Source organism: Protomyctophum parallelum, assembly GCF_964188405.1.
Source record: "Protomyctophum parallelum genome assembly, chromosome: 16".
Lineage (NCBI taxonomy): Eukaryota > Metazoa > Chordata > Actinopteri > Myctophiformes > Myctophidae > Protomyctophum > Protomyctophum parallelum.
Genome location: NC_139711.1, coordinates 7,485,926 through 7,764,926, shown reverse-complemented (window position 1 = coordinate 7,764,926; position 279,001 = coordinate 7,485,926). Strand labels below are relative to the sequence as shown.

General features: G+C 42.9%; 11 protein-coding genes across 19 annotated transcripts; 7 read left to right on the top strand and 4 right to left on the bottom strand.

Moving 5' to 3' along the window:
* Positions 1 to 7,182: 7,182 nt before the first annotated feature.
* On the bottom strand, positions 7,183 to 27,678 carry synpo (synaptopodin). 3 transcript variants are annotated; one of them, XM_083785925.1, is made up of 4 exons: positions 27,551 to 27,678; positions 21,754 to 23,259; positions 14,073 to 16,366; positions 7,183 to 10,478 (listed from the first exon to the last, which is right to left on the bottom strand). In XM_083785925.1, the coding sequence occupies exons 2-4, from the start codon at positions 21,947 to 21,949 to the stop codon at positions 9,645 to 9,647; spliced, it is 3,324 nt and encodes a 1,107-aa protein (XP_083642051.1). In that variant the 5' UTR covers positions 21,950 to 23,259; positions 27,551 to 27,678; the 3' UTR covers positions 7,183 to 9,644. The 3 variants fall into 3 exon arrangements, 2 of the variants coding, with proteins under 2 accessions (XP_083642051.1, XP_083642052.1); XM_083785926.1 differs by having other exon boundaries at positions 7,183 to 10,475; XR_014570497.1 differs by lacking the exons at positions 7,183 to 10,478; positions 21,754 to 23,259; positions 27,551 to 27,678 and adding an exon at positions 19,255 to 19,800 and having other exon boundaries at positions 16,230 to 16,366.
* Positions 27,679 to 72,051: 44,373 nt separating this feature from the next.
* On the bottom strand, positions 72,052 to 89,599 carry dctn4 (dynactin 4). Its single transcript, XM_083785287.1, has 13 exons — positions 89,409 to 89,599; positions 87,453 to 87,523; positions 84,401 to 84,579; positions 82,618 to 82,661; positions 82,259 to 82,366; positions 80,338 to 80,411; positions 79,589 to 79,701; positions 78,624 to 78,733; positions 78,445 to 78,518; positions 77,975 to 78,029; positions 77,033 to 77,140; positions 75,325 to 75,422; positions 72,052 to 74,897 (listed from the first exon to the last, which is right to left on the bottom strand). Exons 1-13 carry the CDS (start codon positions 89,541 to 89,543, stop codon positions 74,672 to 74,674), a joined length of 1,395 nt encoding a protein of 464 aa, XP_083641413.1. The 5' UTR covers positions 89,544 to 89,599; the 3' UTR covers positions 72,052 to 74,671.
* Positions 89,600 to 95,190: 5,591 nt separating this feature from the next.
* gpx3 (glutathione peroxidase 3) lies at positions 95,191 to 101,128 on the top strand. The gene is made up of 5 exons (XM_083785482.1): positions 95,191 to 95,304; positions 97,232 to 97,382; positions 97,500 to 97,617; positions 98,064 to 98,163; positions 100,592 to 101,128. The coding sequence occupies exons 1-5, from the start codon at positions 95,212 to 95,214 to the stop codon at positions 100,811 to 100,813; spliced, it is 684 nt and encodes a 227-aa protein (XP_083641608.1). The 5' UTR covers positions 95,191 to 95,211; the 3' UTR covers positions 100,814 to 101,128.
* A 452-nt stretch (positions 101,129 to 101,580) lies between these two features.
* tnip1 (TNFAIP3 interacting protein 1) lies at positions 101,581 to 136,016 on the bottom strand. Of its 5 annotated transcripts, none has more exons than XM_083785443.1 (18): positions 135,998 to 136,016; positions 124,662 to 124,842; positions 123,596 to 123,754; positions 123,374 to 123,465; positions 123,046 to 123,105; positions 121,346 to 121,573; positions 120,870 to 120,964; positions 119,838 to 119,979; positions 119,354 to 119,446; positions 119,155 to 119,220; positions 110,153 to 110,284; positions 109,848 to 109,976; positions 109,486 to 109,614; positions 108,221 to 108,346; positions 107,541 to 107,624; positions 106,875 to 107,105; positions 104,860 to 104,944; positions 101,581 to 104,218 (listed from the first exon to the last, which is right to left on the bottom strand). In XM_083785443.1, the coding sequence occupies exons 2-18, from the start codon at positions 124,804 to 124,806 to the stop codon at positions 104,154 to 104,156; spliced, it is 2,061 nt and encodes a 686-aa protein (XP_083641569.1). In that variant the 5' UTR covers positions 124,807 to 124,842; positions 135,998 to 136,016; the 3' UTR covers positions 101,581 to 104,153. The 5 variants fall into 5 exon arrangements, with proteins under 5 accessions (XP_083641569.1, XP_083641568.1, XP_083641567.1 ...); XM_083785442.1 differs by lacking the exon at positions 135,998 to 136,016 and adding an exon at positions 126,434 to 126,478; XM_083785441.1 differs by lacking the exon at positions 135,998 to 136,016 and adding an exon at positions 126,394 to 126,476.
* Positions 136,017 to 137,530: 1,514 nt separating this feature from the next.
* Positions 137,531 to 156,006, bottom strand: anxa6 (annexin A6). 2 transcript variants are annotated; one of them, XM_083785523.1, is made up of 25 exons: positions 155,857 to 156,006; positions 154,709 to 154,773; positions 152,589 to 152,673; positions 152,362 to 152,456; positions 150,893 to 151,006; positions 150,693 to 150,783; positions 149,487 to 149,566; positions 149,311 to 149,367; positions 148,909 to 149,002; positions 148,493 to 148,588; positions 148,304 to 148,362; positions 146,690 to 146,812; positions 146,383 to 146,441; positions 145,880 to 145,958; positions 144,838 to 144,919; positions 142,772 to 142,866; positions 142,295 to 142,408; positions 141,959 to 142,049; positions 141,555 to 141,634; positions 140,519 to 140,572; positions 140,331 to 140,424; positions 140,040 to 140,135; positions 139,865 to 139,923; positions 139,270 to 139,407; positions 137,531 to 138,379 (listed from the first exon to the last, which is right to left on the bottom strand). In XM_083785523.1, the coding sequence occupies exons 2-25, from the start codon at positions 154,709 to 154,711 to the stop codon at positions 138,317 to 138,319; spliced, it is 2,001 nt and encodes a 666-aa protein (XP_083641649.1). In that variant the 5' UTR covers positions 154,712 to 154,773; positions 155,857 to 156,006; the 3' UTR covers positions 137,531 to 138,316. The 2 variants fall into 2 exon arrangements, with proteins under 2 accessions (XP_083641649.1, XP_083641650.1); XM_083785524.1 differs by having other exon boundaries at positions 139,285 to 139,407.
* Positions 156,007 to 164,662: 8,656 nt separating this feature from the next.
* LOC310873398 (cationic amino acid transporter 2) lies at positions 164,663 to 176,205 on the top strand (the record flags this gene model as incomplete). The annotated part of the gene is made up of 11 exons (XM_083785768.1): positions 164,663 to 165,032; positions 165,732 to 165,887; positions 166,785 to 166,941; positions 167,152 to 167,288; positions 169,512 to 169,734; positions 171,148 to 171,284; positions 171,649 to 171,751; positions 172,900 to 173,027; positions 173,320 to 173,486; positions 175,844 to 175,952; positions 176,075 to 176,205. 11 exons carry the CDS (start codon positions 164,663 to 164,665, stop codon positions 176,203 to 176,205), a joined length of 1,818 nt encoding a protein of 605 aa, XP_083641894.1.
* A 2,112-nt stretch (positions 176,206 to 178,317) lies between these two features.
* Positions 178,318 to 184,858, top strand: LOC310873373 (platelet-derived growth factor receptor-like protein). The gene is made up of 7 exons (XM_083785743.1): positions 178,318 to 178,506; positions 178,822 to 178,988; positions 179,151 to 179,293; positions 180,903 to 181,054; positions 181,665 to 181,958; positions 182,477 to 182,616; positions 184,326 to 184,858. The coding sequence occupies exons 1-7, from the start codon at positions 178,413 to 178,415 to the stop codon at positions 184,536 to 184,538; spliced, it is 1,203 nt and encodes a 400-aa protein (XP_083641869.1). The 5' UTR covers positions 178,318 to 178,412; the 3' UTR covers positions 184,539 to 184,858.
* Positions 184,859 to 204,657: 19,799 nt separating this feature from the next.
* On the top strand, positions 204,658 to 216,169 carry slu7 (SLU7 homolog, splicing factor). The gene is made up of 15 exons (XM_083785526.1): positions 204,658 to 204,765; positions 205,371 to 205,540; positions 206,132 to 206,285; positions 207,019 to 207,099; positions 207,226 to 207,390; positions 209,654 to 209,719; positions 210,356 to 210,484; positions 211,099 to 211,196; positions 211,290 to 211,357; positions 211,698 to 211,837; positions 212,725 to 212,886; positions 213,943 to 214,047; positions 214,140 to 214,217; positions 214,706 to 214,828; positions 215,693 to 216,169. The coding sequence occupies exons 2-15, from the start codon at positions 205,383 to 205,385 to the stop codon at positions 215,870 to 215,872; spliced, it is 1,707 nt and encodes a 568-aa protein (XP_083641652.1). The 5' UTR covers positions 204,658 to 204,765; positions 205,371 to 205,382; the 3' UTR covers positions 215,873 to 216,169.
* An 8,825-nt stretch (positions 216,170 to 224,994) lies between these two features.
* c1qtnf2 (C1q and TNF related 2) lies at positions 224,995 to 227,096 on the top strand. 2 transcript variants are annotated; one of them, XM_083786194.1, is made up of 3 exons: positions 224,995 to 225,203; positions 225,598 to 225,858; positions 226,017 to 227,096. In XM_083786194.1, exons 1-3 carry the CDS (start codon positions 225,176 to 225,178, stop codon positions 226,658 to 226,660), a joined length of 933 nt encoding a protein of 310 aa, XP_083642320.1. In that variant the 5' UTR covers positions 224,995 to 225,175; the 3' UTR covers positions 226,661 to 227,096. The 2 variants fall into 2 exon arrangements, with proteins under 2 accessions (XP_083642320.1, XP_083642319.1); XM_083786193.1 differs by having other exon boundaries at positions 224,995 to 225,206.
* A 321-nt stretch (positions 227,097 to 227,417) lies between these two features.
* On the top strand, positions 227,418 to 246,509 carry ccnjl (cyclin J-like). Its single transcript, XM_083785123.1, has 6 exons — positions 227,418 to 227,691; positions 228,372 to 228,480; positions 231,845 to 232,055; positions 242,828 to 243,127; positions 244,085 to 244,244; positions 245,141 to 246,509. Exons 2-6 carry the CDS (start codon positions 228,403 to 228,405, stop codon positions 245,652 to 245,654), a joined length of 1,263 nt encoding a protein of 420 aa, XP_083641249.1. The 5' UTR covers positions 227,418 to 227,691; positions 228,372 to 228,402; the 3' UTR covers positions 245,655 to 246,509.
* Positions 246,510 to 255,205: 8,696 nt separating this feature from the next.
* LOC310873649 (uncharacterized protein) lies at positions 255,206 to 278,644 on the top strand. The gene is made up of 16 exons (XM_083786198.1): positions 255,206 to 255,491; positions 257,492 to 257,612; positions 259,247 to 259,460; positions 261,975 to 262,117; positions 263,299 to 263,473; positions 263,620 to 263,672; positions 264,377 to 264,558; positions 272,580 to 272,690; positions 273,517 to 273,642; positions 275,117 to 275,224; positions 275,791 to 275,949; positions 276,265 to 276,844; positions 276,947 to 277,010; positions 277,102 to 277,280; positions 278,154 to 278,242; positions 278,414 to 278,644. Exons 1-16 carry the CDS (start codon positions 255,294 to 255,296, stop codon positions 278,513 to 278,515), a joined length of 2,604 nt encoding a protein of 867 aa, XP_083642324.1. The 5' UTR covers positions 255,206 to 255,293; the 3' UTR covers positions 278,516 to 278,644.
* Positions 278,645 to 279,001: the final 357 nt, after the last annotated feature.

Below are 279,001 nucleotides of genomic sequence, written 5' to 3'. Positions count from 1 at the left end.
GACTTAGATAGTATTTGATACAGACTTATAGCATGTTATGTAGACAGCACTATAATTGCATTGTATATAGTCATAGCACGCCATAGTACATATGTATAGCATAGTAGTATAGATATATAGTTTATATGTATAGTGTCATAATAGATATTCCACTGTTACTTTCTTACCTTACGCATGTTTCATGATAAATGCTTTTTTGTGATGTATCCCCATGTTTTTTGTTCTTGCTTAATGTAAGTCGCTCTGGATTCTGCTAAATGCCTAAATTGTAAATTGTAAATTGTAAAATTGTACCTGGAACACAGCCTCCCTAGTAGGCATACTCAGGGGTGTAGTTGGGGATATGGGGGGACTCGGAATCCTTCCCACTTCTCTCACATCTATTTTTTATTATAATTTTTTTTGCAAAAATGTTTTTTGACATACATGTTGATCGTTCCCCATCCATCCTTCCTCTTCGATGTCTCCCTTCTGACTGATACCTGTCCATTTAAACTCTAGCCGGGCCTGCCCCAAAGTTATAAATTCAGCCAAACCCGGCAGTCGGCGAAAAATCGAGTTTTCAACAGGTCAACATGGAATTAATTCTGTACTGGTCATATAAGGTGCATGTCTTGAGTGTACACGGCTTGATGAGGTCAGACACATAGGCTCCATACAGTATATGGAGATCTAAGGGTGGCAGCGGGTACATTCTCTTGTGTGTACCCATCATCACAGGGTTTGATGATGGGTTTGACCCCACTGGGCCAATGGTTAATTTGGTCCCGCAGATAGGCCTAACGAACGGTACGGTATGTAGGCTACAGTTTTCTACGGTTTTGATCTAGTTCTAGCTGTTACCATAGAAGAACTTAATTTAATATGAATAGTATTAAAGGTATTCTCTCTCTGTGCATGCGTGCAATGCATGCGTGCGTGCGTTCAGAGTATATATTATCACTGAAAATGGATTGGTTCAGAACCCTAAAAGTTGGTTCGTATTCAGACTCGTATTTCTTCACCAATGTGTTTATAAAGATGTCTAGTAACAGTACATTCAGTTTCCCTGGGCCAGGGGTAACAGGTCATGTCGCCCCAATTCCATCTCGCCCCAGCTTTTTTCCGCCGACCTCATGCCGACAGCTCGGTGCGGCGGTTCTTGTATTCTTTATTTTGTTTTACTGAGAATAAGGTTAGAAATAAGTTTAGGGTTAGGCATAGTTTTACTGGGGTTAAGTTTAGGAATAGGGTTAGGTTTAGGCATCGTTTTACATTAGCATAATTGACTTAGATTACTTTAGGGAAACTTTGACAGAAAAAGACTCGCTCACCGTATTAAAAAAATAGAAGTAAAACTTATTTTATCATGCTCATAAAGTGCTCTGTGCTCAAAGTGAAATTAAAAAGCAAACGTTTCGGTCCCAAGACCTTCGTCAGTGCTATATGACGAGTGCACTGAGAACCAATTCTCAGTGCTTAGATTACTTTAGGAATACCAGGCCGCGCTGTTCCGCCGGCTGTACGCCCGGGGCGAGTTGGTAAAGGGGCGAGCAGTCTTGTATTCGGCCTATAGAGGCCCTATGGGAATCTGTGGCATGCAGCTACTGAACGTTGGGGTAGCCTATCATTAATAACCTACAGTTGTATGCAGGCAAAATATACAAAATGTAATTTAAGTAGCATGTGAGGGTTGATTCTGAATGCATTGCAAGCATTTGTTTTGCATGAAAAACACTCCTTGTGGGCACATTTGTGATAAATAATGGCTATGGCCGTTTTTATAAAAAGCTAGTGTAGATTCTGTCTGAACACAAACATTAAACATTAAATGCCATTGACAATGAATGGAGAATTTCATGTGTGTCTGAGCAAATCGTCTGGGTATGTTACTCTGTGGCCACCCTTGGCCAATAAGGGACCACCATTCTTGCATTCTTGTGATGATGTACGATGATTAGAGCGCCCCTCACTTCACACAGGTGTGATTTTATTACCAATCTGTATATTTTGGGCATACGCAAGAAGTTGAAGGGTACATTTAAGTCTGATGTGCAATGCATGTTCAAATCATGTATAATTTACTATTTTCTTTTTTTACTTTGAGTCATCACATGTACAATTCCTTGTAGCAAATACATTTTCTTTTCACATTTGTTTCTACATGTTTAATGTCACTGTTGTTAGCTGACTTTGACCCCTTTTTTTTTTGTGCATACATACAGAAAACTACATACATAACATCCCTTCACCTATTTCAACACAAGAAAACACAAAGCAATTTAAAAAAGAAAAAGAGAAAAAAGGTACATTTAATACAGAATATACAGAAAAATTGTAATAATACAATAAAAATAAAGAAAGAAAATAATAGAATAAGGAAATGAATGGTGTGTGTGTGTGTGTGTGTGTGTGTGTGTGTGTGTGTGTGTGTGTGTGTGTGTGTGTGTGTGTGTGTGTGTGTGTGGGGGGTGTGATTTGATAGGTCACCTTCTCCATCACATACGTGTCTTTCCACTTTGTCCAGCCATCTATCCACCCTGGGTAGTTCCACACTTTGTCCAGCCATCTATCCACCCTGGGTAGTTCCACACTTTGTCCAGCCATCTATCCACCCTGGGGTAGTTCCACACTTTGTCCAGCCATCTATCCACCCTGGGGTATTTCCACACTTTTCCAACTTCTGGTTATTTGTTTTAGAGCTGTCATTCTGAGAATCCAAAACAGATACACATCCGCACTTTGTAAGCTTTTGGGTCGTGTTCCCAGCAGTATGTTATGTTTTTATTAAGTTCACAGCTCTCCCAAATATTTGTTCTATTTTTTTGTGAAACCTTGGTCCAGAAGGTTTGTATTTTTGGGACATGTGAGGAAAATATGCGTGTGATCCGCATTATTCTCCCCACATTCCCTCCAGCAGCTGGAGTTTAGTGTGTACTTGGATATAGACAGAGGTGTTTGGAAATACCTTATGTTCATCTTCCAAGCATATTCCTGCCATAAGGGAGATCTTAAATAGTTGAAAATATCTTTGAAACACTGATTCCACTCATTCCCTTGTATGATTATTCTCAATTCTTTATCCCATTTGTCCTTAATGTGATCTAGATCTTCAATCTTATCTTCCTGAATTACTTGGTAAATTTGTCCAATTGTATTTTTATAATCATGAATCTTAAGAGAGGGTGGAGGTCTCCAAGTGTTCTAATTTTGAGTGCCTTTTAAATAGCTCCTCACTTGCAGGTATCTAAAGAAATGATTCCTAGGTATGCCATATTGATCTACTAATATATTCAAAAGAGACCACCCCTTCTTTATTGTACATTTGGTAGAATCTTGTTAAGACCTTTCTCTCCAATATTGGCCAAGCGCTCCCACCAACATGTGATTGGTTAGCCGATTTGCTCGTTTACATGTGACGCTAGCGCCCCTTAAAAACAAAGCAATCAATAATCTGTATATTGAAACTATACAGTATAGGATGCCAGGTCTACAAATGAATTGGCTGTGTCTACATGACATGCTATCTAAATTACATTTCTAGCCTTCATAAACCTCCAAGGTCGTTAAAGGCTAGTCCTATACCTAAACCCGGGCCTACGGCAGGCTAAGGTGGCGTCTGAAGAGGTGAGTTCAGATTTCAGGTGAGTCTGCAGTTCTAACTGCAATGGAAGGTTATATATAGTTACACAATTTTGGAGCCAGAAGGGAGAAGAGTGTGGAGCGTTGTCCTGGATGTTTTAGGGAAGGTTTTGACAGCTTCCCTCCCTGTGCTAGCTGATCTGAGTGAGCAGGAGGGGTTTGATTTGGTGCTTTGATGATGATGGTGGTGGAGAACACAGTCTAACACGTTGGTCCCAAATCAGGTGTGTTCCACTGCTACTGGGACTGTGGAGGCCGTAGCATACATCATTTTCATGCTCATCAAACCATTCAGTGACCCCTTGTGCCCTGTGGAGGGCGGCATTATCTTCAACTCCCACCAGGATAGAATTGTTTCATCATAGGAATAGGATAGATTTGATTAGTGAGTCTAGAACAGGTTGTTGAAGCAACCTGTTCGACTTTAGAAATGTCAATGTCACACTTTAGTCACTGTTCAAATAGCAACTGAGCCGTCATTGTGACTTTAGCTCCTGCCATCCTTGCTCCAATAACCAAACGTGTTCAGCATTTTTATACATGCCACAGAGCAGGACATGGTCTCATGTTAATTGCTTGATGTATAAAGCATTACACCTCAAGCAGTACACCTGAAGCATGCATGCATTCATGATGTTGCACAAATGTATTCAGGGTTTTCCCTGAATTCTTCACGTATTATTCTCGAGGCAAGGGTGTTTTGGTGCAAGCGGTTTGAAAATCCTACTGTAGTTCCTACTATACTACCACTGGTGCTACTACTACTACTAGGTTCAGCTTGCCTGGCAGGTCAGCTCAGGTGAAGAGCTGCAGAGCCTTGTGTGGGGGGAACATCATTCGTATTATTATAGGCTACTAGACCTCCATCAGGCAACCACCAGTAATAACCTGATAATTGTCTTTACTTGCGCAAGCAGAGCGTGCAAGTAATGTTATCAGGCAGGTGCCTGATAGCAGCATATGATATGACGTCATATGCTAGCACGAAGCAGACCGTGCAGGTATGTTTTCCGTCATGCTACGAAGCGTATGTCCCATGACGTGATGAAGGTATGTACCAATGTCAGGGTATAATTGGTTTACGATGGTGACGTAATGATGATATGTTTCAGTGTCAGGTGGATTAAAAAAAGGGACATACGCATCAAACCACCCGAGTAACCACATTATACCACTAATCAACTCAGAAATTACATACATATAGACATATACACATATCATAGACATATGAGCATATGACGTGATGAATATATGTACCAATGCCAATGTATAATTGGTTATCGATGGTGACGTAACGATGACATGTTTCAGAGTCGGGTGGACTAAAGGTAATGCCCCTATGTATACATGTATGTAATCTGACACCACTGCCATAACAGGCATAAGTAATCATTACCATACTTCAAAATACTACTTTTTCTCCTAGCTAAACCTAATAATTCAATATAGCAAACGTTCTTTCACAGAGAGGCTGAGATTTTAAAGTTTGTAGCGGTCTACAATACTTGCACGCTCTGCTTGCGCACTAGTAGGCCATTTATGGCCTACTAGTGCGCTCGACAGAGTGCAGTTCTAGTTATTCCTGCATATAGACAGTGTGCAGGAGTTCTCACCTGAAGGCCATTGGGTCCTCTCACTACGCACGGTCGCACCTCTTTCTTTGTATAGGTGTGCGAAGAACATTGCATCATTATTCTGTATCTGTACGGTCCCAAGATACTCTCTGTGGTGCACCGGTAGAAGTTGCAGCAGAGTATCCTGGGCTGGAGTCCACCATGTTCAACATATTCAGCCTGAGGAGGAAGAAGAGCCGCTGTACGTTTTTGAATTGAGTTGAACTCTGTATGGGTTAAGTGAATTTTGCTCTGACGTCCTACAGATGGCAGTATGATCCTGAACTGAATTTAACATTGACACGCAGTTCTCTGTAAACATGGGGAAATTGTGCATTTGAATCTGTAGGGATTAGGGAATGCCATTTGCTATCCTGACTATCAACACATTTAACATGTTACAACAAGGAATATGAGATAACAGAAAATAATTAAACTGCAGTGCCAAAGAGCGTTGTTACTGGCACTGCTCCTGTACAGCTGGGTTTTGAGTGATGGTGATAATAACACACTTATTAAAATAACAAATGTTACGCCCCAGTCTGGGGGAAACCGAGGCGCAACATGAAAGTATGGAGCGCCTCAATCTTTACCTCCCAAAGAATTACCAGCAACCAGGAAGTCAGCCATACAATGTTTTTTATTAATTTCTTAAGTTGTTATGAAATTATAACTTATACAATATAACCTACCCAAAGTAATATAACCAAAACACAATTGTCAACCTAACTCCTAATCAATAAAACATGAAAGGAAACCCAAACGAAATGGTACAGTACCTATCCCTACCTGGCTGTGTATTGTTACATTTCTTTGACTAAACATTTGTGGTGTGTTTGTTGGCAGTCTGGCTGGGAGACCAGAGAGGAGAAAGCAGGAGCTGGTCGGTCACCTTGCCTCTTATACCCTTCCTGGTAGGCTGCAACCAATCATCTCTCGGCATCAACTATGCCCACTCAACTCACTCACTCACTCACTCACTCACTCACTCAACTAACTCACTCACTCACTCACTCACTCACTCACTCACTCACTCACTCACTCACTCACTCACTCACTCACTCACTCACTCAGCTCACACACACCTTCCATTCACACATCACACTCTACACAAGGAACAGAGTACATATCTATACACATTATGACATATGAAGACCCCAGGGTCGTAATACAAGCATCATCTAAGTTGATTTCATCATGAAGGACCAATTTGCAAAGCATAATTGGTCATGGGCTGGACTTCACAAGAAAAGGATATGAGTAAATATGAATTTGTAAAAAACACAACAACCATTATATGTATTAGTATTCTATAATTTAAGGTACAGAATTACCACATTACAAATTAGTATGACTAATCATATTTGTTTCACACTAAGCCAGTTAAATTTCCATATCAGAATAATGTATCTCATCACACTTTGCAAAGGAAGGATCGGACGAAGAGAACAAAACCATCATCACCATCTTGAGTTCGTTTTGCAATAGGTATGGCAGAGGTTATGATGGTGGCCCCTGACAAGGTAAATTATTAATTCAACAGGTTAATATATTGTTTTAGAATATAATTATATTGAATTGACATGCCGGATGATTTAAAATTTTAGTTGTTTGTTTTAAATTGTCCATTATACAGGCTTGCAGTGGCACAGAATAGAGGGTAGGCACGTGGCATCTTCATCATACCCAGAAGTTATGCGGAGCCGGGAACGTACTGAGTGGCAAATAAATACTTTCTGGCCTCACTTTATGCATGCGCATGTACTGTACCTCTATATAATCCAACTACAAGATATTGGAAGCTGCTCACTAGTTAACTCGCTTTTGCAAGCTGCTTATTGCAAAAAGTTACTTTTATTAGTGCTCTACAGAGCTTCCAATCTCTTGTAATTTGTCCTGTGTTTAAACAAGAGAAAATAAAGTAACAAACCACAGCCACTACAGGTCATTTTAATTAGTGTGTCATCACTTTCTTTTTTTTATTTTGTGTTCAGATTCTGGCATCACACAGTTATGATTTGGTACAGAGTTGGGTAGACAATTGGGGCATGCAGTATCCAATACTAACTAACATGATCTCTCCTTCAGATAGGTCAGCTGATCACCGACCACAACATAACCCAGTTTGAAACCAATCCATGACAGTGTGACAGGGTTATTCCTGCACAAGGTACAAACTGAACACAGTCCATGCAGCGGGTGTCCTTGTCACTCAAAACATGCATAGGCCTACACGTAAATACAAATCTGCTGATGCCTTTAGTCGTGTCAAAGAACAGGTGAATGGTCCCCCTTGGGTGGCTGCATTGTGGGGAAATGGAGCTGGTGCAAAATGACCTTCGGTGAACCTTTACTTAAAACAGAAAGTTATCTGTACATTTGGAGGCAGCTCAGTCACGTCCGTGGCTATCACCTTTATGTCAACAAGCATTGCATTCTGCTGAATGTGTGGTTTGATGCCTAGTAGGATTTCTATATTGGACCCAGCCTAGCTAAGTGAATGACACCTATTTTGGTTGTTCAGGTCAGAAACAATGCTTAGTTTGCCACAAAAAAATGAATGAAAAGTGCAAATCAAGTAAAAATAATAAAAAAAGTAATAAGTTTAGGAGCATGTGCATTTACAGATACTGTATGTAAGTATGTGATATACATACCGTCCTTACAAACTTTCCCCATTTTATACCATCCATAAAGCTTTAGCTGTGTATCTTCAACAACATCCTGCTGACCTCCTTGCTAAACGTTCTCTAACACTCTGCATCTAAAACTAATCCAACACAGTCAAATGAAATCCCAAATCCAAATGGACCCACCCGTTCCACATGTATACTCTTTAAAGTTAAATTAACACTATAAGGATTTTTACTGTGAAGCTAACATTTCAAAATGCTGTACTGGTGTAGCCTACACAATCCTTGTTATAATACGTCATTGGTGCAAGACATTAGCGATATTTTAAGATGAAAACATTTTCAGAGCCCTATTTCAGCAAACACTGTTCAACTTCAGCAAAGCTACGTCGAAGCATCGTTCAGTGCACAGTATGAATATTCGAATCAATTTGCAATTTAGATTTCATCTTTTGACCCACAAAACAATTAAAATTGTATAGCGCTTGCATTACAATACCGCCAGGCTTTCTCCTGAAACCTTGGTACAGTGTTTAATTGAATAGATGACTTTACTCATTTTCTCATTCATCTTCTCATCTTCTCAACCAACTTCTATCTTTCTCTAAAGCAATACATTCATTAGAACCAAATGCAGTACATAAACAACATATATACATTGTGATTATTGGATTATTGCACTGTGATATTAGGCATCAGAACCTCCCCCCACCCCCCCATTGATTAAAAATAATTAAACTGTGATGAATGTTTTAACTATTTATGATATCACCAATTATGGCCGTTCAACACCAGGAATTAAAAAGGTTAAGGAATGTGAAAGTAAAATCGTACTCTATTCTAAGTCCTTTTTCATTATGAATGCACCACATACTCTGTTCTCATCTACTAATACAGTACTATGTCAATTTACAAAAGAATAACTTTATGAAAGCACAGTCCAGTAAGCTATGTATTTACACAGCCCTAATTCCCTTACAGGCATCATAATTAACAATCTCTTACCCATTTTGACTTGTGTCAGTCCAGCAAACATCTTGTCAATTTATGACCTTTTCTAAAAATTAAAAAAGCAGTGACTGTGACAGTCAGCTCACTATGGGGTAAAAAAAAAGAAAATCTAACACTGTTGTCGAAGAAAGTAATTAAAATATCTTTGGTACTGGTACATTTCTTTTTGGTATGTTAAGAAGCCTAAAATCTACGGCAACTGCATTATATAGAAATGCTTGTCATAATAGGTCTATGAGAGACACAAAAAGACTGCCGAAGCAGAAAACCCGCAACACTCCAATATAGAAGGGTGAATTCTTGTAGGTGCAAGGCTCAAAGATACTCAATTAAAAGAAGGAATGCCAGCACTCATTGAATATCCTTTTTCACATGTTTATTTACCTCTGAATGAGCCAACGTACGTGTTTCGGCCAGATGGGCCTTCCTCAACGCTGAGGAAGGGCCGAAACGCGTACGTTGTGAAAATGGACATTCAATGAGTGCTGGCAATTGGCATTCCTTCCATACAATTAATATAACATCAAATTCTGTTATTCACAGGGTCATTATCAAAAGTTACAGACAGGCATTTTGATACCTTATAATCCCTTAATTTCCTTTCATGTGATCGAAAGTATAGTTTAAAATATAATTCTTATCAAATTCCGTCTGTGTTTTGCTGTTTGGTCCAATACACATTTCTTAGGGGTGTTATACAAACCCAAAGATCATCTTTTCATGTTTGCCTTTCGACTTTGGTCAGCGAGGGCTGTGAGCTTCTTTCCTACAAGTCCGTAGAGACGCTGCCCCTCTTCACCCTCAAGCTGCCGCCCCACGCGCGAGGACAAGTGTTGTATGTGCGCAGGCCGGGTGACCTCAGGCCCGAGTCCTCGGATTCCACGGAGGCGTCGGAATCGGTGAGGGAGCGGGTGTTGTAGAGCCTCACTGGGGAACAGATTCTCTGTGTCGGGGTGGGGGGCGGGCTGGTGAAAGTCGGCGACTGGGCCCCCAAGGCCCGTGACTGAAAGGGGCTGATGGATGGCTTGTTGTAGTCATAGCCGTGGTGCGAGCCGCCGAGAGGTGAGATGGGCAGACTGTGCCCGCTAAGAGCACCAGGGGAAGGGCTGTTTTTGCGCTTGGCCGCGTTGATGATGTTCTTGGCCAGGAGGCGATGGTTGGCCTTTGAGTTCAGGTTGCTAACGACGGGGGACATGCAGCGGCTCTCCCTGACCGGAGAGACAGGGGAGGCAGCGGTGGATGTATACGGGGGTCTGGTGGGGGAAAACGGCTGGTTTGTTTGGCAGACCATGGGGGACTGGCACCGTGAACCCCAGGGAGGAGAGACAGGGGAGGAGGCTGTTGTAAATGTTTTGGACGAGACGGTGGAAGGCTGGGTGGTCTGGCTAATCATCGGGGACTGACACCTTGAACCCCAGGGAGGGGACAAAGGGGATGTGACAGAGGGTTTGGAGGAGGGCTGGTTGGTCTGCAGGCTGGGGGACCAGGTACCAGGGGTGGAGCCCTCTGGGGTGCTGAAACGCCTGGTGACACTGGTCATCCTGGTTGGTGTGGGAGTCTGGTTGGCGGGTGCAGTGGGAGAGAGCTCCTTTTTCATCTGCTGGGAAATGACAAATATTGTGCATTTAGTCTTTTGTCCTATATACAAGACAGAGCTATGGTATTGTTTTGTAAAGCAGTGCTCCAAAAATAAGTTTAAAGCACAGAATATTAGTGTGTGTTGACTCTTGATAACCTGAGTGGAGCCTTTTCACAGCAGCCATATTTATGCCGAAATAGTTGAAGGTAATAACTTTAATTGAAGGCGTTTCATTTAGGTGTGCGCAGTATGTGAGCCTGAAGCATGAAGTTACAGCACACACAGTAGCACATAATGACAGCTGAGCTACACCAGGATGGTGTAGCTCGGCCTTTAAACACATCCAATATTAACGGTGGTATGTATCTGTCGAACGGTTATGTTAAAAAGGAAAAAAGAAAAGGTCCACCCCATGCCATAATGTAAATCTTAATTTCAATTTCACCCAACATAATATTCAAAATTGCATGCATATACTGACTAGCAGTGGACATCCCTATGTGAACCCCCCCCCCCCCCACACACACACACACCCTCCTATCTGTGCTTATTCAACGAGTCTGGACATCTCTAAGACAGGTCTGGTCTTCAGTGTCCATCTTAAGTTACGGTCATTTGGGTCTGACTGGGATGACTAACCTTTACAGGGATATGAGGTTACGCTGCGAAGGCCTTTCACCTCAGGCATGTATTACTTCAGGCATGTACTACTTGTGAAAAACAACATTACCTCTGATAGTGCTGAAGCCAAGGTTATACTATACTGTATACAGAGAAAGAGAACCGTTTTTTTTTTTTGTAGTTGACAAAATTGTACGTTCAGTATTCAGAGATACATATTTGACTCATTATTGATTTCTTATATCGTATACTAGTGGTTACATCACAAAGAAGCAGACATTCCCTTGATAAATCTCAGGGCCAGGTCAAGGGCCAACCCGTTTGTCTGAAAGTCTGAGCCCCTAGGGACTACTCCTCTAAAGGGGAATGTCTGAAAGCACACACACACACAACACACACAAGATATTTTTGTCAAACCTAAGCAGAAATCGGTACTTGTCACATAGGCTACATTATATAAAGAGTAAGACTAATTTCTTGTTTCATGCCTCCAATTTACTTGGCAGAGGCTTAAAACTAAGCTGTTACTGTTCCAGTGAAATGTGTGAGTGCAGACCGCAAGATTTCAGAAAGGCAAAGAGTGAAACATGAAAACACAGGACAGGCAAGGAGACGCAAGGAGACGCATTAGCAACAGGGCAGCCAAGAGTATAGATAGGAGGTCACAGCAGGGTGTAAGGATAAAGCTTTAATCAGATGAAAGACATATAATCAAACCCAACACCTCAACCAACAGAGGAGGCACAATCAGCAGTGAAAAGTGCATCAGCATACATGAAAAGAGAAAGAGACAGATACCCTGTGATCGTAAGCAGAGATTTGATGCTAGCTTTTGATGTCTTGCTGTGTAAGAGCTAGATGTTCAGTTACATACATTTAAAGAAAAGGGAAAGAAATTAAGCATCAAAGAATGCAAGCACGAGCTATATATTTTGGTAGATGTTGGAAAGCAAAGTAAATTACCCTGAAGAAAAGGAGTCATAAAAGGGAGTTATTTCACTGCAACTTTCATGTCTGGTGAGCTCATATTAAATTTCAAATCATAGATCATGAAACAGACGCCAGAACATCTGCTAAAGTGCTTTGAAAGCATTATTCTGATGCCCACAGGATTTGGAGAAAATACTGGAAAAAAGTGTGAACCTCTTCTTCATCTCTACTGACAGTAAATGTTTTATAACGGACATAAAATGTAGGTTGACACTATTGTAATGGCCCTGTTGAGTTGGACATAAACAGACTACATACAAAAAACATCCACCTTACTTCAAGTCACATTTATACACTGATACAGTGATGCTATTAGCCTGCATCCGGCATCCTTAGACTCACTAAATTGAGAACGGACGCAATCATGTCACCTTTCGGGGTCCAAGGATGCAATACTGTACTCAGTACTGTACTCTAACGTAGTTGAAGTAGGACTCATAAAATGTCCCTGGGACCTACAGTATCTAATGTAATGGGTCCCAGGACCCATTACATTGAAAACCTATTTATATCACTGCTGATATATTAAATGAATGTGGGATTTCAAAGCATTACTTTATAATACTTGAAAATAACCATTTGCATATTCAGTAAACATGTAGTGACCATACTTCCTTAACCACATTAACCTTGGCATCCGTATTTTGGGCAATTAATTAGTGTTAAATAGCAAGAATAGCAGATCTACAAGCTCACAACCAGTCGCAATATGAGCGTGTTAGATTGGCTATTTTCACTATTCTCGGGCTAGGGCTTAAGTGGTCAAATAATTTAATCTAATAATTATATATTTCATCAAACTGTTCCCACACATAAATCCTGAACTGCAAACCTCTCAAATCAAACTGGCCCGGGTGGGTCTTACACCCAGAACTCACCCTATAGACCGATTCACAGAGGGTTTCCTGGGTGTGGCCATTACTGAGGTGTACCATTAAGCGCAACAGCACTGATTAGCTACACCTGGCCTACGGAGCACCTGCTCCATGGATTACACCTCAGTAATGGCCGCGCCCAGGGCACTCCTCTGTGAATCGGTCTATAGCTCATTGTGCTATAGGGTGGGATGGCTCAGTGTAGAGAACATAGTAAAGTAACGTGCAATGGGCCTGGTCTTCAAGATACATGAGAAAACAGGGATACCCATGTACCTGTCAGACTAGACTACTTCAATAGCATAAAACACACACACAGGCACAACACCAGAAGGAGCCCCACTGATCTCACTGAACCCAGTTTCGGCACAGAAATTAGGTCAAATTCGTTCTAATGCTATTCCGCCAGAATCATAAAAAAGTGTGACTCCTTATAGCCTCCTTCAGATCCGCTCTAAAATAGCACCTACAGGTGGCTGCAAATTGTAACTGGCCCTGTAAAGGCCTATTCATAGTCTGGATTTTCGGTGGTGAGGTGACCACCGCTCCGGTGGTGAGCTGACCACCGGGGCTGAAATAACGTTGAGCGAGTGGTGAGTAAAAACAGAGAGAAGGGCTGGAGCGGTGGCGGTGGTTTGCTCTTCACCGCGGCTCGTGACGTCATGTTGTAGTTCGGTGGTCACCCCACCACCGTAAATCCAGACTATGTATGAGCCTTGACAAGTAACCCCCCCAAAAAGAGAACAGAAACGAGCTCTGAGAGCTTATCTGGGTTATCCTTTTAGCATTATTTTGTATGAATTTGTGCCACTGCACATCTTTTTGCATTTTTGCAGAGCGACACGATCATATAAAATATAAATTAGCCCTATGAACCATTTGATGTCAATCCAAGGACTCCTTAAAATTACATTTAAATAATATGTGACTGTCTAATTACAAATACACTACAGGCACAAACAACATAAACAGGATAAAGTGCAGTATATTTTAAATGCTAGGCCCACTAAAATAAGTTACTTTTTACGTGAGCATGTTTATACACATTTTCAGTAAGATATGTTGACTCTGACGAGCCCTGTTGATGTAAACAGATGATTTAATGGTAGTAGAAATAGGGCCTCCACACCTGGGGTTCAATCCCTGCCCGTTTAGCAGAAAACGTGGGTCTCGGTGCTTGAACTCCTGACCGTGGAGAGGCAACCCGTTCTGGAGAGAAGGCCGACACTGGAGAGGTAATCCTGTGCTGTCCCATGGCTGAGGCTGACCTGTAGCTTGTAGGAGAATCCATTCTTCCTATAGGGCTGAGTGGGGGCTGGGATGACATGCATTGGGCCGGCCTGTAGCTGGCAAAGGAACTGAATTGGCCCGGGCTATTACTAGGCAAAGAGGTCTGTCTGGAGTAAGACTGCGACGAGACCAGAGGCTTGGGAGGTGGTGCTCCTCTGGGTAAGGAGTTCACAGGATCCTTGATAGGGTTCAAGATGAAGAGGGAAGAGTTCAGTTGATATGGCTGGTGCCTGGAGAGGTCCATCTCTACTTTGGTGCAGCCGTTCTCCAGGGGAGGTGGTTCTGGTAGGGTAGGTGGTTCTGGCGGAGCCTTCCTAACAGGCTTTCTCTGGACAGACTGCTGGGCCTTCAGGTTCTGCGAGAGCTGAGCACACACGTCAGAGTTTTTAGCGATGGCTTTGACCCTGCCAGGCATATTTGATGGGAACACCCAAGATGGCGGCAGAGACATGGTGGGAGATGGGGACCGCATCTTTTCTGCTTTGTGAATCTCAAACTGCTCCATCCTGGACTGACGCTTAGCAAACAGCTCTGCCCCCTTCCCCGAGGCGTTGGTAAGTGACTGCTCTGGTTTATGATCGACCCTCACTCGGGTCCTGGAAGTCTTCAGGCAGGAGGCCCACTCTGGAGATGTCGCTTGCTCCGTCTTCTCCTCTTCAGCCAGGAAGTTGGAGGCTTCGGCCCCGAGAGCTAGAAGCTCCTCCTCAGACACCGGCTCGGGCACAGGTCTAAGTCCGTGTTTCTTCCTCTCATCTGCCCCCTGAACCAGGGACAGCAGCTCAGGGTTGGGGGATACAACCGTCTTCTCTTTGAACGTGAACATAGCCTTTCTGTTTGAACGTCTGGCAGTGGCAGCGCCCTCTTCAAGTATTCCCGTTTTGATTGGCATTTGAGGCTTGTCCTCTCCAACAGGCGGAGGAACAAACTTGGAGGGTCTAGGGGCTGTCGGTGGGCCATAATGGGGCACCGGGGGTGGGTCGGGGGGACTTTGATGGGACATGTGTGAAACTGTACTGGGGAACTGGGACAACGGAGGTGGATATGCAGGGGACATGACGGGAGACACAGGAGGTGGACCGGAGTAGCCCTGCGGGGGATGATTGGTGAAGGCTGGTAGAGGAGGGGTGGGGTACGACGGAGGAGGCGGTGGGGGTGAGAACGCCACGGGTCGAGGGGCCGTGAACGTCGGGAGAGGGGTGGGGTACGACGGGGGAGGCGGTGGGGGTGAGAACGCCACGGGTCGAGGGGCCGTGAACGTCGGGAGAGGGGTGGGGTACGACGGGGGAGGCGGTGGGGGTGAGAACGCCACGGGTCGAGGGGCCGTGAACGTCGGGAGAGGCGGGGTGGAGTAGTTAGTGACCGGAGGAACCTCCATGACCGGACTGACTGAATGCTCCGGAGACTGCGCCGCCGCAGGGGCCAAAAATGGCCGGGCGGTTCTGTTGGCGATGGCAGCGGCCGGCTTGGAAATAGACACAGAGACCTTCTCGGGGCCGACGCTGCTGTAGCAACCGTTGAGAAGCGTTCCGTTAGGAAGTGGCTCGGTGTGCACCTCCTCTGACCCGGCCGGAGCACCGTTTGCACTTTCAGGAGAAATCTCATCCCGAACCGTGTCCTCCAGATCTCTGAGGGATTCTTGTCTTTCCTCCTCCATTCTTGCCTTCATCATCTCCTCCTCATCCTCATCCTCCAGCTCTTCTTTCTCACTGACGGGTTGGAAATGTCTCTCCTGGATGACTTGGTCATCAAGGTCATCCACCGTGTGGAAGTGCTCAGCTGGTTCCTCCATGATGTCACCTGCTACTCCCTGTGTTCTCCCAGTGGGCGACCAGAGAGCCCTGGTTGCAGTGTTCTTACAGTTCTGTTCTCTGTCCTTGTCCTCACTGCTCTTCTCTGCCCATGTCAGTTTATTGGAGGAAGGGCTGGCTTTCACATTCTCTGCTGTATCCTTGCCTGACCCCTCTCTGCAGCTTTCTAGCGTGAAGGCGTTGACTCTCTGCCTGCGTCGGTTAAAGAGCTGGACGCCTCTGGAGTTGGAGTTGGAGGGAATGGTGAGTTGAGCTGCAATGATCTGACTCCTGACACGAGCCTCCTTTAGTTCCTTCTCAGACAAACTGGCGCTTCTGGTCAGACCTAAAGTGCAACACAGAGAAAGAGAGGAAATCCTTGTGAGTTAAATGTGCCTCGTCCACTGTGTTATGACAAGATAGCGAATAATGCATTATGGGAATTGTAGAAACCCCGATATGCTGGAACAGACTGAAAATGAAAATGTCCCGCTCATGTGGGTTGTGTCGATAACATTGTCACATTGCATGTCAACAGCATGATTGACTCCTTTAAAGGAGTGTACAAAATATCAGAGCTCTGTGGAGGAGATTTTACCAAATTATATGTATTCTCCTTTTAAACAAAGGGCCCTCAACATCTCCTAAAAGAGCTCAGCACACAATGCCTGTAAATGTACAAACAGTGTGAACCAACAAGGACAAATCCTTAACAAGTCTGGGAAGGAATATGCTGTTTAAAAACCCACATAATCGGTTCGGCACCATATGTTTTTGATTGTTCCTTCCTGTGCTGTACATATTCCACCCAATAGCGAGAAAGAATACATCTTGCTTACACATTTTATTCAGCAGACCAGAGAAGTAGACAAAGACATATTTCTAGACTAGACTGAGCGCCGTTTTCAAATAAACATTTTCGGAAGTGAAACATAAAAAAACGATCTAAAAGAAAATAGAGCAGCTCGACTATAATGCTGACTGAACCACTCTACTTCTATCATTTTTTGGTCAAACGCAAAATGTTGACTTTGCAATTTTGCTCATCATTTAAAAAGTATGTGATAAAACAAACACATTTCTGTTGAAAATGACTACAGCTTATTGTACGTGCTTCTGCAGGGTCCATTCTAGAAAGCAGAAGTATTTCCTTCCATCTGCACTGCGCTCCCTCCCAGAGCATTCCTCAACTGCCGAGAAAATTCCCTGCTTGAGTTTCCAACATGCCTTTGGTAATTTCTTCAAGGCTGCAGCTCAGCTCCTTAATAATGAAGGCTTTATCACAATCTACACAGTGTCCAAAAGGCACATCTGTTGACAGCCCATGCAACGCCACTGCAATACAGTGAAGAAAAACTTCCAACTGTAAACAATAAAACCGTTTCCAAGATGGTTTCAAATCTTGTAAACGGCATCTGATTAATAACTCATTCGTGTCATGCCCTGGCATATGCTGCTCATCAAGCGAGACATGGTCGGTGGGCTTTGTGAAAGGTATTTCAATGTGTCACTTCAACTGATTGAAGTGACGGTTACATCTGACAGCTGAGCTATCGTTACAGGAGTACTGTTCTGGGAGCGAAGGATACGAATAAAAAGAGTCCAGGGTGTCTTTGTATAGTAACTCAAATACATCTCTCTGATTGGCTCAGGCATTGTTCCCTTTACATTTATGATCATCCAGACTACTAAATTGTATGTAATTGTGTGGCAATGAAAACTAATTGCAGGTAAATCAATCACTTGTAAGGCTTTCCCATTGTGAACACGATGAGAGCAGATTTTCCTGGCTCTCTGTCGTTGCGCTAAGCATGATCACTGCTCCAGCCAACCTGGAATAATGTGCATCTGTCTTTCATTATACAGGCAAAATCTCCCCTTAATTGAATTAACTCACAGAAAGGTGGCCTCCTGTCTGTGGTTGAGAGTTACAATCTATTCAGAGCCACACAGTACAAGCAGCTTTTGTTTATTTTTTCATCTTTAACTTAGTAGATGACTAAAGAGGGATAAAGGCATGCTGATTTTATAAACATCCAGAATGTAACTCAAGCAAAGAATTAGACCACATTTTGGGTAATCAGGGTCGCATGTCCGAGGAAATGCATCAATGTCAACTAGCCTGCCCACCATGCCAAATGAATCAGTCCCTGAATAACTTTCTGAGTCTATCTGAGATCTGCCTGGCCTCTCACTCACTCATGCACTCAGTCATCACACACACACACACACACACACACACACACACACACACACACACACACACACACACACACACACACCCACACACAGAGACACAGAGACACAGAGACACACACACACACACACACACACACACACACACACACACACACACACACACACACACACACACACACACACACACACACACACACACACACAGACAGACAGACAGACAGACAGACAGACAGACACACACACACACACACACACACACACAGACACACACACACAGAGAGAGAGAATAGGAACGTTCACAAGCAACAAAAAAAACTAGTTGACAAGCAATCTGAAAACATTGACAGACATTTTATCATATTTATGGGGTATTACCTCTCAACACTTTTAGCAAACGTGTGTGTGTGTGTGTGTGTGTGTGTGTGTGTGTGTGTGTGTGTGTGTGTGTGTGTGTGTGTGTCTTTTGTTTGATATTTTTCTTCCCTGAGAGGAGAGCTACAACATTCCTGTATGTGCAGTCCTGGAATAACACTTAGCCTATATGACATGTCATCTGAACTATGTTTACTGTAACCGCTATACCTCTTCTGGATGCCAGATGACATCTTATCAGGTATCATGCCTGTGCTGCGCATAGCCTACATTCCTTCATGGATTAATATCACCATGACTGAAAAAGTGAGAACAGCAGTCGCAGTCAAAACCAGTTTTCAATTAACCAGTTATTTTTTCCCTTCTCTTTAGGCTACTATAGCATTATTAATTCGAAGCTAGTCATATTTTGACTTGAAGATAACACGGTTCGTCACAGAAGCAACCGAGTTGGCACTGCGCGTTTAAAAGTTGTGGCTAAAAGCTGATAGGCTATTCAAAAATGTGTAGGTAGAGAAATATTGAAAACTATGTCCTAAAGAATCGTCATTATTTTTTCCATATAATATCCCAGGCAAACTTACTTCAAATAGATTTTTTAAGATGATAAAAACGTTCACGTTTAAGTTATGCACGTTCCACGCCGTCCTATCCATTCCTTACCTTTCTTTTCTTTCTCTCTTTTTCTTTTTTTAATTCGGACATTTCGGAGCTCCTCTCTTTTGTAGCTGTTCCGCTAGCTTTTCCAATTTAACTGCGTGTGATACCGACCCTCCACACCCCCTTCTGTAGCCAGAGACAGGATCGGATTTCTTTTTCCTTGCAAAATACTGGTCCACAAGTTCACAACACGCGCATTGCGCTCAAACGCAACTCCAGTCGAAAGCTCGGCGGCGCAGGGATGGTGAGTGTCCAGTCAGTGTAGGCTACAACTTCATTTCACTTTTAAGAACTAATCCAACTCCAGTAGAGATCCCCGCCTCTTAATGTCTGCATTGATGTGTCAGCAGTTGCACACACACAGCGCAGGGATTCTAGCGCTATGTTTTCACAGTGCTGGAGCTGCTGGAGCCTACATGTAGTTATAGTAGGCTACAATATCAAAGGATAATATTATTGACCGACCCATAACGGGAAACCCAGACAAGTCTACTCAAACTTATGCAAAACTTTATGGATTAATGTCGTCTCAAGAGACCTAGCACCTGACCCCTTGTCTGGACGTCAATGTCAGAATGTGTGTCAGTGTGTGTGTGTGTGTGTGTGTGTGTGTGTGTGTGTGTGTGTGTGTGTGTGTGCTGTGCGTGCACACATGCTGTGAACGCATGTGGCCATGTGCATGGCTGGCTGGCTGTGTGTGTGTGTGTGTGTGTGTGTGTGTGTGTGTGTGTGTGTGTGTGTGTGTGTGTGTGTGTGTGTGTGTGTGTGTGTGTGTGTGTGTGCGCGCGTGCGTGTGTGGGTGGGTGGTTAGCTTGGGGCCAAGTGATGCTGCCTCTGCCCCCTGTGAACCCCAGGGGAAGGGGGCTCTAACCCCATGGGGGAAGGGGGCTCTAACCCCATGGGGGAAGGGGGCTCTAACCCCAGGGGGGAAGGGGGCTCTAACCCCATGGGGGAAGGGGGCTCTAACCCCAGGGGGGAAGGGGGCTCTAACCCCAGGGGGGAAGGGGGTTCTAACCCCATGGGGGAAGGGGGCTCTAACCCCATGGGGGAAGGGGGCTCTAACCCCAGGGGGGAAGGGGGCTCTAACCCCATGGGGGAAGGGGGTTCTAACCCCATGGGGGAAGGGGGCTCTAACCCCATGGGGGAAGGGGGCTCTAACCCCATGGGGGAAGGGGGCTCTAACCCGCCAGGGAAGCGCAGGCATTTCCTGTCCTCCAGCAGAGACATAACCTGGTGAAATTGATGCAAGAGGCTCTGAATCAATCACTCCCCCCCCCGACCCCCATTTGCTTGCCCCTCCCTGGATCAGACGCCGACTGAAGCCCCCGCCCCACCTCTGCCTTCCAACACAGGAGGGGTTGAGTCAGGGGCCAGCCTTCGCATTTGTATATCAAAGGTCAGATTACCACGTCGGATGTTATCTTTCTCTGTGACGGCAGCGAGATGACAGCGCGGCCCCCGTGGGTGATGTGTGAAGCGGTATGGAAAGAGGGGGGGATTAACAGAGGTCCTGGGGGTCTTGCTGGATTGAAAGTGACCTAACCTCCCCCTGAATCCCATGGGGGAAACCATAAACCAGCTCAGGGGCTTAGATGAAGCTTTTTCTCATGCTGTCAGCTCTATGTCTCACTTTACTTTTGGAAAACGGTGTAGTCATGGGACACAATGTTTTTAAAGAGTTTTTATTCGTGTTGTTCTCTACATTTCACCAAGATTTTGGCTCCCGTCCCATATCAATTACATTTGTTTTGCTATTTTATTATTATTATTTTTTTGTTTTGCAAACAGCGGATGTTGACCGCTGCGACAGACGACCATAACAATATTATTTTATGGGTCAGAGCTTTCTTTCTACGCGAGCACAATGTCTTGTTAGTCTCTTTGATTAGCACATATGTTCTGACAGTATTTTCTCAGCCCCGGGGTTAATTGTCTTGCCAGTTTATTGTTTTATGTTTTTCTTTTTTCCACATAAGAATTTAACAGTCTAACAACGTGCAGCCTGTTAACTCCACTTTTTCATATTTAAGGACTGACAGCTGTGAAAGTACAGAGAAGGATCTGAAGGACTTAGTTATTATGGATTCTTTCCTATAGCAGCTTTTCCCACAAGTTAGTCCATTATGGTCAGTGGCTATGTTGCATATGGAGATTGCCCTTTAAGTATGGTACATGATTGCATTTCCATCTATGTCGGGGAGAGCCGGCGTTTTTTACAGCACGGAAACAGATGTCTGAAGTTGCTCTGAAAAGCCAGGAATGTCTGTTTTCTCTATTTTGTTGTCCACTTGGTTTCTCCCCATTTCAATAATATTTTTTCAAGCATGATGATACACTATACCAATACAGTAGGCCAATGAAGCAGCAGCAGTGCTCCTAATAGCCATTTGTAAGTCTACCTATTATGACTATGTCATCGCGTTAAACAACAATACAGTAGCAGTCGGATTCTTCAAATAAAGAAAACTATCACGAAGACCAATAACCAAACAGCACACTTACTTGTTTTGCGACCAATGTGATTGGTGCTCGATAAAACAGTCGGTTGCCCCGTCAGTCCCTTATTCTCCCATGATGCATTGCAGTCCACGCTGGGGGCATCCATGTCCTGCGTTGCCTGGAGAGGCTTTCTCACCCCTCCTGGACTCCAGCTCACGCCCCTCCTGACAGACACATGTCCCTTTTCCACAACATCCATCTCTGTTACGAGTTTCTGGTACAGTTTCCTCTGAGTCCGGAGTCTGGAGGAATCAACAGCACTCCCAACAGTGGGGTTCTGGAGTCCGAGGTCTGGGAGGAATCAACAGCAACTACACCAGTGGGTTCTGGAGCTTTAGTTCCAATGAGCTCAATCCTCTTCTCTGCTGATCAAATGAAAACCTCCCCATGCACCCAGCTGAAGCAGGGGGTGGTCGTGTGCTGCGCTTACAGTCCTCGCAGGCAGGGATCGAATGACTTGGGACGTACAAGAAAATACACACGAAAAACAAAGTCTCTCAGCTTTCCCGCTTGCTGCTTCCGGTCATGGCTCTCGTTTCAGCAGTAATCCCTCCGAACGTTATCCCGGAGTGAGTCCCAGAGTTGAAGAGAGAAGTTCACTTTTGCTTTTGGTCTTCGCAGAGTATTATTCACAATTTAACGGGACCTCCCAGGAGAGGCAGCTCCAAAAAAAAGCACCCTGGATGAGTTCCCATGGACATTTGCCAAGGAAATTTCACAATTGCGTCGTGCTCCGCTGCAGATCCCAGAAAAGGAGGCTGAAGAATCCTCCAGTTCTTCCTATACTTCTCGCTCTTTCTTTCTTTCCAGCCCAGACGTTTCTCTTCCTTTTCTTCTATTTCCGTCCTCAAAACATGTCTGTTGTCTGCATCACAATCTCTCTCCCTCACACATAATAATCTTTCTATTGGAGGAGCTCTGCTCTTTATCTTGGGGAGGCCATAACTCTACAGCGCTGCAGAGGAGGGAGCTTGTATTTGGGGGCTTCCTGCCGCAAAGGCCGACGCAACAAATAACATTTCACTCTGAAAAGGTCATTTCTGAGACTTTTTTGTATTCAGAGCTCCAATTAGACTTGCTTTATTATTCTTTCGTCTACGCCTTCATGTCTTGGCCAGATGGTTTCCTGTGCATTTTAATGTAAATGAAGGCCAGAAACTCCCTCTGTCAACACTTTGATGAATGTCTTTCTTAGATTTGTTAGATGTTAGCCTTGATAAGATGTTGAGATATTGCCCTAATGTCAGCCTATTGGAACAGAGTCCCCCTAGTCGACTTCATTATTCCTCATTCAACCACTCCTCAAGTCAAGCCGTCAGTCTGTTTGTTTTGGTATTGCAGTGATGGATTTGATGCCTGTGTTATAGCAAGTACATTGTACAGTATAGCAATTCTGTCAGATGGTTCTTTCAGCTCATTGGGAGTGGGTAGGATGTAGATAACAGGACTACAGATGTAGAAGATAATATTATGACTACAGATCCCACAAGGTGTCCTGTCCACAGCCACCTGAAAAAACAACAAAGGAAAAACTAATTAGGACGAGAAAAGAATGTCAATGAAAAAAAGAATTTCGTACATTTTATGAACTTTATTTACCAAAATGTGGCCTTTACCAAAACAGGAGCATTTTCATATTTCTAAACCCACAACTTTGGCAAGCCACTGGAGCAAGAATCCTCCTCAATTTTCCCATGATTTTCCTGTTGTGTAACACCATAATAACTTTAAAGTTACATTGCTTTGTACAGGATTCAGTAGTATTACCAATGATATTCCCAAGGAAGCTGTCTAAAAGTAGCATGACGTTAATGCTAAAACAAAGCCAGCCTTTTTATTCATTTATTTTTTTCCACAGTTTAGGAGTGGACGCGTCTCTTTGGGGACAATGGGTTTAAAGGTCCTTGTTGATATATCGTGCTCTGCCGACCTAATGTTTTTTAATGAGAGAATGTGTTCGTTGCCAAATACCGTAAATCTCAGCCTACTTCCATATTTTGCAGACCCACAGCTCTGTCTTCAGAGCTGATGTACTGCGTTCCCACATTGAGCTGCCACCAGGCTACAGGGGCGTGGAAGGAAACCAACAAGACGCCTTTCATAAAATGTCTGAACATGATAAACTCTGTGTTCTTTTCAGAGGGGGAAGGAAGGTCACAATTCATTAAGCCGTACACGTCGGAAATCTCTCTTAAACCTGCCAAAAATCGGCTTCATCTCCGCCCCAGGGGCCTGTATGTGATACATTGCATCCAAGAGCGTGGCAAACTGATAGTTAGATTAAAGATTTCCGTGATGTATAGAGTTAAAAAAAGAAATAACAATATAGAGATTTCCAACTCTTAATTACAGTACCCGTGAACTGTATCCATCACACCCTCTGTGTCTCATCCACCCATAAAGCATCTACTGACATTATAGCCCACCGGCGCTGGTCTGTAATGATAAACCAACGTTAATGCATCCGCGTCCGTGATCAGACATGTCTTTCCTCGACACCGATCAGGGTCGTGTTTGCTGTGAGTGACTCACCTAAACAGTTCTCAGCAGAGGGAGGGATCTGCAGGGAACTCCCAAAGACACACTATTAAACGTTGGGCAATTGTAATCTGTTCACCTGTCATGTGATGAGTGTTACATAGCGTGTGGAAAAACGTTTATTTGTGTGCCGTGAGTGTTCTGTGTCGAAGCGCGAATGGTGGAAAGTCTGAGGACATCACCTGAGTGACTATCACTCGAAAACATCGGTTCTTTTCAAGCGCTTAACGGACGCAAAAGCTGAGTTATGGCAATATACAGGACTACTGTCACTGACCCTGCAAGCAGACAATCGGCCCAAACAAAACACTGCCCCCAACGTGCGTGCGCACGCACACACACACACACACACACACACACACACACACACACACATTCTGGCCTACTGGTACCATCCTGCCTATAGTGGAGAAGAAATGAAGGCCACCATTGTTTAGACACGCTGACAAGGGTGCTTTGATTTCCCCAGATGTGTGAAAAACAGCTACGCTGGGGTATAAGTCTGGATCAGATTTTGTAATTTACGGCGCGTTTCTTATAGATTGAGTTTGGGACTTCGCCGTGTAGCTCATTCTGACAGCCACAGCAGTTTCTGATTGGTAGTTCTCACACACACACACACACACACACACACACACACGCCATATTGATTCGATTTCCTCCAGTCCCCCAGTCCGTTTTTGTGTAAATACGGAATGTGAGCAGATCGGTGAACACATGCCGAGAGCATGTCGGGAGGGACTGCAACACCACGATCTGTTTTTGGTCTGATTAGCATCTTTGATCTAGTCTGTAAATGTGTTGTAATTTGCTCAGACAAAGAACATGTGTATAGCCTGTCCCAAAATTGACATGATCAGCATGAGCAACGGACCCGGATCTGAGTTCTGAGTTCAACACAGACCCAGGGAACCCTTGAATCTATCATCTGCCAACATCAATCTCCTTCTTATTCATCCCAGGTTGTTGCAACCCAGTCTCTGGACATCTTTCTTGCATCTCACTGATTCCATCCTATACCTGATGCTCTCTCTCTCTCTCTCTCTCTCTCTCTCTCTCTCTCTCTCTCTGCAGTTCTGTTTCCATCTCTCTCTCTCTCGTACCTGAGATCTGATGTCATCCACCCACCTTCTCTTCTGCTCTCCAATTACCTCCAACTCAGTATAAAAGAATCAAGGTATTCTACTGTACCCAGCTGTGTGACCCCCCCCCCCCCCCCCCCGCTCCTCCACACACACACACCACCATACACACTTTTAGTTTTCCTGTGACGCCCATTGACCTCCACGACCGGAGTCAAGCCTATCATTTACAGTCTGCCCCTTAGCACTATGTCAGCGTGTATAATCACACAGTTCCTGGTGCAGCGTCTTCAACCCGAAAACGGATTTATGGCTAAGCGGAACATCTGTCCATCAGGTCTGCACTGGATCTTGCGGTGGTGTACACTTACAAAAGAACAGGCATTCGGCATGCGTGTGTCTGTCAAAACTATGTGTCTGCAATCACTCCCGTGTCCCTGGTGGCTGTCCTGCTCCTGCTACACTTTACGAGACGCCCGTGTCAATAGAAGGCGTGTAGAAAGCATGTCAGCCCCCCCCTAATAATAACGCATAAATCTCACGCCGGCCTTTAGTCGGGAGGTGCATTTTTTTGCCCGACAGTCGCATTCAGGGAAGGCGTACGATGTGTCGAGGAATGCCAGATGTGCGACCGTCAGGTGAGCGCGCATTCCTCTTGGGATTTCAAGTGTATCAGTTACCTATAGCCTATAATGAGGCGTCTGGTGAGGAGGACACTGACGGACACGTCTTTTCTGACAGCACCACCTCGGGGCAGAACCACCACGGCTGTGTCTATAATCTCTAGCCCCAGCTCACCTGGATCCATTACAGTAGGACTTGCACAAATCATTCAGGCAACAAACGCAGACAGTCCTTTGGTTTGGGGGGCCTTGATCTCACTCACTCACTCACCCCAGACAAAAGGACCATTCAAAAGGCTCCTTTGAGCATTCCAAAATAATTTTGGGTAGTGCTCTGAAATTGACATTCCTGCTCCATAATTCTTTAGCGGGCTGATAGTCGGCATGCCTTGGCTTGAGCCGGGGCGACGACTGACGTCCTAAACATTGTCAGTCAATGACTCCTGCAAAAAGCCAGTAATGTCCCTAAGTTCCCTCCCTCCTTCCCTCTCCCTCTCTCCACTTCCTTCCTTCTTTTCTCCAGGTTTGCCCTGGTTGTTCAAAACCCTGCATCATAAATGATAAAATGCAGAAGAAAACCTTCCAATGGACTGTCAGCCACGTGTGAGCTCATACACACGTGATCAGATGTACAGGTTAAAGACAAATACCATTAATAGAGGGAGGAACTTCTTAAAACACTTAAGACACATCTGTCTATCAAATGATTTGCAAAAAAAGTCTCAATAACATAATTATTTCAACATTAAACCATTACATTAAACAGCGCCCGGCGTACAGTTTCAAAGCAATCTTCAGTTACACCAAAACGAAGGCAGTGTCATTGACTAATTTATGGGGTACCATATGGCTGAACAAAACCCACCGCCGTCCCCCTGTAAAAACAGTTAATGGACCTCACCTGTTGTGTTAACAGGAAGCAATTACTTATATACGTAAGTCAATACAGACTCCAGCCGGGCCTTTCACTGGATACACCTTCTAAAGTTACAGCTGTGCAGTTCAAGTCCTCACCCAGGTTACACATACAGACAGCGTGCTCTGCACAGCTCAGGACAATAGGCTGCTAGGCTACCGGTGACCACTAATGTAGTACTGTAGCAGTCAACCCTATTCAGCAAGTCTGTGCAACTTCCACTGAGGTACAAGAAAAAAAAACCAAAAACCCAAAATAAACAACAGCTATAGATAGTTTGTCATCTACTCAAACAAAAGAGTTTCTCTCTCAAAGTTGCCTTCCTCTTCCGTTTCAAATCCACCGCATCCCCGGCTCCCCCCCAAACAAAGATAAAGTACTTTACCCGCACAGATAGATAAGATAATTAACTGCAGGTGAGAGAGAGAGAGAGACTGGGACAGTAACAGCATCAAACAAACCTTCACTCGTCTGCTCATGTGTGTGTGTGTGTGTGTGTGTGTGTGTGTGTGTGTGTGTGTGTGTGTGTGTGTGTGTGTGTGTGTGTGTGTGCGTGCGTGCGTGCGTGCGTGCGTGCGTGCGTGCGTGCATGCGTGTACAGTATGTATGTATTTGTGTGTTAGTATGGTCATGCTGCTCACCTGGACTCTGGTGGGGAAGGCTGTGTGAGGCAGTTAGTTTGCACTGCCCCTTTTCACTTCCTCAGGCTCTGGACCCACCTCCCCCTTCTACCTCTCTCTCTCTCTCTCTCTCTCCCTTAGTCCCTTCCTCTCTCTCTCTCTCCTTTCCTCTCTCTCTCTCTCTCTCTCTCTCTCTCTCTGCCTGAATTGAAGCAGACAGGGTGGGTGGGGGGAGTGGCGGGGGTGGGGTGGGGGTAACTGCTGCAGTTGGAACACAAGGCTCTTTGTCTGGGACCTTTCATATGGTTTCCTTCAAGCTTGCATACTGAACACATTATTCCATAATATATTTTCATATTCAACACAGGGATGTCGGAGGACCTGTGGGCCAATAATCTCCCTGCAACAACCCCCCCCCACCCCAGCCATCCCCCAACCCTTTTTTCTTCTCTTCCCTCGACCCGTTTTCCCGCCGTGCACACGAGGGGCAGACAAAATCCAAACAAAGTGTGAGATATATGCAGGAAAATGACACTATAGTGGGCCAGAGCCGAGACTATTTGTTTATGTGCTGAGCCTGTGCCTGACTGGTATGAGTTATAAAAGGAACCAAGGAGAACAGAACAGCATTTCCTCTTGAGATTTAGGACAAGGAAACGTAAAACTGGGGACATAAAGACCCCGCGGAACATTTTAGCAGGCACAGGGTTGGAGGGGACAGTATAACTCATTTGTGTATGCAGTGCAATAGGGGAACTATACTGTACCACCTCCTCGATATCTCTGAGCCTCGATTTATTCATAACCTCCCATACATGGACGGTGTGTTTTGGATACCTGTTATAGTCAAATGGGGGGAATTCATCCAATTGCTGGCTGCTCAGATGGTTATTCATTTAAGTTTTATTTATTCTCAAAATTACACTGAGTAATTAAACTCATATTCGGTGTCGTCGAGTAATACGATATCATATAAAAACATCTCAAAACATCAGAAGATCAGGAAAAGACAAATTTCAAAACGATGTAAAAACAGTTATATTGTGGGGATCTGTATGCTCATTGCTCACCAAGGTTATAAAACGACTCAGGGGTACCAATGTGGTCAATTTTAATGTAGTTTGCAGGTCATTAACTTTAATTATAAGAGTTAACTTTTGGTACCTTGAATTTGGGGAAATTACCTGAACTGGTGTGGTTGGGTTCAGAGTCCCATTTCAGAAAAGATGAGATGTATTTATAGGACAATCTACAATGGCTTTATACAAGAACAGGTGACGACAACTGTCTCTCTGTCAGGGAGGACCATCCAACCTTGTTATATAAGATACAATGGTGAGCACCATAGCTATCACATGTAATAAATCGAAATCGATGAGTGATAAACAGAGTCTATAGGGATTTAAGAGTGGACGCTAGCCTGCTGCATGTCTATAGATTATGTCCCCATAAAAGTTATGATCTTGTGCATTCGGTATAAGAGCAATATTGTCCAAATATTCACCAGTTTCAAACCTTTAACAGAGAAGTGTTAGGGACACGGCACAATTCCACTGATTTAAGAATAAAACATTATTTTAAATCTTCCAGTTTTCTGAAATAAATATTTTCATGATTTTTCAAAAATAGTAGACCTACAAGCTCATAGCGCGCCACTCTGAGCTTGTAGATCTTCTATTTTTCAATAGCTAAATTATAACATAATGTTTAAAACACTAAAAGGGTTTCCCACTTCCCACCTAAAATGCGTTAACAGAGAAGTGTTAGGGGCACTGCACACTTCCACTGATTTAAGAATAAAACATTATTTTAAAATCCCTTCAACTGGATCCTCGAAGGCCCTCAGTGAGATGGAGGCTGACAGTTTGGCTTGGTCCGCCCGGGTACAGGCATAAGTTCCGACATACAGTACTAACAGTCCGACAGTCATTCGTTCGACAACCCTACCCCTAACCTAACCCTAACCGCAAACATGACGCATTGGGTCCTGGTTGACAATGCATGCGGACAAACTAATTTGCCTCCAGAAATAAGTTATTTCTTTGGCTTAAAATTTTAATAAAAGAGAAAATCGTATGTCTGCCATGCAAGAACAACATTTTATTCACCATGCCGCCATAGGATAAGTTCACTTCAGTCAACGCTGCATTTCTCCAGCTTGTGGTAGACTGACACAGTCACACAAAGTTGAACCAAAAGCCCAACAATGCCTCTCCGATTCCCTCCAGAAGGAGAACATTTGAACATTTCCCCTCAGGATATGACAAACTATATACCAAGAAATGAAGGTGGCGGTGATGTTTTGGTGTGGCGTCAAATGTTTGTCAAAACCACTCAGCGCCATATACTTGACCTGATGTAATGGTCCGGCCAAGCTGCCGCCAATGATCTATTACGAGCTGCTTCAAGTACCTCCACCCTCCCCCACGCCTATATATCTTATGCCTCTTCCTCCACCCTCCACATCTACTCCCTTCTCCCGCTATAACTCTCCCTCTCTCTTTTCTTTCATCACTCGCTCACCCCTCCCTCCTTCCACGTGCGTACTACTCTCTCACACCTTGCGTCCCCCACACACACAGTCACACCCCACACGCCCCAAGGTCTCTCCATCTATGCCTCCATGTTTATCCTCCTCATCATCCCCCTTTACTCCATCCCGCCCCCCCCCCCTTCAATCTCTCAAGGCCCCCCTCCCCCCTTCCCACGCCCCCACACCTCCACCCCATCGCTCTGTGTTCTGTCCTTTGAGACCCAACCTCTCCTGATATGTTTGGATGTGTAGGACCCCATGCAGCTGGGAGAACTCTCTCTCTCTCTCTCTGTCTCTGTCTTGTGTGTGTGTGTGTGTGTGTGTGTGTGTGTGTGTGTGTGTGTGTGTGTGTGTGTGTGTGTGTGCGAGCGTGTGTGTGTGTGTGTTCGTGCGCGCATGTGCGTGGGTGCGCGCATGTGCGTGGGTGCGTGCATGTGCGTGGGTGCGACCGTGCGTGCATATGTGTGCACGCGTGTGCATGCATCTGTGTGTATGTGGAGGGAGGCGGGGAAACGTTTGTGCACATTCCTTCAGTTTTTCTTTTTTGACGCTGCAGAGAGTGGCGTGGAATTTCCTAAGTGATCTGGTTTGCATTCCGTCTCCAGTCAGACCCATGGACTCTGTACTGGGAGACGTTATTAGAGAGTGCCTTGCTTTTTTGTTTTTTTGCAACGGCTGGAACCCTGAACCGATTAGAGACCGAAACACAGGCACACATATCCCCACTGTATGTAATAAGATACAGCCATGGGACTGTTCAAAGACAACGTCTTAGTGTAAACAGAAAGAGGGATGGATTGAAGGAATGAGGGAAAGAGAGAGTGACAGAAAGGGGGGGGGGGGGGGACGAGCGCCTATATAGGAGAGGGATGTTTTGATGTCCCTCGCCACTGATATGAAGGAGCACTCCAGGCCAATTAGCTTCACGTCTAACGGTGCTCCTCAAAACTGTATAGCTACCGGAGTAGCTTGAAAACCGGTGTCTGTGTGTATAGGGCACGACGTCGTTCTGCACAGACTCATTTGAACAAAACTCACCCAAGTTTGAAACTTTTTTTTTTTGCCTCTGTTTATTTTGGGTCGGCCTCGGTCTTTCTGTATTTCACTCGAGCCGTCTCAGAGAGGGCAGTTGCGGTCAGCAGCAGCGGAGATGTCTGGGCCACGGTGGAGTCAGGGTGTGTCCGCCCATGGTCAGATGATGTGCAGTAAGTAGTCGAAGGCCTCCCGCCCGCATCGCAGCAACTGGCGCTGGAAATAGACGGATGGATCTACGGGAGACGAACACTTCGAGGGATAATATGGTGAGGTGGACGAGCTCTGGCATTTCCATTTTGAGCGCTGTGCCAAACGCGGCCGCTGACGAGTCGACCTAACAGTATAAAGCCTGGTAATGTACTAAATCTGACCAAAAGGTTTTGCCAAATCCAATATACACTCAATGGCACAAATCCCAGTATGACAGGGCTTTGTGGTCTAAATTGCTTTCACAGACTATAGGCAGGGCATGGAGCCTTATGGAGGGGCCAGGGGATTTCTTAAAGTGTGTGTGTGTCTGAGTATGTGTGTGCGTGAGTGAGTGAGTGAGTGAGTGGGTGTGCGTGTGCTTGCACGCGAGCGTGCACGTGTCTGTGATGTGTTTGCGTGCGTGTGTGCGTGCGTGTGTGTGAAATACAGATAGAATGTGTGTGTGTGTGTGTATATCCACACATTTTTCATTTTTGTGGGTACATCATGTGCGTGACATGTATGTCCCTGTACGTTCTTGTACACAGTATGCGTGCGTGCGTGCGTGCGTGCGTGGGGACATTGACAGGAAAGCTGCAGGAAAGCTGTAGAACCGTAACGCTCATCACTAACCACGCTGGCTGAATCCATGGATCCAATGGAAGTCAACCAGAAATCTCCCTGTTTCACAACAACAGCAATAGCCATTGCTGTATACATTATCCACGATAAAAGACACATCATTATTTTACACAGTCATCTCTATGTGAATGCGACTGAATCAATATTACCCCCCCACACCCTGCTGGCTGCAACGGTAACTCACACATGAATCAGCGTGAACTGAAGAAATTGATCTCACGGGACACTGCATGCTGGACATAATCATAATCACCATTCCTTTCACTGTCAGCTGCTCTGTTTAGCCTTTATATATATATATATATATATATGTATATATAAATAATGAACGATCTCCTGCACTTTCCAGTTTATAATCACACAGAACAATGCTCATATACACAGACCAGGTGGCCAACGCAAACAAACTCCGGACGTCAGCAACACAAGATATACTAAAGACATCATTAGTCTTAGTTTATTAACATCAAAGGGGTCCTTTTTTCCAGTCTGTCCTAATATGGAAAATGTTCCTAAAAAGATGAACGCACGAACAGAGAGTTCTATACTGGGTGAAAACGACATGCACACATATGGTCAGCGGTGGGTTTTAAGGTATTTTTCTCACGTTTCTGGGCGCGGTGTGAAAGCTACCGTCCTGCGAGGTCCTCCACTCTGACTGTACAGGACATTACTTGCTCCAGAGGAATGTTAAGGCAGCACCGTATCGCTCCTTTATAACGTCTACTGCTGTGTCAAGCGTTAGAGAATGAGGGGAAATGGGTGGGAGCTTAAATACCCATGGCCTCGCTACTTAACTCCAGCTACACTTAGTTTAACCCAATGGAACTTTTATTTTTGTTTCAAATCACATCTGGTTTAAACATCGAAATAATGAATGTGGTAAGAGGTAAATGAAGTGGTACTGACATCACACGGTTTATCCAGGAAATGGGCACGTACTGTATAGCTATTGATAAATGACATTCCATTTTGTTGGCCCGGTTTGTGTTCGGGGCCCATTTCCACCCTCGTGTCTTTTCTCTGGGTTCGACAGGGCCTCCCTGCATGCTCATGAAGGAACAAGGAGGGAATTATATTCTCCCAACAAGAGCCTCTCTCTGTTTGTTTGGATCAACTCTATCCCCAGAACGTAATCAAACATTATACCACAAGAGACAAAAACAAAATACCAAACGTTGATCTGGTTCACTGCCACACAAGTTAGTGACTTTAATCTGTGTCACACACTGCAGGTTCTGAACAAAAAATATTTATTCCTGTCTCCCCTCCTACAAATGACATTAGTGCATGAATCAAAAATATCTTGTGAACGCCACTGCTGTGTGTGCATGAGGTGTGCATTCCTGGAAATCAGAGGCCCTGAGGTGTGAATGTGTGGTGTCGCATGAGCACCTTGGTACTTAACTCTCCATACTCCTGTCTCATCGGCGTGGTAGGAGTTTGGACGGACACGCACGCACGCACGCACGCACGCACGCACGCACGCACGCACGCACGCACACACATCATCATCATCACTCCCCATCAATGATGCAAACCAGACATGAAAAAAAAAAAAAAAAAGAAGAGCTTTGTATACAAAGTCACAATCCCCCGTCAGAGATCAATACAAGTCACCGATGTCATCCCAATGGTCTCTTGAGGACCCGGGGCCTTATACGAAGCATGCAGCGTGCATGAAACAAATACTATTTGGCTTAAGGCTTTTCTTTTGTCTCGTCTTGCGTATGATAACAAGTTTCTCTTTCCGATTGACCCGATTTCCATGGGCTGACCTGTGACCCCGGCCCGGTGTGCACTTTGATTCGTGCCAGCGATGATAAAACAATGCATAGCACATTAAAAACAATGGAATCAGACCTGCATGCGGGTGAGGTCAGTCGCTGCTATAATGAAGATTACAGGATGGATAATTTCACGATTCTTGCCTCGTCCAAAGGTAATTGGACCCGTTCAGACGTGCTGGAGTAATAACATTGGTCTCCATCAGACAGAAGTCTCTCAGGATGTATTTGTGTAGCTACACAGTACCCAGTAACCTGTGCTGCTTCCATCATGTCTGGGAACCATTAAAATCATACCTCCAGTCCTGACATCTGGAATCTGGGATTTTCACATTTTTTACTCTCTGAATTAACACACCAGGATCGGCCTATTTTCCATTCAGTGGATCAAGGTATTTTTATACTCTGGACATTGGATCTTTTTTCCATTATTCTTCTCCACCTTTTTCTTGGTAAAAAATATTAAAAGAAAGGAAAGTTGTCCCCGGGTGCGAATTTCAAACTCCCATCTGGGATTAAATTAACAAGATTGAATGAGAATCTATCATGGAAATGATTCCATGATAAAAAATAAAGGAAAATATTCCTGTGGAGTTGAATCACGGTTGAATTGTTAATTTAATCGTGAGACCTCACACACTAGTGATTTCATGCCTTTTGCAGAATCGAGTTTCCTGTGACCACTCACATCCTATTACCAGGGAAATATGATCAAAGGGCAGAAAATGAAACGGAAAAGTTCAAAAGCAAGAGTGGAAACCAAAGCATGCAGTGTCATTTCAACTGCAAGGTAATGTGCCTCAACGCTGGCCAGGTGACTCACATTTTAGTCCACTCTCTGGCTCTGGCTTATTGAGTCATATCGCTTGTCACAACACTCTACTGGAGGAGACCCAGGACCACTGTCCACTCCAATTTAACGGTCTGCATGCTGGATCCCAGTGCACCGAGCGGAGCGGAGAGAGAGAGAGAGAGAGAGACACTGGCAAGCCCATGAGTTTTCCATTAGGGTCATCGCGCCACAAACAGCCTGAGCAGTGTGTTGAGCACGCAGGTCTGTGTGGAGGGAGGCCACTCGCGGTGAGGGTGGACAGTGTTATTTATGCTCCGCGTCCAGGCTCCAGAGATGATGGGAGGTATAAGGCAACGCTGAAGAGGACCCCTGTGAGCTGTCCAGCAGCTGCCTGACAGATGCGGGGGACCAGCAGTCTCCTGTAATCTGCCTGGAAAAGACACGAAGAAGCACCAGAAAATGGACACCAACGTGTTGCTCCGCCCCTCTCCCCGGGTCCTACATAAACATTATATAAACACTGAGCGCTATAAACGCTGCGATGGGTTTCATTGATTCACCTCTAGGCCATAGCAAGGGTTAGGATGAATGAGGCCCAATCCCAATTGCCTCCCTCAAGCCCTGGGCCCTGTACCCTCATTGACTTTAATGACGTCAGCTGTAAGTGCTTGAGGGTGAGAGGCTGCAAGGGCTCCAAATTGTTGTGAAAGAAATGGGACAGCACTTTGAAGATGAGTCCGCCATTCATGACACTTTGCATCACTTTATACAAACTGTCCTCATTCACAGCCAGTGCCTACCTACATGCTTGGCCTATTTATACATGTCTATCATGTATATTTTAGTATTTAAGATGATTGTTTTATTATTAGTTTAATAAATACACTTTCCTGTGTGATATGAGTTGTAATATTCATATATAATAATGTGCATTATACATTTCATTTCCATATTCTTTTACTTTGCTCATTAGTCATTTCTCATCATGTTTCCCTTAATATTATTATTGTTATTAAATATATAGCCTATATCCTTCCATTCCGTCTCCTTTTGAGAACAGTGAGAAAGCACTATTGTTTGTTGACATTCTAATCGCGATACATAACTAATTTGCATACCTAAATGATTGACGATCGGAGGATCCCCTCATTCCACTGGTAACGCTATGAACTGTGGGTAATTTATTTGCCAAAGTCAGCCTAAAGTCAGCATCGACGCTGACTTTGGCAAAGGGCACATAAAGGGGCGAGGCTGAGCCCTCACTGACTTACCGATTTCAAATGGGACATCCCTCAAGCCCTCGCAGACTTCACATGAAGTCAGTGAGGGCTCATTGAGTCAGCAAGGGAGTGGATTGGGATTGGGCCTGAGTATTGGCAAAGGACAGACATAGGAAGCCATTAACATTAAACATGCTTTCTCGAACCATGACTCTTAACACCGGGGGCCCCCGGGGCTATGTTCTCTCAGCCCTCCTCTTTGCACTTTATACCAATGACTTTATTTCACATTCTCAATTTGTTTCGTTTTTTATTTTTTATTTTTTTATCATTTTTATCCCACGATTTTGTAACCCATTTTTCACCCCTGTGTCAATTATGTGATCGTAGGCTCTACACACCCTCCGCCAACCTAGTCCCCATATATGGGGGACATGGGGAGAGCAACGGACTTTAACTCATGCTTCCTTCATGCCCGAGTGTCCAAGTTGTTCCTTTACACCTGACAGGGGGGAGTTTCCCTGGTTGGACGTAGCGCGTGGAAGGAACACGTTATTCCAACCAGTTCCTTTCCCCTCCATCAGGTGCCCCGGCTGGCCAGGGGGAGGCAGTTTAGAGACCAGGATTACTGCATGTTTTTTGTGAGGGTACCACTATTATTTAAAAACTGCTTGGGAAAACGATTTAGGAATATCTATCACTGACGAGCAATGGTCTACATCTCAAAAATTAGTGCACTCTTCTTCAGTATGCGCCAGGCATGGTCTTCTACAATTTAAAATATTACACAGGTTACATTTGTCAAAGGAAAAACTCAACAGAATGTATCCAAATGTGAATCCAGCCTGCGACAGATGTGGCCAGTCGCCGGCCATATGTTCAACTTCTGGCACTGCACTAAACTAACATCATATTGGCAAAGTATATTTAAATCACTGTCAGACATTGTTGGAAAACCCGGGGTCAAACTGTCTACTTTCCAAGATAACATGGTAAAATTTGTGACTCTACTGGCTCGCAGACTGATACTGTTGAATTGGAAGCAAGCGCAGGTTCCAACTCACACTACACTTATGAAAGATGTTATGCACTATTGGCAATTGGAAAAGTTTGAATTGAGAGGGAGTGAAGATAGATTTTACCAGACTTGGCAACCCTTCATTGACTATTTCAAAAACGTTTTTCATTTAAAAAGAAAAATGTCTGTAATTCAGTTGATTTACAACAACTTATTGGGAAAGTTTGACAGCCCTCATAGATTGGTGCACTTCGAATAACCTTATTCTAAACCTGGCCAAGACTAAAGAAATTATCTTTAATTTTCGGAAAAGCGAGATTATACCCCCGTCCCTGGACGTTGGTGACATGTCTGTTGAAAAGGTCGACAGCTTTAAATTCCTTGGCACCACTATTTGCTGCTCCCTGAAATGGGAAGTTAACACTAGTAACACCCTGAGTAAAGCCCACCAGAGGCTTTACTTCCTACGTCTCTCAAAGGAGTTTCTTCACTTCTATAGAGAGTTACCTCCCATCTACTGCAGAAGCTCTCTTTTTGCACCCCTGCCCTCAGGTAAGAGACTTGTCTCTAAAGTGCAATACGTCCCGCTTTAAGAATATTTCTTTTTCTTTAAGCACTTATTTCGAGGCTGTTCGCCTCCTGAATGCCGACCCTCTTTTCACTCGCACTTTACAGCGTGAAGCTGCTTTGTAAGAACGATGAATTGCTATTTATATAACATGAACGTTTTGCATTCTTCTTATTTATTGGTCCCTCTCATGTGATGTTTGTACTTTTGTATCTTTTTCTACTGTCTGAATATCGTATGTGGTGTGAATATGTATCTATTTGTCTGTTTTAAGAGCACTGAAACAAATTCCAATCAACTCTGTTGACATGGCAATACAGTATTGACTCTTAAATCTTATCTATAACAACTATGCCATAATATTCAATGTTTTCGGTGGTTGAAAAAATTGCACATATAGGCCTACTGTCTGGCCTGAAATTTCACATGTGATTGAAAGTCCAATGCACATAAATATCAATGTAATGGATGAACATAACACCCTTTATGTGCATTTGAATCATCTCAAAGACCTATGGAAATGACCCAAGAGCTGTGGGGGCTTGGTAAATCTTGTCATTTTATGGCCTTCAGCTATTGGTCTGTGGAACCGCAGTGACTTGTACAATAGCGGTTTAGGCCAGTAAAAGAGACTCAAATTCCCCTAGTCTAACCCCCATAAAATCTTAGGAAAGAATGCACTGTGTGAAAATTACAAGCAACTTGATAACAGTTGTATGCAAAGGGAAAGTGCTGACATTCATGGGACGAGACTTGGGAGGCAACACAATGTTCATCTTCTATATGAAAAATATATATTATGTGATTTATACACAACTCAAACTTAACTGTACAATTTACAATTTAGGCATTTGGCAGACGCTCTTAATCCAGAGTGATTTACATTAAGCAGGAACCAAAAGAAAGCATGCATGCAATACATCAAAAGAACAAAAAAAAGCATGGCAATACATCATGTACATACAAAGTAGTGAATCATGAATCATATAAGAACGTAACAGTGGAATATCTACTGTATATAATGAAACTATGCTTATACTATAGTGCTATGTTTACATAAAATGCTATAAGTCTACATAAACTACTATCTACAGTATAAGTCTACATAACAATCTAGTGTAAGATACATAAGTTGAGCCTTTGCATATACGCCTGTGGGATGTCGAGGGTATGGCAAATACTACGGCAAGTGCTATGGGCTCAGATGGAGTCTGAAGAGGTGCGTTTTCAGACTGCGGCGGAAGATTGGGAGTGAATCTGTAGTAGCGAAGTGCATTCCATAGTTTTGGAGCCAGAAGGGAGAAGAGTTTGGGACGTGCATGTGGAGCGTTGTCGCAGCGTTTTTAGCGAGGGTACTTCCAGCTTCCCTGCGTCGGCTGATCTGAGCGCTCTGGAGGGTTTGTATATATAGGGTGCAATCAGACTTGCAAGATATGGCGGTGCCTACCTTTGAATGCCAGCATCAGAGTTTTGTACTCTCTGCGGGCAGCGACCGGGAGCCAATGGCAATGGAGGGAGCGGAGAAGGGGAGTGACATGTGAGAATTTTGGCTGGTTGAAGACCAGGCGAGCTGCGGCATTTTGAATCACAACTGTATGTGTGACGAAAAGAGAGTTGAGCCAGAAGGCAAAGCTCTCTGTCTACCGAGCAATCTTCGTTCCTACTCTCACCATATGGTCATGAAGTGTGGGTCATGACCGGAAGAATACAAGCGGCCGAAATTAGTTTTCTTCTGCGGGTGGCTGGCATCTCCCTTAGAGATAGGGTGAGAAGTTCAGTCAGAGACTTGGAGTAGAGTCGCTGCTTCTTCGCCTGGAAAGAAGCCAGCTTAGGTGGTTCGAGCATCTTGTTAGGATGCCTCTCGGGCGTCTCCCTATAGGGAGCAGGCGCGGAAAGTTCTTATAACGGCAGTGGGTGCTCTCCCGCCCCGCCCCCCAGTGCGGGAGCGCACTCACCTATTAGTTTGCATTATACACAATGCGCTCAGTGCGCTATTTCCGAAGACGCCCATTGTGTCAGTGGGTGCACTGCTGACACAATGCTTGAGAGTGAGAGAGGCAGTCTCTAAGGCCTTATTAAGTTCATGTAGTCACACAATAGAGGAATAGCGGATACCATTAAGGAAGAGGGTGGGTGTCTACAGTGGGTGGAGGCCCCGGTCAACAAGCGTTAGCCATCAGTCTGGGAGTTTTGAGTGTGTGTAGAACATATCCGTGAGTTTCCCTCCGTCTTCCTGTGACGCGCTCGGGCCGACCGTCCTGAAGAGGCATTTCCTTTCTCTCGGGAGGAAGGTGCAGTTCAAGTGGGCGGAGGAGGGGGGGGGGGTGTTTGCTGAGCTAGTGCTTTGACTTCTTGGAAGACGCATGCAGTGGTCAGCCAGTGGTCAGCCAGGCCAGGGGGCGCATCGTGAAAGGGACAACTCATCCAGAAAACACTCTTATGAGACCCTGTGGGGATGAGCGTGTATAGCCGTGTGTACAGTACACCAGTCCAATCAGAATGAACACTTTATGATCTTATGATCATATTATGATCATCAATAGAGAAGAGAGGCAGATATCTCCCCTTGTGTGTATTGTACGTATATCGTTTTGTTTTGTTTTGTTTTCAGTTGTATGTATTGTCAATTGTCAGTCGTTTCGTTTACATGTTTGATAAAAATTAAAAAAAGAAAAAAAAAAAGAGAATTTGAAAATCAGCTTTTGGCTATAACTCTGGCCCATTTAGGCTACATGGATTTGAAAAAATGACATGTTGGTTAATGTGCATTGTCCCTGTCAAATAAATAAATAAATAAATAAACAAACACTTTCGACCTGGTGTCCCTATTATGGGATCATTAGACACACATTTTCAAAAATGTATATGTTCAAAAATATTGAATAAGCGCTCACAACACACGGTACACCACTGCATGTTGTGGGCTTGTATAGATTGCGTATTCACTATATTCATCATCATCATGACTTATTTTCTATCAACATGCCATGAAGCCTTTTTATTCATGGAGATTTGGATGTTTTTTTTGGTCGCATTCTTAAGCCAATAATTGGAGGACCTGCTCAGTAGGAGACTCAACATTCCCCTATACCGGATTCTCATCAGCGGTCATCAAATTATTGGCTTAGGAATGTCAATTCAAGGCTTCATGAGGTGTGTGATGTATAGGAAATAAGTACTTTGCTGGGTGAAATACTCCTTTAAGTGTTTTAACCCATTCTGACCTGAGATCAGATTGTAAAAATGTCTTCTACATCCTGACAGTTTTCTGAAAAAGCTATGTTTCTATGTCAGTCGTTCTTCGACTTTTCAAAAATAGCAGACCTACAAGCTCGTAGAGCGCCATTCGGTGGCGCGCTATGAGCTTGTAGATCTGCTATTTTTCAATAGCTAAAGCATAACATAACACAACATATAATGTAGACATTATTCTTCTGCTAATTACGTTGTTTTCATATTAAATTTCATTTGTTTACAATTTTCTCAAAAGTCATTAAAATGTTATAGAGCTTATCTGAAAAAATGTAGTCAATAAAGTGGGTAAATATCACAAAAAGACATTTGAACTGCATATGTAAATCAATTGTTGCGTCCAAAGACTATTTTGAGCTCAATTGTTCAACTCGATAAATAAACTAATTTCAAGCCTCTGCAAATTGATTTTCACACTGAACTGAAATTACAAAACATTGGCTTCCTCGAAGACTAAAACAAACCACAATATGCTTTGGAAAATGGTTGACAGTAATGTTCAGTGTTACGGTGAGTCATAAAGCTCCTTTAACCTTGAAGAGACAGACTTTAATGTCCACAGCAGAGGGGAATAAATTATAATGGTGTAGGCCTACTATATAGGTCTATCTCAGTTTGTATCTGTTGGCTAACAGTCTATTATTTTTTTATCAGATTAGATGGTTAATATAATGTATTAAATTGGCTAACAAGGTTTACATGCTTAAATGTTTTGGGAGGTATTATTACATTTAGTCTGAGAGAGCAAATAGCAACTATAGATGTTTGGCAGATCCTCTCTAGACTAGTGAATGTCAGTCAGTGGTTCACTGCCAAATTAACACTGTTCTTATTAAAGAGACAATGCACACTAATTGTGAATATGACTTTCTAAATTCAAGATTTATTCAAGATATGTTTGTTTGATTGGGAATTGCACCGTATCTCACAATGGTGACTTACACAAAAAGAATACTAGTGTCAGACTGTCAGTCAATGAAGGCATTGAAATTGTCTCCAGACTTCATTACTAAAATGACTATGATGTCGTGATGAAGGTTTTGCAGTTCAAACATCATGTGGATCTCTTGATCCACATGAGAACAGCATGGCTCCACTGTGGAATCTGTGGATATCAGACTGTGATGTCAGTCATCTCAGACCCTCTTGAAAATGATTTGCTGCAACTCAAGGGGCTTAATTATGCCGCTATAGTGAAATTTCAAAAGAAATAAAATCTACTGTATGACATAACTACAGTATGATAATGCAGTGAGTGCACTATACTCATTCTGGTGGATTTCGCAATTTCAGCCCGATCAGACTTACAGTATAAAATTAAAGTTAAATATATAAATTAAAACATGTATTATACCATTCTGTTAGGTACTAAATTCGATGTCAACTGTGATTTGCTGTGTAAGAAAGGTCAACAATGCCTCTTTTGTTTGAGGCGGCTCGCCAAATTTCAGGTCGATAAATCTCTAATGAAACTGTTCTACAGTGCATTTATTGAGTCAATTATCTCCTTCTCCATTATTAGTGATTTTCAGTATCCTGGATCATGTCTTTCAAAAACAGGTGCTTAAGAAAGCCAAGTCCATTTGTTCAGACAACTCCCATCCCCTCAGCCTGAGCCACAGGCTGCTTCCTTGCGGCCTTACGCCTAAAGGTTCCAGGGGCCAAAAGTAACAGGTATAAATTCTCCTTTGTGCCTGTGTCTATCCAGGCCTTAAATGACGATAGTTGGAGGAGGTATAACTTTGTTCTTTTTACTGTGTTTTATGTGATTCATGTGTCTGCCTGTTATGCTTTGCTGTAAATCAAATCGCCCTTCGGGGACAAACAAATAAATGAACCTGAACCTGAACTTGAACTTCTGCGGCCTACTGTCAGTTTGTATAAGAAAGTTGTCTAGTCTAGCAGTTTGCAAGACTATAGCTCCGGACACAGTCACACAGGCCCTCTTCTAGAGAGCTATGCTATACTCCTTATCCCTAAACGCCAATCTATATGGACGCGTTGTGAGCTTGTAGATCGGCTACGTGAACTATTCAAAAAATAAAAATCTAAATAGTCAAAGAAAAAAAAGAAAAAGGGCAAATAAGTTTATGGATAAGGGGTATATCACTGGCAGAAATATGGCCCCTATAGAGAGCCTAGACTCCTGCAGAGCCATGCTTTTATCACCAATTATTGATGGGAATATTATATAAATGCAGTTACACAAGCAATAGCAGACCAGTGCCTCATGTACCATTAATTATGTAATACGAGTCGGCTGATCACTGCCATTAGCTTCAAACTGGCCAAACATCTTCATGTGTTATGCCAAACCCCCATGAGATGGATCCAATATTTCAACAATGCCAGACGTGGGTATATAAACCGCATTGTGACAGGAATGGAATAGAACCCACAAGCAATTTTGAGAGAATTAGACACTATTAGTTCATTGGTAGAAAGCCTCGATTGGTCCCAGCTACAAGTGGTCTGGGATATTACGGTCCTGATGGCTGACATTATAAAGCCCCATTATGTGATACATGGCCACAACTGTTAACCACTCAAACCCTATATGCTTCATTGTGCATGCAGCAAATAGCGAGTATAGCCAATCTACAAGCCCACACAACACGTTGTGACGCGGCCACCTTGTAGAATGGCAATTTATTTTCCAACTTTCTTCGAAATCTTTGGCATGCCCAAAATAGGGGAAATAGGCGATTACATTGAACGTTGTCCTCGACTAAAGGAATTCTAAGTTGACTAATTTGTTTGACTTATTGATCAGCTGATTTAATCAACAATTCTGTAAAATTGTCTTTGTTGCATACAGTCATTTAGAGACCATTTAGAGACCCTCACCAACCTAACTGAACATTCTAATGTTGATTTCACAATGGCTACTAGTTATTAAAATGTATAGAGCATGAAAAAAAAGCATGAATAACCACTAATTAACTAACAAAGTCTTGGTTGACCAAACCGACTGATTCTATGAGGGGATAGATAGGCCTACACTGTTCTGTTTTTTTGTTTTTTTTTATCCTTTATTTACCCAGGGAAGTAGCTGAGCACAGGTGCTCATTTTCAGCAACGCCCTGCACAAAGAAACACACACACACACACACACACACACACACACACACACACACACACACACACACACACACACACACACACACACACACACACACACACACACACACACACACACACACACACACACACTCAATCACGGCCGCAAATCTACAGACGCATGCGCAGATGTGGACAGGCATTTGAAAAAACTGGGAGCTGACCAGTACAACCACAGTCTTATACTGTTGGCCACTAAGCAGCTCCAGGAGCAGGAGCTGTTGGGGGTTCAGCGCCTTGCTCAAGGGCACTTCAGCGGTGTTGGGTGAGTGATGACAATCACTTCCCCACCCAGATCTTTCCTGCCCGTCCGGGGAATCGAACCGGCAACCTTTCGGCTACAAGGGCGCTCCTCTAACCCTAAAGGGCAGTCCATATACTCTCTCCGACCACCGAACTTTTCATCGGAAAGCTCCGGTACAACTACAACATGACGTCACTCGCAACTTCTGAAACGCATATTTGTTCTGAAAGCTGCACTCCCAGATGTTGTGACTCTCCGAACTCTACTTCGGAGAAGAAATGTAAGTCTGATCTTTCCGACGAAAAGTTCGGTGGTCGGAGACAGTATGGACTGCCCTTTAGGCCACCGCTGCCCCGTTGTGTCACCTTAGGAGGACAGCTTAGAATCAACTGGCGTTTACAACAAGCATGGCTAGCAAACCTTGCAGTAACTAACACAAATAGTGTTAGTCAAAAGCATGGCATGTGTCTGTCAACAGGACACTGTGAGCACTGAATGTTAAATGAATGAGTAATGTACAGTTCATAAGTGCAATAGACAGTATTCCCTGGCCAGATGGTGTTTCCATTGTGAAGAGCGTGTGTGTGTGTGTGTGTGTGTGTGTGTGTGTGTGTGTGTGTGTGCGTGCGTGCGTGCGTGCGTGCGTGCGTGCGTGCGTGCGTGCGTGCGTGCGTGCGTGCGTGCGTGCGTGGCTGATGACACCTAACTCGAAAAGAGCTTGTTGCTTAAGAACCAGAGGGTAACATATATGCATATGATCCTTGATTTGGGTACTGGAATTCCTTTAGATGGGATTGACGTTGCCCAGGGATCCGCGGCTCTGTCTATTAGGGGACATAACTGCTGTCCCTGGCATATCTAAAGATTATTTCACTATTATAAAAGGTTGGACTTGTTACCGCTGCCAGAATATACTGTTGCGTCATTGGAAGGTCCCCAGAACACCTGGGCTTAAAGAATGGAATGAAGAAATGATCAAAATAACATCATATGAATATATGTCGGGCAGGGTAGACGCAGAAAGCTAAATGAAAGAGACATGGGATGAGTTCTGGATGTATATGAACCTTAAATGAGCATTCATTTCCTTGCTGTTATTTTTCTTCTTTTTAATTTTTATTTATGTTTCTTGGACTGGCTATTTGTAAGGTTATGTAATGTTGATGCTGCTTTGTACTGAACCTACAGTAGATCTTGTACGATTTTGAAAGACAAATAAAAAATTGAATTATAAAAAGAACCAGAGGGTACTGAAAACATTCTTCATATCGCAGTTGAGTGACTCACACAATAAAAAAATGAAACATTCTTTCCATAGCTGGAACATCTTCAGCTGTTCTTTGAACTTGTTCCACACCGTTACCTTCTAGTCGGCTGATTCAGAGGAGGCCTACAGCTGCACTGCGTGGGTGTGTCCAGACACACACCTGGAGAGAGTGTGTGTGTGTGTGTGTGTGTGTGTGTGTGTGTGTGTGTGTGTGTGTGTGTGTGTGTGTGTGTGTGTGTGTCTGTGTGTGTGTGTGTGTGTGTACACAAGTAAAAATGAGAAAAAGGCCGCACACACGTAGCCACGATGCTGTATATTTATTATTATCCAACGTTTCGACCTAGGAGGTCTTCTTCAGGGGGTGTGTGTGTACACAACATGTCCCTTCGTGCATGCATATAGACACGCATGTTGACCCTATAGGAGGGCTTTGTCAGCCACACTCTCTCAACAAGACTGTTGATTCAAGGAAAAGAGAGGGGTCTGTTTTTTGACGATGGGTTCTCAGATTGGCCACACTCTGAAACAGAGGCAGCATCCCGCCGCCCTGTATAGTAGACGTTGCTTCACCCTGGATGTCTGGAGAAGATGCCTGCCCGATGACATCACTGTCTTCTCCCGTATGTTCCACACTCTCATCACTCAGCTGTCCTGCACCTGCCCCCCCGAGAGGCCAAGCAGGCCAACGTGGTGATCAATATTAAAAGTTATTCAGAATGCCGCGTGGGAAGGAACCCCCCCCCCCCCCCCCCCCCGTGAAATTTTGGGCCTGAACTCATTTGTTATCACAAAGAGAGGTTTGTAAAGGTGAAGCCATCCACACCGTTTACACTGAACGGTATAATTAACTGTGAACGGCGATTACGCGGCTTTATACGGTTCCGAGCTCATCTGCTCGGCATATGGGGCTTAAAAGGGAAAAGTTCTATGTGCTTTACGGCGCGTAATTAAGGGAACGTGTTTTTTTTTCTCTCTCTCTCTCTCTCTCTCATCACACACAGTTTGTAATGGAAAAGCTGTCTAACCCTGTCGAGATCCCCTCATCCACTACTGATGTAGCCACCCACCTGGATGATAACACGATAAGCAGTCGACTAAATAAAGGAAACAACAGAATCAAGGTTTGGGTTACTGTGCTTTGTGACCCGCTGAGTTTGACCATGGGGGAGAAATGTAGCACGTAATGAATGATCAGATCAATGACCAGAGGCTGTAACGGCTTGTAAACGGGGGCCCAAACACACGGCGGCTCACAACATCATTGCTGCTCTGCTGAAACTCAGGCATTCCAAACATCAGCCATGACCGTGTCATAAACAGACAACAGGCTTCGACAGGCTTCCTGTAACAAAGTCGCTTCTTTTTTGGAACACTATTATTATTGCACTAGGCTATTTGTTGCTTTCTCTTTCTTTCTCAACCGAAAAAGGGAAAGCAATTTTCCCTGTGCGAGAAATTCCCTTGCACTTCTTCTCTTGCTTTCTCATACGCACTCCACCCACTTTATTAGGTCTTCTAAGACCACAGATATTCGGACTTTAACCGCGCCAGTGCAGTTCAGAAAATAAGAGCGAGGGCGAAAAAATGTCCTTCCACAGCAGAGCCAAGTCTTTAAACGGACCTATAACAGAACCTCTGCAGTCACAGTAGAGGAGCTGAACGCTCCCTCCGGCCTAGCTATATCCACCCTCCTCCCCCCTCTCTCTCCCCACAGCATCTCCGGTGGGTTTGTGTCAGAGGGGTTATTGAATGAGAGCCCTCTCAGAGCTCTGCGGTCGGCCTATGTGCCTGCGAGTCGGAGGACATGAGCAAACTTTCAGAAACAGTAAAAGTCACCGCAGAAAAGAGGGTCCTCGTCAACTGGCAGATGAGTGACAAATCACATATGCAGCACTTTCCGTGGTGAAGTTTGGCATGTGGCATAATTTGTGTGTGTGTGTGTATGTGTCAGTGTGTGCTGGTCTGCTTGCTTGGTTGTCTGTCTGTGGATGTATGTATGTGCACATGGGAGCATCTGTTATCAAATGCCTTGTCCACATCTGTGCATGCGTCTGTAGATTTGCGGCCGTGATTGTGTGTGTGTGCGTGTGCTCGTGTGTTTGTGTGTGTGTGTGTGTGTGTGTGTGTTTAGTCTATGTGCAGTAGAAGAGGGGCCTATGGTTTGACAGAGACAAAGTGCTCTCCGGTGAAGAGAGAATCTCCGGATGACATCATCTCCTTTCACTGGCTGGCTGCGTTGAGCTCAGAGTGCCCAGGTGCTTAAACATATACTGTCTGTACATCCTCATCATCGCATATCATCATCACACAGCATGTTGATTCTGATGCGGCCACACCTGCACCTTCATCACGCCCCTTCTTCTGTCGAAATACAGCATGCCTTTTTGGGGAAATGCCCAGATTCGTCACATTTGTCGAATGGCGAACCAGTGACTCGTGTGTGATGTGGTCACAACTCGAAAGGCGGAGGCGGTTTACTGCGCTGGTCGAGGGAGGTTGTAAAAAAAACGAGTTGTTTTTTTTGTGTGGATTTACTCTGTCTTGGAATATTTATTCTCCATAGAATAGAGTCATCACCGGTGGGAAGGGGTTGAAAGGGTGAAGGGGGGGGGGGGGGGTTGAGAGAAAGAGAGAGCGAGACAGACACCCAGAGAGAGAGAGAGAGAGAGGGGGGGGGAGAGACATGCAGTGGAAACAGGGTGGGGGAGAAAGAAAGAGGCAGTGGGTGATTAGGTTAGTGGTATGCCCATTGTCAGACAGTAGAGCAGGCTTGCCTGTTGGCATTATCAGAGTATTAACTGCATCTGCTACTGCAGCACAAAATTATGCTGAGCAACAGTCCCCGTCGCTGCCATGGCGATATGGGATCAGAACATCCCCAATGACAACAGACGACCGGATATGATGACGGATAACCAATGTCGTACAGTATAGGTGGTTGAATTAACCACTTTGATAGCGGCGTCTGTACTTAGTCATTTTAGGCGAAAATGTTATTACGACGCCGTCGTTCAATGAGGAATACAGTAGGGCTGAAGTCGTTCAAACCCGCAGTGAACTGTAGGCTACTTGAGTGTCCAGTTATTCCACTACATTTATTTGAAAACTTAGCTACTAGTTACCATCATGCCTGATTTGATGACTGAAGCAATAAAAGAGCCATCTTTAATAATAACCACTAATTACTTAAAGGACCACTTCACCACTTTTCATATAATAGGTCCTCACTAATAATCATGACAAAAATGGCACGATTCTTTCCTACTCAGTCTGTGTCTCATAGGACGGCTGTGGGCAGTTTAGAAACCGTCTTCCAGTGACATCATCATTAGGCAGATTTTTTTTTTTAAACAAACACATTCTTTTACAAAAATATTTCGATTTTCATTATCGTGAAAACGATGGCTTCCATTTTCGCATTGCAACTTTTCAGTTTTTATTAGCTTGTATTCCCCATCGATGATGTCACTGGAAGACGGTTTCTGAACTGCCCACAGGCACAGCCCTCCTTATGAGACACAGACCGAGTTGAAAGAAATTGCACAATTTTTTCATGATTATTAGTGAGGACCTATTATATGAAGATAGGTTGAAAAGTGGTGAAGTGGTCCTTTAAGGGAACCCCTTTTGGTGTTAGCATTATGTTATGCTTTAGCTATTGAAAAATAGCAGATCTACAAGCTCATAGCGCGCCACCGAGTGGCGCGCTACGAGCTTGTAGGTCTGCTATTTTAGAAAAATCGAAGAACGACTGACATATATAGAAACATAGCTTTTCAGAAAACTGTCAGGATGTAGAAGACATTTTTAGAATCTGATCTCTTTATAATTGCATTCAATTACAATATAGATACATGAGTGTATGTGTACACTGTATCTGAGTTTATCCAGTCATAATACATACAGCGAGACTAAAACAAGTCTCTCGTTGATGAGAGTTTTGACCAGGTTGACCTGCATGCAAAAAGGGTGAAATTCCCCCAAACGCAGCAGAAGCGCATGCAGGAGAAATGCTGGCACTGAGGAGCAGCGCAGGAGGTCAAATAAAAGGAGTCTCCTGCCAAACGTGGGAGGGGTTGGCAGGTATGAGTTACTTTGTAGATTTAGATTACTATTATTGGGCACGGTGTCACAGTTGGTAGTGCTGTCGCCTCACAGCTAGAAGGTCCTGGGTTCGATTCCCGCTCGGGGCGCTGTGGGTGCTGGCGGCGTGTTTCCTCCTCCGCGTCATCAGTGCCCATACCCGAAGGCGGGGTTGGCGAAAGGGCCTTTCTGTGTGGAGTTTGCATGTTCTCCACGTGTCCCCTAGGGTAGGTACCCTCACAAAAACATGCAGTAATCCTGGTCTCTAAACTGCCTCCCCCTGGCCAGCCGGGGCGCCTGATGGAGGGGAAAGGAACTGGTTGGAATAACGTGTTCCTTCCACGCGCTACGTCCAACCAGGGAAACTCCCCCCTGTCAGGTGTAAAGGAGCAACTTGGACACTCAAGCATGAAGGAAGCATGAGTTAAGTCCGTTGCTCTCCCTAGGTTGGCGGAGGGTGTGTAGAGCCCAGGATCACATCACAGGACGATTGACACAGGGGTGAAAAATGGGTTACAAAATCGTGGGACAAAAAAAAAAAAAAAAGAAAAAAAAAAGATGACTATTATTACAAAACATTACCCACATCAGCCCTATATATATACATTTCGGCCTGTGGAAATAGCCAATCTACAAGCTCACAATGCTTCGCTTGTGGATCTGCTATATTTTCAAAGGATTTTTATACATTTGAAAACTTTTATAGACTTTCTGCATAATGAGTACTTTCTGCTTTTGTTACATGGAACCCATTCAGGACGGGAACCCCTTTTGGTGTTCCAGCCCCTTCAGGACGGGAACCCCTTTTGGTGTTCCAGCCCCTTCAGGACGGGAACCCGTTTTGGTGCTTCAGCCCCTTCAGGACGGGAACCCGTTTTGGTGCTTCAGCCCCTTCAGGACGGGAACCCGTTTTGGTGCTTCAGCCCCTTCAGGACGGGAACCCCTTTTGGTGCTTCAGCCCCTTCAGGACGGGAACCCGTTTTGGTGTTCCAGCCCCTTCAGGACGGGAACCCCTTTTGGGGTTCTTGTTGCTATATATGTACAGTATATTAGCAGTTAAAAGTGCCACGGACGACAAGACGTCTTATTGCCGTCTTTGTAATGGATGCCACGGGCGTTAAGACGTCTCTCCCTTGGGAATTAAAAAATAAATAAATAATAATATATATATTTTTTTATTCTTTTTTTATTTATTTTTTCAACCATATTTTGAAAATTCCTCTAATCTGGTGTACAGGTGATGACATGCACATTACATGCATAATAGAATTACAAATTCTTTCTCTCTTTATAATGGGAGAATTGGCACTCAGAGCCTAAACTGGTGACCACCAGGTGGCGCTGAAAGAGTTAGCTGCTAGCCTGCTTGTACTTTGTAGTTAATGACAAATAAAACCTTGTATTGTATTATTCACATACTTTTCACTATATATACTGTATAGTATACAACTATACAATATATATCGAGGTTGGTAAATTATTAACACATCATATTTTGTACACTATCTTTATTGCAGCTAAAGGTTTAACTTTTAAAAGTTGTGATACATTCCGTTATATCTTGTTTGTACACATATTGTTAGTACAGTCTGCAGCATGACCCGGCCGACATTTCATTGCACATACGTGTATGATTAAATGGCAAATAAAATCTCCTTGAGCCTTTGAAACTGCATCTCTGTTTATTCTCTGCATTATAGACTCTGTGTGGCATCCTCTCCCCTTTACTCCCCAAAGCAAATGATGCCATTCAGTGAATTAAAATGGGCACACACAACCCAAACATTCTGTCACGGTTGCCATGCTAACGTTTATTTACACAATATGTAAATCCAATGAAAACAGATGTGTGCCCACCACACCCCTGGGTTTATAAGTCTGCCGTTGCTCCCACAGCGTGCAGCTGATCATAAATGGTAGCTAACTCTATTGTATTGAGAAACCACACCAAAAACCAGCCGCAGGATGGATCACAATGAATTCACTGGCTGGCGCTGTGGAGCAAAGCCTTGTATAATTTGTTACCGCTGTTCCGAGTCTTATCACAGTTTCCGCGGTCCCATCTCGCTCTTTTCTCGGGATCCGCAACATTTCCCGCCATATTCCTTTGATTAAAGCCCACATCTGACTCCCATTAAAACTTCCACTCACAAGATCCAGGGGCTGTTTCGGAACTGGATGGAAAGTGCTCCCCCCCCCCCTCCGCCCCGCCCACCCCTTTCCTCTTTGGCGTTTTTATTTTATTTTTTACATTCATTCTATCCAGAGGGCAAGTTGAAACTTTTTATACCAACACGGGGAGAGTCGTATCTGCCTGTGAGTGAAAGTCTTATAGGTCACAGGAATCAAGGACACAGGAATCGAGACAAGCATCACATCGTCAGTCAGGTGTGAATGACTGTCTATCACATCACCGTATTGACACGAGAACTCACGTGACCTTTGTCCCTACAAGGAACAAACAGTTTTCTTCTCATAATTGAACTTAACTTTTACTCTTGAAGCTTAGCTGTATGTCTCTGCATCCGCCCTGTGTTTCCTACTGCACTGTTACTATGACAACTGAATGTCCCCTGCTGCGAGATAAGAGTATGTCTGCCTGTCTATCCAAAAGTATCTATTTATCTATCTATCTATCATCTATCTATCATCTATCCATCCATCATACACTGCTATACAGCACAACAATAGAACCAATCAAGGCATGGTAATGATCTTGAAATCAACTTGTGAGAGCATTCACACCCTCACGAGGAAAAAAAGCAGAAAAAGAGAACAGATGTGTGGACGAGTGTTCCTCGAGTGTCGCGCCACCAAAACGCCACAAAGATAATAGATATGAAGTGGTCCAAATGGACCTCATCGTGGTTGGTATAGGACAACAGGAAGCAACGTGACTAATCTGTGGGTCCCAGGGAGGAAGTGGAAAGGCTTGGAAGTCCTTGGATCCCACGGAACATCAGGCCAAGAACACCACGGTATAAATTCATCAGGCCAAAGATAAATTCAAATGAAACACGCTATACGTGAGGTTGTAGATCGCCTATTTTCTGCGCGTAACTCTGTCATACTATGAAGTATAAATATATATTGAGCTGTATTGAGATTCCTTTCGGCCTGTCAGTCTGACAGCGGCAAGGCGTGAAATATAAATGAGATGATTAACTGTGATGAACAGGAAGGGAGAATGACAACACATCCTCTCCATTGAGCAGTCGTCTCTGACACCCTCCCTGCTGGGAACTACTGATGGTATTACAAATGAGTAAGTTGGCAATTGGCAGTACGTTAACAGCTGTGACTGTGTGTGTGTCTGCGCGTGTGTGCGCACGCACACACACACACACACACACACACACACACACACACACACACCTGAGTACTGTACAAATCATGCATAAGAAGTCTATTCATGTATTGTACCAAGTCTGCAAATTGTACATCCACGCTCGATAAAAGTGGTGTATCAAAGTGATTTAAACAGAAGTCTTGAAACATTTTGACTTCTCTCTGGATTGATCAAAGCACATTACACCATATGGAATATATTACCGCAGACGCCTTGTTTCCATTGACCTATACCACCCCTGCTATATCATACTACATTAACGGTAATGACAGACCAGCTATTTCAGGTCATTCACCCCTGCCACAACAACCCAAGCATGTTGTAATTTGAACCCATTGCCAAGAATTAATTGTCTGGCTTGTGCCAGAAAGCATAAATCTGCTGCTCGCATCCTTTAGAGTGTCAGCAAGGCTGCACAGAAACAGACGACTTGCTGACTATTTAGCGGCATGGCGGCTGAGCCTGTGCACTCATGAAAACTAACGAGTATCAATTGTCAAATGCCACGGTGGGCTACAACAAACCATGAAATTAGCCATTCGGGACGCTTGGATAACAGATACCAAGGGAGCAAAGGTGGTGTCCAAAACATTCACATTTAGAGCAGATAAAATCACAAGGGCACAGGGTAAAATGGATGGAAAATGATTTAAAATGTAAGGAGCATAAGGCAACGGGTTCAACAGGGCCGTGCAGAGAGCACTGGGGGGGCAGGGGCTCAAACTCCAGAAAAGGGAGTAGCCCGTGACAATTTTTGGGGGTGGTCTTTTTGTGGAGTCCTTCCCTTGTGCCATTGCATGTCATTGGACAGTAAAATAACTAAGCAATATGTTCTCATTAGTCTGAAACTAAAACTGGCTGATGGCAGATTAAAAGATAATTCATTATGATAGTGGAATTTATCATTACTTGTCAAAAAAAATTATTGAAGGGACAATGGGCCAATGGCACTTATTGGCCCCCCACATAAGCCCTTATTGCCCCCCCACACAAGCCCTTATTTGCCCCCTACACAAGCCCTTATTGCCCCCCCACACAAGCCCTTATTTGCCCCCTACACAAGCCCTTATTGGCCCCCCACACAAGCCCTTATTTGCCCCCTACACAAGCCCTTATTGCCCCCCCACACAAGCCCTTATTGCCCCCCACACAAGCCCTTATTTGCCCCCTACACAAGCCCTTATTGGCCCCCCACATAAGCCCTTATTGCCCCCCCCACACAAGCCCTTATTGGCCCCCCACATAAGCCCTTATTGCCCCCCCACACAAGCCCTTATTGCCCCCCCACATAAGCCCTTATTGCCCCCCCACATAAGCCCTTATTGGCCCCCCACATAAGCCCTTATTGCCCCCCCACACAAGCCCTTATTGGCCCCCCACATAAGCCCTTATTGCCCCCCCACATAAGCCCTTATTGCCCCCCCACATAAGCCCTTATTGCCCCCCCACATAAGCCCTTATTTGCCCCTACACATAAGCCCTTATTTGCTCCCGACACATAAGCCCTTATTTGCCCCCGACACATAAGCCCTTATTTGCCCCTGACACATAAGCCCTTATTTGCCCCCGACACATAAGCCCTTATTTGCCCCCACACATAAGCCCTTATTTGCCCCCACACATAAGCCCTTATTTGCCCCCACACATAAGCCCTTATTTGCCCCCACACATAAGCCCTTATTTGCCCCCCACACAAGCCCTTATTGGCCCCACAAATAAACCCTTATTTGCCCCCACACATATGCCCTTATTTGCCCCCGACACATAAGCCCTTATTTGCCCCCCACACAAGCCCTTATTGGTCCGCCATATAAGCCCTTATTGGCCCCCCACATAAGCCCTTATTGCCCCCCCACATAAGCTCGTATTGCCCCACCCACATGTCCTTATGTGCCCTTTCCCCCCAAAAAAATAATAATAAAAAGATGAAACTTTCTTTTTTGTGAGAAAGGGCACTTTCTGCAAAAGGGCAGGTGCTCAAGCCCCTCTAGCACCCCCCTCTGCACGTGCCTGGGGTTCAATTACACTGACATCTCACTATGGGTTTGCGTAACTCTCAGCGATAATCAATCTTCTTTTGTTGTTAAGAGTTAACGTCAAAACTCACGCAATATGAAAATAAAGCATGTGAGAATATCTAGACTAATAATCAATAACGACATATTTCTAATGAACGATCATCACACAATAACAACGGACTGGACTACATGCTTGTTTTCACAAGTCCATATTTCCTGCATGTCTGGTTCTTTGCGAGGTATTAGCTAAGTGTTCCTCGGGTCCAACTAAAATAAAGATGACGTTGGTAGCTTGAGTACAGCCTTAAACCACCGTCCAATCTATCCGCTGATCTCAGCTCAGATCCTGTCCAGACAATACCCCACTTCCCTCTCTGAACCAATCCAAACACATACCGTTACAGGGCAGCCAGGAGAGAGGCAGGGAAGATAAAACAAAACAAAACTGAAAAAGAAAAAAACTGAGAAGAGGGAAGGTGACAGAGAGCGAAGGCTGTGCGTGTGTGTGTGTGTGTGTGTGTGTGTGTGTGTGTGTGTGTGTGTGTGTGTGTGTGTGTGTGTGTGTGTGTGTGTGTGTGTGTGTGTGTGTGTGTGTGTGTGTGTGTGTGTGTGTGTGTGCGTGCGTGCGTGCGTGCGTGCGTGCGTGCGTGAGTGCATGCGTGCGCATTGGAATGGGATGTCCCACGGAGAAGAACGTCATGTTTTGTATAGTCTATTCCAACCACTTTCTTCACTGTGTTTAGTCTTGCTTTATAGAACTTTATCCCCCATGACTCTCTGAGGGGGCTGTTGCTCACTGCACTGCTTCTCAGAGGAAAAACCCTTTTCCACTGGAACGTGGAACAGCATCCAAGTCCCCTGGTGATCTCGTCTCCAGGCCAGTGCCCTGCGTGTCTAGCTGCCCCCATAGCAGACATGGAGCCTGCTGGGTCAAGGGGAGAACTCAATCCTGCTTCTCTCTGGTGCCCTCTGACAGCCTCTAATCCAGTTATAGGACCACGTCTTGGCAGAGTAGCTGATGCCTGACAAAGCCCAGCTCTGTCTGTCTCTGATCCAGCCCACTGAGCTCTCTAAGCTCTTACAGATGTGTGTGAGGGAGAGAGAGTGGGCACGGTGGAGCAGAGCCCGGCCAGGGCCGGCCCATGGGGAAGGCTCCGGATGGGACGGTGCATGGGACTGACTGTATATGTGCAGGGTGTGAAATGTCTTTCAACAACAGACTGATGAGCCCCTTGTCTGTGTCTCTCAGCTCACATTCCCTCTCACATTTTTAAAAGGCCGGGGCTCTCTTGGGCATCACAAGTGACAAGTGACAGAGTTCATTTTTGTAATTGGAGCAATCAGGATGAGTTCCCCAAGAGGATGCAGGCCTACAGAAGTCTGTAAGCTATAGACAGATAAAGGCAGGTTCCGGACGTGCAGGAAACCTGAGCCCTATTGTTGGGGGCTGTACAGGGCAGGCAGCCAAGGGTTTTTTTTTTTTTAATCTGCGATGATGCCGTGTTCCTTAAAGTCTCTAAACTGCTGATCTTCAAAAGCAGACAAGAAACTAGTCTGGCAAGAAATGCAACTTCTTTTGACTTTTGAGTTCATGAGTGACTGTCATGCTTTTTTATCATCAAACAAAACCACTGGAAAATCTGGAAAAAATGTAACATCACCGCGATCCATCTCTCAGATCGGCATACAAGCCATGGCAGCCATTAGAGCAGAAACCAACAGCGGGACTTCAAAGCGGACAGATAATGCAATTGACTTTGATGACGGGGAGTACATCTAGATTATGTCACGGGGGGGTTTTGGCTGGATACAAAAAGATTTATTCAGTACGATACTATAAGACATATGTCAGCAATATGTGCTGTTGGCTTCTTCAGTCAAGAAAGGTGTGTGCGTGTGTGTGTTGTGTGTGTTTGTTGTGTGTGTGTGTATGGGGGGGGGGGATGCCTGAGGTGGGGGGATGGATGCCAAGCTCCCACCTCCAGCCTTCCAGCTGCCCCATTTAACACTCATACATGCTTTGATTCCATGATCTGCACCTCTGATGGATGCCAACACAGAGCGCATTGAGAACCAGCACATAGTGAATCCATTAGAGCGAAGAGGACGCTGGTTCTCGTTCCTACCTCCCCTTGACAGCTCCGACATATGGAAGCCTACAGTAGAAGGTTAGCAGGTGTTGTACCGAGACAGACAGAGAGACAGACAGAGAGACAGAGACAGAGACAGACAGAGAGAGAGAGAGAGAGAGGCCACGTCGCAGCGTTTATTTAACCCCTGAGCAGTGCTATTCTCACAACAAGCCCCATGTGCCAAGATATACAGACCTGTACAATGGTGGATGTGGCTGTGACGGATGGGTTTTCTGAGGATGAGGGGGGGGGGGTCAGGTGGATGGATGGATGACATAGCAGGATGAATAGAGGGTGGAGGAGTTTAAAAACCAGGATGAATGAGAGTGGCTGTGTGTGGAGATGGAGGATGTTGTGGTTGGCTGACAATGGGGTAGACGTAGACGTGAGGTGTGATTGCAGAGGTTTGCTCCCATCTTTCCCTATAGTCAGCTATTCGCCTATAGTGACACACACTCTGTGTGTGTGTGTGTGTGTGTGTGTGTGTGTGTTTCACACACACACACACACACACGCATGAAAGCACACACGCATACACCTCATGCCTCTGACTCATTGCAGTTTGCCATTGGCTGGGTCAGGCTCCATTAGAGAAGAACAGTGACCCATGCAAGTCATTCTGCCAAACGCTTCCTGAGAAAGGAACCACGGATTGAAACGCTGTGAGGCCTGTAGTATATTTATAGACCGTCAGCTGTGTCTGCTGTGTTTCTTACGGCCTAATATTTCAGGCGTGCCATGCATGAGTTAGGTGGCGAATTAATGTTGACGAAGTCTCTGTCAAAGGCCAGGCATCGAAGAAACCATTGAAGAATTGGTTTGATCCCGAGGGGGAAGCACAGATGCACGGCAACTTCTTTTTTGAGACAATTCCGATGCTCTCTCGTGCAAAGTCAAAGCAAGTCAAAGCAAGCAATCAAGTCAATACAAAAGGGGAAAGCCATACCAGCAGCGCAACAATGTTATTATTGTCCTCAGAATCAAAGCAAAGGAGAGCATATTTTGTTTGGGATTAAATCCAAACCAGCATTTTGCCTCCTAAATCTGAGTCAGTTAACCATCATGTACGCTCTCCAACGTCAAGTGTAATTACTGGCTGCAGCCAGGGTTAACTAACAGTTTGGGTTTCTCTGATATTTCCCCTCATAAACCTTTAGCAATGTAAGGCAAGGCCAAACATCCCATTAGAATCAACAGGGAGAAAAAACCCGAAACAAATGCAGTGTCGAGACAACACAAACATCTGTGGCTGACGTAGGTTATGAAGTTCAAGGGAGTCAATCAATTCAATCAAAAACACGAGTGCAAAGAAACAACTCCAATCGTCTGTGGTGTGGCTAGAAAGGGCTTCGTTCTCACAAAAACATGGACGATAAACTCGCACCAGGTTGAAAGGTTGAAAGGCCTAGAGAGAAGGTGTCCATGGATGTGGACTAGAGCAGCGGTTCCCAACGTGGGGTCCGCGGACCCTTTTTTTTTTTTTTTTTGAGGGGGCTTGTGAATCATGGTGTGTGTGTGTGATATGAAATGTCCAGTACCTCCCCAGTGCCTCCCCAAGTGCCACCCCAGTGTCTTCCCTGCAGTGTCTGCCCAGTGCCTCCCCCGTGTCTGCCCAGTGGCTCCCCAATGTCTCCCCAGTGGCTGCAGTTTCTCCCCAGTGCCTCCCCAGTGCCTTCCCAGTGCCTCCTGCAGTGTCCCCTCAGTGCTTCCCCAGTGCCTCCCCAGTGCCTCCCCAGTGTCCCCCTGAGTGCCTCCCCAGTGTCCCCCCAGTGTCCCCCTGAGTGCCTCCCCAGTGTCTCCCCAGTGTCTCCCCAGTGCCTCCCCAGTGCCTCCCCAGTGTCTCCCCAGTGCCTCCCCAGTGTCTCCCCAGTGCCTCCCCAGTGTCCCCCTGAGTGCCTCCCCATGCTCCCCAGTGTCCCCCTGAGTGCCTCCCCATGCTCCCCAGTGTCTCCCCAGTGTCTCCCCAGTGCCTCCCCAGTGTCTCCCCAGTGTCTCCCCAGTGCCTTCCCAGTGCCTCCCCAGTGTCCCCCTGAGTGCCTCCCCAGTGACCAGCCGAGTGCCTCCCCAGTGCCTACCCAGTGTCCCCCTGAGTGCCTCCCCATGCTCCCCAGTGTCTCCCCAGTGTCTCCCCAGTGCCTCCCCAGTGCCTTCCCAGTGCCTCCCCAGTGTCCCCTCAGTGCCTTCCCAGTGCCTCCCCAGTGTCCCCTCAGTGCCTTCCCAGTGCCTCCCCAGTGTCCCCTCAGTGCCTTCCCAGTGCCTCCCCAGTGTCCACTCAGTGCCTCCCCAGTGTCCCCCTGAGTGCCTCCCCAGTGTCCCCCCCCCCCGAGTGCCTCCCCAGTGCCTCCCGAGTGTCTCCCCAGTGTCTCCCCAGTGCCTCCCCAGTGCCTGCCCAGTGTCCCCCCAGTGTCTCCAATAGCAATACAAGAGCAATAATACAAATCAATCTTAATTTATTAATCTTATTCATTAATTATTGAATCAAATTAATTAATTAATCAAAATGTTCGACGCAAGAAGGCCCCCCTGCGGCCTGCGCCCAGCACCATGCCAAAGCTTTTTCCTGCAGGAAACACTGCTTGTGGTTGTAAATATATTGTTATCTGTGTTGCGAGGATGAGGGGGTACCTGGAAAAATATCTACCGCAAAAGGGGTACCTGGTCCAAAAAAGGTTGGGAACCCCTGGACTAGAGGGGGAAATAGTACTGCAGCATGCTTGCTTCATCACAGTGTATGAGAACAAAGAAAAACTATTTGATTGACGGGCTGTATCAGACCATCAGAATCCCTTAAGCTACATTCACATCAGCACACAATAAGCCTATCTGAAGTTATGTCTGGTACAATATTCCCAGAGTGCATGAGCAAGCATAACAACAATCTTACAAAAATGAACATCCTTATGTAACATCATACGCGATGTTTGTACTCTGGGTATTGATAGAACAGAAATGTCAAGTTATACAAGAATCCCCGGAGACACACCCGAAATGCAGAGAGAGCCTGAAATAAATGCTTGCCAATCAGATCCAGCAAGCAGCAGCCATCTGGACCTATCCGATTGCAAGGCTGAATAAGAGACTGAAAAAATAAATAGCTATAGTCGGTGCCAGGTTCCTGTTGAGGCTGAGAGGGAAGAAAAACCACAGTGGAAACCCTGTTCCAACCCACAGGTGATCAACCCCGGCGTAAAAAGCCTGCTAATGAATTCAGCGCTACAGTCCCTGAGGTGTCTGGGTTTTTTGGGGGGGTGGCGTGGTAATAAGGGAGGTAATGCCTGACCCCATCGCTGCAGGGCTCTCTGGGTTAAGGCCTGCATGGAGCCCCCGGAGCTCCCCCCCCCCCCCCCCGCATGGCCTGCACTGAGAGCTGTCATAGGGGGGGCTAGGTTACCCCGCTGGGTTTCAGTTTCCTGAATCCTGACCCACTTAAAGGCTGTACGTGCTGACAAGCGTAGCGGTGGAGGTTCTCGTCTGGAAGCTAACCTGGTTCTCTCTCCCCCTCTCCCCTCCTTCTGGCCTCCGAGCTTTACCAGCTTAGTAACTCCACTCTTTATTTTTGACTCTTCTCTAATTAGGGCGCAGGCTGGACTGAGAGGGGGGGGGGGGGGGGGGGGGGGGGGGGATAGGAAAAGCAATAAGAGAGAGTGGAGAGGAATGGACAAACAGATGTGCATAGGACGTATATGATGGATATGTGACATTTGATGTTTAATCTGTCATATATCGATTCTGCACATTCCCTGTTAGTGCCCCCAACTTTCATTTGTTATTTTATTTCAAATGTATACAGTATATACCGGACTGGAGGCTACATATATTGTATTGATGCGGTGCATGTCCCACTAACATTTTGCTGCTTGTACCTGTGTGAGTGACTGAGCACCTCTTGAAGCTTGAAACATAAGCAGTGAAAGAGCGTAAAACGCATGAACATTTTGTCTGATGGTAGGGTGTGTGTGTGTGTGTGTGTGTGTGTGTGTGTGTGTGTGTGTGTGTGTGCACGCACGTGTGTGTGTGTGTGTGTGTGTGTGTGTGTGGGAGGGGGGGCACACATGAAAAAGCAAAGGTGGAGACTCCTATTCTGAATACCTTCCTAAGGAGAAGGAATGCTTTGTTTGGCTTTTTCATAAGGTCGTGTTATGATAACCCCGGCAGAAAAATATTTATGAACTCAGCGGAGCGGGGAAGAGAAGGGCCCTTAATAACAGAGCGCGCTGGACATATTCGCTGGTATGAGATCCCGTTAACAATGTTGTTACATCAGGAACATTAAGTAATTTAAATCCCCGGGCTTAGAAACCAAACTTAAACCTACACACGTCCACATTCAATACACGGTTCAGTTTTTGTTTGTTTATTATTCTCTCCTGTTTCAAATAAAAAAATCCCTTTAAAATTGCCTCGTTTCTATGAAACAACGCCTCCCCAAGGTGGTCCGTCTTTTCACCACCCGACAAATTGAAAGTCTCTCAAAGACTTTGAACGTTGCTGGCTCCAACGGCTAACGTGTCCCAGAGGAATGGAGAAAGGAATGGTGCTCCTTGGGGGGAGAGGGGGGCTTGCTCATGCTCCGGGCAGACCAAGGTCAAGCACTTTAGGGTCAAACTCATCCATCTATCCACCAGTAAATGGAAAGATGTCAAGAATGTATTGCTACGGCTGGGTAATCAACCGAAAATGTATCGAAACCGACGTTCAGAAACTTTCACTGACTTAAAGGGCCACTTCACCCCTTTTGCAACCAGGTATTATTGTAATGATGTTTGGGAGACAAGAAACACTTTCCTTGGGTTTTTTTATGTGGGTCATTTGTGTTTTTAGATATTTCAGTATTTCAAAGTGTCCATGGACTCATGGACATGCACTGGGCTTACTTCTTTCCTGGACTACAATTCCCATAATGCTCTGGTGCACTGCTCCTCCTTGTGGATAGGGGGAGAGCTGTCTTACATGTAGTCATGAAGGAAGTGAGCCCAGTGTCCTTGACACCATGGAGTCCATGGACACTTTGAAATACTGAAATATCTAAAAACACATATTACCCACATAAAAACCCCCAGTAAAGTAAAGTTTCTTGTCTCCCAAACATCATTAAAATAAGATCTGGTTGCAAAAGGGGTGAAGTGGCCCTTTAATGTTGTTCATGTTTATGTAACGTACAACATTAGTGGGAAAAAGTGTTTTATTAAAATGTATTAAATCAATTTGTTTGATTAACTGTCAGAGAACTACGGCGGCAGTGTAAAAACAATCAGATAGGCCTGGGCCATGGCTCAGTGGTCCAGGCACCTTGGCTGGTAATCCAGTCTGGCAGTGTGCCGTGGGTTCGACTCCCGATCCCGAAGGCCTTTACTGCATGTCTTCCCCCCCATCTCTCTCCCCCATTTCCTGTGAGCCTACTGTCTGTCCCTCCATAAAAAAATATATAAAAGAAAGGCGAAAGCCACAAAAGAATAACATTAAAAAAAAATAACAATCAGATAAAATCATTCATTCATAAATCGTAATCAATTGGTTTGGAGATTTGAAAGAAATTAACTACATTCCTAGTGAGGAATCCACTGGATAACAATCTTTCCTCTCCATGTTTATTTGAAATTGGTCATGTGTTTCATTTGAGCCAGTATTAAAATACATGTGTGCCTGTTGTTTGTGTGTGTGCATGTGCATGTGTGTGCGTGTGCGTGTGCGTGTGCGTGTGTGTGCGTGTGCATGCGTGCGTGCGTGCCTGCATGTGCCAAGAACAAGTATTGTAGGGTGTACTTTTGAGTTTTGACTACCGTCTGGAAAAAGCATAATTCCATGCCAAGAAAGATCTTAAAGTACCAACTGCTCAAAAGTGAGGTTTTACAACTTGGGTACAAGATTGTGTTTATATTTGGAAGCCTAGGTAATGTCCACAGTCGTGAGGTGGAGGAATGCCCAAGGCAAAAACTGAGGCAGTGGCAAGATCCCGCTCCGTATCCGTTGTAATTGGCAGTCATCCACATATGAAGAAGGAAGTGTTTTACGTATTCATAGAGACTGACTCTTGCCCTAGATTTTCCACCATATATTCATGTACTAATAACCAAAATAAAAGTATTACAATGTGTGTGACTCATTAGCGTGAGTGCACAGTGCACACATACGGTCTTTATGAGTCTGAGGTCGTTTGTCCAGTATTCCAATTATCATACATTAATGCAATGATAGCTTGCAGCTGAGTGCCGTGCGTCCGAGGCACCACATGTAAAGAACGAGACGCATCCAAGCTGACCGGTGTGGTCGGTCGAGGTGAGGCATGATAAATATGAGACCATAGCTATACACAGGAAGTGGGTGGAACTGGAAAGACATCTCAAATTGGTCCCAGACCCCAAAATACTCCTATAGTTCGGCAGACATGATTTCTTCTCCCTTCTTTATCCAGGAACTCTCTCCCCATGTCCCTGTTGCTCTACCGCTCCCCCCCCCCCCCCCCCTCCCTGTGACCTACTTCTAATCCATGGAACCCGGTACACTGCACTGACTGCACCATCATTATAGTTCAGGTCCAAATTGGAAATTGTTTCTATCAACAATATATATTGTTTATATACAACATACAATTATATAAACAATGCATTCAAGTGTGATATTAACCACATACACATGAATCCTCTGTGTGTGTGTGTGTGTGTGTGGGGGGGGGGGGGGGGGGGGGGTTGAGTTTCTCTCCCCGGTTGATACACTGATGATGACAACATAATGTTACTCTCATAGGCAGGAAATCAAATCTGAGTCACCTCAACAGGAAATTAAAGAGAACAACATGGGTTTAGACAAAGGCCCACAAACCCCAGTCTAACCACAACTCTCCCAGCAACCCCGGGCAAAGGGACATTGTCTGGCAAGGGTGTCGAACCAGTCAAACACTCCCAACAGTCTGTCTGGGCTGCATGCACCAGATATGCGTTTGGTAAATAATATTAATAAAACATGGCGTCCAGCCAGCCCATTTGCAGTTCAAACACAAAAGACAACTATCATCTCGTTATAGGCTTATGGCCGTTTTTTTTTATCCTGATTTGTAAAGATCACCTCGCCGATTTTAATAGCATGGCAGTTGAGCCAAGAAACTGTAAAAGCCTGTTTATTATGCTCCACTGGGGAAATCAAAATCCAAGGCAAACTCTTGTCACGGAGCCCCTTGAACCTTTGGTTGTTTTGCGTTCTATTAATACCAGTACGTTGGCGAAGACATCAGTCCACAGCTGTATTCTTTCTAGCATCTTGGATGGTCAGTTTGTTTATGAGGGGCGTGAACTGCCACCCACAGGGAGAACTAGCCAACAAGAAATATAAAATACAAAATACAGTGTTTGGAATGGTAATAGTACCACTATATATCTGTTTTGAATGAAAGTTTGGGCTAAATAGAGAAGCTCTGTGACTTGTCTATCATTATCAGAAACACATTGTCGGGTACGAAGTTCATTCAAGGAAATCACATCGCCTCCAACATATTCACTGCAGGAGTGCAGAAAAGTGCATGGATTTACAGGACTCATTAGTGCATCGGAACACTGCTTTCAGACAGTACACTATAGACAAGGAGTGATGAAGCGGTGAATGGACTTTCACAATCAACTGCACGTCCTTGCATCCTTGGAGTTTGTTGGGTCATATACCCCTGATTTACACTGGGTTGCGCGCAGTGTCACGCAGATAGCTGATCTGCAAGCTCACAAAGACACGTGAGCTTGTATAAGTACGTATAAATCAAGGCAATGCAGTGTTGTAGTGTCTTGCAACCAAGACCATCTCAGAACAGCTAATCTCGTCAATAAAAAGTAATTGCATGCTGCCATGTGAACTTTATTTCCCGTTCCTTGTCATTTCGTGTCTTTTAGCACAGATGAACAACATCCTTCCCTGAAACATTAAGGCAAAGTATAATCTCTGTGAGATTCCTCGGGCATGACGATGAGATTTCTAACTTTCTGCCCTCTATTCTCTGCCGACCGCAGTCCTTGTGGGATCTCGAGTCTGACTCCTCTTCCACGACTAATTGCTAGCTTTGAGCTGTTCAAATAAGTATCTACAACCCAGTCTAACTGGCAACTACAAAATGGGGATGTTGTCTTTATCCCCATTGGGCATAGTCTTATGGTATGTACTATGCAAGTGGCAATCACAAACACGTTGGTCTTATGAAAGGCACTGAATCAAAACTCTGATCTATATGCATCCACAGCTAATTCGGTTCCCAGGTGACTCAGTTGAGCTTAATGGTTCCTGGTCATAGTCATCGTTTTATAGTCTTAAATGGTTACTGTCTGTTTGGGTTTCCTTCTGACTTCTCACGCAGACTCTTCCAGCACACTATATTCTGTTCCTTTATCAGTTTTGAGGGTTAAGAGTCTCATGCCTTTCCGGGAATCAACCATCAAATTGGCTGCTATGCTGAATATGCAGTTCTCTTCTTGTGGCCTTCAGTGAGATTACATTTGCTGTCTCTGTGTGTCCAACAGTACATTTGGCATTGATATGGTGAGGACCTTCGGTGTCTGCCTCTTTGATAGAGCTCTCTTCCACGTGATTTTTATTTTATTTTTAGATATAAGCGATTCACTTATTTTCGGTGTTTCCCCGTGTGAAAGTGCGTCAAAGCAGAGCATCTGTGAAATGTAACGGGTAAAGTTGTTTATGGGGGCGTAAGCGTGCTTGTGGTGCGGTGATGGGCCGTTCTGGGCTGGGCCCTATAGGCGGCAGAGGGTTTTGGACGCCTGCCTCGAGGAGGCTGTACAACACAAGGCATCTCAGCTTGAAGCATCCCTCTCTACACACCCGCAGCAGCCAGCGCTCTTTCAGCAGAGCCTAATGGACCGTGGCCTTATGAAAAGCCCCTGGCTCCACTGTGCAGCAGAACAACAATAGGTTGTCTATAACAAGTGCTTCCCCTAATGAAAAGTGTCTATTTTATTTATGTGTGGCTGAAATTCGCAAGACGCATATGGCATAAGGTTTCTTCGACTATGCATGCACGTCTTGGTACCACAGCACCTCAAATGCCCTTAAAACAAGGCTCCAGACTTCCCAAAACAAACTGGTCAGGCTACTACTTGGCCTCACTCCCCGAACCCTCCTGACCCCTGCCCACTTTGACAGGCTGCAATGGCTTAGGTTTGAGTACAGCATGAAAAGGGTGGACCCATATTGTAAACCAGTGTAATGCTTTATGGTGTCGTCCACAGTTAACAGTTGTGCTTGAAATGTAATGCAATTCCCCAAACTGTTAATAAATACATCAAACAAAAACTGGACATAGGATGTAATTGGCCGGAATGAGATGATGCATGATGTATGATGATAAGAGCGCCCCTCAAGTTACTCACTTCACACAGGCGTGATATTTTCATCCTATTCACCTATCATACAGTATATACTGTAGGTGAACACAATAACATGTGTGATAATGCTACTACTGTGGAAGGGTTATATTAATTTACGTATATTGACCCTATAAACAATTTAATAGGTATGGGTTTGCCCAGTTCGTAATTAACGTTCCAATTTTGGGGCTCTGTCTCATGGACTAATTAAGAATGGACCCGGTTCAACCCTGGTGGAAAAGGAGCCTCAGTGTGGCCAGTTCAGAGAGATCATTGTAAATATGTCAGCGAGACTGTGGTTATCTAGTGTGTTTGCTTAATGCTAATATGAGTAAACAGTTACAGCACAGTGTCATTCTTATTCAGAGGCCAACGTTCCCCTCAACATCAACCTTGCATCAGGTAGTGACTTATGACATTAAAGTGATGTTGAGCATGGGAGGAGCACTGCGGTTCTATACAGCTATCTGGGCACAATACTGTATGAGTCCAAGTCTTGTCCATAATCCTTCCTTTCACTCAAATTGCACAGAAAACCAGTAAACACACCTTTAGCACATAAACAAATGCAAACAAATTATATGAAACCAGTGCTTTCCCCTTCCCCCCACCCTGGCTACTGGTAGTGGACTAGTGGTCAGCAGGAGGGTGAAATCACCCCCTCAATGTCCCTATAGTGCATGGGCATCATTCATGCTACAGCAATATTGGGGACCTATTGCTTTCTGTGCCACTAGACAACCTTTGTCAAGGGTGATATAACATGAGTATACAGCCATAGCTTTCCCAAAACTAAGTTTGAGTTTGTTCATGTTCATTGCTTCACTATGCAGTCAAGAGTGTATGAAATTGCTACTTCCGAAAGCATAGATAAAAACTAGAAGTACACTCTATCGAGTGCCTACTTGCGTGTTGCACACTAGTAGGCCATAAATTGCCTACTAGTGCGCAAGCAGAGCGCGCAAGTACTGTCGACCGCTACGAACTTTCAAATCTCAGCCTCTCTGTAAAACATTGAAATTAAATACTAAAGTCAGGTTATAACTGGCCGTCAATGGTGACGTAATTATGATATGTTTCAATATTGGTTGGGTAACAGGTAACGTATATGTATACATGTATGTAAGTTGGAAAGTAGTATATGGTCTGCCGTGGTATATATACTGATTTTGAGTGTGACACAATGAAGATGTGTATCAATGACGGGATATAACTGGCTTCCGATGGTGACGTAATAAAGGTAGGTTTCAGATTACATACATGTATACATAGGCATTAACTTTAATCCACCCGACACTGAAACATATGTTCATTACGTCACCATCGAGAGCCAGCTATACCCCGGCATTGATACATATCTTCATTACGTCACTCTCGGAATCAGCATAATATGTACCACGGCATACGCATCAACGCGCTGGATAAACCGCCTTACTTGCGCGCTCTTCTTGTGTAAGTAATTAAAGGACATCATGCCCAGGTAACTGCACCAAAGGTTGAACATCAGAGAGCTCCACCTTAACACTCAGGCTCAACTCCACCCAGGCCCATGGCGTTCAACCTGTGTTGAACATCACACCTTATAAAGACATTCCAGAGGATTCCTCCTTTGGTTCACACTATTCCAGACACTTCTCAGGTCCACTCCAGTCTTTCCATTGAGGAACGTCTGGTATAGCCCCTGGGCCGGAGGCGACCGTAGTACTGGAGTATGAAAACAGACTCTTTGCCCTCCAGGCTCCAATAGCTCCCACGAGGCCCCTCTCTGCACTGGCCTCGGATCAGTTTTGCTGACACAGTTGCGCCTGCATACACGTAATGCAGCCGGTGAGCGATTGAGCAAATAAGAAGTAAAAACACACAGAGCGGGGCTGTAGTCTGGGCCCGTGACAGCCTCGGTGCGCGCACGGGGAGAGGGGGATGGGGGGGGGATCTGCTTTCTCAGAGTGTTCTTTTTCACTCCAGCCTCCAAAATCAACATTCCATCTAGCCTCTAGCCTTCAGGACCCAACGAGAATGAAACGGAGAGGGGGGGGGGGGGTGGATGACAGAAAAGAGAAACAGTAGAGGAGTGGGCTAAGGTTTCGCCAGGTTTGGCTCTTCCTGCTCTGGAGGCACACATGCCTACAGGTTATTAATCCGAGCAGACACCATCAATTACACCTAATTAACCAGATGATGGTCCGGTGAGCAGAAAATGAAGGGGGTGATTAATCAGTGGGATTATAGCTCAAAGTCCAGCGCTAGAGCTGAGGGCTTCAGAGTGAAGAAAGGAGCTTTTCTCATCTTCTGAAAACTATTACTTTATTGCACATCCAAACTATAGGCCTATAGACTCCTGCTAAGGGTTAAATCAGGAATATACACTCACCTGACAGACCTGATACATTTCATTAATGGAGAAAGCCTACCCGTTTCCACGTGTACAGACATGTGACAAATGAGTGGAAAGAACACCATAAAGTGTCTTTGTAAAGTGTTGGGCCATCGCATGCCATCAGAACAGGTTCAGTGTGCCTTGGCATAGGTTAAGTTATACAAGTCTCTGGGACTCTACTAGGAGGGATGGAACACCAGTCTAAGTCTAACAAAACATTATTCCCTCATTGGTGGTGGAGAGAGCTGACTATTATGTCAGTCCAAAATCTCCCATAGTTCGATTGGATTGAGTTCTGGTGACTGTGAAGGCTACAGCATATATTTCACATAAAGCAAAGCAAAAGCAAAGTTCTTTGTTTACCCAGGGAAGTGGACTAAGCTCGAGATGCTCGTTTACAGCCACGCCCTGCTCATAGAACATTTCATGGTAGGGGTTCAATGCCTTGCTCAAGGGCACTTCAGCGGTGGTCATTTTAACGTGCCGGTCCGGGTATTCGAACTGGCGACCTTCCGGTATCAAGACCGCTCCGCAAACCGTTCGGCCACCGCTGCCCCTGACATCATGTGTTATACTCATCAAGCCATTCAATGACCCAGTAGATGGGGACATTATCATCCCAAAAGAGACTACTCCCATCAGCTAAGGAATACAAGAGACTACTCCCATTAGCTTAGGAAAGGTTATTCATAGGATAAAGAACATCACTCTCACAATAACTTTGTATTGATTTGCAGTGACCCTTCCCACCAAGTGTACCCAAACAGGAAAATGCCCTGCACCACAACCCACACTGAAGGGGTGCACCCCATTCTGTACCATTTCTCTTGGTATATACACCAGAACTTGCGGCGCATAATATGGTGAAAGATGACTCATCTGACCATATGACTTTTTTTTCCAGTTCTGTAGACCAGTATTTACACCACTAAAACTCTCAAATGTGTTTTATTCATCTTTGTAATGAAGGGTTTATGCACCGCAACCAATACTACTCTCCATGTAGCCGTCGATGGATCGACAGTTTGATCACATGCTGTATTGACGTTCTCCGTCACCTGAGAAGAGTTACTCTTGTTTTTTCTCCACTCAGTTATTTTTCCATTAATTTGTATATTTGATTTGTTAACAAAGGGGTAAACGACACTCTTATATTTTGTACAGGCCAGTAGAATCCATCTGTTATTAAACAGACTACAGAGTTATTGCCTCTGCAGAGGTGTAGCCTTTTCTGCTGTTTTCCTCGTATGTTATGCAGAGACCGGGTTGAGTTACTGGCGACTGGGGGATGACATCACCGTGGAAAGGACCCGAGTGCAGTCAAACTGGTAGTTCAGTAAGAAATGACTGGGCTGTCTTTATAAATAAAGATGTGAGGAGAGGAAAAAATAGGTTGAGAGGAAAGGAAGGGAGGGAGGGGGGAGAGAAAGGATTAGAGGGAAAAGAGGACATGGAAGGAAAGGCTTTAGCCATTTACTAAAATATCACAACATCTATTAAAACTGATCGTCGACACCTTCAAAAGAAACTTGGGAGGTTTCTGCAAAAGGAGAGTGAAGCATGCATGAAATGAGTCTCATCTCGATCCAGGAAAAAATACAATCCTGGCCTGAGGAAAGCTGTTTTTGTTTGGCTCTTGAAGCTCTGCTGTACACGGGTCAATGAAAGGTCGAAGCAGAACCCTCCCCGAGTTATACAGTACATATCACGGTTCCTACCAATTTCCCCAGATCAGAATGCTCTTCATCTGCACAAGTTCAAATATGCCAGTGTGACCGTGCGACTAAAATAAGTCTATGACATGAAGATAAGAGCACCTAGGGGCACGGTGGCACAGTCGGTAGTGCTGTCGCCTCGCAGCTAGAAGGTCCTGGGTTCAATTCCCGCTGGGGACGCTGTGGGCGTGTTCCCTCCTCCGCGTCATCAGTGCCCATACCCGAGGTGGGGTTGGCAAAAGGGCCTTTCTTTGTGGAGTTTGCATGTTCTCCCCGTGTCCCCTAGGGTAGGTACCCTTACAAAAACATGCAGTAATCCTGGTCTCTAAAACTACCTCCCCCTGGCCAGCCAGGGCACCTGATGGAGGGGAAAGAAACTGGTCGGAATAACGTGTTCTTCCACGCGCTACGTCCGGCCGGGGAAACTCGATCCCCCCTGTCAGGTGAAAAGAAGCAGCTTGGACTCCTCATGCATAGAAGGAGGCATGAGGTCAGTCCCCCCCCCCCCAGGTTGGCAGAGGCATGCAGTGTAGCGCCCAGGATTACATTAGATAATTGACACTGGGTGAAAAAACTGGGTTGCAAAAATCGTGGCCGATAAAAATTATAGTAAAATAAGAGCGCCTGACATTGACAGCAAATTATTTTTCATTAAATGAAATGCGTCCACATCCGGCAATCCCAAATGTCCCCATGGCACGGTAAGAGTTCTTCATCCATTTAGCGTAGACATGGCCGTATTCCCATGTGGGTTACAATGACACTGCAACAGTGCAGGTGTATACAGAGGGTAGGTCCTACTGTGTTTCTGCTATACCCCGGCAGCCAGATACTGGCCATCATGCTTCAGTTGGTATGGCCTTCCCTTGCATGTGTTCTTTATTACCTCATCTTCGGAGCTGATTCATGACTCTCACACAGGCCCCTCTTCTGAGCTGTTTATATCTGCCCGAGATAAAAGAAAATCCGGGCTTTATTACCGAGGCAGCGAGGGTCTGTTTACACAGCAGAAGGCCTCATTGGGGAAACTGCAGCCCGGATTGCACCAGCTATCTGCTGCGATGCCAATAAACTATTCCATATGTAGGCATATGTAGTCTTTGTATACAGTAGCATACGACAACCAATAAGAATTGCACAAGTTACCCAATTAACCCATATACGGTACGCACTTTGTGTGACAAATGAGACAAGGCTGTAGATTGGCTATTGTTTTTTTTTTTCTTTTTACAATTTCCCCCATTATAGGCTATGCCCAAAAAAGGAATGCCAGGTTTAAATGGTTCATGAAAAAGTATATCCGTTTTAGAACGCTCTCTTAAGATCCGTTATTGACGTTGCCAAGGTACTGTACAGTAGGTCCAACCCTAATGAGGCAAATCATTCAAGCATTCAGCTTTGCTTGGATTCTCCTCAAAACATTCACATCTGACTGGCTCTGGTTTCTGTCTAGTCCGTTTGGGAAATGCCACTGAACACAGGCTCACATAGTAATGAGGCGTTATGCTGGCTCTGTAAGCCACCCTACACATGTTCACATTGTCAGATGCATCTTTTAGTTGCTTGTACAACAGTATCAGCATGTCCTCTTCCTATTCTAATTATCCAGTATGCATGCTCTGCAATATACTACCCACCACACAGTACATTTGCTTTGCCTGTGGCGCCACCCTGTGGCGTAAACGATAACAAGAAAGACAAAAACAGTCCTCCTGGATATGTCCGAACATCATGTCAATATGAGCAAATCCAAGATGTACAGACTTATAGTATTTTCATATTTTATATTCAGTTCAACACACAAAAGGGGGACCAACAAATCTGTTACAGTAGCACATTTTATTAGCCAGCACAGGTTGTATCTGTATTGTAAGGCTCTGTCTTCCTACAAACCAAAGACTTCCAGAGGTTAAACACTAGCGATCAAAAAGGTCACAGAGAGCTACAGGTTGTTCATAGATTGTTCAAACAACCGGTGATGTATATTTAGAATAGATGGTGTTCTAAATACAGTAAACTGGTACATAGTACATCCCTTAATGTATTTACACAGCGCCTTACTAGTACAGACATTACATACTGCCAATAAAACTTACTGTGACTTATCAGACGATAATTAAATAAAACGATGTTTTATAGAGACTACCCCCCCCCCGAGAACAAACTATGTACGTTGATCCGTAGAATACAGTACACCCACCATCAGTAACTGTAAAGGGACATTGACTAGTATGTGATAAAGATAATTGCTGCATGCGGATAATAGTTTTACATCAACGGAGAACGGTGATGACGAAAGACACAGAAGCAAGAAGCAGGAGGGGGGTTCGGGTATAAGTGTGTGTGTGTGTGTGCGTGTGTGTATGGGGGGGGGGGTAATTCTGATTCTGCTTATCGATGCAGCACTTTCTCAGTTTTCCATACCAATTCTTAGCATGGTAATGTAATGTAATTCATATAAGAAATTGCAGCATCATAAATCTGAAAATAAAGAAAATTACATTTAATTTCCTTAGTGTCCAACTATGACCTATACATATGGTATTGTAATGTCTTCTTAACCATCTTTTCAACCAACCAGTCTTTACCAAAAGCAGCAATAAGTAGTTTAAATGACATCTGCAAAGTCCTAAGTTCAACATCCACAACCAGTGTTACGACATAAAATGTACCGTTTACTGCCTATAGTTTAGAAAAGAAACCCAATATTTGGAGAGTCTACAGAAGAGGTATCAGATAATCAGACAGGGATCACATTTGATTCCTTCCCGAATCCCTACCCTGGAGGCGAGGAGAGAGGAGGCTACAGGCTACAGGATACGATCTTCGTATTGTTTATTTGCAAGCACCTGGTGTCACACTACAAGGCACCAGATGGCCTTCCTCCCAAGAGCATACACGCTTTACCAGGAGTAATAGACTTCTACCGTTTGATCTTAAGAGTCCATGATCTCCTGACAATGTATTACAGAGACAGAGGTGTGTCTGGGATGAGGATGTGTGTGTCTATCACATAGCTCTATTGCTAGGTGCGTAGCGGTTACTATTATTTTAGAGGAGTCCTCTATAACCTGTAATAAGCATCTTAATTCATACGGTAATGCAATGCATTCTAATAAATCTGAAAACTACACGGTAGACAACATATGCAGACTCAACAAGGTGATTTTCCTATCTTGCTTATTTGCCAGCTTAAGTCAATAATTCACACCTCCCAGGGAAGGAACAAGTGAAGTTGTTGTTGCTTGGACTTCTAATAAAAAGGTATGCACTGTAGGAATAAATTCATTTAGCACATCTACATTGCAAATATACGGTGACGTTTCACAAAGTGATTGGTTTACGTCATGTTGATGGGTGTTCCAGCCTTCCAGGTAATCATACACACATCTACGTGGAAGGTGCTGGACTGATGTAAATCATGTAGGATAATTGAAAGGAAGCCTGCGCACTTAACTTGCATGACACGATGTTTGCCAAAGATCCACATCTGGCTTAGAACATTGTCCATCACGTGTATGGAGATTTAAATATGTATTGGGCTATAGTTTCTTTTCTCTTCTTTGTATAAATGATTGCCTGAGGTGTATATAATTGATGGAGGGTGATATGCGACAGCATTCCGATTCTATTATTACTAGGATAACTTGTGACCATCTCTTGTACTTGGATAACCCATTTCATATATTATTATTTATTAAATTATTATTATTTTACTGTATTTGTCATTCTGGTTTAATTTACTCATGTCCCATTGTTTATACTTGGTCAAAGATCATGTATTCTTGGTTGCTTGTTTGGACTGCTTTTTTATTTATTTTCATGACGAGTAAGCATTGCAACTGATACGACTGATAAGAGCATGGTATTAAAAATAAAACATGCTGAAGACCTACATGAAGCATGTTACAGTACATTTGGAGTCAGCCGTGGTATTGTCAGGAGCCTGTAGCTGCTAGAATATGTCGTAACTGGTGATGCCATGCAAGGATACTTGAGAACAACTATCGTACATTAGGCCACATAAACTGTAATTGCATCTGAACGGCGCTCGTCTGTATCGATAAGCAGAATTTAAAAAAAAAGTCCCGGTATTGTTTCAATCAAACACAGAGTTCCAACGCTTGAATTTATACTTAAGTGCGTGCCGTTGTCGCTCGCCAGAAAATAGCAGATCTACAAGCTCATACAACGAGCCGTGTCGCAACACGTCAGGTTGTACCATGTGCTATATTTTGGTATACATCAGACTTAAGGAATGTGGAACCGTTCATTCCCAGCCCTGAAGGCTAGTTTATGCTTCATCGCACTGCCCTTTGAACAATCGTCAAAAAGGGGTCACACGACAATTGAAAATATTCAAGTGATGATGTATAAATCAGCCTTTAAGACTCTGGGAGTGACACAGCACTGTGTGTGTTTAACACTGTTCCTCATGGCGTTCTCAGGGGGCCAGCGGCCCCAGATGCAGCTCCACGTTGTGGGTGAGCCAGATGGCTACGGGCGTCGTGCTGCCGCCGCCACCCTCCTCGTTGGGCCGCACGGGAGCCGCCAGGTTGCGGAAGTCGTGGCGGATCTTAAACGACACGGTGACGTCTGCGTCCTCCTCCTTCTGGGGGATTACCTTAATGAAGAAACCGATCTTGTTGGATTTTCTGAAGGCCACAACACTGCAAGGGGAGGAAGATGGAAAATGAGAGTGTGAGTCAGTGGGAATGTTGGGAAACGGAAGACACTTCACGATAGTTGTGCGAGTTTTGGTCTCATGCTCTTCTGCAGACAATGTATAAGGCCTAAATGGAAACAAAGTGCAATGACTTTTTGTGGTGCTATCCCTTTTGGACCGAGTGTTTAACTGTAGTCTGTTGCCATACATTTCTGTCTAATAAACGAATCAATCAATGGGAAACTAGAAATGTAAGGCCTAAAAGGAATGTGTATTTTCATGCTTACTCTCAAAGTTGAACTGAATCAAGTGGAAATTGTAAGGAATTAGCTAAATGTGTTCCTGAGATATCGCATTCACATATGGACAGTTATAACGTGTACCCGTTTATGTCTGTCTGTGTGTATGTGTGTGCGTGCGCGTGTGCTTACTCTGGGTCATCCTGGAAGTCTTGAGGTTCAGCTAGCTCGTCATATTCGGCTGCAGCATCCTTCCCTGCCAGGACCAACTCCTTAGTGGGAACCATCACCTATAAATACAAAGCAAAACACAATATTCAGTGGATTCACTCTTTATACAATGTTTCAAATTACTTCATTATTCATCGTCACTGCACAAGACACTAATGAACACACAGCACCCCCTAGTGCTGAAATGAACTATCAATAATTGATAGTTTGAACCAAATGGACCCTTATGGTTTCACTTGTTCCATTTGTACACTCTCATAGTTAACCCTCCCATTCACGAGTTACACAAGTTCATTGATTGTAGAACAGCTTCTCTCCCAATGACGAGTTACACGAGTTATGTTTTCATTGTTTAATTCACGTTTTAAGACTTACGGGGTTTCCATCGGACAGAGTGGGATAGGCGACGCGTTCTGATGACGTCAACGCATTCTCTTTGTGTCACACTGGCATGCAAAGGGTTCTGGGAAATTGAGGCCCAATGCATTCCAATGGCGGCGGTGGCGGTGCTGTGCGGGCACGTTCCTCCTCCGCTGTGTTGTCGATGGCCACTTTGGATTATTTTTCAACACTACGACAAAGGATCACACATGATCCTTTGTCGACATGTCACGCACGTGCTGCAGGATGCCGTGATAGAAGCACGAGACCGACACAGGACGCCTCTCTCTCTCTCTCTCTGCATGCACGCCACACACACAGGAATAGCCTGGCTATATACAGGGCGAAATGTTTGCGATAACTTATAGGCATAGCCTACGTGCGCTATAGCGAGACAGGACGTTAAATCTTGACGTTACAAAAATTGGCTACCGCCTGTCTCTCTCCGTATGCACACACACACACACACACACACACAACTATTTAACAGCAACATTGGTCCAATATAGCTACCAATATGTATGACACAGGGATTTACCCAAGGAATAAAGGTTATATATCATCATCTGATCATCTATCGATACAGTCGACTGACAGACAGTGTCAGTGAGCACAGCCGTCCTGTGCTCTCATTGGCTGTAATACAGGTCTTCTCGGTGTGCGGTCGCAACCCAGTTCATACTGTATGATGTCCAGTCGGCGAGAGCGCCAAATATTAAACCTGCTAGATATTCAAACGGTCAGGAAGGCGTCGGCGAGCGCTTTTACCGACGCTATATCTTCTCGCAGAGCCTTTCACACACACAGCGAGCAAAACCTCGGCAATCAAAGCCCCCATCTTGCGTCAGATCGGGAGTTGTCGGCGAGCGCAAAAAATGCTCCCCAACAGCGTAATCGGAGCAAATATCGGGCAGTGTGTACGAGCCATAAAGAGAACAAATGTCCCACCTTGAGAACACCTGCTCTACGCATAGGAGGCCTTTGTTATGTTTCACCAGTTTCAATTGAAACGGGCCTCCACCCTCAGGGGGGCCTCCAAGCTCCAACTGACCGCCAGGCGTCAAGTCAACCCCCCCCGCCACCCTTGGCCCCCTCTCTCTCTCTCTCTCTCTCTCTCATTTGCTGCCTCACTCTCTCCCATGTCGTTAAGTTACACCTATTTCCTGTTAATAACCTGGGTAAAAGGTGCAGCATTGGGAGGTAAAGGGGAGACACTTGTGAAGGGGCCTCATATTTGGTCTTGAAACTGGCCTCCATATTCTTAAGGCCGCCCCTGGCTCTACGGTACCTTAGCAGTGCTGTTGACGTCATCCGAATCTCCCTCCTCGCAGCCAACCAGGGTGACGTGGGTGATGTTCTCCACTGGGTTGGTGAGGGTCAGCAGCACTTGGCTCTCCTAAACGGACAACATAAAGTACATATGGGGAAGAGGCAATACATGTTTGTCTAATTCCAGGCTGGTCAAAGTAGCTCTCGAAAACCAGACAACACAGGGCTCAAAAGGTTCACATCACAAGTGTTTTTTTTTTTCCATGCTCATATTTTTACTTTTAACAAATGCCTCCAGGCGCCTCCTGACCTGTGTGGGTTGGCAATATGTACCAGGCTACCAGCACAAATCAATGATTTTTCTTAACTGTATCGCTTAAGCAGTGGAAGCGGCAATTATGGCTGCAAGGAATGCATGCAGCCATTTTAAATGCCCCTTGTGACACACGAACATTGCTTGTTAAAAGAAATTCAGCAAAGTGAAAACACTTTGAAAACACAAAATAGAGGTCTCGATCATCAAAACCGTGCTTCAAACTCATTGCAGGGTAAGGGCACATTGGCTGAAAGATGACTTGATGAGGGGCTGCTACCAGTTGCAGACATGCATGTGTGTGTTTGCGCACTTGCACAGCTGTCACATGGCTCAGTCACTGCTACAGCTATAGTAGCCTATATATCACTTTACAGAATTCTAGATTCTGAAATTCCATGACACTTCCTTAAAGGCAGTGCTGTACAATGTTACAAATTTATGAATAAAAAAACTGAGGTCATGAGATGGATAAAGCTGAAACTGAATTTAGGCCGACTATAAGGTCCACAAAAAACATCAGTTGGGTGAAATTGAATTGGAATTCCACCATGTAAGGGTAAGGTCTACAAAACAAAACCAGAACAGCAACAAAAGAGTTAGATTCAAATGCTGAGGTACGAGTTATACAATTATTAATCCACTCACCTTCATGTGGCGGAGATTTGGAATGGACATAATCCTCACTTCAGGAATATAACTCCTTTGGAAGGAAAATAAAGTATTGATGTTCTGACTGCATTCAAACAAGGACGTGTCACAAACTACAAGCAGAGGTGGAACTAATTCAAAGTATAGTGGTGACTCTAGGATTGTTCTTGAATACAAACTTGAAGTATATAAATAATACCGAATACCGTCATAATACTAATATTTTTAATAAAAATCTACATTACTGTATGTGTGTGTCTGTGTGATGAATTTACGAGTATTTCATTTTAAACAACTATAATTTGCCTAATAACTTAGTGTCCAACTTAGTGCATTGACTGGCACTGCCGCAAAAATGCACAAAATGCTTTTGATTCAAATGCAGCTACACTGTAGATTTCTGGTGATGTACATTTACTTTCCACTCATTACGCCTTCAAAAACAGAAGTTAGTGACTAATACTTACACAGCCACCAGCTGAATTTTGAATTTGATTGAAGTGGGGTTGAACTCTGGCTTGCTCAAATTGTGCTCACATTTCTAGAGGAAGACATCAACAACAACAACGACACGTGTCAGTTTCAAGTAACACGTTGAATGTACGATGATTGAAGCTGTACGATAACGAGAGGTACTAGTACTGACCCTGCAGCGCAGCGAGCGTTTCATCAGGAGGTGTTTGTGTTTGGGGTGGAGCTGAGACTCTCCTGCAGGCTGGAAGTCAGGTTGCAGAAGCCGCTGGCGCAGCGTGGTCACTATGAACCCCACAGGACATAAAAGGCACAGTTAACAGTAATCACAACAGGCACTTAACACATCTTTAATACCTGCAAACCCTCACCAAATGTGTCACATCGCTGGCATGCATATGCCACTCAATCAGACACCAATGTTGCACACACACACACACACACACACACACACACAACACGGTACATTTGACAATGACCCCCCCCATTTCTCTCTACGCACCGGCTGTAGGTAGTGCTAAGAAACAAGCTCTGATAAAAAGGTAGTGTGTGGGGGCTTAGTGTGTGATGTGAAATGTGAGCTTTATTCGTATTCCATCATATTCAAGTGCTTTTGGAGAGAAATGATAGTCACAGTAGTAGAGCACTGTAGAGGGGAGCTGTGTGTGTCTGTGACTGTGCCCAGGTGATGGTCGTTGATGCTCATCAAGGAAGGCAATTATGTTTCCGCACTGTCAAAAGTAATGCTACTTATTTTGCAATGTAGTTACATAAAAAATATCAGGGGGGGGGAAGATAAATTATATAAAATAAAATAGGTACGGTAATCTTTCTTTAAAATATATATATTTTTTAATATCGTGAAAAATCGAATCGTGAACCTCATATCGTGATACGATTCGTATCGTGATATGAAATGTATCGTGAGTTGAGTGAATCGTTACATGCCTAGTGCCGAGGGTCATCAAAGACCCCACACATCCCCATAATTGTTGCCATCAGGAAAGAGGCATCGGAGCCTCAAAGCTGTATTATTCTTTTAATTCAAGCCTTCATTTTTAAGTCTTAAGTGCAGCCCAACATAAGGATGAATCATTAGTGACTGATGTCAGGTCAGTAGTTTTGTGGAGCAGATCTTACCCTCTGGCAGGCTGATGGGTCTAGTGTAGCAGTCCTCAGGTAGAGGTTCCACCTCATCGAGGGCTTGGGCTGGTTCAATATTGATCTCCTTCTGGTCCTCTCCTTCTTTAAGTCTGTCCGACAACAATACCATCAAGCAAGCACACATTTTTATTTTCATGTTTATGAATTGCTTTGAATGTGAATAATGACATACTAATCACTTCACGTCACTAATTTAAAATGTGCATCACTGATCTTATGTTGATGAAAACCGCACCGACATACTGTACGGAACAATGTTGTAAGGGAAAAGCCAGACCAACACAGAATTGACATTGCGCAAGCCTAATAATCTTGGACAGTTAAGTAAATTTATCCAAACTGTCTCTGTAACTCAAGACTTGAATTCATAATCTTTCATAATAGTTATATTTTGGGAACTGGCCTATTGACAATGGATTAGTGAAAACATATTACACACAAAACCCCCAGGCAAGTGTTTGTGTCCTGTAAAATGAGCTAAAAATATAAATAAAACTGCCCCTTTTGCAATAAGGTTGCAAAAGGGGTGAAGTGGCCCTTTAAGTTATTTTGATAACAGAGAGACTAACAGACAGAAAGGAATGGGTGAAAGAATCGTAATAACAGTTTGTGAATTGTAGGGCAGCGTGGCTTTTGCTTTAAAGTTCCTATGAACCTGACAAAACAGAAAAGACTTCCATCACTATATTATGGAACAGTCTATTTTATTTTCCGTTAATACTCACGAGAGACCAGCCAGATTTGATACAGGTGCTCCAGGTCTCTGCCTCTGGAGTCTGGTTCCAAGGCCATATTTTTCCTGTGTGAAGGAAAAGAAACACACGACTGACTTTAAAGAGGACTGAATAAAGCGTCAAGATGTCTTAATCTAAAAATCGTGTTCTAGATGCAACTTTTAACACTGCGTCCGGTGTCAGAAGGAACATTACAACTTTTTCACAACATAAATAACAAATGGCACTGCAAATTTAAGGAAATAAGCCCAAGACAAACAAATAGATAATTTACTTGTCTTATAGGAGACAACAAATGGGAGCTTTTGTGAGGTTAGATGTAGAGATGTGCTTTCTCAAAAACACTTGAGGCACCAACAAGGCTGTTTCAGCGGTAACTGAAATGTTTTGAACGGCCATACCTCGACAGAATGTGTCTTGCTCCCTTCCCTGTCTAACCTCTACAAAGGCTCCTATTGTGTGTGGGCTAATCTCATTTACACTGGGAGACATTCATGTGATCTGGTTACAACTTAAGACAGGGACCAGAGGGAAAGACGAAGACAAGTCTACTACTGTACACAATTTGACTGTCCAAGTTCAAGTTGTGAAAGAAAAACAAAATAACTCACCACCACATGAATAGTGTGTTGCTGGGGAAGGGGAGGGGTTAAAACCAAAATATCATTGTGCACAAGCCAAAGAAAAAAGGAGAGAAGAAAGATCCAGGTGAAACCAAAGCAATCAAGCACACATTAGTGGCAACAGGTGTCATGCAACAGCAACAGAAATCTCTGATGGGAAAACTTGCAGGACATTAATGTTTAATGTTGAATTTTAGCATTCAACGTATATTCCCAGAGCCATTCCATAAAATTATTAATGTCCAACAACAGAAAAAAAGGCTGTTCCTCTCAATTAGCACATTACAGAAAAGGGAGGATTACTTGAGAGAACACTAAGATGATTTTTATAGGTGTATGGATATAATTTATATATCACATAATAGTTTAACATGCAAAAGCTCAAAAAAATATCCCATATGGTTCATCATTAATTCATTGTCATGTAGCATCATAAAGGCTTATTTATTAGGAGACAATTTGTGTCCGTGTTCTGGTTGGGAATGGGAAGTTATTGTATAAAAAAAAAACAATTGAGCAGTACTTGGCCAGTCTCTGAACAACTTTTAAACGATTACACTGAATGGTGCTTTCATTAAGAAAAGAGGGGATCTGCTGGTCCACAAAGTTACTCATTTTGGATGTGACTTTCAAAATCGTAGAAGTCAAAGAAATAATCTATACACAGTTTCTCTGAAGTTTCAGTTACATTTTAGATGGCTTATTTGTCTTTCAACAACAATAGATGATAAAAGCATGTCTGCAGTTAAACACTCAAATATTTCTTACTTACTTACTTACTAGGTAAACTCAATTATGGGTGATATTATTGACCCAAAAGGAGATTCTGCTACCACTGTGATATCGTTGCATTAATATGAAGTAAACTTTTCAACGTCAGTGTAGAGTTAAGACACCATGCACACTCATACAGTTAATTCAAGTAAACACTGTGACGAGTTAGGCCTGACTCACACGTGCACAACAGATTGATGTATAGCTGATGCATGAGACTTATTGACTGACGCAAGCTCGCAATGCATTTCCAATGGGAGTCACATGGTTTGACACAACATTTGTATTGTATGAGGGGGAGGGGGGCAGTCGAAACACAGCCGCACAACAAAAATGTTGTGTCAAACCGTGTGACTTCCGTTGGAAATGCATTGGGAGCTTGCGTCATTAAACAAGTCTCATACATCTAGCATGCATCAATTTTGTATGCTAGATCGAAAAAGGTGTGAGCCAGGCCTTAAAGTGGAAGGCGAGTGCGGTAATCCAGCGTGATGTCGCTGGTGTGTAGTGTATACCGAGAACGCCAGAGGCATGCACTGCCGCCTCCTGGCCAACTTCTTCCTGTCTCTCTCCTGACGCTCTCGCTGGGCCAGCTGCTGGTAATACTCAATCAGCTTGTTGATCTGCAGAGGAAAATATAAAATACCATCACAGAGTTCACTTATTATCACAGGGTCGACATGGGCCGTTGTATGAACAACCACAATAAATGTTATTCAGCTTTTATTTACATGTCTAATCTATTGCATAACCTACAGTGCATGAAGCTAAATGTATTCTCCATTGCATGGTGGTGTATAAAATTAGCCATAACCTGCGATCAGGGGACATTTTAACAAATCTTGAGAGAAAGTAGATTCAGGGTAGAACTTACCCGCTGAGCATGAGGGTTCTCTGGCTCTTGCCATCCGCCACTGGCTAGAGTGAATCAAATAGAATTGTATAAATGACCTTGAAGCTTGCATAAAGGCAAAGGGTCTCACTCAGGTTAAAACAGGGCTCCCTCCAGGAGTTTGAGACAAATGGAATCAATATACAGTATGATGATCACTGCAGCTTAACCTTACGCTACCCGATTATCGGGCATATTTGACGATCGGGGGGGGGGGGGGGGGACGACTCGATCGGAAGCAAGTCTCGGGCATAAATCATCGTCTAGTGTTCAAAGATCCAATTGTAAACCCTCTGATCTGCTCGGGCCGCTCACAGCACGATCGGGCCGCTCCGATCAGTATTCCCCCCCCCCATTTTCTGTAGGACTGGGACGCGCCGGGTTATGACATCATTCACTAGCGCCAGACAAGAGAAAAACAAAGCAAGTAGCAAATCTTTTTGGTTGGTGTTGAAATTGCATAATTGGACATCAGAAGGACAGATTTCTGGAACGTTGGCAGGAAGATGACTGCCTGTTCATCGTGTCTTCCGAGGCGTACCACAGCCATCGGAATCTGTTCTTAACTGTATGTACCCACTGAGCATGAGGGTTCTCTGGCACTTTACCATCCGCCACTGGCTGGAGTTAATACAATATTGATGAATAAATGACAGCGATATAAGCCATAAAGAGTTACATTTTTAACCGTGAGTTGATTAAGGGCAAAGGGTTTGAGACAAATGGAATCAATATACAGTATGATGATCACTGCAGCTAAAGTTGTCCATTTTAGATTCAGTGTTTGAAAATTGAGACACACAACACACGTCACCCACATTTGGTCCTCTATGACTAGTCAAAGGTCACATTCCCACCTAATACTTCGGTAGACTCAATGAGAACGGGCGGAGAAGTTGGGATTCTTGCATATTTAATTTGCTGCGGGTTTGCCTTCACACAGTCATCCGCAGCAATTGGAAACGCAGCAGGGGGGACCTTTATCAATGTGTTCCATTCATAAACTAGCCTGAAATCTATGGTGATAAAATTATTTCTGGTGTGAATGTCACCAAAGCCTTTCAACCAATAGACAAAACCTCATTCAGTATTACATAAACTAGAAGCTTGACCGGTGTGCGCATCGCTGTTTGATGACGTTGCATAGAGTGGTCCTAATGGGCAAAAGGCTCAGGTGGCTGAAATGTGCCTGAATAATCTGTTTTATATTAACTGTACAATAAATTATGTGAAGACTTTGAGGGCGGAATAATAAGCCTAGAACCTTGGCAGAGTACTTAAAGGTATATTCAGTGATTTCACTTAATTCAAATATCACTTATTTTTTTGTTTTGTTGTGATAATCCTCCCTACTATAGAGTGTGCTGACCATATAAGGAGTTCCTCCCTGTCCCCAGTTAACCCCTGGGGGTCAAAAAACCTTAGGTTTCGTTTTTGACTCTCTATCCTGATTGGACGAAAGGCTGGGTCCCACAGCCAAAAACGAAACCTAAGGTTTTTTGAGTGAAATCACTGAATATACCTTTAAAATAGTGTGGAGGCAAGTAGAGTGTTGGTAAACTCAGCCCTAGCAACCAGACACCACGTCGACCCTATTCCGATTCCGGTAGTGGGATTATACAATTTCAATTCAACATTATAAATGTATGTTCTGTTATGGGTTTATTTTTTAACCCAAATTAATTATTTTAACCATTGACCCTTTATAAAGATATATTTTTATACAGCTCGTTATAATATTGGAGAATTCAACACCCTCACTCACCAACAGATTTGTCAGCCATGCCAACATCCCTGGAGGTCCAGCGGCAGAAGCCACAGGCCAGGTAGTAGGCCTTCTTCATGGCTGTTTTGGTGGGGTCGTCAGGCAGAGGAGCTGGGATATTGGTGGCCCGAGTGGACAGCGTGTGCATACAGCATGGGCAGTCAAAACAGTTGGCGCACCTGGAGCAACAGAGACAATGACGCACCCGACTGAATGAAGGCTTTTGGAGTTGATCATAATGGGATGCACTGTCTGGCTGATAAATAAATACAAATATGATAAATAGATGCTATAAAAAACTAAATCTAATGTCACATTCAGACCTGTACAGTCACGCTTGGCGAGACCTACGCTGTAGAGCAGGGTTCCCCAATTAATTTTCCTGAAGGGCCATATTTTGACTAGGTTACCACTGGCTGGGGGCCGAGTCCGCACGTGCGAGGTCGAGGTCTTGCCTCAAGACCCCATTTGTAATGGATGCCCAGTTTGACATGCATAGGCTACTGAGCCCCATTTAAAGCCATTTATATCTGGGACCCCCCCCCCCCCCCCGATGTTCTGGCCCGACACTTCCGGTTATACACTCTCAGGTAAGGCTAAGAGTGGCTGGGAACGACACAGGGGGACTACAAATTCCCCCCCCCCCCCCCCCCAAATGAAACAGCATAGAAGCCTATTGAAATTCAACTGTCTACTTCACCCATGTGAAGTGAGTGGTGCAACTCCGTGTGTGGGTCCCCAGGGGGTCCCCGGAACTTCCAGACCCACAAGAACGAGCCCAGGGCGCTGGCCCGGTTCCGCGTCCGAAACAGTTGAGAAACAGAGTTACCGTGTGGGGGTCCCCAGGGGTTCACTGTACTGTACTGTACTGTACTGTACTGTACTGTACTGTACTGTACTGTCCCACCCGAGGACATGTGTGTTACCCATCTTCTCCATAAGACCTCCAGTCCATCCTTGCTGTGGTTGTCAAGGCCTACAGCAGGATGGGGCTGTCTGTCAACACCACCAAGACAGAAGTGGTCTGCCAATGGAGCTCCAGTACCCACACACCCTTCCTGCATAGGGTTAGGATTCGTTAGGATTTTAACGGTTCCGGATCATTCCCGGATCCCTCTTAACGGTTCCGGTTCCTAACGGTTCCCTTAACGGATCCTAATATTATTTCTTCCCCTTTTTTTCTGATATAAATTATGCTTATATTATAAGAACTAACCTAACCAAGTACATAATAAAAACAAATTAATTAATTCAATTATTGAAAATGCACTTTACAATTATGAGGTGGCACTATTATTTAACCACCACCACCAGCTAGCCACCACAACAATATCATTGTTGCAATTTGTACTGTATATTGCAATTTGCTGTATATTAAATACAGTACACATTGCAATAATGATATTGTTGTGGTGACAAATGTTGTCTTTAATGTTCAGATTAATTTAATATGAAGGACCCCTTACCCTAATGGAAACAAATTGGATGGATTATGAAATTCTTTTAGCAGACCTTGTATTGAACTGTAGGCTACGTTCCTGTGCTTTTTTCTGCAAACTGTTTATAAAGTAGGCTAATCAATCTATGGAGGTATATGCACCTAAACACTGGGCTCTCAACAGTCACGCGATTAATTTAGAGCCAAATCAAAAGCAGTTGAGTTGCTTATAAGTTGTAAAAAATAAGTGCAGACAAATTGATTTGGCGTGATTCATAAAATATCAGACAGAAAGACGTCGAGACATTGGCGTTCTGAATTGACACCATTAACAACAGTTGTACAATACACCTAATGAAAAGCTCTGTAGACATTAGTAGTTTAAATTTTCTATTACGTTACTAGCCTGTGGAAAGTGAACCAGCCTTGCATCATCCCCCGCCGGCTGTGGTGGAGCTGCGGGGAGTGCGGGCTTTCCGCATGGCTCTCAAACGCGATTTGCCTAGATTATTCTCCTGAGTTGTGGAGTCGTGTAGGCTCTTCGACATCACTCGCTCCGCGGCGGTGAGCGGTCGCTGAATGCACAGAACAGTGGGCGTATCCTCCCCGACCCCACACACTCCTTTAGGTGGGGTGACGTCACCTCAGGCTCTGCTTGCATGCATGCACATTGCACAGACACAGCGGAGCTAAATGACGACTGATGAGAACCGTTTGGGGAACCGTTAATAAAACACTACACACACACACACACGTGCGACTACACACACACACAGCGCACGCAGCATGGCACGCGCATTGTACACACATGCGGACATTGCTGGCCATTGTTGGTTTCACACATGCACACACCACTCGTGCTCACGGATACATACATACATACATACAGGTACACACACAGGTACATGGACATTGCTGGATGTAGGAGTGGTTGCACCACTCAAAAATAGTACGAAATGAACTGAAGACTATATTGATTTGCATGAAAATATCTTTCCTAATGTATGAGTGTCTTTGTCAACCTATCTTCTTATTTAGGAGGACGTGTTTCACATTTAATTTACCACTTGAATGGGTTACCCAGAGCATAGAGGAGACAGCAGACAGACAAGTAGTCGCATTTCAGTGACGTCACTGTCTTTCTTTACGAGGCTACGAGCGCCGACTTTGAAGAGTGGAATTCCCGACTGACTTTGTTCATGTCTATATTTTGACGGGGCTTATAAAAATGTTCTACCTACCGCGGAGCTCCGACGGTACATGAGAAATTAATGCGTGTGTGTTTTACTGTTGTTGTATTAACTTGGCTGAATGCAGTTGGGGAAATAATAACCCAACTAAATGGCGGAGTGACATATCCCGACATTTTCAACTATTTGATGCGGATTGCATTCACACCTGCAGTGAATCGAAGTACGGTGCGCTTGGAAGCGAAGCGAAAGCCCTGTTTTTTGGCGAACTAGAATGCGTTTGTTTGATGCGCACCAGAATTCGAATGAGCCTTCACCCCTGCCAAACGAAGCGCACTTTCTGACAATACACAGCAGGATTTGTTTTCATTGCAGTATAACAGCCTGGTGTGAAGGCGACATAGTGGAGGTCAGTCAGCCTCACCTGTTCTTCTTAAGTTTAGCCTCTGCAGAAGGCATGTTCTCCAGACAACTTGGACAGTAATGAGAGTCCACCTGAACGACAGAAACAGTGACATCGTAAAGAGTAAAGTGTTAATTTGTCGGATTAAACAAAATTAGAGTGCAGTCGTTGCTGGTGAATATCATTTGATAACTTACTCTGTGATTTTGCAAATATGTATATGCAAATAATATAATTGTGCATGATGTAATATTTATAGATGAGGCATCACACACACGTCACACACGTCACACACACACACACACACACACACACACACACACACACACACACACACGTGTATGGATAACTATAATTATGTTATACACATATGGTACATGTAGATACCTATAAATATCCATAAGATGATTGTGATGTTGATTTCAGAGTTCAGACATAATTAGCCGCAATTTGCAACTCTAGATTTTTTATAATGGGATGAATCTAGATTCCCAATACCCTCCATTGATTACCCATTCATCCAATGTGCTTTTGCGATCTGCTTGTATTAAACGACGTTAAAGGTATATTCAGTGATTTCACTCAAAAAACCTTAGGTTTCGTTTTTGGCTGGGACCTAAGCCTTTCATCCAATCAGGATAGAGAGCCAAAAACGAAACCTACGGTTTTTTTTACCCCCAGGGGTTGACTGGGGACAGGGAGGAACTCCTTATATGGTCAGCACACTCTATAGTAGAGAGGATTATCACAACAAAACAAAAAATAAGTGATATTTGAATTAAGTGAAATCACTGAATATACCTTTAAACTCACCAACAATGCAGCTGTAGGGTAAGCTTGAATTATCCTCTTTCAATCTGCCATGTGTTAGTTTCATAAAAATCCACCATAGATATGAGCTACTTTCTGTCAAGAAATTCTCTGCAGGTGATTCTTTTTCTAAGTGACTGAGCGGCCCTACGTACCACCTGTTTCGCATTTGCACATAATAGAAAAAGAATCACCTGCGGAGAATCTCTTGACAGAAAGTAGCTCATAACATGTCTAGGGTGGATTTTTATGAAACAAAAGCTTGGCAGATTGAAAGAGGATAATTCAAGTTTGGCATAGAGCTGCAATGTTGGGGAGTTTAACGTCATTTAATACAAGCAGATCGCAATAGCAAATTGGATGAATGGGGAGTCAAACTCTAGATTCATCCCATTCATTTTTTTTAATCTAGAGTTGCAAATTGCGGCTAAGACATAATATGCATTATTACTATTGCCAAATAGTGATTGCAGCTCCTGGTCATTAGGTTTAAACAAGAAGAGGGGTGTGGCAAATGAAAGTCTTCAAAGAACTTGATTTAACATTCATGTTAGCATTGTCCATCACAGTTTACAGAAGAACAGCTGACACACCATATACCATTCCTTCTTTTTTTTTTTATCTGTGAGTGGGTGTGGTGTGTGTGTGTGTGTGTGTGTGAGAGTGTGTGAGTGAGTGAGTGAGTGAGTGAGAGAGAGAGAGAGAGAGAGAGAGAGAGAGAGAGAGAGAGAGAGAGAGAGAGAGAGAGAGAGTTCAGAATCAACTTGTAATTCTGACAATGAACAGTTAATTAGACCAGTCGGTCACTGCTTGTTTCTAGTGACAGAACTTACATTTAAATAATATTCATAAGTAACGGTCTCTCCCTGTTAGCCAGCTAGGTGGTGGAAATGCCACTGTCATTATTCGGCCTGTTAGCCAGCATTATATGTCTGACAGTTTAAAAACGAAGGTACAGGTGTGAAATGAAGCTTGTCAGCTTGACAAGACTGTTGCACAACAACATGACCGAGACGAAGTCAGACCACATCATGGTTTCTGAAGGTTTCCTCGCAGATAACCAGAACCACTGATCTGTCAAACATATAGCTAACTGGGCTAACAAGCTAATAACAGTGTAGCTAACGCTATAACAGCTAGTTCACGTAGGGAAGGACCAACACATACCTCGTGAGAAACACATTCTAGTGATCGCAGTTCACTGCAGTAGCGACAGAAATAAAGCTGAGACAACGACGCCCTGATCTGCTTCTCCCCACGGACCAGATAAAGAACTTTGTCCGGCTGCAGGAGGGACGCCATCGCTGCTAAACGGAGCAGCCAACAAACCAACACAAAAAATAGCTCAATGATAAAGACTCAAGACTGCAAGGAATCAAGGATACGACAGTGACGTAACTGTCAAGCGGAAGCGCCACAGCATCCAAGATGGCCATATCCGCGAAACGGCATAATATCATCCAGAGAAACACCATCAAAACAATGTGATATTATGATTGAACTTTGGTTCATTAACACCCCAGACATTTACCTGCAGGAAAGTGAAGGCTCGTTTGATCAAAGCATTGATCATGTCCATTTATTGGAAACACCCAAGTTGAGCTCTTCTATGATTAAAGCGCCAAACGGAAAGATAAGAATCGAGGGATTCGAGGGACTTGGAAGCAAAAGGAATGCCCATAGCAGATGTACCCACTACCCATCATAGGGATGGATGCAGTGTAATTAGGAGTCCTAATTGGCGGAGACCAATATTGGAAAATGGTCACAGGAAAAATGGAGAGACTGAATAAAGGACTATTGTTGCACTGGAAAGTGTATTTGGATGGCTGGTGCAAGGAGAAGTCACCACGCTAAATATCATAACTGAAGTTGTGGACATTGAAGTGATGCACTGCACATGACATCAGCGTCGGAGAGGAACAGGCACTGTCAGATCAGTTACGCAACTTTAGGGAAATCGAATCCCTTGGAATCCACATGAAAGAAATGCATTCTGAGAAGGAAGACATGGCAGTGTATCCCAAGCCTGCATCCACGGCTTCCCAAGCCGTGCATTAGTGCATATCCACACGGATATCCGAAGCCGTACATATCCACGGCTTGGTGCATGCCTATTCCCACTATAGGCTGAGGAAGAAATGCCACTTGACAAATCAGCCTCATGGTGGCGCTACAACAGGCCAAGTTGCGTCACACACACACACACACACACACACACACACACACACACACCCACACACACACACACACACACACACCACACGTCACACACACACACACACAAAATAAAAAATATTTTTATTAAAAAATAAATTCCACTTTTGATCTGGGGTCAAAGAGGTTGATTTAGGGGGTCAAGTACCCCCTTTGACCCCCCGTGGCGGGCCCTGTGATTATGTCATAATCATAACAACATAATACCAACAATAAAGTTCATAATCATTATGAACTTAGATTATTGTTGTTATTATTATAAATGTGACTGTTGTGCTATGTTAAAGTTTACTGAATTAGCTGATGTTTTTAAAAAGCTGATATTACAACTGGTCCAGACTCCAGCTCCACATGCGTTGTCCTTTTCTGGAGGTTTGTAAACGGTGATCACGGTGAAAAGTCTCATATGAAACAAAAATAATAACGAGCAGACACAATTGAAACTGGAACTGGAAAACTATAACATTTAAGATGATAAATGATCTTGGGAGACTACAAACAACCACTGCAGATGTGTTGTAGCCTATATATGTATACCATTTATTAAATTACTTCTGGATTATATTTAATTTAGCCCAAGATTTAGACTTTCGTAACAGGGTTTTTTTTAAACGCTACTAGAGTAAATCTTGGGCTAGCTTTAACTGAAGTTACGTTTAGGATTTAGGCATAGTATTACTGAAGTTATGTTTAGGAATACCTGGTGGTGACAGTGGTGCCCCGAAACTGGGAGGTTGGGGTTCGATCCCCGGCCGGGTCATACCAAAGACTGTTTTTTGATTGATTGATTGATTGATTGATTGATTGATTGATTGATTGATTGATTGATTGAAATATTTATTAACAGTTTGCAGAATTACAGTACATTTCAAGCACAACTCAATACAAAGACTGTTAACTGTGAGTGGACGACCCAATAAAGCATTACACTTGTTTACAATTCATCAAAACATTTAGAGACGTACAAATTCTTCTATACTTCTATAGCCAAAGAACAAAGCAGGAATTCATCATGAAGGAGGTAAAAAGGGAAAAGAAACATATACAGTGAGGGGAAAAGGGGGTGGGGGGGATTCAGATTCTTCGGGGGCCAGTTTCGAATTGCAGACGTCCGTAGGTGCCTTTTGAGAGTCAAGGGATTCGCATGTCTTAATGACTGTTGGTAGGGCGTTCCACATTTTGGTGGCATAGGAGCGAAACTAATTTAGTCCCTTGTTTGTGCCGAATCTGGGTTGCACATGGTTTGTTGCACTCCCTCTGGTGTTGTGGGTGTGGACTTTGTTAACATTATAAGGAAGTATTTAGACAGGTACATGGGTATCTTGGTGGTGTATCGAATCTTGTGGACCAGACCCATTGCAAGATGTCAAAGTGGGCAGGGGTGAGGTGGGTTCGGGGGGTGAGGCCAAGTAGGAGTTTGTCTGGAGCCTTGTTTTAAGGGCCTTTGAGTTGCTGTGGTACCAAGAGGTGCATACATAGTCGAAGAAACCTTGTACGAGGGTTCCTGTTAAGGTCTTCAAGGTGTTTTTGTTGACCAGTGAGAAGATCCTGTAAAGGAATCTTGTTCTTTGTAAAAAAAAAATGGGACCCAATGCCTCCCTGTTTGGCACTCAGCATCAATGGGTTGGATTGTGGGGTCAAATCAACTAATCAAAATGATTCCCAAGTGTGGCACTGCTGCAGCTCACCGCTCCATGCATGGCATGGCATGTGCATGCTCCTGCTCAAAAGACTGGTGGGTTGCTGTGGTACAGCATGCGATGAGTACTGCACCACTGGCATAGGCAATTACTATATGTTTTATATTTGTTTGGTTTGTCTAATATGCTTGATAATAATAAACAGTTAAAAATAAATACTATAATATGATCCTGAGCACATTTAATTTTCATTTGTTAATTCTACAAAAGCTGTCCATCCATACAAATATTATATTTTAAATGTTTTTTTTTTTTTAAGTTGCTATAAGCAATAATATGTCAACATTTTAATGACATTATATTTTGTATTTATAAAACATCTCTAGGGGCCACAATCTGCATTCAAATATTTTCCTAGAAGCTTTGTCATTGGTCGATTTGCCTGTCTGCTTCCTGATTGGTTAGTCATTGCGACCAGGTTTTTTCCCCGACCAATGACAAAGCTTCTAGGAACATCTTAGAATGCAGATTGTGGCCCCTAGATTTGTCACAGAGACACATTTTTTGGGGGAGCGTTCTACCCATTGCTGGCTGTCTGAATACCAAAAGAAAAAAAGTAATTTAAATGTTGACATATTATTGCTTATAGCAGCCTCAAGACTAATATAATAACACAATACAATTACAAAGGCAAATTAGACATCTATGCTTTTTCTTACACCTTTAAAGGGAATAAAACCTTCCAGTGGACGATATTTTCTGCATCAGAATGGCTTGGTTTCACTCCTGAGTGTTATATTTCAAGGATTATAGCCCATCTAGTCCTTGGAATACAATACTGTATAAGCCATGAAATTGCATTTTTCTACCTGCTGAAAAGTGATCGCAGATCTGCTGACCTAAAATGCCTTGATTTAATTCTCAAGGATTATATTGAAACAGACCACCAGACCAATGTATCTCAAGGAGGGCAATATACAAAAGGCCATAATATGCCATAAAAAGTACGTTTCCTCCTGCCAAAAAGTGATTGCAGCAACTATCTGGTTACTGAAAGGTATTTTCTGCATCAGAATGGCTTGGTTTCATTCTTGTGGGTTATATTTCAAACATTATAGCCCAATTAAACCAAGAAATAATACCCTCGAGAATTAAATCAAGTCATTTCGATGCAGAAACAAGCTTTCTGTTACTACATTGCAATAATTGTTTTGGCAAGAGTGATAATACATAAAGGCCCACTTGCCTTTTTAAGGTGTGTCCGCTCATGGTCTGATTGGACTATAATGTTTGAATTATAAACAAAGATTCATTCTTGATTCAGAATTAAACCAAGCCATTCTGAATGCAGAAAATACCTACCGGTGACTAAGGTAGGAGCTGCCATCACTTTTAACCAATTTAGCCAATGATCCAACTAGAAATGCACTCTCTCTCGAGACGCCAACTTGCGCCTTGCACACAAGTAGGCCATGGCATACTTGGAACGATGCAAGTTGGAAATGCACGTCCCTTTTATGCCCATATGGAGTTCTTTGTCAGGCCGTATAGATATCAGAACAACAATGTGATGTCAGAACAGGACAGCTCCAAATATGGAGCTATATAGGGGTTAGCCACCCTGGGCAAGACCTAAGCTGAAAAGACTATCAGCGGAAGTTGCGGGATTTTAGCGGAAGTGAAATCGTTGATGCTTTACAAATCAGTTTACATTCTCCGCGAATGAAACAAGTGTTGTGATTGGTCGGGAAAATATCGTATCCGGGGGAAATACATTCGACGGCTGTTCCGGAGGATATACAACCGCCGATAGCTTCTCTGCCTTAGGTTGTGACCAGGCTTTTCTTTTCGCAGATAAGTAAGCCTGGGACCGAGGCTAGGGGTTAGCAGGTCCAGATCCCGGGCAGAGGCTTTTGTGCTGGTTCTGGACAACCGGCTATCCGACGGACTCGACACCAGGCACTGCACTCCCTGTGGGGGTGTGGAACATGTGTGTCAAATCCATAGGCGGAGCTTGAAGTTGACGCTGGGGGGTGCGACTGCTTGGCCAACGACACCACGATTTTTTTAACCTTTATTTTATTATTTTAGCGTTTTTACAATGCCCTAACCCCTAAAAATGAGTTATTTAGGTAGTACAGCAGCTCACACACATGCACTACAGCCATACAGCGAGTCATCATATCATGATAAGAGAGATGATTACAAACTACAGTCAGAAGCCAGAAGGTACCCCCTGAACCCCCCCCAAGCTCCGCCCATGGTCAAATCTCGAGTTACGTGGACTTGGTTCAATTATGGACAATTATAGATGTATAATCTATGGGAGGCTATAGATCAGATAAAACTATAGAAAAGTCGCAATTTTGAAAAAAAGGACGGGTCTTCTAAAGAATGCACAAAAAAAAAGAAAAAACACAAGCCTCATATTGGTTCATTACTCCAGTCAGTGTGCATTATGTTCTGATGCTTCTGGTGAAATGGAAAAATACCAGAAAGAACAGCATGTTTACCATGTGCACCTGCAGAGCATAATGGCCAAATCAGCTCACCATGGCAACAGCTGAGGGGAGAGTTGGTCCATGGTTGGGGAAAAAACCCACATCTGGACCGGTTCATGCAGCACATTCTTATACTAGTATAGCTAAATAAGACAGTCCTATAGCCTACTCTGACATTTGGCATAATTTGCTGTTTATCACAATCATTACAATATAGTCTATAATATAATATTGATCCTCTTTCTCTAATTGAATTTGATCTGTAGTGCTGTGAACTTTAAACGTTTAAGACATCACACCATAGCATCACACACACCTCAGTCCTGACTCCTGGAGTAGCATACTTAGGTGTCATACCGTACATAAACCTGTCAACCTCACATAAACCACCAAACATGGGATCATTGGGATGGTGGCCAGAAACAGAAAGTGAAGCGTGGCAGCAGACAGACAGACTCAGGCATGGTCGGACAGACGGACACTGGCGTCTGATTGGCTGAAAATGAAAGGTGCGTCAGCTTTCTATTCTGTCGTTGCGTGTGACCAGCGTCCAGCGGTGCCCACTGCCCAGATGATTTACTGAACTGAACCCAGAGAGAGAACTTCGTTATTATGAGCTCACCCAGAATGGGCTGGATGTGGGTCTTACCTTTGGTCCTGCTGGGTCTCCTACGACCCTCTGTGGGGAAATACGCACTCTCCCAGGTAGGCAGCACTTTCAGCCTGGCGCCCCTGGGACTTTTATTAGGCAAAACAATTCAAGAATCTAGGAAAAAATAGCAAAAATAGAAGATCTACGCTTGTAGATCGCAGTCTCGCAGATCGATAGTGTGGTGTCATTGGTGTGTGACAGAGTATAGGCCTATATATACGTGGTTAAATTGCTAAGTTGACAAGTCGTGCAGGAAACGGTTAAAATGCATTCGCCACTGCTTATTTTAAATCAGTGATGATTAACTGGAAGTTGGATGACCTATTTTCCGGCCGGGAAGAGGAGAGATTGGTGTTACAATTATGTCGCAGTCCCACATTAAAATTTCTAAGTTTATGCAAGCGCGGTGCTGTTGTTGACGTTTCAAACTCAGAGTTTGTGTTATAGTTGAATAGGATTTTTTTAGACTAACCAGGCAGGTTATAATGGAAAAGCAAGTGCGGGGTGGCCGTTAAGCTACAGTGTCTATTATGTATAGTCTTCTAGTTTATTATTGTATTGTATGTGTCTAAATGTCTTAATGAATTGAATACACAGGACCACAATGGAAACAATTTATTAGCCCCTATATGGATTTCTGTGTTATCATTTTAACAATCATTGTAAACCGTGCAAATTTGTTTGTTTGGTTGAATCTGGCATTCTGGCATCTCATATAAATTAATATCATAATATGCATTATATTCCATTCTGCAGCAGAACGTTAAAGTGATAGCTTAATTAACTGTAGTAGGCCTATATGTCCTATTGGTAACAGTTACACCATTTAGGCCTTGTTTAATGTTCTCTCTCTCTGTTGACATCAGGGATCAGGATCAGGATCTGTTTTAGCAGTCATGTCAGTAGGCTACTCTAGTTTAAACAGAGGGTTGAGCCAAAACCTTATTTATCATTATTTAATTATTTCCTTGAAATACTACTTAGGCACATTTATTTTTTGTATATATATTTTTTATCCCACGATTTTGTAACCCATTTTTCACCCCTGTGTCAATTATCTAATGTGACACACCCTCCGCCAACCTAGTCCCCATATAGTAAGCACATTTTTGTGTATGCTTTTGATAGTTGCGCTGGAATACTGATAAAGATAACAAATATGTACCTAACTTTATCACATTAGACATTGTTTCATAATAGATTACATTCATGTGGGTGTTTTCAGAATAATGCTTTCTACAAAGAAGGAAAATAGTCCACTCCCTCTTGAATGTTAGTCACTTTATTGTATTTTGTTTCATCATAACAAAAATGTGTGCACGGTATGTACACCATGTACTATTAAATGTTCTGCTAAACAAGCTGACAGTTGACTAGAAGTCAAAGATGTTGAATCCAACACTGAACACTGAACAGTCAATAGTATAAACAGATCTGTTACTCTACCAAATTACACATGACTAATCTAGTGTGGGCAGAAGTCAGCTTTAAAACAGGTAGGTTGCGCACATCCAGTCCCTCGCTGGTGCTGGACAATAGGTAGTTTAATAATACCATGTAAAGAAGAGAAGTCTGCTCCACAGTGTTTAGTTTATTTTAAAACACTGGCATTTCAGTTTTCAGATACAAAAACATTTCGGCCATGTTTGGCCTTCATCAGTTGACCTGGTGAAATCATGCATCATCTGCATCATTTTGGATGTCAGTGATGTGTCTATTGTCAATTTGGTGTGTAGGCTACTTAACAAAATCACAAAAGGCTTCAGCAGCCTCCATGAATAAAATACTACACTGATTTGTGATGGAACCGGGGAGGGTGGGGTATATGTGGGGTTGTTTGTCTACAAAAATTTGAAAATCTTATAAATAAAGTTATACAAAAAAAAAGATACTACACTGAGGAGTTATTGATCACTGTGTTGGCTGTTGGCCAGATTAAACAATAACAAGCCCTTCTGATTTGTGTTTTTCTATCCACAGCTGTGTGACTCATCCACTGACGGCACAATTTATAGTCACAGGGCCGCAACCTTGAACGGGAGTCGCACGGTCTCTTTCAGCGAGTATGCAGGAAAAACCGTCCTCTTTGTCAACGTAGCCACGTACTGAGGTCTAACCTACCAGTACTTGGGTAAATACTGATATACAGCTTGTATAGGCTGTATTACTTTGTATTTAACAGCAGTGTAAATCATAGTGTATCAGGTTACCTGTATAACGTGAATTGTATTTGTCTTTCTTTTGTCAGAGCTGAATGCACTACACGAGGAGATGAAGCCTTATGGATTCACCATTCTTGGCTTTCCCTGCAATCAATTTGGGAAACAAGAACCAGGGACTAACCATGAAATCCTAGCAACATTAAAGTGAGGAAAAACACATTTCTTTTCTTCTTCCTAGTTCAGCCAAATGCATAAAAACAGAGAAAATAAAACATTTACAATAAGGCTATAAAGTCACAACTAAACTTAAATGTCTTTTAATCAGATTGTGTTACGCAGGATGTAGGGAAAGAAAGTGCCATTTGGGAAAATCCCCCCATCAATCAACAAAGCTTCATTTATTCTGGCTAAGCATCCTTGGGGGGAGTGGGATCACTTTCACTCTTATATGTACATAGAATCTATAATCTTTAGATCCCGTCAGTCTTCTCATATCCATAGCCAGGCTTATGTGATAGAGATGGGCGTTGTGTAACCTTTACTGAATATAGGGCAGCCCTGCCAGGCCAGGGGCTCATGAATCATTGGCTGGTTGAAGTGCTCACACAGGCATGTCCACTGATAAGCTTATACCCTTCCTGGATTTCCAGGCATGTTAGACCCGGCAACGGATTTGTTCCAAATTTCCTGCTGTTTGAGAAGGCCGATGTGAACGGAGTAAACGAACATGGAGTTTACACATACCTAAAGGTTAGTTCATTTAAGAATTGTGAGCAAAATTGAGCAATTCAAAACATGTAGTTTGGAGCGGAAGTACATGATGAACATTATGATGATATTTACAATCCGGGTCTTAATTTGATGAATAAAATCACTTCAATATGTATGGAAACGCAAATAAATACATAATAACTAGCACATCTGCAGTGGTTGGAGGTGGTCTGCCTACTCTTCCATTAAGACATTTAGTGTCGAGTACGACATCTACTGGTTCATAATGTCAATAAAGTCATTTGAAGCAGATGCTACACCGGATTGGACACATCTTTATTGTACTTCAGACATCGTTGCAATATAGGCCCAAGACAAAAATAGCAAGACTCAACCATCTTCAGTTTAATTCCCCTATATGTATGAAGTAGGTGGCTGTGCCTTTTTGGAGACCGGAAGCAGGTAGGAGTCTATTAATTCCAATTGAAAAGTGAACGTGAACACAGCTTCTGAACCATACTTTAGCTCCATGGTCACTGAACTAAATATTGGACCTGATCGCCATAAGCCTCACAATATTACCAGGAGTTTCATACAAAAATGCCTTTTTTTCATAGGGACAAATCAAATTATCAACCTTTCTCTGTCCCAGCAACACACTCTCTTGTGGTCTTCGAGGCTATACACTCGCACCAGTAAACATAGAATGTTCGCAACATAGAATTGCCGTCAGAAGGCTAAAAGCAGGGAATTGTACTGCCAGACGCGCTGCATGCCAAGGACTCACTTCTCCAGTGTACTGCGTTTTATTCATTTATTAAAGGTATATTAAAACAATTGATTTGGCATCATAACAAAGTGCGTTGTGCAGAATCGCATACAGATAGCAGCATGGTGTTGTCTTAGCGTTTGCGTTTGTAAAGCGCTCAGCTTCCCCGTCATTCACCCCCTCTCCTTCCATTCATGAAATGCCACCGGTGAACAGCTGACTTTACTACCTGTCTGACACCACCCAACACCACGTGACCATAGTAACCATAGCAACCCATCGAGCTGTCTAACCTGTCCCCAACAGTCTCCTTACGGAGCTATGTGTGTGGCTGGCTGGGTATCTGGCTAGCTGGCTGGCTGGGTGCGCCTGAGCACGAAAACAGCATGGTTGTTTTTCACCACCTGTGCGCAACCTAACACACAAACACACACGCACATATTAACTGTATATGATGATTTCGGGTGTCCCAGTACAGTACAGTACAGTACAGTAGAGGGTACAGTAGAGGGACCCCCAAACGGTAACTCTGTCATTTCTCAACCGTGGGGTGGCTCGCTGGAACCGGCCCGGCACCCTGAGTGCGTTCATGTGGGTCCCCCCCACACACACACACACGGAGTTGCACCACTCACTTCACAGTGGTGTGATTCTTTTAAATTATTACAGCCTACTGCTGCACAAAGTTTTGGCATGTCAGTCAAAGTTGTCTTTATATAGAAGACTAGAAGATAGAACACTATTCACAGGTGTTGTGACAGTTATGGAAAATTATATTATTGAGCATTGGAACTGTTTTGTCATTTATGTCCATAATGATTTCATGTTATAATAATAATAATAATAATATATACGATTTATATAGCGCTTTTCTAGGTACCCAAAGTCGCTTTACAGAAAGAAGTACAGACATATTTATTAGAAAATATTCAGAATATTCAGAATCTCAGTTTATAATATCTTAAATATGGTGACAGAACCCTCTGTGTCTTCCGTCAGACTGCAGATGAACTCGCGAGAGTGTGTTGTGTTGCTGGGATAGAGAAAGGTCGAACAAAGTTAGATTTTCTCCTGATTTGTCTTGCAAAAAAAAGTCATTTTAGTATGAAAATCTTGAAAATCTTGTGTTCCTTGTGACAATCAGATCCAATATTTAGTTCAGTGACCATAGAAATAAAGAATGGTTCTGAATCTGTGTTAACGTTCACTCTCCCATTGGAATGAATAGACTCCAACATTCCTCCGGTTTCCTAATAATGTGTCCGCCCACTTCACGCAGATACAAGAAGTAAACCGGAGATTGCGTGTCTTGCTATTTCCATCTTGGACTGTAGTCAAATAGATTCTATATAGACCGATTCACAGAGGGGTGCCCTGGGCGCGGCCATTACTGAGGGGTAATCCATGGAGCAGGTGCTCCGTAGGCCAGGTGTAGCTAATCAGTGCTGCTGCACTCAATGGTACACCTCAGTAATGGCCGCACCCAGGAAACCCTCTGTGAATCGGTCTATAGAGGCGAAACTCCTCAGATACTTGGAATCACCACTAGATAGCGCAGCGGTAGTGCTGCCGGCATCGCTTTGTCTATGTAACACTTAGTGCGTTTTAACAGTGGGCGAGCATCGGCCAACACATCGCCCAATCGTCCAGTATCGCCCGAAAAGATTAATTATTTGGATCTTTTATCTTGCCATCCAGAACTCCTGCCCACCTGTTGGAGACAGCTTTGGAAACCCCACCGATAGGCTGTTCTGGGAGCCTCTGAGGGTTAATGACATCAAGTGGAACTTTGAGAAGTTCCTGGTTGGGCCTGACGGGAAGCCAGTGATGAGGTGGTTCCCCCGGGTCAATGTGTCTGAGGTCCGGGCCGACATTAGCAAATACCTCCGCCAACGCTATACTCAGCAGGTTGTTAATTAGAGTCATTAAAATAAGCCTATTCTTATCTTTCATCTTCTGATGAAAGGTTTCCGTCCGATTCTAATGAAAACCCCTTTCTGTTCAAGTAAGAGTAAAATATGATTGTGTAGATTTTAGCTATTAACACACAAAGCATTTGACTAACCATGCGTGTAGAGCCTACCAGTGTGTAACAGGTCCTGGAACATGGAGTTGATGTGTTGAATGAAGAGGAGGCTTGAAAACAGTCATTCTGTGGTGCCTACTTCGGAGTCTGGGGTCCATGCCAGCTATTCAGTGCATTCAGGCTGCCCTGCGATCTCAGCATCACGTCATTCTCCCACACCCAGGACCTGTTAGCCACAGTAACTTAAGGATGTTAATGACTTTCAATAAATCATGTGAAACAAGATGCTGTTGTGTGCAAACTTCTTTCCAGAAACATTGGGCTGTGCACAAATACAAGGTCAATGACAACACAAGCAGACGTACTTCAGAACGACTTGCAAAGTACAAGATCAGAGTAAATATAGAACCAATTCAGTGCTACAAAGTATTGTAACCATAATACCAGTTAAGCATCAAACCTAGCATCTCTAAACAACATGCACAACAAAATACTTAACATCTGTGGTAAAGCAAACTGTCCATATGTCTATCTCAATAACATATGTATCTATCCTAAAATAGGTACAAAGTAAAACAAGGAAAGGGGTGTTAGAGGGTGAGGGTAGTCTCAAGAGGTGAGTTTTCAGAAAGCCATGAAAAACCAGACCATGAAGCGAACAGACATTTAGTATATATTTATTAAGCCAGTCAAATACAAAAATTCTCACTTTAATGTGCTTTTCCTACAGCAAAAAAATAAAATAAAATAAAAAGATAGAAAAAAACAAAACAAAAAAAACTAGGCTACAAACCAAGAAAATACAACTGCCAGTAATTACAGCATACCTTTCAAAGTGCAATTCAGCTAATGTCTCATTTCAGCTCTCACCAAAACAGGAATATGTTCCCCGTGGATAACATGTTGGTTCATATGGAGGCTTGTTCTAATTTAATCTACATACATCTGGAGGCCCCTCCATCTCAAAAGTCTGAAATACACACATTAGGGAAAACTCGATGGATATTCAGCTAAACATTGGGTTGATTAAAAAAAAGGAGATACATGGCGAGTTTACCGTCACGTTAGTCACAGCCATTATCTAGAGGGGTGAAGCTTGTGTGAGGGTGCGTGCGTGGGTCTATTATTAACGATGCATTACAGCAGTTCACAGGTCAGTCGGCAAGGTGTGGGTTGCTGGTCATAGAGGTGTTTAGTAAGCGAAGCCAGACGTCCTGGCAGAGTTATTTGTTTTTATCTCTGAGGGGAGGCAGCGCTGTTGTTGTGACACTCTGGATACTGGTGACAAGCATCCTCAAACAGGCTATTAATGTTACAGATAAAGACCCACAGGATAAAAGCTGGAATGTTATACAGTCTACAATACAGTACATTGTTGCAACCCAGCCTTTACAGACAGTCTGCGATGACTGCTGGGGTCCAAGGTCTAAATGCTGCAGTTAATTCCACTTAAGCCCTATTTTATACTTGGTCACACAATGGTGTTGATCTACACGCCTCACGTCATATCGCACCACACTGTGAGCAAGGAAAATAGGGATGGCGAACACTTTCAACCTTAGGGCAATTATATTATCTGGGATTTATATATAGCGCATTTCACAAGTAGATGCTTCTCATGTGTGAGGGCCAGGGGAGAGAACATAATATGCACATTTGTGTACAGGTTAGTCGGTAGAGCACTCGCCTATCAGCCCAGGTTCTGGGTTAGACCCCGGGCACTGGGAATTCAGCATACGAGTAGCACAGGTTTCTAATTCATGCGGTATTGGCAGCTACCGGTAGGCGTAATGCTCCACCTCAGCATTCCATCTCCCGGCTCTCTGTAGCATATTAAAAAGGGGATAGCCACGCTCGTTGGGCTGATAAGCCACGCCGACCTACAGTACTTACTAACTTACTTCATCGTACGATGGTGTCGTGCAAGTGAACACAGCCGATCTACAAGCTCATAACGTGTCTTGTCGGAACGTGCTTTGAGCAAAGAATATAGGGATGGCAACCACTTTCAACCTGTCATCACTATTTTGGTCATTATAAGCTAAATGTTTCACATTTGTTTGTTTTTTGCCACATTGTAAGCTTGTAAATTGGCTATATTTGAAATATTCAAAAGTATAAAATAGGGCCTGAGTAGCTCAACACTGATCTCAATCTGCTAGATAATGTTGAGACTAAGCCGAGGGCAACTATTCATTATTAAGTAGGATACTGCAAGACGGGTGTTCAAATTGGAATGAGAGATCAAATCAAATAAATTATGGTAAAGCAAAAGTGTCGCAATCAATGAGATTAGGTCCATCGGATGCTGATATATGAATGATACTAAAACCAAAACTTGGTTGTATGTGTATGTACTGTACGTTTTGTTTTGTGTGTCTGATACAAACATACAATCTCAATAGCTACAATATATTGGGAATACACTAACAACATAGAAAGAACAGCATTACTAAAGACAATGATTTACACTTAGTCAATGCAACTATCAAAACAGTAGATTATAAATAAATTATCAATAATCACAATCATGTTTTTTAGAATTTTTTTTCTTCCTTTTTTCCTTTTTTTGTTTTGGCTGTGATGCCATCAAAATTCATTTCCCAAAATTTTAGTATTTGAACAATCACTTTGGAACAGTTACACATAATGGGACAGTTCTATAACATCAATGATACTGAGGAAATTATCATAAATGAGTTAACATTCACATTACAATTCCTATGAGTCAATGTACCTATATATAATCATTCATTGTAGGAATGAATATATGTAGTCTTTGTCATATTGGGGAATGGCTTCCGTTAACTCTACAAGTAACAAACTAAGTGTAAAGTTGTTACACATTTGCAGAGAAACAATCACATAGGTATTATTGTCTGAGAAGAAAACAAAAACCTAATCAATTTTGATCATTGCCAACCTATTGAACAAATGACTTCAGTTTCCTGCATAGAATCATATGAAGCAGATTGAGTCTCGAAAAAAGAAACAAAAGAAAAGAAAATAGATTAAAAAAATCTAAATAATATTTCATGTATATATATATTCAGAATAGCGAAACAGTGTTTCACAAATAGGTTTATAAAACGCAAGTGTATAAACAACATTACAATAGGATATCTACAGTTTCAGTAGGAAAAATTATAGTTCAAAATCACACCTTTTTTTTCAACTCAAACAAACTGGTTCATGCTACTACCCGCGCTCCCTTTGGAAGCGGCGACGCTTCCTTTAGTGCTTTCCAGGGTCGATGTTCTGTCTCTCCCTTTTGCCAAATCCTGTAGCTGTGGACTGATCTGAAATTACAGTAGTGGGAATAAACAATTTACAATTTAGGCATTTAGCAGACGCAAGAACAAAAAAGCATGGGAATACATCACATAAAAAGCATTTATCATGAAACATGCATAAGCTAAGAACGTAACAGGAATATCTATATAATGAAACTATACATATAAACTATACATATATACTATACTATACATATGTACTATGACGTGCTATGACTACATACAATGCAATTATAGTGTTGTCTACATAACATGCTATAAGTCTGTATCAAATGCCATCTAATGCTATCTAATAAAGATCTGTTAGCACACAGAAAATAACAGAAAATTACCTAAACTGCAACAGTACTGTACTATACTTCTCGTACTGTACTGTTGTACTGTACAAGCCCTCCTCCCTGGCCTGTGTGTGTGTGTGTGTGTGTGTGTGTGTGTGTGCGCGCGTGTGCGTGTGTGTGTGTGTGACACTGCGCAATAGTGCCAATCCAGGGGTATTGCTGAGGTGTTTCAACTGTCCATGCTTGGACAGACACAGCCAGGGACACACATAGCTGTGTACTGGAGCGGAGGCACCGCTCAAAAATCTCTGGTTATATGTTGTATTGCATGTATATTTTATTCAGCCGGTGCTATATATCGTCGTATACCTGCATTCTCTGGTGGGGGTCTGGAGCCCTCCCCTGTGCCTCTGGCCCCTCTAGGCTGCGGGAAGGACGACTGCCACGGAAAACCCTGAACAAAGAGAACAACATCATCACCCAATGCCACTTTTCTATTAGATGGTACCGGCTTGACCTGCCCCGGGCAATTTATTTTGTATCTTCTCTTTGTTCTTTGTGAGGACGTCTACATTTTGTTTGTGAGACAGGAATTCGTTATTAGATTTGCAGACTGTTTTCATTAGCAATGAATCACACATTTTCTTGCATTTATTACATTCTCTAACACTTTTGTGATGTCGTGCTCTCAGACTCGACAAGGGCATTAACAAACTGTTTAAGAAGGAATACCGTCAGCAATAATGTAAATACTTTCATTTATTTTTTTTTATTTTTTTTTTGTCTTTTGTCTTTCTTTTTCTGCCCACTCTTTCTTCTTTTTCTCCTTCTGAAATGTACAATCTGAAGCAATATTGCCCTGTTGCCCCTGTTAAGTGTGGACTTGATGTCATATGTAGCCCATCTGAAGAAAGAGAGGATTATTTATACAGAGACATTGGAGATGGAGCCACTTGGAGGGGGGATGGGGGGGTGAAAAAAGAAATCCTGGGAATTGCACTTGTGTCCTATGTATACATAGAAATGCTGTCTATACTGTAATGCTTTTTCCAAATAAAACAAATATTATAAAAAAAAGAAAGAAGGAAAAGCGAGTAAGCTGTTGACCGTAGAGTAGAGCCACGCTGATTCTATGGCTATAAATGGAGAAGTATCATAACCTCCCTCAGCACATCTAGGTCCACCGGTCCGGACATGTGCCACTGGTACGCGAGTAGGGAATCCCAGGTTTTTCCCAACCGTCACCAGGATTTTCCAAACAGCGGTGAAAAGTTGACTGTGTCCACTGTCCGGTCGAATGAAAACACCAAGGATTCGTCAGCAGACGAGTCAGCGACTGTGATTCATAAACGGCTTCGAGTCTGTGTTACCTCTGTGATGCGTAGCCTTGTTATCTTTACCGTCCATGTGTGCTCAGCGAGCAGCAGCAGCAACAAGCTGTAGGCTATTTTGTCCGTCGCTCATGCTAATGAAACAAAACGCTACACGGTGACCGTATAGGATTATTATTTCATGTCAAAACAGTAAAGTATCAGAAGATGATGCTACTAGGCATGTAACGATTCACTCAACTCACGATACGATTCGTATCACGATATGAGGTTCACGATACGATTTTTCACGATTTAAAACAATATATATATTTTAAAGAATAATTTCCGTTTTTTAACTTTATATAATTTATCTTCCCCCCTGAGATTTTTTATTAAACTACATTGCAAAAGAAGTAGCATTACTTTTGACAGTGCAGAAACATAATTGCCTTCCTTGATGAGCATCAACGACCATCACCTGGGCACAGTCAGACACACACAGCTCCCCTCTACAGTCACAGACACACACAGCTCCCCTCTACAGTGCTCTACTACTGAAAGTGACTATCATTTCTCTCCAAAAGCACTTGAATATGATGGAATATGACTAAAGCTCACTAAATTGAAAATCGTTTTATTTTATTTCAATGAATCGATTCATATCGTCGGGATTAATATCGATATATATCGATACACGATATATCGTTACATGCCTAGATGCTACCCAGGTAAAGTCTGTCACTCTGCATGTTTAACTAAAGTTTTCCACATGTCCAAAGTCATTTCTGAAGAAGACATGAGCCAAACCTTTTTTGAATCATACTATTATTGTTGACAGAACGCTATTTAGGTAATGAATGATACATCATTATGTCGCGATATAATAATTATATAGCAGCGGGTAGCCTGCCTACAGTCAACGGTCTTCCGTGAGTTAGGTTTTGGTACGATGATGCACGGCGCCTACGACCCATTACAATGTCAACCAATGTCCCTTTGCGACCCTGAAGGGGTTAGAGGACCGGTTTTCTGTTCCCTCACACGGCCAGCCCTTTGGTGGGGTTTTCTTACCGGGGCAACAGGCTGGAAGTCTCGTCCGGGAGGCGGTGCTGCTGCTGCGGCGGCGGCGGCGGCTGCGGCTGCGGCGGCTGCGTTGGGCATCCGAGGGGGGAAGTGTATAGGCCAGCCCTCCAGGCCCTGCGGTCCCACCTGCACAAACGGACCACAGTATGGAGGGCTCAGCGGGCCGTTCTGCACTGAGCCTGACGTGGGGTCTGAGGTACGTCTTTCCTGCTGCTGCCCCTACGAGGGATCACAAGTACACACGTGACCCCCGTCAGAACGACGCAGCGCGCTACGCTGCCTCAGTCACGGAACCGGACGGCATGGGGGGATTCTACTGGACTTTAAGACACCCCCCCCCCCCCCCCTGCCTGCCTTCGCACCGCCTCCCACAAAAGGGAATGATGTAAACGTTCCAGTTTTCTGTCCCTGTCCCCGGCGCTGACGACACACGACCACGAGGGGAGCGAGGCTTGTGTGTCATGGAGTATCGAGTGCCCTTTAGTCTAGTGTGCACTTGGTACAGTCTGTGTGTGTCTTGACAGCTTTCCGCCACAAGGGGGTACTGCTGCACTGGGGTTTGCATTCGGGTCTCAAAAAGACACAAGCTTTCAATGAAACGCTATTCCCTAAGAGGAATGTTTCAGAAACGTTGGGAGACCGACTCATTTGTACCTGTTTGTGATGCTGCATCTGCAGTCTCTCCAGCTTACATCTCTCCGTGCGCTCCCTCTGACACTCGTTCTGTGCCTGGTGAAGCTGAAAAGTATGCAAAATAAGACAGCAGGCCACCCATTAATGCTTACATAATTTAAAAATATGATATATCATATTGGCATTGTTATATGATAATGATAACAATTAGGCATGTAACGATATATCGTATATCGCGATATATCGATATTATATCCCGACGATATGTATCGATTTATTAAAAAAAAAATATATATATATATATATATTTTTTTTTAGGGGGGCTAGTGTGTGTGATAAGAAATGTCAGCTGTAATCATATTCCACCATATTCACATGATTTTGGAGAGAAATGAGACAGTAGAGGCCTGGAGAGGGGAGCTGTATATGTGTCTGTGCCCAGGTGATGGTCGTTATTGATGCTCATTAATACATCAAGGAAGGCAATTATCTTTGCAATGTAGTTAAATAAAAATTGTGAAAAAAGCTTTGGGGGGGAAGATAAATCATAAAAATAAAAAAAATTGGTAATTTGTCTGGAAAATCATTGTGTTGAAAATATCGTGAAAAATCGTATCGTGAACCTCATATCGCGATACGTATCGTGAGTTGAGTGTATCGTTACATGCCTAATAACAATGCCTAATTACTAGTACAGATACCTGATTGGTCAGATTTGTCATCTGACCCTGCAGCCTCTCCACTTGCCGTCTCAAGTCCTCCTTCTCCTCGTTCATGCGTTCCCTGTCGCTCCTCTCTTTTCTGAAGTCTTCCTCAAAGATCTTCACCTGAAGAGCAGCACAGGGACTGTAAGAAGTGAAGTCGGCGTGCGTGTGTGTGTGTGCGTGTGTGAATGTTTTGATTTAGTCTTAGGCTTTTGTATAACACCCCATTTAGTCTTAGTCCTACTTAGGCCTCACTCACACCTAAGACACACACTTGTGTTCTGTGTGTCATGGCTGCCTCAATGCATTTCCAATGGGAGTCACATGACACCACCTTGTTGCATGGGGGGGGGGGAGGGCAGAAGACAGCCATGCAACAAGGTGGTGTCTGCAAACCATGTGACTCCCATTGGAAATGCATTGAGGCGGCCTTGACACACAGAAGACACGGGACACACGTGTGTCTTGCGTGTGTCTTAGGTGTGAGTGAGGCCTAAGTCTTCTGAAAAACCTTAGTCTTTCAGTCTTAGTCAACAAAATTAACACTGGTGTGTGTGTGTCTGTCTGTGAGGCCAAGCAATGCCAGAGTTTGGAGAGTCCTAGGCCACCACTTGTGGCCACTATGTTTTTACATGTTGTGACAACAAATAGAATAGTATAGTATAGAATACACACATAAACAAAAAAATCATTTTTGAAGGATTTTGCATGCCAGGTAGCTCCTTTTCTGCCAAGGACAGGATTGTACGACTTTAATTAATGATCACAGATCACCAAGGACGAGATTGGACGAGATAAGATTTTATGCTGTTTTTGTTTTTTTTCAGCGTATGTGACGTCATCGGTTATATTCAATCCAGGTCCCGGCCTAGCGCCGATCGAAAACACTCTTTGCATTGCAATTGAGCTCAGATTGAGTTGATCATACAAAATATCGATGTTTTTGGAGCTCAATGAAGAATATTGGCGACCGGCGGCTGTTGTGATCACTGACCATGTATCTACTAGGGTGCACCCCTGAAATGCTTCTGTGTTCCCGGAAGTGCATCAATTTTGTCGGTCTTGCTTCTTAAAGGACCGCATAGGGCTAAACCCTTTCTAGATGGTGCTGTTGGGCTGACATAATTAGCCAATACTGATGTACTGATGTCGTCAAAAAAGTAAAACATTGGCTGGCTCTAGTGTGTGTGTGTGTGTGTGTGTGTGTGTGTGTGTGTGTGTGTGCACGCATGCATGCGCATAGATATGTTTTAATGCCCAACCTGTTCTTTTAGCACAGCTATTTGGGTGAGCAGTTCCTGCTTTCTTAGGTTACTGGCTGCGTCCCCCTGTCCAGGTGGCTGCTGGGAAGAGGAGGAGGGGGCGTGTAGGTTCAGGGCCTCCTCTAAAGCCTGGCGGAGGAGAGGGAAACAAGAGGACACATTTATACCAGTCGTCTCCATTTCATTCCGTCCTTCTCTTGTCGTCTCTCTCATTTGCACGAGCAGCAGGAATACAAAAATGCACTCATAATAATCATGCATGCACAGAAATGCATGCACGCACGCACGCACGCACACACACACACACACACACACACACACACACACACACACATTTGCACAAAACACACAAGCACCCTCACCCTGTTGAGACGTTGGATTTCCTTCTCCTGGTATTCTCTCTGCTTGCTGAGGGGGAGCAGCTGGTCCTGCAAGTAGCGAACTTTCTGTTTCAGCTCAGCCGTTTCAGAGTTCAGACACTCTTTCTCCCCCTGAGAACGCACACGCACACGCACACACGCACGCACACACACACACACACACACACACACACACACACACACACACACACACACACGCTTAATTTGTATCTCTTATTTGTGATACATTATTTCAATTGAGTGTCAGTTTGCAGTAAGACATTTCAGACAACCCTGCGTATTCTCACCTGTACATTTTCGATCTTGGACTTGGCCAACAACAGTTTCTTGTCGTAGTCTCGCTGCCGCTGTTCACGCTCTGCCTCCAACTCTGTCACAGCCTTCTGGGACTCCGCCAGGCGCTGTCTTAGGTCAGTGATCTGGGGGGAGGGGGGGGGGGTATATAGGTTGTTTACTTGAGGGCAACTCACTGTGTCCAACAGTGACGACAGTAAACAATTATCACAAGCACGAAGAGACACAAGGACTCTGATTAAGGTCATTTTTGAGTGGTGCAACCACTCCAAGGAACAGCAATGTCCTTGTCCGCCTATTGTATGTGACGTTAATGAGCACGAGTATGACTATTAGTACCAGTAGGAGGCACTGTTGTGCTAGAAACAGAGAGAGAGATAGTGCTGTACTGTTGCCTGCTAATGAGTAAGAGAGGGGGGGGGGAGGGGGGAGTTGCACCACTAAGTTCACACGGGTGTGATTTTTACATATCACCTTGAGCCAGAGCCCCCTAATTTGCACGTTAATTACGAAATGGGTGGGCAAATTCTTGTTTACATTTTTGACTAGCTTTACATCTCTACTTCACATGTTTGTATGATAACCATTGCAGACTAGTAGCTTAGTGGTAGTTATCATGCATTGAATACATGCACCCCTGTATTGTCACACGCAAATTGTGATCAACTTTTGAACCTTACTTTGTGCAGAGGCCAATGAAACCACTTTTCTGCATACTTCAAATATGGGGAATTGATTGGAATGGTTATTTTACTTCCACAAAACGTATATATATATGCTTAAATGGCCTTTTAATGCAGTATTTTGCACACAAAATACATTTAAAGGCTTATAAATATTTTTCGAATGGCTATAGAAGACTGCTCACCATTCTAAGATTTAATATGAGTGGTAACATGTGTTTATACGTTTTGTAACTCTAGAGCAGGGGTGGGCAACTGGCGGCCCGGGGGCCACATGCGGCCCCCACCTTCACTTAATGTGGCCCTCAGGTTAATGTCAGAATACTGATATAATAGTAGTTTCAGCTGTTTACAATTCCACAACATGCAAACATGACCCGCTTTAATTACTTCAGTCAAAATTAGTAGCTCATTGCTCAACACAAGTATAATTAATTAAAGGCATTTGAAATGACATAAAAATGTTAATTTTCAGGATTCAAACTCAAAAATAGAAAGAAATAATTCAAGATTTCAATTTGAATATAGTAAAAAAAATGCCGATCTACAAGCTCAAAACGTGTTACAGCGCGACACGTTTTGAGCTTGTAGATCGGCTATTTTTGTTACGACAATAATATATGGCGCTCTGGAGTGAGTGTGGAAATATAGTGGTCCTCTGGAGTGAGTGTGGAACTATAGTGGCCCTCTGGAGTGAGTGTGGAACTATAGTGGCCCTCTGGAGTGAGTGTGGAACTATAGTGGCCCTCTGGAGTGAGTGTGGAACTATAGTGGCCCTCTGGAGTGAGTGTGGAACTATAGTGGCCCTCTGGAGTGAGTGTGGAACTATAGTGTCCCTCTGGAGTGAGTGTGGAACTATAGTGGCCCTCTGGAGTGAGTGTGGAACTATAGTGTCCCTCTGGAGTGAGTGTGGAACTATAGTGGCCCTCTGGAGTGAGTGTGGAACTATAGTGGCCCTCTCCATCGTCAAAGTTGCCCACCCCTGCTCTAGAGATACAATCAGAAACACTGTTAAAGTATGATAACACGAGCCAGGGCCCTAAAATCGAGCTATAGAATCAAATGTGTAGCAAAGCTGGTGTGATTTATTTTTTACTTGCTGTGCATCTCTACTTCAGTTTGGCATGATAACCATTGCAGAGACATATCTTTGTGGTCATGCATTGAATGTGTGGACCCTTATATTACCACACACACACACACACACACACACACTGTTACAACAAATATATGATCAACGTTTGAGCCATTATTGTGTAGAGACCTATAAGCACACCCTTCTTCATAATGGAGGTATGGGTAATTGATTAGAACAGTTATTTTACTTATGCAATACTTCCATATTATGCTTAAATGGCTTTTTAATGCAAAATTCTGAACACAGATTGAATAATTTGAAAATAAGTCTTTGCTGCAAGTCTTCACATGCAAATTGTACTCTGCGTCCACAACAACAGAGAACATCAAACACATTACGCCACCAGCTTTATTCTGTGCATAAGGTCATAACGACACCATGTAAGGACTGTCTTTTCATGCATGCCAAGTGTGCCAACTACCAGGCTGGCATTTGGAGCGGTCGTCTTCAACAACAACACCAGCCCAGTTCAGCATGGCTGGGCCAGAAATGATGACGACGGTCGGCTCACTGTCGAATGGATGCAGGGAATCTCCAACTCCTGATATAGTGTTTGCAGCTGCTGTCCTGCAACTGCAGTCGCAATTGCAAGCTCCCAGAATGCACATGCTTGACCAATATGGCTTGAAATGCACTTCAATGTGCAAATTACAAACATGCAAGAAGAGGACCCGATTATCACAGAGGCAGACTTTGACTGACTGGGAAATAGAGGAGTGAATTTGCTATGCATTTCCCCGGTCATGTCCCAGAACTCCCTGAACCCTGTCCCTGACACACCCCTCCTTGGCCTCGTCATTCATTCCTCTTTTGGATTTGTCTCTATATATTTTTTTGGAAAGTCAAAATGAAATGTTCACCAATACAAACAACAGCCTCCGTCTGCCTTCTGGGTCCGCCCCTTTCTGCATACATTTCCACATAACTAACTCGTCTTACTTGATAAATTGATCATTTGGTCCTTGAAACTCGTGTCATATGAAGCAAACTATTAGTTCATTTTGACTTGGTGTATAGAATTTGGCCCGCTCGGGGACCGTACCCAAGTTCCCTCATGTCCCTATGTTCCCTCCAGTGGGGGCTGGTGGTGATTTGGGGTGGGGGAGGGCTGAACTGGACAAGTAAATAGTTATATTTTGTGTCAGTTGAGAGAAAGTGTTTAAAAGTGTCAAATTACAAGCAAATCATAATAACACTCAACAAGCATAATGCATGGAAACTCTTGATCCACAGACGACCTCCTCAGCTCTGATCAAGGTTGGGCACCCCAATCAAACTACTATTGTGACACTGCATTCCTTTAAATCCTGACATGGCCTTCATTAATCACTCATTATCTCAACAACATAGAGTACAGTACCACACCTTAATTGACACCACAACTATTTAAGCTACGTTGACAAACGCAAAACTAGTTTAGCTTGTAGAACTTTGTGTCTCCTCATGTCCCCAAGTAACACTGTCCTGAAAGGCCATCTGCAATAACCTAATATGAAGTACGGTATACTGCACACCCATTCACCTTTGTAGCCAAGTGTCCCTTTCTCGGACTGCAACTGTACATACTGTATAAGATCCATTTATTGAAATCCCAATCATGGAATATACTTGGACCATGCATTATGCCACATATAATGCCCGTCTCAGGACGGCCACCTGCCAGTATACAGTGGATAACTTCCCAGTCTTGCTGGGTAAGTTGGGTAACTATATAGCTACTGTAACTACTTTAACCCTGACATCCCAATTTTGGGCATGTCATTATAGATGAATTCGCAGAGGGGTGCCCTGGGCGCGGCCATTACTGAGGTGTAATCCATGTAGGCCAGGTGTAGCTAATCAGTGCTGCTGCACTTAATGAAGGTTTACATTTTATACTGTGAATTAATTGCACTAGCAAAGTGTAACATGCAGTGAGGACGGAACGTTTGTTCTAGCCCAGGTTCTCTGGAGTCATAATATAAGGGACGCAGCTTCAGTTACATTCTGGAAAGAAAAGCAACACATCAAATCTTTTCATTCCTCCGTCTTTATGCCTGTTTATTCAGGTTCCGTTTTGTCAATGAGGTACTCAGCAGCCCTGAGACCTGTAACAGAGGTTTGTCATGTCAGCTGTCAATCACTCAACTCAATGAAGGCCAATGGAAGACGATTTGGGCTGTAAAACAATCTGCCCATTTTGACCAATTTAGTTTTTCTCGCAAATATTTGATGCTGCTGCTTTAGATTCTACCAGCATATAAACACAGCAGAGGCCCTTCCAGGGACCCCTGGGTGCCACAGGCACAGTTTCATTCCACTATGAATGGGCCTTTTGCCCTCTTGCCCGAGGGTATAAATGCACTTCCAGTATACTCGCCAATGTAAAACTTTATATGCCTTATATGCTCCAAGGGATAACTGAGCAGACAGTCCTGGTCCACCTAAATGCTCCGGGGTATGCCCTATGCCCTAGGTACCAGGGTTAACTCACATAAGTTACCCGAACCTAAAAGTCTATGTACGTGACCTGCCTCGTCTAGAGGCGACACCCAGGACTACGTGAGCCATAGCCAACTCCGCCACGTCCAGGTTATAGAATCTTGCAAAAACGTTGACAGAGATGACCAACTTGCAACCGTACACACATGACACATCCTGTATGGAAACACCCTTGAATAGTGCCCAGGATGCCGTCTACGCAGGGTATGGCAGCATCCTGTGTCCTCAGGCCTTCAAGAGGCTGCAACCCTGTACTGGCATAAGCCAGTTGGATGGCCTCCACAATCCACCGGGACAGCCGTAATTTAGTATTGGTTTCCTTTAGCTCCGGCACACCATGTCACAAATACCCATACACTTCCTGAAGGGAGATGTCTTGGTCATGTACAGTCTCAATATTTCATATCAATGGTCTTTTGTCAGGTGTGACTCAGCCTTTTTACACATTACCAAATTTAACCAGACAAGGTAAAAAAAAATATCTACAAGGAACACTGAAAGATTATACTCTGGAAATGCTCAGATTAAAAAACCATGGAAACAATAGTTCCTTTAAGGACAGTTCCGTGAGTGCTGGTATTCTCTTGTGTATCAGGTTCTTCCCAGACCGTGCACCCGATAAAATGCTCAGATGAATTGCAGTCGTGCCTGCTTCCTTGATTTAGATGTGTGGTGACAACGCCTGACTGGCAAACACTTCGGACGGTGATTACAGACGAACGATACGGACTACCAAAAGTCTGCCTGTGGTGTTTTAATCGGATAGGTCCAAAGATCATGTGTACCAATTTCTGTGATATTTGGACAAAATCTGTATAAATAAAATAAATTTAACCTATGGTTCAAGAGTTATAAGCCAAAACATTAAGTGGGCTGTTATATAAGTTGATTCATTTTAAAAATTATTATGAACCTATTTGAAATTCGGTTCTCGAGTTATGTAGATTACAACCGTACAGATGTACACACAGAGACTTGGTGCATTTATCGTTAGATGATACATAGGCTACTATATTGAATATTCCCTCGTTTAAAACATTTGACTTTAAAATGTTAACAAAATGAAATAAGAATGTTGACTCTAGCTTATGCAGTTTGATTCTGGAAAGTTAGGCAAAATCTGGGACATTTTCCTATAAAATGCCTAATTTGCATATTTAAATATTAATTTTCAGAAAACTTGTAATACAATAAATCATTGTCTTCATGTAATCAACTAGGGAAGTTTCATGGTGATCAATATTTATTTTTATCCTGTATATAGGTGAAAATAACAAAATGTGTGATAAATATGAAAAAGCTACTCCTGTGGAAGGGTTATCATATATTAATTTACTTATATTGATTCTATAAACTATTTAATATAGGTATGGTTTTGCCCACTTATTTCGTAATGAAAACTTGTCTAGCTACATACCGGTAGTCTAATTGTGCTCATGCTTTATAGCTTTGAACAAGTCTGAATTCTGAGAAGAGCAGTATGATCAAATATGCTGCAGCAACATACCCCCTCCTCGACTGCAAAAAATAAAAACAGACGTGGCCTAATAATGACATAAATGGATATATTGAGTGGTATGCGGGTTAAACCAAATGTTGCATGGTGTCCCAACAAACGTGTGAATGTGTGCTGCCAGGTTGTGCGTGGGCGCCAGTCTGAATGTGTGAGCTTGTGAGAACGCGTGCACGTGTATATGCGTGCGTTTCTGCGTGCCCTCTCGACTGCACCGCAGCAGGAAGTCAGTGGGTACCGGAGAGGTGAGGGGAATTTTCAAGTGAGACGCGACTAGCCTTGTGGTGAGCTCGCTCAGAGAGAACGCCACTGCAGGACAAGTGTCACACGGCTGCTCCAGTTAACACAAACATAACAGATGGAGGCTGTTATGGAGATTGGAGTTACTTTAGCACATTTCATTTGTAGAAGTCTTGCACAAGTCGCGAAATGGTGTCCCGTGTTATTCCAAAGATGGAAAACATTTTCAAGTAGATAATTTTAAGTGCTATAGAGACAACGGTTGCCAACACAGATTCAGACTAAACAATGGCATTTTCTTTCCCATGTTTTCTGCAGGTTGTGCTGTGCAATATTAAATGCGCAATTTACTCGATTCTTATATGAACCGAGAATCTGACAGGTAATTAATATGGCACACTTTCAACAAATTAATTCACAACAGTCACAGGGCAACCACATCAAAGTTACCAGCAACAGAAACACAATGGCTAACATCAAATGCCTTAGTAAAGCCGAAGCGTTTGACATTACTAGAATTACAAAGATGACAATTTAAGCTACCCAGCCCTTCAAAAACAAGAGTCACTGTATACCTGCAGGGGGCTGAAATAATAGTACAATGTACTATTGTACAAGTACTTATGGAATAGGTAGCCTACATCTTACTTAGTTTGACTTTGAACACAAGTTAACTGATGCAGCACAGAGGACATTCTCCTCTACTCGAGTTCACAAATGCTTTAGGGAGAAATACATTTAATTAGGATACCTAATTTAAGTATTTAGTGTAGAATTGCAAAAGGACACTATAGTCTTGATAGATGAACATTGAAATGAACTTTATGAGTGTCTATTTCAAACATCTCTGGCAAGTTGTGGAGGAGAGGTAGTGTTTTTATGTGTTTTATGCTATGCAGGCTAATCACTAAAGAACATTTCAGGCAAAGAACTAGAAAAAGTGCCCTTCTGGGCACAGGTCTCCACCAGGTTATCCACAGATCCGTGCAGTTAGAGGTAAAAACACTTTTCGGCCAGTTATAGCGCCACCTTGAGGCTGAGTTGAAATTGTTCATGTGGCATTTGGTCCTCGGCCTAGTGGGAATGTGGGTGCACAATTTCACGGAAATCACGCGATGTGTTCATGATTTGCAGCATTTTGTTTGAAACTGAGCACTCCTGTGAAATTTGGAAGCCAATCTTAACCAATCAGGATGGAGTCTGAGAAATCTGAAAGACCCTTTTCGTTGAATGGCTCTAGAGAGACTGTGTACCAATTTGCGTGATGTTTGGACAAAATCTGTAGGTGTACTGTGCAAAAACTAGTTTTGCACAAAGCGGCCTCCTGGTGGCGCTATAACAGGCCGTTCTGGAAAGTTTGGGGCAGAGGTTCATCTTTGGCATCCAGGGAGTGTGTGTGCAAAATTTGGCATCGACCGGGTTAACGGTGGCCGAGATTAGCTGGTCACGGACGGACACACACACACACACGGACGGACGGACGGACGGACGGACGGAGTGCAAAACATACTCTCTCCCCATGCCTTCGGCCTGGTGGAGACAATGAGTAAACCAAAATCTGGGGAGGTAAATGACTTCCAACAAGAGTCAGACCGAGACCGAGTTGACCAGACTTAACTACTTTTAACTTAGTGTCAATATTTTGGTCATGACATTATAGACGATTTGTGATTACACAACATGTTGTGTCATCACACACACACACGGCATGTTTTCCCTTGACCAACATTACTATCCTGCCATTACTGATGACCATTTTCCAAAGCATGTTGTAATATGTTCTGATTTACAAGGGGAAGCCATTCGATTCCATTAATTTCAGTATATTATATGGCATTTGATATTCAACCAGCTGATTGACATTGGTTGAGATATGTCAAATACAACAGACCACGTTTCGCTGTCGCATTATTTTCTGGTTGACGTTACATTATAATTATGTTTTTTTTACAATTCATTTAAGCTGTGAATACAACAGCAACATGTACAGATGTGTAATGGTCCTTTGAACCTGACAGTTAGGCCGTGGGCCACAGGCTGTTATCGTGACTTTCATAGGACCCCACCTCGGAACTGCGTTATTTTTTCACAGTAGACAGATAGATTCCTAGTACTGCAACAAATGTTTCTAGCTTTGAATTGGGCACATTAAAGGCGTAGTGAAACGGAAATGGTGGACATTTTATTCAAGTTGAAACACCTCTATGAAGTTTCTGAACCAATCAGAGCGTTGCATCCCTTCAGGCGATGGGACGGTAGCTAGGGACGGTAGCTATGCTATACGCAGCGCATGGAGTGTGTTTGTTTACAAGTCAGATAGTCGTCCAGCTGTACCAGTTTACTGTTATGTGGCTTATTTCTACCCTATAATGTTTTCAGATACATATTTTAGCGTAATGATCAAGTTGAAACCGAGTAATACACTGTCTGGATGTTATCTTGAATGGGAATAAAAACGGAGGATTTCTGTAATCAGTAGCAGCTGTGCTGGACGGATGCGCACATATGGGGAATTAAACGGGTGAGCTTCATTTTTATTGGCTTTTATCGATGTGGGCCTCGACACGTCATCACGCAGCACGTTTTCGTTTTCAGGAAGTGATTCAAATTAGATTTGTATGGACTTTTGATATAAAAATACACAATGGCATCCATTGTTAGATGGATGTGGTCTAAAAGTGTGAAAAAAATCATTTCACTACGCCTTTAATGAAACGGAGCAATCCAAACTTCCATTTTAAGCAGGCACATTTTCCCATTGACTTATAAATGGGAATATTTCTCTGAAAGTGTAAGGGCTAAAGTTACAACACTTGGCAGGGAGGTTCATAACAATTACAAAAAATAATTACAGTTAAGTTACAGTTAGTTACAGTTAATTATTAGTTATGTGAACTTGATGGGCTGGATTTTATTTCAGTTTTAGGAAACATTATGTACCTTTTGTTCAAATTGTGACTTCATGGAATTCCACTGTATGTCCCACTGCTTGTTCACCTCCAGCACCTAAAGCACAAGAGGTCATTGACAATGAAAATAATGACAGCGTAGTGAGCGTACGTACATAAAGGAAACTAATTACACACAGATTTTCCCTATGTAGCCAAAGAGGACAGACGGTGTAGGAAAAGACACTCACATCCTTTCTCTGCTTCTCCAAAAGCTTGATCTTTTTTTCATACACCTCCTGATCACAAGTTTTCGTCTGGGTTTTGTCTGCAGCTTTCACACTCTGGAGGGGGGGGGATATGAAACATTCCTAAATCCCCAAAGAAGCCACACCACTACAATGCCACTGCATTACTGAGGCTTCAGCCACAACGATGCACAGAAAAATAAAAAAAATATATTTTTTAAGGAAAAATATTTATTGATGGAATTTACTGGGAAGTTTAAAAAAACAACGTTACAAAGTGAAGGAATGACATTTTAACCCATTTTAGGCGGGAACCCCTTTTGGTGTTAAAATTACGTTATGCTTTAGCTATTTTAGAAAAATCGAAGAACGACTGACATAGAAACATAGCTTTTTCAGAAAACTGTCATTTTAAAACATACATTTTTTTAATCTGATCTCAGGTCAGAATGGGTTGAAGAATCAACATGACAGAGATAATGTTTACCTTTTGCGGCGTGCCGACCTCCATCTTGGATCTTACGCTGGGGGTGTCGTCTTTCACCGGCTCCTCTCGGGTCTCTGGAGGAGCCGTGTCGGCCGGCGCCGTCGGTCCTGTGACCAGCTCCTTGAGTTTATGGTTCTCTTGCCTGGAACAGTCAGAACAGAAACCTAAAGTCAACAAAGCGGTGTTGTTTTCGTCCACTAAAACTAAGACGAAAAATGTTCGTCGACTACCTATTTTCACTGACAAAAACAAATGGAAACTAAATGAAAACTAAGCTACGATGACTAAAACTAAGACTAAATATACTGACAATTTCGTCGACAAATAAAAACTAGACTAAAATGTTAGGGACTAGTGGACAAGAGATCCAGTACAAGTCATTTTACACTTGGTTGCAAGACTGTTGCGACGCGTTGTGAACTTGTAGATCTGCTATTTTCAGCAAGTGTAAAAACACTCATTACGACGGCATCAAGACCCTCCAAAAAACATTTTAGTCGACTAAATCAACTGTAGATTTAGTCGACTAAATCAACTGTAGATTTAGTCGACTAAAACTAGACTAACACTAAGACATTCCAGGTGACTAAAACTAAATGAAACCTATTCAAGAGACTATGACTAAAACTAAAATAGAAATTTGCTGCTAAAAACAACACTGCAACAAAGGTTCTGTGGCCAAAGAACAAAGTCCTCAGGAACACCAAAAGTAAAAGTAAGGCAAACTGTCTTTGATGAAGTCAACTGTGTACATTACGAGGTAAAACAGAAACTAGCCCGATAAATGTGTCCCTTGTTGAGTTATCCCATTTTGGGCGGGAACCCATTTTGGTGTTAGCATTACGTTATGCTTTAGCTATTGAAAAATAGCAGATCTACAAGCTCGAGCTTGTAGGTCTGCTATTTTTTTTAAATCGAAGAACGACTGACATAGAAACATAGCTTTTTCAGAAAACTGTCAGGATGTAGAAGACACTTTTAGAATCTGATCTCAGGTCAGAATGGGTTATACGAATAACAATACCAAGTCACCTCAGCTGTTCCAAGTCTCGATTCCTGAACTGATGATCGTCTTCCATTTTCTTGCGAAGCTCATTGTTCTCCTGTCTGAGTTGTTCACACAGCGTCTAAAAAAGGATAAACATCAATAGCCTGGTCATCGGTAAGTTCTTTTGACTTTATTCATGCGTTACCCTAACACCAAGGCCTATGTCCTTGTACGTTTGTTTATTTGCCAGACACATTTGTACATGCCTGGAATCGGTCCACTGCATTTCACCCATCCTAACTATTAGGCGCAGTAGTCAGCCACTAAGCAGTGCCTGGAGACCAGCTCCAGCTGTGGAGGTCAGTGCCTTGGTCAAGGGCACAGGCAGGGAGTATCTCGTTCTCGTGTTTGGCCCAAGTTAGGCTTAATAGCTTTCCACAAGATATCTCGAGAATGGCATGGATTGTGTTAAGTATAAAATCAGGCTTAAAGGTAATCGATCTGCTAGATGGTCGGTCACCTGCAGCAGGGACGTCCTCTGTTCGTTCTTCTGGACCTTGGAGGACAGATGGTGAAACTCCACGGCCATGCGGCCGAGGTGGGCCAGGAGCTGGTTGGGGTTGGACTCCTCCGCGAAGATGCTGAAGGAGCTCTCCAGTCTCTGGAGCTGGCTGGCCAGCTCCATGTTCTCCTGGGGGATGAGCAACGGGATCACTCCGGCTCCCGTAACCGTGGCCGCTGCTCCCGTCTGTTGATGACACAGTCACAGAGAGTCAGCTGCTGAGTCACTGGGGTCAAGTACAACATTACAGCTCCATTACTCATCGTTTGAGCAGTCAACGGGGGTCTCTCGACAAGGAGATGATTAGCATTATGAATGGGATTTCGCAAGTGTTGAGTTACAAAAGTATTTTCCCGTCACACTGTTGAAAGATGCATAAAACATGTAGCCACACCACAGGCAATCGACCGGAATAAAAGGATGTAATTGTTTAATTTTGTTTGTGTATATTCTTGGAATTGTGTCTGGAGTTTAAAAGACATGCGACTGTCTGGTGAACCATGTGACAAGACAACTACATTCTCGAAAAACAGTGTCTTGTTAAGGCATTGACTGGGACACTGTGTGTGAATCATTGGAGTGATTCTGGTCAGTAATAATTCTGGACTTTCCCTTGGCTGAGTCAGGCTGGAGCTAACAGCATTGAGTCACCACCCAGAGGATGCGTTCCTGATACAGCATAACTAATTACACAGAGCACAAGATGAATTTAGATGGAAGATATTCCCTCGGATGAGTGGACGAAGATGGATAGATGAATGGATTCCATATTATATATTTAGGGCTGTAACTATTTTCATAACCGATTAATATGTTGATTATTTAATCGATAAATATAGTAGATACAATGATGGTAAAATAATAATAATGTTATTTGGACCGCATTTTTATATATAGTATTAGTGAATATATATATAATTATTACTATTTATAATATGGAACAACGTCCAGCATGAAAGGTTTCAGCCCTAGCACATGGGTGATATTGTAAATGAAAGGTCTACCGTCTTGCATAATAAAACATTCAACATAAACAAAACTAGGAAAAAAAAACCATTTACGGTAGCTTTCATATACATGGAGCAACTAACCCAGCTCTACTCATTTTAGCAGAGCTGGGTGAATAGATCAATATAATATCAATATTATGATATGGGACTAGAGGACTATTTTATCTTTCACAACAATTGTCAAAAATAGCTGATCTGAAAATCCTATCAATGTTGATGTTAGATCTTGTCCTAGCTCTACCCACTAGAATCAAGAGCATTGTGATAAATCTAATTAGGACTTCTAATAAAACCTGTTGCAGAACTACAATTTATAAATTGCAATGGAAATAACAATGTTATACTATGGAAAAAGCAGGGGGGAAATAGCACTAAGACTATTCAGAGAACCATGATATTTGACCATGCCTGGATAATCCCGGATATGATTATTTATTTTCTACATACTATATTTGGACAACAATACAAGACATCAAATGACAGAAAAGTAGGCTTAACACTACATACAAGAGACACACACACACACACACACACACGTGCACACACACAACAACAAAAACAAGGGGACACATGGGTGGGATCGTCCATCAGAAAGCAGGGATAGTTATGTTCAATATTATGTTACATATAGCCAGGACAGGTACTTACAGTAAGAGCATCCGATGTCTTCTCTTCCATATTAACAACCTCAAACTCTGTTAAGGCTTCCTGTGAATAAGTTAATGAAAGAACATGGAGAAAGGAGTCACATTCCTGGGGAAATAAAATCACAAAAACTACTCAAGAGTCAAGACAAGCGGTGCCTCAAGTTCAAAACATAGCATGGTGAGCCTCTGAGGAGTTTGCTTTGGTTTACCACAGACTGAGCCGACCAATACCTGCAGAGACAAACAGTCTTCACAAACCTGTTTGTTCACTCATAAAAAAACACAAACACTTGTACGGTGACACTTGTACTCCTCTTAACATAACTCACATTGGGCTTTTCCGATTGGAGAGCCTTCCCCGCAGAGCACGGCTGCTCTTCTTTCTGGTCTGCACTGGGATTTCCACGAGGCTTACCCTGGCCTGGAAAGATCCAGAGTTAATATTAACCTTGCGTATATCCATAGAGCAGAAAGTTATATTGGAGCAACATGGCTGCAATGTGCAATAATATGAGTGTCTGTGGCTTGCTTGCCAAGCGAGTTATCTTTACCAGCGAAGGTGTGACACGTCCCCTGGGACTCCGTGTGAACGCCCATACACATGCTGGCAGCAAAGCTGGACGACTTGAGGGCCTCGTTGTCTCTCACCAGCTCTTCTACTCTCTGACGAAGCCTTGAGGCCTCTGTCTGGGACTCCTCCAGCAGGTCTCCTATAACACAACACGTTATAATCAGTGAGCACACGTTGACACCTTAACATATCACTTAACCTATTTTAATAATTAATTTCAACCCGAGAGTGTGGGTAGGCGTGAGTCACCGGGACCAGACAAAGTAAGCAGATTAACCAGTCGTTCGATACTCTGTTTTTATTTCTCAATTTACTTCGATATTTGTAAAAAACCAAAAATGAATAAACAGAACATAATTTTTTTTAAAAAAAGTCGTTCGATGAGTGGTCATCAAATAGGATGTGGTGAAGAACAAGCTTCAGGAGAACTTGGCTTTGTTGTAACTTGGTATCTTTTGGGTGACTCGTGAAAGGAAAGGAGCCATGAGACGTTCTAAGAACATTCACTTGGAGGGAGGCTCCCCTGACACGGCGACATCATCACAGCGGCAGGATATCGGTAAACAGGAATCAGGTGTCACGGCATTCCTCCTTTTGTGGCACAAGACAATGGCATCTCTAATCCCTTCCCCTTTGCATGATGCAGTTCCAAGAAAAAAATTGCAATTGTGGTGGTGTCCACTCGAAGTTCACAGAACCATTTTAAATGCAGCTCCATGAATCTACAAGACGACTTCTGTACTGACAAGAATGTAGGACTGACTACAAAAGAAACCTGAAGCTTCTGAATCTCCATGTATACGTTTCACAATTTTGCACACATACAAATCAATGTCAGGACACGCTGTCAACACTATTTGACCATAATATGCAAACAGCGGTGGTGCATTGAGCCAGCACCACAGCGGGAACTCCACCTTCCCCAAATGTGAGGTAAGCGCAAAATGGCTGCAGCAGTGTGTATACAACGGTCAATGTCAGTGAACAGCTGGCACTTGCCCTCAGTCCACAGCAATGATTTAACCATGCTGTTTTTAGGCACCTACCTAAGCTCTTTAGTCCCTTCATCCGTTCCCTTAGGATGCTGTTCTCCTCCAGTAGCTGTCGATAGCTGCCCCCGCCGGCCTCTTCTCTGGCCTTCGCCTCACTCCCGCCTGGGTCATATATGCGGTACGGGCCTTTCCCTTCCATCGCCACTGTGTCACTCAAAAGGCATGCTGCTCTGAACTGAGAAGATACAACACAAACTGTTTAGAAATGGTTACTGGACACTGTGAAAAAAAATATACATGGCCATTTGCCCTTAGCAGAAAACAAACAAATGTGGAAGCAGCAGAGGCCCTCAACATAAGAGCATACTGCGTTACATAATATCTCTGAAGTATCACTCCTCCTCGCACTTCGCTATTTACAATGCAAAGAGTCATATTTGAATGGCACCATCACACTGGGGGACTTCTGCAAAAATAAATTCATGGAAGCGACTTGAACGCACACGATCACATTATAAAGGAACGAAAGATAGGCCATGAAAGCAATGAAATTTCTCAAATGTCAAGCCAGTGATCATGCATCATAAAGTCACATGTTTAACAGAAGCACTGATGATGTATGAGGTGAATTCATCACTGCCAACTGCCAAGTCTTGACAACACTGGAACTCCACTGTAACAGTCACTGAGAAATACACAGCGATGTAATGGTCCCGTCACTGGTCATGATGACAGTGGTTTTACGTTTCATGCACCAGACAGCCTGTGTAAAGAGTTACTGTACCCCCTTGGATTCTTTTCGACCTCGCTTCCTCTCTTCGTTCATAATTCATTGAATGGTGATGTCTAAAGGTTCCAGTCAGCAAAGAGGATAAGGACCAATTGACAGGTTAGTCAGTGGCGACGATATCATGTCATGCAGGATGGCAACTATCTCAGATACAGGACCCTTTAGTTGTTTGGTTCTCAAGGTGGGGTCTCTGAGGACCCCCAGGGGTCCTTGAGGGGCTTCCCTGCAGTGCCCAGCAAAATGGACAGTTTAACGTCACTATTATTTAACAGCTAGAAGTTAAACCAATGAAAGAACATCATAAGAATGACTAGTCATAGCATAGGTTTCACTCACTCCACTCACACTGTTATCACCATATGTCAAGTGGTCCTTGACATGAAAATGTTTGAGAACCATTTTGGTTGCCGTCTCTCCTGTGGATACCTGCCCTGATACAGGGCCCTGTGATCATCATATACAGTAGGACTAGGTTGTCTCTCGCAAAGTATACCTACACAACCAGATGGTCCTGCATCAGGGCTAGATGGCAACAAAAGAAACATCAGCGTCCCTTCCTCCCTCCCTCCCTCCCTAGTACTATTTAAGGAAGCATCCATACAGTTGCCATGCAAGCCTCCTATAGCTTCCAACTGGCAACATCTGGCAAATGTGAGCCAACGTTCATGTTGGCTACATTGGGAATCTTAGGTAAGATACCATCCTGGGAAATGTAGCAAGCTAAAGTAAAAACAATAGAGGATAGCTGTAGGTCTAACACAAAACCCATCGGGCTGGAACATAAACAAGTGTCTGCTACAATACAAGCTAGCCTGTGTTGGCTAATGACGGCTAATATTAGTTTTCGCTGTTGTCATGCAAATAGCTTAGCAACAGCGTTAGCTGGCTGCTGTCTAGCTGACGTTACAGTGCGTGGGGGACAGGACAACAGTCCCTGCATAAATCACACAACCGCTTCATTTCAAGTAAACATGTCTGAGTTTTAAAACGACAAACCGTAGAACAAAGAGGTGTCTCCTTCTTTTTGCCCTGCTACCTTTCAGCTTGAGTGGCCTCTCTTCTTCTTCTGCCCAGAAATCGTATTGCGGAAGTGGTTCTATGACGCTGTGTAAACCAAGGAGTATATAAAAGAAGGAGCGGGCCGATACGTCACGTTCCAGGCACTGGGAATCTGGGATGCAGAAAGTTTGACGTTGACGTTTGATCTGATTCTGAACTTGAAGCAGTGCCTGATGATGACCCTATTGTAAACACGTGTAATGCTTTATGGTGTCGTCCACAGTTAACAGTTTTTGTATTGAGTTGTGCTTGAAATGTACTGTAATTCTGCAATACTTCAATCAATCAATCAATTGTGCCAGGTGGACAGCTGGGTCAGACAGGTGACAGGTGACAGGTCAGGTGGACAGACTGGACAAAATGGTAGTCGTGTGGGCGAGCAGCATAAGACACTATTTATTAGGGATAGGGATGCGCCGAAAGGGACATTTTTGGCCGGAACCGAATACCGAATATGATTAATATTATACATATTTTTTCCTACCATTGCTGTCATGGCCGTACCTTAAAGCTAGGCCTACCTGATTTATGGCAAAATAAATGGTTATGGCAAAACTTAACTTAAATAATAATCACTATTATGGGTCCATAAAACATTTATTCTGCCCTTTTGAATGCATTAATTGCATAAACTATTCAGTGATACATTTTCTGCCTATTCGGGCCAAAACCGAATAGGGCGAAAATGCTTTTTTAGCCATTTTCTGCCGAACATTTTCTGCGGCTGAATATTCGGTGCATCGCTAGTTAAAATAGTATGTTTATACAGAGTAAGTAAAGAATAAATAATCTCTCAATCACCTGGTAATGACTGTGACACAGTCCTGTAGCGTGCAGTCCTTGCAACCACAATGTTTCCAGCCAGACAGGTCTATAGTCCAGAATGCCACTTAAGCACTATATACTTTGTTGTATAACAAATAGCGAAAATAGTTGACCTACAAGCTTGTAGATGTTTGGAAAATTTTAAAGATTTAGAAAGCTTTAGCCTATAATGCCATGTTGAAAGTGGTTATCACTTAACATAACTACACCCGCACAGTATTATTGGTATGAAGTGTAACTGAATATCCCACTTAACCCATTAACACCTGAGTTTGATTCTACAAATGTTATGTTATGGTTATGGCAAAACTTAACTTACATAATAATCACTATTATGGATCCATAAAACATTTATTCAGCTCTTTTTAATGCATTAATTGCAAGTGATATATCTTTTGCCTATTTGGGCCGAAAATGCATTTTTAGCCTGCATTCGGCCGAATATTTTCTGCAGACAATATTTGGTGCATCACTACTATTTATGATTTGTTTAGAGTAGACCTTTGTCAAAAACACAAGTCACACCACACGTTGTTTTCTGGTCTTTTGACTCTAAAGAGACTCGATCTAGACCAGGGGTGTCCAAACTTTTTTCAAAGGGGGCCATATTAGAAAATATTAAAACACCCAAGGGCCAAGTACATAATGCAGGCCTACCTTCGGTACATCATCCTGATTGGATGAAGGCTGAGCCACCTAGCCAAAAACGGTTTTTTTTTACCCCCAGGGGTTAACTGGGGACAGGGAGGAACTCTTTATGTGGTCAGCACACTCTATAGTAGGGAGGATTATCACAACAAAACAAAAATAAGTGATATTTGAATTAAGTGAAATCACTGAATATACCTTTAAAACAGCACAAACTCCAGCTTGTAACTCTCCAGGGTACGCAATTTGGAATTGCACAAACGCTCCGCCTTACATCGTGTCTGATTGGATCCCGTCCGGGCAGAGACACTCTGTACAACTCTATGGTATAACTGGTATTGGTAACTTTATGGCTCATTGGCTCTGGACAGTAGGCAGTCGGCACTGCATGGCAACTATGGGCTGTCAGCGCGAGACTGTCTCCAACTGTCACCTTTTATGTCACAGTTGTCACTTATACTGCTCATTCTTGATTTCTTGTCTCTTACGCCACCTCCTGATCAAAAAGTAATAACAATTTTAGTATGCAATATTTTTGAACCATTCACATTTCCCAGTTCAAAATAATGATATGTTGTAGTGTAGACAGTGAATGAAAGGGAGTTATCCTTCACTTTTTGATGATTTAACAGGGAGGGAGCAGCTTACTTAATTGCTTGTCATCATCATGATGAGCATGACTATGGGGCTCCACAGAGAGATCAGTGACAGCCTGGCTGACATGCTGCTAGACAACTGACGGTGCTGCAGTTCTTCAGACACCCCACAAAATGTGTACAAGCACATCGATGAGTCCAAGTACAACGGTACCAGTATGTTAATTGTCTTTTTTATTTCCTGGACTGATTGTTTTCAAATGTCGCAATGATAGGCTAATAATATCTTTAAAAGGTTATTCATACACATGATACTAGGCTCATAGGAGGCCTTTTCTATGTTTCACCAGTTTCAATTGAAACAGGCCTCCACCCTCAGGGGGGCCTCTAAGCTCCGACTGACCGATAGGCGTCATGCAGTCAGTCAACCCCCCGCCACCCTTAGCCCTCTCTCTCTCTCTCTCTCGCTGCCTTGCTCTCTTCCACAATGTTAAGTGACACCTATTTCCTGTTAATAACCTGGGTAAAATGTGCGGCATTGGGAGGTAAAGGGGAGACACTTTATTCTGAAGGGACGACTGGATGAGGAGAGGTGTTGTTGGTGCGTATTTATCGAGAATAATGGCTGTGCGCGATATTGAAGAGTCAAAACTGTTTGTATCAATACACCTGTATCAACAGAATAATTATGTCATATAGGTATATTCCGGGGCCTCATATTTGGTCTTGAAACGGGCCTCCAGATTCCTAAGGCCGCCCCTGACTAGGCTACACTCCGTTTGGAGGTCCAAACCGAGCTAATGATACACTATCCGGTTCTACACCATTCTACACACGACTACAATGCAAACGTCTAGCTCGTTTGCCTCCCAGTTCTGTGTTACCCAGGAGTAAAATAAAACTTCTGGGAACTCAGATTAGATTACCTTTATAATATAACTCTATGCTGGTGTTACTCAGTCCCATAGTGTTACCTCTCCTTCTTCAATACTCCTTGATGTAACCTGGGAAATTCCAGATCCATTGAGTAAGACAGTTACGACATTAAGGGGGCAGAAAACAGCCCAGTCACGTGGTTCACTGTCACTCATTCCGTAAAGCTCCGGTTCAGGCCTTTGTCACTATTCGCCAATAGAAGTCTATGTAAAAGAGCCGCCATTGGACTGGCCCCATGAAGTGAACGGAGTTGTCGTAAACTCTGTCGGCTCTGGGAAATTCAACCTCTGGATCCCATGGCCCGGAAAGACGTTATGTGATTCGCTAGTTGGCTAACCGCTGGTCTACATAAAAGCTACAATAATCTGAAATTGAATCATTGAAGGTTCGTTTTGAAAAGTAATCTATTACAAAGTATTTATTTATTACCATCCTACACATTTAATAATAATTGTATCTGAATCTGATAAGATTTTTCTTTACATTTAATTTAAGATTATTTTGATTGCTACACTCTAACTGTAACGGTTTTTGTGTAAATTGACCACATTTGTCTTTATGTGTAACTAACTGATACATTTATAATGTATAGGCCTATAGAGCGTCGCAGTCCCGGCCCCTTTCATGACGACGCCAGGCCCAGGAAATGAATCCCAATGCATTTTTCCCATAGACATTTCACAAAGTATTTATTTAAAGACCTTTTAAGAAGAAGAACCTGAGGTTTTTTCTACTTTCTTTCTACTTTCTAATATACAATATTGTATATTATACAATATACAATATTTGGTCCAAAATATTGTGTTTGTTGTCATGATTTGTCACGACTCGAGTTGGCTTCGTACGACACTTAAAAGGTCTTTAAATAAATACGTTTTGAAATGTCTATGGGAAAATGCATTGGGATTAATTTCCTGGGCCTGGCGTCGTCATGAAAGGGGGCGGGACTGCGACGCTCTATTTGATATTCAAGATGTGATTCACCGGTTTGAGACGTTCTGACAAGAAACCAACTGGCGAATCACATTGCGACCGTCCCCCCAGCAGACTATGGGATCTTGACTTTACCCTCACTAAACCTTTAATGTATGAAACAGCACTGATTGAAAGCCAGACGGGCCAATGGCTGCACAACGTGCATTACTATCAACCAATGTGCACACTTATACAGGAAATAGGTAGGATTTTTTTTTTCTATTTTAGGAACCCTTTGTCATAACAGCCTACCTCATCACATTTTATTTTCATGAACCCTAGCTCAACTAAGTCACCTGGACTGGAGTCACCTCACCTGTAGCCTGAGCTAACGTGTTAGGTTTCTGGTCTAGAGGGGCGGGTCGCGGCTGAGATTTGCGCACGCCCTGATTGGATCTCATTGATCTGTCCGTCACCCCCGGCCCCTCCTCTCCCCCCTAGTGCACATCATTTGGAGCGACGCCCACCCGGAAGGGTTGGCTCCCACTTTTAGACCAGAGCGGCCAATGCGTTCCTCCAGGCTTTCAATTTTTGCACCAACAAAAATGAAAGCCTGGTACCGAGGCTACCTCACCTGTGGTCCCCATTTCCACTTTGACCCCATTCTATAGCCTATACTAAATAGCTCTTCTCAATGCACTCGAAAAATTACTTGACTACATAATGACATGTTTTTGGCTGAGTTGACAAGAACTGTATAATTGCATGCCACCACAACTAGACATGGCAGATTCAGCAGTGAAAACTTGTGGGGATTAGAATAACATAATATACCATAATAGAATACTTCACACAGTTCACAGTGTTCCTGGAGGAGCATTCAGTGATTTGGGTGATTTGGAAAACCCCCCGGTCCGCCCCGGTAACAAGATGTGCACATGCACGCACTACAGTGGGGGCACGCGACAGGCCAACAGCACACACACCAAGGCCCGCCCCAGCTCGATCATGATTGGTGGAAGGCCCCTCTCTATCCTGATTGGATAAAGGCTGGGCCACCTAGCCAAAAATGAAACCTATGGTTTTTTTCCTCCGGGGTTTAACTGGGGACAGGGAGGAACTCCCCTCAGAGACTCAGTCATCTCTATAGCTCCAATCATCACCCACATAGTAAACCTCTCCATCAAACAGAGATAGAGAGATTTCAATCTGGCACATGCCTTCTCTCAGTGGCGTGCACAGATAGACACTAGGGGGTGCTAGAGCAAAAACACCTTGAAGACCCTAACAGGAGCCCTCGTACAAGGTTTCTTCGACTATGCATGCACCTTTTGGTACCACAGCACCACAGCAACCCACCTCACCCCTGCCCACTTTGACAGGCTGGAATGGCTTAGGGTCGAAGACAGAGTACAGCATCTTGCAATGGGTCTGGTCCACAAGATTCGATACACCACCAAGATACCCATGTACCGTACCTGTCCAAATACTTCCTTAATGTTAACGAAGTCCACACCCACAACACCAGAGGGAGTGCAACAAACCATGTGCAACCCAGATTCGGCACAAACAAGGGACTAAATTATTTTCACTCCTATGCCACCAAAATGTGGAACGCCCTACCAACAGTCATTAAGACATGCGAATCCCTTGACTCCTTCAAATCCGCTCTCAAAGGGCACCTACAGACGGCTGCAATTCGAAACTGGCCCCCATAAAATCTGAATCACCAAATTTCTTTCATAACCACTCTCATTAACTATAGCTATAACTGAAATTATTGTTAGAGGTGCTCTGCTATTGATCATTTTTATCATGCCTTATTCACCATCACCTGTAGTCAGGGGATATTATCAGAATGTCAAATCTTACCAAGAATTTTCTTCACCAACCGTCATCACAAATGTGATGAGGTCAGCTCATTTGGGCACATTTGGGCAAGTGGCTATGGCCAAACTAGGGGGTCTATGGCCAAACTAGGTGTCAAACTAGGGGGTTTCCATGATTCTGAACCCATTCCGAGCATTAGTTTTGCACGAAAAACACTCCTTGGGTGGTTGAATAGAAACCAATGTGAGATATGTTAGTAGACACCATTACAAACACATTGGTGAAGAATATTCTTGGTAAGAAATGTATTCCCAGATTGTATTAATATCCCCTGAATCAACTGGATCAAATTTGACAACATGTCTTGGGAAAATAAAGTCCCGAGAGTTGCAAGCATATGTTAGGAAGACTAAGTACTAGGTACTTTTGCTGGAATCCATGTCAGGTCAGAAGCAATTGGCTCCTGAACTGACTATGACAGATTGATTGTGCCAGTAACAATTATCCAATTGGAAAATCCCCAGAAATATGCAGAAAGACATAGTAGAGCACACCTTAAAGGAGAAATCCAGACCAAAACACATGAATCAAATGAATCAGCCTATAATCCTGTTTTAACATATGTTGGCCTTGAATTGTTTCATAGATGTCCCTTGTTCTCCACCCCCCACCCCTTTTCATGAATTTCCTAGTTTAAATGGACGATAAGACCAGAGAAGGTTTTTGAAGAAAAAAATCATATTTTGAAAATTCCTCTAATCTGGTGTGCAGGTGATGACATGCACATGACATGCATAATAGAATGACCTTTTATTTATTTTATTGTCTCCACCAGGCCGAAGGCATGGGGGGAGAGTATGTTTTGCACTCCGTCCGTCCGTCCGTCCGTCCGTCCGTGTGTGTGTGTGTGTGTGTGTGTGTGTGTGTGTGTGTGTGTGTGTGTGTCCGTGAGCAGCTAATCTCGGCCACCGTTAACCCGGTCGATGCCAAATTTTGCACACACACTCCCTGGATGCCAACGATGAACCTCTGCCCCAAACTTTCCAGAACGGCCTGTTATAGCGCCAGCAGGAGGCCGCTTTGTGCAAAACAAGTTTTTGCACAGTACACCTACAGATTTTGTCCAAATATCACGCAAATTGGTACACAGTCTCTCTAGAGCCATTCAACGAAACCGGTCTTTCAGATTTCTCAGACTCCATCCTGATTTACTTTTGTTGCCCTTTTATCCAACCACCAGATGAAGGCAAGCTGCAATGTCCTACATTCCTATCCTGGTGGAGACCTGTGCCCAGAAGAGCACTTTTTCTAGTTTATAATGGGCTAATTGGCAACAAACTGGTGACCACCAGGTGGCGCTGAAAGAGTAGTGTCCTGGCACTCACATGTGCACCGTTTGTCACCCTCAAACTGCCATTCAGAATTAAGACACAATTCAAGGCCAACAAGGCCAGTATGTTGGGACAGGATTATAGGCACGCACACACACACACACACACACACACACACACACACACACACACACACACACACACACACACACACACACACACACACACACACACACTACTATGGCATATCACCCAATTTCTGCTAGCAAGAGCCTCTATTCCCTGCACACTACATACAACTATTTCCATGAGAAACTGTCCAGGGATCAGCTCATTAGTGGTCAGATTGTTACAATGTATTCATGAGCAGTCTATTATCGGACAGGCACAGCAAATAGTGTCTTATCCAACTCACATTCTCCACACAAAGTTCCAGCTTCACCTTCTGGTAGAATATATTCAGGGTTCCCCAGAGAGAGCAGGTAATAAGGCTGAACAATTATAAACATGAATTCCTGTCCAAGTCCATAAAGCTTCTCAGTAGTAACAGGTAATGCAGGGTGTTGGTCATGGGTGACATTGTGCAATATTTCACCTCAACACTTTAACAGGTATAATGTGCATTAGGAGGATATTGGTGGGGGGGGGGGGCAGGGCGTTACCATGCCTCAGCCATGCCTATATGCTCGGACACAAACGGAATTCACGCGGTTGTGCAACTTCAGAAAGGTGTCACAATTGTTAGAAAGTTTGTACAGTATGTGCAAACTGTCACATGAAAGTGTTGTCGAGACACTGTATGACTTTTATCTTCTGTGGAACCGCAGGACAGAGTCCAGAACGAGTTTCCCCATCTGAACATTAAAGTATTTCACAGTGTGTGTGTGTGTGTGTGTGCGTGTGTGTGTGTGTGTGTGTGTGTGTGTGTGTGTGTGCGTGCGTGCGTGCGTGCGTGCGTGCGCCAGAGACTGGCTTGTGAAACGACTGAAGGATTCACACCTCAATAGCAAAAGCAAAAACAAACAAAAAACAAAAGCAGCATGAGCGCCTTGGCTTTTGGCCTAAGGGTGGCACAGAGCTATAAGGTCATGGGGTCACCAAAATCAGTAGGCCTATGGGGTCCTCTGGGGAGCACGAATGTGCTTGGCAAGCTTCATGGCAATCTGGCCATTTGAGATTTTGAAATATCTCATGTGCAAGTATAGCCTAGAAATGTTTGCGCTACAGGAAAGGCTATTCAGTCACCAAAATCAGCAGGGTATTCCAACAATAAAGATATTTGAGACAGATGTCATGACAATTTAGCCAGTACTTTTCAAGATACTACGAAGTGTGCAGTGTCAAATGTAACACAATGATGGTGATAGAGGAGAGGCCATGGAGTCACCAAAATCATTAAGCGGCTTCCTCTGGAGAGCACCAAAGGTGCCCAGGAAACTTCCATCATATCCACAGTTAGAGGCAATCAATATATCAATACATAAATACATAGGAAATAGATACTAATTGTTCATCATTGTTTTTATTCTATTTACATTATTATTGCAGTTTTGCTATTTAGGCTACTTTTAATATTATTAATATGATTTCAAAGTTACTATACTGCTATTATTATTACAATTATTCTATTCAAAATGTCGAGGAAATATTTACAAGAATTTCACTGTATTGTAAGTCTGTGACAGTAAATGTTTATACCTTGAAAACCAGTCAGGCAACAAACAGACAGACAGACAGACAGAGAGAGAGAGAGAGAGAGAGAGAGAGAGAGAGAGAGAGAGAGAACAGATGACTTGGGACATTGGCTGTGAATGCATAATGGTACAGTATATGGTATAATAATTATTATTTGCATTATTATTTCTAAATAATAATAATAATATAACATTCTTTTTTCTAACCCTTTTTTAACCAAAAGTGGAGATACACTCCTGTGGATGTCAAAACGATCTCGTTTTAATGGACATCTCTCAGATCTATCATTCGATTTCGTTGAGCTTTAATATTTGTAACTTTTTTAACACAGTTTGTTGAGATAACAGTTTGTTATATAAACTTATCAAATAGCTTTCTAACAATGACAAAAGTTTCTTACTTTAAGTGACAAATTATAAATGTGAATTTAACAAATGTTTTAGACTCAAATTCACTTTAATAATTATAGCATTGAAATAAACAAATAGAAAATGAATTTGAATTAGATAACATCAAAGCGGTAGCTATATTCTCCTACAGAATTGCAGAGAGAAAAAAAAGAGAATAAATACAATTGCAATAATAATTAGAATGGAGATATACTGCTATATCGAAAGTGCCATCCGTCCATGTTAGACAGCAAAGAAGATATGATTTAAATGAAAACAAGAAATCCTTTCAGTTCACCGACAACCAAATAGACCCAACAAATAAATAAAATGTTCTCTCTAATTCTCTCATGTGAATAAACAAGCATAAACTCACCCACACATTCGGCGTGTGTCGGAAAGGCACTTTTTAAGGAAACTGGTGAATGGGGGGAAGCAATTTCACAGTGAGACTTGGGGAATTTCCACATAGCCCAGTCAACAGAACCTGGTATGTGTCCAATGGCCCGCTTTAGAGAGTAAAATGACATGAAGTGAGAAACATCCAAGCCCATTTATTTCCTCTTTGTTTACAAACACGAAGAACACAATAATTTATGCACATGTTCTATGGACCACAGCAAAGTAATATGAAGATTGCAATCAATCAAAAATCATTTGAACAGTGCAGCAAATGCAGATTAAAGGTGTGTGGGTGACTCTTGCAGCTATACTGACTATACATAATTATCATTACTTTGCCCAAGATGGGTCCAAAAATCTGCCAAAAGCCACACTTTTGCATGACAACTTAAAAATATGTAGATCACAATATTTGGTGGTTTATCCTGTACAAATGTAAGTGCTGCGCAGTAAGCTGTCAAAAGGAAATTCACCAAAAACGTATATTTTGACAGGGACTGCATTATAATTTATAACTAGTATATGCGCTATTGAATTTCATCTCTTAATCTCGGATAATTAACATCAAATGGAGCAATTTGAGGTTGTGTTCTGCCACTAAAACTTTGAATGCTGCAGAGTGTATTTTGTTGCCTTGGATGTTAGCCCACTGAAGGGGATTTCCTCGCCTCAGACATCTTTTTTCTCCTTTCCTCTTTTAACTCAAAGATGGCCTGCTGACAACAGCTGCACTCTAACATACCCTGCTATGCAGTGAACTGACGCAGAGTCTCCAACAGAGAATGTGTTTTTACTCCACTATCAGTTGACAGCTGTGTTGTCATGGTGCCTAACCAAGTGTACACATATACTGTAACCAGGTTGCATGAAATGAGGAACACATCAGATGTGTGCAAATACCACAAGTTATGCATTTAGCAGACAAAGTATACAAGAAAGCTGCATACCTACCATAAGCAACATCTTCTTTTAGAATTAAATTGAAGGAGTCTGCGAGGCATCTTTTTTCATTTCTTTGTTCCTTTGTTGTGTTGGTCTGGATAATGATGGTCATGGATTGACATTGTACTCTGATAGACAAAGCAATATAACGGCACGGTGCACCAGTCTTGAAGAACCTTGCGTAACTGCCATAAAATATCAAACTGTTTTAGAGTATAGCCTCAGACCACAAAACACTGAAATGCTATTAAAAGCCTGTACAGTTTCGTACTGTATTTTGTTTGTTCAGTAGGGCAGTGTATTAGAATGGGGAGTTTCCTGGTGTTCAATCTCCCATTTCATTCTGCTCTTCCCAGTGGTATGGCCAATATCAACAGAGTTAATCATTGAACTGGCCCTACCAGCTCTCCACATGAACCACTGGTCCCCTCCCACAGCCCAGAATGTACAAAGAGCCAAAAAGGATCTCTAACTATAACCACTCAGTCTTAATATAACATTCAAGAAATGTCTTGAAATAGTTTTCAATGGCACACCAAAAAGAAGAGGACAGCAATGACTTCGATTTGGATTCGTTTAATTCAGTTAGATGTGATAACTTGAAATCATACATTCGTCACTGTACACGTGTATACATCTCGGTCACAAGTTAGAAGATAAGACTGGAACAGGTTTAGTTTAGCCTGAGCTAACGTGTTAGGTTTCTGGTCTAGAGGGGCGGGTCGCGGCTGAGATTTGCGCACGCCTTGATTGGATCTCATCGATCTGTCCGTCACCCCCGGCCCCTCCTCTCCCCCCTAGTGCAGCGCTACGTCACATCATTTGGAGCGACGCCCACCCGGAAGGGTTGGCTCCCACTTTTAGACCAGAGCGGCCAATGCGTTCCTCCAGGCTTTCAATTTTTGCACCAACAAAAATGAAAGCCTGGTACCGAGGCTAGGTTTAGTTAGACCTGTAGCCAAGCATTGCAGACTAAATTTACCATCATTCATTATACAATTTTGGGTTCATTATAAAACTAAAAAAAACTAAACAGAAAAGAAAAAACAAAGAATAAAAGTTTCCCTGACTGACAAGAAAACACGAGCGTGACAGCAGACAATTTGCTTGGAAGGCTAGGCGGTCATACTGTAGGTCACTTGGTTTGGCATGAGAGAGTGGCAGCAGTTAGTGACAAACAACAAAAATATACTGACGGTTCCCCTCCACAATTCCATTCATACAGAGTCATCTGTGTACACCATAAATAGCTGATATACAAGGCAAGCTCACAACATGTCGCTGCATGTTGTGAGCTTGTAGATCTGCTATTTACAGTGCACGACACCAGCATCAGGCTTCATCTCCAGCATCAGGCATCATCTCCCCCACAGAGCAACAGCAGGGTTTTGCGGTAGTCTCCTGAGGTATCACCCTAGGGAAGAAATACAGCTTTAAGAAACAAAATTGGGCAGAAATATATAAAACAATCCTAAATGAAAGGAGAATTCCAGTTTTTTCCTTACTTACTGAAATGGAAGTCAAATACCAGGTAGAGATGATAAATAAGCTCAGTTAGCCAAATAGTAATACCATTAAAAGAGGAATAAATGGTTATTTAAAAAACAGGAATTGTCCTTTACAATGTAAAGTTTACATCAGATGTCTGAAGCTTTTAGAAGTCATTCTGTTGCTGTGGGAAACTGTGACACAAGCAATACATGCTGGAAACAGTCAGAAACTCATTTAACAAACACAAGGTTAGTTACACACTTAAGAGGAAAATAGAGGGAAATAAAATATAGAGGGTGCGAATAAACACAAGAAATAGATATTCTCATTTTAGCCATAAAATGAGAATACATAATCTGACAAAAAAATAAACAATGTGACAGTCCACGCTGCAGCATAACTTTATAATTTGTGGCATCTATTCTGGCACTGGCAGACTAATCTACCCTAAATAACCCTAGTTACCCTAAATGACATTATTGGTCTTCTGGGTGATTTAAGCGCTAAGTAAATATGGAGCTGCAATTGGGTACTTCCTGTCTGTTCTGTCGTTCACCAATCACGCACAGGTATACATACAGAGGAAGTCAAGCATGCACAGGGAAATTCCTAAACAGCTGTAAAACAGCCACAGACCTAATAGTCCACCACAGGAAGATATACAGCATCACGCCCCCCACCACCCCACTAGAAAGGATGTGTTCTGTCCCCCAGAGAGGACAAAACTTCCTCTACAGAGTCAGGACACACAGAAGCTCACATGTAGACACTATACAAACAGAGGGTGTTAATAAATAGACAATAGACACTTACAACCATGGTTTCTACCTGGATGAATTCATGGAGGGAGGCGTCTTGTGCGTCCTTGAACTCTTTGCGAATATTGAAAAGGTCTATCTCACTGCGGGAAACCATGATCCGAATGAGCGCTCTGTCGTCTGTGCCGAGGCCCTGAGGAGGAGACAAGCCTGTTTATTCACATCGTAAACCACTTTCAACCTGCCGTCCTCATTACCCCTAACTAACCCATTATTTTCCACAAATGGCAGAAATAGCAAATCTACAAGCTCACAATGTGTCCCAACTCCCAATTCAATACGTTGTGAGCTTGTAGATTTGCCATTTTCACTATTCTTCAGCGACACCATCGCACAACAAAGTATGAAATAGGCCGTAAAGTGGTTAACAGCAAGTGGAACAGCTACAATTCAAGAAATCACAGAAATACAACACAAAGCATGCATACACAGAATTAAAGTGCAGCAGGAGATATACTGACAATTATGACCCTTTGCGTAGGTTCTACAGACCCTGAATGTGGCTTCAGGGTGGCATTCCTCAAGGCCTGGTGTTAAAAGACAAAAGCACCATCTGCTTGAAAGGAGCATGTATGCACACATAGATTTACCTTCATTGCTTTGTACAAGCGGTCTGCAAAATAGGCTGGCTGGTTCTTTACACTACGAACTGTAGAGGAAAGGAGAAGGAGAAATAAATGTCTGAGGATGAGCCACACTATAACTGTCATCACTACAGGACTGGAGGAACATTTTATATGGCCAAAGGTCAAGTTCCGTAATCACCAATTCCAAGGAAGGCATTCTTAACGTCTCCTGACATCTCCTTCTTGATTATCTGCTCAATGTCCTTATTGGAGGCTCGTACAAATTCTGTAAACACTGTAAAAGATAGTGTATCGTTAATTATCACACATCATGTATATATATATATATATTTCTTAACTATATATATATATATATATATATATATATATATATATAGTTAAGAAATAATCACAGATCAGACTCTTTTTGTTAAATTATTTATCATTTTGATTGCATGGAGTTAATTTGTCCCTTAATCTTGGCACTTACCCCTCCTAAGATGAGGGAAACTCCTGGTACACAGAATGCTCATAAACTTAATTTCCATTTCATCAGAGTCTGCATTGCAAGCATCTGCCAGTTCCTGTGGAGTTCAATAAAAGAACAATTGCAACCATTGCAACTTTAAAATCTTTTCAGTATTAAGAAGATATTGAAACAGTGCACTGTAAAGTCACCTGAGCATCCACATCAGCTCGTTCTTCGTCTACTGGCCCCTCCTCTCGTGTACCCTGAACAGAGTAAAACATTTTTGGTTATGAATTGAACCGGGTACAATTTGTAAAAACAACAACATTTTCTTAAGCCCTAAATCCTAATACTAAATTTCTCATATACAACCTAGCCATGGTTCACATGATGCTCACACTTCACGAGCGCCATGGCTTAACTTCCGCCTGTTTTACGTGATCGCTACTGTAATGATGATTTCCTGTATTAGCAGGGAGCTTGTCAGAGGGCTGGCGTAAGAGACTCCTTGAGGAGGTCTTATAGTTTAGGATCTGTATCTTGCCTTAGGCTTTGGGGGAGGGAGTTGAATAGCTTGAACCCAGTATCTTAGTTAGGGTACCTCCTTTTTATTATACTTAGAGTGTGGGCGTGGCACTCGGTGTGTTCGATATACGCACGCTGACCGCACTGCCAATACAGACTAATAGGCGAGTGCACTCCCGGTGTGCAACTGTGGATTTCCCAAACGAACCCCGTTTGAGAAAAGTAGCTGGCGCGCTTGGATAAAAATGCTTTTTATTAAACAATGCGGGATGCAGCAATGCTAATCGCTGTACCAGAAAATTTCCAACACCCGTGGCACATGTGGCGAGGACTTTATATCTGAAATCTGAATGTTTATATACACGTTTGGACTGTAAATGTAGCAATTGCGTAAAACAGGCTGCAGTTAATTGCGCCATGACTGTCATGATAATCATGACAGTCAAGTTTCAGGGCTAATATACAACCTAACATTTTATGGTGTGATGCATTGGTAAGTTTTAGTTCAGAGTTTTTTTAAATGAAGTAATGTGAATACTTAAAATGATTTTTGAAAATTAATGAATTAATTTCAATCTCTAAATTAAATAGTTCATACTTAAAGTAACAGCTATTTCCTGTACTGCAGCACCTGATTGCAACCAATGAGTGGGTTACTGGAAACAAAAAAAACAAGTTAGTTAACATAAGTTGCCACTTCCCTCAAGGAAGACGTTTTACCTGAGCCAGAGAAACAAGGATCCGACAGAAAAGTCCTGAAGTGTCTGACTGAATGGCTTCCTCCATAGTCTTTTTATAGCCTACAAAACAAAAATTCTCGATGATTTGATGTATGTACTGCACATAATGAGTATCAAAGGACTATATCCATTATTTCTTAAATGCACAATGATGTTTAGCCAACATTGACTCAATTATTTAGTGAGTTTGATAACGTTTTAAGGTCTTTGGAGGAAATGTAAACAAATGAGAAATCAAAAAATATAGCTATTAACTGGAAAATTGTCTAGGTTTATATGGCCGAAGAAGCGTATAGACAATGATGTATTCAGTCAGTCCTTTAGTAACAGAATAAAAGACCACAAATGGTATCACAGAGGAACTGAAACGTTCTCAGTTCTCACCAATCTCATATGCAGCGTTCATGGCTTGAATCTGTTCATTGTTCCTGGTGACCAGGATCTCAATCAGAGAGTGTTCATCTGTACCGGCCCCCTGTCACAACATCAGAGTTTTACAACACAACACAAGCCAGTGCACTGGCAGGCAGACGCTCACCATATTGATGTACAAGAATGAGGCCATACAGCTGAGTAAAAGTGTGTGCTGGTTCTCTATATGTAAGAAGTCTTTTTTTGTTGTTGTCAGATGCCAATTATAGCATAGTTGTATACAATAGCAGGGTGCTATATGGTTTCTTGCTCCTTGTAAAATAATTTTGTTGTTTGAGTTGTTTTCACCTCCATCGCTTTCCTCATCATTTTGGCATCAAACTCAGCTGGGTTCAACATAAGACTAATGATAAGCCTCTCCAAGTTCTTTGACAGCTCAGACTTCAGGTCCTTCATCAGGTCCTGTGAGGATAGATCAAAACAATTGACAGGCTGAACACAAATTTCAGTGAATCATATGACTTTGCTGGACTATTCTGTTTCTGCACCTAGACGAGCATCCAAGTGGCCCATATTATATTGCAAAGCGAAAAAAAGAAAATCAACTAAGTGCTCATTTTAATATTATTAATAAAGTACTATGATTTTTTTTCTCCTCATTTCTATACTTTTTTGAGTGCTCGGATCGCCGCCTTCTCTTCAGTGGTCCATATCACTGACATAAGACATTTACAGGTCAAAAGACCAATATGATCATGCTCATGTTAATACTGCCTGCCACCACATTATATTCATATAATGGCGCCAGTGATGCTGCTCACTCACCCTGCCCAATAGGGATTTGAAGCTCTGTCTGATCTCTTGTCTCTGAGCATTGCTTCTCTGTGCAACAATGTCAATGATAGCATCTTCATCAGTTCCTGTTACCAACCAAGAGATAATATATCATATATCAAAATGCATTTTGTTTCATTGGATTCACGAAAAACCTCCATCAGTGACTCAAGTCGTATAGACAGGGCTGCACATAAGTGGTGCGCCACCGCGCATGCGTCGTCAAAATTCAAAATGCGCTGTCAATCAAGCGCCGGGAAGCGCTTCTGCGTACCAACAGCCGGGGCCGCCCAGAATGATTATTATGGCCAGAATACTAGTAAATTCTGTGGCGAGAGCATTTTCCACCGACTGCCACTCAAAGTGGCTACTGGCCAATCACAGCGCGTCCTTACTCAAAAGGGGGAGGATTCCATGCTGCTTTCTGCTGGGAGCCTGGGAGGAGGCGGAGGGCGGTTGACACTGGAAAACCTGACACAAATAGTTTCGTCTTCTCCGTTTCAGATAGCAAACTACTGTAGTCTCTGGTGTAAAAGGGCATGCTTTGGATGCTTTGCACTCTTCCCATTTGCCGCTGTGCTTGTGTTTGTTTTCCGGCTGCTGGAGCAGCATGGTTGCTCGTGTGCGATGCCGTCTCAGAACCCGAATCCGAGGCATATTAGCGTCTCTCACAGCCTAGGCACCGGCCACCGACTTTTTACGGGTATTAAGGTTTTAGTTCCGACATAGTGGAGTGGGAAGAGTTTAAAGCATTGCGGACTGGCACTGCTGCTGCCCAACATGAACACTGTGTCTCGACATACTGTCCCTTATTATCGTAAAGTCGGGTAGTGTACACTGTTTATTTTTGCACCGAGGAGCCATGTGTGTCTGACTATCTGACTACGTACGTCGCCTCAGCTAAAAACAAAAGGGAACTAGGGAAGCCTAATGTATGCTTCGCCGTACGATGTGTCGCATGTTAAATAAATAGCTGATCTGCAAGCTCACAACGTGTCGCAACAAGTTGTGAGCTAGTAGATCGGTTATTTAAATACAAAATAATAATAAATCTAAATATTGCTTTGATGCTCATATTATCCTTAGGAAGTATTAAGTTGTTTTTATTATAATATGCATTCCATAGGGCTGGACCACACATGCACCTAGATTTTAGCAAATTGAGATTTTTTTAATAATGGGATGAATCTACAACAAGAGCCATTCTATACCCTCCATTGACTCCCCACTTATCCAATAAATATTGTTTTGCTATAAGTTATTCATCCCTCTTTTATCCATCCGGCGAGACGGGTCGCCGCATTTTAGGAGCACCAAGAAACTCCTCCAGGTGCTCCTCTGAGTACTAGACCAAAAAAGTTGTGTGCAGCCCTGCATATAGAGACATCTACAGAGTACTTCCAATGGAAAGGCTCAGTGCCAAATTGGCCAGTGGATTGGAGAGCCCCAGCTGTACTCTTGCAATTTGCCTTCTGATGTGCCCATGTGTGTTGTGTATGTATATGTATGTGTATATATATATTTGTCTGCCGGTCACAGCCTCTCCACCATCAAGACTTCTGCAGTGCCTCCTCGTGGTACCATGTGTGGACATGGTAACTGCATGGGGATCCGCCGGTGTGCGGATACGCCCTGGCGCCTGTCAACCACTGCCCCAGCTATGGGTAAATAGTAGGGGAGACAGACCTCTTTATAGCTCTTGTCAGCAGCCTGCCTAGGAGAGGGAAACTCTGACTTAAAACCTACGGGCTGAGGACCTCTCTGTCACAGTCCCAGCTTGCTTGGCCATGGCAGATGAACCTTGGGCTTAAAGAGTGGGGCCCAGTATTGCGCACACTGCACTCCACTTAAAAGCTCCATGGCGCAGGCCTGAAGGCAAATGTCATGATCATGATATATTTGTATATTTCTTTCCCCTAATGAATAACTGACTGTATTGTGTATGTGCTGCTTGCCATTTTCTATTTTGTTTGTTTGTTTTGTTTTGTTTTTGTGCTTTTTGTTTTAATAATAATAGGTAAATAAATAAGTTTGAATTTCCTTAAATGCCATCATACCAAATCCTTTCATGGCTTTCCTCAGAGCTGGTGCGTCAGCGGCGGGGTCGAACCCTGCAGCGGGACGGATGGTTGGTCTCAGCTGGGACAGAAAAAGGATGTAAGTTTGATATGGATACAGACGTCGTCACGAGACGTGCACACAGCACACAATGCGGAGAGGCAAAGCGAAATGCGGTAATACAATGCCTCTGGAGGTTGGCATTTTCACAAAGGTTTATGACAATATTCCCCTGACATTTGAGGGGGAGTGAGCCCTGCTGAGGTTAGATGCCTTGACACCAATGTCAGGGGGCAGAGGGGGGGGGGGGGTGCAGGGGGACTGAAGAACAACTGAATCAGATAAACATTTTGTGAGGCTGCCTTTTGTTCGCTAAAATGCTGAGATCTCCGTGACATTCCCTGGTCCCTTAAGGGTCCAGTTTGGACAGAGCATCGTAACAAGAACCGCTGGTATTTCAGTGCTCCGATGTGTAAAATGAACAGCATTCTGATCCTGTCCTCTGCAGTCAGACAAAGCCTTTGCTGTGTGAGCATTGTCGCATTATCGCCACAACTCTGAGGCCCCGCAATCAATAGCGCATAGCGGCGATGTAAATAGGTTTTCAATGTAATGAGTCCTGGGATGCAGGGATGGCCTTTTAGATGAGCCTCAGGGACATTTTATCAGTCCCACTTCAATGATGTTAGAAGTCATATTTTGCCATTTTTACAAATTGCAGCATTTAACTTTAATTCTTTTTTAATTAAAATGTATATGTATAATGTGGTTATATTCATGTAGAAAACAGAAGAAGAAATGGTTATTATAACTAAAGCTAGCAAAATAAACTAGAATAAAAAAACAGTACAGTAGTGCATCCCGTGGATGCAGAGGCCGTTGTTGTATTGCGTCCCTTAACTATAAACTGCGTTTTGGGATGCAACATGCACCCTATTTTAATCTCTGCATAGCATGGTCAGTAATGAAGATGCATGCCATCCATCGCCAAGCCGAGACATGCAATGACACATCTATGGTGGTCAACGGATGGGGCCAAACCTGGACTTTGGTCATGGAACTTTGTTCCCACATCTTGTAGGCTATCTGAGCTGCTTCGGGGAAGAATTCTCCAGCTAAGCTGTAATGATCAATACAAAAATATAGGAGACAACTTTACAAAGAGCACAGATCAGTTTAAACAGTGAAACATAATAGGGCAATGTTTCAGTTATGGTATGCATTATACGCTCAGCGTTAGAACTTAGCCTGCCTATTTTCAAAATATAACCTCACCAAAAACCCTTCTGTCACATCCAATATTCCAAACTATAGCTGCTTCTGTGCCGGCAGGCCTATCTTTATATTATATATTTCTTGTGTGATGTGGTCCTGTAATGGATACCTCTCATTTTTCCGTGTCATGTTGTAACTTTCTTTTCTTTTCCCTTTTTTTTTTGCACAAGAGCCCTCTAGTGAGTCTACGCATGATGGTAGGTTATTGGATAATTAGTGCACTACTGCCACCTTGTGGTGGCTGCTGCATACAGCCATACGTAACTTACTCATCATCTCCACCACACAGATTGAGTAGAGACCTCTTGTAATCACCCGATGTGTCATCCTGAATCGTTGAATGAAAAATACACATTAATACAAATATAATTTCTTTAAACAACCCGTTTAACAAGTGCCGCTAGACAAGACTTACATTACACAACTTCAAAAACAGTTCTTAATGCCTTTTCTGTTGGATACATGTCATTTTTGCATCAAAGGGACTTGCGACAAAGTATACAGTATATCAGCCTTCACAGTATCTTGTGAATAGTTTTTGAATAGTACACAATAGAAGTATAGCTGGCTCCCAACCTTAATCATGTTATAAAGAGACTTCTCGTATAGGAGACGGAAGCATTCTCGGATATCCAACATGTCTATTTCAGAGCGACAGACCATGATCCTGATGAGAGTGCTGTCAGCCGTACCGAGACCCTGAAGACATGAGGGGGAGAGAATACATTCCATTTAGAACCAGGTAGAGGAAGGTCAGTGTTAAAACCATAAATAGACTAAACACTTTAAAGTTTAAAGTGATTGTTTAAAGTTTAAACCCATTTTGGGGTTAGCATTATGTTATGCTTTAGCTATTGAAAAATAGCAGAGCTACAAGCTCACAGCGAGCTTGTAGGTCTGCTATTTTTGAATATATTTTTTCGACTGACATAGAAACATAGCTTTTTCAGAAAACTGTCATTTTCAAACAGACATTTTTAGAATCTGATCTCAGGTCAAAATGGGTTAAACAATCACTTGATCCGTTTGCAAATACAAACAATCTCGCTGTCTGCCGGTATAGAAAGAAGCAAATAAATGGTAAAAATGTCAAGTGTCTCCATTATGTTATTTAATTTATTCCTATGTGTAATATGCACTATTGTTGTATACCATGTGAGCAGTATAGTCTCACATAGCCAGACAATCAGATATATCCGCCTACTGATTGTCTGGGGAAAACAACATTCAATGTATGGGCTAGAGAACAATGGAGAAACCCAGCGCTAACAAACCTACACCTGCTGCTTTCTTGAAAATCAATCCTGATATTGTCCCAATATGAGGGACCGCCGTAAAATATTTGCATTGTTTCTGCAATGTTATTATTGTTTATATTATATTTCAAAATAGTTTCCGCCTGGTTTTTAGCCCATGCATTGAATTGAGATGTTACACATATATCAGTAAGTGGAGATCTGTGATCATCTGACTTTGCAAGGCTACAGTGATCAGTGTCGTACTGGCCATCAGGGTGTGCATGGGAGCATGCTGCGTGCGTATTCCAAGATTGACCTAACTGGCCCACTACAATCAAGTTAATCACACTACAGGAGTTTTAGGCCAATTTATCCCTAATAGGCCTATCTCACAGCCCTTCCCCGCCCCCTTTTCTGCTTTTCTGAGCTAATGGTGTTGACGTGACGTCACTCCATACACATTACATGTTAAAAGACCTACATTCAGAAGCCATAAACAACGCTTTTTCTGAAGGTTTGTTTTAGCGGTCTTAACATCTTGTTTTCTTCATAATAATATTGGTTGGCTTTTACATTTTAACATTTGGAAACGGCCTTAAATGGTGCAGAGAAAGCAGGTAGGGATGTAGCTCTGCTTTGGTCCATGAGTAAGGCTATATGGACGTTGTTTATGGCTTCTGAATGTAGGTCTTTTAAAAATGTAATGTCTATGGAGTGACGTCACGTCAACACCACTAGGTCTGGAAAGGGGGCGGGAATGGCTGTGAGATAGGCCTATTCATACAGTAGGCTACTAGGCTCCGGGTTGTGTTGCTGTGAAAACAACGCCTTCTATTTTGGTTACATAAGTATAGGATAAAGAAAGAAAGAAAAGAAAATACTACACTGAACTAAAGTGATGCATGCTGTACACATAAGGTAACATGCTGTTGTTGTCACTAAGTATATTCACCTTCATTGAGAAGTAAAGGCGCTTGGCAAAGAACATGGGAACACTCCGTATGCACTGGACTGTGGGAAAGGACATGACACAAAGCCTGGCTGCATTAATAGGTAACTTGACATTCCCAATCACATCAGCTAGTCCTAAGAAAAATGCAGAGTGAAATTGGCTGATAAAAGGTGGTGTGGTTCTTCTTACCCACGGCCAGCATAAGCCTCTCAAAGTCTCCCGACAGCTCACTCTTTAAACTGTCCTCTATAGACTTCTCTGCAATACGTTCGTAGGCATCAAAAGCTACAAGAACAAGACAATGAAACAAACATTTGTGAGTCGAATCATCCTGTACCATATTCTAATTTCAATGCATAACACAACCAAATAAACAGAGTAGGAATAGTGGTTGAGGCGTTCTGTTCATACATTCCCACAATATTTGGTTAGCACACAAATAACCTTGTGTATACAAACAATGTAACAGCGTGACAGCTGATGTGGCATGTACTGTAACTCCCAACTGTAACTCCCAACTCCCAACTCCCTCAAGTTCACGGTGCGTATGCCTGCATTCCACAGTTCCATCGTAGTTTCAACCCAGAGCACGTTTTAGTTCTCACCCATCTTGAGGTGGGTCACACTGCGGCTTCCCAGGATCATGATGAATTTGGCCTCGTCTGTCCCCCACTGCTCTTCACCTGCGGAATACAAGTCCTGAACAGGGAGAGAGAGAAAGAATCATGTATGGAGATCCCTTGGTCTTCAACAAAGCGTATTTATGAAATTAACTTACAAGTATAAGTATTATGACGTGGCCCGGCAGGAGGCTAGCCGTCTATAGACGAATCCGCGGAGCGCTGCCTTGTAGTTAATCATAACTGCGGTGTCACTGGTTCTGGTTTACAGTTGCCACTCGGCAGATTTGTTTATAAGAGTGTTTGTCCTTGCAAACAGCTGGCCCGATCAGTGGCACATTTCTTATACCATGTCCTACTGAGTCTATTTTCATATTGGACGCTAACCTGTGCATCCTGCTCCACCAAGTCTGCATCCACCACTCCTGATTCATCTCTGGTCCCCTTGAATAATGAATGCCAACAGTCACCAACCAAGTGACACACACAAGACCATTCAACTCCAGTCAATGACTGCATGCATTGCGACAACAAGTCCACAGTTGTCTTGCAGTTGAACAAACCTGAAGCAGAACAACCAGCATCTTCTTAAAGTGTCCTGAAGTGTCTCCAATCACGTCCTCCTCTATGTCGCTTCCATAGGCTGGAGACAAACACAGCACTGTTAGTTCTTACATTTATCCTGGTCAGGTTCGCTGAGCACGCATGCAGCAAAACATTACACACATAAAAAAATGACACACGTTCACAACATGGGAGCTGCTGCAGTACAACCACCGTCTTGTACTGCTGGTTGCATGGTGAGCTTGTCGATCAGCTATTATTCTGTATTTTTGAGTGCACAGCTTATCAAATCATCACGGAATGTGATGATTTGATTGGCTGAGCATGGAACGTATGATGATAAGAGCGTCCCTCACTTCACACGAGTGTGAAAATGTTTGAAAATTGGGTAAGACATTGGCTGACAACTAGTACCACCAGAAGCTCAGAAGCGCAATATCTCCCCTGGCCATGCAGGGATTTCATGTTATCCACTTTTCCCCAGCCAACATACTGGGGCTCCTTGTGTGTGTGCTTTGCTTCCTACAGGCCATGTTGCCATGTCTGCTTATTATAAGCGCAACCTTGTTTTTTCTGTAAAGTCACTTGCAAATAAATTATTGGTAGTGGCTGGTTGATGTTTTTTTGGGCTTGAAGTGTATAGTAGTTGCTTATTTGGGCTTGCTTCCACATTTCTTCACATCAAGGAAACCCAGATGAATACTATGTAATTGTCCACAGACATCCATCTGAACATATTTTGTGTTTTTTTTATTAAAGAATAAAATAAAATAAAAAATATTTTTTTTAAATAACAGATGTACAACCTCACAATGTGTCGCTGTGAGCTTGTAATCAAGTATTTTCATTTGTGCTTGTTTTCATAGACCTGGCCACTTGTTTCTCTTGCAAAACTGGCAACACAGCAAGAGAAAGAGGAAACTTATGCACACACAAACGCAAAGACTTATGGGCTATATGACAAATGTGGATAGGAGCGGTAGATGTTTGGTCTCCCATGCAAGAGACCCGTGTTTGAATCTCAAGTAAGACATACAAATTATTCATAGCAGATTTAAGCAACTGATAATTCACCTATTTGACACCCAAAAACCCAGTCACTATAAAGTCAGTATGAATCAAAAAATACCAAAACAGTTCTTAAATAAACATTGCTGACTTTTTATCTCATTGATATACATCAAATTAATAAAATAATGGCTCACCATCCCTGTAAGCTGCTACCATGTCATGTATCTGCTGGTTGTTTCTGGAGGCCAGGACTTCAATCAGACATCTCTCGTTGGTTCCGGCTCCCTGGAAATATAGCATGAAATTGAATGTGAAATGGCCTCTGCTTCCAATTGCTCAAGTGAGTATAATGAGAAAAAAATATTATGATACTATAAATATTAACTAACAATACCTTGACGGCATCATGGATTTCCTTGGCATCGTGGTATGCTTGGGGTCTCATCAGACTAACGATGAGACGTTCAAACTTGCCCGTTAGCTCATATTTCAGGTCATCAATCAGGTCCTGCACAGTGACATTACATGGTTACATATGTGCCCTTGAGAGCTACTGTACCCTCGGAAGCTGAAATGTTATACTATAATTACTCACTGTAGCAAGTATAGATTAACATAACATATTGTCATACAATTTACAGTGTAGAGTACTGTAGACATTTAGCAAGTCTATGATTTTATCCAGAGCAACTTATGACTAGAAAATGTGCAATTCTGTGTGGTTGCTAAGTACAGTATGATGAAGATGTATGATGTATTGACCAACATGACGTCACAAAGGGGACGGAATAATAAATACAACATTTTTGGCGGTTGCTCTATAAATAAAGTCGGGCGATTACTATAGTTTGGTTGCGCAACAACACTAAAAAAGGTAAGTAGGTAGGTAGGACTATATTGCATGAATCATAATCAACAAACTAGAACAGCGTACATTTTGTGCTACAAATCATGATACCTGGTAAACATCCGACCTTGCGTTGAACAAGGAACCAACACCAACATGTCTGAATATAATATATCTACAAATAGGCAACACAAAGTTAGTTTGCGAAGGGCTCATTCTGTAGCTCTGTAGCTTCTGAAGCTCATCTCGGAGCTACAGAATGAGTGTAGGGACTGAGGAAACATATCGGGGCTAAAATACAATGAAAAATAGCATTCAATCAACGCAGCCACCAGTTTAACCTTCCATGGAGAGGGCACTCATGGTGACATTATGTGGAGACACTTTAGCTTGCACTGATTGGTCGGCCATATAATTGTCAGGAACTGGCTCTCGTCATGACAAAAGGGGAGATGAAACACAGGAGTAAACTTAACATTATTTTATTTTTAACTAAAGAAAATCACACTTGTGTGAAGTGAGGGGCACTCATATCATCATAGGTCATCATACATCACAACCCGTGCTCAGCCAATCAAATCATCACAAATGTCATTCCGGCCAATCACTTTTGGCGTCTTCGCTTTTCTGCCCTCACTTTGCTCAGCCCACCATGGGGTAATCAGCCAATCATCAGGCAATTTTTGTCTTCAGACAAGTGACACAAACCCTCAAAGGCTGGGCTAGCGCCCCTCAAACATTACATGAACTGTGCAAAACGTACACGATGAGAACAGTCAATGGTATCAGTAGTGTAAAGTGTGTATGGCTGTGTGCCACTGTACTGTACGTGCAAGTGCAAAAAGCAACTGAACTGAAACCAACGCAAACAAAGATAATAAGGCAAACGGGCAACGTGGCCTGTGTAGGAGAGAGAGAATGGCCTCGGCCAGCCTGCTTGGCAGGTGTATCAATCCCAATACACGCCTCAGTAGGCAAAGAAAGTAGTAAAACGAAGTAGTGATGCATTCATTTACCTGTCCAAAACTGGATTTGTAAGATGCAATAATCTCCTGCCTCTGTGCATTGCTCCTGGAAGTGATCAGATCCATGATAGTCTCTTTATCGCTGCCTGAAGGAAATGATGGCAAGGCAAAATTAGTGGGCACAAGATTACATTAACAAGCACATAGATTAAGATTAAAAGATACATGGTTTTGTGTCTTTGGCCAACCCATCACAGAGCAATGAGATACTCACTCACCAAAGCCTTTCATGGCATTGTAAAGATTCTCAGCATCAGCGCTGGGATCAAAATCCTCAGCGTCTGTTATTATGCCTCGGAAACCCTGCAAAAACACAGACAAAAAGTTTGTGTCTATAAGTGGCCCATGCACCGCAACACAAAATGCATTTGTAATGAATAGAACTAAAATACTCTACTGTAACAGGATCAAAATGTCGTGTTTTATCTGTAAATGAAGGTGTGTGTGTGTGTGTGTGTGTGGGGGGGGCATTATATAGTGTGATCTTGGCCTGTTATACTGTCATACTGTCATACTGTCTCAGCCCAGCACCTAATAATACGATGTGTGTGACTACAGTCGAAGGATGCATGTATCTACTATCTCACTAAAAGGCCATTAAGTCCAAGGAATTTCAATCTATACTTTCCAGGAATGCTGGTACAGTGGTACTGTACTTCATGAGGTCATGTGATGTGACCCTGAAGTCAGGTGTATATGCTAACTTAGGCTACGTAACGGCCGTCAAGTGTGTGTGTGTGTGTGTGTGTGTTGTTACTGGGCTGGGGGTGCGTGTAGCCGGGAGTCATGTTACACAGAGATACCTGGTCACTTTATGCTGCTTCAGACAGACCTTTATTATTCTATTATTCTATATTTGCTTGTGTTTTATTGTATTCTATTTTTGTGTTCTGACCTGTGAAGCACTTTGAGCTGCATTTATGTATGAAAGGTGCTATATAAATAAAGTTTATTATTATTATTGATCCCCATGGGGGGAAATCAGTTGTCATAGCAGCACCAGAGTACACAAATACTCACAAAGGATCTGCAAATTGACCAAACATAAAATATCGCCATGCGATAGGAGGTATAAAAACAGCTGAGCCTTGATTATGATTATGTCCAGCTAATTACAAGTTCAGGATGTGTACTATATAATTATGACTCAATTCAGTTACAAACTCATTCACTGGGGTTGAGTGAGAGTCTGAGAGAACCCAACCCACACACTAAAAGCTGGAACTGCAGCTGCTGTCTCAGGAAAATGAAGCTACTGGATTTTAATCGAGCTGGTTCTATATGCCTTGGAAAAGCGCCACTAGGCATTCCTGCTGCATTGGGGCTGTCAGCCAACGACGGCGTGGCCTTGTCTACTCAGCCAATAAGGGGGTCCCTGCACATGCTCAGATACTCGGACACTATCCTTGTGACAGCTGGACAGCTTCACCCCCGTAGTAACAGGGCCACAAATACAAGCCCCCTAGCAACAAGCCTTGGAGTAAACAGACTTTTCAAATGGCATTTCAGACCAATTCCGTTTTGTGTCGTGTTACATACTCATACACCTGATCGTGAATAAAATATATTTGTCATTGTTGATGCCAATGTTTTCTACCTGAAACACTGGCTAAGAATTGACTATTTCTTCTTTGTCATCCCACGAAAAGGGCAAAACTATATGGGAAAACCATAAAGCCTCGATCTGTGAACCTTCTATCAGACAAGAGAAGAATTATTGGAAAAAGACAACGTTACAGTAAAGCTGGATGTTTGCCACACGTTTTCAGCTGCTATTCTGCAAAGTCATTGTGGACTGATCCTGTCCTGTGCAGTCTTTCAGTCACATAGTGTACACATAGGTATAGCAATGGCAGGAGTCACATGGCTCCAAGGTTCATGCTTTGGCCGATGAAAGACTAGCATTCAACTGACCTCAGTGTTGTGACGTCTGCATCTCCTTCACAGAAAGACATTCCATGTCTAAAGACACGTTATGTGTATGACTGCATTCACTCAGTGTATTAAAATGTCCTCTCAGTACAGGGTTGTGTAGCATGGAATGGCCTTCCTCTGCGTATAAGGGATTGTGCTACATACTCTTTTAAATACAATCTGAAAATGCTATGTAATGTTATGTAAATATTCCACTGTTTGACTGTCTGTTTTTTTTTTCGTTTTGTGTTTCCTCTGAGGGCTGCGGATGAAAATTAGCAACTGTGCTATATCCGGTGTATTTACGTCCATGTGACGTCCATTCATATGCATTGTCCTGTCCAAATAAACAAATAAAGTAAAGTAAAGTATTATAAGTGAGTATATGTATGACACAATGTGAAATGAGAGAGGCCTCACTTACCATTCCTACGGTCTATATGGTCTTCTCTATAAACACTGTGCTTGCAGGAATCAGTCGTTTATAACCTATGAGAAGGAAATCATTAAATTCAATACACGTACACGTTCAGCTAAGAATACACATAATTTAAAGTATCACTGCTTCTTATGACTTTAGGAGGAGAGGACAGCTATACGTATACGCATATATAACACCACAATGCAGAAACAAGGAGTCCATTTAGCTTAAATTGGTGACCTCACATTTGCCCAAAAAGGAAGTTGGTGGAAAGATTTGGCTTTAATCCTGGTCAAGACATTATGTTTTCCATGAACATGGGAACTCACTTCTCCCTATAGTTCTAACCCTTTGCTACAGGTAAAAGGATTTAAAGAAAATGGTTATCACAAAATTTTCAGCAAGAACAAAGCTATAAAGCTGAATTATTATTCCAAAACATTGTTAAAGATGTTTTGTTTTTTAAATATATAAGAGAAATCAAGGATAGCACACAACTTTCACTTTTCACAGTAGGCCTATACATTCACGTTTTCCACATTGATGAGTATGAGTAAATAGAGAGGCATTTAATTTCTATAATATGGTATTTAAAACATTATTAAAACACATATATATATATATATATATAGTTTATTCAAGATGAAGCTCTCCCAAAATAGCCTGCAGTGTAATTTAATGATAGATTTAATGTCTAGTCTGCTGTAGCCTATATGAGTGGGGAGTATAGGACCACACCCATATAGGCTATCTGCACCCCAATTACATAATAGAAGAAGGCTACCATATTAGCCCAACTTTATAATGTCCCTGTTATTTTTCTTAAACATATTTAGGCTATATGTTTAGACATGAAACGTTCTATACTTTTCTCATACTCAACATTTTCACTTTAAATAATATATATAGACTAGTAATTAAATAACAATCCTCACCACTGTAGTCGGTTTAAAGGTAGCCTAATCTACAAACTAAAGTAGGCTAATAAGTAGGACTAGCCTACTCACTATACAATAATGACGTGACGTAGCCTACTATCAAAACTTATTCTACTACGTCTGCAGCAGCAGATTTAAACTTAAATTGCATTAATTCTAGACGATTTAAATTAGAAGCTATAGGCAATGAAGTACAAATCCATTTTAGCTTACCTTTTGCACGAAATTGACACACTGCGTCTTTCTCTCGTTCTCTCTGCTGACTGTGCTCCTCTCCAACCAACGCATCAGCCGGTTCAAGTCCCGCAGCAGCTGTCCCGTTGTGTCCTCTGACGTGGTGTCGCAGAGATCGCAGACAGCCTCTCTTAAAGCAGCGTGTCCAATAACGGAAAGGGGGTTACCGGTTACGGGAATTGAAAGTGTGTTGAACCCTATGTTGTTACTGTATGCTATGATGCGATCTATCCGGACATAACTGAAACGTGCCCAGTATAGGCTACACTAGACCTAGCCCAAACATTTAGATTCTCGTAGAGGGTTTTTTTCGAAAAAAAAACCTCTACGAGAATCTAAATGTTTGGGCTACACTAGACCCAGACCACGCGTTCGAATTTGAATGCCAGATGCTTTTTCTGTTTTTCACGAGCAACATTTCTGCTGCTCCTGCGCACATCTGTAAAACTTCACTGATCAGCTCACCCCACATTTATTTACTGAGAGGGTCACAACAAGTTCACAACATTATAACAGTATTCAGTCTGACAGTGCACTGCCAATAACTTCAGCTGTGTTATTGTGTAGCATACCAATCAAGTTAAAGGACAAATGTATTTATTTTTTCAACCAAGGTTCATGTTTTAGGTTAGAGAAAGTAAAAGATTAGTGATTTTCTGCTTTCTTTCGTTTTAGGGATTTTAGCTGTTTTTGACAGGGGGGTGGGGGCATTCGCGCATGTATTTATTTTACAAAATGTTATAGCGATTTCTTTTTTACTATTAGTCCTGCTAGACCCCAGGAAATTACATCTCACCATAAAAGATCTTCTGTGGCCAGATGTAATTTCCTGGGGTCTATTAGGACTATAATAAAAAAAATCACACCCATGTGAAGTGAGGGGCACTCTTATCATCTACAACATGGTGATGTAAAACAAACATTAAGACAAAACAAATTCTCTTTATTGTCAATGGCGTTTTGAAAACAAACATTGAACAAAAACACTAAAACATTAAACCTGCATAAAAAAATCAAAAAATAAATCGGCATAATATTTTGTAAAACAATACATATTAGGTGCTCGAATGCCCCCGCCCCCTGTCAAAAACAGCTAAAATCCCTAAAACGAAAGAAAGCAGCAAATGAAAGAAGACAAAAAATAACACTCATCTTTTACTTTCTCTAATAAAACATGAACCTTGGTTGAAAAAAACTAAAGTTGTCCTTTAACGATAGAACTGCTGCCCTCTTATTGTGAAATGTGAATTTGGTATAGATCAATGCATGCTGAGGCTGAGCCATAGCATACTGGCACGAGTGTGAGATTGTTGACTGTTCTATTTCTGTCCTCTCAGACGCCCATTCCAGTAGAGGGTGAGGAATAGCATGACGTAGAGGTCAGTAAAGCCTGGGACCGAGGCTACATAGAGGTACAGTGACACTCCATACTTACAGACAAATGGATACTTCAGAAGCATAAACCATGCCATGGCATTCGAGCATCAACAACTTTTACAGGAAGGAACTTTCTGACACAACTCGCTCAAACTCCTATTACAAACAAGGGCATGTTCCCTGTAATTATTACCATCAGTCACTCCCAATAGTCTATATTGGCTCTGGTCACATGGTAAAATTGCTACTATTGCTAACTATGATGCCGCGGTTAATTCCCATTAAGGGAGAGGGGACTGGTACTGCAGCAGCGGGGCATACTGAACACTGGATGGGGCATTTTTGTATCATACAGATGTGGCATGTGTGGAGAATAGATCCATATCTTGCCCAAAGTAGCCTGCCTCACCAAGCCATGGACCAACTATTGCAGGCCTACAACCTGACTCCTCATGACGCATGCACGTCCGGGAATCTTTCATGGAGGGACTATCCCACTAAAGCTCAGATTTGCGGAGGCATCCCTCCCATCTCAGTTGTATGTTGTGGCACAAAGTTTTGCTGGACAGTGGACACTGCCATAGAGCAAATTTCGGATATTATTCTGTGGAGACTATACCCTGCCCATCAAGAGGAACAAGACCACTCACATTTCCAGATGTTCTGAGTACAGGGACACATGACTGACTGTGAATGAGTACAGGGACACAGGACTGACTGTATAGGGACACAGGACTGACTGTATAGGGACACAGGACTGACTGTATAGGGACACAGGACTGACTGTACAGGGACACAGGACTGACTGTACAGGGACACAGGACTGACTGTGAATGAACTTGGTGTGGCAGCTTGTGTCCAGGGCTGGACTGGGACAAGAATTTGGCCCGGTCATTTTCCCAGACCGGCCCACCACAACCAGCGAGCGGATAGCATAAACTCTACCGCCCGCTCCGTCGAGGCACACACAAACAAACAAGCCCTAATACCACCACTTTTACAGAACAACATAAATGATACAAACCAACAGACAACTACACAACCCTTTGTAGAGGGTTTATTTGTCACTCACTGATACAGGTACAGTGAAATTATCATAATGGCACTGCATGGCAGAATGGCAGCACGCCCGGACCTTTCCTGGTGGCCTGCCGCCTATTGGCATGCCTGCCTGTCAATCTTTTTATTTTTTTATTTTTTTATCATGGCGGCCCCTATACGGTCGCGGCCCTGCACCGGGAATATGCCCGGTACGTCCTGTGGCCAGTCCAGCCCTGCTTGTGTCGTAGATCTCGAGGGCACTCGAATGATGATGATGAGCCTGCAATGCAGGCTGGAGACAGCAAGGCATGAGATGCTGCTGTATCTCGCGCCCCATATTCAAGTGTTTGCCACCCGAGATACAGCAGGCATACAGCAACCGGTTGATGACTTCAATCCAATTCCGGTTCCAGTTGAGGTCTGCATTGCTATCCTGCTCTCAACATGCCACGTCTGACCAATGTAATGACCACGGTAATTAAACACACTGACAATTTATCTGATAGGAAGTTAGGAGCACAATTATATTTGTGTCAGTAAGGCACACACAACGCATTCCCCATACAAACGACGTACAACAAATGCACTGTGCATGTTCAAATCAGGTTTACATTAGTGAATAAGGTTATTATTCAATAATGCAAGAATAAATGCATGCTGGTATGGTCAGAATCCGACCATTTTCCACATCCATCCATCTCTCTAGGTCGTCCTCAGACGAGCCCTCCACCGTCGCTGCCAGTCATCCCGGTTCTCTACATCTGGCCAGTTCGTTAGTACTTTGCGCTCCTGCGTCGTTCTTGAGTACATCCACATAATATGTTTGTGTGGTACGTCCTCGTGAACGATGCCTGCGTGTTGGTTATACACAGCACCAGTTTGCTGGCTGGCAATGTTGATGTCTTTGACATTGTCCTGCTATAGTCTCATTCTCCTGGCTGCTATTTTCTGACTCACCCTTGGTATTCCCCCTCATACAGAATCTTGTTGGTAACATGTACACTGCAGTTGTACACTCTTGCTGATGTTGTACTGCACGCAACATTCTGGTGTAGCACCTGTCAAGAAACTTCTGCAGGGCGGTTGGCTTCAGGGTCCAGCATTCACTGCCGTATAAGAAGAACAGACACCACCGTTGCGTAGAAGAAGCTGGGTTTGATTTGACGGGGGAGGTTTGAGTTCCACACATTGGTCATGTCATTCAGGGCCTTCCATGCAAGTGCCTTCCTCACTTTCAGGTCTTGCTTGGTTGTGTTGGCCCATGAGCCCAGGTACTTGTCCTTGACTTCCTTCAGCACAGTGCCTCCTGTTGTTGTCAGAGGTGGATGTTCCGCTGAGATGTTAGGTGATAACCTCAGTTTTCTTGGCATTTAGCATAATAACCTTGGCACACTCCAACTCTACTCTCTGTTCCTGTGTTCCTGTGCTTGTTCCACGTTGTCGGAGAGCAGGCTGATGTCGTCCGCATAGTCCAGGTCTGTCGGGACTCAGGACTATACTTTGGGGTGTTGTCTCGACCTCCTCGATGTTAGAGTGAAGCCAAGATCCTCTCATCCACTGATGGCTTTCCTGAGTGCGAAGAGGAAGGGGGTTAGGGTGTGCCCTTGCATTACCCCGGCCCGGATGTCAAACTCCTCACTGTCGTCATGATGCCATCTGGGGTGCACCACCTTGGCTCTTGTTCCTGCATAGATGGCCTCTATCAACCGCTTATCTGTAGTCGGGTCGCGGGGGCAACAGCTCCACCAGAGAGCTCCAGATGTCCCTCTCAGAGAAACATTAGTAATTTCCTCCTGCATCCCGAGGCGTTCCAAATCGATGTAATCCTTCCATTTTCCACAGCATACATTTATTTTTTATTTCTTTACATTTTGTGGGGGAATTAGCCTATTTAACATTGGGAAGCCCACAATGTCTAGGTTCCCACCCAACCTGCATCCGATTTACAGGTTTCCTCCTGGGACATGAGCAGAGAAACCATATGTACTCTATATGGGTCTGTACTCTGTATCGATTAGTAAGAAGTATGTCAGACTCAGCATATAACCTCAGAACCTACTGTCAGCTAACAACCCAAATGGACTGAATGTGCTGATATAGCAATGCTAGTATAGAGGAATATACATTAATGCTCAGTTCACATCAACAGTGACCTCTGCTGCTTTGAAAATGTAATGAGCCTTATTGGACACAAGCTCGTAAATCAGACAAAATGCAGGCAGGCGGTTACTTTCATGTAATCGTTTAGATTACACTTATCATCTAACAAATGCATTTATTAATCTTGCAATATGATTCATTATATACATATTGGTTAAGCTGCAAATGTTATTGTACCAAATAGAAAGAAAGAAAGAAAGAAAGAAAGAAAGAAAGAAAGAGAGAGAAAGAAAGAAAGAAAGAAAGAAAGAACGAACGAACGAACGAAAACAGCAAGCGAGAACAGAAGTAGCCTATTTTTGACATCTGCTGTAGCCCTACTAGCCCGTGTCAAATAATGAGCACATTATGGTGAAAACTGGCCCAGAGTGAGAAAGGCCACTTTGTGACTAATTCCACTGAGTAGGAGGGTCACACAGGCCAGCCTTGTATATATCGCTGTCAAAATCATGTTTCCTTCATCAGAGTAAACAGAGTGGATGTATTTACCAAGCCCGAGTTCTCCTGGGGTAAGAGACAAGGTAAAGAATGTATCTGTCTACATAACAATACAGCTTTTTCTTTCTTTCTTTCTTTCTTTCTTTCTTTCTTTCTTTCTTTCTAAAATGTTATTTCAGATTCCACTATTCAGGTAAGGTAATCTGTAATCAAAGGTCTTTTGCACATCTGAATACAATCTGTGTGACAGGTGCATTGGTGGAGTAAACATGTACAGAGATCAAACAATACAAAACTCTTGCACGCTGTCTTCACTTGCATAAAGAAAGCAATATTAATCGCAATGTTTCAGTCTTGGAACCTCTGCAGTCATTGTGATGCAGCCAGAGCCTTGAGATTAAAATTGTTGCCTTTATTGAGCAAGGTAAGACAGTGTTTTTATTTTTATGATTGATATGCACTTTTTTGTTTTTTGTTCAATTTTCTCACAACTATCCCTTAAAAACCCCAAGAAATGGCATGTATATGCATGTGGATATCTTTACAGTCTATGGTGGATTGTATATTGATTGAGCTTCGGTGTGATTCAAGCCTTAATTTGATCTCACAGGTCATAAACCATGGTCTTCACGCTTCACCTGCCCATAAGTTGGTCTAGTATTAGCTACTGTACATTCGGTTCTGCTTTAAGCATAGTGTACTGTATATCTCAGCCAGTGGTATCTGTAGAAACATAGTGGACAAAGCGCTGGTCAAAGGTACTCGGTTAGGTAGTCAGGTCAGCTGCAGGGTGCAGCAGCCTCACTCGCCTGTGTGCTGAGGCGGATGCCAGGAGGGATTAGGTGAGCTGAATTCCCCTGATGGGAGACAAGAAGCGGAAAGCTATCTCAATGAGAGTATGTGAGTTGCCTGCTGCATGTGTATAAGCTATGAAAGCTGCTTTGTTCTCCTAAGATTCATTATCTGGTAGCGCCATTGGTCTACTGAGATCACACACCCCTGATAGAAAGGCCGAAAAGTAATGCAAGTAAGCATTAGCTAGTGCACAAACGTCAAGATAACCCTAATAATAAGGTCGTGGTTGGGCTCACTCCGGCTGAATAATACACATGCCACTGTGTCTTATTTTGGTGGTGCTGGGAAGCATACTGTATTTGTATAGTATACCCCAATGACCATTAATTCTAATGTTTATGATTGAAAGTTACTTTCACTCAACACTAGCGATGATGACATTATGTGGCAACTCAAAATGAAACTATAAATAGAAAATTGTTGATCATAATCTAACAATGCAGTGTTGTGCGACAGTGGCCGTTTTGAAACCTGGACGATCCCCGGCTCCTCCTGGCTTAAAAGGCCAGTCCACGCGCCAACGCAACTCCCGTTGCATGTAGCTACTTGCAACTACTTGCACAAGGAGTTGCATTGGTGTGAAATGGCCTTAAAACTGTTTTAATTCAAGGAGTTGCGACTAGTTGCACTTGTGCGGTCTGGCCTTTATGTTGATGTGTCCTTGAGCAAGACACTGAAACCCTAACTGCTCCCAATGAGCAGGTACCCTGCATAGACCATTTACCATTTAGTAGTACAATCCAGAATTTATTTTAATGAATACAATCTTAATTTAACCAATCTGTATGGTAGAGTATGTTGCAATATAACAAATCTGCAGTGGTTGAAGGTGGTCTCCCAAGTCCCTATACTCTTCCATTGAGTCATTGCGACCCTGGTGTTGTGTCGTTTGTAGCACAAAGTCTACATAGCCTACCCCTAATCCTTTATTGTAGACATGTTACTTCTCCTCGAAAGAGAGCTTCCCTCCGATCTCGATGCCCAAGTGCCATGGCAGATGAAAGGGAATGTCCCAACTAGTATAGTATAGTATAGTATAGTATAGTATAGTATAGTATAGTATAGTATAGTATAGTATAGTATAGTATAGTATAGTAGTACAATATATCATTGTAATGTATTGTATGATTGGATTGGATAGTGATAGCAATTGTTTGTGTCTTCAATGGCAGTTCTGTGTCCAGCTGATCAGATTAAGACCAGTTGTCGTTCCAACATATGCCTTAGCTTAAAGGAGTAGTAAAGGACTAGTTCACCCAAAGGATTACTTATTTTCTATCAATTACACACGCCATGAAGCTTTGAGTTAATGGAGATTTAAAAATGGCATACTCGATGTATCCCATCATGTAGGCCTCATTTATTTGATTTCACTGAGCTATGTACCACAGTTCTCTAATACTTAATACTATTACTAATCCGTTATGTGAAGGACGATCCCAAAGTCAAGGAAGCATGTGTGCCTCAAAGGTTACTATTTGGTTTATCTTAAAAGCATAATCATAAAAAAGATTACCAAAGCTGTTGTTCACAGATAGTGCTAATACATTCAAGCATATGTAATCCTAACCACATGTTTAACCCTTTTATACAAAGAAAGAATTTGGAGAAGTTAATTAGCATATGATTATAGGTTCTTCAGCACCAAAACAAATGTAATAATAATAATAATAATAATAATAATAATAATAATAATAATAGCTATATAGTTGGTAGAATTACTACCAACTGCAAATGATCACAGGACATAAAACACACAAAAGGGAACACCTATTCATCATAATTAGATGTTTTATGATTTAGTCTTACAGTGAAAAGGCCTACTAATTACATTGTCATTGTCCTTTTTTTTTTTGCCGTTTTCTGTTTCAGGTTAAAAATGTCCCACCTCATGCATTTTCAAGGACACCTGACCAAAGGCGGCAGAACTGCATTTAAAAGTTACATTGTCACATTGAATGAGACAGAATGCCTCTACACCTGAACACAGCTCTTAGAACATTTCAAGCCTGAGGAGGTTAGCACTTATAGGCTACTTAGTATTTGACAAAAATGCTATACAAATGTAGTATAGAGTTAATGTGTCATAATTGAATACTTTAATCTCACTTAGTGTAAGTGAGCAGGGAGTGAGGTGGGGCGTTATGTAGGTGCTGTGTGAAAAAGAACAGACATCAGCACTATCATATCAGAGAGATGATAACAGAAAGTACATATAAAAGTCATATAAAATGTGAATTAGTGGAGTAACAATCTCTATAAATTGGATCTAGCCCACGTCTTTTTTCGGAAGGTAAGCGAATCTCATTTATAAATCCTTTATTATTATCCTTGATTTAACTCTAATGAAATATAGATGGTTTTGAGAAAAGGAAAGTGCTATCTGTTGCATATTAAAGCCAGATGGCTGATTAATTGAATAGTTATATACAGTGAATGACTGTTATAATATAACAGTCATTAATATAACAGTATATACCATATTATGGTATATACACTACACAGTATATACTATATAGTGATCGCCCTGGATAATTGCAGATAATTTAAACATCATCGTGTTTGACGAAAGGCTGCTTTATCTAAGAAGTCAAGTAAATCAATCAATAAATGAATGTTGTGTTTGAACAAAACAAGATCTTTGAGTGTGCGGATGGTCTGACAATTATTCACTGACACATTCAGTGATCCGTCCTCCTTCTCTCCCCCCCCCCCCCCCCCCCCCCCTCCCACTACCCACCCTCCCCACCCACTCTTTTCTTGGCACTCACACCCGACCGTTCCTTCTCTTTCTCAGTCTCTCACTCATGTTGCACTCCCACCTGTAAGCTTCCACTTTAATTTATTTTCCTCCTTTTGACCAACTTCTCATATAGCACCCCGGTTTACCCCCAGAGGGAGAGGACGAGGAGCCATGCCTTGTGGGATGTTAAAGTCATTCCTGTTCAGCCTGTCTCGGAGGAAACCCCTGGAGCCCGAGGGAGAGGAGTCCACGTTCAAACGATGCCTGACCACGCTGGACCTGGTGGCTCTGGGCGTGGGCAGCACCCTGGGTGCCGGGGTTTACGTGCTGTCCGGAGAGGTGGCGAGGGAGACCTCTGGCCCCAGCATCATCATCTCGTTCTTCATCGCCGCCGTGGCCTCCGTGTTCGCCGGTTTGTGCTACGCAGAGTTCGGGTCCAGGGTCCCTAAGACGGGCTCGGCCTACCTCTACAGCTATGTGACCGTTGGAGAGCTGCTGGCATTCATCACCGGGTGGAATCTGCTTCTCTCCTACGTCATAGGCAAGTTTAACAACGGGGTCACTTCATTTGATGAGAGTAAAAGAGTCACTTCATCATCATTCAAACTATATTCAACAGGACAACTGGCCCTGTGCTGTTAAATATAATTTGAATGATGATTAATGGCTGTCTGTATAGCTACAGGTGCTTTTTTTTGATAGCTCAGGTATATGATTGCCTCTTTACTGAGGCCAGTCCTTTAAAATATATATTTATACTAGTGTAAGAAATAATAAAAGGTGTATTATGTTTAATAGTTAAAATAATGGCATTCTGCTTTATTTTCATGGCCAATAACGCAAAAAAGTGCAGGCTACGGATTTAATTGCGTTTTTAGTTTTTCTTTAGAGAACATGCTTGACTCACCATGAACCTAAAGCCTCATAAATGATCAACCATCAAGTACACTAGAATCTAATAATATCCTGTAACCTTTCACCCGTTGTAAAAGCAATTTTATGATGAATCATGTTCACAACGGAGCATTTAGCAAATGGACCTTAGTATGTGGTTACACAGCTCATTAACTTCACTGCATCCATGTTACTTAAACGACACGACATACTGTATATGTCCAACAGTACATCATTTGTAATCCGACTGATACATTCTCAGTTTTTCTCTATTTATGGCATGCCATTAAATGGCCACGCTTGTGGTTGATTGCTTTATTGTTATGTCCTCCCTTTATCTCCTCAGGGACCTCCAGTGTGGCACGGGCGTGGAGTGGCACTTTCGATGACCTGATAGGGGGTGTCATGGCCGAGTTCTTTCAGAAGCATGTCGCCATGGGCCAACCCGGCCTGGCACCCTACCCAGACTTCTTTGCTGCTGGTCTTATTATACTATTAGCAGGTAATGTCACATAACTGGTATAGTCAAACAGTTTTACTGTCGGTTCACATGGACATTGATATATTTGATGCGCGGGTCAACTTGTCATCCTAGAAAAAACCAACAGTTCGGAAAATTATTGAACTGATAATTTCTTTAGTCCGACGTACCAATAGTCCGACGTACCAATAGTCCGACGTACCAATAGCCGCCGGTTAACACGGAGTACGCCAAAAGCGGTGAAAACGGAGGGTTAAATTAGTACCCTATCTCCGTTTTCCAGGGTTCATATTCTTTTAATCCATGTTTTTATCCGATCAAATCGTTAGCTACCGTTCGTTAGCACAACAGACCAATTACGTTTAATCCACTTCCATTCTAATCCCTGCAGGATTTAAAGCCCTGTATCTCAGAAACGACATTGAGCGGCCGTTTCTGGAGAAGACAAGCGTTTTCACCGGCCTGTAGCAGGCGCTGTGATACACGTGGTCGGGTTTTTCGTGTGTTTTTCGTGTGTGTAAGTGTTACGCACGATAAGTCTTTGGCAATACGCTATTAATAATGGCTGCGGGAATTGTGTTTTTAAGACTCACCCGTGGCATCCGTGTGCGATTAGGCCTTTCGATATCCTTACCTAAATGAGCATAGTTGACATATTTTCTCTGTTCTATGCAGATAAGTGGGTTTGTGATATTTACAATAATCACCATATCAGTCACAGCTACAACTAACTGGCTGGTAGTGATAATGTCAATTCTGACCCGCACATCACTAGTTGACATTGTGGTGACCTCATAAAACAAGATACATAGAAATACACAGTATACAGATACAGATAATATGCTCTCCCACCCACCCCACGAACCACCACATCAGCAGCAGTGTTTTTCCTTTTCTTCTCTTTCTTTTTTACTAAAGGCGTGCTAGCCTTCGGTGTGAAGGAGTCCACAACAATTAACAAGATCTTCACAGCCGTCAACATCCTGGTGCTGGTATTTGTTGTGATTTCTGGGTTCATCAAGGGAGACATCGCTAATTGGCAGATCACTGAAGAGGCGGTGTTTAACGCAACGGTGTAAGTCATGTTTAAAAGCCATACCATCACATCATTGTTTCGCTTTTAATTTAGCTTTAACCACTTAAGTCCAATATTCTTCTCGCGATGTGAGATTATTACAGACAAATATTTTCACCTATAGTATAATGACATACCCAAAAAGGGATGCCAGGTTGAATGTGTTTAAGTTTAGCTTTAAATGTCGACTAACATTTCTCTCCCGTCCAGAAACCAGACCATTAGCAATGCCACATCAAGTGAGTTTGGTATCGGTGGATTCTTCCCCTATGGTTTTGACGGAACCGTGGCAGGAGCTGCAACCTGTTTCTATGCTTTTGTTGGGTTTGACTGCATTGCTACAACTGGTATGTGAACCACAGGGATCGTGGATTAACAAGAAATATTACATAGTCATATTTGTCAGGTGAATCAAACGCTGTCTCCGTTGTGCATCTTTCCTGCTCTCCAGTTTGCTCATAACATTTGGAGGTGTTATTACTATAAGGCACTCCGCTCCACTGGGGTGTTTATATACCGGTATGTCTATGGTTGAGAGTGTGATCTGGGCATTGCAGACTTCCACCGTGCCCGTGTCATAGCTTAGGAGGCAGCCAATCATGACTAGGTCGCTACTATGCGATTGGCTGGCGGCGTTTAGGTGGCTCCCATTGGCGTAGGCGACGTTTTGGCGGCTCCCATTGGCTTAGGCAGCATGGGGGCGACTCCCATTGATGACTAGGATGCTTACATTTCATGAGCTTTCATTAGTCAGGTTACACCTAACAAAAATAACTCCACAATAAAGGTCTTTACACACTGGGGGTGTGGCGGATAATAAACAATACAGAAATGCGTCTCCAAATATTTCCCATCAAACTATTAATATAGTTGATAGAAACTTGATACAGGCTCATTCATACAGGTTGATGCCTATATTCGCAGCAAAAATCGGCCGTGTTGCTTTATCGCCTCATAACACCCATGTTCTGTGTGGATATAGCTTACTCTATATACTAATATATAAAATAATATTTCATCATAATTAATTACACGAATAAATTAAGTAAGGACCTTTAGTCACACACACACACCTACATGTTACTTGCACTGCTAGTCACACCTGGCCACACCCCATTCGTGTTGTATGATAACCATAGAGCGCCGAAGTCCTGACGTCACTCGCTCATCCCCTGGTTCATGGAAGTTTTTCTCTATGGAGAATAACATGGGGTCATCTTAAAATCGTCTCATATAAGCATTGTGGTCCAAAAATAAACAAACTGTCTCTGCGATATTGTCGGGGAGGTGTCTCTCTCTGTATCGTTTACGACCGTCAGTCAGTCATATTTCATACAGTCTGTTTCTAGCGAAAATGTAACTAATTCAGCAACAGTAACATTAGAGTTTTCTCTCAGTCAGTTGATTCTTCATATCCATATGAGTGACAATGTTATCACACGTAAATATGAAATTACCTACCTAGGTTCCATCCTGGAGGCTGATAAAATGGCCACCAACGTAATCAAAAAAGTCAACCAAAGAACAAGATTCCTTTACAGGATCTCCTCACCTCACACAACAAAAACACCTTAAAGACCTTAACAGGAGCCCTCGTACAAGGTTTCTTTGACTATGCATGCACCTCCTGGTACCACAGCACCTCAAAGGCCCTTAAAACTAGGCTCCAGACTTTCCCAAACAAACTGGTCAGGCTCCTACTTGGCCTCACCCCCCGAACCCACCTCACCCCTGCCCACTTTGACAGGCAGGAATGGCTTAGGGTCGACGAGTACAGCATCTTGCAATGGGTCTGGTCCACAAGATTCGATACCTGTCTAGATACTTCCTTAATATTAACGAAGTCCACACCCACAACACTAGAGGGAGTGCAACGAACCATGTACAACCCAGATTCGGCACAAACAAGGGACTAAATTATTTTCGCTCCTATGCCACCAAAATGTGGAACGCCCTACCAACAGTCATTAAGTCATGCGAATCCCTTGACTCCTTAAAAACCGCTCTCAAAGGGCACCTACGGACGGCAGCAATTCGAAACGGCTTCCGTAAAATCTGAATCCCCCCCCACACCCCACCCCTTTTCCCCCTCAATGTATATGTTTCTTTTCCCTTTTTAACCTCCTTTATGATGAATTCCTGTTCTGTTCTTTGACTATATAGAAGTGTCTATTTGTACGTCTCTAAATGTTTTGATGAATTGAACAAGGTGACCCTCTTGTAAACAAGTGTAATGCTTAATTGGGTCGTCCACTCACAGTTAACAGTCTTTGTATTGAGTTTGTGCTTGAAATGTACTGTAATTCTGCAACCTGTTCAATCAATCAATCAATCACATACACTAATTCAAAGTTAATATAAGGCTACACCCTACACCCGTGACACATGGCTATACCCGTGACACATGCTCTGTTAGGGACTTGTTTAATGTGACCTCAATTAAGGGTGAAATGACAACAAAAAAAAGCAATCATAATCTCTAAATGCTCTCAGAACTGTAATCAATCCATCCCTCTTCTGATCAAACAAAGAAATGTACAACATCGTCTTTGTGTCTCGTCTTTGTATAGGTGAAGAGTGTAAGAACCCACAAAAGTCGATTCCCATCGGCATCGTGGTCTCACTGCTCATCTGCTTCGTGGCCTATTTTGCCGTGTCGGCATCCCTCACCCTCATGCAGCCCTACTACGAGCTGAACCTGCAGAGCCCCCTGCCCGTGGCCTTTGAGCACATCGGTTGGGGTCCGGCCAAATACGTAGTGGCCGTGGGGTCACTCTGTGCCCTTTCTACCAGGTGAGAAATGGAGGTGGCGCCGGCATTGCTGTTGGCTTGTGTCATTGTGCAGTGCATGAGCGCACTGGTCTGTCTGCCAGCCTGCAGTTTCTGTCTGCCCGTGTTCTATGCCAGTCTTGTCTGTCTGTTATTCGCTTACTTTTCTGAAGGGAAAAGCATTTAAAGATTTAGAAGAATCAAATACATTTGAATATTTATATTAGTTTAAAGCTGACACGCACTGATGAAGGCCAGGTGGACGAATATGTTTTGTGTGTGTATGTCATCATGACTAGAATAACTCATAAGAATAAACCCTTTTCCTTATGTTCATTATTGTAAAGCTGCAATTCGTACCTTTTACGTACTAGAATTTCAAGGCAGCAACTTGTTAACCAGTAGGTGTCCTACCCAGTGGTGTAAAGTACAGTTACTCAAGTACTGTAGCTGATGATTTTGTACTTTACTGGAGTGTTTCCAATTTGCACTAGTTTTACTCCATTACATCAAATATTGTACTTTTTACTCCACTACAATTAATTGAAAAAGAAAAGAAAAAAGACATTAACCACATCAGCCCTATATATGTATTATACTATTTGAAAATAGCCTATTTTGGAAAATAACTATTTTAGAAACTTGTGAATTGGGACATTCTTCATAATGAGTACTTTTACTTTCAGTACTTTAATGCGAATAATTTTGTACTTTTACTCAAGTTCATTTTGAATACCGGACTTTTGTTTGTAACGGAGTCTACATTGTGGTATTGTACAAGTACATAATGTGAGTACTTCTTCCACTACCGGTCCTATACCTATCCTTGCGTAGCTGCCTTCATCTGCCTTTGCAGTGCATATTGCCCCAGGCAGATGAAGTATGGCCCCTCTCAATTGGACGAAATGGTGACGGCCAACAAGATTCGTCTGGAAGCAACCAGGACCCAGTATACAAATATGGGGAGGGACATTGCGAAAAATAAATCTAACATTGAGAGGGACGAGACTAATATCCACGCAGTGTTATTAGTATTGCTACGCAAGGCTAGGTCTACTAAGGCTGTATTGTGCGTGTCTTAAGTACCAGGTCTTATTACTTAACTTAAGACCTGGAGGCGTGATCAATGCCATTTGGCTATTCTGAGTGTCCAAAGAGCATTGACCACGCCTCCAGGTCTTAAGTTAAGTAATAAGACCTGGTAGCCTACTTAAGACACGCAAAATACAGCCCACTTTAAAATATAATGTCTTAGTGGAAGAGTAGAGAGACCACCGCCAACCACTGCAGACGTGCAGCTAGTTGTATTGTATTAACATACGACACTAACTCTACCATACAGATTGGTTAACTTAAAATACATTTGTATTAATTAAAATATGTATATTTTGGTAATATTTTGGTAAATCTTACAAAAGGTTGTGTGTATTCCTCCAGTCTACTGGGTTCCATGTTCCCTATGCCCCGTGTGCTGTTTGCCATGGCAAGAGATGGCCTGCTTTTCACAGTACTAACCAGAGTCAGTGCCAAGGGGAGTCCTGCTATAGCTACTATTTCATCTGGGATTGTGGCAGGTACAATAGTTTTTGTTTTTATACTGGCTATAGGGCAGGGGTCTTCAACGCTTTTCAAAGCCAAAGATCCCTTAGCTGAGATAGAGATGAAGCAACCCCCACTACAGACTGTATGAGATTGTGTCATAGTGTGTAATTAATGTATTTTCAGACATTTAGCCACAATTTAACCACTTACATCGTCAAAATACGTTTCACTCTTTTTTTTCCATCTACACCAAAGTATTTGCCGAAAATAGTAGCGAGACGTTGTGAGCTTGTAGATTTGCTATTTTCGTCTAATGTTCCACCAAGATAGTTTCATGGTGTTGAAATGATGATGATGATGATGATGATAATAATCTGTATTCCTTGTATTTTATAGCCATCATGGCCCTTGTGTTTGACCTGAAAGCTCTGGTGGATATGATGTCCATTGGGACTCTGTTTGCTTACACTCTTGTGGCGGTGTGCATTCTTATACTGAGGTAGGTACGGCAAATATCATTGTTCTATAGCATAGATTTAATGATTTTCTTTACTAATTATATTTATCCTTTACTTAAAGGTATATTCAGTGATTTCACTTAATTCAAATATCACTTATTTTTTTGTTTTGTTGTGATAATCCTCCCTACTATAGAGTGTGCTGGCCATATAAGGAGTTCCTCCCTGTCCCCAGTTAACCCCTGGGGGTCAAAAAACCTTAGGTTTCGTTTTTGACTCTCTATTCTGATTGGACGAAAGGCTGGGTCCCACAGCCAAAAACGAAACCTAAGGTTTTTTTTGTGAAATCACTGAATATACCTATAAAGCAATCAATCACTGCTTATAATGTAGTTACTTTTTCACACTACAATGCATTATGCAATGTTTTTTGTTATTATTATACAGTGGCGATTACAATGCATTTATTTAGTAAAAGGCTTTATAATTGTTGGGGTTATTGTTATAAAGCATTAGGAGGATTTTTGAGTTGTTATAACTATGATTATACAGTGTCTATACGCAGATTATAATGCATTATATATAATGCATTATAAATTATAAATTAAATTATAAATTAATTAATTATAATTAATTATAAATTATATATAATGCATTATATATAATGCATTATATATAATGCATTATAAACATGGGCTTAATAAGACATTCATTATAAATTAATTAATTATAATTAATTATAAATTACTAGTCCTTACCCGTTGTGAGATATTTGCCCCCCCCTTGTGGCCGTGAAGGGTACTGCGCCCGGGTGCGTTTGTATTTGACTAATAAATTAATTAATAATCATTAATGTGTCAAATCGAAAAAAGGGCTTCGTTACGCCCTCCATATGCATATGGTCAATGCCTGTGTGATTGGTGCAGGCAGTAAGGAGTTACGGCACTGTTTCTGACAGACACACACACAGACACACAGACATTCGGTTAATTATAGTATGATGATGATGATGATGATGATGATGATGATGATGATGATGATGATGATGATGATGATGATGATATATAATGCATTATATATAATGCATTATAAACATGGGCTTAATAAGAAGTGCTACCAGAAATGCAGTCGTTGTCTGCTAGACCAAAATAAATGTATTAAAAATACATTTGTAATCTTTGCCATCAAGGTATCGAGCGGATGAAAATGAAACGAAAGAAGTGAAGGTCGGTGAATCAAACAACAACTGTCTGAAGCCTCCATCAGGACCCACTGCAGTCACCACAAGAACAGTAACAATCTTGACTGTAACTTCTAGTAAGTATCAACACACACAACACAAGCACGTCATAAGCCAGTGTGTCCCAAACGGTGTGCCAACTTTGTATTGAATAAAAATAAACATTTACAGAGCGATATAAGAGTGATAACACGTGTGTAATAGAGTCTGTTTTGCATGGATATGAATACATGTGTGCCTTGAGATTTTGATTTGAACCTTGGTGTGCCTTTGACACAAAACGTTTTAAAAGTACTGGTCTAGGGCTTAGGGCTTAGGGTTTAGGGCTCAAATGTTCCTTCACTGATCTCCCTCTCTCTTTCTTTGCAGTTGTTATTATCATTGTCCTTTGTGTGCTCCTGACCCAAGCCCTGGATGCTCTGGCCGAGGGGAAGGTGTGGGTCATTGTACTTGTCACCGTCTTATTGCTCACATTGGTGACCATCGTCTTCTTTATCTGGAGACATCCACAGAGTGGAGTCAAGGCCTCTTTCATGGTAAGTATTTTAAGTGTAAATCTATGGGCCCTTTCTTGCACCTGGCACTGTGGCACACATCGCAAAGTGGTACTAAAAAGGGGTGTTCAGGTGTCATCACTAGTTTCCAGTTGAGGCAATTGTTATTTTTACGCCCACGTTGTATAATTACCAAATGTTTTTGCACTCCTCTGCGCACCCATGGGTGTGTTGGTCTGGAAAATTAGGCTAAAGAGCCACTTCACCACTTTTGCAACCAGATCTTATTTTAATGATGCTGAATAGAGGAAGGAAGCGCTGCCGTGGTCCTTTGTTTGTTTTTGTTTTTTTGTTATCAAATGTTTTTTATTTTAAGACAATAAATCACAATAAGACATGTTAACACCATGAATGACTAAAGAAAACAAAACACATAAAAACAACACAAAAACAAACAAACAATCCCACCCACCCCTCCCCCCGGGACCAAAGATGCCACAAAATGTCAGTACTCCTACTACTGTGTAATGGGAACAAAAAATAAATAAATAATGATAATAATAATAATAATGATTAAATCATGCCCTTAACCAAATCTGCAATACCAGACCAAATCTCAATGTTTTCCTCTTTTGCACCATGCAATCTTGCTGTAGACATTTCTAGATAAATTATATCTAGGAAGGTCAAAGCCCATTGGCGAAATGACAATGTATGAGGCGGTTTCCAGTGCGAAGCAACCATCTTCTTTGCGGCCGTTATGCCAGCAAAGAAGACACGAATACGGGTATTATTTAATGGCAACTGGGATACATCATTTAATAAGAATATAGATGGGGAGGATGTGATGTTAATTTGTAGAATAATCGAAAGATTAGCAGCAACCAAATTCCAAAATGTGAGGACACTCGGACATTCCCACACCATATGAAAGAAGGTGTTCGAAGTGCAGAAAGTGAAGTTGTGATTCTTTAAAATCCGCATAGCACACAATCTACGGGGGGTTAAGTATGTCCGATGAACAAAATTTAGATGAATTTGTTGATGATCAGGATTCCTAGAAGACAGGACAACATTAGACCACACTGTATCAGGTCATTCCTCCATACAGTATCGACAGGCAAGGTCCCATAACTAGATTCTAATAAATAATCATACAATATGGAAACAAAACCTCTTGATCTAACATCACAGATAAGTCTATGCAAAGGGTGCATTGCAAAGGGGGTCTGCCATGGAACCTCATGGCAGTTCTCAATTGTAAATAGAAAAAAAAGAGTTACCAGGCAAGTTAAAAATATCACATAAATTCTGGAAAGAACGCAAACCATTAACATCAAATAAATCACCCAAAGTATGAATCCCCTTGGAACTCCATCTGGGAAAACGAATAGGACGATTGTCCAAAAGCAACACAGTTGAACACTGGGGAAAACGAATTCCATTTCAAATCAATCTTGCACAATCTTTCAGCCGATCTCCACACTGTTACTAACTGAGAAAGCGAACTTTGCATTGACTATTCGTTATGTTTGAATAGATCAGATCTCTCAATTCAACAGGATGAACCAAACTCTCCTCAAGCTCTCGCCAACAGACCTTTATAGTTGAGTCGAAATATCTTAAAAGGGGGCGAAGAGTGAAAGCCCGATAGTATAATTTGAAGTTAGGCAACGAGAGACCGCCATCAGCTCTGGCCCGCTGTAACAAGGAAAGTTTGAGACGTGGGCGTTTCGTCCTTTGTTTGTTGTGAACTGAAAACAGTTGCTCGTTGGCGAGGGTTCAAACATGAAAAGCCTTTTTTTTATGGCATGGCAAAGATCATTAAAAAATAGACCAACGCGTTTCGGCTACAAGCCTTCGTCAGGGACCCTGACTAAGGCCTGTAGCCGAAACGCGTTGGTCCATTCTTATGGTGGGTGTAATGATGTTTAGGACACAAGAAAGACTTTCCGGAGGTGTGTAATATGCGTTATATTTTATGAAAATGTGGTCTCACTTCCTTCCTGGACTACAAATCATACCTCCATGTGCGCTCTCCCCCCCTCTCCACAAGGAGGGGAATTGCACCAAAGCATTATGGTCATTGTAGGAATTCCGCAATCCAGTCAAACACACAGATTTCATTATTTGGCCATATAGGGTGCATCTATCTATCTGTTATCTACAAATACTATTTACATTGAGTGACTGCAGTTTCTTCCAGCAGTGAAATGTCCTTGTAACTAACATAATTGGAGCATCCAATGGAATCTACTACATATAATATGCCCTAAGAGTTTAGTCTTGCGGTGGGGGTTTGGGGTGTTATCACCTAACAGAGATGCTATATATAATACACAGATGATTGTGCGATTGTTGACTACAAGAGCTATATATGTCCCTTTTTTCTATGCAAGGTTCCATTTCTTCCTGCACTGCCAGTACTGAGTGTGTTCATCAACATGTACCTGATGGTCCAGTTAGGAGGAGAGACGTGGATACGTTACGCTATCTGGATGCTTGTCGGTAAGATCATGCAGTCAGTTTACAACGAGAAATAGCAACGAGCCGTTGCTTGAGCAGGTTTGAAGGTTCATTGAAATTATTACATGGTGAAATGAAATGAATCCTTATGTCGGTCTGTATAGGTTTCGTCATTTATTTCGGCTATGGGATCCGCAACAGTGTTCAGAGAAAGCGCCTCATGGCCAGCCACGTGAATATCGAAACTATCAGTGCCAGGTCGGACAATGACGTCATCAAAGAAGAGAAGTTCTAGGCTCGTTGGCGGACGAAAGAACAGAGACCGAAAGATAGGTTGAGATGTTACAGCTACTGGAATTGCACACAGTACTGTTCTATTTGGTCCGTGGTGCCAAATTTGTTCAGTTTTCATCGGTGTCAAAATTACATGTACATAATGATGGACAGAGTCTACCTATCGCCTTGTATTATTCCCCAATGTTACTGTATTACACAGTGATACGGTCTGTGGTTGTATTTTATGATTTTTGCCAGGTTTTCTTCAATGAGAAGATGTCACTGTTGTCCTTGAATAGACTGTATATGTATGGATCATGTTGTATACTGTATATGTGACATATATTATGTGATGCATTTTCGCTTTCAAAAGTGTGTTTATTTGTAAAGATTAGCTTGTTGAGAAAAATGCATTTATATCACAAGCCTTTGTTTGCTACAGAGCTAATTCTCGTAATTTATCTAAAGGTTTGATTGGTAATCTGTTTTGGGGAGTAACTTCTGGGTTGTCCTACAAAACAACATCATCTCTAAGGCACTGTACTAAACTCCTACATTAATTTGTACAGTGTGATTTAATATAAGTCAAGAACTAGGGAATGGCATTTTTCATTTTTACTACAGCATGACAACACGTTTACATTTCAACTTACAAATGTAAAATATATTATTTAAATATTGCTTTATAAATGAAATGACAATTCATTTTTGTTCTGAAGTACACCACTCAACATATAGGTATGTCGATATACAGTAGAATGGTGAGGTGATTTACCAAATTATAATATTTTAACGTTTTATTGTTTTAACTTGTGTAACTATGAAAACTGTAGAATACTTGTAGATAAATGTTACATTTGTAAAATATATATATATATAATGTATATCTTAATTAAAAAAAATAAGATGCAATCTGGTACACATTTTTTCCATTAACACATTGATTGTATTGACCAGTTTCATTCCTGGGATAAAGACCCAGAATGCCTGCTTTACCTCCCAGGGATTCCCTGAGAACAATAGAACCTTTCTCGTGGGTTTAGCTGGTCAGTGGGTCATGTTCATAAGCATGGCTTAGCCATAGCTAGTCATTCAAGAGCAAAAGTTGCTCCGTCAAAAGTTCCTGAACCAGATGCAGTAATAAATCACACCCGTGTGAACTGAGTGGTGCAACTCCCCCCCCCCCCCCCCCCCCCACACACCTCTCTCTCTCTCTCATTAGCAGGCAACAGTGCAGCACTATCCCTCTCTCTGTTTCTGGCACAACAGCGCCCCTACTGGTACTCATAGTCATATACTGGTGTTAACGTCACATAGGTAGGTGAACACGGACACTGCTGTTCTTTGGAGTGGCTGCACCACTCAATAATAAGAAAACTAATAATTCAGGACTGTAATTCAGCAAACGTCCACTCTGTTCAGAATTGTATAAATACATTACTACGTTGCCTGTTAAGAAGGATCAAAGTGCAACGATGCCGATTCTTATGGTGGGTGTTGGTTAATGGTTGGTTAATGGTCTTCCACAGGATCCGACTTTATGAACTCTTATCTTTACACAGTAAAGAGCCACCTCAATCAATGTTTCAAGACATTCATAATATTTTACAACCTTGGTTGTGATCCTCTAAATGCACTACATAAAAGGTTTCAACATTATGACTAGATGGATATATGTAAGCACGGAAATGTATGAAGCTTATAATGTTTTGTTTAATACTACTACGGGTGGGATCAAATCCACACGATTTGTTTTGTACATCTTATATTAAAGGGACATTTGTCTACTGGCTTTAATGGGTGACAAATGGTCTTGCCAAGGTTCATAAAAGCCGCACACCACAGTACTCCTCCAGGTACTACGTGGGGTGTTTTTGGAGAGCCATGGTGCGAGAGCACTTCCACTTCAGCAGCTAAACAAACAGGCCCGTGCTATTCCAGACGGAGGGGCCTCCATCCCTGGGCCGTCATTGGTCCAGAGATGGTTGAAAGGCTCCATTGAGCCAGCCAGGAGGAATTTGGGGTACTAATGCCACTCTCCGGACTAGGAGGAGGAATTTTGTGTGAGTCTTTGAAACAGCTGACTACCAACTTTGCGTTCCTCCTCCTCTTTTTCCCTTGTACTTCTCTCTCTCCTTCCATCCTCCTTGTTTCTCCAGTCCGGGTTCTAGTGAAGTGTGTTGAACTACATGAACTAATAATCCACAGGCCGCTATACAAATCCATATGTCAGTCATGCTTTTGGTGAAATTATTTGGGGCAAGAAATTGGAGGCTGGCATTGAGTGCTCTGTTCTTTTGTGCTATAATCCTGGAATTAGGTAAGTGATTTGATTCCCTTGTTTAGTGGTTTGACTTTGTGCATTCCTAGAAGTATACAAAGGGTTCAGTAGGCAAATTTTCTGTTGGCCTAATGCTAAGCAAGGCTCACTCCAGACATTGCAATCTCATAGACAAATGTACCCAATGATAAGCTTTGCATATACAGTGCCCCTGCCTTGATTTCTTCTTTGTCAGACCATTGGGTGGTTATTGCTAGTTTCCGATGGGCACTTTAAACCATATATTGCCTACTCTATAAGCAAAATACAGCATATTACTGTTCACTAACCCAACTAGCATGTACTTAACTCTAGGATATTGTCAGCAACATGCCCAAGACCCTAAGCCCACCCCAGGGAGAAAGCCCAAATCCACTACACCCAAACCAGGACAAATATCTGTTAAAGAGCCCGGGGCTGTCACAGCAAAACCCAAGATCAAAGCGACACCGGCAGCTACGAGACAAACCTTCTTGACACAGGTGCGACATGGTTTCCCTTTCAGTTCAGCCGCTGCAGCGCTACATTTAATCACAAATAAATAACATGAAAAGGATTATGCAAACATGTGCCAATTACTGTGAATTTTGGAAGGGTACCAATACCAAACATGTACATTCACATGTTTGACGCATGGTATACAGGTGCTCAACAGGGGGAAGTTCCATAGGGTGGGTGACACCCTAAGTGTTCGGGCAGGAGACACCCTGGAGTTGAGGTGCAAGGGCAAGCCAGTCCAGTGGAGCCTTCCAGCATACCTGGAGGAAGACGATGAAGGGAGGCTAAAGTAGGTGGCAAAAGTGTTCATATACGAGAGAGAGAATTTGTTTTACTTGAGTGCTCAAGTTAGTAACTTGTGCACATGAGTTAGCATTTCATTTGTTGTTCTCAATAGAACTGCAAAATATTAGTCCTGCTGCAATGCTGGTGGAAGGTACTACGGTAGCTGGTTAAAAACATGGCCTGCCTCACAATTGCTAAGCCATTCTGTCAACCGACAGTTATTTTCTACTCTGAATTTCTGCTTCTTTGAGCCCTTTTCCTCTGATGCAAATTCTACACTCCCACTTGGACACTTTCCAGCCGGGCTCATTCATTCCAATGTAAATATCATGGATTTTACACCTTAAATAAATACTGGTTCATTTTTGGAACCAGACCTTCAAAATCTCTTCCAAATCCGTCAACAAGGCCTGCCATATGCAGTGGAAAAATATGTGCATGGCATTTCTCGTTTAAAACACTGTTTTATCACATAGGAAAACTATTGGTGGAGAGGTTTGTCTAACCCAGAGTAATCTAGTAAGAGAGTGGTGACACTAGCGTTGACTCCCATTGTAACAATGGAATGCGGAAGTGCTCATTCTATCTCAATGGGATAGTTCCAATGTTTGGAACTATAGCCCATAGGCACCCGCTTTGCCGCGAGATCAAAGCGTGTTGCCACTCTCTTACTATTCCACTCGGGTCTAACCCATGTTATGCTTAGCTGTGATTGGACCATAGCAGTATGGGGAGGGGCTTAGCTATAGGTCAATTAGGTACAAAAACATCTTTATTTGGCTGATCCTGATCCTGATCCTGATTTCGATCCTGCTGTGGGATGACCTGATGAAGATCCACAACAGGATCGAAGATCCTATGTCAGACAAATAAAGATGTTTTTGTACCTAATTTGATGTGCGGGCTCTACCCTTTGTGAACTGAAGCCCAGCACCCAACAGCCGATGTGCGTTACCTGCTAAGTTCCCTTTCAAGTTCAGCACAAGGTGGCACTTTAGCTAGCACTGATTGGTCCTATTAGAAGATGTGAGCGAATAAGCACAAGCTCCCTGTCCTTATCACCCACTCAGCAATGGTAAATAAAGGCGGGGGGATGTAGATGTGCAGACACATGTAGACACAACCTGTTACTGAACGATTTGCTCTTCAATTTGTAGAGCTAATGCAGAGCTAAGAATCAGCGTGCGGACTTCCTTCCTTCTGACATGCATCATATACCTCTGTTAATGAACCCACCTGCTCTGCTGTGCTACGTAATCGTATAGATTTATGTGTGGGGCATCTTAGTCAGACTGACTAATGACATCAACAATGCTGTTAAAACCAAACATTATACGCAGTTCTGTGGAACCATTGGTGCACATGTCTGTGTGTTAAAAACTGAACATTGTGGAAGGTTTTCTTTTTCCCCTTGTTTTATTGTGTTTTTATTGTGATATGGCTCCCCCCTAGGTCTGAAATAAACGATTGAATTGGATTTTAAATGATCACGAATAGTCTCATAGAAGGGTTTTCCTGGAACGATTATGGCCAGCAGCAAGTCCTGCCGTATAATAATAATAATTATTATTATTATTATTTATTAATCTTGTGTATTGTGTCCTGTTCCACAGAACTGTCCAACACGAGAGGTACGGGACACTGACATTAGTCAACAGTACAGGAGCAGACACAGGAGAGTACACCTGTTACCCTATGTACTGTGAAGACACAGAGTGCAGGAGGGTGTACGACAAAGCTCTCAAGGTCTTCGTTTTCTTTCCTGGTGAGGTGAACGCACCAGGGGGGGAAGGGGGGGGGGGGGAATTCAATGTAGACGCCATCAACTTTTTCTTATAATTGTTCTTGCATTAGCCCATTTTGACCTGAGATCAGATTCTAAAAATGTCTTCTATATCCTGACAGTTTTCTGAAAAAGCTATGTCAGTGGTTCTTCGATTTTTTTAAATAGCAGACCTACAAGTTCGTAGCACGCCACTCGCTATGAGCTTGTAGATCTGCTATTTTTCAATAGCTAAAGCATAACATAATGCTAACACCAAAAGGGATTCCAGCCCAAAATGGGATTTAACGAGAGGCACACAAAAAACTGACTTTATGATCCTGCACTATAAGAAGGTTGGGGCAATAAAGATATGACATTTTGAGACTGACAGTTAAAGATTGGAATCGTTTATATTGTTGGGGGTTTTTATTATAAATTATTATAAATGAGGAGAAAAAGGAGGGGGGGGGGGGGGCATGAAAAACATGGGCTCCTGCATCCCAGGATGCATCTATACCCCGCGGGATGAATAACCTTTATTGCAGTTCAAACGTGCTGTTCCAAGAGGAGGGATATCTCATATCTTATCACTAATTGTAACGCCCTGTAGACCCACAGGAGCTTTTCGTGCCATCATCCAACTACTATGAGGTCATTCAACTCCGTACCAACTGGCCGACGGTGCTCCCCTGCCAGGTGACGTCCCCGGACGCCAAGGTGACACTTCACCGCGAGTTTCCCCCAGCAGAGGTGGCAGTGGACGGGGCAGAGATCACCTTCAACGTCCAAAGGGGCATTACGATCCACCGGCCTCGCCTACACCATGCCGGGGCCTTGTTCTGCGTGGCCAGCCTGGGCAACCTCAGGCAGAGTTCCACCAAGTATATGCTCATCTATGTCAACTGTGAGTTATATTATATCACCCCTTTCACTGACTTTAGGCCGTTTCGGCTTTGTATACTGTAGATAGCGTAGTAGAAAGACAGGACACTGGGGGCAGAGAGAGGGTAAAGGACATGCAACACATGGGTCACTGGATGGAACCGAACTGGGGATATTGCGATTATTTGGTGACATTATGTGGTCAGCCTATACCGCCACACCCCAACCTCGTTTAAATTTGAAGATCAAATATCACAGTGTTTTTCTCCAAATGTGCTTTCACAATATATTGACTTGATAAATAATCATCAGTAACGCCTAATAACTAAATGGTTAAAGGCATATAATAGATCAGCTAGAACAGTCAGGTAAAGTGACCTCACTATTAAAACTAGGAAAAGACAACATTTATGCCATATCACAAATTCACAATTCACTGATATCCCAAATCCCAAATGATGTAGATATAATATATAATATTACCAGCCCTAATTTCAGGAGTTCAGGCTTTGGCATAATTTCAACTGTTGTTTTCACCAGACCCCATGGCTGTTCCTGCCCCTGTGATCCAGGCGTCATCCACCTCAGTGGTTGAGGGAGAGAACCTGCAGGTCAGCTGCACAGTGACAGGGGAGCAGGGTGTGGTTGTAGACATAACCTGGGACTACCCCGGACAGGAGGTACTGTACTTACAGCATGACTTCTGCAACTCTGCTACTTGTCCTAGTCATTTTTATTATTATTGGATGCAACTGTGAACAATAACCATGCCAGAGATAGGCCTATCTCACAGCCCTTCCACGCCCCCTTTCCATGCCCCCTTTCCAGACCTAGTGGTGATGACGTGATGTCACTCCATAGACATTACATGTTAAAAGACCTACATTCAGCATGGGCACACTTGAGCCGACAGCCGCGGACAGAAGAAGCTGTGTTTTACGTAATTCTCCATCCACCAGCTGTCTAAAAACTCGCAAATTACGTAAAACACAGCTTCTTCTGTCCGCGGCTCAAGTGTGCCCATGCTGATTCAGAAGCCATAAACAACGCTTTTTCTGAAGGTAAACTTTATTCTATTTGTTTTAGTCCATGAGTAAGGCCATATGGATATGGTATATCCCTACCTGCTTTCTCTGCACCATTTAAGGCCGTTTCCAAATGTTAAAATGTAAAAGACCAATATTATTATGAGGAAAACAAGATGTTAAGACAGCTAAACCTAATCAGAAAAAGCGTTGTTTATGGCTTCTGAATGTAGGTCTTTCAACATGTAATGTCACGTCATCACCACTAGGTCTGGAAAGGGGGTGTGGAAAGGGGGGCGAGAAATGGCTGTGAGATAGGCCTATTACAATTACACTGCTGCTCAATAGAGCACCGAAGTCTGACGTCACTTTCAGTAGAGGGCGTCAGTCCCCAGGTTCATGTATTTTTTTAGTTGCATTGAAATCGCCATAGGAGGATTTTTAGATTGCTTCATATAAGAACTGTGTTTGAAAAATAAACATGTCATCCCGGCCGCTTCACTCATATGGATATGAAGAATCAACTGACTGAGAGAAAACGCTAATGTTACTGCTACTGAATTAGTTACATTTTCGCTAGAAGCAGACTGTATCATATATGAGTGACTGACTGTTGCAAACGATACAGAGACACCTCCCTGACAATAACGCCGAGACAGCTTGTTTATTTTTGGACCACAACGCTTATAGTAGACGATATTAAGATCACCCCATGTTATTCTCCATAGAGAAATTACTTCCGCGAACCAGGGGAATCGAAGGGATGAGAGAGTTACGTCAGGACTTCGGTGCTCTATGAGAATGTGGTCAGGATTTCTGCATTTAACGGTCCATATGTCTGTGATGCATCGATCCAACCACATACTAAAAGTACATATCTGCTTGCTATTTCTGTTAGATCCCTCCTATTAGATCCCTTTTTTTTTTGCTTTGTTTGGATTTTAATCAGAATCTACTTTGTTACAAATGTGTATTTATTATATAAAGCACACCTTGTAATACATTGATTCTGGAAATTGTGCCACAAATTATTTACTTTTTTAATATTTATTTATGCTGTTATGTGAACCTAGAAACCAAGTGTGTGTATGCACACTCTTAATTGGCTCATAAGTTAAGTTAAATTACCTGTTAACTGTAGGGTCTCTATTCTGGCTGGGTATAGGCCTAATAGGTGAACATCAGGTAAAGATATCAGATCTACAATCTAACAACGCGCTGCACTAGAAACTTGGTGCTATTTTTGGTTATAGAGAAGAAAACGGAGGGGGGGGGGGGACGACGACCAAGGATAGACTCCTGGGGGACCACAGTCAACAAAGTATATATATTCACGCTGAGTATACCTGTTTGTTGTATTGCAGATTGGCAGACCTCCATACACGCAGGACAATGTGTCGCCTGTAGGTGGGGGTGCAGCCAGACAACAGTCTCAGTCTATTCTACTGGTGGATGGGGTGAGGGAGGTGGACCAGGGAATCTACACTTGCACCGCACAGAACCTGCAAGGGTCAAAATCTGTATCTGCCACTGTTAAAGTAGTAGCCAAATCCAAGCCTAAGAAAAAGAAACCGTGATCTGGAGAGAGAGAGAGAGAGAGAGAGAGAGAGAGAGAGAGAGAGAGAGAGAGAGAGAGAGAGTGTGTGTGTGTTTGTAAACCAGGGTACATTATTTTAAGGCCAGTTGAGGGGCATGACTTTGATGAAAAATACAATGTAGGCCAGACACACTGGACATTCGACCATTTTACTTTTAATCAGTTGTCTAAATCATATAGGCCTACATAATGTTCTGGTAGCCTTTGGGCCTACTTTTGTAGCCAGGCATCAACAATGACAATACAAGTGTTGGAATAGATGAGCGTCCCCCCCATTCTATTTTGTTGTGCATATTAAACTTGTATTGAACTTGTATGAATAAATTATTTTATACAAAACATGCTTGCTTTGTTTATTTTGTGTTTTATCCATATCACTGTGTATCCTGTGTGTACACATTGCCATTGAGATCTTTTCCCTTTTTGCTTCCTATATGATGAATTCCTGTTCTGTTCTTTAGCTACATAGAAGTGTCTATTTGTATGTCTCTAAATGTTTTGATGAATTGAACAATGTGGACCCTGTTGTAAACAAGTGTAATGCTTAATTGGGTCGTCCACTCACAGTTAACAGTCTTTGTATTGAGTTTGTGCTTAAAATGTACTGTAAATGCTACAAACTGTTAATAAATATTTCAATCAATCAATCAAACATTTCTGTGGATTGAATTCTGGTTCTATCAACCAGGCCTGGCGGAGATCTGCCTTCCGAGAAGACTTTAATTTTTCATTTAAATGTTGTCTTAATTCATTTGTGTTTTCTGTTTGTAACTGTTTATAATTTTGCTACTAGCTGTCTTGGCCAGGGCTCCCTCTAAAACATATGTTTGATCTCAGTACTTTCAGAGAACGGTTACAATTTACAATTTAGGCATTTAGCAGACGCTCTTAATCCGGTGCGATTTACACTAAGCAAGAACAAAAACATGCTAATACATCTATACATAAATCATACAGTTTACGGTAAGCTAAGAACAGTGGAATATACAGTGCTATGTCTAAAAATGCTACATGTTACATAAATTGAGCCTATGCAAGTTTAAAATGGAAATCAAATCCCAAAATACGGAATGTGAAATAGAAATGAGTAGGTTACTGTCTGTCTGGGCTGGGGCATAGTCTACACTCCGGTCCAGTAGGTGGCAATATGCACCTTTACGATTGGCAAAGCAGGGGAAGTAAGATGTGTGTGTCCTGCAAAAAGGCTCCGTCTTTTGAGCTAATTTAGAACTTCCTGTCTGAGAGCTAGCTAATTTAAGACATCCGGTTGCCTTCAGAATAAAATAAGGTTATTTAATTAATAATTATTACATTACATTATTAGTATTATTATTACATTACAGTTATTGTAAAGACACACATTATGTTTCTGTGTAAAAATAAGTAATTAAATAACATCAAAAAGTTATCTAAATGGATAAATGCTATTCACTGGAGTGAATATTCTATTATATTCTAAAAACGACTTATAAATCCTAAAGCCTTGTCTATACTTCACTGTGCAACGGTCCTATGCTGGACAATAGCAGATATGCAAACTCACAGCACATCTCATTCAAGACACTGAACTTGCAGATCTGCCATTTTTGAACACACTATAAAGTTAACCATTTATCATGCTGCTCTACGTGGCACTGCATTCTGTGACATTAAACCAAATGGCATTTTCCACTCTATGACACTACTGTTCTACATTTTTGTCTAATAAAATAGGCTATTAATTGAATCAATCAAACTGCATTAACTAACAGAGATACTACTAACCAAGCTATCCATGTCAACATGCTCTATAGGAGTCTCAATAACAGGTATAAGTAACGTTTAATGTTTAGTAATTTTAATGTAGCAGAAGAGGCCATTCATTGAACAGAGTTTTGCACAATTTTAACATCCCAGATCGATTGAAATATGAATCTACTGTGCTGTGCTACACCATGATATATTAAGAGTACAATAACATTCCATTGTGAATAAAAACGTATTAACCACAGTGTAATGCTAAAGGTTTCATCACAGGGCTGTCTGCTTCATGTAATATCATTAAAAGTGTTGTTGGTGACAGTTATATGAGTTGGAAGCATTAAGACCCATTTTAACCCTCAATGGCTTCCTTTCTGACAAATAACGTTATTGTAAAAAAAAAAAAAGATTCACGCGTTCATATGTAGCTATTTTGCATTAGAAGCGGATGGGACCAAGGGACCCGGATGTAACGTAGGGGCAATATGACTACAATATTACTACAATAGATTCGCGGTTAAATCTCGCGGGCGTGGCCTCACACCGGAAGGAAGTGCCGCCGCCCTCAAATACGGAAGAGACGCGTGGAGGTAGGTTTGGTCAGTGTTTGTTTGGAACGTGCCACGTCACCATCGGTCTTCGGAGCAAGTAAGTGATAAATGTTATTTAATACTTAACGCTGTTGTTGTTTGTGTGTTCAAACGTCTATCACTTGAAGTTACTTGTTATGATGTTTATATATGATGTTTGTACGAAACTGTAAAACAGTGTTTCAGTAGCCGAATGGTTAGTGTCGAAGGTTTATAAACAACTATGCCCGGCCTCAATGTTTACTAACCGTCGACAGTACCCACTCGACTACCGAAACACGGCTTTAAAGAGTAGTATTTACATATCTAAACACAACAAGTAACTTCAAAAGTGATAACATGTTTGAGCCACGGACCACCATTTCACATTAATAGACTCTCACAATGGTGGTCAGTGGCTCAAATGGGTCTGAGAGACTAGATGGCCTCAAATGTTGGTCCGTGGCTCAAACGCTGAATAAATAATCGACTAGAGGTGAGAAGAGTATTGTCTGGTAGGTAAAAGGACAAACATTCTGTGAAAATTGGCACGAAGCAACAAACATTCTTTGAAATTGGTGGGAAACGATCCCGGGCACTCATGTTAACAAAGCTCAGTCACTAACCACTATCGCTATGCTACAATCAGCATTATAAAATCCAAGGATCAAAAGTAGCAATCTTCTACATTCTCTAATTGTGTAGTTTTTTGGAAATTAAGCAGATGCTTAACAACAATTGAACTATTGAGAGTGTAAAGATCTACTATTGGGGTCAATTTGGTTACCTAAATTAAATTGCTCTGTATTGTGACAGTAATCATTGCTATAGAGTGTGTGTTCAGTAACAGTGTTAAATAGCTCTATAGTGTGACAGTAATCATTGCTATAGTGTGTGTTCAGTAACAGTGTTAAATAGCTCTATAGTGTGACAGTAATCATTGCTATAGTGTGTGTTCAGTAACAGTGTTAAATAGCTCTATAGTGTGACAGTAATCATTGCTATAGTGTGTGTTCAGTAACAGTGTTAAATAGCTCTATAGTGTGACAGTAATCATTGCTATAGTGTGTGTTCAGTAACAGTGTTAAATAGCTCTATAGTGTGACAGTAATCATTGCTATAGTGTGTGTTCAGTAACAGTGTTAAATAGCTCTATATTGTGACAAAATCATTGCTATAGTGTTTGTTCAGTAACAGAGGTCTCCCGGTCTCTCCAGTTTTTTGTTAAACACAGTCCCATAGTAACGGTACCTCTCATTCAGTCCCATTCACTCCCATTCACTTTTATTCACTCCCATTCAGTCACATAGTAACAGTACACCCCATTCAGTCCCATTCACACTCATCGTATCAGTCCCATAGTAACAGTACCTCCCATTCACTCCCATTCACTCAAATAGTATCAGTCCCATAGTAACAATACCTCCCATTCACTCCCATCCACTCCCATGCACTCCCATAGTATCAGTCCCATAGTAACAGTACCTCCCTTTCACTCCCATTCACTCCCATAGTATCAGTAACTCCCATTATCTTGCAACACAGCAGCCAAGTATATGCAGAACACATATACACGCATTTGACACAAACAACAAGACAATTTACATACATAAAGACATGAAGACAAGAGCAATATCCACCGCTTAGATTATCCTGTGGCTACTACAACTCCTGATTAAACCCTTTTCTATTTATTAAAGAGCTGGAGAGACAGGAATATTCCTGTTACTGAACACACACTATAGCAATTATTACTGTCACAATAACTTTGTACTTTTGCTACTGATGTTTGTGTGCAACATTTGAGCTGGTGTCAAGTCACCTTAATTCAAGTGATAGATTATATACAGGGGCATGCCATATGGTCTACCTGCACAGCCTTTGTGATTACTGGTAGATCACGATGTACCTTTTGGGCACCCCTGCAATACAGGATTCCTGTCCAGAATTGTTTTTTATTAAATATAGAGGGTTTAAGTGTAGGGTTTGTCATGTTGGTGTTCTCTATAACTTTTCGTCCTGGGCATGACGTTAAACTGTCCAGTGTAACTCCAAGTTACATGGGGTGGGTATGGTTTGAGAGTTTGTGATGCTCAGTTCTTTTTTTGCGTCTCGGTTCCTCAGGTGGAAGCTGCATAGTTGGGTTTTTGATGGGTTGGGTTTCAAGTGGCTGGTCGTTTGTTTAGATATTGAAAAGGAGGGGGGCGAGCGCGCTACCTTGTGGGAGGCCGTTCTTTTCGGCTTTCCATTTACTCCTCTGGTCATTTAACTGAACATAGAAGCGCCTGTTGTTGAGGAGGCTTTTCCTGACCATTGTGCGGTGTTGGACAGTGTCGTAGGCAGCAGAGAGATCTCTGAATGCTGCTCCAGTTATTTGTTTCCCCTCAAACCCATCCTCAATGTGTTGGGTGAGGTTGAGCTCTGTCCAGCACAGGAGCGGCTGGGACGGAAACCAGCTTGGTCTTTAGTCAGCTTGGTATCTATGAGTGGCAACAAGGCGTTGGAGTAGCAGCTTCTCATATAGCCTTGTAGGTGATGCAGAGGGAAATGGGTCGGTAGCTCTTTGTGGATAATGGGTCTATGCCAGGTTTAGGGATTGCAACCACGTTGGCCTTTTCCCAGACAGAAGGGATGGTTTTCTGTGCTATGCATGTGTTCAGCATCCCCACAAGCCAGGTCTTTGCGTTGGGTCCCAGGTGCTGTAACATTTCTGCCAGTAGGTCATCAATCCCTGCTGCTTTTCCGGGTTTCAACTTTCCCATTGCAGTTTCAAGTTCTTCTAGGTCGAAGGGTTTGGTTTGAGGGCTGGCTGATTGTGGTTGGTCTGATACCACTGTGCGATGGTATTCTCCTGTGGGTCGGTGGCGGTCTTGGTCACAACTGGTGGCCAACAGTTGTAACCAACACCGCCACCGACCCACATAGAATACCATCGCACAGTGGTATCAGACCAACCACAATCAGCCAGCCCTCAAACCAAACCCTTCGACTTAGAAGAACGTGAAACTGCAATGGGAAAGTTGAAACCCGGAAAAGCAGCAGGGATTGATGGCATACTGGCAGAAATGATACAGCACCTGGGACCTATCGCAAGGACCTGGCTTGTGGGGATGCTGAACACATGCATAGCACAGAAAACCATCCCTTCTGTTTGGAAAAAGGCTGGAGTAGTTGCAATCCCTAAACCTGGCAAAGACCCATTATCCCCGAAGAGCTACCGACCCATTTCCCTCCTCTGCATCACCTACAAGCTCTATGAGAGGCACTACAATTTCTGAACAGACTATATTTACATCAATATGTCTGGGTCCCCACCTACTCACTCAGGGTTGACGTGTCACACCTGCAGTGATGGGAGGGGCACCAAAATGTGGTATTTTGATTGTTTAATGGGGGCACTCCCTTAGTATAAAAGTGTATGTTTTGTGTACACATGACCTGATGAAGATCAAATGGATCGAAACGCTGTCAGTATTTCAACAAAGAACGTCTTTCTTATACCTGTGGTGTGCGGGCTCCATCCAATACCTACACCAGTTGTGATGCAACAGAGTTTGCTGTGACCGTTGTGAATTATGGGTGGTGTGGTTTTTGCCAAGACGGTGGATTGTGGCCCATGCCTTCCTGCTGTTATTTGACATGTTGGTGTTCTCTATATCTTTTCGTCCTGGGCATGACGTTAAACTGTTCCGTTCGAGAGGACCAGCGACCCTCGAATGTAAACAGCCACGAAAGGAAATTATGTGTGTGTGAGGTGTTCTCTATAGGTTGGGTTTCAGGTGGTTGTATTGTAGTAGCTTGACATTTCTTGGAGGGCACTTTCAAGGACAGACTCAATCTTCTGGAAGTCTGCTTGTTGGGTCGTAATGCAGAGGTTGTCGGCGTAGATGAAACGCTGGCATTAGGCATTGGGTAGTGGCTGGTCGTTTGTGTAGATATTGAAAAGGAGGGGGGCGAGCACGCTACCTTGTTGGAGGCCGTTCTTTTGGGCTTTCCATTTACTCCTCTGGTCATTTAACTGGACATAGAAGCGCCTGTTGTTGAGGAGGCTTTTCCTGACCATTGTGCGGTGTTGGACAGTGTCGTAGGCAGCAGAGAGATCTCTGAATGCTGCTCCAGTTATTTGTTTCCCCTCAAACCCATCCTCAATGTGTTGGGTGAGGTTAAGCTCTGTCCAGCACAGGAGCGGCTGGGACGGAAACCAGCTTGGTCTTTAGTCAGCTTGGTATCTATGAGTGGCAACAAGGCGTTGGAGTAGCAGCTTCTCATATAGCCTTGTAGGTGATGCAGAGGGAAATGGGTCGGTAGCTCTTTGTGGATAATGGGTCTTTGCCAGGTTTAGGGATTGCAACCACTTTGGCCTTTTCCCAGACAGAAGGGATGGTTTTCTGTGCTATGCATGTGTTCAGCATCCCCACAAGCCAGGTCTTTGCGTTGGGTCCCAGGTGCTGTAACATTTCTGCCAGTAGGTCATCAATCCCTGCTGCTTTTCCGGGTTTCAACTTTGCCATTGCAGTTTCAAGTTCTTCTAGGTCGAAGGGTTTGGTTTGAGGGCTGGCTGATTGTGGTTGGTCTGATACCACTGTGCGATGGTATTCTCCTGTGGGTCGGTGGCGGTCTTGGTCACAACTGGTGGCCAACAGTTGTAACCAACACCGCCACCGACCCACATAGAATACCATCGCACAGTGGTATCAGACCAACCACAATCAGCCAGCCCTCAAACCAAACCCTTCGACTTAGAAGAACGTGAAACTGCAATGGGAAAGTTGAAACCCGGAAAAGCAGCAGGGATTGATGGCATACTGGCAGAAATGATACAGCACCTGGGACCTATCGCAAGGACCTGGCTTGTGGGGATGCTGAACACATGCATAGCACAGAAAACCATCCCTTCTGTTTGGAAAAAGGCTGGAGTAGTTGCAATCCCTAAACCTGGCAAAGACCCATTATCCCCGAAGAGCTACCGACCCATTTCCCTCCTCTGCATCACGTCTTTCTTATACCTGTGGTGTGCGGGCTCCATCCAATACCTACACCAGTTGTGATGCAACAGAGTTTGCTGTGACCGTTGTGAATTATGGGTGGTGTGGTCTTTGCCAAGACGGTGGATTGTGGCCCATGCCTTCCTGCTGTTATTTGTCATTATGGTGTTCTCTATATCTTTTCGTCCTGGGCATGACGTTAAACTGTTCCGTTCGAGAGGACCGGCGACCCTCGAATGTAAACGGCCACGAAAGGAAACTGTGTGTGTGAGGTGTTCTCTATCATTTCATTCCAGACTTCACTGTCTATCTCCTGTGTTTTCCATTCATCTTGAGCGTTACACAGTCGTCTGATGTGCGGGGGGAGGTGCCGGCTAGCGCATAAAGGCACGGACGGGACAGGTGTTGTCTTGACCCATCCCGTGATGATGCGACAGGTGTCATTTAGGGCTGTGTCGACCAATTTGGTGTGACGTGATCGGCTCCAGCTTGAGCAGGCATACTCTGCTGTAGAGAAAGACAGGGCCATGGCAGTTGCACGGATTGTTTGTGGGTCTGCGCCCCACTTGGGAGTTCACTAGTTTTCACAGGATGTTATTGTGGGTGTTGACCGTGGCTTTTGTGTTCTCCAGGTGTTTTTTTGAAGAAGAGTGTCCTGTCCAGTGTAACTCCAAGATACATGGGGTGGGTATGGTTGGAGAGTTTGTGACCATCCCTAGTGACGCTCAGTTCTTTTCTTGCGTCTCGGTTCCTCAGGTGGAAGCTGCATAGTTGGGTTTGTGTGTCTTTCTTTTTCTGTCTTTCTTTCTTAGGACGGAGATCAAGGTAGACGCCATAGGAAGGCTCAACACTAGCCGATGCCCCTAGAGATCCATCCCAAAGCTTCCCTCAGGGAGCACAGCAAGCCAGCTAGCCAGCAAGCCTGCCCAGTCAGCCAACGCAGCCAGTCAGCTCCGCCAGTCAGCCAGTGTAGAAAGTCAGGCTGCCAAGCCAGAGCATATCAGCCCTTGCAGTCAGCCATTGCAGCCATACCAGCCTTGCTCAGTCAGCTCAGCCAGGCCTCTCTTGAGGCCTGGCTCTCTGTCTGCCTGGCCCGGTCTGCCCTGCCCTGCCTTGCAGCAACAGAACCAGCCTTTCTGGAAAGCCAGCCAGCTCAGAATGCGAGCTGAGCAAGCCAGTGCAGCAGCAAGCCCAGACTAGGTTACCGCAGCCTTACTGTGCAGCCACAGCCACTCAGTCTAGACCAGCAGGAGCTGGCCAGGCTCCAACCCTTGCAGCGCAGCCTTAGGCCGGACAGTCCCCCTGCCTGCACTTTGTTGCCTTCCTGGCCTGTCTGCCTGCCTAGGCGCCTCGGTCTTCCTGTCTGTCTGCCTTGGCCTGCCAGTCTGAAACTGGTTTAGACTAACTGCGTGCTTGCCAGCTGCGCTGGCTTGCTGAGCTCGTATTCTGAGCTGGCTGGCTTGCCAGCAAGGCTGGTTCTGTTGCTGCAAGGCAGGGCGGGGCAGACCGGGCCAGGCAGACAGAGAGCCAGGCCTCGAGAGAGGCCTGGCTGAGCTGACTGAGCAAGGCTGGTATGGCTACAATGGTTGACTGCAAGGGCTGATGTGCGCTGGCTTGGCAGCCTGACTTTCTACACTGGCTGACTGGCGGAGCTGGCTGGCTGCGTTGGCTGACTGGGCGGGCTTGCTGGCTAGCTGGCTTGCTGGACTCCCTGAGGGAAGCTTTGGGATGGATCTCTAGGGGCATCGGCTTGTGTTGAGCCTTCCAACGGCGTCTACCTTGATCTTCGTCCTAAGAAAGAAAGACAGAAAAAGAAACACACACACAAACTCAACTATGCAGCTTCCACATGAGGAAGGCAGGCAGGCACGCAGGCAGGCACAAGCTGCCTGCGTGCTTGCTTCGCCCTCCAGTTGCTGCTCCAGTTATTTGTTTTCCCTCAAACCCATCCTCAATGTGTTGGGTGAGGTTGAGCTCTGTCCAGCACAGGACGGGACGGAAACCAGCTTGGTCTTTAGTCAGCTTGGTGTCTATGAGTGGTATGAGGCGTTGGAGTAGCAGCCTCTCTTGTAGGTGATGCAGAGGAGGGAAATGGGTCGGTAGCTCTTTGAGGATGATGGGTCTTTGCCAGGTTTGGGGATTGCAACCACTTTGGCTTTTCTCCAGACAGAAGGGATGGTTTTCTGTGCCATGCATGTGTTCAGCATCCCCACGAGCCAGGTCTTTGCGTTAGGTTCCAGGTGCTGTATAATTTCTGCCAGTATGTCATCAATCCCTGCTGCTTTTCCGGGTTTCAACTTTCCCATTGCAGTTTTGAGTTCTTCTAGGTCGAAGGGTTTGGTTTGAGGGCTGGCTGATTGTGGTTGGTCTGATACCACTGTGCGATGGTATTCTCCTGTGGGTCGTGGCGGTGTTGGTTACGACTGTTGGCCACCAGTTGTGATGCAACAGAGTTCGCTGTGACCTTTGTGAATTATGGGTGGCTCCCTGAGGTCCTTGATCGCCATTGGGTCCAACAGTGGTCATTGAAGCGTGCACACACATGCACACATGCACCTACACACACAGGGGCACATGCGTATGCACACCTGGACCTTTAAATGAACAACAACACAAAAACTAAGGCACTGGTGTCGGACTTCTGGTTTACCGGAACGGGGTTCAACTCCCTGCAGTGCCCTGCTCAATGTGTTGTATTTCATTCATTGGTCCATGGTCTCAGGTCATTGAGCGGCGCGCTATAGTGTGCGATTCTTCATCATTGTTGAGGATTTTTTAAAGGTGAAAATCAAGGAAAAGCAAAAGGCTATAGTCCATGGTCACGGACCGCATACTGGTCAAGGTCATTTATACTGGTGAAGATCATTTACTAGTCTTCTAAAGGTCATTTATACTGGTGAAGATCATTTACTAGTCTTCTAAAGGTCATTTATACTGGTCAAGGTCAATTACTAGTCTCATGAAGGTAATTTATACTGGTCACAGTCATATACTGGTCACGGTCATTTCTACTGGTGAAGGTCATTTATACTGGTCAAGGTCATTTGTACTTGTCAAGGTCATTTATACTGGTCAAGGTCATTTACTAGTCTTATTGAAGGTAATTTATACTGCTCAAGGTCATTGATATTGGTCAAGGTCATTAAGTGGCACGCTATAGTGCGCGATTCTTCATCATTGTTGAGGATTTGAAAAAAGGTTAAATTGCAGAAAAGCGAAAGGCTAAAGTCCATGGTCACGGAGGGCATACTATAGTATGTTGTTTTTCTTTTTTTTGGTGGTGTGCGGGCTCCATCCAATAACTACACCAGTTGTGATGCAATAGAGTTTGCTGTGACCGTTGTGAATTATGGGTGGTGTGGTCTTTGCCAAGACGGTGGATTGTGGCCCATGCCTTCCTGCTGTTATTTGTCTCCAGCTGATCCAAAATGCAGCAGCTCGCTTGGTCTTCAACCAGCCAAAATTCTCACATGTCTCCCCCCTGCTCCGCTCCCTCCACTGGCTCCCGGTCGCTGCCCGCACAGAATACAAAACTCTGATGCTGGCATTCAAAGCAACCAAAGGTATGGCTCCCCCATATCTTACAAGTATGATTGAACCCTACAAACCCTCCCGCGCACTCAGATCAGCCAACGCAGGGAAGCTGGAAGTACCCTCACTAAAAACGCCGGGACAACGCTCCACACGTCCCAAACTCTTCTCCCTTCTGGCTCCAAAACTGTGGAATGCACTTCCCATTGCAGTCAGAACTGCAGCATCACTCCCAATCTTCCGCCGTAGCCTGAAGACCCACCTTTTCAGACTCCATCATGGCCCATAGCACTTACCCTAAACCCTTAGATAGCATTTCTGTTGGATTATATAGCATTTGATACAGACTTATAGCATGTTATGTAGACAGCACTGTAATTGTATTGTATGTAGTCATAGCACGCCATAGTACACATGTATAGCATAGTAGTAAAGATGTATAGTTTATATGTATAAGTGTATGTATAGTTTCACTATATAGATATTCCACTGTTACTTTCTTAGCTTACGCATGTTTCATGATAAATACTTTTATGTGATGTATTCCCATGCTTTTGTTTTTGCTCAAATGTAAGTCGCTCTGGATTAAGAGCGTCTGCTAAATGCCTAAATTGTAAATTGTAAATGTTGGTGTTCTCTATATCTTTTCGTCCTGGGCATGACGTTAAACTGTTCCGTTCGAGAGGACCGGCGACCCTCGAATGTAAACAGGTGTTGGGACAGGGTCAGGTGTTGTCTTGATGCATCCTATGATGATGCCACAGGTGTCATTTAGGGCTGTGTCGACCAATTTGGTGTGACGGGATAGGCTTGTAGGTGATGCAGAGGAGGGAAATGGGTCGGTAGCTCTTTGGGGATAATGGGTCTTTGCCAGGTTTAGGGATTGCAACCACTTTGGCCTTTTTCCAGACAGAAGGGATGGTTTTCTGTGCTATGCATGTGTTCAGCATCCCCACAAGCCAGGTCTTTCCGTTAGGTCCCAGGTGCTGTATAATTTCTGCTAGTAGGTCATCAATCCCTGCTGCTTTTCCGGGTTTCAACTTTCCCATTGCAGTTTCACGTTCTTCTAGGTCGAAGGGTTTGGTTTGAAGGCTGGCTGATTGTGGTTGGTCTGATACCACTGTGCGATGGTATTCTCCTGTGGGTTGGTGGCGGTCTTGGTCACAACTGGTGGCCAACAGTTGTAACCAACACCGCCACCGACCCACATAGAATACCATCGCACAGTGGTATCAGACCAACCATAATCAGCCATCACTCAAACCAAACCCTTCGACCTAGAAGAACTTGAAACTGCAATGGGAAAGTTGAAACCCGGAAAAGCAGCAGGGATTGATGACCTACTGGCAGAAATGATACAGCACCTGGGACCTAACTCAAGGCCCTGGCTTGTGGGGATGCTGAACACATGCACAGCACAGAAAACCACCCCTTCTGTCTGGAAAAAGGCCAAAGTGGTTGCAATCCCTAAACCTGGCAAAGACCCATTATCCCCGAAGAGCTACCGACCCATTTCCCTCCTCTGCATCACGTCTTTCTTATACCTGTGGTGTGCGGGCTCCATCCAATACCTACACTAGTTGTGATGCAACAGAATTTGCTGTGACCGTTGTGAATTATGGGTGGTGTGGTCTTTGCCAAGACGGTGGATTGTGGCTCATGCCTTCCTGCTGTTATTTGTCATTTGTCATTATGGTGATCTCTATATCTTTTCGTCCTGGGCATGACGTTAAACTGTTCCGTTTGAGAGGACCGGCGACCCTCGAATGTAAACAGCCACGAAAGGAAACTGTGTGTGTGAGGTGTTCTCTATCATTTCATTCCAGACTTCACTGTCTATCTCCTGTGTTTTCCATTCATCTTGAGCGTTACACAGTCGTCTGATGTGCGGGGGGAGGTGCCGGCTAGCGCATAAAGGCACGGACGGGACAGGTGTTTTCTTGACCCATCCCGTGATGATGCGACAGGTGTCATTTAGGGCTGTGTCGACCAATTTGGTGTGACGTGATCGGCTCCAGCTTGAGCAGGAATACTCTGCTGTAGAGAAAGACAGGGCCATGGCAGTTGCACGGATTGTTTGTGGGTCTGCGCCCCACTTGGGAGTTCACTAGTTTTCACAGGATGTTATTGTGGGTGTTGACCGTGGCTTTTGTGTTCTCCAGGTGTTTTTTTGAAGAAGAGTGTCCTGTCCAGTGTAACTCCAAGATACATGGGGTGGGTATGGTTGGAGAGTTTGTGACCATCCCAAGTGACGCTCAGTTCTTTTCTTGCGTCTCGGTTCCTCATGTGGAAGCTGCATAGTTGGGTTTGTGTGTGTCTTTCTTTTTCTGTCTTTCTTTCTTAGGACGGAGATCAAGGTAGACGCCATAGGAAGGCTCAACACTAGCCGATGCCCCTAGAGATCCATCCCAAAGCTTCCCTCAGGGAGCACAGCAAGCCAGCTAGCCAGCAAGCCTGCCCAGTCAGCCAACGCAGCCAGTCAGCTCCGCCAGTCAGCCAGTGTAGAAAGTCAGGCTGCCAAGCCAGAGCATATCAGCCCTTGCAGTCAGCCATTGCAGCCATACCAGCCTTGCTCAGTCAGCTCAGCCAGGCCTCTCTTGAGGCCTGGCTCTCTGTCTGCCTGGCCCGGTCTGCCCTGCCCTGCCTTGCAGCAACAGAACCAGCCTTTCTGGAAAGCCAGCCAGCTCAGAATGCGAGCTGAGCAAGCCAGTGCAGCAGCAAGCCCAGACTAGGTTACCGCAGCCTTACTGTGCAGCCACAGCCACTCAGTCTAGACCAGCAGGAGCTGGCCAGGCTCCAACCCTTGCAGCGCAGCCTTAGGCCGGACAGTCCCCCTGCCTGCACTTTGTTGCCTTCCTGGCCTGTCTGCCTGCCTAGGCGCCTCGGTCTTCCTGTCTGTCTGCCTTGGCCTGCCAGTCTGAAACTGGTTTAGACTAACTGCGTGCTTGCCAGCTGCGCTGGCTTGCTGAGCTCGTATTCTGAGCTGGCTGGCTTGCCAGCAAGGCTGGTTCTGTTGCTGCAAGGCAGGGCGGGGCAGACCGGGCCAGGCAGACAGAGAGCCAGGCCTCGAGAGAGGCCTGGCTGAGCTGACTGAGCAAGGCTGGTATGGCTACAATGGTTGACTGCAAGGGCTGATGTGCGCTGGCTTGGCAGCCTGACTTTCTACACTGGCTGACTGGCGGAGCTGGCTGGCTGCGTTGGCTGACTGGGCGGGCTTGCTGGCTAGCTGGCTTGCTGGACTCCCTGAGGAAAGCTTTGGGATGGATCTCTAGGGGCATCGGCTTGTGTTGAGCCTTCCAACGGCGTCTACCTTGATCTTCGTCCTAAGAAAGAAAGACAGAAAAAGAAACACACACACAAACTCAACTATGCAGCTTCCACATGAGGAAGGCAGGCAGGCACGCAGGCAGGCACAAGCTGCCTGCGTGCTTGCTTCGCCCTCCAGTTGCTGCTCCAGTTATTTGTTTTCCCTCAAACCCATCCTCAATGTGTTGGGTGAGGTTGAGCTCTGTCCAGCACAGGAGCGGCCGGGACGGAAACCAGCTTGGTCTTTAGTCAGTTTGGTGTCTATGAGTGGCATGAGGCGTTGGAGTAGCAGCCTCTCTTGTAGGTGATGCAGAGGAGGGAAATGGGTCAGTAGCTCTTTGGGGATGATGGGTCTTTGCCAGGTTTAGGGATTGCAACCACTTTGGCCGTTCTCCAGACAGAAGGGATGGTTTTCTGTGCCATGCATGTATTCAGCATCCCTACGAGCCAGGTCTTTGCGTTAGGTTCCAGGTGCTGTATAATTTCTGCCAGTATGTCATCAATCCCTGCTGCTTTTCCGGGTTTCAACTTTCCCATTGCAGTTTCGAGTTCTTCTAGGTCGAAGGGTTTGGTTTGAGGGCTGGCTGATTGTGGTTGGTCTGATACCACTGTGCGATGGTATTCTCCTGTGGGTCGGTGGCGGTGTTGGTTACGACTGTTGGCCACCAGTTGTGATGCAACAGAGTTCGCTGTGACCGTTGTGAATTATGGGTGGCTCCCTGAGGTCCTTGATCCCCATGGGGTCCAACAGTGGTCATTGAAGCGTGCACAGACATGCACAAATGCACCTACACACGCACAGGCGCACATGCGTATGCACACCTGGACCTGTAAATGAACAACAACACAAAAACTAAGGCACTGGTGTCGGACTTCTGGTTTACCGGAACGGGGTTCAACTCCCTGCAGTGCCCTGCTCAATGTGTTATATTTACATGGTTCATTGGTCCATGGTCTCAGGTCATTGAGCGGCGCGCTATTGTGTGCGATTCTTCATCATTGTTGAGGATTAAAAAAAAAGGTGAAAATCAAGGAAAAGCGAAAGGCTATAGTCCATGGTCACGGACCGCATACTGGTCAAGGTAATTCATACTGGTGAAGATCATTTACTAGTCTTATGAAGGTCATTTATACTGGTCAAGGTCATTTACTAGTCTCATGAAGGTAATTTATACTGGTCAGTCATATACTGGTCACGGTCATTTATACTGGTCAAGGTCATTTGTACTTGTCAAGGTCATTTATACTGGTCAAGGTCATTTACTAGTCTTATTGAAGGTAATTTATACTGCTCAAGGTTATTGATCAATATCAATGACCTTGATGACCCCAAGGTCATTAAGTGGCATGCTATAGTGCGCGATTCTTCATCATTGTTCACGATTTGAAAAAAGGTTAAATCGCGGAAAAGCGAAAGGCTATAGTCCATAGTCTCGGAGGGCATACAAAAATGTGTGGTGCTATACAGGCCGTTCTGGAAAATTTGGGACAGAGGTTCATCGTTGGCATCCAGGGAGTGTGTGTGCAAAATTTGGCATCGACCGGGTTAATGGTGCTGGAGATTAGCTGTTAACAAACTGACGGACACACACACACACACACACTCACTCAGAGTGCAAAACATACTCTATCCCCATGGCTTTGGCCTGGTGCCATACCGTTATTAATTATTGCCTACAATGTCAATTGTGAAATTACTTTACCGTTGCAATGCAACATTTACATTTCAACGAATGGACCTCGTAAAACAAAACAAAAACCAAGGCACTGGTTGTGGTACTTCTGGTTTACCGGAATGGGGTTCAACTCCCTGCAGTGCTCTGCTCAATTTGTTGTATTTACATGGTTCATTTTAATTTTCTGCTCATTGTGTTGCCTTTTCATAGATGATAACCCCCAGGTTCTTTAATGTGTTTGCACTCCCTACAGTTAGGTTACCAAGTCTATTTATTTATTATTTCTGTTCACTAGAACTAGAACCAATTACCAAAGTAGGCTTTCTAATGACACAACTCGCCTTTGTTTTTATGTGTAGCAAAAACGTTCTTTTTATTTACGCCAAAGAGTAGAGGCTGGTCTGCATTCATGCGAGCGGGGAAGTTTAGAGTAACATAGCTCTAAATGAAACGCATTAGAGCTATGGACCAGAGCTAGTAGTCATAGCACTTCATGGTATATGCATAGTTTATATAGTTTCATTATAGATATATTAAACAGAGAGGACTGGAGTCAATTGGGTTATATTATGTTTAACACTAATTTGAAGCTGTCAAAATCTGACAGACTTCTGGCGGCCATGGCCACGCCCACCTTTTGGTAACGCCCACTTTCGGCCAAGCCCACAAAAAGGACCCCCCATGTAATTTGCCAGGCAGGCTCCACTCTCAGACAGATATTTGGCTCCGTCTTATGAGCTAATTTAGAATTTCCTGTCTGAGAGCTAGCTAATTTAAGACATCCGGTTGCCTTCAGAATAAAATAAGGTTATTTAATTCGTTAATTAAATAATTGTCAATGCCCCAAGGCACAGCACTTTTTTGAGCGTTGACCTCAGTAGAAGGTCTGCTGCCGTGAATTTTACACCTCTCCCACTTAGCGGAGAGTGGGGTGTGGTACAGGACATCTCCCCGAACGCGTGGGTATACTGCATCTACAAGTAGTACAAGATAAATTGAAACCATTGACACCTACTTCGATGGTTCAGTTGTCATCTATGCCGGGGAATTTAGCAGCTCTCATTCAAGCGTTTTTTCAAAATCCAGGTCACACATTTGATTGCAAAACAATCTGTGGTGTCACTCAACAACTAGTGAATAGCATCTTACTTGGCCTTAGGAATGCACAATGACCCATTAGATTTTATACACAAACTAGTAGTTTGGTTGAGTATGTGTGGTGTCCACACAGTTGTTCAAGCAAAACATACAGACATCTGTACATTCTGTGCCTGGACAGTTGAAAGCAATTAACAGAACAATAACGGAGGACAATTTGGAAGAAGATGATGATGATGTGGTTTTATGCAATGAAAGTCTAAATGACAATATGTGTGAAGCTATACCATTACCAATTCTAACATTTCTACAACAGACATCTGCTATCAAAAAATGTCACACACGGCTTGAAGAAGCAGCAGCGCAGGACTCAACATTTAGACGGAAACTTGAGAAATTCAATCTAGCCAACACATCAGTGTCATTAGTGTCTCAGAAATGTTCTAGGACAGAAGAATGCACCATATTAAACAGCTTTGTAGAATACACACTTCGGTCTCCTTTCCTTGGAGATGACCTGTTTTGCCTGAAAAGTCTTAGTCTGTATAGTTGTACTCAATGTGGTGACAAGGCCTTACCATCTACAAAGAACATGTCACAATTCATAGTGCAGCCACTTGACGTGTCACAAAAAGGCATCTTAGACACTATTGCACAAATATTACCTGCTCAATCTGAACAATGTGAAACATGTCAGCAGGAAAAGAGCTTATCAACATATGAAGTAATTAACAGCCCACAGACCTTACTTCTCCTGTTAAGAGCTGGCACAAAAATTCCAAAAACGTTCAATTTATCCTGTCTGTACCACCAAAATGAGTATGCTTTGACCAGTATGTGTGTATTTTTCGACAGGCCACCATATGCGTCATTGTACATCCTTAAAGATCATAAATGGCATATCTGGACAAATGAATCGAATGACACAGCAGGCTATACCTTTGATGCAAAGAACATCCGCTCGACAGCACACAAAGACAGTAGTCACAAGTAGTTTCTATGTCGTGTCATACGAGAAAATAAACAGTCGAGAAATAATCAAGTTTCGTCAGGACAAACAAATGCATAAATGCACAGACAGATGCAATCAACGCACACAAGTGACACCCATTCCAAAGCTAGAGGTAACTCCTTGACCTGACTTAGCTTGCGTAGAGAAAGTGATTTCATGTCAATGCCCCAAGGCACAGCACTTTTTTGAGCGTTGACCCCAGTAGAAGGTCTGCTGCTGTGAATTTTACACCTCTCCCGCTTAGCGGAGAGTGTGGTGTGGTAGAGGACATCTCCCCGAACGCGTGGGTATGTCCAGATAGTTGCCTCGCGGAGGCCTCTTTGTCCAGTGTCCATTCTGGGTCCGGAAACGGTACTTTTTTCAGCGTTGACCACAGTAGAAGGTCTGCTGCTGTGAATTTTACACCTCTCCCGCTTAGCGGAGAGTGGGGTGTGGTACAGGACATCTCCCCGAACGCGTGGGTATGTCCAGATAGTTGCCTCGCGGAGCCGTCTTTTGTCCAGTGTCCATTCTGGGTCCGGAAACGGTACTTTTTGTCAGCCTTGACCCCAGTAGAAGGTCTGCTGCTGTGAATTTTACACCTCTCCCGCTTAGCGGAGAGTGTGGTGTGGTAGAGGACATCTCCCCGAACGTGTGGGTATGTCCAGATAGTTGCCTCGCGGAGGCCTCTTTGTCCAGTGTCCATTCTGGGTCCGGAAACGGTACTTTTTGTCAGCATTGACCCCAGTAGAAGGTCTGCTGCTGTGAATTTTACACCTCTCCCGCTTAGCGGAGAGTGTGGTGTGGTAGAGGACATCTCCCCGAACGTGTGGGTATGTCCAGATAGTTGCCTCGCGGAGGCCTCTTTGTCCAGTGTCCATTCTGGGTCCGGAAACGGTACTTTTTTCAGCGTTGACCACAGTAGAAGGTCTGCTGCTGTGAATTTTACACCTCTCCCGCTTAGCGGAGAGTGTGGTGTGGTAGAGGACATCTCCCCGAACGTGTGGGTATGTCCAGATAGTTGCCTCGCGGAGGCCTCTTTGTCCAGTGTCCATTCTGGGTCCGGAAACGGTACTTTTTTCAGCGTTGACCACAGTAGAAGGTCTGCTGCTGTGAATTTTACACCTCTCCCGCTTAGCGGAGAGTGGGGTGTGGTACAGGACATCTCCCCGAACGCGTGGGTATGTCCAGATAGTTGCCTCGCGGAGCCGTCTTTTGTCCAGTGTCCATTCTGGGTCCGGAAACGGTACTTTTTGTCAGCCTTAACCCCAGTAGAAGGTCTGCTGCTGTGAATTTTACACCTCTCCCGCTTAGCGGAGAGTGTGGTGTGGTAGAGGACATCTCCCCGAACGTGTGGGTATGTCCAGATAGTTGCCTCGCGGAGGCCTCTTTGTCCAGTGTCCATTCTGGGTCCGGAAACGGTACTTTTTGTCAGCATTGACCCCAGTAGAAGGTCTGCTGCTGTGAATTTTACACCTCTCCCGCTTAGCGGAGAGTGTGGTGTGGTAGAGGACATCTCCCCGAACGTGTGGGTATGTCCAGATAGTTGCCTCGCGGAGGCCTCTTTGTCCAGTGTCCATTCTGGGTCCGGAAACGGTACTTTTTTCAGCGTTGACCACAGTAGAAGGTCTGCTGCTGTGAATTTTACACCTCTCCCGCTTAGCGGAGAGTGGGGTGTGGTACAGGACATCTCCCCGAACGCGTGGGTATGTCCAGATAGTTGCCTCGCGGAGCCGTCTTTTGTCCAGTGTCCATTCTGGGTCCGGAAACGGTACTTTTTGTCAGCCTTGACCCCAGTAGAAGGTCTGCTGCTGTGAATTTTACACCTCTCCCGCTTAGCGGAGAGTGGGGTGTGGTATAGGACATCTCCCCGAACGCGTGGGTATGTCCAGATAGTTGCCTTGCGGAGCCGTCTTTTGTCCAGTGTCCACTTTATAAAGTCCATGCACTCCAGTGAATAGCATTTATCCATTTAGATAACTTTATTATTATTATTATAAGGATTTAATTACTTATTCTTACACAGAAACATAATGTGTGTCTTATAGCATCATATAGCATCATTTAAATGCTTAATTTGTAGTTTTAATGTGCAAATTAAACTTTTTTTCAATACTCTAGAGGGTACTCTTATTTTGAAGAGATCGTCCACCGGAAGTCTTAAATTAGCTCACTAGATTAGCTCACTAGACGCTGCCCTGCAAAAAAATACTGGCTGACTGTGTGAGCTTCTTCTTGTAAACACAGTAGACGGAGACTACTACTAAGAAGATAGTGATACAAGTTCCAGCGTTTCCATTTGTGGATCAAGGTAAACAAAAACACGGCGTGTTCGAGTTGAACATTACATAGCTGTATATACATTAAACAAACCAAAGAAAAGCCATGGTAAGGTAACATTAGCCTCTATGGTCTCATAACGTGGTGGTGATAGAGAATGAATAATGTATGGTGTTTAGCTCTACTTTAGCCCTAGAATGGCTGAGATGTTATTACGTACATTTATGTGGAATTTGTGAATGAATGCATTTCAAATACTATTTGGAATTTAGTAGACCTATGGCTATGTAACATCACAGCCATTCTTTCTAAGACTAGCTTAGCTCTGGTCCATACGTTAAGAAGTCCTTAATGCTATGCTAGCGCTAGCTGATTGAAAATTGTGTCAACAGTTTGTAGAATGGGTACAGTTCAACGAAAATACAGGTCTGCTAAGAGGATAATGTATATTTAAATTAAATACGCTTAAAATGTATTTGTTCGGTGGTGTTGCTATTGTTGTTATTTTGCTAATTACTTAACTGTTGGCAAACGGGGGCTCGGTCCGACGTACTAACAGTCATATATACGTACTAACAGTCATATACAGTACAGTGGTATTGGGTTAATCTAGTTTAACACGAGTAACTGTCGCAGGTACCAGTCGTCATGGAGGAGGAAGCGGTCACTGCAGGCCCCTCCGATGGCACCGTGGCCGTGAATGATGAACCTAAAAAGATGACCAGAGAGGACTGGAGGAAGAAGAAGGAACTCGAGGAACAGAGAAAACTTGGAAATGCTCCAGCTGAGGTGGACGAGGAGGGAAAGTAAGTGCTATGACTCTGAGACAAGTTGTCTCTGCTTCTCAGTAGTGGTGTAAGCCACCTCAAAATTGTACTTGACTTTACCTTACACTGTAAGGTAAAGTCAAGTACAATTTTGAGGTACCTTTACTTTACTAAAGTATTTCCAATATTCATCTCAGAGACAAATATTGTACTTTTTACTCACTACAATTATTTGAAAACCTTAGTTACTTTGTAGAATGTACAAAGCGATGTACATGTCGCTGTACAAAGCGGACATTAACTGCCAGTGCTGCAGTTTATAATAATAATAATATACAAGCCGACATCACGCTTTGCCATATGTGACGATACGTCGTCAGTTTGGTATCGCCTTGTACAGTAGCCATGGGTACAATGATGAGCATTGCACAGAGTGCCGCGCTATGAACTTTTTTTGAAAAATCGTGAAAATGTGCCTTTTTTTGAGAACCACTGATACAGAAACAAGGTTTTTCAGAAAACGGTCAGGATTTCGAAGACATTTTTTAAATGTCGATGTCGGGCCTAAATGGGTTAAGTGTTCTGCTGCAATGTCACTAAAAACACGCGTCTCCTGTTCTATTTTCCCAGGGATATTAACCCTCACATTCCACAGTATATCAGTTCAGTGCCGTGGTACATCGACCCTTCCAAGCGGCCCACCCTGAAGCATCAAAGGCCACAAGAAGAGCTCCATGAACAGTACTCCACCATTGGAGAGTGGTACAAGAGAGGGACGCAGGAGGTAACTTTGCACACAGACCCCTTTTCCACCAGTTGGTTCCCAATGGGAACCGGTTCAGTTCTTTTTGGTTTTTAGTCCATGAGCCAGAGCTCCAACATTTGTGGACGAACTATACCCTATATTAAATTGTTTATAGGATCAATACAAGTAAATAAATACATGATAACCCTTCCACAGTAGTAGCTTTTTCATATTTTCGATTATTTTGCATATTTTCCTACATAATGCCTCATTTGCATATTTAAAAATGTAAAAATTGTAATACAATAAATAATTGTCTTCGTGTAAGTACTCAATTGTGGAGGTTTCATGGTGATAACAATCTAATATAGGTATGGTTTTGTCCACTCAATTCATAATTAACGTTTCAATTTTGGAGCTCTGGCTCATGGACTAAAAACCAAAAAGAACTGAACCGGTTCCCACTGGGAACCAACCGGTGGAAAAGGGGCCACAGTGACTCGGCTAAATAACCCATTTAGACCAGAGTTAAAAACATTCACTTTGAAAGAATATATATTCAAAGATTTGCGCCGATCTTTCCAAAATAGCAGACCTACAAGCTCGTAGCGCGCCACTCGGTGGCGCGCTATGAGCTTGTAGATCTGCTATTTTTCAATAGCTAAATTATAGCATAATGTTTAAAACACAAAAAGGGGTTCCCGCCCAAAATGGGATAATCCAGTGGTGTATTAGAAATAGCATTTGAACTTGAGTTCTTGCCTTTCAACAGAAACCAACCAGCACAAAGTTCCGGAAGGGTTCGTGTGAAAACTGCGGCGCAATGACTCATAAGAAGAAAGACTGCTTAGAGGTAAAAATGTTGAAACAATTATAACGACGTTTATCTTTTAATGCAGTAGAATAATTGAACCTAATTGAACTATATCAAATAGTGGGAAAATCTTTTGCCACCAATTTCTGCATTTGTCTCCGTCAGAGGCCCAGAAAAGTCGGAGCAAAGTACACGGGTTTTGGAATGGCTCCAGACGAGCACTCTCAGCTCATATTGGACTTGGACTACGACGGGAAGAGGGATCGTTGGAACGGATACGACCCTGAAGACCACGAGCGCATTGTGGAAGAGTATGCCAAAGTAGATCTGGTAAGCAAAGTTCTCACCAAACCTTCTAGTCACATCACACAAACCCTAGTGTCCCTATTCTGGGGCAAACATATCAGTGAAAATATTAATAAGGATATAGGATAAGGATCTTCATCTACTCTCAAATTAGCCATCGCGAGATGGTTAATTCTAATGGGTCAGATATAGAGCACCGAAGTCCTGATGTAACTCGCTCATCCCGTCGATTCCCCTGGTTCGCGGAAGTAATTTCTCTATGGAGAATAACATGGGGTGATCTTAATATCGTTGTGGTCCAAAAATAAACAAGCTGTCTCTGCGTTATTGTCAGGGAGGTGTCTCTGTATCGTTTGCAACAGTCAGTCACTCATATGTGATACAGTCTGCTTCTAGCGAAAATGTAACTAATTCAGTAGCAGTAACAATGGCATTTTCTCTCAGTCAGTTGATTCTTCATATCCATATGAGTGAAGCGGCCGGGATGACATGTTTACACAATGTTTTGGGCCAAACAAATAATTAGAAAGTAGAAAAAAACACTTTTTTTGTTGTTTTTCTTTTTATAAATTATTTGATCGGCCCAAAACATTGTGTTCATTGGCTACGTTTACATGAGCAGTTAAATCCCCTTTTCATTCCGAATAGAAGTTCAATCCTATTAAACGTTGTTATGTAAACACCTACAAAAACTTACATCCGAATGAAAACGCTCGATGCGATCTAAAAACCATTCCGATGTCACTGGCCGGATTACTCCGATTTTCAATGCGATTGAAAGAAAATTGGACTCATGTATACACTGCTTCGGATGTAAATTCATTCTGGTCTTTCTGAGCATGCTCATTTCCATTGCGCTCCAACTCCAAGGCGCTCATAAGCCTCATATCCAAGGCGCGCCGAGGAGTTTGCACATAGAGCGCGTTATTTCGTGCATTTTGTGTGTGTGTGTGTGTGTTCAACGGTCTCTCTCTCACACTCTCTCTCTCTCTCTCTCTCAAAAATAACGAGCGACCCGATACAATAATAATCAGTGTGTTGCGTGCCCTGGCCGTGCTGTAGATAATAAAGTAGGCTACACATAAAAACGAGATGATCACCTTCCCAGCGGAGCAGGTGGGGAAAAAAAGACGGTAAACATGTATGTCCGTCCCTATCCAAGCAGCAGCCTCAAAACTACTGCGGAATGAAATGATGGGATTTCAAAGTGTCGTCTTTCGTCTGAAAGTCACAATGAATGAACTGCCTATATTTTATGTGTCCAACAGATGGCGTAGTTTCACGTGAATTAACATGTATCATGTCTTCTATCACTTCTCCATATAAACACTCATTCGGAATGACCATTTCCCATGTAAACTCGCGGCAAAAAATATTACATCGGATGTATTTTATTCGGAAGTATTTATTCGGAATGATCGCCCTTCATGTAAACGTAGCCATTGTCATGATTTGTCACGATCCGAGTTGGCTTTGTCCGCGGCGTAACCGTCTTTAAATAAATAATTTAGGAATCGCCTATGGTGAAAATGAATGGAGAACCATTTCCTGGGCCACTCGTTGTTCTGAAAGGGGGAGGGACTGCGATGCTCTATAGGCATGCAGATTAAATGAATAATTTTGATCCATGGCATGATTATTAATGTTAAATGATTAATCAATAGTCATTCAAGTATATTGGGAAGGTGACAGTGGGGTCGCACATTGACTTATTTTTTATTATAAATTACTATTATGTTCAATAGTAATGAGCGGGTGGCTCTTTACTTGTAACTCAGTGTATTAATAGAATCAAATCCATTTGGTTGCCTGCATTTTCTATTATAAATATTCATATTCAAGGTCGACAATTTATGCTTTTATTTTACGAATTCCCACTTTGAATTTGAAACTGCACTATAAATGTCTAGAGTTACCAAAAGATTTCCCTCTTAAAATGGGGCCGTGGTTTAGAAAATTGAGAACCCTGATATAGTGCTGCCCAATTAATCGAAAAAAGATCGCAAGCTAGATTCACCTATGAGATCTTATTTCTAAATTTGAGCAAGAATCATGCAGCACTAGTTGGCTGTCCAATTCCTTTCAGTTACTCTCATTGCGTTTACGATTGCAACATGAATGTAGGTGACCTGAAACCAAATGTATTGTTTATATTGAGCGTAGCGCTTGATCAATGTGAATGAAGAATAATTGATCATCTTTTTTTATCATATACACTACATCCCTAGTCGGATGCCTTTTTCAGATTCGGTACTTGACTGACATTTTGTTTCTTTTCTCGTTTCAGGCCAAACGGACATTGAAGGCCCAGAAGTTGCAGGATGAGTTGGCTTCAGGGAAACTGGACCAAGCTGTAAGTCTTCACTCTAGAATGTCTCTTATCAACCCATTTTGGGCGGGAACCCATTTTGGTGTTATAGCATTATGTTATGCTTTAGCGATTGAAAAATAGCAGATCTACGAGCTATTTTTGAAAAATCGAAGAAAACTGTCAGGATGTGGAAGACCTTTTTAGAATCTGATCTCAGGTCAAAATGGGTTAATAAAAATCAGACCTGTCTGAAGTGAGTGGTGCCACAGCACCCTAAACATACATGCTTAGGTAGGTACACGCACGGACGGGGACAGACATTGCTGGTTATAGGAGTGGTTGCACCACTCAAAATATTTTATTATTCCATGACCTGACCTATTATTCCATGACCTGTGGATGTGGCCCATTTTGGTGTTAGCATCATGTCGTGCTTTAGCTATTGAAAAATAGCAGATCTACAAGCTCATAGCGCACCACCGAGTGGCGCGCTACGAGCTTGTAGGTCTGCTATTTTTTGGGGGGAAAATCGAAGAGCGACTGACATAGAAGACATTTTTAGAATCTGATCTCAGGTCAGAATGGAAAACTGTCAGGATGTAGAAGACATTTTTAGAATCTGATCTCAGGTCAGAATGGGGTGACATTTTGATTGTACTTCTCATCCTTCCTGTGCAGGAGGAACACAACAGTGAGGATGAGGACGATGATAAATATGCCGATGACATCGACATGCCCGGCCAGAACTTTGACTCCAAGAGACGAATCACAGTCAGAAATCTGCGTATCAGAGAAGACATTGCGAAGGTAAGAAAGCTATAGTTTCTGTTGTCGTTTTATGTAGTCTTATCATGTTATCTAAATGAGAACATAAATGGTAAAAATCCTAACCAATTTAGGCCCATTATTAGCAGAAGGGGAACATCTTGAAACTTTATGTTTGTTATAATTATTTGAGTCTCTATATTCACTGGTGCAGGCATTCAGCCTGGAGATATATTAAACAAGCTTATGTATGCATGTTTGACCAATTGTGCCTACAGTAGGCCGGCCTACAGTATAATGCATTCAAGCTGAAGGAACGGCAGGGGCCCGTCAAACACATATTCTTTTCTTAGAATTTAGATCGCGAGTTATTAACGTTTTAAGATTTTTGTTGTCGTCGGCTAAACAGGCAAGGGAACCTTTTCGATGACGTGTCACCGTTGCGCAACACAGAGGGTTGCGCACAACAAGCACTCCCAGGCTTTAGAGCGATGTTACCGGTTCTGATATCACTAATTTGACGGAGATGAATCAATCTCCGTCTCTGGCACATGGCCTTACTAAGTACCATGACGGACATCTACGTTATTGCCCCCTAAACTGTTAAAGATGCCCACTAGTCCTAAAGTTAACCTGTGGTGTCTTTTGTCTTCTAGTACCTGAGGAACCTGGATCCCAATTCTGCCTATTATGATCCCAAGACGAGAGCTATGAGGGAGAACCCTTATTCTAATACTGGCATGGCAGATGATGAGTAGGTTACTGTTACTACCAAACATCATAAATCAACACCTTTTCATGTATTCATTTTTATCCTAACCTTTTGACAACTGTCAACATTTGACAGGGTGGGATTTGCTGGAGACAACTTTGTGCGCTACTCCGGGGACACGATTACCATGGCTCAGACACAATGTAAGTACTCTGCAAGATAACCGTCACCTCTCTCCTTTCACATGTTTTCCAGATGTTCCTAATAGGTAGTTTTTTTTTTTCTTTCTCCAGATGATATTTGTTATATCATTGTCAGGGTTACCCACCGCTTGTTTTGTAACTAATAATATGATATTGATAATATGTGTGTTTGAGTCTGGATAGAACATCACACAAGTTCTGTTCGGACCGAAATGATTCAGTCATGGCATGTCGGTTGATCACATTAATCTTCCTCCTGTGTGTTAGTGTTTGCCTGGGAGGCCTATGAGAAAGGCTCTGAGGTTAATGTTCCCTTGCCTCTCTTCCTCCTGTGTGTTAGTGTTTGCCTGGGAGGCCTATGAGAAAGGCTCTGAGGTGCATCTGCAAGCCGACCCCACCAAGCTGGAGCTGCTGCACCAGTCCTTTAAAGTCAAAAAGGAGGACTTCAAAGAGAAACAGAAGGAGACCATCTTGGAAAGGGTACACCCTACACCTCCTACACCCTACACCTTACTTTAGTTCCTCACGCGGTATAGTCACACATACTCACAGCCAGGTCATTTCACCATCAGTATATTTAAGACAAAAGCACATGGAATGGGAAAGTGGAGAAATGGAATAGGTAGAGGTGTTTTTGCATTTCATTTGCAATATAGGCCTACCGACATTTTTGCGCATGCAACACTCTTGAAAACAAAGTATTGCATTATGGGTTTGAGCTGACGGGCACTTTTTTTTAATGTCAGTCAATCAATCAAGTCAACTTACCGGTAATTCAAGAGGCAGATGCCAAAAAAATGTTTTTATACTTAAATGTAATATTCTTTAGGGTCATGTGATCTACCTGCACAGCCTTTGTGATCTACACGGTAGATCGCGATCTACCTTTTTGGGCACCCCTGCACTACGGTTAATCCTTCTCCCAAGGTCCTGTTTGGTACTTTTAAGTTCCACGTATCGACAGGCACAGGTTCTAGTGTTTAGTCTAGTTTTAGTCGACTAAATGTCATACGATTTTAGTCGACTAAATCTACAGTTGATTTAGTCGACTAAAATGTGTTTTGACAGGCCTTGATGTCGTTGTAATGACATATTTTACACTTTGGTTGCATGCAACCCAGCATAAAACTGGATCTCTTGTCCACTAGTCCCTTCCTAACATTTCAGTCTAGTTTTTATTTGTTGACGAAATTGTCAGTATATTTAGTCTTAGTTTTAGTCATCATAGATTCGTTTTTATTTAGTTTTCGTCAGTGAAAAAAGGTAGTCGACGAACATCTTTCGTCTTAGTTTTAGTCGACGAAAACAACACTGAGACCCAGTCCTGTGGTGCTGATATGATGTCTGTGTGTGTGTGTGTTGACCAGTACGGAGGCGAGGAGCATCTGGACGCTCCTCCTCGGGAGCTGCTGTTGGCCCAGACCGAGGACTACGTGGAGTACTCCCGACACGGCGCCGTGCTGAAGGGGCAGGAGAAGGCCGTCGCTCGCTCCAAGTACGAGGAGGACGTCGTCGTCAACAACCACATGGTACTGCATAGTCTCTTCACCAGCAGTGTGGTTTTGATGGCATTGATTTCTGCTCCATTTGTACGCATGCTCTCTGTAGTACTAGTACGGCATGTGCGGTGTCTGCTGCTGGTGTTTGAAGTCATTGCCTGTGTTTCATTATTATTATTTTTTTATTATTATTATTATTATTTTTTTTTTTTTTTAATTTGTATTTATTAATAATAATTCTATAAGAAACCACCAATACTATGAGCAGTGGGGGGGAGGGGTCATTTATTTTTAGCAAGCTGGAAGACCTGTCTAGGTCCAGTCCCAAATGGCAGACAGGTGCTCTTTTATGGCGGGTTTTAAAGGCCCGCTGACACGCCCCTCGGGAGCTAATAAAGGATATCAAACAATGCTATCATGATTGTGACGTCAGACTGTGACAAGCTTTCTCCATCGACTTCTATGCGGGCTCGCCGGGCTTGGTGGCCGTAGTAGCATAGCAACTTATGCTACTATTTTGGTGTCACATTTAGAGTCATATTTCCTATAAATGTAATTGAAAAAAATTATTTTTTCGCTCTAAAATATTCGTTAGAATGACATTGAGTTGACGTGTTTTAGCCCGGTGCAATGCTGCTATAGACAGGCAGTGAACCTGTGAACAGGGCTCTGCACAAGGCTGAATTTGAGGCCATGTTAGCGGGGTTACAGAGAGCTGCATCCCAGCTCTCTGGAACTCATCACGCGATATTGCGAGTATGCAATAGTATCCCCTCAAACTTACACGTCAACTCAATGTCATTGTAACGAATATTTTAGAGCGAAAAAATATTTTTTTTCAATTTCATTTATAGCCAAAATGACCTAAATGTACCGTCAAAAACGCTAGCCTGAGCTAGCTAGCAGCCACTTGTTGCTAGCGCGGCGCGCCGTAGCCCTGTCTCAAACAATTTCAAACTGTTTTCAGTCAGACCACGTGATGTGCTGTACCACCCATATTAATTTCGGGGCGTGTCAGCGGACCTTTAAGGAGTAGAGGGAATCTCATGCCTGGCAGTGAAGTTATTCTTTGCTTTCATTCTGCAGTTCATTTGGGGTTCGTTCTGGAGAGATGGCTTTTGGGGATACAAGTGCTGCCACTCGATGGTCAAACTGAGTTACTGCACAGGAGAGGCGGGGATCAGAACGGCGGTGAGTTGATTTACATAACTTGAAACGAGACATTCTGGTCCATTTAATATATATGATTACTTAATGGTTAATCATTGATGATCTGTCTATAGAGCACCTCCGCTTGTGTTCCATTTGAGGAGGGAATGGAGGAACCACAGGAGGAAGAACAGCCAAGGACTCTGCTGGAGGTAAGAAGACACCTGGAGATGATCATTCACGTCTGGTCTAGTCAGATGAAATGGGATGAGATGTCTGGTCTGGTCAGATGAAATGAGATGAGACATCTCGTCTGTACAGATAAGATCTTTATTAGACGTCTGGTGGGCAGATGAGATCATCATCTAGTCAGAGGAGATCCGATTACCTGGCAAGCAGCAACATGGGTAGAAAAATAGGTTAATACTGGAGACAGAGACATCCAAAAAATACTGTACTGAGGTGTGATTTCAAAGTCCGCAGCTGCGGAAGTCATCTCTCTTAAAAAGTACAGCAACTAAATGCATCAACCGGAAATGACCAGAAAAGCTGGGGATGCATACAATATGTGATAAAAGAATCAATGCATAAATATTCTTCATTTGTGTTTTCATCCTCTTAAGGCAGTCGTTCCAGCTTTGAATAAACATTTCCTGATGATGTCATCAATATAACAGTCAAAATGTTTTCTGATCACTAGATGCATCTAGAGAAGATGAAAGACAAGAAGAAGAAGAAAAAGAGCAAGAAGAACAAGAAGAAACGCAACTCGGACAGCAGTGACTCTGAGGATGAAGAGAAGAAGAAGGAAAAGCTGAAGAAGGTGTGTGTGTGTGTGTGTGTGTTATATTCAATACATATCTACCAACTGACAACAGTCTCATCTTAACCCATTCTGACCTGAGATCAGATTCATACGAGGTTTCCGCCGGACAAACACTGGGTCTGATGAACCCATTCTGACCTGAGATCAGATTCTAGAAATGTCAGTCGCTCTTCGATTTTTCAAAAATAGCAGACCTACAAGCTCGTATCGCGCCACTCGGTGGCGCGATATGAGCTTGTAGATCTGCTATTTTTAAATAGCTAAAGCATAACATGATGCTGACACCAAAATGGGTGCCCGGTCAGAATGGGTTAACACAGTATAAATGTTATGTTTTCCCAAAAGGTTGGAAGTTATAAATACAATTTGTATGAATGCGTGTGGTATAAACGTCTTTCTCCATTTGTAACTCCATGCACTCCCAACATTGTAACTATGAGCCTGAACTGTTGCAGTGCATGTGATTTTCCTGATTTGGCTGTCAACTGCATTATTAGGCTGACGGTGTGCAAGTTTGACAAATGACAGCCATATCTAAATGGCAAACACACATTTACATCCCTCTTCCTTTTTGTTTTAGAAATCCGTGTAGAATGAATAGGGGACACAGGCTGAGGTGGTGGCAATACAATCCAATGAGTCCAGGTCTGCAAGCCTGGACAAGCTCGTAGCGCGCCACCGAGTGGCGCGCTACGAGCTTGTAGGTCTGCTATTTTTGAAAAATCGAAGAACGACTGACATAGAAACATAGCTTTTTCAGAAAACTGTCAGGATGTAGAAGACATTTTTTTAGAATCTGATCTCGGGTCAGAATGGGTTAAGAGGTTTGTCTCACTCTCATTCTCTCTCTTGTCTCCCCAGGCCCTCAGCGCAGAGGACAGGAGGATAAAGGAGGTGGAGGCCCTCATGCAGCTGGACGAGAGGAAGAGGCCCTACAGCAGCCTCCATGAGGTGAAGGAGCCCACCGAGGAGGAGCTGGAGGCGTTCCGAATGAAACGCTGCCGGGAGGACGACCCCATGGCCGCCTTCCTGAGGCAGTGACCGTCCTGGGCCTTCTGCATCCACTTCCCGTATTCTTTTCCTTCATCTCTGCTTTTAGAGCTGTTGATTATCGGATGATGATTTCCTTCCCACCGCCGCACCCAGTTGAACTCGAATCTGTCAGTAGGATTCCCCCCCCCCCCCGACTTTTAAATAACGGCTTGTTTTTGTAGCTGGTATGACATCACGTATACTTTTGTATGAAAAGTGAGCTGCATGTTTTTTGTGTTTATACCTAACTAGGTATGAAAATGTTAATGTAAATATTGAATACCATTTATTTCCATTAAAAAGCAGACTCAAGACCGGAATCCATCTCTTTAAACTACTATAGCAGGGGTTCCCAACCACGGGTACACAAGAAGGCGGTCAGGAATTCAGTTTCCTGGCCGGTAATCTTTGACCTTCCAGTGGAGAGAAGTTGACTCTGTCGCACTTGCATGATACCGACGCCAATACCAAGAGTTTGTCTGTGATGTCACTGTGGTTTACTTCCGTATTACATAACCGTGACATCACTGTTAAGTCCTTCGTATCTTTATCGTAGTTTCATGTGTGTTCATGGTCAGAATGATGTGTCACAACAAGCTGTCCTATTCTCCGATCATGTGACGGTGGCTGGAACAATTGTTGGAATTTGAATACGGGTATTGACAAGGTAATCCTGGGGTTTGTGGTTGCCTATATAATATAGCCGGCCTAGTGGTCCGGGCACCTAGGCTGGTTATCCAGCCTGATGGCGTGCCGCGGGTTTGAGTCCCGATCCCGACGACCTTTGCTGCGTGTCTTCTCTCTCTCTACCTGTACTGTACTCTACTGTACATCTATCAAAGGCAAAAAAGCCCCCAACTTATCTTAAACAATTAATAATATAGCCAATATAAATCCATATTGTGATGTCACCGTATATTGTCCAATCATATGAGGGCAAATAAGTATAAATATCCCCGACCAAAACGGCTACCGCATAAAGGGGAAGGCTGTGTATAGTGGTATAGATTGAATGGAATAGTGACCGCAAAAATGAGGACGGCAGAAGCAGCGTGATCTAGTATGAGAGTGACGACACTAGCGTTGACTCCCATTGTAACGATGGAATGCGGAAGTGCCCATTCTATCTCAATGGGATAGTTCCAATGTTTGGAACTATAGCCCATAGCACCCCGCTTTGCGGCGAAATCAAAGCGTGTCGTGACTCTTCTGCGGCTCTGGGCAGAAGAAATGGAGAGGTAGTTGTGATTTGCTGGACGGTCTGCCATTCTACGCTCTGATTGGCTCTAACCAATCACAATTTAGTTTCGGTAATATTGCTGATTTGCGAAATATGAAAGAACAGACAATTGTTGACACAATTTGTATTATGTACAAACTGCGACGAGATGATTGAATTCACAAGAGAATCAGGAGACATTGCTCGGAAAAGAAATATTGACTTAACAGATTCCACCAACAAACTGATTACATTGACACTTTGACAAAAACATGCTGAAAGATTAATTATTAAACAAGCTAATGTATCAGATTATAAGGGTAAATCCCTGAACACAACGACAAATTCATTAATTTACATTATACTTGGTCGAAAATTCAGCGGTAATCAAACCCTCTGAGCACCTGCTGTGCCCCGCTGATTTACTGCTATTTCCAACATGACACACACACACAATGTCATTTACATTGCTCTCCAAAATGTTTTTGAAAACATTTGAGCAAGGAATAGACGATGCAGTACCCGAACATGGATTCTATTTGATCAACTCACTTCCTTGTTTTCCGACTGTGCTGAAGCTGGGCAGACGCCGGCCAGCGCGACACAGGAAATACCTCGTTTTGTTGCGCTTTGGGTCAATTTATTAATTTATGTATTAAAATAGCCGTGTAATAAGCGGGATAATGTATGGCTGAGTGGTCATTGTTTATAGATAAATCACCTCTGCTAAGTGGTTAATCGTCAGTCCATGATGTCATGGACACTGGGCTTCCTTCCTTCCTGGACAACAGAAAGTAAGTGAGCCCTGCTAAAATCTAAAATGTCTAAAACAACATATTACACATAAAGACCCCAGGAAAGTGTTCTTCTAAACGTCATTAACATTATTTTTTGAAGTGTCCCTTTAAAGATTCGACATATACGAACGGAAGACCAAGACATAAATCCTCGAAGGAGCCTTAAAGACACATCAAGGTCAGACTGAGTAGTGTTCTGCAAAGTCAATATACTAGATCTAAGACCTGATCAGATTCTAAAAATGTCTTCTAAATCCTGAAAAAGCTGTTTCTATGTCAGTTGTTCTTTGATTTTTCAAAAATAGCCGCGCTATGAGCTTGTAGATCTGCAATTTTTCAATAGCTAAAAGCATAACATAATGATAACACCAAAAGGGGTTCCCACCCAAAATGGGTTAATACAATATCAACCGGAACCTAAACGGGTATAAGGAACCCCCCCCCCCCCCAAATAAATTGATTCAGTTCAATCCTCCACTTCCCGAAAGAAAGCTGAAGGCAATTCCTAGTCTTGGAGCAGGGATCATAGAAAAGGTGAGTAGTAATAATTTAGATTTTTACTGGCTGTAGACTACCACCAGCTATAATCCAAAACGTTGTAATCTGTGACTGGTAACTGTGGCCATAACCTCAAACTTGCTGTATTGTATAAATCCTGTTGCTTGATAAAGCACTGACAGAAGCAGATTATTGTTTTTCTTTTTCAGATCTTCTGAGATATACTGTACCACAGTGAATTTCCTGCCATGTCTTTGTCACTTAATAAATGAAACATTGTTTTAAAACATCCTGCAGATCGCTCTGCAGCTTCCATACAGATTCTGGGACAAGATCCAAGGAACAGACTATTTTGGTCACATCCTCCCTAGCCCTGACAAGAAAGGGATGATGGTGAGATGTTTGGTGTCTTCTACGATATGGATCCACAGATTTGAAGGTTTTTACCTGATAAGCTGAGTGAGATCTACAAGCTCCTAGCACGCCACCGAGTGGCGCGCTACGAGCTTGTAGGTCTGCTATTTTTGAAAAATCGAAGAACGACTGACATGGAAACATAGCTTTTTCAGAAAACTGTCAGGATGTAGAAGACATTTTTAGAATCTGATCTCAGGTCAGAATGGGTTAAGAACGGCTAATATTACCCAAGACTTAAGCTATGAGAGAAGAAATTAGATTTCATCACTATTAGCACTATACTGGTCAGTGTAGAAAATAGGAATAATTGACCGTAACTATCGATTTTCTATTACTTTTCTGATAAATTGATTTCAAATAGATTTCTTTTCAATCTGTTAATAATTATGAACCTGTCTAATTATACTGTATCGTACGACAGTGTTAAAAAAGTGGTGAGCCTTTTTCAGCTCCAAATCAATTATTTAATACATTATTTATTAGATTTTTAGATATATTGTTGATATGTTGGAGAGTCCTTGACCAGGAGGTATCTATTAATTTGCTTTTTAGGAAATTGAAATCCTTGACCTCTATAAAACATTTGAGTGATCCAGACATTCATTGAAATAATGCAAGTTGACTGAGGATTTGGGGCTGCAACTTTCCTTAGCATTTACCTGCATTCACTCACATGCAAACGGTTTCTATTTGCTTACAATCAATGTAACCTTATTTCTTTCCGTTTAATTCGGAGGTCCCAGATCCTATGAATTTCTTTGTCACCCACTGGACCAAAGACATCAGATAAGGGCTCAGATGTCCTAAAGCTTTGTGAAGACATACAGGGAAAAGTTGTCTTTGCTGGCGAGGTCAGCATTTCAGTTATCTCCGTCCTGTTGTGTAACATGGGGTTTGAATCGGGTGGTCCCTGAACACAATTAGCCTTTTCGAGGGTGGAAACTGGAAAGGCAGGCCCATCTTGCCAGCAAGGTGGTAATTAACTAGCTGCAATTTCCCATTGACAGCCCAGGAGCCCATACATCCAAACAGAGAAGTCCTATCTGATTGTATTAAACGACTTCAAACTCACCAAACATTCCAGCTGTATGAAAAGCTTGAATTATCCTCATTCAATTAGCAAGTGTTTGTTTTATAAAAACAAAAGAAAACACTCATTGGGCTTAAAACGGCCATGCCCACTTCTGACATCATCACATTCGTGATGACGGCATTGGCCGTTTTAAGCCCAATGAGTGTTTTTTTGCAAAACTAATGTTTGAAATGGATTCAGCATCATGAAAACCCCCTAGTTTGACACATCGCATGCTACATAATTTTTTATATTTTGCCTTCTATAGGTTGTTAATGGTATGGTCACATATTATGCCAATTATGAAAATTGCTCAACATATGCAAGTTAGCATCCAGCAGTTTCTACATGCTGGGGACCCATACTCAACATTTCTAACATAAAACCTTGGTGTACTCAACATGTCTGGGTTCACATGGGGCTCTATGGACTAGCGGGCTAGCCACTAGACTAATATGGAAAACGAAAATAACTAACTATATACCTGCTGATATACAATATATACATAGGCCTACAAACATTATTACAAATGTACTGATTAACATAACATTTGAAACAAGTGATTGAGAATTGAAATCAGGGGGCACGGTGGCACAGTTGGTAGTGCTGTCGCCTCACAGCTAGAAGGTCCTGGGTTCGATTCCCGCTGAGGACGCTGTGGGCACTGGCGGCGTGTTCCCTCCTCCGCGTCATCAGTGCCCATACCCGAGGCGGGGGTTGGCGATAGGGCCTTTCTGTGTGGAGTTTGCATGTTCTCCCCGTGTCCCCTAGGGTAGATACCCTCACAAAAACATGCCGTAATCCTGGTCTCTAAAACTACCTCCCCCTGGCCAGCCGGGGCGCCTGATGGAGGGGAAAGGAACTGGTCGGAATAACGTGTCCCTTCCACGCGCTACGTCCGGCCGGGGAAATTCCCCTCTGTCAGGTGAAAAGAAGCAGCTTGGACTCCTCATGCATAGAAGGAGGCATGAGGTCAGTCCGCTGCCCCCCCCCAGGTTGGCAGAGGAAGTGTAGCGCCCAGGATTACATTAGATAATTGGCACTGGGTGAAAAGAAAACTGGGTTACAAAATCGTGGGATAAGAATTTAAAAAAAAAGAGAATTGAAATCGACTGAAAAGCTGCTTTCAAATTAATTTATATTCTACATGACTGCACATTTGAAAAACCATTACTGAGAATAATTGAAAATAGGAGTTGGGAATGAACATCCCAAGAACACACATTGTATGTCGGATCCCCTTGTTATGAGCTCGCTGAAGCCCTTGATGGCTGTAGGGTTCTAGAACCAAACTTCACAAACTTTCCAGGCTGGCATGTGGTTCCCAAATGCTGTGTGTCTGTTGACAGGGCAATAACCTGCCTTGGCACTCTAAAGTCTAGCAAGAGCAGGACAGTCCGGTTCGTGGTTCCCCTTTCTCAATACAGGCCCCGAATCCAAAATTCATCCTCTGGACCTCTAACCCCCCCCCCCTCCCCATGTTGTAATCATTGAGGTTGTAATCCATTACAAAAATTGCCATGAAATTTGTAATCAGTAACTGACTATACATTTCAATCTGAACCACCCATCTCTGCAGAAGACAGACAGAATAATACCCTGGCCAGTCAGGATCCTTTTATGGATTGTTTTTAAGGAAAATTGTGTTTAACATTATCATCCAATCATCACTGTGAAAACACAGGAAATGCTAACATACTGTAAAAATGTGTATTAATACAAAGACAGGTACAGTAGGTAAATAAAAAACGTCTGGGTTTCCGAGGCTACTAGATAAGTAAACAAAATGCAATCCAATCCATTCTACTTTATTTATATAGCACATTTCACAACTCAGGGTGCTGTACAGAAAGCTAAATAGCCTATACTGTAAAGCTAACACAGAAAAACAGCAAAAACACACACATAACAAAGCCAAACAAAAACCCAGAGAACTCAAACGGAATTAAAAGCCAAGGTGTAAAGGTGGGTCTTAAGGCGAGATTTAAAAGTCTTGATGGTGGGGGCCAGTTTGACATGGGAGGGGAGGTCAATCCACAGTTTGGGGGCAACGGCAGCAAAAGCTCGGTCACCTCTGGTCTTTAGACGTGCCTTTTTCAGTTTTTTGTGACTTTAAGATTCAACAGGCCTGCAGACCGCAATGACCTTGAGGGGGTATATAAACCTCTACAAGATCACAGAGAAATATGCGGTGCCAGCCCATTCAGTGATTTGAAAACAAACAATACAATCTTAAAATCAGGTCTAAAACTAATGGGGAGCCAGTGAAGAGAGGCCAGGACAGGTGTTATGGTCACGCCTGCGGGTTCCAGTTTTTTGGACAAGCTGTAGACGTGCCATGGAGGCCTGATTAAGCCGACATACAGTCCAAATGAGTGGAGATAAAAGCATAAATGACACGTTCAGAATCGTTAAAAGAAAGGACAGACTTGATTTTGGCAAGCAGCCTCAGCTGATAAAAGCTGGAACTGACCACAGCGTTTACCTGTTTACCATGCATGCACAGATGCCAATGCAGGCTAGAGCTAGATGAGTATATACAAGCGCATCTGTTTACATGTATGCTACTTGAGATCACACAGATAAATATCTGATAATCTGAATAAATATTTTATGAAAGTGAAGTTGCCAGATTCTCCATTAAAACAAGCCAATAAGTCACAAATTATAGGCGAAAATCATTTCATGGGTAATTGGGTATCTCTCGACTTTCAGGTCGATTTTGAAGGTGCAGTTTACCAGGTCGTGATACATAAATTGGCCTCGCTCTGCGCACATTCGTATTATGAAAGGCATATCGGCCCGTGTTGAACGCACTCGGCCCGTGTTGAACGCACACTGAATATTTTAGCATTGTGGGAGTGTCCATATGTTAATTATTCTCGCTTTGCGCAATTTGCTATTAAGCCCCTTGACCTAAAGACACTCAGCGCATAACGATTAGACGTGGGTCTGACCACCTCATAAACGCAAAAAGCACTGTTTGATTTGACACTTGAGCGGCTCTGGAAGGCTGGTAGAGTGTTGCCATGTCTGTTTATTATAAGCGGCTTATTTTTCTGTAAAGTTGCTTTGTGTGGTTGCTTTTCTTGTTTCTAAAGTGGTTATTTGGGCTTTTCTCCTAATGTTGTTTAAACCAGTGATCGTCACACAGCACATTCCCATGTCAAGGATCCCCAGATGAATGCATTTGCCCAACTAAGGACAGCTAATCCAAAAATTAAATAAAAAGATTACTTTTGAAAATAGCAGATCTATACCAGCTCACAATGCATCACATTCATTCATTAAAACTATGAACTCTGACTGCAGGGGGATATATAATGATCATTATAACAATGTGCAAGAACATATTTAAAAAGAAGGAAGAACTTTATATTTGTGGACAATCAAAATATGTTTTTTTATTTTAATGTGGTGTCATTCAAATTAATCTGGATATGGCAGACTCACTATTTAGAAAATAAAAACATGGCACTTCATTTAAAATAGGTTACAGACCCCTGTTATATGCGCTTATTTTTATAGACCTATTTACTTGTTTCTATGAGACATGGCAGTTTTGCGTCATTTTAAAAGAAATGTTGAGATTAGAAACGGCCATAATTCTTTCATTTCTCAACCTTAAAAATAAATAAAAACATCTCCATAATCCGTGGGAAATGTGCTTTCATATGCTGTATCACACCCGATTCAAGTCTTCTTCAATAAAATGCTACGAGCGAACTCAGCGAAGACCATACCATCGGGGCCACAGCATTACGCAGCACGCATTCAACTCATTCCTTCGTCGTGACTTGAATGAAATAAAATATAATAAACGTTATTTTTCAATAGAAACAAATAAAGAGCGTGTGTAGGCTACTGTGTGCAAGTGCAACAGTGCATATACATGCATGCACTAGGCTATATTTCTTCCGTGTCGGGATGGTGATTGAGCTCTTCAAGTTCACAGCCCGTTTGGTCTTTCATAAAAAAACGTTGATATTAGCCTATAAACACTCATGGTTCTCTCATTTCTCAACCGTTTTATTAAATGTAAAAATCTCCATATTCCTTATGAATCTTGCTTTCATTCGCTGTATGGTACATGGTTCTATCGTTATCGAATTAATTAATTACGCATGGATTGGCAATTTGCCAATATGCTGCTATCTACTCGCAATTCCATTCCGATCTGAAAGGTGGGTCTGTTCTTTTGAGGCATAAAGGTGACAGCATGCAGTGCAATAGGAATAATTAACCCAAATGTGACAAAGGCATGTCATGTCTTCTATGGTGCCAGCCTGAAGAAATGTCATACCACGACCCCCAAAGTGCGCATTCCGTATGTGACATCAGCTGACTGGTAAAGAGAATAGTACGGACATGTTGATTGGGTACGTCTCAAACACGCCTTAAACACACCCATGACTAATTCAAGGCCGTTTTGCGCACTCCGCGGGGTGTCAAAAGCGCTTCTTAACATGCCCAAAATTGCAATATGACATACTACACGCCCCCAGATCATAATACTGTAATTAGATTAGTAATATAGAAGTAAGTAACATAGAAGTCCTAAATCGACCCCTTTGTGTCTCATTAATGGAACACACACAAAGAAAACAGTTTATGCAGTTTGTCTGTGTTTGCATGTGTTTAATGTTTAAAGTTCCAGCCAAATGCTGTAGAATGTTTTTTAATGCAAAGCACTGCCTCGCCCGACAGCTGGGCTGCTTTTATTGGTCTTGGTTCTGCATCTCAGAATTGATCAGACACACATCTGGTATAACCCCATAAAGCATTTTCACCCAAATCAGCTATTTGAAGCATAAAAAAATAAACAACTCAACGTTTATTAAATCACTCTACGGAAATTCTGTTTGTTTATTGGGCCTATTTACCAATGCTGAACTTTAAAAATAAATCTACAATTTAATATAGTCTAAAGATAAAATATAGCATATTAGAAGTAGATCAAGTTTGTCTTTTAAATCAATTATAACGGGGGGGAAAAATTGAAGCTATGATTACATCTCATGCTTTTCATAGGAACAAATGATTATGTGTCAGCCTCAGTTGTGCAATACTGTTGCACTGGGTTAAGTGTAATGTAATTACATCATTGTGAAGGCATTCCTGGGCAGAGTGTGCTCGCCTAAACAAGGGCGGATGTTATGGATTGTGTGATTCAGCCCAAACCAGATTTCTACTTCTATTTATGCTTCACTACTCACGAGTGCTATGTGGTCTGAATATTGGAAAACCATGTAGGCAACTTTTGTGTGTGTTCCCATGTGGAAAAAGAAGCTGTGCAGTTGCGAAGAAGAATGCCCACAGCCTATAACTTATCAGCTGGTGGTGAGTACCTTGATCGTTACAAATCTCCAGAATGTTCTCTTTACAAGAACAAGCTGTCAGCAGGGCAGGCCCGGGCCTACTACAATCTGATGCATGCTATACATTAAATAGAAATGAATCTGTGTAGAATGGAGTCATAGTGTGAAACTAATCATGTGATTCAGTTGGCTGTTTATACTTTATCTACAAGGCATTCTTTGTTGTGTTTAGGCAATATGTGTGTAGCCTAGCCTGCAGTAGCCACTTTATGGACTCACTCCCTGTATCATGAACATATTCATACATAATATGTATCAATAGGAATATTATATAATATTATTTCGTAAACAGACGTTTTGCCAGTCCAGAGATACTAGCAAAGAATCATACGGGCACCCATGTCTCCTATAAGGGTCCATCATGCTCCACATATGCCTGCTGTTCTGTTTGCTGTCCATCACCTCCTCCCAGTCGATATACTCCTCCGGCATCTATAAAGGACGCAACATCACAATCCACTCATCCCAGCTTGTCTGCAGTCTGCCGGGGCCACAGGGGCCACCAGGAAACCCTGGGTTTCCAGGAACTCCCGGGACCATGGGCCCCATGGGGGCCCCGGGGAAGGACGGCCTGGATGGAAAGGATGGAGAGAAAGGAGGAAAGGGAGACCATGGTACTTATTTTACATACGTTAACTGGATTCTTGCTTTGGTGGTTGCACATGTTAAGGAAGCTACTTCATGTCAAGGGCAGATGTATTGTTTTTGTTCGTTGTTATTATGTAGTTGTGTTTTTACTGTATAGCATACTGTTGTCACTGTATGTCCACAGGTGAGCCGGGGAGGCCTGGGAACCAGGGCAAGCCAGGTGTTGAGGGACGTGAGGGGATTATTGGCAGGGCAGGACCCAGGGGTCTAAAAGGGCCTCATGGGACCCCGGGGGGGTCCGGAATTGGGGGCAAGAAGGGAGAGACAGGCGACGGGGGTGAGCAAGGTGCTCCGGGAGGCTGTGACTGTGGTAACAGAGCCCGCTCGGCCTTCTCAGTGGCGATAACAAAGAGTTACCCCAAAGAACGTCTGCCCATTCGGTTCACCCGCATCCTGCTGAATGAAGGGAACCACTACAACTCCAGCACTGGGAAGTTTGCCTGTGAATTTCCTGGGGTGTATTACTTCACCTATGATGTCACACTGGCCAAAAAGCACCTGGCCATCGGACTAGTCCACAACGGGCAGTACAAGATCAAGACGTTTGACGGTAACACAGGGAACCAAGATGTGTCGTCCGGTTCCACCATTCTCCGCCTGCAGAGCGGAGATCAGGTCTGGCTTCAGATCTTCTACGCGGAACAGAATGGCCTTTTCTTCGACCCGTTCTGGACAGACAGCACCTTCACTGGTTTCCTTATCTATGCAGATCAGGACTATCTCAATGGGGCGGATAGAAAAGTGAATACTAAAGCTACCAGTGAGTAACTTTAAAATTGAGTTTAGTTACAGCCAGTTACAGCCTCCCAGGTAGTGAAGACTATAGAGGAAACACTCACACTCCATCACAGAGGACCGGATGGGAATTGGCAATAAGTACAGTTGGGGGAAGTGGAAAAAATACATAATAAATTAATTAAACATAGCTTTCAACTTTTTGGGGGTATTGTTTTTATTTTTTATTTAAGAAACAAAATGTATAGTAGATACATTTTGACACAAACGTACATGTCCAGCATAACTGTGTGTAACAAGTTCTGACACCAGGTGGCAGTCAGCTATCATCTGTGTTGTGTCTCTGGAACTGAATGAACAAATAAAAAGGTGTAATATTGGTGTTGCAGAATAATGTTCTCCTGAGAATACGAAATCCCATATGTTTTTACACATTTTGTTGATACACTTAAAGGGGGTGTAAATAAAGAAGTGATGAAACAAACTAACTACTAACAACAATAAAATATATTGTAACTGGAACAGTATACAATTCACCTCGGTTTGACAAATGCAAAAAAATAAAACATTTATTTAATTTTGTTTTTGTAAAGAATCCTATCACAAAGAATAATACAATAGTAATAAATAATAGCATAGTTCACTTTGATGAATAATAGTTTTACACGCGTCAGGTCCGAGTATAGGACTACAGTTATGGCCCTGTATAGGACTACAGATCCCAACATCCAGGTCCGGGTGGACTCTCACGCCGCAGCAGCTGGTGCAGGCAGGCAGCCTGAGCCGAGGAGACGAGGAGGCCACTTTGTTGAAACGCAGCTCCACTGGAAAACGGCCGAGGAGAAATCGGTAGGCAAAAAAAGTGTAAACAGTTTGGCAAAGCAACGGAATTAAAAGCCTGTTCCCGGTTTCGCTTGGTGGGATCCTTTTGTCAGCCTGGCAGAGGATTACGGTGGAAATTTTCCCCTATAAAAGAAGACTGGTAACTTCACCGAAGAGGAATTGTTCCCATTCAGGATGTCGGACTGAGACAAAGGGGTTCTGGGGTTATTCCCGTCGGAGTGGTGAGTGGCACATGGAATAGATTGGCCTTTCTTTAAAACGTACTCTTTATCAGAAAACTGGACCATCACTGTTGAAAAAAACTTTATTTGGCTTGAATGTTTTGGCCTCTATCATGGCATGGGTGGGGGAAAAATATGCCTCTTGTCTCTTGAGCAACCGAACTTAACCAACTACAATTTACTTACTGTCTGGTGGTTGAGAATACGCGCATGAATGAATACGTTTATTCGTGCTTTACTACATAATAATAATGAGGATGTTTTTTGGTCTGTTTGCTTTCTAGGTTATTTGACTAGAATGAATTAACCAGCAGATCTTTGGAGCGGGCATTTAACAACCCCGTTTAAAGTCCCCATGCAAGCATGCATGCATAGAAAATAGTCTCTATAGCACGCAAAGAAAATCTTCAAAAGTTCAACCCAACATGTTTTGTGAGATCGATATCAGTTTACACTCTTCACTTGTAGGGCTGGGTTTTTTTTATTGTCTATTTAACATACAAAAATCATTTATGGTGGAAATAATCATGTAAAGAAATGTGTCCTAGTCATTGGTCATTGTTTTTTTTCTTCTACAATTCATTTACACTTCCTTTCTATTAATTGACACTTTCAAAGTCGCTTGATCGTCATTATTTAATCACTCCTGCCGTTAAGTTGAAACCACTTTGTGTCAGCAGGTAAAACTTGACGCTTTAAAGCTTCCTCTGGATGGGAAAAATGGAAAGGGAGTTGCAATGGTGGAAGGGACAGCTAGCGGCAGACATCCATCAGTCCCTCCGCATCAAGGTCAGCTTGTTTTAATGTTGTACACATCATGTCATCACGATTATCTGTTGTCTTTCATCTCTCCCCACGTGTGATGCCAAAACTGTTGATTATTATAATGTCCTCCATGACAGTAAAGGCAGTGTAGAGTGTAGACTATAGCCTAAGTTTTTTAAGATTAAACAAAAACGTTTTTTTTGTGTGAACAAATTACTGCTCTAGAGATCTCTGTCTCCCCAGCTCTTTTATAAACAGAAAATCAAGAAAATAAAATGTTGGGTCCATTCACTCTGTTGCCATTTTCAGCCAGTCTGGAGAGAATACTCATTTATCAGCTTCAATGTAATCGTTTTCCAGTTTCACTTTTGTATCCTGTACGAGTTCTCTCTTCTGATTGGGTAAAAGTAACCTGACCTGAAAATGCATTTTCTGTTTACTAGAGCTGGAGAGTAAGGGGGGCCCTTCCTTGTTATTGAATCAAACACTTATAGTAGGCATAGTGATTGTTTTCAGAATATAAACCTATTTACCTAAAATCACTCACTGAACCTTTAATTTGACAACCATTTTGTCTCTTAACTGTCTCTTTCTAATGTGAGATGCACATTGTTAGAATTAAATAGCAAAGCAGTATATCAACAGTGGCCTACAAAGCTTTAGCTATCTTGCAAATCCATCATCATCTTGGAAAACTAACAAAAGTGGTAGATAAATCATATATTGTATTTATCTACTCTATTATATATCTATCATTGTGTAATAATAACTACACAATGATAAAACAAGTAAAAAAAAAAGGTGCATATCTGAAGGGCCTCGGTTGGTCTTTGTTGACGGGTATAGCAGCAATGTCAGAATTCTAATGTTGCAGTCATGGCGTCAATTCAAACATGATCTAATTTAGATTACACACTAAGGGGTTAAGGCTCATTAATTGGTAAATGTCTTAATTAACCTCCAAGCTTGATCATATTTCTTCCCATGTGTCGCTTGAATGGAGGCATCTGTCACTTGACTGGTATGTAGGCTACAAATTAGAAGCTGGATTCCTTGCTCACTTGTGCATGTGACTGTGCGTTTGTGAGGGAACAGAATCAGGTTCGAGTTGAAGGTTCCAGGAGAGCTGTTTGCACAGGAGATTGTGGGAGAGCAGCTGTCTGTGTCTCTGAGAATAGCCGAGCCTTATTATGAGTCATTCACTTACACACTATATTTGATTTGGTTTACTCATGTCTGCTCGGGTCTGAGTCAGAGTGAGGTGTCTGTCACTCAGATTAGTGTGCGCACCGAAGGCTAAGAATTGTAATTAAAAGAGGAAAGAAAAATATATAAATGTATGTCTTAGTGCGTAGTTTAAGTGAAAAGGCATGTACCTGAGGTATTCGTTGCTGTCCGGAGGAAACCTCATAACTACATTTGTGAGGTTTTTGATTTTATTCCATAAATCAGTGCTACTGAACACCCTGTGTGTTGTTTCGAAAATATTGAGTAAAAACCGCATTGGACAAAACCTCCTAAACCTCTTTGGACCCTCAAACTGTCTGCTAAAACAGCTAACTCCACCACCTCTCTCATGCAAGTAATTCACAATATCTAACGTCACAACACCAACTTTGATGAGGCAGTATTGCATCGTTTAAAAAAATATAAGGTTTTATTCATTTCCTTAAAAACGTATATTTTCCATTTCCTGAGTTATGAGGTTTCTTCCGGACAGCAGCGATATGCACAGTTGCACACACACGCGGGCACATAGGAAATGGCTTCGGAAAAGGAGTTTGTGCATTCCAACACACAATTCTAACATGCCAGATTGGTCACTATCTATAATGTAAGTTACCAAGCTTTATTTAAGGCTCTCAGTTCATCTCTATAGTCTCTCAGCATGGCTCTGCTGGCCTCCCAACAGACATCCAGTCTTCAATGGTGTTTGCTGCAGTAAAAGACTGCCCTGATGTGTGGAGATGATAACAGCGGTACATAGCATGTGGTGAATTATCAGACATGCAAATCAGGTGGAGGCAGCTGTGGAATCCTTAATTACGATGCCCCCCATCACAAAGCAACCTCTCACCCCCCCCCCCCCAGCCCTCCGACTCACGAGCAGTCCCCTGTAACCTTCAGTATCTGCAGCAGCCCTCCACCCCCCAGACAGACAGATGGACCAGAGCGGCATGGAGGCTTGCAGCCAGTGGGGGTGGGCTGTCGCATGGTGATGGGGGGGGGGGGGGGGGGGGGGGGGGGGGGGGGGGGGGGGCGGGGCATGGGGGAAATGAGAGAGGTAGTGCTGCTGTTTATATATGGATTTCACTGGAAGTGTCAGAGTTACTATTGTCTTAGCTTCACTCACAACAAACGGTTACCTGTTTGTAACTCTACCTCCAACGGTAAATTTTATCCTCAAACAAAAGAGTGAATGAAAAGAGAAGGTCGCACTCAGAAAACCTATGTTGTTTACCTGTTTTAATTGTCCATCTTATGCTATGTCCATACAGCCACATATTTTTGTCTGGATGTTCTTCATCAGTATGTTCAGCCAGTTAAAATTCGCCTTTTGTTACTTTAGGCCGGGGATATTATTTAGGCAGCAACATAACCCGTTATGGTTGTTGTAACACACACACAACAAATCTAACTGTATTTAATATATGCTGAAAGAATCTGCACCAAGGTCAAACTTGTGGTGAAAAGGGTTTACTGGCTGTTGTTACTGGCAGCATGATGTTCTCTCTATCTGGCTGACTTAGAAGAGACTACAGCTTATTCAATGGAGAAGATGCCCTCAAGTGTCTTCCTCTCCGCTTTGAAACACTGGCAGCTAATTGAACATGAATAGGAGATGTGCTTGGGGTGAAACCTAATCCTATCTGCTCAGCCCCCCCCCCCCCCCCCCCAACCCATGCTCGGAGACCCCTGCATTGACCTAAATTAGCATCTCTCCTCTGAAACGGTACACAATGAAATGTGATTGAACCGTGGCTCGGGCTTAATCAAGAATGTTTATTGAAACATGTTGGGGTGCTATTCAGTATTGTGACAAAGTATCTGCTGATGGCGGCAAAACCTCTGTAGTCCACAGGGGATGTGCATGGCTGATTATTGTATTTAGCATTATGTATGGCACCCCCTGCCATACATAATGCCAACCACCTAGGTGTTCAATCGATTTGTTAAAAAAAAAACGTCATTTCACACTATCTGACCAAAACAATCACTCAGACTTGGTTTGTTTGAATGTGAATGTATACATTGTATAGCCTTCTTTTCAACACCCTCTGTGTCTCACCCACTACTTCCTGACCCCCCCCCCCCCCATCCATTACCCCCTCCACACAAACCCATTTTCCAACCCTGTTTTACTTTCAACCCCCCCCCCCCCCCCCAGGAGCTGAAGTTACCGGCCTACCGAGCGCACTCGCCCCAGATCGGCATGCGTCGATACTTTGCCGACCTGCTGGCCATCCTGAGCAACCGCTACCATCTGTGTCCCACGGCACGCCACCTGGCCGTCTACCTGCTGGACCTGTTCATGGATCACTACGACGTGGCCGTCAAGCAGCTCTACGTCATCGCCCTGTCCTGCCTCCTCCTTGCCAGTGAGTCTTTTTCTTTTAGCCCTTTTACTTTTTGATTTCAAGGATCTTGAGGACTTTGATGTTCGTTAGGCCACCGACCACGGCTTTGACTTTTATCTATGGGACCCTGGGATCCCAATCTATACTGTGATATCCTCTTGTTAACTTTGCGAGTGTGCAAATGGAACTATGTGGACCCATAAGGGTGCATTTTGGTTACAAGACCTGTAACAACTCACGGACCAAGAGCTAGTGGCCTAATGCATGCCGCTGTCGCTCCTCCAAAGCAGGTCATTCTTGACGGCAAGCAAGTTTTCTGAAATACCTCATGTTTCTATGTCAGTGATAGTCAAAAATAGCAGACCTACAAGCTCATAGCGTGCCACTCGGTGGCGCGCTATGAGCTTGTAGATCTGCTATTTTTCAATAGCTAAATTATAACATAATGTTTAAAACCACAAAAGGGGTCCCCGCCCAAAATGGGTTAAGCCATGTTCAGTAACCAGTTTCTGCCCATTGCTTTATATCATTTTTTGGCTTTTGAAGATTACGTCATGGACCTTTTAATGTTTGTTTAGAGCACTTGTGATGTAAATCGTTTGCCAGCCAAGTCTATGGAATTTAATGTTTGTTTATGGCACTACGTGACGATGTAAGACGTCATGTGGCCGAATACACCTCACTTCACACACCCATTTTTAGGAAATGAATCTTGTCATACTACATCTACTACTAATATCTACTACTACTATCAGATTATTCAATACCAATAGACCCCAGCCCTGAAACATTATTCAGTAGAAGACAAAAAGAGGGTACTATTGTAGCCCATTTGTCTACTATTATTTCTATTGTATTATATTTTCAGGGACTCCACTAGGATGCTTTTATTTACAGCTTACTCAGCAGTACTCTGAATAAACATCATAATATGCAAACATGATTGGTTCAAGTCAAGGAAGGCACCCTATAGCACAAGCTTACGCACATTAAGCACAGTGTTGTAGTCGCTTGCACTGTATGTTCAAATCCAAACTCTATTGCATGTGAAATCCTGTTTGGGTTTATATTGCTCATTGACAGGGATGACTAGTACCACATTAAAAAGTATAAGTTAAACTGTTCTCCATAAGTGAACAATAAAACACAACAATTGTATGTCTCTCTGACTCTGTTGAGTGCTTATTGATTATGCATACCTGTTTCATCAGAAACCTCATTTGCTGTCTTTTTGCAGACCGTGGACCTGAGTTGTGTTTTTGAGAACATGTGTTTGAATCGGCGTTAGTGCCTGTCAGTATTAGTCAGGGTTTAAACCACCATATCTCCAGTGTAGGTGAAGGCTTTAGTGAGATTATTTATGGACGATCTCTAATTCTCTATATTGACCGCTGAGCGTGCTAAAGCGCAAAGGAATGAAGTTGTAATCGCTACAGTAAGACTTGAAAGTTTGCTCATGCAAAGATTATAGCCGTATAATATTGCTAAATATTCTGTAAGTACTGAAATTTAAACGCAAACATACACATTGCTGACCGGAAAAAAGACAAAAGGAAATCAAGAAAGACGAAAACAACCAAAGAAAGAAAGAGACATCGAAACAAACTATTTGGTCTAAAACTATACTTTAATATCGGCAATATTATTATTTCCCACCACGGAGTAATTAACCTCCGTCAGTGTCACCAGACTATCCACCTGGGAGGTGGTCTACTGTGGCTGCTGCGGGGGAGTGCATGGCCAACTGGTGTAAGAACTACTGAGTCGCATATTGAACAGTCCATTCTTTGGTGCGGCTATTGGTATGCGTTTGTGCTTAACCTGTCTGCCCTGAAAACAAGTGCTGTAAGCTAACGGATGTACTGCCGCTGCAACTGTGTTGTTGTTTGCACAGAGGGAGCAAGGTGAACTGTAATAGTTCTGTGCACAGCTCAAGAGACCGTGGTGGGGTTTCCCAACCCCGCTGTCAGGATCTAGTCGGTATAATGACAGTTTACCGTTTTGCGTTAGCCTCAAGATGAAGGTTAGGAAAAACTAGATCACCTTCTGCGGTGAGTCTGTGACTGTGCCATTGTTTGGGGAGAAACCTCGTCTGTCTGTGTGGGATTATGCCTGTGTCTGCAGCAGTGTTGTTTTCGTCGACTAAAACTAAGACGAAAATGTTTGTCGACTACCTTTTTTCACTGACGAAAACTAAATAGAAACTAAATGAAAACTAAGCTATGGAGACTAAAACTAAGACTAAATATACAAAAATACAATTTCGTCAAGAAATAAAAACTAGACTGAAATGTTAGGAAGGGACTAGTGGACAAGAGATCCAGTTTTATGCTGGGTTGCATGCTGAAAATAGCAGATATGCAATCGCGTTGTGAGATTGTATATCTGCTATTTTCACCATGCAACCAAAGTGTAAAATATGTCATTACAACGACATCAAGGCCTGTCAAAACACATTTTAGTCGACTAAATCAACTGTAGATTTAGTCGACTAAAATCGTATGACATTTAGTCGAAACGAAGTGAAAACTATTCAAAAGACTAGGACTAAAACTAAAATCAAAACGTGCTGCCAAAAAACAACACTGGTCTGCAGATCTTCATGCGCGTATCTTTGATCCTGACGTTGATAACATGTCTGAGGCTGTTGTTGTTGTTCGAGTCCGACAGTCGTCGGTTGTCCCACTGACTGTCCCAACATGGCACCTGGCAAGGTCGAAACGTCCTCTGTTCTTGTTTTGTGTTGTAGTTGAGACCACGTGGCTTCAGTGTGAAGGCCAGCGGGTCTCTTGATACCCGCATACAAATCCTTCTTCAGCTCTGGGGTCCAGCAGCTGTGGCTCTACGTACGTACGTACGTACGTACGGCCATAAGTCTAACCTTTTCTCAATGAATTGCTTTCTGAATAAAACGAGCTAATACACATAGAAGTCGTTCTTTCTCCCGAGCTCGCAGCCACTCCTTTCTTAAACTCTCTGTTCTGTGTGAGAGTGTGGAGCCATCCTGTACTGTAGTGGTAGTAGGCAGCCAATACGACTTCTCTACTCCCAGACAACGTGGTATTTACGGTTGGATCTGTGCACGTATGGTTCCTCTAAATCTAGGCTGCGGTCTTAATTTCAGCATGGCCCTGCTGTTACTGGGTGTAGGTTGTGTGGTTATTAGTGTGTGTGTGTGTGTGTGTGTGTGTGTGTGTGGGGGGGGTGATTAATACACATTGGGGCTTTCTATAGGCTGCCGCTACATTAATGCAGCCCATGGCATCATGGGTAATTAAACTAATGATGCCGTCAAAGTGGGAGTCTGGGTTGGGGCCTGCTCACTTGGGAGCATAGCATGCAGTCGCACACACACACACACACACACAGACTTAACATGCAAACCAGCCTCTGTGGTCGGATAGATTTGAATGAGACATGAAAGAGGTCCTATTTTTAAAGGCAATATCATGAGACTCCCAAGAATAGCTTTGACAATTCACTCATGTGTATAGTGATGAAAATTGCACCAGCCTAACCCCGTCACAGGATCATCCTTTAATAAACAAATTCAAGTCTTGATTGCATCTTTTTGATTGTGGTGTTCAGTAGGAAGAGAGTAGCGGGGGGTCTTCTCCTGCATCGCTCTTACGTCTTACTCCTCCAGGACTCTGGGGACTAGTCTCTGCCTTCACAGATGAATGCTTGAAAGGGTGTTTGATACAAAGTTGTCCCCGGTTTGTTTTATCTGACTCCTGAGGTGCTTTGGAATCTGGCCTAGTTATTGAACTGCCCCCCCCCCGGGGTCCCGCTGGGTATTTTTCGATGGCTGCTCTTTGACAGACGCACGCATTCTTGTCTTTTGTTTAAGTTCTTCGCTCTGTTAATTAATCACTAACTCTTTCATGCCTCTCAACAGGCACCTCTTAATCCTGTTAGCCTATCAGTTTGTGTGTGTGTGTGTGTGTGTGTGTGTGCGCGTGTGTGTGCGTGTGCGCGCGCAGGGTTTATTTTTATGTAGGGGTGAACTCGCCCTCATACGCTAGTATTAAGGATGTGGATCTAACATTGTCTGACTTTGCTGCGAGTCAATCGCAATTAAAACTCTCCAAGTTAAAGCCTTTTTCTCAAAGGAACAGCTATCCTTGGATAGTGGAATGTAATCTCAGCAGCTATTGTTCATGTATAAACAATATAATGTCATCATAAAATCCTCCTCCCCCTCCACCACCACCCCCCCCCCCCCCCCCACCACCCCCAGAACATTGAGTTTCCATTGTGTTGGCTTTCCACTGAGCCATGTAGTGACTACATAACATCAGTCATCCTGGCTGATCACTGTCCCCGACGTCATGAGCGGCCGTTTGTCACGGTCGGTGACATCATGGCTGTTATGTGTGACTCACATTGTGACCCTGTGGGCTTTCTCTCTTTGCTGTAATCTTCTTTTCTCTACGAGTGAGTCTTATCATTGCATTACCACTGTCTGTGTTTCCATTGAGAAGTGGAATCTTTTGAAAACGGATGACACAGTCAGTCGCCAATGTTTACTTCCTGATTGGGTCATTATCAGTCACAATGTGCCCTTCCCTGACCTTTTTTTTGACTGAGGGGAAAACAAACATCATCAGCCCTGATTAACAGTGGTTAATTTAACAAGGATAACGAATTACAGGCCTTGCTGACCTTGTTGTCTCTGCTATTCTGTCAGTGAAATTTCACATTTTACACTAACTAACCATAACTTCACAGAAACTATGCCTAAACCTCACCTTAAAACCATGCCCATCTGTCACCCTGAGGCGAAACACCCTGAAAAGAGGCGCTCTCGGCATGAGCGAATTGTGGCTGGGGTGGTGAGTGTCCTTGATTCGCTCAGCTTTGACATGCACACTGCTTCTCATATTCCCGGGAGGGAGGTTCGACTCTCCTCCAAAGATGCACCAACGTCTGTGTCAGGCCGCTATCTGGTCGAGGCGAGGGCGGTGCAATTCTCATACCAGTTGTGTGACGCAACACACCAGGATGCTCTCGGTTGTGTTGCCGTAGAACACCGTGAGGATGCGACGACCTACCCTGAATTTCTTTAGGTGATGGAGAGATGGCACAGGCACAGTGTGTGTGTGTGTGTGTGTGTGTGTGTGTGTGTATACACGCACACACGTGCGCCTGCCTGCCTGTGTTTTTCTTCCCCCACTTTCATGTGTCTTTACTCTTTTCCCACAATGTCAAGACAGACGTGGCCAGTGGAACTGATAAGGTGAAAGGTTTGGAGTCAGTCAATCACACATGCTCATGCAGTCATATTGACTACAGACTGCACACACACACGCGCGCGCGCATGCGCACACGCAGGCCTGGAGGCCCTGGGGGGTGGGGAGGACCTGTGTGTTGAGGGGCACCTGCCATATGCTCTCCGAGTCAGGCCTCAAACAAAAGCTCCCTCTACGCATGCAGGCCAGCCAGCCTTCCCTGAGTGGGGGAGGGGAGAAAAGATCAGGAGTGTGCGTGTGTGTGTGTGTGTGGTTTAAAAAGAGACTTCACTGCCTGCAAGCCATTAATGCTAAATGAGCACGTCTTGGCGACACCCTCCACCATAAGCCCCGTCAGAGCGTTTTTGACTGCCTGGTGGTGAGAAGGTTTCAACATGTGAGGATCGGTCCCATCAGATCAGAGTGACAGAACCTGTGGTGTGTACTATAGTGTTCCGCACTGCAGAAGTGAGGTGTACCAGAGAGAGAGCCGTTTCCCCCTCCATTCCACTGCATTGCTATAGTACCTACCTCTGTTCCCTCTGCGTCCCTCTCACCTTGTCACGACCAGGGAGGCTCAACCAGTCCTGAATGAGGGAGGGGAAGGGGTGGGAGGCAGTAAAATCAGCCTTTATCCCTGGGGGGTCGGGGGGGGGGGGAGGTGCTTCAAAGGCTTGCAGCAGGTCCGTTGCTGATGTTAAACAGGGTAGAAGGGATGGGGAGCAGGCAGAAGTGGGACACGTTTTAAAGTGAACCAGCTCACCAGGATGTCCTGATATGTAGATTAAGGAAGAACCCACACCCGCCCCCCACTCCACACTGGAGGGAATTATTATCTGCATGGGGGCCCCATAATTAACTCAATTAAGTGGTGGAATAACCGCATTATCTCTCTCTTTGTTTCAAGGGAGGTCTGATAATATTATCGTCACAAACCAACAAACCATGTTTCCTCAGTAAATAATGTAGAATGTATTTACCATTTATTTTTAGTTTTTTTTCTTCGCTTGACATCTAAAGGTAGCTGAGCCAGGGGGGCTGGCTGGGGTCATTTCTCATATCTTCTAAACGGCAAGATACTCTTCATCCTGCAGCCCCTTGAGGCCTATAGGGGACTAGATTATTAAGATTCTTCCTGGTCACCCAAGCGTTCGCGGTGAGGGTCAAAGATCACTCCGGGCCTACATTGTGTGGGTCCCTGTCCTCAGGAGACCCTGACCCTGTCCTCGAGCTGTGACTGATTTCACACACCCAGTGAAAGTCGCAGTGAGCAAATTTAAAGGGAGTTTAAAAGAGCAATGGACATCGACATTCCTCCACAGCTGCGATGAGCGTAACTATTAAGAAACAAGGAGATTGTGTTCAGTCCTCTCTGGTGTTAGCATTGGACAGTATTTTGCCTTTTGGATCATCAAAACCTTCTTGTTTTGTCTTGTGGTTCCCTCAAGTTTCAAAAGGTAGGGATGTGCAATTTTGCCGTCAAGCGATACGGACTAGAATTACAGGATGTCTGCAAAATGGAGACAAACGGAAACAGTGGTCTCTCTCTCTCTCTCTCTCTCTCTGTGAGAACACTGCTCTCAGGTTTCCTCAGGTTTCCTAATGGCCCCCTATAAGCCCAGCAGCACACCTGGGCGGAGGCTTTACATCCTGGCCTTAACTCTTCCCGACCCCTGGCCTTTGACCCTTCTCTGAGTGCTAATGTGACCCCCTCTCATCATCAGGCAAAACGCTGATCACTTCCTCTAAGGTGGCTGCGTCATTGTGGACCACCTGATTTCAATCAACCAATCAGATGGGCGAAGATAGGACCACCTGATTTCAATCAACCAATCAGATAGGCATAGGAGCACTTGGCCTCGGTCCCAACTTGGCTTGCTCATCTGCAAAGAGAAGAGCCCGTTCACAATAATAAGGCAGAGAGTGCATAGCCGGAAGTGTCGATCCGGAACATCCGTCAAAAGGAAACCCCCCCCGGATACGATATATTTTTGACCAATCACAACACTTTCCGTTTCATTCACGGAGAATGTAAACTGATGTGCACTCTGGAAGAATCATAGTGGATTTATTGGCTTGGGAAATGTACGTTTGTAAATAAAACCAACGGCAAATGTACAGACAAGGATTTAGCCCTATTACAATAGGATATGTGTAAACGGAGCAGTGAAACAATTCTCCCTCTCTCTCTCTTTCTCTCGCTCACTCACCTACTGACTCCTGATAGGATCGTTTATCAACCTGCATTCCAGGTAGACTCTCACCAGAGAGGAATGCACTGTTTTCTCACCCAGGCAAAGCAGCTCACTGGAATAGTCACAGCGGGAACATTGTTTTTTTGAATTAAAGTGACGTGGTGGAATCACTGAATCATGCCACTCCGGTGTGGTAAGAGTCCCACAGCAGTAAACCTACAGAGGGAGTCATATGGAACACAATGAGTAGATTGACTCTCCGCTGAGATCAAAGACTGTAAAAAGGGGGGCAGTGTAGAGATTGGGGGGTGTTGACGGTTGTTTATGGCGGTGTCTGTGTGGACACAGAGCAGTCTCTTGCCAGCAGAGCAGACAGAAGCACATGGCCTGGAGGATATGAGGGTGACAGAATGGGGCATGTGTAGACTGAGCTGGGGGCCCGCCCCACCGGGGGCCCCAACGGCCCCACTTCACAGCACTTCCTGTTTTGGTGTGGAGACGCCATTATAGCCTGTGTGCTAATTACCCCTCTGGTCTGTGAGGCTGCAGGTCCACCTCCCCCCCCCCCCCCCCCCCCCCCCCCACACACACACACACACACACACACACACACACACACACACACACACACACACACACACACACACACACACACACACACTCTCACTCTCACTCTCACTCTTTCTCTCTCACTCTCACACAGCTTTATGGGAGGCAGACATTTTTTTGCACTCCCTATGAAGCCTCACAAAGATGTACTACATACCGGTATACCTCTTAAAAGCTACACTCCAAGACTTATTTGAAACCATCTGGGACTTATTTTAATGAATAAAAGGCTAAATGTAACCAATTTGTGTGATTCAATGGTATGTCAATACAATATAACTAGCACATCTGCATTCTCCATACGATTCCATTGAAAGGTGTCGAGTTGAACACCTACCGGTTGACGATGTCAGTAAACTTATATCTTTATGCACATCTTTATTGTAGTTTGGATGTTGTTATATTGTAATTGCTTCTCTCTGTCGCGCAACACGTAAAAATCTACGGATTGTAGCTTTAATCCCGACAATTTATAATAGCCAGACAAACCTCTCGGGCTACAATGTTCTCCTCTCAGTCAAAGCAACATAGGCCCTAGAACAAGTTTAATCCCATTTCAGTTATGAAGGGTTGAGATTTGAAGAGGCTAGGAGCTGTATACCTTTTTTTTAGAGTGCTCTCAGGGTGTAACGTTTGGCGAAGTGTTTCCATAACAACATGATTGTAGCTGATGCGGGTCTAGTAATTCTGCAGTGAGTTTCTTGTTTGTGTTGTGCACAAATCATTTGCTCATTTATATGTATGGAGTGGGAGTTGGCTGAGGCCGTTTGCATATGAACCCATCTGTGCTCCTAATGTTTATCTTTCAGTTCTTTTGAGAGAGCATTATTTCCTGTTTTGCTTTTTGTGTTCTTTTTGAATGATACTAAAAAAGTAGTTTCGCACAGCAGACATTTGAAAAAGGCGATAGAAACATGAGCATGTTCCCATATCGGTTTCGAACGGAGTCTCGTCACGTGTGTGCCTGTCTTTTCCCGCTGAAAGTTATTTGTAGTCCAAAGGGAGCTGTTTTACAGGGTGTTTTGGGGGAACATGTGCATGTGTAATTTGACTCCTCTTAAAAAGTGCGAGTAAAGAGGCCTGTGGACCTGTGGATTAAAGGCACAGTCGCTTCTGTTCATTGGTCACATGGAGCCATGAGGCCTCAGGGCTGTTGCTATGGAAGGGAGAATGTGTTGGGATGAGGAGGGGAGTAGAGGTAATGACATGGCGTTTTGTCACTGTGAGTGGAGGGGTCGGAGTGCTCAGGTCGATGAGTTCTTTGTCTTTACCATGTTAAGCTGGTCTAAACCAATATTGTGAAGTATTGGTCTAAGGGGGCTCCAGACCGAGCAGACTTGTCCAGAGACTCCAGACTAGTCAAAAACTAGTTAAAACTGTCAAGACTGCAAACGGACTGCAGCAGACTGAGCACTATCGACCGACCGCCGATGAGCAAATCCCGTGCAATAACTTTCCATACCAGAAGGTGGCAGTAGTCTGCTGTGCGGTGCCCAGCCGGAAACAACTGCACCGACTTGACCAAACAAAATAACTAGCTGAATAGGTAACCTATAATAGGTCTATATGTGTACAAAACGCACACATGCATAGTTCTGTCCACCCTCTGCGAGTCTGCATGTAAACAGCAGTCATTTAGTAGCCTATGCATATGTTTGTTATCGTAATAACCCGTAATAACTTCTCGAAGGCAACAGTAGCCTACTACAATACTACAGACACTAACAAACCCACCTCTCACCAATGATGGTGCTCTACAGAGCCTTTACCCCTCACCCCCAGCCCACCCCTCACCCCTCGACCAAACATGTTGGGTTTCTCACGAGCCTCGTCGTCGATAACGTCAAGATTATCTATCGACATTCTGCCGACTGGCAAGAGACGGCAGAAATCCGTCCCGACCATAGACTGTAAAAAATATGGACAAAGCGTTCCCCGGGTCTAACATGAACGTAAAATGAAGCCTGTCAGTCCTTGAATTGTAAATCGCCATCTTTCTAGATCCGTTTGGGCCCAGCTGAGCCATTGGCTGGCCCAGACAACGAGGCGGAACTTCCCCCCTTCTTCTTAGTTGGTTTTTATTTTGACTCGAGTGGGTGGGGAATCCCGATCATAGACTGTAACGGTAGCCACGCCCCTCAGAACATACGCGACTTTATGGTAATTATTTTAATAAATGGGACAATAATTTTCCAAAAAGAATATTATGACATTAGAAATTAGACTTTAAACTAGTGACTGGAAGCAGAAAGTATTCATGACCATGTTTATTAAGGTAATACAGTCTAGGTGAAGTTGGGCCCAAATACATGGACTTCTATGGGGCTATGGGTTTTTTTGGGCCCAATGACAGCACCACAACAGTGCTTTCAGGAAATCCCGATTTCCTTATTGGCTTCACAAAATATCTGTCTGACGTAAATTCGCGAACGAATCTCTGCAGTTGGCTTTATACTTCATACTGAGTAATCAGTCTGCTTAATGACTAATGTAGTAGGTACTACTCTATGTCAGACCTACAAGCTCGTAGCGCGCCACTCGGTGGCACGCTATGAGCTTGTAGATCTTCTATTTTTCAATAGCTAAAGCATAGCATAATGCTAACACCAAAAGGGGTTCCCGCCCCAAAATGGCTTAATTAGTCAAGACGGCCCATTAATCCCAAGTCCCAACAGGTTATAGCAAGTATAGAGTATAGCTCCAAACGGCACGTTTGAATATCTAACGCTAACCTGTTCCATTGCTTTGTCTTGTCCAGGTAAATTTGAGGAGAAGGAAGACCGTGTGCCTAAACTGGAGCAGCTCAACTCCCTGGGGTTCATGTGTACGTTGAACCTGGTGCTCAACAAGAGGGAACTGATCAAGATGGAACTGCTGCTGCTGGAGACGTTTGGCTGGAACCTGTGCATGCCCACGCCGGCCCACTTCATTGACTACTACCTCCACGCCTCCGTGCAGGAGGGCGACCTTTACAATGGCTGGCCCATCTCCACCCTCTCCAAGACCAAGGCTTTCATGGACAAATACACACACTACTTCCTCGAGGTTTCTTTGCAAGGTGGGTCAGAGAGAACCAATGTGAAGTGTGTGTTGAGCTCAGAATCTTGAGATCTTTTGGGGAGCTCTAGATGACTGGGAATTTGTACGGGCGTGGCTTTGCAGCTGTCTAGCTGTAAATTAAAATCCTTTAACGTTTGCTTGAAATGCTAGCAACTTACTGGTACATTTAATGTTGTGCATCGTTGTGTGAATGTGTGCCGAATGTATACCGGCCATATCACGTCACCCCAACTAATGCGTCATGACACTGCTTACATAAGATATGCTAGAGATCTATGAGAAAACTTGTTCTATAAACAAAATGTTTCATAAAAACAATGATGGTGTAGTAGAGTTTCACTGGGAAAAATAACTTCTTGTATTGCATTCTGGTGGAGAGGGAAAGATGTGTGTGTGCAAGTTGAGGTTGAGTCAAGACTGTCGGAGAATATTGGACATATAGTTAGAAAGCGAGTGTGTCTGTCTGTGTTTACATGGTGGTTTTGATGCGTGGGTTTACTGGGTTATATAGCAAGAAAATGTGTCTTGTTGGTTGAGAGACAGCGGAGGTTATAGCTAGCGACTAGTAGCGAGAGAGAGCATCTGTGACTGTGTACTATTATGAATCGGGCTTCTAAACAATAATTTTGTCTGGAAGTTTTGGAAAGATATTCGCAATGGCTCATGCGAGAAGTAGTTCCTAAATTCTTAAAATATGTACAATGTTGTACCTTCACCTTTTTTTATGCGTTTTGTGCTTGTTGTAACTATGAGCTGTCACTGTTGAGGTTTATATGGGCACGCGTGTGTGTGCCTATAATCCTATCCCAACATACTGGCATACTGTATATGACATACACACGCACACACACTAATTATAGTAGAAAATCAAACCATGAATGTATTCCTCAAATTCAATGTCTCTTCAGGCCTCGGTTTAAATAATCCATCCTTGTCTTTTTTGCCTGTGCTCCAGATCACGCCTTCCTCACATTCCGGCCGTCTCAGGTGGCAGCGGCGTGCGTGGCAGCGTCTCGCATTTGTCTCCAGATTACTCCGAGCTGGACCACGACTCTGCACCTCCTTACGGGATACACCTGGGACCATCTCAGCCAGTGCATTGAACTCATGTTGCTGTAAGAGGAACACACATTTCATCACGCCCCTCCTCACGCACACACGCGTGCATGCGGAAATAGCATATATATATACACAAGCTTCACAATGAACTAAAGTTAGTTTCATTTTTACAGCTAGTCTTTCACCATATAAATACAGCTAAAAATCACATTTCTACTGATAAATGGACAACTAAGAAAGCAAAAGCTATTCCCTCTTTGCTCTGCTCCATTCAGTAGGCTACCGGGGACGGGGCTGTGTTTTGTAGCCTAGACTCGTCGGAAATCAGTGCAACTGGAAAAGAGTCATTATTAGAATGGCCCAAGTTGATTCCTATTTTTGTGCATGCTTTGTATCATGCTTTTACATTTAATTTGGCTATATTTGAAAAGTTGACACCCGACGATTGGATTCATCCAATTGCCGATTGCCAATATATCCCAACCTTATAGTGCTGTAACTGATTTCACAATCTCTATGTTTGCGTGCTTTCGCCATGTTGATTTGCGTCACGCTGTCATTACTACATGACAACTTTTCTGCTCACCATTTAACATTCAGCAAATGCATTTAAAAGAATTAGCTGGGCTATAAACTGCTGACTACCATAGCCTATATACAGCACTTCCTTGTTTACATGTTTAATTTGGGGAACAAGGTTAGAGTCTACACAGCACTGGCCATAACTGCCTTTCGTTGTTATGGTAACTTTGTGCTAAAATGCCATTCCTTGCATGTGCAGAAGTGGGATTACATGGAATTGTTAAATATAAATGAACAATCTTCAACAGGTTACTGCGTTCAGGCCACATACAAACAGAAATTCAAGTGGAAATGGTTCATCCTCATTATGCGTGTGAACATGAAACGTTGCTGTATAATTACTAAACTGTCACTCTCCTCCCGTCCACAGTGCTCATGACAACGATGTGAAGGAGGCCAACAAACCCAAGTCCAGCACTCTGACCCGGCCTTCCGCTCAGCAACTCCTGACCCCTCACCTCTCCCCGGCCGACCTCCAGAGATCTGCCTCCTCGTCGACCGCGTCCACCCCCCAGCAGCTGCTCTTCCAGCCGGACACCTTCCCACATCTCTCCCAGCATTCCCCCTCGCTGTCCCATTTCCACGTGCTAGCCGAATCCCAGGCTTTGGGGCCTGTGGTGAGCATGCCTCAGGACTTCCTCCAGAGCCACAGAATGGGCCTGCTCAACGGCACCGCCTCCATGACTCCCGGGGGGACGTTGCCCGGCCCCTACCCGGGCCTGGGTTCCGGCCTCGGGCCCGGTGCCGGAGCGCTGCCGCTGCAGGGTCCCATCTCCGTGCAGATGGCCCTCGCGGCCGAGCCCCGCCACTGCCTGACCATGGCGTACAGCGGGGCGTACCTGGGGTCGCACCACGGCTTCACGGCGGGGTGCTTCGACAGGTGACGCCAGGGGGGGGAGAGGGAGAGCAAACCTCAGCGGGAGCGCACTGCCTTGTTTCCGTCCCACTTTCCTCCTCCTCCTCCTCCTCAGCCTCATTGGCTCTCGGACTTTCTCTCTCTCTCCGTTGGCTCCCTGCCTCCGCCCCCAGTGACCAAACATGCTTCTCTCTCACACAGACACCTCAAACGCAAGCAGAGGTCCAAAGGCAACGTGGACCCGGTTGAAGTCATCACGCTCACGTGACAAAAAATCCTATCTAATAAGAACATTGTCAGTTCGAACCACAGAGACGTTACACAGACATTAATGCGTCATGCTTTCTTAACTGGGTTCTGTGTCTGGGATACAATACCGCTATCACTGTGATCGTAGAGCACACATAGGAACCATCCAGTGTCTGTGATCAAGATGTCTCTTACTGAAATCATACACGTGACACAAGAGACTAGCCAATAAACGATGATTATTAAACCTCCGTTTTGAGAGGGGTTCAAGCTGAAAGACAAGATTTTTTTCCCTTCTTTTTTTTAAGCTGACTTGCTAGTGAACAAAGAGGCTATGTCACTTCAATGCGAGTGAATGCAAAGTTATACCACCTGCATGTCAACAAACATGGAGCTAATGCCTCTTGTCTCTGTCGGAGCTGCACGGGCCTCTGGAAATTCCTCCGCCATAGAAGCCCTCAGAGGGGGGCAAAGAATTCATTGTTGTGGTCACAGCAGGGGGACATCCACCATTCTGACGTACCTGCCATGTTTAAATTTTCATTCTTCCTCCTCACCTTTGTTTTCCTCTCCCATCTCCAAAGTGTGTGTGTGTGTGTGTGTGTGTGTGTGTGTGTGTGTGTGTGTGTGTGTGTGTGTGTGTGTGTGTGTGTGTGTGTGTGTGTGTGTGTGTGTGTGTGTGTGTGTGTGTGTGTGTGTGTGTGTGTGCGCGGCTGCGCGCGCGCGTGCGTGACCACAGGCCTTGTCAAACTAAAGCTTTGATTTTATTGTCTCCACCACCCCTCAAACATGTAAAAAAGGCTGTGATTGGACAGCTGTGGTATCAGGCTGTGATTGGACGGCTGTGCTGAGGGAGATGTCACCATTGGTTGTGTACATATGAATTGCTGCTGCCTTTTTATGAACTCTTGGTTCTAATGAGCTCTCGGTTCTAAATGGACTCTTGGTTCTTTGTCTGTGTCGAATGACTCCAATGTTTACAGGAACCGTGAAGTATCAGGGACTTGAACAAGATTACTTGAATATAATGCCATTGAAACGTGCCGTAGCTTTTATTTATGATACCTTTTTTTGTATTCATTTTTCATTTACATAGTTTAGGCAGGGTTTTTGTTTTTTATACCACGGTAGAAATACACCATGACTAAATAGAAATGTTTCCATTCATCTCTGAATCTTACGCAACCAACTGTTGTGTATTCAAGCTCAGGTCTTAATGCGAATCCAACAGCCTTCTCATTACTCTATCTTATTGAGAGTGCTTTAAGGGGGATACTAATATGACAGCCATGGGGTCTGGCATGTCTCCTCCTCATCAACAGGACCATTTGCTGCTCAGTGACTTACTGCTTAGCAGAAGAGAAACAACAAAGAAACTGAACAGTCTATTTGTATCATAGTGGAATGGCCTTGTGGTGAACAACGCAGACATCTGTAGTCGCTCCTCAGTAATTGCTTCCCAGATTTCTAACGCTGCAATTCCCAATCTTCCACTTCCTGTCAATGTATAAACACAACCAGATTCCCAGCGCTGGTTGCAGGGGTGGCTGCCGGTTACCTTGGCGATAACATTAAGAAAAAACAGTGGTGGAACCTGACTTTGTAAAAACAAAACAAAAAAGATATATATACCTTTTATTGTTTTTATTTGAGACTGGAATGACCCCACTTGCAGCTCTATGCTTTGGAAACCGGCGAGCTACTTTTTTGGACCAAACAATGGAAACTTTACCATTACTTGTTGGATGGTACCTAAACCGCTCACCCAAACTGTGATCTGCTGGAATGTCAACATTCTGGCCTTATTCTTCAACGCGTAAGGTTCCTGTGGACTTCAGTTCCTACCATATTAGTGCCTTGACCCCTGAAACCCTGAGGCTGGCTATGCCATCAGTAATGACACTAGCGTTGGACACTTTAATCGTGCGCCAGTTAACACTGTATGAAACCTGCTGAGGATGACACTGTAATCTTCTATTACAATACTGACTAATACAGATCACAGACTGACACCGGAACCCCTCAGATCCGCATACTTGCATATGTCAGGAATCACCAAAACTGTTCTTACCCAAACTTCTGTATGTTTTTTTTCTACCACTGTAAGTATGTTCATGGACATTTGCATAAATTAAGACACTATGCCTTTGGTTTGTTGTACAGTTTTGTTATGTTTCTACATTCCTTTTATTTTTTTTAGTGCATTCTTAGTTTTAAGTTTAAGCTTTACCTGTTATGATGGATTATGTTGATCAACGCTAGATTTTGTTTTTTTAGAATTCAAGTTGTGGTTCCCTCACTGCTCATAAGGGCAACTTCTTCCTGAGGTCTCAAAGGTGCAATATGTATTTTTTTGTGTGTTTATATTCTTGTTTATATAACCCTCATTTGCCATCACTGTCTTGTACACCACTGGTTAATCTTTTATAAGTTATTTCTTTGAAAACCGTGTGATTTGCTGTAACTTGCTTTCTGCCAGAGGACAGTGTGCTCTGAACACAATTGACCATATTCACATGATGGCCATTTTGCTATTATGCCACATGTGTGTGTGTGTGTGAGAAGGGCAGTGAGAGTATGATTTAAGAGAACCAAGAAGGGATCTAATGACTATGAAGCGGCTTCCATGTGGATCTCAGACTACATTCGGCCACCCTGGTGACGTCATCTATGACGCATCAGGGGAAAGTTTCGGTTAAGTTTCAGTTCGATCCAACCGACAATGAATTCCATAACAAAATGTAAATAGAATAAAACACTGCCTATACTGGCACTATGCACATGGAACTTGGACATGATCGGTCCAGTAGTAGTGAGATTTAGCTTCGGACAAAGATGGACCCTGTTATGGACTGTTAAGCTCCTACAAAGCCACACTGTTAGAAATGGATTCCATATGAAATTGGTCAGTGAATATGTTGCATATTGCAGCCATTTCCATTGAGCGCTAACTATAGTTGTTCTGTACTTTTGTCTATTTGGAGTTTAAAAAACCAAACATTTCACTCCCCATGTTTTTATATTTTTGTAACGATCTGTAAGCTTGGTTTAATGTGACACTGAATGATAAAGGGATGCTTTTTATCAAATGTGCCATGGCAAAAAAATAAAAAAACAAACAAATAGACTGGGTGTGTGTGTGTGTGTGTGTGTGTGTGTGTGTGTGTGTGTGTGTGTGGCTGGAGTCGGCAGCAGTAGTGATGGATAAAGGCCTGTAGGGAGTCCACAGGTCCCTCCAGCTGTGACGACACACTGACAAACGCAATAACGGGCGCACGCCGTTCATTAAAACCGAAACTCTGCAACACGTTCCATTTGCGCTCCCGAGATAAACCATTTATATTTAATTTCCACATTTGTATCCAAGGGTAGGAATTGTAAATGCACAAGTAATGGCACTTAGCGGATTGTGCACAGACTAATTCGTATTCATAATTTGGACATGGAAATGCTAATGTTAAACAAGGCTGGCAAAGAAATTAATTCAGCCCCTCTCTCCATGCCCTCTCGGGCCGCCCACACACACACACACACACACACTATTATAGGTTCTACTTCTATATAGAAATCTATTCATCGCTTCCCTCAGCAACAGTGTTTTCTTTTTCTCAAACGCAAACATACTCTGTGAGATATCTCATCAAACAGTATGCTCTTATGACGTCTGGCTGACCCCATCGTCCCTCCCAGTGTCCAACAGCTCACTGGAACCTCAAAACAATACAGACTGTCAGCTCTGTTCTCAACACAGTGGCGTCTAACATAATATGAGTATATGACGCAGCTTAACGGATGAATGTGAATGTTTTTAGCCAATAAATATCTTTATTCAACTTCAAGTCGAGATATAAAATAAAATAAAAACCCAAGAACAACAACTTGTTGATGCGTTGCCAATGTTAAGATCCAAAGGCAAAATAACTATACACTGTAGGCCTGACATACACAACTCGCCTTACAGGTTCCAGTGCAAGTTAAGTTGGTTTGGTCTTATATTTATGGCAGTTCTCAAGTGTTGGATGCAATGGCGTGGCAACTAATCATGTATGAAGAGGATATAGGTTTTTAGTGAGATGTTTTAATGGAAGTTAAGGAGATTTATCAAACTACCCATCTGTGTCATGTGGTTGTGGTGGGGGTTGGAGAGAGAAGGGAGCGATGCAGAGCCGGGGGGCGTCAGTCTGGTAATGGATCATTCTCACATTCTCCCAGCAGCCTTTGTTAGTGGAGTTAAAGAGGCAGGGTGCTGCTTCCTTTTAATTTGACTGCAGGGGAGGCGGAAGGCTGTGTGGGGGTGTTGTGGACGGAGGCCTCACTTTGCTGTTGTCGATATGGTGGCTGCCTACAGGCGTGCACATGCTTTAGTTTAAGTATATGTGTGTTGTATATCTTCAGTGAAGATATATATACGTAGGATGAAATGTAAATACTCAAGTAAATTTCAAGTACCTTAAACTTACTACTAAAGTAGCCTTCCTACTAGTATCTTTTTAGGCCAGTCCAACATCACCAATGCAACTCCTTGCAACACCTCGCAAAACATGATGCAACCATCATCCTCAATGGCAGTTGGAAGGAGTTGCATTGGTGTTGAATGGCCTTAAAACTGTTATGTTGCAATACAAGGTGTTGCGACAAGTTTTGTTGCAGTCTGGCCTCAACGTCCTACGAAAGTAGCCTACTGTACCTGAGTAATTAATATTTTCTCCCATAGAACAGCAAACAGAATATATAATTTAATGTATGGCTCAGCTGTCACATACAAAAAATTAAAATTACTAAATTAATCCGACAACCAGCATTCAACGTTTGGAGATTAGTGGCCCTATTTTCATCAGTGCTAAACCCCTTATCCATATACTTCTTTGCCTTTTTAAAAACACTTTTGAATAGTTCAAATAGCCTATCTACACACTCACAACATGTTGACGTAGATTGGCTAGTTGATCAATTTTAATATGTTTTTGAAAATAGTAAAAAGAAAAAAAGAAAAGGTATAGGGCTGTTTATTATACAAACATGAACTCATAAAAACATTGACTGATGACTATATGACCAGTACGCTCCTTACTGGTTCATTTCTTTCTATGGATAGGAGCATGCAACAAGTACATATGTACTGCTTCCAACTCCAAGATAGCCACACTAGATTTACTTTAAAGGTTTTTTTTTATTTCTCTTTTATCAGTCGGGACTGCTGTCCTTGAAACTGCAGTGCAAACAGATACATCATCTCAATGAGGCATCTCCTGTTATGACTTGAAGTAGAAGTGAGGGGGGATACAAACCTGTCTTCATGATTTATTACAACACTGGACAATGGTATTGATCATGACCTGAACCGTTCCAAAGAAATCTCTATGGTTTATCAAGTTGGGGTTAGCCACTGGTTTGAGTATGCATTGCAGGTAAAACAGTGCACCCGCCTGGCGAAATGGTGGCATTACATCACTACACATACTAATAGGGAGTTGAGTGTGTGTATTCACCTACAATAATATGTTAGTATATCATGAATATATGTTAAGTAACAGATAAAGTGACAATGAACCTTGATGTGGACATTATTGAGAAAGAAATCCATATAGGGGGATGTGGGACAGAATCACAGGTTTTATTTTGAATGATTTAAACATTATTAAATGACACCTGAGAGCATCACAGGCCACTGATGCCTTTAAAAATGGACTAAAAACCAACTTTTTTATTAACAAATACTTTCTTGGGCCTTTTTTGTGTCCTGTACAGGCTGTAACACTGAGATTCGCAAGAATGTAAAGTGATTTATAAATTAAATGCATTATGTAATAATAAACCACAGATTGCATTTGACCTATCACAATCAACCATTCAACTATTCAACCATGTAATAGCACATCTGCAGACTGCAGTGGTTGGTGGTCTTCCTACTCTTCCTCTGAGACACTATAGGACCATGGCTGGATTAACGCATATAGGCTGCAGTCCAGGACACCAAACCCCTGACCCAACCACGATGCTGTACCTGATCGTATAGCCCTGGACACAATAATCCAGCCCTGGCCCCCTGGACTTAAAGGCTAATAATGTGATACGATTATAAAGATGGAATCTTTAGCCATCTTTAATGTCGCTTGAGATTTAAGTCTAAAAATACGGTAAGAAGAAGGAGAAGAAAATATAGCTGCAAGCAGCGATAAGACGGGTCAAAGCCATAAAAGAGAAAAGCTATACGCAATATGCACAATGAGCCATAGAAACAATGAATGCATTAGGACAGCGGTCCACAAACATTTTACGGGTGCACCACCCCCTGTTACCTCCTGGCCTAGCTGACGCACCCCCCCAACACTCTCGTTGTATTTGGCCGAAAATGATAATTCTTTTAATATGATTATGGCAAATAATCAAAGAATGTCACTGCACTGAGAGACATGCAGCTGCTGTATAGCCTACTCCCGCAGCTGCTCTATACATCTCCTTACAACAGTTTTTACCGGATTTTGCCGTTTGGCTATAACCACACCAGAGGGTCGCCATGTAACTCCTTGCAACATACTTGCAACCATTATTCCAAATGGCAGTTGCAAGGGGTTGCATTGGTGTGGTTTGTTTTGTTGCAAGGAGTTGCGAGTAGTTGTAAGGAGTTGCAGCTGGTGTGGTTTGGGCCTTAAATAATACCATAAAACCGCCATTACCCTTTTCATATCACGCACCCCCTTGAGGGAATTTGCAGTTTGGGAACCCCTAATGCAGGGGTTCCCAAACTGAACTAACAATTCATATTATATAGAGAGGAGTGACGTCATACTCTTCCAAATTAGGTTGGAGAGGAGAAGAGTCGTGTGTTGGAGACTGGAGATGATGTCACTTTTTTGTTACGCCCACAAATCAACCATACATTAGCAGGATGCAGATTTTGGACCCAATTAGAGTCCATGTTCGGGGCTTGTGTCGTTCATTGATTGGAGACTGGAGATGACGTCAGGGGTTGTCTGTCACGCTGTAGGCCTATACTACCAGACTCCACACAAATGAATGGAAATGCGATTTCAAGGGGAAGTGGTTAACCAGGCTACGGAAATCGTTGACGTTGCATTTTTGACGTCAAAAGTGGATAGAGCAGATCATATAATTAATTCATTGGGATATCTAAATGTCAGAGGTCCTTTGGAGACCTCAGTTCTTCAGTTCTTGACCGATTCCCATGAACCTCTACCATATCACTGAATTTCATGGAAAATGACAGCACAGAACTGCCAAAACTGCGAAAAGTAGCATAATAATTCTTTGAAGTACGGAAACAATAGGGGTCTTCGTCCCTTCTGGCTTGATCCTAACAAGCCATGTTTGAGTAAACATATTGGCGCTCACAGTACAGCAGTCCTGCATGATGTGTCTACACAAGAATGCTACGAATGGCACTTGAGGTCACATGTACGACTGAAACGCGATGGACCCGTATGGAGACCTTCCGCGGGCCACAGACAAGGTCAGAGAGAGAAGGATGAGGCTGGTTATGCCATGCACACGTGTTAAGCACCCAGAACTGCATGGTAGCAAGCACAAGCAAACTGACACTGGGAGCCAACACAAGCTATACTGTAGCTACGAGGAGAAAGAGGCACACCGCCTATGTAGACACCGGTGTGACAGCAGAGACACTGCAAAGCTCAAGACCCTATATATACCTGCTGGTATTCCAGTGATGCTAGAGGGAGAGGGAGTGGTGGCCAGGCCGTCCCGAGTTGGTGTTGGCTAGTCTGCAGACTCCGCACTCTCGCTTAGTTTGCATCACATCACAACGAGTTTCCAAAAGAAGGCTATATACACACACAGAAATAACGGGGGATAAGTTAGAAATTATATTATGAAAATTACCTAAAAATATTCTTTTAGACATAACATTCTGGCTACTGGCTAGCATATAGGCTAGATCTCCAGATATTATTAATAGGCCTATACAAATGTCCCTCACATGTATCCACAATGTTTAAACAAAATATACAGTATCAGTAGGCTATGCACACACAAAGCCCGGGGAAATAATAGGCTATGCTAAATGTTCTGTTCTGCAAATTTGCCTCTTGACAAAGTGTCATCCCAGCATCTGTGTTGTGGTAGTGAGTACTAAACAATCAAGAACATGTCATATTAACTGAATTTCTATTTACAAACTATACCAATAGGCTAAAAGAAAACAGTACCTTCATCTCAAAATGCTCTTTGTGGAAGTTCCATAATGAAACATTTGTAAAGGGCATTAATGTGCAACCATATTTTCTCTCTCTCTCTCTCTCTCTCTCTCTCTCTCTCTCTCTCTCTCTCTCTCTCTCTCTCTCTCTCTCTCTCTCTCTCTCTCTCTCTCTCTTTCTCTTTAGCAGTTATATATTTAGTAAATGTTGGTTTCAAACATGCATTGCTAAAATGTGCATTACATTAAAGAAGTAAATACAAATAAACCATACACAATAAAAAATAATATGCAAAGCATGTTTCCATTTTTGTCATTTCTCTTGATCTGTGCATTTTAGTTTATTGTGCTATCTATCTATCTATCTATCTATCTATCTATCTATCTATCTATCTATCTATCTATCTATCTATCTATCTATCTATCTATCTATCTATCTATCTATCTATCTATCTATCTATCTATCTATCTATCTATCTATCTATCTATCTATCTATCTATCTATCTATCTATCTAGATACTGTATATAATAGCCTATAGGCCATTTTTATTTCTTTATTTCTTCCTTTTTTTTCTACAAACCTGGCATCTATAGGAGCTCCTCCATCATTATGTCCACTCCTGCTTACTCAGTGATGCCAGACCTGGGTGACAGGGCATTTTTGTTGTTGCTGCCCTCTCCCTTTAGATTAGAATGTACTCCCAAAGCGCAAAGATGCCCCAATCTCTCATTCTCCAAAATGCCCTCAAATAAAGTCGACCCCCCCCCCCCCCCCACACACACACACACACACACACACACACACACACACACACACGACACGACACTCCCCGTGTAAAGACAAGTTTTATTATTTGTTATTCTTGAACTGTTTATATCTGTAGGCTACATATTTTGTCACCACAACTCTCCCCCAATTTGACATTCCTGTATTTCAGCTTTGTGTCAACTCATTACCCCCCCCCCCCCATCCAAATGACATTCCTGTATTTCAGGATTGTGTCAACTCACTACAACCTGCAGATGGCACAGTATTATTATCAATAGCAGACAGTTCACAGCCAATCACAACTCCTCATCCACATTACGTTCCCCTCCTTTTTTCTCTCGGTGTTTTGGAGTTTGCTTGTTCGAGAATAAACCGAGATCTTATCTTTTCACCCAAAATGTGGATCTACGAAGGCGCTTGGTATTTCCTGAGATGATTTCTGTAAACCGTGTGTTTTATAAAGCGGACAAAGAAGATGTACATATGGCGATGGAGTTTTTTGGCCATCATTCTGGGTATACTGTGTTGTTATTTGACAGACTGCGGACGAATATTGACCCAGTACTTGCTGTGCATTTTGTGTTGCATTTCAACTCCACTGATATTCCAAAACAGCTGTCGGGAGAATAGCAGCACCCAAACTGACGATGTGGTTGATGAAAAATCACTCCAGGTAATGAAACTGCATGTTACTGTACGATGATTTGCAAGTTAGCCCAGAATGGCTGCATTCTATAGCCTACATTGCATTAGCTATGCAAAGTATGGAATATCATATATCAGTCAGTTTAGCTATGCATTCAATATCAGTAGCCTATGGCATTACTTTTGATAGACTATACTTAACTGGCCTACATGTTGTTAGCCTACTTTACAATCTACAAAACATAGGCTAAATAGGCAAAATAGCCTATGTTGATTTGTCATCTCCATGGTTTTGTGAACAAATGCATTGTCTATTACCACAACAATATTGACTACCATGATACATGGCACACACTACATACATGTTAACTATACTGTAGGCCTACATGTTGTTCACACACTGCAGGAGAGTTATGATGGTATGACCGTGTCAATATTAGCCTGAGGTGCATTTTCTTAACTTAAACATCTGTTTCTTAAAAAAAAAAAAAAAACTGCCTCAGGCTGGATTTCTTTCACAGAACTACCTCAACTGAAGAACTTCCTTGGTGATTAATAGTCATCATAGGACTTTAAACATGGTTTAACATGGCTATTGAAAGTAGACTGGCGGTAAAGGGTTATAGAGAACTGTGCATTAACAAAAACTTGGTCGACTTTAGATCAAAACAATCGACCATTTAAAGCCCCAAAGTTACATGATGGGGTGCAGGGTTCTGTACTTTGTCCCCTCCCCTCCATTATATCCCTCTACAGAGTAGAGTGTTTGACTTTTCTGTCTACACCAAATATCTTTGACAGAAAAGTGCACAATTGTGAGCTTGTAGATTGGCTATTTTTGCAGAATGTGTACCTATTATGACATGCCCAGAATCTTGACATGCCCAGTAATCGTTTTGATTGATTGATTGAAATATGTATTAAAAGTTTGCAGAATTACAGTGCATTTCAAGCACAAACTCAATACAAAGACTGTGAGTGGACGACCCAATTAAGCATTACACTTGTTTACAAGAGGGTCCACCTTGTTCAATTCATCAACACATTTAGAGACGTACAAATAGCCACTTCTATATAGTCAAAGAACAGAACAGGAATTCATCATAAAGGAGGTAAAAAGGGAAAAGAAACATATACAGTGAGGGGAAAAAGGGGTGGGCGGTGGGGGGGTATTCAGATTTTACGGGGGCCAGTTTCGAATTGCAGCCGTCCGTAGGTTTGCATGTCTTAATGACTGTTGGTAAGACGTTCCACATTTTGGTGGCATAGGAGCGAAAATAATTTAGTCCCTTGTTTGTGCTGAATCTGGGTTGTACATGGTTCGTTGCACTCCCTCTGGTGTTGTGCTTGTGGACATCTTGGTGGTGTATCGAATCTTGTGGACCAGAGTCACCAGACCCATTGCAAGATGCTCTGTCGTCGACCCTAAGCCATTCCAGCCTGTCAAAGTGGGCAGGGGTGAGGCCAAGTAGGAGCCAAGTAGGAGCCTGACCAGTTTGTTTTGGGAAGTCTGGAGCCTAGTTTTAAGGGCCTTTGAGGTGCTGTGGTACCAGGAGGTGCATGCATAGTCAAAGAAACCTTGTACGAGGGCTCCTGTTAAGGTCTTCAAGGTGTTTTTGTTGACCAGTGAGGAGTTCCTGTAAAGGAATCTTGTTCTTTGGTTGACTTTTTTGATTACGTTGGTGGCCATTTTATCACCGGAAAGTTTGGCCTCCAGGATGGAACCTAGGTAGGTAATTTCATCTTAACGTGTGATAACATTGTCACCCACTCTAACCAAGAAGCCATTTGCCTTGCTGAGATTACTATTAGATCCAAAGAGAATGGATTCAGTTTTTCCCAGGTATAAAGATAGTGTGTTATCAGCGAGCCAGGTGCAGATTCTACCTGCAGTTTGTTCCTGTCCGAGACTAGCAGTGCCGAGTCATCTGCGAACAGGAAGTTGCAGTCACAAGCTGATGTCATGTTGTGTGCATGGGTGCGCTCTAATTGAATTGTTTTATAGCTTTATCTCTCTCTCCTTTATAGGCGAACAGTGTGGAGGGTCAGGGTTTTGATGTCCGTGACGGAGAGCCCACAAATACAAGTACATTGACTGAAACATCAATGGAACTGCAGTATCCTCATGTTAAGGAGTCTCTTCAGCAAGGTGGGACTAAGCAGCAGCTTTTAGAAGTTTGTTTTTTGACCTACACATTGATTTGCCATGCATTATCTGGTGTGCACAGTAAACAAGAAATCTGATCCTAGTCAACAAACAACGATGAATTGTTACTTCAACTAGAGTGCAAAGAAAACATCAAGTGCTGCAAAAATGTAATTTATATGTCACATAAACATCAATCACACTTAGAATCTGTCTTTTTTTAAACCATATGCTACCCAAATAACATTCTTGGCATTCGTGGTCAAGCAAAATAACAAAACATAAAGTAACCGACATAGATTACAATATATGGTAACAACTAGCATCTATGAAAAACGACAAGAAGTGACATGAGGAAGTGTTTTCTTTGGTTGTTTCGTTTTGTCAGCAATCTTTGTTGTTTAGAGTTGACAAATTTGAGCGGGGTCGTATGCTGTATAGACTATAGAGGCAGCTGCACACAGAGATCATATTACATCATCTGGGGAGAAAAAGCCCCACCCCATCTATAGGAGAGTTTCACTCTGGGTTTTTGCTGTGCAGTTGTGCAGAACAGGAAATATAAACCATCTAGGGCAGTTTGCGTATCTGACAAGGCTCAGTGGTTTCGTTTGTTTCACACTTGAGAAAAAGCTAGACGGTTAGACTGTTTTGTTCCAGGAAGGAATCACCTCTGATGATTATTTACAACGGTTGAAGCCTGTACATAAACAATGCTGTTACTCCAGTGGTTGAGTGTTTGTTACTCCAGTGGTTGAGTGTGTTTATCCTAATAGCTCTCCCTTTGGCGCTGAGCCTGCAGTCACGTCATTTACACTGATTTGTGTCTGAGATTTTTATTGGAGTGTTGATATATCTTTGGAGTTTCAGTTTAATTAAGTCTATAATTTAGAAACTTTTCTATTGCTATATGTATTTTTTTCCTTTATTGAGGTAGATTACTACATTTGATGATTTGGATAACAGTCATTTCCTAAAAGGCTCCAAAGACTACAGTCTAAACCACTGTTCATGTCGGGTCCTGGGATCACCATGGGACCAAAGTGACCCTTATGGGTTTGTAACTGTACTGAGGATTTTACAACGTAAAATCCCTTGTTCCCCAAGATAAAAATCACACCCATGTGAAGTAAGTGGTGCAACTCCGTGTGGGGATCCCGGGGGGGGGGTCCAGACCCACAGGAACGCACCCAGGGTGCCGGCCCGATTCTGCCCTGCGTCCGTAGTGGTTGAGAAATGACAGAGTTACCGTGTGGGGGTCCCTCTACTGTACCCTCTACCGTACTGTACTGTACTGTACTGTCACTGTACTGTACTGGAACACCTGAAATCACCATATATACAGTTAATATGTGCGTGTGTGTTTGTGTGTGTGTTAGGTTGCGCACAGGTGGTGAAAAACAACCATGGTGTTTTCATGCTCATACCCAGCCAGCAAGCCAGCAACCCACCCACACACATACTCACTTATTAAGGAAGTGCTTTGCACCACTTAAAAACGTATAAAATGGGGGGTCCATGACCTAATTCATATCAAACTGGGGGGTCCTTGAAACTAAAAAGGTTGAATCCAAGTCTGTTATTCTATATGAAGTCATGAACTGTGTTGAATTTGGTTTGTCGTCTTTCCCCACCAGTGATTGAGTGCGCATACACCCAGCTCGTTCTCCCATGGTACTGTGTCCCTGAACTCCGTGAGGACCAGCCCCTGCACCAGGTGCTGAGCAGAGAGTTTGACTTTGTCATAGATCGAGTCATCTTCAGGGCCAAAGACCTGGATGTCTGTGAGGCCTCCGTTGGTTGCATTCGTATCTTGACGCAGCACTTGCACAATGCCAAGCAGTCTGACAGGTGAGCCCATTGGTGGAATGTTACTATTACTACTAAGTACTGTACTTAAACGTACACTTTCTTTTCTACAATGCTCCGTTATGTCTCAGAGGCACTTTTTACTTCAGTACAATTATTTGAATTCCTTATTTAAATGTTACTTTGTAGATTCATATCATTATTACAAAACATGCATCCCCCATTTTATTCTTCATCCATTCGCACACTCAGATCTGCGCACAATCAATGTATTTATTTAGCAAGCTTTCGGTCTACTGACCTTCTTCCGGCCTGAAGAAGAAGGAAATAGCTGATCTACAAACTCACAATGTGTCACAATGTAAGCTTATGCTTAAAGCTTGCAGTTCTGCTATTTTCGAAAGATTTTGACGAACACTTGTGAAATGGGACATTCTTACTTTTACTTTTAGTACTTCCAAGTATATTTTGATTTGACTTTTGTATTTTAAAAGTTTGAATACAGGACTTTTACTTGTAACAAGAGTATTTCTACATAGTGCTATTGCTACTTTTAAGTAAGATATCGGGGTACTCCTTCCACCACTGAGATCAGGCAGATGCTGGAGGCACTCTGGGCTCGGAGCCTCGGACTACTGTGCTCGACTCTATAAACCCCTTATTGTTTTCTTTTTATCATCTTCTATGAATCATTCACTTACTGTAAGGACTCTTTTATTGGCTTGTATCTTTTGACCTACGGCACACACTGAAATACTAATGGCTGATTACATTCTAAGCGTTTGAATGTGTGAGTCATCATATAATAATAATGATGATAGACTTTATTTATAGAGCTCTTATCGATTTTTTTTTTACAAAAGTGCTTTAGATAAAAAAAATACTAATAAAATTACATGACAACTAAATCATAGAAAGGCCCTTGGACAAAAGCAAGCAATAACACAATGACATTGTCCTTGGTGGGTATTGTGTGTGTATTCTTCACGTGGAAGGACATCACAATAACGTAGTCCAATAAAATAAAGTCTAGGGGCTGTGCTGCTCCTTATATCCAACTGACCATAAACGGTTTGAACTGACCAAACTCCCATCCTTATAGCACACCGTGCCCTATTGTGGAATGTGGAGTAAAAATAATTAAAATACTGTTTTTGTGCAGACTGACAATCCGGCCAGTAGTTTTTGAGATGCAATCTGTTAGAGTTAAACTCACAGTACGTTTTACAAATTTTCCGGAAGTGCATTATTAGTCACCGGCGATATATAAAATAATTCATCTTTTCGGGCGATACTGGGCGATTAGGCAATGTGTCGGCCGATGCTCGCCCGCTGTTAAAACGCACTGAAAGGCTTAGAGGCCTCCCGGTTCAAACCCCGGTCGAAGTGTCCCTGAGCAAGACACCTAACCCCTAGTAGCAGGTCCCTGCTCCGAGCACTCATGATCATCTGAGCGGCCACCAGCTGGGTGAAACTGGGTTGATTGATTGAACACTATTGAAAATGTATTCAAAAGGATACAGACACTAGAAAGCTGGCAGGCTTGTTTCCATTGTGGTCCTTTTGGGGAAAGGGGACAGGGAATAACACTACAAAACACAGACAAAAAACTAAATACCTTTGTATTTTGCCCTGCCCCCCTTCCTTTTGGGGAAAGGGGGCAGGAGACAAGAAAAAGAAAAGTGATTTTTTAGTTTTTTGTCTATTCTACTCTAAAAGGTCAGTACATTGGTTAAAATTAGGTCATGTTATCGGCCAACGATCCTGTTGAATTGGGATTGAATCTCTCTCCTCCACTAAGCCACCGGTGAAGTGGGCAGGGAGAAGATGAGTTCTAGGATGCAACATTAGGATCACTTTAACCAATTTATTTTGGGAGGTCTGAAGTTTCTACCTGAGGCTCATATAAATGCCAGTATACGAAGATGTACAAGTCAAATGTATAGTATAGTATATAGTATAGTCTATACTATATGATGTATAGTCAAAGTTACATTGTACCAGAGCCCCAGCCAGGATTTTTAGGGTGTTTTTATCTAAAAGGCTGGATATTCTGAGGTAGAAAGTGTGTTCTTTGACTTACTTTTGAAACTACTTTTTGTGCCTGAAGGCTTGTTATCCTAAATATACCCTGCCAGGTAAGTAATGGATCCCTTGGCTGTAACTTCAAAGTCACCTACCACTATTGTAAACCCAGGAGACTTCTTCAGTTTGGGATTAGACCCAAAAAGAATGGACTCAGTTTTGCAGAGATGGAGAGACAGTTTGCTGTCTGATAGCCAGACACTAACAGACGAATGACTCCGTGGGCTTAATAAAAGTCTACCCTTAGATGCAAATGTTGACAATGCATTTTATTTCATCATACATTTCATTAATGGGCAATTTTGCTTATTTCTTTCTCTACCTGAATCCTATCTTTCTATCATGAGTGGAAATCTGACAACAATTCCCGAAGAGAAACAAAATTGAAAGACGGGATTCAAATGAAAGATTAATAGGGAATTGTGAATTAATACGTTGATTTCTTTTGGGGGGGTTGTGTGTTATCTTTAGAGAGCCTCTGTTCAGCTCCAGGGCAGAAGAGGTGGCTGTTCTGAGGACTTTTTCTGAGGCATTGGTACGTAACCTTTTCCCAGAGTCTCTACGGGGACAAGATGTCAACCGCTGTGCCTTGAATGAGATCGTTGCCTTAAAGGGTAAGCGAGCACTAGAATGTCAACTTCACCAGTGTGATACATTTATTTCAACAAACTTACTTTCATTGTATCCTTCAACATTGTAAGTGCAAGTACGACCAGAAACATTTCTCTATTGATGTTCTTTTGCCACATTGCACACCTGTTGTTTAAACTTAAATAAAGACATACACAAATTACAGTAAATCACTGAATTGTGTAATTCAGGAAGTTTGGGAGGAAAAATTTACTCTTTTTCTTTTTTTTTGTTTATTGATTTTCTTTACAGTACAAAGAAGTATTTTCAAAACAATTGACATATATTCCCCCCCCACATCCCCATGGCAGCACAAATACAAACAAAATCTTATCACGAAATGTTTTGACAACAATAAATACAGAATAAAAATAAATAAATAATGACAAAACTAAAACTAAAACGAAAATAAAACACATTACATACAGTTAAACAAACAAATGCACAATGTCCGTCACAGTGGAAAAATGTACTCTTAACTGCCATGACTTACATTATTCTTTTGTAAATTATTGTCCGGGCTTAGAGCACGTATCCTGGTTTTACATTATGGTTCTTATCTATTGTAGTCTTTTATTGTAATTCTTTGCTGAAAAATGAAACATACCTTTTTCTGGGAATGTTGTACCATGGAACAGGTTTTACAACTTCATTTAAATGCTTGTGGTTAAAACATTAACATTCATACCAGCTGGACAGTCCTTTGTTTTGGTGACCCAGCAACAGTGTTTTGTACTTTCAGCTTGGTGCTAGAGATTTACAATGCACACAGTACGAGTGTACTCCGTTTCAGTTATTTTTTATTATCCAGAGCCAGACCAAATGTACACACTGATTTGTTAACTGATTCTGACATTGTTAAAAATGTCCCTTACTGGCATAAGTATGTGCTGATTTTTAAATTCAAAATTGGACTGTTCTCAATACACAGGCCAACATCTTGAAGATGTTCAAATGTTATTTATTTGTAACATACTTGTCTGACCTTGTACTTTGTCGCCCTGTATAAGAGCGTCTGCTAAATGATTAAATAGTAAACCTTGACATCATGTGCTATTATTACTGTTCTCCTGCCATGTCAGGCAGAGATAAATGTGAATGTATCTAGCTTACAACTGGGATATGTCATGTTGTTGTCATTTATTTGCGTATTTGTTGTCCTCAGCTCTGGACCTGCTGGTTTCATGGCTGTCTGAACCGGACAATCTGAACCAGCTGGTGTTGAGTCAACTCGACAGCGTGACCTCCAAAGGCTCTGTGGAAGAGCTCTGCGGCGCCGGGCCAGAGCCACTCTCTGAGTCCTCGCAGGAGGAAGATGAGGAAGAGGAGAGCAGTGGAGCGTGAGTGGCTGTCATCCATCTACAATCTGCTGTCTGCCTGCAATAATACTAACAAGCAATGCTTTTAACATTGCACTTGTTTGTAACAACCGTCTTTTGTCCTAAAAGACAAGCCTGTGCCTGTCTTATGTTTGGGTTCTTTTTAGGTATGCAGAGAGCGAGGTTTCCACCTGCAAAAAGAGGAAACCCAGCAAGAAAGGTGTGTCTTTGTTTTATTTACACAGACTAATATAACAGTGGATTTAATTTTGAAACCTTGTGGGACGGTAGATAAAGCTGGGACCATACTGCATCTAAACTCAGCCTGGTTTAATGCAGACCAATCTCTGCAATCATTGTTGAGTCAGCACAATTTAGCATGGTTTGAGAAATGGTTCAATGGGATTCTAAGAATGGATAGCTGAGCAAGCATGCAAAGTTGCACAGTAATCTGATGAGTGTTGAACGGGTTGTTGTGAAGCTATTGTGACTCTAGCTTTATTAGCTTACCTCTGTGCGTAGGAGCAGCCCTTCAAATTACTTTATTAATCTCGCAATTTGTTTTTGGAAGTTTGTATTTGCAACAAAGAAATACAATAACATGAAACAACATAAAAACAAACCATACTCCCAAGGAGCTAAAGGTGGAATAAAATGATCTTAAACATTCCCAACAGTAATAAGATAAATATAGTAGTGTTTACTACTACATTATAAATAAATATATACAAAATAAAAAACTAGAGAGTGTCATGGAGATATCTCCACTAGAAGTGAGGCCAGTCTCTGATGTTAGTCTGATCCATAGCGGATGGCCGATCCAACATATTCTCCCTGTTTGCTTTTAGCCTGGCGAAGATATTGACATATACACAGTATATATAACGTGTGCACGTCTGGGCATGTGGCGTGCTTTAATTTCAGCCAACAAGCTGAAGGAAGGATGGTCAAAAATTGTGGATAAGATGAAGTCCAAGAGAGCAAAGAAGAAGAAGATGAAGAAGGTGGAGCAGGAGTTAATGATGCGGGCTTTGGCCGGTGTGGAGTCCGACGCATGTAGCCGAGAAGATCGAGAAGGTTCTGTCCTGGATCTGGATTCCGATGACGTAGGAACATCTTTCTTTGTTTTTCAGTCAGAATGTTTAGCAGGTAACTGTGGAAGCACATTTTCTCAACTGACAAAAGATAACACAATCCTGAGGGTTTCATTTCTCATTCATCAATCATCATGTCATGAATGTATCTCACATTTGTGAGAAAAAAATAAAAATAACATATAACTATAAACTGCAAGATTAAAGCTCCAATCCGGAACCTTTTTTAATGAGTAAAATGATACTTTAACCCATTAAAACCAGGAAAACATCTGTCATTTTAGATTAGATTTAGGTTAGTGTTGGCTATTCAAAAATAGCAGATATGTGAGCTTGTACATCTGCTATTTTTGAATTCTTTGAAAAATCTTGAAAGTAACATTACGAATTACGAAAAAGTTTCAGAACTACAAATATTTTTAAGGCATTTGTAGAATTGGCCCCAGGTCTTAATGGCATAACCAAACTGTATGGCATTGGTAGATAATGTTAGTACAATGTAACTAGCTGCACATCTGTCTGCCGTGGTTAGAGGAGGTGGTCTCTCAGTCCAATACCAACAAAGTCGCCCTTTTACCAACTCACGCCAGGCATATAAGCCGGCGGAACTGCTCAGCCTGGTTTTCCTAAATTAACCTAAATGAACTATGCTTAAATGGTTAAACCTAAACATATTCCTAACCTTAACCTCAGTAAAACAGTGCCTATCTAAACCTATTTCTAACCTTATTCTCAGTAAAATAAAATAAAGAATACAAGAACCGCCACACCGAGTGGTCGGCGTAAGGTCGGTGGAAAATAAATGAGGGCAAGATGGATTATGGGCGACGGTACCTGTTACCTCTCAGTCTCTACTCTTCCATAGAGACATTTTGGTGTTGGGTAGGGTAGGACACCTACTGGTGAGTACAATAGAACTGCCTCAAGCTTATAAGCACAATGGCCCTCATTTATCAACCGTGCGTACGCCAAAATATGGGTGCACGCCGAAATTACCGACATTTTCGACATTTACCATTTCCGGCAAAGCTTGAAATTGAACTTGAGTAGGACAAAAAGTCACGTCTGGTCGGGAGCTGTCTTACGCTTTGTCCCTGTTTTTCTGTCGTACACAAGCGGAGCAGCCTTGTCTTAACTGCTGACACGCTGTCACAGGCATCTAAACATATGTTTTCACTCCTAAAATGTTAATATAAAACGGTATGTGTACGTATGTAAAAAACAAAAGAGAGATTTCCAACTCTAGTAATTAAAATCGCGCAATTAAAAACAATATAACATGTTAGTTTGTGCTTAATCAAACAGTGCTTTCAGTTCAGTTCAGTTCAGTTCAGTTTTATTTTGGTCAAAAAGCAAAGACATTACATTACATGTATTATTATTATTATTTATTTTTTAGACCAAAAGGGTTTAGGGGGGGGGGGGGGGGGGGACATAAATCAGACAGAGAAAAAAACAGAAGAGAGAGAAAACAAAAAAAACAAAAACAAAACCAAACACAAAAGAGAACACGAGGAAAAGTAAAACAGAAAGATACACAGGAGAAGACAGATTTGATCACACAGAATCCAGAGTCGCACATGAGAAGAATGTTATATGATTATTATATAGTTATTATATTACTTTGTCATACTAATATGATTTTGTAACAATACTAGGTTTATAATGTTCTATACTTATCTATAGTTTTAGATTTATACATTCTTTTAAATGTACTAATTGAGCCGCACTTTTTCAATTCATTGTCTAAGCCGTTCCATAGTTTCACACCTCTTACGCTTATACATCTCGCCTTTTTGTTGGTTCTTGCCTTAGTCCCCCTGAATATGCCGAATCCCCTGAGATTGTACCTGCTCTCTCGAGCCTCGAACAACTCCTGGACACAGGGCGGAAGCAGTCTGTTATGTGCTTTATACATTATAACTGCTGTTGAGAGGTCTACCAGATCATGCAATTTTAGGGTGTGTGACTGAATAAAAAGTGGATTTGTTGGTGTGTAATAATCAGCGTGATTTATAATTCGGATTGCTTTCTTTTGGAGAAGAAATATGGAGTTGATGTTTGTTTTATAGTTGCTCCCCCATACTTCCACACAATAACTGATGTGCGGAAGTACGAGGGAGCAATACAGTAAGTATAGTGATTTCTGGTCCAAAATGGGTTTCATCTTATACAGTATTGCAATAGTTTTAGAGTTTAGTGTGTATGCCAGTTAAGTTTGTTGTCAATTATAATTCCTAGAAATTTACTGTCTTGTACTTGTTCGATTTCGACATCGGCAAACTTGATTTTGACTTTACTGGCCTTGTTATGCGAGCGCACTTGTGAGATGATTTTGGAGCGCATGCGGTGATGCGGCATATGTGATTATGATATTCTAAAAGAAAAGGCATAAATGGACTGCACGCCTTTATTTCCAAGTGACAATGACAAGCATACAGCTTGCCTATTTGTAGTAAGTACTAGCAGGCTATAGGCGTAAGGGGCTTAATCATTCACCATTTAAATAAGTGCTTAGACAGGTTTTGACAGTTTTGACAGTTCAGATAAAAGCGAGATCATTTTCGGGGGTCGGGAGGACGGGACCGCGGCGTGTGTCGCCAACACATACCAGCACACATGCAAGCAAGCCTTCATCCATATGATTCGTTCATCAATGATCAAATCACTACATAAACGTTGATTATGACTGCCTTGACGACATGATAGCCTATCTCTCATGCAGGCATCACTGAGTCACCCACAGGACTTTAATATCACAGCAGTGCGCAGTATCACGCCTTCGCCGTGCACTGTGCACGAATGGGTAAAATGTATATAGGCCAGCCTACAAACTAATTCCATTCATGGCGATGCGATGTCGATGTACGTGTCATGTAGGACATGACAGCAAGGCAAGCGAGGTGAGAGGGAAACAGACAGGGTAGGCCTACAACTTTATTTAATTCATGCAGGTGTTCGTTCTTTATTTATTTAACAAGACACCAGTTAGTTGGGCTTGCAAGTTGCGTGTGCTTCTGTGTGTGTGTGTGTGTGTGTGTGTGTGTGTGTGTATGAGAGAGGTGGGTGAGGCGGGCAGCAAGGCACGGGAGAAACTTTTTTTCCATGGTTTCCATGGTTCACACAGGTCGTATTTCATGTGTTCAGTCACAAAAACGAGGGCGAGGCTTGATTTCATAGGGCGTGCCAGATAGATTTCTGCCGTCACATTTATTATTAACGTCAGAACGAAATTAAGGAAGGATCAGCTGTTTGCGATCACTTTATAAATGCCGTGCCGACGTGGGTGTACTACGAAACCTGCACTCGAGATTTTACACTCGATTGATAAATGAGGGCCAATGTCTCCCCTGGCCAAGTGGGGATTGAGGAGATCTCTCATGCGGGAGACCCGGGTTTGAATCCCGAGTAGGACCTAAAAGTTACGGATTGCAGCTTTAAAGCTCATAATGCACAACAGGTCTGAAGTTGGAATTGCAAGAAGAAAGAAAAACCCATACAATTCGGGACGTTTTTTATTTGTATTCAGTGGTACTCCCATGCTGTGGGAAAGTTCTCGTGATGATGATTTTTCTAACCTAGATGATGCAATGCATTGAGTGTACGTTAGGCTTATTGCTTCCACCATGGGATCCTACTACGGCATAATAAGGAATTACTGCACTGCGGTTTTGGATCAATGAAAATAGGCTCACAAGACAGTGTTTGAACCACATGCAATTCATATTAAAACTGCACTATGTATTGTAGAGTTTGCTTGCTCAGGGGATACATTTAATCTTAGAAAACTCTTGATCCTGTGTCTATAGGTGAGACATGACCTTTGGTACGATCTAAAGGTCCCAATAGCAGAGCAGAGAGACAAAATACAACGACTCCAATTGTATAAATTATTGTATTACCATAATCTACTATACAGATTGTATATATTCATTTAAAAAACGAGTGACAGTAGTGCTACTTACAGTAGACGGCTAATGGCGGCATGATAATTCATGGTTGAGATACTGTATTAAGTGGAGTCATTTTACTGAATACAGTAGTTGTTGAAATGTTGTTGGACAAAACGGTAAACTCTCTTAGGTTTGTGGACAAACACCACAGACATTATCTTCTGCGTACATAGACTATAGTAAATCGTTTGGGGGAAAAACATTGGGAATCTGGCGAGGGAAAGCATTTTCGACATTTACCATTTCCGGCAAAGCTTGAAATTGAACTTGAGTAGGACAAAAAGTCACGTCTGGTCGGGAGCTGTCTTACGCTTTGTCCTTGGCTGTTTTTCTGTCGTACACAAGCAGAAACAACCTTGTCTGAACTGCTGACACGCTGTCACAGGCATCTAAACATATGTTTTCACTGCTAAAATGTTAATATAAAACGGTATGTGTATGTAAAAAACAAAAGAGAGATTTCCAACTCTAGTAATTAAAATCGCGCAATTAAAAACAATATAACATGTTTACAATGTATTAGTTTGTGCTTAATCAAACGGTGCTTTACTGGCCTTGTTATGCGAGCGCACTTGTGAGATGATTTTGGAGTGCATGTGATGATGCGGCATATGTGATTATGATATAAAAAAAAAAGAAGGCATAAATGGACTGCACCCCTTTATTTCCAAGTGACAATGACAAGCATACAGCTTGCCTATTTGTAGTAAGTACTAGCAGGCTATAGGCGTAAGGGGCTTAATCATTCACCATTTAAATAAGTGCTTAGACAGGTTTTGACAGACAGTTCAGATAAAAGCGAGATCATTTTCGGGGGTCGGGAGGACAGGACCGCGGCGTGCGTCGCCAACACATACCAGCACACATGCAAGCAAGCCTTCATCCATATGTTTATGATTCGTTCATCAATGATCAAATCACTACATAAACGTTGATTATGACTGCCTTGACGACATGATAGCCTATCTCTCATGCAGGCATCACTGAGTCACCCACAGGACTTTAATATCACAGCAGTGCGCAGTATCACGCCTTCGCCGTGCACTGTGCACGAATGGGTAAAATGTATATAGGCCAGCCTACAAACTAATTCCATTCATGGCGATGCGATGTCGATGTACGTGTCATGTAGGTGCGTGCGTGCGTGGACATGACAGCAAGGCAAGCGAGGTGAGAGGGAAACAGACAGGTTAGGCCTACAACTTTATTTAATTCATGCAGGTGTTCGTTCTTTATTTATTTAACAAGACACCAGTTAGTTGGGCTTGCAAGTTGCGTGTGCTTCTGTGTGTGTGTGTGTGTGTGTGTGTATGAGAGAGGTGGGTGAGGCGGGCAGCAAGGCACGGGAGAAACTTTTTTTCCATGGTTTCCATGGTTCACACAGGTCGTATGTCATGTGTTCAGTCGCAAAAACGAGGGCGAGGCTTGATTTCATAGGGCGTGCCAGATAGATTTCTGCCGTCACATTTATTATTAACGTCAGAACGAAATTAAGGAAGGATCAGCTGTTTGCGATCACTTTATAAATGCCGTGGCGACGTGGGTGTACTACGAAACCTGCACTCGAATCTGTGGCAGATTTTACACTCGATTGATAAATGAGGGCCAATGTCTCCCCTGGCCAAGTGGGGATTGAGGAGATCTCTCATGCGGGAGACCCGGGTTTGAATCCCGAGTAGGACCTAAAAGTTACGGATTGCAGCTTTAAAGCTCATAATGCACAACAGGTCTGAAGTTGGAATTGCAAGAAGAAAGAAAAACCCATACAATTCGGGACGTTTTTTATTTGTATTCAGTGGTACTCCCATGCTGTGGGAAAGTTCTCGTGATGATGATTTTTCTAACCTAGATGATGCAATGCATTGAGTGTACGTTAGGCTTATTGCTTCCACCATGGGATCCTACTACGGCATAATAAGGAATTACTGCACTGCGGTTTTGGATCAATGAAAATAGGCTCACAAGACAGTGTTTGAACCACATGCAATTCATATTAAAACTGCACTATGTATTGTAGAGTTTGCTTGCTCAGGGGATACATTTAATCTTAGAAAACTCTTGATCCTGTGTCTATAGGTGAGACATGACCTTTGGTACGATCTAAAGGTCCCAATAGCAGAGCAGAGAGACAAAATACAACGACTCCAATTGTATAAATTATTGTATTACCATAATCTACTATACAGATTGTATATATTCATTTAAAAAACGAGTGACAGTAGTGCTACTTACAGTAGACGGCTAATGGCGGCATGATAATTCATGGTTGAGATACTGTATTAAGTGGAGTCATTTTACTGAATACAGTAGTTGTTGAAATGTTGTTGGACAAAACGGTAAACTCTCTTCGGTTTGTGGACAAACACCACAGACATTATCTTCTGCGTACATAGACATATAGTAAATCGTTTGGGGGAAAACAATGGGAATCTGGCAAGGGAAAGCATTGCAACTTCACTTAGAGGTTCTAAGATTCCAGACTAGCGCTGTTATAGAAAACATTATATATAAACACTCAAATTCATGGTCATTTCAACGTGTGCTGTATTCCAGAGCAGACCAGAGTAGAAACACACCAGATCCAAGGAAGCTATTATTATCATCATAACAACAAAACGTAATTGGAAGGAATAAATAAATAACTAAACATCTAATTCAACGTTTTCCAAGATGCCCTCTTTAACAGTAAACAGGATGCGCTGTGATGTGCAGTAACATGGATTAAATATTAGATTAGCTCTCAGAGGCAGAAGGGGGCTGGCTGTGACAGATGGTTCCAAAGGGGTCTAAAAGTCTTATCACAGATGTCTGGCTGATTTGGGCCCAGTAGTACCCTTCCAAAGGGCTCAGCAGTTAATTGTGGAAACCCATAACCCCCCCCCCCCCACACACACACACACACACACACACACACATCTGTACCCCCTTTGAACTATTTCCAAATCTGTTTTTCTTTTTCTAAACAAAAAAAAAATACTTCTTTACAAAGAAGTATTTTCAAAACAATTTACATATATTTCCCCCCCCCCCCACATCCCCATGGCAGCACAAATACAAACAAAATCTTATCACGAAATGTTTTGACAACAATAAATAAAGAACAAAAATAAATAAATAATAATGACAAAACTAAAAATAAAACACATTACATACAGTTAAACAAACAATGTCCGTCACAGTTCCAAATCTGTTTTACTAAAATACCCCAATTATTCTTCTGTTATGGCTTCATTTGTACACTTACTGGAATAATTATATTTAGTGTGTTGGCTTACCTAACAAACAACTTGAGAGTGTGCTTTGTGGTTGGTCAGTGGTTCAAAAAACAAAACAAAAAACTCTTGCCCTTGACTGACTTTACTAATATATGAGGAAGAGGCCAGAGGGACTTTAGTGACCTTCATAAGCATAGAGTTGAAGTGAACATTTTGGACACTGAGTGATGACGTAACGTTTCCTTGCGAGCAAACACATCTGTGCACATGAGGTACACATGGCTGGAGATTTCTACCAGTAGGGGGCACCATTGAGGCACATCTAGGGCATGAAAGATGGCGTGTTTACACAGTTGCACAACCGGTTAATAATATGACCAGGAATGTTTGTTTCAGTATAGAGAAGCCATTTATATCAATTAACAACTACAGAAGATATAGACTGGTGTGCTGTACTGCACACCACCACAGAATTCATTGGTGGACATTCATGTTGTACATGTCTACTTGAAGTTTACTTTAATTTATTAAGATGGTTTCTTTGTTAAATTGCTAAAAGGCCATTGTTAAAAGGCTAATTGAAATGTATTCATAATATATTACACTGTATAAATATATAATATAAGAATATTTGTATTACTTTTTCAAATTATTAATTACAATATATCTATCATATTTAATGTAGTAATTATCTATAGACATTTATTCCACTAGATAATAATAATAGCCTCTGACAACAACAGCAGGCCAGCCGGACGGAAACATTGACCCTGGCCTTGAATTTAATTTACCAGTTTTCAAATTTCATGAATGTTAATGTGGTGATTAATGAAACGTGACAGACCTGGCTCTTGATTTTCATTAGGACGACAGTGACCTGGAGGAGTACCTGACCAGCGTTCAGGAGGACATGCTGGAATTCAAGCTGTCGTATGAAATGTGGCGTGTCGGCCGCTGGGCTCTCAGCATCCCTCATGTGAGTCGCGAATCACTGTGACAGGTGTGGAATGTCCCGAGTGCTCGTTAATGCAGCTGGGGACCCGCTGCAGCAGCCAGCAACGTTCCTGGATGTTGTGTGAATGTGTGAGCCTGAGATAGCGTGTCTGTCTGTCTGTCTGTCTGTCCCTCTGCTCAGTGGTGGACAGTATTACTTAAGTACTGTACGGTATTTGTAGTGTACTTGAGTATTTCCAGTTTTCTGTTTTACTTTCTGTTTACAATATAGGTAGGAGAGAATAGACCCGCACACTGCCACTTGCTGGTTCAAGATAACTTTTTTATTTAGGAGAGCAACATTTCGGCCGTGAGACGTTCCTCACGCTTGATTACTATTACCAAACATACATTAACCACTTTAGCCGTATATAAATTTTTGCCATTTGAAAATAGCCGATCTACAAGCTCATAATGCGCCACGATGCGACACATGGTGAGCTTGTAGATCGGCTATTCTGAATTATACATTACTTTAAATGTGATATTGATACTTTTACTTGATTAACCCATTTTGGGCGGGAACCCCTTTTGGTGTTTAGCATTATGTTATGCTTTAGCTATTGAAAAATAGCAGACCTACAAGCTCATAGCGCGCCACTCGGTGGCGCGCTATGAGCTTGTAGGTCTGCTATTTTTTTAAATCAAAGAACGACTGACATAGAAACATAGCTTTTTCAGAAAACTGTCAGGATGCAGAAGACATTTATAGAATCTGATCTCAGGTCAAAATGGATTAAAGAAACATAGTACTTTTCCCACCACTGCCTCTGTTGTGCCTTACTGTACCTTACTGTACCTTACTGTAGGCGGAGTGGCAGAATGAGGAGCTGGTGTTCACTGCTCACCTGGAGGAACAGGACAACACAGAGAACCTTCATTGGGACATCAAGAAGACATATATGGATGTTATATATTTCCGCAACAGATGGCAGGTTAGAGACGACACACACAGTGTTCATAGCCAACCACTGTGGCAGGTACTAGATCATTGTTCCAAGTACTGAGGTATATAATGGCATAAAGAAACATATTCTTATGCACAGTAGAGTGGCTTTGTGCACATCCAAGTGCAGAATAAGAATTCACAAGGCTGCAGCTCCCAATGTACTGACTAAAAAAAAACGTTTCTATTCCGACAGCATCTTCGGAGATGAAGACTTTTGGATAGAAACATTTCTTTTCAGTCAGTTAACTTGGGAGATGTAATCCAAAGTGTGAATTTTCTTTCTTTTTCTGTTTTTCTTTTTTCAAACTTCCTAAATACTGCAAATGCAAATTTGCACATTGTTAACGGCGATGAAATTTACATACTGTACCTGTTCACACAATTACACATCTTACTTTGTTGTTGTTGATGCAAAAACATTTATTGCCTGACACACTCAGGCTCTCAGAGGGAAAGGAGGAAAAACTAAAGGGGAAGAACCTTAATTGAAACATGTACATGCAAATGTTGCATTTTACTTCCTTGTGCTCACAGAGAGAGTGGAAATAAATCTTTACTTAGTGATTGACCTGGAGTCACGAGGAAGTAATGACTAATTTATACTTTTTTGCATGTGGGTGTTGCGCACTGAAAATGGCACATCTGCTATTTTCAGTGCCTGACACCCACGCACAACTAAGTGTATAAGGAATGGCTCAAAGCAACCCATAACCCTTTGCCCAGCAGCGCCAGTAATGGAAGTAGATGATTGGTCATTTGTCTGAGCTTATTTGGTAGGCTAATAACGACCCCCCCCCCTCCTTCACTCTCACCGCCTCCCTCTAAACCCCAACATTCAGTGAGAATATTAACTCAGCAAATCTGCACCCGTGGCCATTTTTCAGTGTGAAGTATGATGGCAGTACCGCAACGGTTATGGGCTATACTCCTCCTGCTCATAACGTTTCCATTAAGTTAATCATTGAGCTCCAACTTTTTATTTCACAGCTAAGTCACAGTATTGGGAGCCACTTCTGACAGGGTGTTTAGAACAGGGTTTAGAATCTTTCAGCAACTTCATTATAATATGAGTGATCTATTCAGTAGTTAGAAATCATAAAAATGTAGTAAACTGTTTTGAATTTCATCATGACCTTACAGTAAACTTATGTAGTAAAATATGTCCGAACTACACCATGCACGGACATGCACAAAAAAGGGTTTCATTCTTGCTATCCGTTTTATTTCCCAAGTCGAGTATTTCCTCACCGTCTATCCCGGGATGTGCACAAGAGAGCACTGTTGTGTAAACAAGCCTCAAAACTTGCTTAACACGTTTGGAATGTGATATATATATATATACCAACAGTCATAAATTAGATCAACATGGGATGTTGCATTTTTAATTTCCATTACAGATGGTATGAAAAAATAATTCAGTGTCACAGCATGTTAAATGTCATGCTTTGCTGCGTTTTCAGGACTCCGCCAAACTTCCTTTGATATTAGAGCTGACGAAAAGCACAGAGGGGGCGGTCAGTGATGGAATCAAGGAGGAAGTCAGAGCCTCAGTGGAACTCTTCCTTCAGGTAAACATTTCCATGAGTACAAGACTCATGTTTAGGTTAGCTGTCACACAACACATGGACAGTGTTCAAGACATACTTCCGGTACAAGTCAAAATATACTTTGTAGTGTCACAGTAAAAGTACGCATTGTGCAGAATGGCAGAATTTCCATATTCTTTAATATTTTTCAAAATGTTTTAAAATGTTTAGAAAATAGCAGATCTACAAGCTTGTAGATTGCCTGTTTTCGAATCGCTAAACTACAAAATAGGGCTTAAGTGGTTAAAGGGTGGGATAAAAAAGGGGGAAAAAAATCCTATTAATTATTCACCCCATGAAACCTTGTATTCATTGAAGATTGTCCGATTAATGCGTTTTGTAATCATTTAAATCTGCAAAATAACCAGTAACTAAAGCTGTGAAATAATTGTAGTGGAGTAAAAAGTATATTTACGTAGCATAAAGTAGTAAATAAAATGGCAATACTGCATAGTAAAAGTACCTCAAGATATGTGATGAAGATAAATGTTCTTAGTTTCCACCACTGACCAGAAGATCTCATAACCTTTTGTCCGTCTGCTGTGCAGACGGTGGTCGCTGATGGCGTGATGGGTCACAGCCAGCCTGTCTTTCAGTTCCTCTGCCCGCTGGACAAACTGCTGAGTGAAGAAGAAGGACATAGTGGCGTGTGGCGACTTCTCAGCGGCTTGGCGTACCTGCTGACTCCAGGACAAGAGGAAGACGAGGTATACCACGGCCATGGTTCTTCTTTTATCATGTGATTTTGAGGAGACACCATACTGTGTGTGTGTGTGTTGCTGTTACGACACCTGGATTGTCTCCACAGGGATCAATAAAAGGTTTAACTGCAGTATCTAAAGGAACAACCGCAGCTATTTAATAAAGGTTGTAGGCAATCACAGTTGTCTCACCGGCACAACAGTTTGTTTCATTTGCAACGAAAACGTTATTCAATAGGGGAAATTTAATTGTTAAGTTGTTTGTGCTATGCTGTGAATTGAATGTCTCAAAGTAACTTTTCTGTGTTGTTTTCTTTACAGCCTCACAGCTCTCATCTAGATGGCCCTTCGTGTCCAGAGACTACGACTCCACCAGCAGAATCCTCTGAGGCCTCAAATGAGAAGTGCTTCGATGTGACCGATGCTGCAATCCCGGCTATTGTTATCTCCCAAACTGATCCTACTTCAGAACCGCCAGTGGGAGAGGCCGATAAGGAACCGCAAGCTATTGTTGGCTTGGACTCTTCAACTAATGAAAGCTGTTCTCAAGATGAGACGGAGGATTTAGAAAATCCCAGAACCTCTCTTCTGAAAACGATAATAAAAGGATTATCCCGGTCCAAATCGCAGGAGGCCCTGGCCTCAATAAAACTCGGCCACGATGAAGACCAAACCGATTCAGATATCACATGCCAACGCACGCAAAATGGGGACTCATTGATGGATAGCACAGACAGCCTGTCATGGCGGAGTTTGGGTGGAAAGTGTTTGAAAAGGACTAAGTTGAAGGATCATGGGACTCCGCTAAGAGGGGACGAACCACGGGGGCCGAAGAGCCAGGCCAGCTGGGAGCAACAGGAAGCCACCAAAGCCATATTTGACCTGTTGAAGGAAATATCTGGTTTGTTCAGCATTCAGATGTCACAATAGTCATAATGTTGTCTTCATACAGTATTATCCAGTAAAGTTTCAATAAATGCTCATTGTTTTATCGGTTTTCCAGGCAATTCCATCCTCATGAACATATTTGATGCCATTTTGAAGCCCGTTATGCCCATCTTGAAAAAGTAAGGCTATTTTAAAGTAATTTTTTATCTCTCTCACGGTTCCCTAATCCCAGAACCTTTGATACAATAACAGATATATTCCTCTTACTAGGAAGGTGAACTCCTTTCTAAGCAAGATGAACCCAACAGAGGTACAGATGGCTGCGTATGTCGACAACCTGCGCGAGAAGCAGTGGCCTGGTGGCTCACCGGCGCCGTCTAGGCAGCACCGCACCGACGAGGAGAAAGACGAGACGAGGGACAGAGCCCATCAGCTCATCTGTTCTAAATGTACGCTAGCCCTCATCATGTCTTAAGAAGATGCTTTCAACATTCCTTTGTTGCTAGGTAACCTCGGAAACCCAGACGTTTTTATTTCCAGGGAGAAAAAAAAGTCTGGGTCCGAGTCCACTTCAATTTGGCATAGAGTGGCGCAAACATCGATCACTCTCTGCTGATTTCTGATCGTCTGCACCTTTGTTAAATTGACGCGCGCACACCCGTACACACACACACACACACACACACACTCCTCTCTGTCGCTCTACTTAATTAGTCTCATGTCCAGCTATGCCATAGAAAGCATAGGTGAGTTCCAGGCTAGTTGCTAGGAGACATGGAAAATCCTTGTGGTCCGTTTTCAGTACACCACTAGCAAAATTGCTATGTCTTCGTTAATCACATCTGCAATTATCTCACATCAGTAGCCAAAAAGTCCACTCCACTCTTCAGCATTGCACCATGCTATTGACATTGCTCCATACCATTTCTACCACATGATTCTGTCCTAGGCACTATTTAAATTAAATGGTCTAAATATCACAATTGTAGGCGAGAAATATATGTGCACTGGGGATATTGAAACCTATTGTTAGTATAATTGCTTATAACTGTGTTTGTATTTTAGTCAATTCAAGTCTGTTAGACCTGAGGCGCCTAAAACCCCTTCTAAATCCTAACCTACGTTTTCAGAATGTCTTCAATTTTGTATTCAAAATATTGAAAAGAAATCCTGTTGCTATACACATAGCAATAATACCTCTCAAGGACCCCTGCGTGTCGCCACACCCATTTGAAAACCACCTGGTTTAATAGAATCAAACTGTAAACATGTATTCATGAAAGCATCCTTCGCCCATGCCGTTTTCTGTGTTGTTATCCTAGATTCCAACTACCTCATCTTGAAGAGGGCGGATATGGAGACCGTTTTCAGACTGTTTCAGGACAGAGATGAAAACAAGAGACTGGTGTTTGTGAGTATCCATCCTTGTATAGAGTGAGATACAGATGTAATTCTGTCACTTTCCCTGATTGTATCTCATGCATGCAATTTGCAACATTTTCTCTCACAAAACCAACTTCCTCAGAAGAATGATATAAAAATGTTCCTGTCGTGTTGGCTCACTCATACCTTTCCCTGACAGATGCTCCTGTCTTTCTTACTGAGGGAATTTCTGCCCGATGAAGATGCCCTCGATGTGAGTGCCGTGGCCCTACAGAAAGTGAACGACTATGGCAGCAGTTGATATGTGAATTTTAAATTGTTCTCTCAGGTGAACTATGTTTTTTTTATTAAAGCTAAAATCTGGGACTTATTATAACAAATTTTATGTCATTTTTGCCCCCCTTTACGCTTTGAGTAAAACCATATAACTAGTATATACATTTGCAGCATGGTATCAGTTAGGAAACCTACTGATTAAAGAAAAGCTAAAGTTTGCACACTGTAGCTCCTTTCAATTATTTTATTTTGGCACAACTTTCCCCATTTTGGCAAAAAGTCATTGAAGGTTTGCTTTGTGAGAAAGCAAACTTTTATTTTTCTTTGATCTTTGCATCCTTTGAAGTTCAGCACCTGCCTTTTAAATGGTATGTGGATGTGCGTGGCCTCTTTTGATCCTCAGATAACCTACTAATACTGGTTGACACCATCACAAGTTATTTGAAGCAGACGCGCATTAGATTTGACACTAGATGCTCTGCAATCTTTATTATAGTTCCGACATTGTTGA

Bases quoted from the DNA above. Each gene is read 5' to 3' on its own strand.
- synpo (XM_083785925.1), bottom strand. From the start codon at position 21,949: ATGGATGTTGTGGAAAAGGGACATGTGTCTGTCAGGAGGGGCGTGAGC. The intron at 16,367-21,753 runs GTAAGTGTGCTG...GTTGCACTTTAG, and splicing joins TCACATTGGTCGCAAAACAA to GTCTGACCAGAAGCGCCAGT. The intron at 10,479-14,072 runs GTGTGGAGGCCC...GTCATTTCCCAG, and splicing joins GGGCAGGGATTGAACCCCAG to CAGATGAAAAAGGAGCTCTC.
- dctn4 (XM_083785287.1), bottom strand. From the start codon at position 89,543: ATGGCGTCCCTCCTGCAGCCGGACAAAGTTCTTTATCTGGTCCGTGGG. The intron at 80,412-82,258 runs GTATACACTACA...TCCTTCACACAG, and splicing joins GCATGCCTCTGGCGTTCTCG to GAAAAATATGGCCTTGGAAC. The intron at 77,141-77,974 runs GTGAGTGGATTA...TTGTCCGTTTAG, and splicing joins CAAATCTCCGCCACATGAAG to GAGAGCCAAGTGCTGCTGAC.
- tnip1 (XM_083785443.1), bottom strand. From the start codon at position 124,806: ATGGAAGGGAAAGGCCCGTACCGCATATATGACCCAGGCGGGAGTGAG. The intron at 123,466-123,595 runs GTAAAGATAACT...GGATCTTTCCAG, and splicing joins GACGTGTCACACCTTCGCTG to GCCAGGGTAAGCCTCGTGGA. The intron at 119,980-120,869 runs GTGACTTGGTAT...TGACTGTTCCAG, and splicing joins CGAGACTTGGAACAGCTGAG to GCAAGAGAACCATAAACTCA.
- anxa6 (XM_083785523.1), bottom strand. The intron at 148,589-148,908 runs GTGAGAACTAAA...TTGTTCTTGTAG, and splicing joins TGTGACCCACCTCAAGATGG to CTTTTGATGCCTACGAACGT. The intron at 138,380-139,269 runs GTAAGTGTCTAT...TTTCTTCCCTAG, and splicing joins TCCAGGTAGAAACCATGGTT to GGTGATACCTCAGGAGACTA.
- LOC310873373 (XM_083785743.1), top strand. From the start codon at position 178,413: ATGTCAGTCATGCTTTTGGTGAAATTATTTGGGGCAAGAAATTGGAGG. The intron at 179,294-180,902 runs GTAGGTGGCAAA...CCTGTTCCACAG, and splicing joins GACGATGAAGGGAGGCTAAA to AACTGTCCAACACGAGAGGT. The intron at 181,055-181,664 runs GTGAGGTGAACG...AACGCCCTGTAG, and splicing joins GGTCTTCGTTTTCTTTCCTG to ACCCACAGGAGCTTTTCGTG.
- slu7 (XM_083785526.1), top strand. From the start codon at position 205,383: ATGGAGGAGGAAGCGGTCACTGCAGGCCCCTCCGATGGCACCGTGGCC. The intron at 206,286-207,018 runs GTAACTTTGCAC...GCCTTTCAACAG, and splicing joins ACAAGAGAGGGACGCAGGAG to AAACCAACCAGCACAAAGTT. The intron at 211,358-211,697 runs GTAAGTACTCTG...CCTGTGTGTTAG, and splicing joins TACCATGGCTCAGACACAAT to TGTTTGCCTGGGAGGCCTAT.
- c1qtnf2 (XM_083786193.1), top strand. From the start codon at position 225,176: ATGCCCACAGCCTATAACTTATCAGCTGGTG. The intron at 225,207-225,597 runs GTGAGTACCTTG...GTCTCCTATAAG, and splicing joins CTATAACTTATCAGCTGGTG to GGTCCATCATGCTCCACATA. The intron at 225,859-226,016 runs GTACTTATTTTA...GTATGTCCACAG, and splicing joins AGGAGGAAAGGGAGACCATG to GTGAGCCGGGGAGGCCTGGG.
- ccnjl (XM_083785123.1), top strand. From the start codon at position 228,403: ATGGGAAAAATGGAAAGGGAGTTGCAATGGTGGAAGGGACAGCTAGCG. The intron at 228,481-231,844 runs GTCAGCTTGTTT...CCCCCCCCCCAG, and splicing joins ATCAGTCCCTCCGCATCAAG to GAGCTGAAGTTACCGGCCTA. The intron at 232,056-242,827 runs GTGAGTCTTTTT...TGTCTTGTCCAG, and splicing joins GTCCTGCCTCCTCCTTGCCA to GTAAATTTGAGGAGAAGGAA.
- LOC310873649 (XM_083786198.1), top strand. From the start codon at position 255,294: ATGTACATATGGCGATGGAGTTTTTTGGCCATCATTCTGGGTATACTG. The intron at 275,950-276,264 runs GTATACCACGGC...TTTTCTTTACAG, and splicing joins CAGGACAAGAGGAAGACGAG to CCTCACAGCTCTCATCTAGA. The intron at 278,243-278,413 runs GTGAGTATCCAT...TTTCCCTGACAG, and splicing joins AAAACAAGAGACTGGTGTTT to ATGCTCCTGTCTTTCTTACT.